Source organism: Cnephaeus nilssonii (genome assembly GCF_951640355.1).
Source record: "Cnephaeus nilssonii genome assembly, chromosome: 12".
Taxonomy (NCBI): domain Eukaryota; kingdom Metazoa; phylum Chordata; class Mammalia; order Chiroptera; family Vespertilionidae; genus Cnephaeus; species Cnephaeus nilssonii.
In genome coordinates, this window is record NC_137083.1 from 2,917,701 (window position 1) to 3,197,057 (window position 279,357).

The 279,357-nt window shown below is 59.0% G+C and overlaps 6 protein-coding genes across 8 annotated transcripts; 2 read left to right on the plus strand and 4 right to left on the minus strand.

Moving 5' to 3' along the window:
- Positions 1-40,593: 40,593 nt before the first annotated feature.
- EGFR (epidermal growth factor receptor) lies at positions 40,594-160,379 on the plus strand. The gene is made up of 28 exons (XM_079785579.1): positions 40,594-40,917; positions 113,388-113,539; positions 114,359-114,542; positions 116,510-116,644; positions 119,083-119,151; positions 120,682-120,800; positions 122,160-122,301; positions 123,254-123,370; positions 124,288-124,414; positions 124,830-124,903; positions 125,132-125,222; positions 127,298-127,497; positions 128,505-128,637; positions 131,165-131,255; positions 132,197-132,354; positions 134,035-134,070; positions 135,959-136,100; positions 137,067-137,189; positions 137,559-137,657; positions 143,826-144,011; positions 147,950-148,105; positions 148,828-148,903; positions 151,081-151,227; positions 152,597-152,694; positions 153,469-153,636; positions 153,958-154,005; positions 154,811-154,913; positions 156,166-160,379. Exons 1-28 carry the CDS (start codon positions 40,830-40,832, stop codon positions 156,525-156,527), a joined length of 3,624 nt encoding a protein of 1,207 aa, XP_079641705.1. The 5' UTR covers positions 40,594-40,829; the 3' UTR covers positions 156,528-160,379.
- A 24,226-nt stretch (positions 160,380-184,605) lies between these two features.
- LANCL2 (LanC like glutathione S-transferase 2) lies at positions 184,606-202,709 on the plus strand. The gene is made up of 9 exons (XM_079786278.1): positions 184,606-185,338; positions 188,996-189,113; positions 189,568-189,775; positions 190,591-190,738; positions 192,341-192,487; positions 192,971-193,153; positions 193,833-194,009; positions 194,516-194,588; positions 196,244-202,709. Exons 1-9 carry the CDS (start codon positions 185,132-185,134, stop codon positions 196,345-196,347), a joined length of 1,365 nt encoding a protein of 454 aa, XP_079642404.1. The 5' UTR covers positions 184,606-185,131; the 3' UTR covers positions 196,348-202,709.
- A 133-nt stretch (positions 202,710-202,842) lies between these two features.
- On the minus strand, positions 202,843-238,996 carry VOPP1 (VOPP1 WW domain binding protein). The gene is given in 6 exon segments (XM_079785583.1): positions 202,843-205,087; positions 205,089-205,213; positions 207,411-207,547; positions 208,377-208,454; positions 210,728-210,786; positions 238,838-238,996. Coding segments are annotated over 6 exon segments (519 nt in total). The 5' UTR covers positions 238,892-238,996; the 3' UTR covers positions 202,843-205,021.
- A 2,623-nt stretch (positions 238,997-241,619) lies between these two features.
- Positions 241,620-248,161, minus strand: LSMEM1 (leucine rich single-pass membrane protein 1). Of its 2 annotated transcripts, none has more exons than XM_079785584.1 (4): positions 247,860-248,161; positions 244,475-244,612; positions 243,470-243,598; positions 241,620-242,186 (listed from the first exon to the last, which is right to left on the minus strand). In XM_079785584.1, exons 1-4 carry the CDS (start codon positions 247,945-247,947, stop codon positions 242,056-242,058), a joined length of 486 nt encoding a protein of 161 aa, XP_079641710.1. In that variant the 5' UTR covers positions 247,948-248,161; the 3' UTR covers positions 241,620-242,055. The 2 variants fall into 2 exon arrangements, with proteins under 2 accessions (XP_079641710.1, XP_079641711.1); XM_079785585.1 differs by having other exon boundaries at positions 242,168-242,807.
- A 1,459-nt stretch (positions 248,162-249,620) lies between these two features.
- On the minus strand, positions 249,621-266,220 carry IFRD1 (interferon related developmental regulator 1). 2 transcript variants are annotated; one of them, XM_079785581.1, is made up of 12 exons: positions 266,082-266,220; positions 261,910-262,014; positions 261,720-261,804; positions 259,595-259,719; positions 258,044-258,201; positions 256,801-256,851; positions 256,548-256,714; positions 256,356-256,464; positions 253,645-253,779; positions 252,241-252,369; positions 251,790-251,885; positions 249,621-249,917 (listed from the first exon to the last, which is right to left on the minus strand). In XM_079785581.1, exons 1-12 carry the CDS (start codon positions 266,176-266,178, stop codon positions 249,828-249,830), a joined length of 1,347 nt encoding a protein of 448 aa, XP_079641707.1. In that variant the 5' UTR covers positions 266,179-266,220; the 3' UTR covers positions 249,621-249,827. The 2 variants fall into 2 exon arrangements, with proteins under 2 accessions (XP_079641707.1, XP_079641706.1); XM_079785580.1 differs by lacking the exon at positions 249,621-249,917 and having other exon boundaries at positions 249,924-251,885.
- Position 266,221: 1 nt separating this feature from the next.
- LOC307107977 (uncharacterized protein) lies at positions 266,222-266,819 on the minus strand (the record flags this gene model as incomplete). Its single annotated transcript, XM_079785592.1, has 1 exon — positions 266,222-266,819. The coding sequence occupies exon 1, from the start codon at positions 266,375-266,377 to the stop codon at positions 266,222-266,224; it is 156 nt and encodes a 51-aa protein (XP_079641718.1). The 5' UTR covers positions 266,378-266,819.
- Between the last annotated feature and the right edge of the window lie 12,538 nt (positions 266,820-279,357).

Genomic DNA, 279,357 nt, shown 5'->3' on the forward strand with positions numbered 1-279,357 from the left:
CTGAGGAAGTTGCAACATCATCCCCCGACTGAGGTCATCTTGTCCTCGGATCTCAAGGTCATTCTTCCTGCTGAGCTGAAGCCTGGGCTCCCGCTGGGAATAGTTGAGCAAACATCGTAGACGCTAAAGAGGGCCTCATTCAATCTCTTCGCTTTGCAGCTGCAAAACAACAACAACAACAACAAAAAGCTCATGGAGGTTGAATAACTCGCCTGGATGAGTTGCCAGCGAGACTGGAATTCCGGTCTCTGCATTAAACCCTGCATTGATGAACTCCTCATTGGACGGAATCAAGGTCCAGCAACTGGATTCCAGCAACTGGAGGTAAAGTGGACTCAGGAGAGCCTTCAGCCACCCGGTGAAAGGTGGCCCCTGAGGACAAGGTTCCGTAGTCCTAGCAGTTTGAGAACTGGTTGGATGACCTGGAGGTAAGCAGACGTTGGTGTGCGTGGTGCGTGAGTTGGTTTTACCGCGGGAGTCCTTAGGTTGCTGTATGTTCCTTGATCTCTGAAAGGTGCGTGTGGAAGGAGTACATTCCGAGTGCGTGTGCCACAGCGCATCCCTGTTACAGAGCGCCTCTTATCTCGCTCCAGGGCCACAGCATACGCAATAGGAACCTGGAAAGCTCAGAACGCTTCATCAGGACCTGACTCTGGGCCCAACTCGCGTTGATCACACTGCGGACCAGTGGTTTCGTCGCTAGCTTTGCCCAGCGGCCAGGTAAGTTTCTATTGAACGAGCACAAAACACGTCTTACATACATGTTAAAGGTGCACCTTAAAAGTAAATGCCCATTGCATTTTGAAGTTGTGTATTACATGTTCTTACAAGCTCATATCTTTTTAAAATGTGAGACTTTGCAAAACACTGTGGAATATGAAAACACGAGGATTCTCCTGATCCGTCCGCAATGTGTTAAGTCTCTGTGCTCTGCTTTCAGACATGCCCCCCAATCCCCGGCCGCCCCCGTGGCACGTTCTCCCAGTGACCGGCCGCCCAGGTGCCGTCTCCTCTCTGCGGGACGTCACAGCCCTCCTTTCTGGCGTGATCTCTGATCCTTCCTGTTAGGACTTGTTTACGTTAGCTTTCTGTCCCTCAACACTTTGCTTTTCTTTGACAAACATTTGGAAAGCGCCTACTACGTGCCAGGTACTATCCTGGGTCCTGGGGACCCAGCTGTGAACAAAATAGGAACCACCGCCCCTTGGAGCTCCCAATCGTATGAGCATGTAGAGGAGGGGGAAGGAAAAGTTTGGAAATTAATAAGCACGCCTATCGTACGTTTCATCTCTTACGTGGTGGGTTTTTTATGATACATCGGGGTGCTCACACATTTGTCTCCTTTGAAACTTGTTGAGGAGAATACCGTACCAAGTTAGGCCCGGCTGCCATCACAAAACCCCACAGATGGGGTGGCTCAGCCGGGAGAAATCTACCATCACAAAACCCCACAGACGGGGTGGCGTAGACGGGAGAAATCTGTCACTCCCAGTTCTGCAGGCTGCGAGGCCGACGTCAAGGTGCAGCCGGGGAGGTGGCCTTCGGAGGCCTCTTCTCTTGGCTTGTGGGCGGCCGCCCTCTGTCTGTGAGTGCACACGATCTCTGTGTGCTCGGGTGACAGCTGTCTCTCTTCCTGTTCCCACCGGGACACCAAGTCCGTCCTGGAGGCCCAGCCTCGGGGCCTGTCTCAGCTGCCGGCCTCCCACAGGCCCCACCTCCAAATGCCATCACCTTGGGCGGTGGGGCTCCACCAGGAACTTGGGGAGGACACGGACATGCAGTCCCTGGCGATGCTCTTTCCCAATCGTTGCATCGCTCTCAGAGCTCAGCAGGAGCTTCCTGTACAGAAGTTTCCCATGCAGGGATTGAAGAGTGTTTCAGAGAGAACCGTCTGGGAGCATCCAGAGAGGCCTCCGTGGGCTCGGCCCGGGCCCGCGAGAAGCGGGCTGGTGAGGCGGGGGGACTCTGGGCCTTCTCCGGGAGCGTGGCCGGAGGAGAACGGCGATGTTTCGCAGGTTTGCCGGGCGTCCTGTGCGTGGCGCTGGCACCTGCGTGGCCCTCAGGATGCCCTAAACATCTCGGGTCAGCGTTTGCCAATGAATCACACAACCTGGGCGGTCAGAGCTCTGCTCGCATTTCTAACTGGGCACCCTATTTGCCGATGATGGCACCTCTGCCTTCTGGATCCACGCAAGGACTGAAACCCCCGTCTGTGTGTCTCCTCCAGTTGGGGGCAGAGTTCCCAGGAAAGACAACACAGTGTGTTCTGCTGAGGCGTGTATACACACACCCGCACACATATGCACACACACACGTGCACGCACACGCACACGCACACGCACACGCACGGATGGGAGGAGCTGCCTCTCCTGCCCGCACGGGAAGTGGCTGTTGTTGATGCACACAGTGAAGGGGCTCTTGCTGTGCGCCTGGCACGGCCAGCTCCGTGGACGTTTCTCCCGCGAGCCGGACGGGCGGGAAGGGGCCTCTGGAGACCGTGGCACCAGGCTCGCCAGCCGCTCGGGGCCAGCGTCCTCGGGGCCTCGAGGCGGGCCCGGGCCTCGCCCTCCCCCCAGGCCCGAGGGTAACGAAGAACGGGCGCCTGGGGCACATGCTGTTCACTCACTCTCCTGCGTGACTGTTTACTCATGTACTTCAGTGTGCACACGCTTCCCAACCCGCTCCAAAGCTGGACGCAGCACGCGCCACACACACCAGGGAAACACGGTCGCATGTAAACGAGGAACATGCAACTCCGGTGTCTGCATAGAACGAAAATTGAAGAGAAATGGCCAGGGAATGTGGGCCGCTCTACAAGTTACCAGTCGTCTAAGTCCTATGTCTATCCTATGAAATCCGTCCACAGAAGGAGGGGAAAGGGGGAAATGGGTGCAATCCGTTTGACGTCTCCGTGGAGAGTGTCTGCCGAGAAAGGCGTTCCTACGCGGTGAGGCATCGGCGGGCCTCCCCTCCCCGGGGCGCCACGGGCATTGCCACCGCCCTTCAGCGGGACTGAGGGGCCACGGAAACAGCCTTCCCATCACCGCACAGCCCGCTGCCCGCGCCCGAGGCGTCTGACATCCTGCCCTGGCCACTGCCTGCAGCCTGGCTTGTCCATGTCCTCACCTCATGCTGATGGCCGATGGTGGCTTGTCCACATCCTCACCTCATGCTGATGGCCGATGGTGGCTTGTCCACGTCCTCACCTCATGCTGATGGCCGATGGTGGCTTGTCCACGTCCTCACCTCATGCTGATGGCCGATGGTGGCTTGTCCACGTCCTCACCTCATGCTGATGGCTGATGGTGGCTTGTCCACGTCCTCATCTCATGCTGATGACTGATGGTGGCTTGTCCACGTCCTCATCTCATGCTGATGGCTGATGGTGGCTTGTCCATGTCCTCATCTCATGCTGATGGCTGATGGTGGCTTGTTCACGTCCTCACCTCATGCTAATGGCTGATGGTGGCTTGTCCATGTCCTCACCTCATGCTGATGGCCGATGGTGGCTTGTCCACGTCCTCACCTCATGCTGATGGCCGATGGTGGCCTATCCACATCCTCACCTCATGCTAATGGCTGATGGTGGCTTGTCCACGTCCTCACCTCATGCTGATGGCTGATGGTGGCTTGTCCACAGACCCACCTCATGCTGATGGCTTATGGTGGCTTGTCCACGTCCTCATCTCATGCTGATGGCCGATGATGGCTTGTCCACATGCTCACCTCATGCTGATGGTTGATGGTGGCCTATCCACGTCCTCACCTCATGCTGATGGCTGATGGTGGCTTGTCCACGTCCTCACCTCATGCTGATGGCTGATGATGGCTTGTCCACAGACTCACCTCATGCTGATAGCCGATTGTGTCACACACCCGTCTGGTGAGGGACCTCCAGTCAGGTTCAAGGCCATCTCTTCCAGACTGCGGGTCTCATAGACCTTCATCATGCAATCACACACATGTGCTCACACATGCACATACATGTGTATATAACAAATCTACGAGCACAGTGCCTGGCACGCATTTAAAGCTCAAAATAAGTTTCTCCTTGTTTCGAGCGTTGTCTTGGGTGGAAGTCCTGTTCCTGCAGAAGGAGAAACCCGCGAGGGCTGGATGGAGGAGGAGTCGTCGGAGGCGGGTGCAGCTCAGGGAATCAGGGCCAGAGAATGCCGCCGGCCTCGCAGGCAGCTAGGACTGCAGACGGGAGCTCAGGAGCGCCGTCCCAAGAGAGTGAAGGGAAGGCTCCCCAGGCAGGGCTGTGGGGCCAGACCCGGCCAGGTCCCCCTCAGGGCCGCCGCTGGTGCCGGGGAAGGGGCCCGTGACCGCCAGGAGGACAGAGGTCACGGTGCCCACGTCACCACGCACCTTCCGCCCACACTGAGTGGAGGCCCAGCAGGAAAGGCCAGGGAGGGGCAAGTGGCCCTCTCCTCGTTACAACTTGATCTTGAAACCTCACGGCCCCTCAGCCCGCCAGCTCGCCGGGCGCCTCAGCACAGCGAAGGTCCCGGTGTGGGAGGGCCGCCTCGCCGGGAGGGTTGGGAAAGCGCAGGAAGTCCCCGCCAGCCCACAAATCAACCTCCTTCGCCAAGGAGCCCCTTCCAAGCCTTAACTCAGCTGATCAATCATCGAACACATGCTCTGGACTTCGCTCTCAAGAGGCGAAGGGTCAGGGTCAGGGAGACTCGGGGACTCACGTCATTCCGGAGTGACGGCTGTGGTCTCCGCGCTCACGGACAGAGCAGGCCAGGGACACAGACGCTGCACGTGTGCAGGGCCCGGGACACAGAGGATGTACATGCCACTGCCTGGGCTTCCTGTTGGTGCAACATGACAATGAATTCCACATGCGGCCACGAGGGTACCATCTCCCCCGAGATGCGAGTTCGGGGAAGACAGTCAGAACAGGGAGGATGAGCACGCACGGTTTCACAACCGGAGGAAGGCGTGTGAGCTGTCTGTACAAAGTGGAGCTTTCTAGATAATTCATCCAAAGCGTCCCATCACGTCTGGCATGTTCTCCACGCTGACATGCCCATGAATTAGGCCTCGTCTCCACGCCTCCGCAGCTGGAGACCCGCGCTGGTCTTGTCAGAAGTTCTTTGCCTCCATCTACTAGGAGAAAAAAGATTTTGATCAAATTAAAGCAACCCTTTCTGTGGCTACACTGAGCAAACAGCCATACAGCTAGCAAACTGGGAGAAAATATAGGCTGGCCACCCCCTGTTCGTAGCGGGGCACCGAGCGACCTAGTTCATTACGAAACGAAACGAAGCCCCCGTTCACATTCTGACCCTTCCCTTCCGTCCACATGGACGTGCTGGCTTTTCGCATCGCGCGGCTCCGTGGGGAAAGCGAGAGGCGGGGCCCATGGGAGCCTGCGCTGCCATCGGACAGCACCCCCTGGCACCCCCACCAGTCCTTGCGGGTCTAGGCGAGGGCTCTCGCATTTGCTCTTTGGGGATTTTAAAAAGACTTCGATTTTTTAAATTGTGTTCTCGAACGTGTGATACACACAGAAAAGGAAAGCGTGAGATGAACGCATGTTTGCTTGTGTGTGTGTGTGTGTGTGTGTGTGTGTGTGCTTGGAGAACAGCAATAGGACTCTGTGCCCATATCACCCAGTTCAGGAGCTGGAGCGTCCCCAGCCCCGTAGCAATGCCCCCCCCCCCCCCGCGACTTCATCTCACCCCTCGGACCCCTCAAAGGCGGCCGCTGTGCTGAGTGCTCCATGGGCCCTCCATAGCTCCACAGGTAATTTGCCCACGTCCACACGTGAGCGTGACGCGCGTGCTCCGTGGGGGTTTCTCGGGAAAGGGCGATCCCGCCAGGGGTAGGCGCCAGGAGGAGAAGGCCGCCCTGCGTCCTCCCAGGACCGCGGCGTGGTTCCCTTTACCTGAGCCACCACGCGGTGGGACGTGAACAGTTGGAACTTCTGGACAGTCTGGTGTGCGCGCCTGCAGGAAGGTGGGGGGGCATGGTGGGGGCAGGCTGCGTCTTCTTCTTCTAAGCTCCGCATAACCGGCCTCCAGCCCTGATTCGGAGAAAAGCGCTTCCTTGGGGCCATGAGCCCAGCGGTCCGGGCAGCAAGACGTGGGCAGCAGAGCAGGAGACATCGGGCTTTCTTCCCTCGGCTGTGGCTGAAGGTCACAGTCACCTTCAGACCTCCCTGGGGTTCCCACGGCTTCTCTCCTCTGCGGCACCTTCTCTTTCCTGGTTCCCGAGTCTTCTCCCTGTTCTTTGTTGTTGTTGTTAATCCTCGCCAGAGGATATTCTCCCCATTGATATTTGTTTGTTTGTTTGTTTTTAGAGAGAGTGGAAGGGAAGAAGGGAGGAGGAGAGGTGGAGAGAGGGAGAGAGGGAGGGAGAGGAGAGAGAAAGAGAGAAACATCGATGTGAGAGAGACACATTGGTTGCCTTTTGCATGAGCCCCAACTGGGGCGGGGATAGAACCTTCAACCCAGGTACGAAGTGCCCTTGACCGGGAATCGAACCCAAGAGCCTTTAGTCCAGGGGTTGACGCTCAAACCACTGAGCAACACCCCCATTCTTATCCGATCGGTCTTTCTTCTGTCCACCCCAGAGCACAGAGCTGGGTCTGGTACAAAGGGAACCTCGTGCTTTGTGGACTCAGGGGCCAGCTCCGCAGCCAGGACGGGAGGTGGGCGCGGGAGCAGGCCCTGTGCAAAGCGGAGGGAGGGGCTGTCTCTGGGGCCACGGGGCGCATCTGAATGTGCTGTCACCCCGAGAACCGAACGGCGATCTCTGCCACTTGGACGATGGGCGGTGGGGGAGCCCGAGAGGGACGGTGGGCCCCGGGGTTTCTACTGTTATTCTCCATGCAAATCCGGACGTCCCACTGAGGCCATGCGTGGCCGTGGCATGTCATTGGACATGCCCTGGAGGGCCCCTGGGTGATGGGAACCTTTGGGATTTTGTGTGTTGATTATCGGGTCAGTGCCTAGAAGCACGATGTTGGTCTCTCCTGGATCATCTGATCACCGAGAATTGCCTCGCCATTCAATATCCGACAGTGCATTTGTGTTTCCGACTGTCTGTCACCAGGAGGTAGTGTAAAGATGCATTATTTAAGATTATTACCTTGTCATAAATATGCGGGGATCCCGCTGAGTGGCCAAAGACCTCCTGTTAAAGGCCAGTAACTAGCCCCATCCCTGTGCGCTCGGGTCACCAGGTCTAAAGGCCAACTCCCGCCCCTGACTGGCTCGGCACGGGCGACTAGCTTTCTCACGGAGATGGCGATGACAGCGGGAGACCCCCCACGTGGGGTGGGACACACTGCTTTACTGTCCTGCTGATGACGGAAGAGCAGAGCGGGCTCCGTCTGCACGGAGCCAAGGGCAGCCTCGATGGTGTCACAGCGCCGGGCGGTGGGCTCCGGGTGCTGGGCCCGTTCGTGCGGCCGGAGCGCTGAGCGGGCGCCCAGAGAGACCCAGCCGCCGTTCCTTCCCGGGTTGGTGCGAGCTGAGTCGCCTTGTGCCAGGCCGAAGAAGCAATGATTTTCATTAATGAGATTTTTAAAAATTAAGAATGCATTTTGGGCCCGGCCGGAGTGGCTCAATGGCTCAGCATTGACCTATGAACCAAGAGGTGCTGGTTCGATTCCCAGTCAGGGTATGTGCCAGGGTATGTGGGCTTGTTCCCCAGTAGGGGGCGTACAGGAGGCAGCTGATTGATGATTCTCATCTTTGATGTTTCTGTCTCTGTCTCTTTCTCCCTCTCCCTTCCTCTCTCTGAAACCAATAAAAAAATTTTTTTTTTAAAAAAAAGAATGCATTTTGCCGAAACCGGTTTGGCTCAGTGGATAGAGCGTCGGTCGGCCTGCAGACTCAAGGGTCCCAGGTTTGATTCCGGTCAAGGGCATGTACCTTGGTTGCGGGCACATCTCCAGTGGGGGGTGTGCAAGAGGCAGCTGATCGATGTTTCTCTCTCATCGATGTTTCGAACTCTCTATCCCTCTCTCTTCCTCTCTGTAAAAAATCAATAAAATATATTTTTAAAAAATAATAAAAAATTTTAAAAAAGAATGCATTTAGAATGAAGGCACGTCTAAGTTGAGGATCATATCTAAATAAAGTAACAGTGGTTCACATGATAAAGATGATGAGTGGTATGACCTCCTTGCTCAAAACAGAATTAGGAGAGGAAGTGTGAAACACAGAATGTCATCTTGCAACTAGGAATTCCAGCGATGCGTGAGCCTCGGCGAGCGCCACCCGACCCGTGAGTCACCGTGGCTTTGGGTCGCTGTGCTATGTACTGAGCAAACGTGTTTGAGTTTGCAGATGCATAAGAACTAGAAACATAAGGCATTTGTGTGTATGAAGACAACGCAGTGAAAGTAACATGTCAGCATGGGAGACGCTGAGGGCTTTTCCCTGTTCAGTCGGGTCCGCCTTCCTGTGCTCTCAGCGACGCGGAGCCTGGCTGGGAGCCTCGGGCCCCGCAGCTCCGATCGCTCCCGGCAGCACCTCCTGGCGGCTCAGGGCGTGTCTTTCCGAGCATCCGGTGAGTCTGTGATCCTGACACACACTGACACCTCCCCCGCCCGGGGCCAAAGGGTCTGAGCTCAGTTTATCTCATTCACATTCTCCCTTTCGAATGAATTACTTCCTGTCTTGTCATTTCAATGCCTTTCACCTACTTTCCTTCAGCTGGTTTGATTTTTTTCTCATTTCTTGTGATACAGACTTAAGTGATTTGTATCCATCCCTTTAAAAGATAATCAGAGTCCGGCTGGCGTGGCTCAGTGGTTGAGCATCGACCCAGGAACCAGGAGGTCACGGTTCAATTCCCAGTCAGGGCACCTGCCCGGGTTGCAGACTCCATCCCCAGTGGGGGGCCTGCAGGAGGCAGCCGATCAATGATTCTCTCCCTTCATGGATGTTTCTATCTCTCTCTCCCTCTCCCTTCCTCTCTGAAATCAATAATATTTAAAATTAAAAAAGTAATCAGAATACCGAAAGCATGGCTTTTACATTCAATTTTGAACAGTTGGTATTGGTAAACGCCTGTTTCCTAACCCAGCTGGCGTTGGAGTTTTAACTTGGTCTTCGACACCGGCCACTTCAGGGGGCTCTGCCTTGACTCCCAGCAGGAAGCTCTGGGTCTGGGGTGGGGTTGTGACCGTCAGGACGGGGCTGGGTCCACCACGCAGTCCCCCGCTGCTTCCTCTGAGCCCCGTGTTCTGAGCAAGCACCCTCCTCCCAGGCTCCGCACAGCCCCCTTCCCGGCCCGCTCCCTGGCCGCCTCCTGGCGGGGACCAAGCAGACAGACCCTCGACGGCAGGACGCCCAGAGCTGTCAGACGCGGTGGACGGCTTCATCCGAGGCCGCAGGGTCGCAGCGCCGGAACCGGCCAGCACACCTGCTCGGGCCTGGCGGAGCCGGGGCGTGGGGTGGCCAGCGGCACGGGCGGCTCCATCTGGTCTTGGCAGGACACGCTGGTCTGAGCTGCGGGAATCTGGGGAGGAGCCTCAGACGTGTCTCCATCGCTGGGGAGGTTTTTTACACAGAAAAATCGAGAGTTCGGTGTCATGTTAACCTGTGGTGACAACCCGTAACCTTCTAGCACTAAGCCTGCAGGGCCACGCCTGAGGCGTGAGCTGGGATCCCTGACCAGCCGCTTCCTGCCCGCAGCCCTCCAGGGAGAGCCGCGGAAGGCCAGTTGTTGTTGCCAAGTGTGGCCAGAAGGTCGAAGACGCCTTTGGACAGCGGACAGCCCCGCACCCCGTGTGCCTTCCAGACGGAGACAGAAACCAGCCGTGGTGCCGCGGGAAGCCCCGTCCACAAGGAGCAGGGAGAACGTTCCCATCAGATGGCCTTGTTCTGAGGATGAGACGCTTCGTGGAAACGTCAGAAACAAACATCTACTGGAATAAGGAGGAAGGCAGGGCCTGTGAGAACTCGGGAGCAAATGACGGGACAGGACAGATTCAAATAAGACGAATGAAAGACACACACCCCATTAGACCTCCTTCATTTCGGGAGGAGACGCCAACCTGCGTCATGGCTCTCTGCATCAGTCCTGAGACGGGCAAGGCCAGTGTGTTGCAAGGCTGTTCCATCGTCAGATGCTAGGATGTTGTAGAAAGAGCTCAGCGTAGAGTGAGGTAATGAGATAACGGAGAGAGGTCACGGGCCCGGAGGTGGTAGAGATGGCAGCGCCGATCCCAGGAAGTTGGGGGATGGCGACGATAGGAGGGATGGCGGTGTGAGAAGGAGCTGTCGCTGGGCTAGCACCGTGGCTGGGCCAGCAGAAGGGTTACTGATTAGAACCCAATAAGGTTGGATTGAAGTGCGAACACATTGGAGCCGATCAAACCCGTGCTGAGGGTGCATGGGTTGTGAGACGCAGAGAAACCCGGGTCCTTGGGGAAGGGTGAGGATCTGTGTGTGTGTGTGGGGGGGGGGGGGGGGGGGTCTGTGTCATGAATAACGCCACGTGTTGCCCTTGGGATGGAGGGTGGGGAGCCCGCTCGCACCCGGGCGTGAGGTGTTTGCCTGGGAAGGCACCGGCTGTGAGGGTGACGGGAAGGACATTCGGCCCCAACCACAGTGCTCCACCCGTCACACCTGGACACCAAGGCGACGGGGAACCTTCCCTTGTGGAGCTGACGAATGCCTCAACTCTTTCCGCAGGAAACAGTTCTCGTTAAAAAGGGGCGGGGGTGCCGGGGGATGGAGACGAGCCAGCGGGAAGAAAACGAGGCCGCAGAGCGAGGCTGGGAGCAGTCACTCCTGACTTCAGGGACATCAGCCTGGGCCGCGCCCTGTGCACACCTGGGCTGCGCCTCTCGGGGATGGGCGTGGCCATCAGGGCCGGAGAGTTCAGGCAGAGACTCTCCCTGCGCCCCGTCGGACTTCCTGCTCTAAAAGCTCCGGGTAAAGCAGGGAGGCATGGACCAGACGGACATGACCCAGTGCGGGGCTGGGGGGATGAGAAGAGAGAAACCAAAGAACTTATATGCCTACTAGAGGCCCGGTGCACGAAATCTGTGCACGGGGGTGGGGGGAGGTGCCTTCAGCCCAGCCTGCACCCTCTCAAATCTGGGACCCCTCAGGGGATGTCCAACTGCAGGATGTCCATCCTGGGGATCAGGCCTAAACCGGCAGTCAGACATCCCTCTCACAATCCGGGACCACTGTCTCTAACTGCTCACCTGCCTGCCTGCCTGATCACCCCTAACTGCCCCCCTGCTGGCCTGGTCGCCCCTCACTAACCCCCCTGCCGGCCTGGTGGCCCCACGCAGTCTGTTCGGTTGTGATGGTCGCTTAGGCTTTTATATATATAGCTATGCACAGCCCATGGGCACGGGCAATAGGGTGGTGAAGACCTGGGGGGAGGGGCCTAGAGGAGGGAGAAGAGGGGGGAAAAGGGGAGATATCTGTAATACTATCAACAATAAAATTATGTTTTTTAAAATTTATCAAAAAAAAAAAAAAGCTCAGGTGTGAGCCAAATCCCCTCAAAGGAAACTCAGTTCCCCCTTCTCTGTCGCCCACAGAGGACTGAACGTGTATGTATGTTCTCTCCCACCCGGGATCGGCCTGGACGAGGCTGCAGGCTGGGAGGCAGCGGAAGGATGTGTGCTATTTGGTTGTCCGTATCCAGGGAGTTAATCCTTTCTTTGAACAACTCAAGACGACCTGACAGGACAATTAAAACATGCCCTGCAGCCGGATAAAAGTCCTTTCTGTGTTCCTGCTTGAAGACACAAGGATCTACTGTTTGTTTTTATTTCATCTCCGTGTGTACGTGTGTGTGCGTTTTCATCGACAAGCGAAGCAACAACATTTTTTTAAACTCTCCCTCTTGTTCAGAGCCACCTCACCCCGGGGGCAGGAGCGAGGTCACGGAGAATGTGGCCCGACCGTCACGGGTTGCGCAGGAGTCTGACGCTCGCCCCGTGGCTGCAGGCGCCTCCGGGGACTCCCTGTCCCTGTGGCCGCCACGCCTGCGCCTTTGCAATGCGCCCGTTCTGGACGGGGAGGTGTGTGGGGTGTGGGAGTCTGTGGGACGCAGTTCCTAGCTCGCTGGCTCTGACCACGCCTTTCAATTATCCACATCAGTCGTGTTCGGACACTTATGATGTGACTGCCGGGCTCCGAACACGGCGACCTCGGAGCGCTGGAGCGAGGCGGCCTCCTGCAGGCAGCGCTCGGGGGAGACAGGGACTGTGGCCTCAGAGATCCGTAATTTAATGCATATTTTATCACCAAGTGTGAACTGAGTGAGTGATGTCAGTGAACATGGGAGAGGAAGGAATGGCGAAAAGTCTCTCCTTAAAGCAGCGGGGACGAAGGCAGACGTGGGCAGAACTGACATTGTCGGCCTCGGGGAATGAACCAGGAGTCTCCAGCCAGTCGGGAGCATTTCTCCCAGGCACGCTGCGGGCTGTCGGGAGGAAGAGCCGCCGGGTGGCACCTCCACGCGCCCTGTTCCTGTCCCACCGCCCGGCTCCGCAGGAGGCTGGGGAACGACAGCGCAGCCCGGGGGGTACGCGCCTGGCAGCCAGCGGAGGGGGAGCCCCGTTTCCAGGGACGCCATTCTCTGACCTGCCCACGGGGGCCTCGGAGACCTGCTTGCGAGGCTGCCTTCCTCTCGCCTGACTTAGGGTCACCGGGTGCAGAGGGTCTTCTCCAGGGGTGCTCGTCAGAACAGTCCGTCAGACCTGAACCTGTGGCTGCTGGGTGCGGGAAGCAGGTGGGCAAGCAACAGGGTAACCAAAGGGCTTAAAAGGTAACTCGGGGGAGGGGTGCCCACAGGAGCCGTGTGCAGCTCCAGCGAGCCCCAGAGGCGACAGACGGCCATGCACACGCCCAGGAAAAAGCTGAGCAATCACCTCCAGCTAATTGTGAGGCTCTGCCCAGCAGGAAGCAAAGGACAAGGCAGGGTTGTAAGGTCCCTGGCAGAGCATGGAAGCTGTGCTCCAACATGCGTGTAAAGCACACACATGCACACTCGTGAAAACGCACACATATATGCATAGACCTGTAGACATGGACACACATACATACACATGTGCACACATGCATGCACGCACGCACAGCTCCTTGGAAAAGACGGGGAGGTGCATACTTTCCAAGCAGAACGCGGAGTCCACACACATACCTCGGTTTGGGTTTGGCCCGTGGCTGGCACATAACACATGAAGTATTTTCCCCACTTTCTCAGACCACCAGACAGCCCTTTACAGGCAGCATGCACCTGGCTGCTGCTGTGTTTGCTGTGGGCACAAGGACATGTCTAGTTTGCTTCCCGAGGCGTGAGGGTGGCCACACCAGGCTGGCCCTGCGAGAGGGGGTCCTGGGGTCGCCGACGGGCGCCCGAAGGGCCTGTGTCACGGCCCGAGCAGCACGGGCAGCAGGGAAGCCTCGCCTGCCCTTCTGGAGGCAGAAACAAAGGCCATCCCACCGCCAGGCCTGGCCAGCGCGCTCTTCTCCCCGGCCAGCCGCTTGGACTGCCGTCAACCCGGCAGCTGGCGTCCCGGCGAGGCTTAGTGGGTCAGGCCGGAATCCTGGCCGCTCCGCCGGCCCTTCATCTGTACCCACCGCACACGGGCGTCTGAATGAGACCCGAGAGCTCGAGTCTGCCTATTCTTCGTTCTGGGCAAGATCCGTCTTTGTTCCTCCGCAGACAATGGCTGTGCCCCCTCCCCGGGGAGCTTGGCAGCCTGCACAAAGCGGGCATGTGGCTCTGCGGTCTCAGTTTCCCACCGCACCGCGTGCTCCTGCCCAGAAAGCCATCCGCAACGCGCCGGGGCTCTGGGGTGGGTCCCACCCGCAGCTGAGACGCGTGGCCCTGTGGCCGTGGGTTTGGGAACTGTCAAGGACGCCCTGGACAGCCGGCGGCCCAGCAAGCGCTCCGATCCCTCCGCACGCAGCCCACGTCCCGGGTCAGCACTCCTGTGGGAGAGCTATCGGTGGGGGGGGGGGGGGGGGGGAGGGGGCTCCTGTTGCATGTGAACAGGATCGCGTGAGGCGTGATGCTGTGAAGTCAGGGAAGACGGGAGGCCAGCCGCAGGTTAGCGAAGAAGAACAGGTCAGAGTTGAGCAAATGTGTGTTGTGTGCCTACTACGTGCCAGGCCAGGATCAAGCATCTCATCCTTGACGCCTGTGTTTCTCTCACCACGTGATGTAAATTCCGTCCGCTCTGCCTTCACTGGACGCTCAGAACTCACCGCTCCTCACCCTGGCTGCCACCCCAGCCGTGAGCCATCGCACACTCCTCATGGGCGATCGCGAGGGTTCCCCAGCCCACGGCCTCACGCTACCTTGTGCCTCCGCCTGTCCACCCAGCAGCCCAGAGGGTGCTTTTAACACGGGAGTCAGCGATGAGCTGCCCAAAACACGTCAATGGCTCCCAAAGGGCGAGGAGTAAAAGCCTAATCTCATCGGTGGCCCGCAGCCTCACAGGATTGTGGTCACGTTACCTCCCAGCCCATTTCCTGTTGCTCTCAGCACACTGCCCTCCAGGCACCCCCTTCCCCGCCGGCCTCCGGCACGTCCACAGGGAGCCACTCAGGGCCCACCCGTGGGTCCCCACCGGCACCATCCTCCCTCGGACAGCACACAGCTCTGCACGCGTCACGTCCCTCCCTCCAGGAGGCCTGCTCGGCAGAACTAACAGAGATTATCCCTTTCACGCTTAAATGTTTCAAAAGTTAAGGTTTTGGGGGTTTCAATACCTTTATCACATCTAAACATTAACAATTTCTTAATGTTATCCAATATCCAGTTAGTGTACACATTTCCCCCAATGAACCTTGAACAATACACTTTTTAAATGTTTGATCCAATCAAAATTCAATCAAGAATCTCTCTTAAGGTTTATTTTATTTTATTTTATTTTATTAAATACATTTTATTGATTTTTTACAGAGAGGAAGGGATAGAGAGTTAGAAACATTGATAAGAGAGCAACATTGATCAGCTGCCTCCTGCACACCCCCCACTGGGGATGTGCCCGTAACCAAGGTACATGCCCTTGACCGGAATTGAACCTGGGACCTTTCAGTCCACAGGCCAACGCTCTATCCACTGAGCCAATCCGGTTTCGGCTTAAGGTTTATTTTAAATCTATTCCTTCTCTCTCTCTCTGTCTCTCTGCCTCCCTCCCCTTCCCTCCCTCTCCTTGTCTCTCTTTCTCTCCCTCCTTTCCTTCCTTCCTTCCTTCCTTCCTTCCTTCCTTCCTTCCTTCCATCCATCCTTCCTTCCTCCTTCTTCCTCAATTTATTTGTTGAAGATAGTGAGTGGCTACTCCTATAGAACTGAGCATATTTTAGATGTTGTTGATTGTGCACTAACCTCTATATTTCCTAGAAACCCATAATTAAATCTAGATTTTTGATCCAATTCAAGTTCAAATATTTTTAAGTATGTTTTTATTGATTCTTTAGAGAGAGGGGAAGGGAGAGGGAGAGAGGTAGAACCATCAATGATGAGAGAGGATCATTGATTGGCTGCCTCCTGCATGCCCCCTACTGGGGATCAAGCCCTCAACCAGGTATGTGCCCTGACCGGGAATCAAACCACTGACCTTTTGGTGCATGGGTTGATGCTCAACCAACTGAGCCACACCAGTTGTGCTCAAGTTCAAGTTTTTGTCAAGAAAACACATGGGTGATGTTATGTAGTTCCATCGCCAGGCACACATGTCAGCTTGCCTCCCTCTGGGGCCGTTGGCCGACAGGAACGTGACAGTTCCAGCGAGGCCTGGGCCTGTTACTCATCAGGGGCGGAAGACGCTGATATTCAGCTCTACGTGTCCTCCCTCACGCTCCGTTCCCTGGAAGAGATAACAAGAAGTCCAGAAACAGCCGTCCAGGTTTGGATGAGGTCATGGGTGGGGGGCGGGGGGGGATGCAGACAGCCCTGGGAATACCAGCGCTCCGGGAGAAATAACTGAGACGCCGAAAAGGAACGTGAAAAATGAAAGTCCTCAAGGGGAGAGAGTGCAACAAGGAAACCAACACACAAGAAACTTTTCAACCGGGAAGCGTGCGCCCTGCCCGATGTCACCAAGAAATCCAATGAGATGAGGGACAGAAGAATCATCTAGAAACAGCAGCAAGGAAGTGGGCTCCTTCCCACAATGCATTGCTGTATTTGAAGAGAGGAAAGGAGAGTCACGTTCATTTACCCTGAGGTGCCACCTGCCACCGCCTGGCTGCCTCCTGTGGGGTCGCTGCCACGGGGAAGCTGACGATGGGCTGCTGGGCCGGGCCGGCGCGCTCTGCCGGAGGGCTGCCGTCCGAGTGGAAGGAGCCCTGGGCAGTGCGCTCTCGCTGTCCCGTGATGGACCCACGGCCAGGACGGGGGAGCCAGCCCCCCTGTGGAGAGAGGGGAGCCCCTGGAAGTCGCCAGTGGGCGATGCCGGGCGATGCCGGGCGTGTGAGCTGCGGCTGAGAAGTAGCTGTGCGGTGGACAGGAGCAAAGGTAATAAGGAAAATCCATTCCCTTTCCAGTCAGTTTAGGACAATATGAACCTGCTTCCCTGTAACAAGGACCAGGGAGAGCCCAGCCCAGCCCTGCGTCTTGCCAAGGGGATGGACTAAGGCAAATTGCATAAGACCCTGCGCTGTTATTATTAATTGTTAATTATTATCATTTGCATAAGGCCTGTACAATAGAGATGGCATTTCCCATCTCGGAGTTTGTGTTTGGGAAAAATAGCTATTGTTTAAAAATGATCAAAGAACCACATCCGAAATGAAAACTCTAACCCTAGAGCTTTTAGAAGTTTAAACACCCAGCCCGAAGGTCAGAGCCGGGTGGTGGCTGGGCAGTGAGTAGGCTCCGCTCCGAGAACCTGTCCTGGCGCCGAGCCCCTCCCCCTCCACCCCTCCCCCTCAGTGCCCTCCCTCTCACGCTGCCCCCTGCCCTGGGCTCAGCGAGCAGGGCACAGACGCAGAAACTGCCCCACCCCTGGCCACTCCCCGGGCCGTGGCAGCGTCCTCCCAGCTGGGCGGTGAGCTGCAAGAACAGAGCCCTGACCAGCCTGGAGCTCGAAGAAGAGCCCACAGCTGAGGGACCACAGATGCACGGGACAACGTCTTCTTCCCCGCGCCCACCCTCTCCCTCATCAGCGGCAGGTCACTTAGACTCTCCCACCAGGAAGCGGCCCAAGAACACGGTGGGCAGCCGGCCCGCGGGTGCTGGCGCTGTTCTTGGAAGCCACACTCGTGCCTGGAGATTTTCCCAGGATGTAGCTTCAGAGCCGGACAAAGACATTTCCAAAGGGGTGGAACCCGATTTACAAGAGGCAAGATCTGGAAACAGCCCAAGTGCCCATCCGTAGACGAGTGGATAAAAAAGCTGTGGTACATTCACACCAGGGAGTACTATGCAGCTGTAACAAAGAAGGATCTCGTACCCTTTGAGACAGCGTGGAGGGACCTGGAGAGCATCAGCCAGCCAGAGAAAGACCAGTATCCCATGATCTCACTCCTATGTGGACTCTAAATAGCAAAATAAACTGATGAACCGAGTAGATCCAGAGACATGGAAGCATGGGACAGAGTGCGGAATCTCGGAGGGAAGGTGGGGGAGGGTGGGTGGGTGGGTGGGAGGTAATCAGCCAAAGACCTTGTGTTCATATACGCATGGCCGATGGACATGGATGATAGGGTGGTGAGGGCCTGGGATGGGGTGGGCTGGAGGGGGTCAATGAGAGGAAAAGGGGGACATCTGTAATACGTTCAACAATAAAGATTATTTAAAAAGTGATGATGGAACCTGGTGAGCCAGCAAGGAAAAAAATTCCTCCCAAAGTCCCTGGAACTCGGTCAGAATTCTTAGAGCGACGGGGCTCCGGGTACGAGAGGGACTCGGCGATGAGCGCCCAGGGTGGGAGCTGGAGCCACAGCGTGACGGCGATGAGGTTCCTCATGAACGCGTGTCTGTGAGGCAGGTGGGGCCGCTCCTGAGGTCTCACAGCTGCTACAGGGCAGGGCAGGGAGGGGCGGGCCGGTCCCGGTTTCCGACGTCCGTGCTCTTATCTCGGTGATGGGTCACTGTCGGTGTCCACGTGCCTGGCCGCGGGGTTCAATGTCATTCCTGGGCATGGCCCTGCGGGTGTGTCTCAAGGAGACGAGCATTTGAACGGGTCCGTTGAGTAAGACTGACCTCCGGGTTCTGCCCGAGTGTCCTTGAGCTGGACACGGTCTCCCGCCTCAGACTCTGGGCAAGTGGTCGCTGGGTAACTGTGCCAAAGTAAACCAGGTGACATCCAATACTCACAGCCAGGGGGTTGCATGGGAGCGCTCGCTGGACGCTTATTTAAATGTTCTGCGTATGTAAATACTTTCATAGGTGTTAGAAAAAAATGCATCTTTATGTAACAGCAACAAATGAAAAATTTAACAAGATACTGTTGTAGTGTACCCCCATCTTACAAAGGACGCCTCAAGAAGTCGAATTATGGAGTCATTTCTTAAAAGCCGGCGGCATATGAGGGAGCAATTCAGCACTCCAAATCTCGCAGCCCCGAACAGCTTGCCACATCTGGCTTATATTGGCAGAAGATCACAAAGGTATCGATTACATCTTTGGGTCTGGAATGAGGAACCTGTTTCGTGCAAAGCATTTACAGAAGCGAAATTGAGCAAGTTAGTTATCTAAAGTATCTACGAATCACTGAATCCACAGAAACACATTATCTGGGACCACCGGGGCAATTTGGAATAATTGTGCTGTCCAGATTCTGGGACCACTGAGTCAACCGAAACTCATTATCTGTAGCTACTGAGACAATTTAGAATAATTGAGCTGTCCTGGTTCCCAGAAGAATGTGCTTCGATGACCAGTGAGGTCACAATCAATGGGACATTCAAACCATCATCAATGGAGTATTGGGACAGCATACACAAGTTCAGAAAATCAACATAACTTTCTATTGTTTTAGCAGACAAATAAGTACAGAAGCCAAACAGCAGTTTCTGCCTGGGTTGATTGCTACCATACTTCACTACCATGGGCAAAAGCATTGAAAACCATCGAATACCCAGGAATACGTCAAACAGGACATGTGCAATGCCTCCACAGAAGAAACTGCAAAGCGTTGTTGTTGTAAAGAATGATGCATCATATCCGTGGGCCAGAAGAGGAAAAGTTGTAAATATGTCACAGCTTCCCTCCAGGTGCTCTATCGCGGCAATGAAATCCTGCCGAACCCCAGCAGGGGTGGGAGGTTGCGTGGACGTTGACAAGCTGATTCTAACGTTTACGTGGAAACACACAAGGTCAGGAACAGGGAAGGCAGCCTGGACGAGTACACGCAGAGACGGAGGCGTGGCGCAGCCTGCTGTCACGACCCAGGATGAAGCTGACGGTAAAGACAGCGTGGACACGATTCAAGACGGGCAGACGGCCCGCGGGTGAACAGAGAGCTGGGAAACAGACCCCCACAATCACAGCCCCAGGGCGGGGTCAACACACGCCCTCGCAGAAACACGTAACCGTGGCTCCGACCACCTCCTACAGCGCGAAGATCAGCTCCGGGTGGGTCGTGGGTAAGCACGGGAGGCGGGACCATGAATCTCGGCGGAGAGCCCGGAGGAGAGCAGCTTCGAGATTTATGGAGGCAGATATTTCTCACCCAGGACACGCGCACAAAAACAATACCCAGGAGCACGTTAATGTAAGAAAACCTGTCCCTGGGGATGGAGAAGCCCAGATCGGAAACGGCAGCACCGCACAGGGACGTGGTCCGGCACACGGTGATAACGCCGCGTGGTGCCAGGCGGTACCGGGCGGGCCGGGGACCACGGTGTGAAGCAGGGGGTTAGCTAAGCTCCACGCTGTGCACCTGACACTGACACAGGATAATACTGAGTGCCAACTGTAACTGAAAATAAAATTAAAGAAAAGAAAATCTGTTCTTCCAGGCACCGTTAGAGCCGTGGTCGGCAAACGCATTAGTCAACAGAGCCAAATACCAACAGGACAACGATTGAAACTTCTTTGGAGAGCCACATTTTTTAAACTTAAACTTCTTCTAACGCCACTTCTTCAAAATAGACTCGCCCAGGCCGTGGTATTTTGTGGAAGAGCCACACTCAAGGGGCCAAAGAGCCGCATGTGGCTCGCGAGCCGCAGTTTGCCGACCACGGGGCTAGGGGAATGACTCGGAAGCTACAGAGATGTTTGCACCACACATTTCCCACAGAGAGCGCATCCGCCACACACAGAGAGCCACAGGTCAGCAAGGAGAAGACACAAACCCCGTTTTTCAAAACGGGGGTGACACCTGCTCAGGCTCCGTAAACGCGCTCCCCTCCCAGGCTGTTGGACATTTTGTCAGGAATCTCTCCCAGAGGCTATCGTTGGAGTTCCCTCCTGTCTCCCCCCTCGTCTGTTCAGAGCCCCCCGATGAGAGGTCATTTCCGTTTCTTGCCTAGGAAGTCGTCTGGGATTGCTCTCTGCCTGTACAGGGTGGGGGTGGGGGTGATGAAGCAGCAAGCAGTGATAAACAGGGGCCCTTCGGGTAAAATGCCGGGGTGTTGGGGGCGTGGAGGCACCTCTCTGTTCTCCGGCTCTTCCGGCACCAACGAGAGAGGCGATAACCTGACAGTCACCTGATCTGACAGAACCCCAGCTCGGAGCGCAGTCACTTTGCACCCGCCGGTGTGGGCAAGACAGGGAACCACCGCCTTAAAGAACTCCAGACAGCGCAGCTGGCGTGGCTCAGAGGCTGAGCATCGACCATGAACCAGGAGGTCACAGTTCGATTCCCGGTCAGGGCACCTGCCTGGGTTGCAGGCTCCATCCCCAGTGGGGGGCGTGCAGGAGGCAGCCAATCCGTGATCCTCTCTCATCATGGATGTTTCTATCTCTCTCTCCCTTTCTCTCTGAAATCAATAAAAATATATTTTTTAAAATACAGAAATCTGGTCTGGAGACCTGGCCTGCCCTGGGCTCCCCTCCCTGTCTCCGGAAGGCCGGGGCCCCCAGAACCATGGTGTCAGCCGAGTCCTCAACCTCATGAGCGGGTTCCTCAGACGCGACAGGAACATGCCAGGCATCGGGCCTGATGTGAGGCAGGTGGAGGAGATGCGGCCGGGAACAATCTCGCCCGGCATCTGAGCGATGCCGCCCAGCCACTGCCGCCCCCCCCCCCTCCCGCCCTGCCTTTGGTAACAGCTGCCCTGCCCAGGCAGTGAGGCAGGGCAGAGGGCGGAGGGGGGAGACCCCGGATGACGCTCCGAGAAAAGGGACGTAGGCGCTGTGAAGCCGGGCCATCTGTTTGACTTTTCCAAGTTTCATTTGTCCGCGTTGGCCGTACGGCACACAGGACGGTGGCTAAGGCCACGCGTGGGCCCTGGAATGACCTGGAATGAAGCTGTCCGGGGTCACGGTGGAGCCGTGCCACTTACCAAGCCCTTGTCCTTAAAGGCCTCTCCGACAGGGCCAGGCCCCAAGCCCCCCGCAGTCTCCACCCCCCAGGCTGTAACCGATGCACATAAACATCGTAACTATGCCGTGGGGGTTATGTGAAGTAAATTGCCCAGCTCAGTGCCTGGCCCACGCTCACAGCGGTTGTTATAAGATTAAAAGAATTGCTGTAACCGGTGTGGCTCAGTGGTTAGAGTGTCGGCCTGCGGACTGAAGGGTCCCAGGTTCGATTCTGGTCAAGGGCATGTACCTTGGTTGCGGGCACATCTCCAGTAGGGGGTGTGCAGGAGGCAGCTGACCGATGTTTCGCTCTCATCGATGTTTCTGACTCTCTCTCCCTCTCCCTTCCTCTCTGTAAAAAAAAAAAAAAAATCAATAGAATATTTTTTTTAAAGATTAAAAGAATAAATGAGACAAGTACAACCATGGTTGCTCATCTATAACCCCGATTCGTTCATGCACTTGGGAGGCAGGGGGTTTGGGCACATTCATTAGCTGAGCGGGGACCCCAGAGAATCGGGGTTCAGGAGGTGTCTGTGCTTTGCCCTGCTCGCGTTACTCCGATCCCGTTCCGATGGATTGCGACAGCCCGGGTGACTGCACACCTGAGCGTGTCCCTGGAATGTGCCGGGCCACAGGCAGATGCCAACTATGCCAGCTATGTCTCCACAGCTCAGCACACGGCTCCTCGCCAGCCCGAGCCCGCACAGCCCGCCCCGGGGCGGGGACACGCCAGGAACCTCCGCTCTCAGGACGTCCTGCTCCGTCTCGGGTCGGGCAGCAAACACCTGCGCACAAGGGTGCGTCGGCGAAGGCTGAAAATAGGGGAATCCACACCCAGAAGCCACCGCGTCCAGGCTGGATGGAGCTTTTAGAAATGGCAGACGGGGCAGGAATTGGGTCTCTGCATAAGGAGGTCAATGATTTCCAAAAGCCTGCACATACCCAGTGGACGTGACAGAGTAGACTCGGCCCCAGACACAGGAAGAATGCGGGGGAGCTGCCCGGACCCCAGGTGTGTGTCTCACAGGCTCAGAGGGGCTGGGAGGGCAGGTGGCAGTTTGGGGTTGGGAGAGACTGGGACTGACGTTTGCACTTTAATACCACCTGTATCGGTCATAAGGAATTAAGAGCATTTCCATATTATATATGCAACATTTCATAACAGTACATTGACAATTAACGCTTCTTTCATCGTTGTTCAATTAAATTGATGCTACTATCCCAATGTGGCAAACTAGTTCCGTTGTTTTGTTGCAAAAAAAAAAAATTATAACTTCTACACAATTATATTCCTGACACAGAAATGAATTATGGCGTTTGCTTGTAGGTCAAGCACTTTCATGTTGCATAAACTCCACAATTATTAAGTTCTGCATCCTATAACTTATTTCCATTTTAATTTTTTTGTGTGCAAATACGGAGGTTGATACCAAAATTTTGCCATTTTACAAATACTACAATAATCATCCTTTTACTTTTAAATAAAGGCCTCCGTTTAAATTCCCAGAAGCAGAGTTCTGAGCAGAAGGTAACTTTGTCTGTCAGTATGCATGTCTGTCTGTCATTGCTGCCATGATCGATGCTGCCGAATTAATTGCAGGAAGCACTGCATTAATTTGCATGACCCGGTATGGGTGAGTGGGGCACCTTGGTCTCCAACACACCAGCTGTTGTACTATCCCATGAAGCACAAAAGGCATCTCATCGGTCTTTTAGGTGAAATTTTATTTGGGAATACGATGTTGACCGTCATCCAATGCTTGCATAGGAAAAATATTTTCTACTGGGAAAAATTTCTAGTTAAATTTGGAGACCTCATTGGACCCTCTTTAGTTTAAATAACAAATACATTTTCCCATAGAAGGTAAAAACATTTTCCAACTTATTTACTCTTTTGCCAATTATTTTGCTTGTATGTTTAATTATTGTTTTACTAGAGGCCCCGTGCATGACATTCGTGCACTGCGGGGAGTCCCTCAGCCCAGCCTGCGCCCTCTCACAGTCTGGGAGCCTTCAGGGGACGTCCAACTGCCGGCTTAGGGGAGCAGGCCCAAGCCGTCAGTCAGACATCCCTAGCGCTGCCGTGGAGTTGGGAGAGGTTCCCGCCACCACTGCTGCGCTCGCCAGCCATGAGCCCAGCTTCTGGCTGAGCATCTGCCCCCTGGTGGTCAGTGCACGTCATAGTGACTGGTCGTTCTGACGGTCAGTCGATTTGCATATTAGCCTTTTATTATATAGGATAGGCTCATGATTTGAGAGTCAGTGGTGCTAGCACTCGCACCCTTGAAAAATCCTTAAAAAACAACGAGTGAGAAATGAATAATGTGACAGATAATTTGAGGAACATCAGAGAAATAAAACTGAGACAGTATCGAACTGCAGAAGGACAAATCTACAATCTGCAGAGAAGGAACAGGATCTACGGGAAATTGCGGGAGGCGGGGCCCTGTCAGTCCCTGCAGAAGCTTACCCTGGGAGAGGTGCTACAGTGAGCAAAAGCCAACGCCGCCAGGGCTGGCGGGAAAGAACGCCGAAGGGCAGCCACAGCAACAGTCCCGGCTAGCAGGCCTACCCACGCACGCCCTCACATGAATTACCCTGATTTGTTCATCCATGCTGCTCTCGATGGCGGACGTTTGGTTGTTCCTAATTTGGAGCTATTGCAATGTTGCTGCAGCTACTTTGTGTCTTGTGCATGTGGGCAGGAGAGTCTGTCAGGTCTAACTCGGGAAGTTAAATTACAGGTTCACGGGAAAGGTCCTTTTCAGCGTGAACAGGTAGCTCCCACTTGCCGTGGCTGTACCTCGCTGATTCCCACCGGCCGCGCACAAAAGCAGTCCCCTGTTGCGTTTGTCTATTCTTTTGGTTAGCATTTGTCAAGTTCAATGGAGACTTATTTGAATAGTTGTACCTAAGACAAAAGGATTTCAGAATTCCCAACTTCACAATAATTTACTATGATTTTACCAGTATCCTCAGAAAAGAAGGGCCCACATATCTTACCGTGGGTGCCCAGTTCTGTGTTGAATACAAAGAACAAGATCAGTGAGAAAAACCCCAACATTATTCTGGAAGTCCTTTTATTTCTTCACCCCCATGAGACATAATAGTCATTACAGTGAAAACCTGGCAGACAGAAGCTTAATGCAAATAGCGAGCTTCCTACACCCGAAATCGCCGGACTGTACCGACCCCTCTGTTTCGGCAATCTTCCCGGTGGGAATGGTTGTTTCTGATGCCTTCGCTGAGTTGCGTGTGGGCAATTCAGGAAACGGTGGAAACCATCCAATGAGTCCTTCGCGGCCACTCCATCATGGTGATCCAAGCCAGCCTCGCTCACTTCTCCCAGCTGATTGTGGCCACAGTCGTTTCTGATGACTTCCGCCTTGTACAGGGCGTCATTGTTTGTTCATTTGCTCATTTGTTCAGCCATTCGGTAAGGGTTGGATAAGGGCTGCCAGAGCAGGAGGGCAAGGTGACGGCGAGGTCAGAGGCACTTTCTGCTAAAGAAGAGCGTGCCTGGCATTTTGCTCGCATCTCCTGCCTCAGACCCTTCCAAAGCAACCACAACGAGATGAAAGGGAAAAGGGAAAACGCCATTTTATGCGTCAAAGTCATTTCCAAATCCCATATGAGAAGCAGTGAAGCATACCTGCCGAGTCCTACACAGTCTGGACTCAAATGTGGGTCCCCATGAAGACCCACCTCGACGTAGGGGACCATTGGGGGAGAAATACTATCAACTGGCCATCTCTATTGGCTCCAGTAGAGAGAGCCTGCCAGGGGGGGAGTGGATTGTTGTTTCTTAAGCACGGAACAGGAAGAAGTAACAGACAATGTTCATGGCTCAGCAAAGCTTTTCTGAAATAAAGAAATACTTGATTGTGCAGGTTGACCCAGAATAAACACATTCAAGAAAATACACGGCCAGATGCAGCCAGTGAAATCGCTGGACTTCCAGATAAGGAATCATGAAATATCCAGGCAGAAAAAACAACTTACCTTTATGAGGGGGTGGCGGGTGGAGAGTCAGGTTACCTACGATAACAAGAAATGCCAAAGACAATGAACCAAAGGCCATCAGAACTTTTACACACTCAAGTTGTCCTTCAAATAAAAGGCCAAAAGTAGTCTCAACCATGCAAGAATCCAGAGACTATTTCACCAATAAGATTTTTAAACAAAAGGCACACAACAAAAGTGCTTAATGAAATCCATCTACCAATCTAAATATCGCATTCATGGGTGTTGAGTATTCAATTTATTTTAAGTATATAACTACGGGAAGAAATAATTGTAGTAAATAGTGATTAATAGAAAATTTATAAATGTTATTGCCCAGGATGTGTAACCCCTTTGTTAAAGGTGAAAAGTGGAATAATATGGACTCCGTGAGCAAGATGGTATTTATTTTAATGAAAAATGGTTTTAATGAATAGAACCTTACTTAATTCATTTTCATCATTTCGACAATCATTTTCTTTACGTCTTCGTAGAAGATGCTATTGAAGTCTAACACTGCAGGGTGCTAGTCACCTAGGTTTTCACTTATATATCAAGTAAACAAGGGCACTGAGATGTTTAATTTCTATGAGTAGTTGGAAATTTTCCCAGTCATGAAGAAGCAGACATTAATTTCTCACCTTATCTTAATCTCTGCGCATACAACTCATGTATTTTCACTCTGAACTTGGCGCCACACCAAAGACTCTTGTATTAGCAGGGATTCCTAATCTACATCTTCCATTGAATCTATGTCTAATATTTGCACAGTTGACCTGCGTGTCACCATCTATTTGCATGGCTTAATCGTGTAATGACATAACTGACCATCATTGAGTCCTGGAGTTGGCACCCACCGGCCCGGTCTTGCCCACAGTCCTAGCCATTCTGGCGTGTGGCCACTGGGTTCTCGGGGAGGCACCTCCAGCTTCAAGTAGGTCTCCATCATCAGGTGGTCTATTCCCCATGATTGCCAGGTTCTTTGCAATCTGAACAGATGGTTACGGATTGATCTCGCTGCTCTGGAGGCATACCGTGTATATGGTATGCTGATCACGTCTTTGTGTTCAAATCGCTTGTTAGGTTGCGCATGACCAAGTCTATTTGGATCATGTGTAAGGAGAGGGAGTCCTGGGGGCTCTTCTTGGGAGGGATGCCAAAATAAATCGTAGAACCCAGGAAATGCTGCCGCCGCCAAGTAACACGAAACGGTCCTTGGGGTTTTTGCTGCTCCATGGACCTCGACATTAGGGACTTACGGATCTTCCTCTCTGCGGCACAACCATCAACCCCCGACTGCACATCTCCCTCGTTCTAGTTCAAATGAAACAGGGAGATTTTTCAAGAGTTCACTAGCCTCTGGGGGGCTCATGGTTGCACAGGGGTACCCGGTGAGAGGTAGGAGTTCCGTGGGAAGAGGGGTGGGAAGGATACCTCAGGATAGTTCCACTAGAGCCGTGGTCGGCAAACTGCGGCTCGCGAGCCACATGAGGCTCTTTGGCCCCTTGAGTGTGGCTCTTCCACAAAATACCACGGCCTGGGCGAGTCTATTTTGAAGAAGTGGCGTTAGAAGAAGTTTATGTTTAAAAAATTTGGCTCTCAAAAGAAATTTCAATCGTTGTACTGTTGGTATTTGGCTCTGTTGACTAATGAGTTTGCCGACCACTGCTCTAGAGTATCTATTGGGAGGCCTTTCATCTTGCTCACTCAATTACCGGTACTTTTCTTTTTCCCACTGTTGCCTCATGGACTAGTGGCCAGACACGGCGGTTGCTTGTGAGCTGCCCGCGGGCAATGCCTGTATAGTTCTAGGGCAGTGGTTCTCAACCTTCCTAATGCCGCAACCCTTTAATACAGTTCCTTATGTTGTGGTGACCCCCAACCATAAAATTATTTTCGTTGCTACTTCATAACTGTAATTTTGCTACTGTTATGAATCGTAATGTAAATATCTGTGTTTTCCGATGGTGCGACCCACAGGTTGAGAACCGCTAGCAGGGTTGCCTAAGACCATCGGAAAACACAGATATTTACATTACGATTCATTAACAGTAGCAAAATTACAGTTATGAAGTAGCAACGAAAATAATTTTATGGTTGGGGTCACCACAACATGAGGAACTGTATTAAAGGGTCGCGGCATTAGAAAGGTTGAGAACCACTGCTCTATGGCTCTTCCCCAGTGTCTGCAAAGACACGCCACCCATGTGGGCACTTAATGCCATTTTTTGTGACCATGAAATACGGTTTAAACCACTCTCACAAGTTAATAATACACGAGCATTAGATAATTGTGAAATTGCCCACACACCACATAAAAGAAATATCGTTCTGAAGACGATACGGGGTGATGTTTGTGGAGTACTTATCCAGAAGACACGCCCCGTGGCCAAGGACTGTTTATGAAAACCTCATGCTGTTTCCTGGTTAGTGTGTGTGTGTGTGTGTGTGTGTGTGAATGCATCTGTGTCATGGAACTTATATGCTTTTTTTTTTTATGGTTTTGAAAAATAAATAGAGTGGGGTGGGAACAGAACCAGGGACCTGTCTCACCCTGAAGTGACTGGCGGCTGAAAACCACATTTTTATACAAATATTATTACAGAAACTTGCTGTGTTTGTTCAATGGGGACAATATTTGAGTTTCATCATCACAAGTGACTACTGTGCTCCCGGGAGAAATTCAACAACTTCTCAGTCGGAGACAGACTTGGAGACTCACCCAAGATGCGAGGTCCTCTCGCCGACAAGCAGCGAGCGCGAGGTTGGGGAAATGGCTCCACCTCTCCGAATTTTACTCTCTTTGTCAGGAAGAAATAAACGTTCACTCTAAAGAGTCAAACGCTCTCCCGTGTGACAAACACGTTCACTTACTGGTACACCCTGTCTGGACCTCAGAACACAAATCCAACTGTTCCCCAAATGTTTACCAACCTGCAGCTAGGATTGAAAAGTCCAGGTCCAATGGCCCAGTATCTCACGTGGTGTCTCAGCTACCAACACATCCCCACTCACCTCCACCTAATTACTCAGGGAGGCCCCAGGGGCATCCAACGCTCACGAACAAGCACGTGCCACCTCGATGCCAGCCTTCACATGCCCCGGGCCGCCTCCACGGTTGCCCTGGGCTTCCCTTACGCCCCATCTCCCTGGGTGTCGCAGGTCCACTGGCCCTCAGGGCTTGTCCCTCTGAAAGAAGGTGGCCCAACCCAGGACATTCCCCCAGGACTTCCAAAGCGGCAGACGCTCCATACACCCAGCCCTCTGCACGCACTCAGGCACCTTCCCCTCCATCCGCCCTCACACTGCCAGGGAGTTACCTTCCAGGATTACACTTTTGAGTTAGAGTCGGTATTTCTCTCTCTTGCTTGCAGAGACAATACTCAGAGAATGCATCCGGGTTCCTTAGCCAAGGACGCCCCACGCCCATCACGACTCGACCCTCGTCTCCCTCTCCGGCTCGGGCTCGGCGATGTCTCTGTTCCTGGAAACGTGGGCGCTACCGGTGCTGAAGCTCGCGGCCGCCCCATGCCTCTGGGCCTCGGAGCATGCTGTCCCCACTCTCCCCAGCCCGTTCCGAGCGCGGGGCTGGTGGCTCACCCTCCGCACCCAGGCGGACCTCGGAGGAGGGCTTCAGCTCTGCTGCTCTGCCCTCTGCGCTCTCAGCACGCTCCTGGCGCTGCCGGACCAGCTTCACGGTTTGTTGGCTTTGCTTTTACGCTGGATCTTCCGTCCTAGTCTTCCCTCAGAGGCTCAGCCAGTTCTCAGATTCCTTTGGAAACCCTGCTGCCTGGCAGCGGCTGGCACCTTTCTGACATTCGGTGAACAACTGCTGGATGGATGAATGAATGAATGAATGAATGATATTCATCAGAGGAGCCTGACAACAAGGTGCCCCTCGCCACAGCTCTGGGCAGGGACGGATGAGGGGCCCTGCGGGGCAGCCGGAGCCCACACGTGACCCGTGTCCAAGTGCCGAAGAGCCACGGCGACCCTGCCGGGCCCCCTGAGGACCGCGCCGGGCGCCCCGCAGAGCACCGGGAGTCAGAGCCTCTGGGGAGCCAATGGGAGCTGTGGACGCAGAAGCAAACATGGCACTCGCTGGGCAGCAGCTGCCGCTGTCAGACGTGCCCGAGGCCCTGCCCGGGGGACGGGGGGGGGGGGGGGGGGAGCTGGTGGCAGGCGCCGCTGCCAGCTCGCATCACGGAGTTTCCATGAGGAGCGCGGGCGGAGTGGGGCCAGCTGGGCCGCCGGGAGCCAGGCCCGCTCCTCCCCGGGCGCCTTCTCTGCCCTCCCCGTCCGGGGCAGCGGTGAAGGTTTCCACTCCATCCGGCTCCGAGAGAGAAGGAGGAAACGCGTGTTCCCCCCAGGAACCAGGCGAGCAGACCTCCGTGGGCCTCCGCGGCAGTGCCCCCTGGACGTGAAATCGGATCTTCCCCTTTTGGTGGGGGCCGGGCAGGAAAAGGGTTTGCACTAAAAATAGAATAAAAGAGCTGACTCTACTTGAAATATAGAGTGAGAGAAGTGTTGAATAAGAACCAATGTAAATAACACAAAAAGTCGAGGAATTTCAAACCAAGAGGAGGGTTCAGTGGGCCTTTTATTGCTAGAAAGAGCTGTGTCCTTTTTCCGATTTCTCATCCTACAGAAGAAACTGGGGTGCGGAACGCCTGACACCGAAATTCCAGCAAATTGTCTTAACTGCTGAGTTTCCTGAGCGTAAGGGGTTTATTTTCCAAAAGGCTGATATTTCCGAAATCCTGCTCCGTCGAAGACTTTTCCTACTTTCTCTCCCCGTTACCACAGGGGCCGGTGGAATTCACACAAGAAATGAAAACACGTCTGCAAACCGAGTGCTGTCTTTGCCTCGGATTGTTCTAGGAAAAGCAAGTTTTTGCAAAGAAATTCAAAAATTGAATGTATAAGTGGGAAGCGTTTCTCAAGATTCGTTGGATTGGCCAATGCGCGGTAATAATTCCACCACGATTATGGTTGGGCATAAAAGAAGTTCACCTTGTGTTTAGGTACGAAATAGTTCAAAATAAAATAAAAAAAACGTTCACTATGGCGGTCATGAAATAGTTAATACTCGAAGAAAAACATAAAAATGCAGAGGAATAGGTAAAACACATCTTATTTCCAACATCCATACACAACTACGTTTTCAAAAGAGTGCACCCCACCCTTCCCAGTCTCTTACCTGCTTATAAAGGGGTTGGGTTTCCATAGTCATCATCGACTGGGTACATAAATTGTTATGATTTTATATGAAACATTGTCATTTCAATTATAATCATTTAGATCATAAACATAACAACTGCAGTGACAGGGGTCACAGGGGGGAACATCTTCCCGTGACCGCGGGCTCACACCCCCTCTCATCCACCTGACCTTCCGGTGCTCGAAGCATCCCCGTATAAAAAACCTAAGTGGAGTTTTCGGACTTCAGCCGGTTCACTGTAGATTTCGTTGGTCCTAGAAATGCCTTATTTACCCCCCAAAGCAGTATGTCCAGGGTGGGAGAGAGTCCATAACAGTTATTAGAGTGCAATTGCATTTTTAAAATGAGGAAGTCAGGACCAAGAGCAAATGACGTGATTTGCTCAGAGCCATACAGTGAATTAGTCTCAGGGTCACCCATTGCCACTGGGCCGCTGGGTGGCTCTCTAGGGCTCTCCACAACACCCACTGCCTGTCAATCATCTGTCACCAAAATTAGTATCCAGTGGGGGAGGCTCTCTGAGCTCTCCCGGCCCCTCCCCCTCTTTCTCGGTTCTTGGTGCCGCTGATGGTTTGGAAAGCAAGAACGGAAAGCGTGTGTAACTACTACCTTTTTGGATGCTCCTGGCAAACTCGTCCTACGACTCGTGAGCCCCCTCTGTGCCCGAACTCTTCATTTCCTGCAGAGGGAGACCTGTGTTGCAATTCCTGAGGAGAGCATCTCAATAGCAAAAACAACATCTCGAACTCGAATCTACCCTTTGCCCCTGTCTGTCCAGTTGGCCCTGACGTGGAGTTACCGGCATCAGGGCTGCTCTTCTTGGAGTCGGGGAAACAATCCAGGAATCAGAAAAAATTATCCTGCAAACAAGACATTGCCACAAAGGGGCCTGGCGCAGACTAACCCCGCTTCTCTCTGAAGATGGAAAAGCCGTTAAAAACGTGCTTCCCTTTTTACTCGCCTCCCATCGCCAAGCTCTCTTGCAGGAGAGGATGTTAATCCCGGGGGAAGCTGTGGAGACCCTGGAAGAGAGGTGGCCATACATACACTCCTCCTGGTCTCTCGTCCGTGGGCCTAGTCAACCTCAAGTTCAAATCTACAGAAGGCAGCTCCGTGTTTCAAAAACAACCCTCAGAGAGCGGCCGTAACCCGACTCAGGAGCGGGCCACATAGGCAATCCTCTGCCCTGCTTCCTCCTCCAAACACGGTTCTCCCCCATGAAAGGGTCTGTGCAGCGGAGGGCAGGGATGGAGGTCCTGGTGAGGGGACGGCGGACGCTGTGGCACAGGTGGCAGCCATCAGCAGACAGACGGAGAATCACAACCTCCGAGAGGGCACCAGTCAGGCTGGTCTGTTAGTCTCGGCTCCCTCCCAGGTTCACAGTTAATCCTCTGGCTCCGAGGGCACGTAGCAGATTCAGCTGGTCCCCGAATTCACAGAGATCACCTGTCAGACCTGCTTAGGCTCGGACAGCATCACCCCTCTTGTCCAGAGGTCACTTCCCCCCACCCCCACGTGTTGGGACCTCGCCAGAACCCGGGAGCAAACGTGGCCCCCGAGAAACTTGATGAGCTGGTGTGAAGTTTAGGGACTTGGCTCATGGGTGAGGCCTCCTCCAGATTCAATTCATTTTCATCGTCATGTTTCTCTAACCTGCACGATCGTACGATTTCTCCTCCCGCACACAGATTAGAAACAGCAAATATTTAAAGATGGTTGGCTTGATCAACTGGAAGACGGTGAAGGAGAAATAAAAATACTACGAGTTAATCGAAGTTAATAAGTGCATCGTCACCTAGGTATGGATTCCGTGTAGAGGCTAAGACACCAACACGCCTCCTTAGTTCGTCGGGGATCACATGTGACCGCCCGGTCTCTCAGTGAATGTCAGGAAGGATGGGTGACCTTGTTCCTTCACGCCCTTCAGGTGGCGGCTGACACCTCAGCATCTCAGAAAAGCCTTCCTCCCCTGACTCCCCCCGAAGCAGCCCGAACCTCTCGCTCTGCTTCTCGGCGCCCTGTATGTCTCCTGCCCAGCACCTGCCGCAAGTTCCAATCACGTCATTTATGACGTGACTGTTTTGTTACAGTTGTCTCCCTGCCGCAGTGAATTCTGAGCACCATGTGGCAACGAGCCACGCTCTTCCTGCTCATCACCGACTGCCCAAAGCCCGGCTCTGTGCTGCCCCAGGAAAGGTGCTGGGTCAGTCAATGGTGGGTGAGTCAAGAAATGTCGGCAGGGAAGCAGGTACATTCCTTGGTGAGAACATATCTATCCGTTTAGAAACGTGTACTTAGACTTAGGAATCCACCTTAGAAAGATGACTAAAGGGATGTTATATTTGGAGAAGGCAGGACGTTTGGTAACCACCGTTTATTGGGAAACCATCATGTACCAGGAAGGATAATCCTCTCGATGACACAGTCCAGTAGATGATCAGTCCTCCCTTCACTGATGAGGAAACTGAAGTGAAGCAACTTTCCAATCGTGTGCAATTAGTGGCCAAGCATGGATGCCAGCCAGAAACCCGCACCTCATGTCTTAGAGGGGTGCAGCTTCAATTTTCTTCCCTTGCTGAGTAGCTCACGCCTTGTCCGGGTGCTGCAGGGGCCTGAACCAGGAGCCAGGTTCCAAAGGGACTCATGAGGCAGCAGGGAAGGTCATGCGGATTAGGGCTGAGTCAAGTCTGAGAATCAAGACGGGGAGACCAGGTTCAAAGGGCAGGCCTGGAATTATAAAGGAGTCAGAAGCCAGGAGTCCTTTGAAAACAGGATCTGAGTCATTCTCCAGCCCACTTAAATCTGGCTGCCACCATCCTACCCCCCTCAAACTCCCAAAACAGCTCTCACTAATGTCACCAGTGACTTGGACACGGGCAGGTCCAGCGGGGAACATTGATGAAGTATGGTGCCTGGCTCCTCAGTAGCCTTTGACATCCAACCATTCACTTCCTCTTCGGTGAGTCATTGTTTAGCCTGGCTCCCCTCCCGCCTCCTCTCTTGCCTGCTCTTCCTCTCACCTATCTGTCTGCTCCATCTCAGTCGCATTTGCCATTTGATTCTCCTCCAATTTGAGGATAAGTGTGAGGGTTTTCAAGATCAAGGTGAGATTTCCTATCTTCTGTCTTTCCATCTTTATTCTCTCTCTCTCTCTCTCTCTCTCTCTCTCTCTCTCTCTCTCTCTCTGTCAACTCTTCTAATCTCTTCTCGATCTCATTCAATTCCAAGTAGCATCTGCACACTGATGATCCCAGCTGTTATCTCCTGCCTGACCTCTCTCCTGAAGGTCAAACTCCAGTCCCACGAGCTGTGCACAATCTTCATATGAAACGCAGCGAGTCCAAACCAGACTCTTGACTTTTCCCTTCCATACGCCCTCCCCTGTATAGGTCTCTGTGAAGACTGCCACAGCCAACATGCTGATCAAGGTCATCCCGGCTCTCGTTTCTCTCTCACATGCCATGTTCAATGCCTTGTACATCTGGAATCGGACCCCGACCCCCACCTCCAGGGCTCCGAGCCAGGCCCACATCTCCCCCGGCCTGTTATAATGGCCTCTTGCCTGCCTTCATTCCAATGTGGACACAGCTGTGAGAGGGGCCCACGAAGGACAAGGTCAATCATATCTCTGTTCAGTCTTGTAATCCTCCTCCCCCCACCCCCCAATTTCTAGCAGAGGCTGAACCCATTGCAGCGCCCCGCCCAGGCCCTGCAGCCCCTGTCACCTCAGGACATGGCGTTGAAGGCGGAGGGCCAGGATCCCTTTGGTGGGGCTGGGAGCTGCAACCCCTGCTCCAGCAGAGAGAGGATCCCCCCTCCCACCCCTACCCCCCCTCCCCACCCCCACCCCACCAGTTTCCCTGGAGACATTCAGGACCTCCCTTTTCTGGGGCAGGTGCCGGGCAAAGACACTGCAGGAAACCTAACCCCCTGTGATTTGAAAGACGCACTTCATTTTTCCTTTTATTAAATTGGTTGGGGTGTCGTTGGCCAACATGAACATACAGGTTTCATGTGTTACAAGACCTGTATCTTGCACGCTTTAGAAACACCTCCGGGTCCCCAGGAAGGAGGGGCAAGAGACGGCAACCTCCCCTCCCTCCTCCCGTGGCATCGGAAACTCAGTCCTCCAGGTCTGGACGGCCTCCAAGTCCTCATTTAAAAGTGAAAGATCACAAAGCACACACACAAGCCACAAAGTTCGGGGGGGGGGGGGGGGAGGGGCGGGGAGAGAGGTGGGGTCAAAAAGAGTAAAAAGAAGCAGTTACAAACAAGTCCTTCTTAGCGAAATCCCGGAGAAGAGCTGGAAAAACCAGAGGCAAGCACCTCACCAGCAAGGCGTCCACGCCTGGGGCCCCCCCCCAGACCCAGTGCCAGCGCCCTGCAGGCTCCGGAGGAAGGACAGCCAAGCCGGGACCTGAAGGCCGGGTCCCCAGCGCTGCCTCTACCCCCGCTGAGGCCTTCGCCCACCGAGCTCTGCACTTGGCCTCCACACCGCTGTGCGCACCTCCCAGCCGCTCGGAGACCCCAGCACCTGTTGAAATCAGCGCCTTCTCCCCCCGGCCCCACGCAGGGAGGCAGGGCTCAGAGCGGCCTTGGAAGAAAGTCGAGGGGAGCTATTGTGCGGAGGGAGGGGCGGCTGGGCAAAGCCCCGAGCGGAGCCCAAAGGGCCAGTTGACAGCCATCAGGGCCCCTGTTCGCCGCGCATCTGCAGGCCGCGGGCATGTGGCCACTCACTGCCCTTTCTTCTCGCAGCGGCCCCAGCAACAGCAGCTCCTGAGGAGGCGAGGAGCCACGAGGGCTCAGAGCTTAGGGTTAGCCACCTCACCCGACCCCGGGGGATGGCTGTGGACCTGTGGGTGGGGCCGAGGGGGTCTTCTCTCTGACTGGCGCGTGGTCCATTGTACGTTTGGGTGGTTCCTGTGACCCTGCAGCTGGCTCGCCGCGGGCCCAGGGCTGAGCCGTCAGCTGTGCGGCTGCTCTGTCTCCGTAGACATCCTCCCGGGAGGGAGAGAATGCTGTCCCTGCGCCGGCTCCCTGGCACAGCACACGGGGTGCCTGCCTGCGTGGGTTCAGGTTACGGCCGTCCTAGGGGCACGCACTCCTGACGGCACAGAGAACACGCCAGGCTTTAGGTGGAAAGGTTAACACTATAAAACAGGCGCAAGGTCACCCAGTTCACGGCAGTTTTTAGATCTCTGTTCATTTGGTTACTTCTGTCCCTTTAAATGTGTGAGTGTATGTGTGTGTGTGTATGAGAGTGTGTGTATGAGTGTGTGTGTATGAGAGTGTGAGTGTGTGTGTATGAGTGTGTGTGTGTATGAGTGTGTGTGTGTATAAGTGTGTGTGTGTGTGTGTGTGTGTGTGTGTGTGAATTCTTTGTACACAGTGTCAGTTTATTTTTTGATGGGAAAACGCCTCAGCGGAAACACGAGAGAAGGCTTTAAAGTCTCCGAACCAGCTCCCGCCTCGGTGTCCTCTGTGAAACGCTGCCGTGGCCGCGGCCTCTTGGGGGGCGAAGGGCCTGAGCCCCTGGTTGAAGGACAGACGCTGGGCAGTGGGCCTTCGCAGCATGACCTCCATCACAGCGGCGAGACAGAATTATAACAATTGTGTTCAAGTAGCTAAGAAGCCTCAGAGGCCTCCGCAGTTGCTTCCTAAGAGCTCACGTCCTATCATCAGTTACAGTTCACATCCACCCTTACGCCAGGCAAAGCTTGCTGATCTGCAAGATAAACGATGATCCTTAGACCAGCCAGCCCCCAACCCGCCACTCCCTGCTCCTGATTTATATATGTACGTACACTGAGTGGCCAGATTATTATGATCTCTGAATGCATAATCATCTGGCCACTCAGTGTATATTCATATTTATACATAGTCAACAACAACGATACGGTACAAGTATGAGCTGTGATTTTTATATTATTCCATATTTGAATTATGCAAATTTAAAGTGAGGTCCAGTGTGGTATGTAAAGTATTATGAGCTGACCTCTGGACAAAAATGAATCAACAAATACAGATATGCATGTGCGCGTGCACACACACTCACACACACTCACACAGTCACACACACAGACACGCACACACACACAGTCACGCACACAGACACACACTCACACACAGTCACACACACAGACACACACACTCCCACACAGATGCGCACACACACAGTCACACACATAGACACTCACACACAGATGCGCGCACACACACACACACACACACACACACACACACACACACGGAGCCAGAGGAGCTGGACAGAGAAGGGACGATAAGGGCAGGAGGGAAGGGAGCTGTAAAGAGGCCCGAGCTCGGCTGAACCAGGAAGGGCGGGGCGCAGGCCCAAATGCCAGCCGCAGCCTGAACTGGCGAAGCAGGTTTGGCGGGTTGAGTGAGTTGCCAGCTTCAGTCTTTCCGAAGGGGACAGTTATCACCCCCTCCACAGCAGCAGACCCCACTGGCCAGCACATCATCAAGAGAAACAGAGAGTCCACATTTCAAATATGGAAATCTCTTGATGGTTTAAATGTGGCCAAAAACTCAATTAAAATAAATATTGAAGGGCCACAAAACCACACCTGGACCCTGAGCTTGCTCTGCGGTTGGAACTATCCCTGAGGCAGGCAGTGACACCTCCGGCTAGGTTAATCCCCCTTCTTTTTGTTGTTTTTTAATGTATTCGTATTGATTTCAGGGCGGAAGGGAGAGGGAGAGGGAGATAGAAACATCCATGATGAGAGGGAACCATGGACCGGCTGCCTCCTGCACGCCCCACACTGGGGATCGAGCCTGCAACCCAGGCATGTGCCCTTGACCGGAATCGAACCCTGACCTCCTGGTTCATAACTTGACGCTCAACCACTGAGCCACGCCGGCCAGGCTTCATCTCAGCTTAAACCTTCGACATGGGCAAAGCCCTGTGCAGGGTCCAGAAACTTCCTACAACACCCCGTGCAAAGCAACGGACAAACGGCAGAGCCAGAAACCAGCATTCAGAAACGCGGCTCTGCTTCTTAGCGCTCTCTGACCCCGAGCCCTGGAGGTAACCTCACGACACACAACACTAAGGAGGGTGTAGCGACAGGTGGTGCGTCAGCAGCTGCGCCACGGCACGCGGTCCCCGGAAAAGACGGCCTCCTCCGGGCTCGGCCGACACAGGCTCCACCGATAACCAGGCTCAAGGGAGAGAGTCCGGGCCGAGGAGGACCCACAGGAGGGCCCGGAGCCACGGCCCTTCCCTTACGGAAGCCGGTGCTGCTGCCCACGGGGGTCTGAGAGCACAGACGGGATAAGAAGTAAGTCTCCCTCCAGCCCCGGCCCAGCTCCCCCGCCGTCCCGCTGGGAAGGCGGTTAGCACAGCTCTGCGTCTCAAACATCTTCAGAGGAGCCGTCGGGTGCACGTCCATCCAAGCGAAAGCCTGTTTTAGAAACGCGTGTTCCCACGGAATGTAGGGTCGGAAGGGGCCTCGTCCCCTCCCTGACTCTGCCTCCCCTGGTCCCGGACGCCCCTGCAGGCACACCTCGCTCAGGATGGGGAGCCCCGTCCCCCCGGAGGCAGCGCCTCCACTTGGAGAAGGCTCCCAGTTTACCCAGGATCCGTGTTTAGGTTCTGAAATGCACGCTTCGATGTTTTTCCTTGTCCCTTCCCGCTTTGACCTCCCAGGCCAGAGAGAACAGGTGGTCAGAGGCCCCTCGCCGAAGACAGAACTGAAATACGTGCAGGCCCGCGGCCATCGTCCTGTTTAACAAGTTCCACAGTCACCGGACACTCCAACCGGACACGCCACCCGACTGCCGCCGAAGAGCACAGTCACCCTGACGGTCACTCCCACGTCACCAGTTCAGGGAGGAACCACACTTCACATCAGTGGCCAGGGGGCCTTGGGGCTCACCCTTCCCCCATCCCCAGGGTGGGCCCCCCGTGCAGGGGTGCCCCCGAGGAATCCTGGCTTCTGAAGGTATCAGATCCTATGGAACGTATGGAACAATGGTTAGCGCACTGCGCCGTGAAGGCTGCTGCTGCGGAGCGGTGGGTGTGCCCTTGACCGGAATCGAACCCTGACCTCCTGGTTCATAACTTGACGCTCTGCAGTATTGTCTCCTCTGGGGGTCATGGCAGACATCCCCACACAGTCTCTTTTTTTTTTTTTTTTTTCTTTTTTTTTACTGTTTTTATTGATTTTTCAGAGAGAGGAAGAGGGAGAGGGGAAGAGATTGAAACATCCTTGCTGAGAGAGAATCTTTGATCGGCTGCCTCCTGCACGCCCCCTGCTGGGGATCGAGCCCACAACCAGAGCATGTGCCCTGACTGGGAATCGAACCGTGACCTCCTGGTTCCTGGGTCTATGCTCAACCCCTGAGCCACACCGGCCGGGCCCCATGCAATCCTAACCATTAGCTGTAGCTTCAATCGATCGGCGTTTTAACACGTGGACAGTATGATTTGTGCCACCACCCACCATATTTCCTGGGCAGAAGGCTCTGGAGTCAGCTCTGGGGCCGGTGGAGGGTGCCCACAGGACTGGGCTGTCAGACGCGCGCCTGGCTTCGGGCTGCGTCCCACGTCGTGTTCCTGGGTTGCCCTTCCCTCCTCTGTGCGGCGTGCATAGCTGTGTTTCTCCACACGCTGCTCTGGGTTTGTCACGTGTGACATGTAGCATGTGACCTCCTCTGGAGCCTGCGGCGGGGACCACGCTGGACCTTCACAGCCTTCCCTGCCGGGGCGCGGAGCTCAGAGGCGCAGAGGGTCCTGTTCGTTCAAACACCGGAACAGACACACGGACTCTCCGCTCAGAGGACAGGGGCGGCTCTGCGGGAGGGAGGACAGATGTCCCTCTCCCCACCCCACCCCCACACAGGAGGGGGCGGCCTGGAACTCCCCTTACTTTGCTTCTGTGAGTCCTGCTTTCGGGGGAGACCAGACTGGCCAGCTGCCATGCGGGCAGGCAGGGCGTTGGTGAGGGCGGCTGGGGATCTGGGTGTACAATGGGCGCGAGGACACCTGTCCTGTGGGAAGGAGCGCGGAGCAGACGTGGCTTAGCCCACCTTGGCGCAGCCCGGGAGCCGGGTCTCCTCTGGCCCATCCTCAGGGGGCTGCCCAGGTGGGCACTCCTGCCCGGCCCCGTGCGGCCTCCTCGGGCCAGGCATGGGAAGGGGGGCACCCAGCTCCCCTGGAAAAGCACCCCACTTGGGTTGGTGTCCAGCCTGTATTCTCAGGGCTTGACTTTTGCGCAACAACTGACCACAGGCATTTGCTCTCAAGCACCGTGGCTGGCGGCCTCTGGGGGCCGTGGGCTGGCCCGGGCCTCCTGCGTTCATTCAGTGGACACTTCCCCCGCCCGGCTCCGGGCCAGGAGCGCGCTGTGCCTTTTCAGGGGATGTCGAGGATGCTTGGCGGGACGAGAAGGGCCCTTGGGACTTGAAAGCTACAACTCAGCCTCCGGGCACTCCAGGGGCCCGGGCCCAGCGCGGGGCGGCGTGGCTGCCAGGCGGTCCTCTGTCCTCACTGGGCTCCCGGCGCTGCGCAGGCGATGGGCGAGATAAAGGGGCGCTGCCCTATCCGTGCCATTGCCCGGCCTGGGGCCTCGGGCTGGGCCAGTTCACAGGGCGCTGGCACGGTCTGCTCTGCAGGTGGCAGGAGGGGGGGGGGCATGGCGACCTGGCACCCATTCGCCTGGACGCAGGCTGGTTCACCTAGTTCTCAGGCCGGGTCCTGGCCCCAGGGCGGGGAACGCCCTCTCGGAGGCTAAGCAGGGGCTCCCGCCCGCCCTTCTCCGAGCGCCCGGTCCCGCGGGGCCACCTCCGCCCGCCACCTCCGCGCCGCTGCGGGCCGCCGGCCCCGCCGCTGGTTCCTCCTCCCTCCGCCTCGCCTTGGGCTCCGCGATCCCTCCTCCTCGGCTGGTCCCTCCTCCTCCCGGCCCAGCCTCCCCGCGCCCCCGCCCCGCGCGCTAGACGTCCGGGCAGCCCCGGCGCGGCGCGGGCGCAGCAGCCTCCGCCCCCCGCTCGGTGCGCACACCCCGGCCAGGGCGGACCGAGTCCCCGGCGAGTCCCGAGCAGCCCGGCGGCCGCCGCCTCCCCGCCGGACCACAGGCCACCCCCGGAGCCCTCGCCTCGCCGCCGCCGCCGGAGCGCACGGCCGCCGATTCCTTCCCGGACTCCCTGCGGGCTCCGGGCGGCGATGCGACCCTCCCGGACGGCGGGAGCCGCGCTCCTGGTGCTGCTGGCGGCGCAGCTGCCGGCGCGCCCGGCGCTGGAGGAGAAGAAAGGTAAGGGCGTGCCCGCCGCTCCGCGCTGCCCCGGGACGGGCGCCTCGGCCGGGGCCGCGGGAGGGACGTGCCGCTGCGTGTCTGCGCCGGGCGAGCCCGCGGCGGCCGGAGGAGGGACTGCGGGGACCGGGCTGCGGGGACCGGGCTGCGGGGTGCGGGGTGCGGGGATCGGGACTCGCCGAAGCGCTCGCAACTTTCTTACTTTGCTGCCCTCGCGCGCGGGGCGGCGGGCGTCCCGGCACGTGCGTCCCAGGTCCCCGGGGTCCCCCCCCCCAAGGACGGCGGGAGGGCGCGCCTCCCCTCGGGACCTCCGGGCCTCCCTGCACCGCGTCCCCCGGGAACCGGCTCGCGGGTCCCCTCCCGGGGATGCAGCTGCAGCCGGACCCGGAGGCCGAGTGCGGGGCTCGGTCGCTGACTCCTGCGGCGCCTGGGAGGGACGCGCTGTCCACTTCCGTCAAAAGTGGGGAGCGCGGACCCCCGAGCTCCCCCGAGATCTCCCGCGTCCCCAGGGCCCGTGGGGTCTGGTGCCGTGGTCGCTTCCGGGGACCCCCAGACGTGCCCCCACCTGCAGGCCTCGGTCGCGGCTCTGGGTTCGTGGTGGAGCCGGAGGGGTGCGACCAGCCGGGGCGGACCCCAATTTCCTGGGATCGGGTCCCCGCCTCTTTTATTATTATTATTTTTTCTTAGCAAACTTTCCTCCTCGGGATCCCGAGAGCTTCTCTCGGGGATGTTTCTTTTCGCTTTCGGAAGACTTTGACATGGAGCCAACCGAAAATATTCGGGTTAATTTTTGACCCAAACGGATGGGTGTCGGTGGCTCCGAGGGCCGAGCGCCCACCGCGAACATGAGAGTCTGGCCCCGGGGCCCCGGGCCAGCGCCCCTCCACGTGAGAACATGCCTGGGAAGGTCTCACTGCGTTTCGACATCGCCAGCCGGTTCCAGGCTCAGGTCCCGGCTTGCTGCTGAGGTCACCGGCCCGGAGGGCGGGGGAGGTGCGGAGCGGCGGCCGCACTTGGTTGCAAATGAGAATCCCTGGGGATTTTAAACCAAAGCAAAGCAAGCAAAGCCCCAAGCCTGCCTCCCTCCCACCCCCCAGACGGGCCCGGTCTCCTCCGTCTGGGGGGAGACTGGCCGAGGGGGGCTGCTCAGCTCCTCAGGTGGTTCTGTGGGCATCGGCTGCCAGGTGCGGGCGTCGGCTGCCAGGGCGGGCAGTCGTTGGCACGGGGAGAGGGGCTGGTACAGACTCCGGAAAGATTAGCTGGCGACAACGTAAAGGGCTCTTGGGGAACATCTGGAGTTGGAAGCCTCTTGCAGAACGTGGGAACAGGAGCTGGGGGTGATTTCCGTCCGTAACAGTGGGTTCCTCTGCCCGCTGAGAGCTGCCCTCCTCCAGGAGGGATGGGCGCCTCCTCCCTGGTGCCCCCCCCCCCAGAGCCTGGTCCTTCCGGCTCCCGAATCCCCCTCCACAGGGGCCGGGAGGCGGGGGTGTCTCCCATTCTGCTGCTGAGACGCTGTCCTGAGTGCAATTAAACTCTCAGGCACCTTCACGCACCCCTTTTCTCCAGAAACAGCCCCTGCTCCTCCCTGTTAGCCCTTCGAATACGGCGGTGAGTGCCGGGAGATTTGTTTTGGGAAAAAAATATAAATGCCACTTAATTCGCCTGTTAGTTCTGTATTCGCTTCAAACAGGATGCTCCTTGGGTGGGAGGGGGGACACAAAAAAACAGCAGTGGGAGTAGGCGAGCCAGCGTCGTTCAGTTAGAGTCACAGAAAGAGGCCAGCGTTTAAGGGGCAAAGTCTAAAAAATACAAGATGTGACTTTTGACAGAGTGGTAAAGACCCATGTCACACTAATCCGGTCAGTTTTGTTCAAGAAATGTCCTTATTTTAGAGGGACTGTCCTGGTTTAAGATGGAATCGCCTGTCCTCCCAGTCCTGTTAACCCTTGCGTCAGGAGCAGGAAGTGGGTGCTCTGGGGACGCCTAGGGAAACAGGTCCAGAGAAGTAACTGCGTTCCCGGCAGCTGGAAAGAGGCGGGGCCAGGGCTCGCACTTAGGTCACCTGCCGCCGCTGCCTGGCCTCCGTGAGTTCTGCTCTTAGGAGGGCATGGGATGCCCGGTGTTGGGAAAGGGAGGGGCAGGACCAGGCCCAGGGACGGGTGCCTCAGGGTGGTCCCTGGTGAGGACTCCCGGGCCCCCGATCCGTGGTCTAGACTCCCGCTCACAGTTACTCCGAGGTCGGGTGGCCGCCTGTCCCTGGGGGCATCAGAGCCGCCCAGTCGGCAGCGACGTGGGCCTCGCTCAGCATCCCTCGGGCGGCCTGTGAGATCGGCCTTGGAGAGAGCGCTGAGCAAGCCCCGGCTCTTGCAGAACGGCGAGGTGAAGCTGGTGGTGTTCTGAGAGAGGCAGGAACCGGCACTCCTCCCAACACATTATGACTTTCGACGGTCTTCACATATTTCTGGCCTCAGACATTGCGTGTCAGCGTCCACGCCGTGTCCCGGCCTCACTCCGCCGGCTCCATCGCGCTCCCTTCCGGAGGCAGGGCCCGCAGACCGCACTTTTATTCCTGAACGAGCTCCGAAATGCCTGCAGAGGCCGCGTCAGTGAGGACGGGGGCCCGCCCTGTTTAAAAAGAAAACATGCTCTTGGTTTTGCTTGGATCTCGACTCCGGGACCAGCAGAGCGGGTCTGGGGGTGAGGGAGGGGGGCGCCCGCCAGCTCATCTTACCTGGGGGAGTGTGGGTGGTGAAGGGAACCCCCATGCTGGGAGCCAGGCCCTGGAGTGGGCAGGGGGTCAGAGTGTCGGGGACACTCAGCGGGTGGCAGGCCCCGCCTGGGGAACCATGTGGCCTTCGTGCGCCCCTTGGCTTGCCGTGAGAGCCGCGTTCGCGCTCTGTTTAACGGAGACCTGGCACAGAAGCAATGGGCTTCCTTGGAGTTGGGTTTTTCTCACAGGAGCCGGCTCTGAGGAACGTTTAAGGCTCTAGAATCTGGCTGCCCGGGCCCGGTTTCCATGTCGATACGAGAAAAATGGGTGGGCGTCTCGGATCACCGCAGACGCTCTTGATTCCGTTTTCCTCCGTCCTGTATGGACGTTGATGTGGTGATGAGAAGCGGTTTCGGTCTCCGTGCGTGCTGACTGGTTTATCCTTGACCGATGAACACACGGGAGAGCGGAGGGGGCTTGCTCGCGGAGGCCGCGCCCCTGGGACTGGCGCCGGCTCACACCTCCGTTCTCGCTTTCCCCCTAGAAGGCTGCCCTTTCCAGAAAACTGCCGCCGTCGGCTCTTTAACAGCAGCTGAGGAGGGTCTGCCCTCCGGCCCGGGTGCGGGCAGGTCAGCTGGGATTCGGGCCAGGACCCAGGCGTCACCCTCCTGTCAGATAACCAGTTTGACTGAAGTTTTCTCTTTGTCGGAGCCATTCAGTCCAACGTTCTTCCTACGCGTTTAGGTAGACACACTCCATCCGGGTGTCCAGAAAGTTCCCTGAGCCCCGGGAGCAGGAGAGGGGGCGGGGCGGGGCCGGGAGCTGTGGCCCAGGCCTGTGGGAGGCGGAGGGCGGGCGTCCACACGCGGTCTCGGGGGCTCCGAGGGGGAAGCTCAGCCGTCGAGCTGCTACGGACGAGGCCTGTGTGCATTGTGTGTGCTTAAAACCCACTTCTCTCCCGCCGGAGCCAGCAGCGCGCCTACGAGGGCCGTGTGTGTGGCGAGCACGGGAGGGTAGAGTGTCCCTCTGGGTTCCACGCTGTGTCCCGTTCTGGTGGGTTCTCCCAGGAAGCCCCAGAGCCACGGTGTCCTTTCCGACGGCATCTGGAACGTCTCAGGAACGAGACCTTGAATTGCAGTTTCGGGCCCGGTGGTTGGATGGGGAGGCCGTGTCCACAGCTCGAAACACTCCCACAACGCACCCTGCCCTCCTGCGCCTGCACACGGCCCTGAGCTGGGGTAAACAGTTACGTAAGGAGCCGCGGCTGTTTGTCCTTCGGTGTAAGGACAAGGATCGCTACCTACGACGCCGCGGGCTTTTGTTTGCATTCTTTTCTTCGTGTTCGGACCACAGGGAGTGACTGGGGCTGTTCCGTCCTCCGTCTGAGCTGCAGGGCTGAGTCACACGGGGGACTTGCTCTCAGTGCCCGGCAGGCCGTTAGGGGGAGAGGGGTCTGCAGGCAGCACGCGTGAAACCCTGGCAGAAGCCGCGGCAGGTCCGACGGCACAGGGAAGCCTTCTGGGATTAGCCTTTGCTTTTATTTTATTTTATTTTATTTTATTTTATTTTGTTTTGTTCATCCTCACCTGAGGATATTTTTCCCTTTTTTTTTTAGGGAAGGAGGGGGAGAGAGAGAAACATTGATGTGAGAGGGACACATCGATTGCCTCCCAAATGCTCCCCAGCTGGGCCCGGGGATCGGACCTGCAACCCAGGTACGTGGCTTGGCCAGGAACCGAACCTGGCCCTTCGGTCTGTAGGCTGACCCTCCAACCACACCAGCCAGGGCTGGTCTTTGCTTCTGGTTCCGCCTGATCCGGGGCCAGGAAGAGCCCCGCATGGGAGCATCTCTCCCCGGAGCCTGCAGAGCGCTGGGTGTTCGCCGGGAAGGCAACGTGAAGGCATTCCCAGAGCTGCGCCAGGAGCAGCCAGCGCTGCCGAGGCCCGGAGCTCGGTGCCGGACGGGGAGACTGACCGGACCGGTGGCGAGGCTCAGTCCCCGGTGTGAGGGGGTGGCCGCCGGGCTCTGAGCTAGGAACGGGATGAGCTGTGGGGAGTGGGCTGGGGGGCGACGGTGGAGACGGGCAGGGCAGTGCGGGAGCAGAGCAGAGATGGAGATGCAGGAGCGATGGGAGTGCAGACGGAGCCGCTCGCTCAGGCCGGTGGGAGGCTGAACTGCTGGGTAAGCGTGTGGGGCGAGGAGAGATGCAGACCCAGGGGGCACGCAGGCGTCTGGCAGGAGCCTGGATAGACTGAGTCCAGCCTGGGCGCTGTGCATTCTTAGGACGACGGGAGTCCCTGGGCGGATGCGAGGGGCTCAGACGGGAAGGTCCAGGGGGCGCTAGACCTGAGTCACTGGGCGGATGCAGGGGGCTCAGACAGGAAGGTCTGGAGCCCAGGAGAGCAGTGGCCTGGAGCCATTGTTCCCTGGAGAGCCCCCTTGCAGGGATTGCCTTTGGCTGGGGAACAGCCCCCCCCCCCAGCCCTTCCCACGCCCTGTCAGCACCCCGATGTCAGCACCCCGATGGAGCGAGGCTGGGTTCTGGGCAGCTGTGGTCAGCAGCCTGCTCATGGCGGTGATCGGCAGCTGATCAATAATCAATAGTGCCTGTAAGTGCGCTGCGGACCAGGTGTGTCCACGGCTGCCCGTCCTCAGGGAGGAACCCCGTTCCTAGTTGAGACGCACCGAGTCCTCGGTTTAGGCATCAGAGACTGAATGGAGAAGACGTTAAGGGGGGGGGGCGGGGGGGGTTTTCCCGCCAAGCAGGAGCTCTCGAGCCTCGCACGTCCCTTAGGGCCACCCGGGTGCTTCTGAGAGGGGGTGCCTCACTGCACCCCAGGCCCTGTGAACCTGGGGATGGAGCAGCACACCTTCCTGACGAGTCCGCGGGGGGTGGTGCGTGGCGTGCGCAGCTGTGGCGGAGAAGAAATGGTCTTTGTTCCCGGCTCCCCAGGGGTCTGACTCAGTACACCGCCTCCTCGCGGCCCAGGGCGCTTTGGGGTCTCATCAGTGCATCAGCCTCGAAGCTGCTTTTCATTTCCATGAATTCATCCATCAACAGTCTCCTCCGGCAGCTCAGTGTTGCCAGCAGCGGGAGCACCTTGAACTTGATAGTGGAATAATGCACCTTCCTGGGGCCCCAGCCTGGGCTCTGAGAGGCCTGTGGGGCGGGAGACGCGGGTGCAGCCAGGGCCGGAGGAGCAGGGACGCTCCATGCCGACCTGCTGGGCTCTGGGTTTATCCTAAAAGAACGAGGTTCCCGAAGGACTGGCCTCCTGGAAGAGCTGAGCAGGGAGAGAGGCTCCTACACAGCTCTCTGAGGTGCGGTTCCTTCTCCCAGGTGTGATCTGGGGCTCGGGAGCCAGCAGAGGGGCGAATTCCGTCTCTGTGGTGAGCGAGCGTCTCCGAAGGAGAACGCTTAGCTGGGCCTCAAACAATGAAAGAACGAGGAGAGACCTGTGGGCCGGGGCCAGCCCGCCAGCATTTCCCACTTTGTTTCTCTACACGACCAGAGGAAACTGACGGTGCCAAAAGGAAGATGCCCGCGAGGCGACACATTTTACATCTAAAAATCAAAATGGTCACTTGGCTTCTCGGTGTGTGTTTAAAGGAACAACCAGATGTGAAGACTTGAACGAGAGCCTGGGTGATCGTGGATAGCTTTAACATTTCTCCCCAGTCACATGAGCTGCCCCTAAAACTCGCTGTGATTAAGCAAAACCACGACCTCACACCCTCAGGACCGCCTCCCACCGAAGGCAGAGAACAGAAGCAGAACCTGCGGGACCCCAGGCACAGTCACGGCGTCGAGTCACGCTGAACTCGGAAAACGCTTTACCCGAGGATCGGGCCCGGTCGCTGTGAGCGCGGAGATCTCCCCTTCCGGCGTTGCTGTGGGGAGGCCGGGGCCCTACCTGGGTGGGCGCAGAGAGCGCCTGGCAGCAAGCAGGTAGCTTTGTGCCGAAGGACACGAAGGACACGCGTGGCGGGCTGTGAGCTCCCGGCGCGGCCGGCCGTGGAGAAGGACGCAGGGGCCCCAGACCGCTGTACGGAGCGTTGTTTGCGGAGCGTCCATGACGGGTTTTGTTCCAGAGGCAGAAATGCGGCACCTGACGGTTGTCCTGCCCGTGCGGGGCGGCGCGTGCGGCGGCGGCTGGGTTTCCTCCTGCGTGACGTCGCGGGGGCCGCTCGCTCAGGTTCCTGCCTCTCGCTCCAGGCTCTAGGGCGCTGCTCCCCAACCTCCTTTTGGCCACGCCCACCTGTGCATCTCTAAAATCCTGATCCCCCCACCTGTGACATACAGTTCTTCCTAGAGGCCCAATGCACGAAATTCATGCAAGGGCCTTGGCCCCGGCCCGCCCCACCCCTGGCCTCTGCCGGCTCTGCCCCGGCCCTCGCCCGCTGCAGCTTTGTCCGGAAGGAAGGATGTCCGGTCTCATTGCATATGACCCTTTTATTATTATAGATTATTCAAAGGGCGAGCGCCTGTTCACGGGGAGGAAGCCTAAAAGGCCATGAACTTGGTCTACACAAGCTTCCAAAGAACACGGCCTCCATGAAAGAGAAAGATAGAAGAAGGAAAGGACAGTGGAAGTCCTGAGGAAGAAATCACTAAGAACTTGTTTTAAAAAATAGTAATATGAAGTGATATGGAAAAATGGCAAAAAAAAAGTTTCAAAACATATAATAGAGAACTGAAATGCATAAATGTGTCACAGTATATATTTACATACAGTATATGAGGCCCCTAGAACCATAAGAAATGCAAAAAAAAAAATCACTGTGAAGAACTCATTCTCGAATTGCCCCCCTTACACATCCAATTGCCCCTTGTGGCGGGGGGTCCCCACGCTGGGAAGCACTGCTCTGGGGGGACAGATGTGCCGCCTAGTCTCCCAGGTGACAGGCTGACATTTGCATGTTTTCACGAATGCATCCGTGTCGTGGTGGCTGGGACAGACACCAGTCACTTACTGAATCTGTGCAGGGCCTTAGTCAGCAAGGGTGCCGGAAAAGGTCCCATCACAGACGGGGTTTGAGAAAGTTCCTCAAGAAGATGGTTTTCAGGGTCAGAACCTGGTGCTGCTTCCCTCTCAGCAGCGCGGTCTGAGGGCTGTGGAGTGTGTGGCCAGCAGCGCGGTCTGAAGGCTGTGGAGTTGGTGGCCAGCAGCGCGGTCTGAAGGCTGTGGAGTGCGTGGCCAGCAGCGCGGTCTGAGGGCTGTGGAGTGCGTGGCCAGCAGCGCGGTCTGAAGGCTGTGGAGTTGGTGGCCAGCAGCGCGGTCTGAAGGCTGTGGAGTTCGTGGCCAGCAGTGCGGTCTGAAGGCTGTGGAGTTGGTGGCCAGCAGCACGGTCTGAAGGCTGTGGAGTTCGTGGCCAGCAGCGCGGTCTGAAGGCTGTGGAGTTGGTGGCCAGCAGCGCGGTCTGAGGGCTGTGGAGTGCGTGGCCAGCAGCGCGGTCTGAAGGCTGTGGAGTGCGTGGCCAGCAGTGCGGTCTGAAGGCTGTGGAGTTGGTGGCCAGCAGCGCGGTCTGAGGGCTGTGGAGTGCGTGGCCAGCAGCGCGGTCTGAAGGCTGTGGAGTTGGTGGCCAGCAGCGCGGTCTGAAGGCTGTGGAGTGCGTGGCCAGCAGCGCGGTCTGAAGGCTGTGGAGTTGGTGGCCAGCAGCGCGGTCTGAGGGCTGTGGAGTGCGTGGCCAGCAGCGCGGTCTGAAGGCTGTGGAGTTCGTGGCCAGCAGCGCGGTCTGAAGGCTGAGGAGTTGGTGGCCAGCAGCGCGGTCTGAGGGCTGTGGAGTGCGTGGCCAGCAGCACGGTCTGAGGGCTGTGGAGTGCGTGGCCAGCAGCGCGGTCTGAAGGCTGTGGAGTGCGTGGCCAGCAGCGCGGTCTGAAGGCTGTGGAGTGCGTGGCCAGCAGCGCGGTCTGAAGGCTGAGGAGTTGGTGACCAGCAGCGCGGTCTGAGGGCTGTGGAGTGCGTGGCCAGCAGCGCGGTCTGAAGGCTGAGGAGTTGGTGACCAGCAGCGCGGTCTGAGGGCTGTGGAGTGCGTGGCCAGCAGCACGGTCTGAGGGCTGTGGAGTTGGTGGCCAGCAGCGCGGTCTGAAGGCTGTGGAGTGCGTGGCCAGCAGCGCGGTCTGAGGGCTGTGGAGTGCGTGGCCAGCAGCGCAGTCTGAAGGCTGTGGAGTTGGTGGCCAGCAGCGCGGTCTGAAGGCTGTGGAGTGCGTGGCCAGCAGCGCGGTCTGAGGGCTGTGGAGTTGGTGGCCACTCGTCACTACCGCCCGCTGGTTATCACACTTCAGAACCCACCGCAGGTGCGCAGCCTCCTGAGCAAGATCCGCCAGGAAAACGATGTCAGGTTTGCTCCGGTGCTGCTTTGCAAAACCCTTTTTCTTCTTCACTCAGCGCATTTGAATAGAGGGGTAGACCAGGACACAGCGCCCTCCCCTTCACTTGGATTATTCGCATGGTGGGTGCTGAACTGTCCTGGCACCTGCCGGCGTCACCGTGCTCACTCCCAGGGGCTGTGAATGTGGCGAATGGGAGAACTCGCCCTTGGCTTCACTGCCAAGTTAATGGATAACCTGAGACCTTGTAGTTACCTCTTCGTGTCTTTACATCGGCTGCCACTTCCTGGGACTTGAATGGACGTTGTGCCTGGAGCCGTTTATGAGTGAGAATAATGTAGTGCCTCACTCTGCTCCCCCTCCCCCCCTCCCCTACGACTATTTCTGATACAAACATGCACGTGCATGTCTCACACCCTGCGGAGTGCCTTTCCTAGGACGCGGCTGGAGGCAGTTCCCCTGTAGCCGTGGTCGGTTACGGTAGGCGATACCCTCCCTTCTGGGTTTACTAGTAGCTTCCAGACGATAAACTAGCCGGTGCCAGGGCCCCTCGCATCCGGACCGTCCTCGACATTGAGGGCGAACACCAACGCAGGCGAGACCCGAACCTAAACACGGGGTGGGAGGCGCCTGCCGCCCCGTGGAGGTCGGTTCTCCCAAGCGTCTCTGCCTCTGGATTTTTCTGGCCGTGAAGTGGAATGTGTGCGTCATTTATGAAAAATGCGGGAAATGTCCCCGCATTCTTGACTCAGAGAAGGAAAGGTGATACTTCCTCGGCAGGACTCGCGGGCTGGGGACTCGCAGGCTGGGGGTTCGCGGAGCCGGAGGTCAGAAAGCCCCGGTGCGACTGTCCGGGGCTCTCGGAACAACTGCCCTCAGCACTGAGGTCGCCACCACCGGGTGGACGCCTGAGCGCTCCCACTGGTCGCGTGCGTGTCCAAAACTCCCTTGTCCGTGAACAACGTCCCCAGTCTGCGCATTATGGTAGCGGGATAAAGAGTGTGCTAGACCCTGGCCGGTGCGGCTCAGTGGATAGAGCGCCAGCCTGCAGACCAAAGGGTCCCGGGTTCGATTCCGGTCAAGGGCACACACCTCGGTTGCAGGCTCCTCCCTGGCCCAGGCCCTGGTTGGGGCGCGTGCAGGAGGCAACCAGTCGATGTGTTTCTCCCACATCCATGTTTCTCTCTGTCTTTCCTTCTCCCTTTCCCTCTCCCTAAAAATCAATGGAGAAATGTCCTCGGGTGAGGATTAAAAAAAAAAGTGCATTAGACCGGCGACGCCAGTCCTGACCAGCACGGCCTTACTTGGATGGCCTTTGTCTTCTAGAAGGGCAATAACCTTCTTCTCTCTAGCATCCATCCGATGTCACATTCTTCTCTCTAGCATCCATCTGCTGTCACATTCTTCTCTCTAGCATCCATCTGATGTCACATTCTTCTCTCTAGCATCCATCTGATGTCACATTCTTCTCTCTAGCATCCATCTGCTGTCACATTCTTCTCTAGCATCCATCTGATGTCACATTCTTCTCTAGCATCCATCTGATGTCACATTCTTCTCTCTAGCATCCATCTGATGTCACATTCTTCTCTCTAGCATCCATCTGATGTCACATTCTTTTCTCTAGCATCCATCTGATGTCACATTCTTCTCTAGCATCCATCTGATGTCACATTCTTCTCTAGCATCCATCCGATGTCACATTCTTCTCTCTAGCATCCATCTGATGTCACATTCTTCTCTAGCATCCATCCGATGTCACATTCTTCTCTCTAGCATCCATCTGATGTCACATTCTTCTCTCTAGCATCCATCTGCTGTCACATTCTTCTCTAGCATCCATCTGCTGTCACATTCTTCTCTAGCATCCATCTGATGTCACATTCTTCTCTCTAGCATCCATCTGATGTCACATTCTTCTCTAGCATCCATCTGATGTCACATTCTTCTCTAGCATCCATCCGATGTCACATTCTTCTCTCTAGCATCCATCTGATGTCACATTCTTCTCTCTAGCATCCATCTGATGTCACATTCTTCTCTCTAGCATCCATCTGCTGTCACATTCTTCTCTCTAGCATCCATCTGATGTCACATTCCTTACAGGTAGGGGAAATGTGTACGGGAGTCTAACGTGTAAATACAAAAAACCGTACCCCACACTCTCAAGACCCGCTGTGAGGAGCTTTGGGGGTTACAGTTATTTATGGGGGCTTTTCCCTCTCCCGCGTGCGCGGAGTCCCCGCCCCTCGGCCCAGGTGTTGGGCAGGCTGAGTAAGGGAATGAGCCTGGCCCTAGTCTCACCTGCAGCAGGAAGGCGACCCCCGTGCTTATCCCAGGGGACAGCTGGGAGGAGGAGCTCAGGGCCTGTCCCCGGAGAACATTCCAGAAGTGTTCACACTGTGACCTCCACCCTCACCACGACCTTACATCCCTGTTGTCCATGAAGAGCCTAGGGGTTGGCATGTTCGTGCCACCTGCCCGAGGGTGTCGCCTAGTCAAGGTGCGCCCTGGCCTCTGACTCAGGAGCCGTGCCCAGGTGCCCACCTGCACTCAGGGCCTCTGGGGGCCTCGGACCCGGACAGTGGCCAGCCCGGCCGCCTCGGGCCCACGCAGGACCCCGACCGGTCCCTCCGCCCCTCCGCCCCTCCACCGCGGGCCTTCCTCTCCCTCACTGGCCGCTGTTCTTCCCGCGGAGCCCGCCTCCTACCCTCTCTTCCTTTCCCAGGGAAGCTCTGATTCTCCCCCCCACCCCGCCCCCGCCATCGGCCCGCTAGGACTTTATTGTGGCGGCGGTGGAGGGCCCAGTCCTCAGGCCTCCTCTGCCGTCCTTCCTCCCCTTGTCCCTGAAGCTACGGAGCAGGGATGGCGCGCACTGCCCAGGCGCCCCAGGTCCTCCCGGTCCCTGTGCCGGCGTCTCACCAGCAGGAAGTCCGACCCCTGCCCGCTGCCCGGCCCCTTCAGCAGGCCGCTGTCCCTCAACTCCCAGGAACCAAGAGGTCACGTTCCATTCCTGGTCAGGGCACGTGCCAGGTGTGGGCTCCGTTCCCTGTCGGGGGTGTGTAGGAGGCAGCCCATCGATGATGTTTCTCTCTCATTGATGTTTCTACCCCTCTCCCTCTCGCTCTAAAAAAATAAACATCAATAAGAGAGAAGAGAAGCAATGTGTCATCCCCTCTAGTGCTTCTGATCTGCAGGGAGCTGAGCGGTTCCAGGGACTGTGGGGCGCCCTCGTGGTGGCTCTGAGGCACGGGCCCGCATGTCGCCTGGGACCCAGCCCGGATCGCCGTAGCTCCCTGCTCTTCCCCTCGTTCGTATACGAAGGCCTGCAGGTGGCTTATGGGATGATGAAAGCACAGTGTCTATCGCTCCACCTCTCTTCGTTTTCACATTGGCAAAGAAGCAGGCCGGTCATGAATTAGCATGTGCCAGAGACACGCCGGTTCCTCCAGCAGCATATAAAAGTTATTTTTAAAGTTGTTTTAAATCTGTGAGCGAAAATAAATGGCTTTTGCTGCAAGAAACACCAAAAATGGAAAAGCTCACAGTTCAAAGATGATCATTTATCTGACGGGATTGCTGATGGCGTAGCTGCTTTAAACACCAGGGGATTTATGGGGCGCGCGCACAGGCGCTGGGAAGGTGGTTCCCGCCTCCGGCTGGTCCTCCCCTGGGAGGTCCTGGAGCCCCACGCGGGGCTGGGCGGCGGGGCAGGGGGTCCGCTGGAAAACGGGAGACTCCGTGGCTGTCGCTCCTGACCTGTAAGGCTTTGCAAGGCAAACATTTACTTTCTCTGAATGTTAACGTTACGGTTAGCTTTTTTTTTTTTTCTTATGTTAAGAAGGGAAGAAAAAATACATGGTCAGGAAGGAAGGATTAAGGATGTTAACTGTTGTGTGGCCTCTAGATAATGTGTTTAAGCACTGAGTTCACTGTCAGAACACGTTGTAGAGTAGGTACTTGTGTGAACTTAATATGTTGACCTCATTCCTTTCAACAATATCCTTTTACTTAAGAGAGAAGTTAAGGCTTTTTAAAAAAATTCTAGTTCCTAGACAAAAACCATACTGTAAACAAAGCCTGGCCACCGTGGGTAAACATGCACCGTGGTTTGCTGCGGTAGCAAAGCTTTTTGTTGCTAACTTCTTATTTTTAAAGAATCGCAGATTCGCAGGAAGTGGTGAGACAGGCTCAGGGCGCCCCGGTGCAGCCCTCTTCCCAGGGTCACATCCTAGCGCAAAGCACTCCATACTTGGTTGGACGTCCTCTCCAGTATTCGCCTAGGATGACCGCTCACCATGTTACTCAGCCAGGGAGGTGACAGGCAGACATGGTCGCCTTCACAAGCATGTCAAACACGTGGCCTGCCAGCCGCGAGTGTGACATGCTTGGAAGTTAATTTTTTCTAAATGAAATGTTTTTGTCCTTAACAGTCGAGGGCCACGAAGGCATGAGGAGGAAAAGGGAGTGAGGGTGGAGGGAGACGGACACACAGACAGATAGCGAAGGAGAGAGGGATTGCTCACGTAGACAAGCCAACGACCTCCTGTGGGCGTTAGATCCATGTGCACGTGCTGCTTACGTTCTGTTCACGTCCCAGGTGTTTATATTCTGTTCACGTCCCACTTCGTCTCCCGTGTTCGTCTTCGTCTCTCTGGCCTCCTTCGCCACCTCTGGTGGAAGGACAGCTGCCGTCGTCAAGGGTCTTGCCGGTTTCTCGGTGTCGGTGCCGAGGACACAAAGGAGGCATTTGGCGAAGAGTCCACGAAGTTGTGCGTTTTCCTTTGCACACTTTTCTGTGTTGGTTGTCTTGCAATAAAAGCGTTACATCCTGGGTTCGTGTCACGGGATAGAAATGACAGAAACCTACAAGGAGAGCCAAGGTTTTATTAGAAAACTAGAGGCCCGATGCATGAAGCTTTGTGCAAGAATGGGCCTTCCTTCCCCTGGCTGCCGGCACCGCCTTCACTCCGGCTCGGAGCCGCCTTTCTACCTTCCCACGCTGCCCAGAGGCCCAGAGCAGCTGGGGTGGTGTGGAACGCCTGCGTCGCCATGGCGACGACCAAGCATCCGGCCCCCTGCCGCTCAGCACCTGTGTATGCAAATTAACCCGCCATCTTTGTTGGGTTAATTTGCATACTCACTCCTGATTGGCTGGTGGGTGTCATGAAGGTACAGTCAATTTGCATCTTTCTCTTTTATTAGTGTAGCTTCAGGATCTCAGGGAAACTCCAAGGCTTCTGCTCGAAGGCCACACATCGATTCTCTCCTCTGGTCTCAATGGCAACACGACTTCTCACCCTCCAAGTGGGACTCTGCTGTTACCTCAGTTTACTCTACAACGATGACAAATGGTTTTTTGTTTGTTTGTTTGTTTGTTTGTTTTAATATATTTGTATTGCTTTCAGAGAGGAAGGGAGAGGGAGAGAGAAACATCAACGAAGAGAGAGAATCATCCATCGGCTGCCTCCTGCACGCCCCCTACTGGGGATTGAGCCCGCAACCCCGGCCTGTGCCCTGGCCAGGAATCGAACTGTGACCTCCTGGTTCACAGGTCGTCGCTCAGCCACTGCGCCCTGCCAGCGGCGATTACAGATTGTCTTTAGAGGAGGGTTGAAAAGGGTAGAAATGCGGTGGAGTCCTCTTCCTCCTCCTTCCCACCACCCCCCCCCCCCCCCCCCGCCAGGAAAGGCAGCTGCAGGTTCTCGCCAACTGCAGACCCTGCGGGAAGACCGTGCCCTTGGGGGTAGCCACGCCTCCTTCCCTGTCAGCTCCCCGAATCCAGCGTCAGGCTCCCCACACTGGCCCTGGGCCGAGAAGAGGCAGTCAGCCCCCGGTGCTCCAGTTCCCGGTCCACGGGGCAGGCGCGTCCTCATTCCGCGGGTCCCCTTGGGGGTGTCTGGAGCCGCCAGCGCTCAGCCCGGGATCCCGACTCACACAGACCACCTCGCACGGCCATGAACTCGGCGTCAGCACCAGAGGGGACATGCGTTTTAACACGCTGGTCTCACTGAGAGCGTCTTCCTTTGTCATTCCCGAGCTCCGTTCAGCCCGCAGGCGAGGTGACTGCTGACTGCGGCCTGTGCCCCAGAAAGCTGCGGGCACCGGCTGCCGGGACGGTGCCGCCTCCGCCCAGGGGAGCCTGGAGCCGGAGCCCCGTTCGGTCCGCACGTGGCGGGAGGGGAGGCTGCGGCCCAGGTGGCAGTGAGCACTTGAGCCTGCGCCGGGCCCACGGGCCGCCAGGACGGGCCCAGGACACCATGTGCCCGCTCAGCATCGGCACTCCCGGCACTGCCGGCTTCCCGGAGAGGGAGGCGGCTGCCCGTCTCATTTGCATGATCCTGCGGGCATCGCCCCATTTCCCTTTCTCTCCGGATCAGGGCGGGCGGGGCAGTGGGTAACCAGCCCGGAGCCTCTGCTCACAGGGCAGATCCACCCTGAACGGCCAGCACTCTCCGCAGCTCCGTCCACCCCTCACTGAAGGAGCATTTCACGCCCACCTCCCACCGCGCTTCTCTTTTCCGATCAGGAAAGGGGTTCCTACTGTCCCGAAAAGACCCATCGGGTCCAAATGCCGGTTCTAAGGTGGACGTTTGGCTGCCTGGACGGGAGGGTGAGGCAGGGAGGTGTGCCCCGCGCTGGGCCCTCCCGCCTGAGCCAGGCACCCTGCTGGCCCTGTGTGGCCCTGCGGGGGTCTGCCCTGAGGCCTGAGGGGAGGCAAGAAGGGGGAAAGGGGGAGGGAGGTGGGGAGGAGGACCCGGAGCCCAGGACAATGCGGGGCGGGTCAGCTGTAGGAAAGGACACGGCCTGCGAGGCCATGTGGTGCCCCCTCCCCGGGGGGGTCCTTGTGGGCCCCAGGGGACACCTGCCTGGCGTCGAGACTCAGAACTTGAGTCTCATGACTCAGCGGGGCCGGAACCTGGAGGAAACACACCCGCCTGGAGCCTTGGACCCGTCGGAGCAATGAAAACCCACGCCCAGGGCCGCTGCCGGAGGGATGACGTCACCCCGCGGGCACCCTCGTGCAGCCACCTTTGACGGAGCACCGACCAGGTGCCCCCCCCCCCCAGCTGGCTTCTGGGATGCAAGGGCACATGCGGCTCCCCAGCCCCACTCGGGGGGAGGGGGGGCATTGGGCAGAGGGGAGCAATGCTGATGCTGCTCTACCGGAGAATTTCTAAGATTTTTTTTTCTTTTTATTGTAAGAGTTTAGTTTTATTTACCCTTTTGGAGGATACGCTAAATTCTTTGGAACTTAGGTACAGACTGAGCCATTTTCTGGCAAAAAGCGACAATCACTGTAAGTCCCACCTAACAGTGACTATTTTAAACCAGGTGTCCTCAAACTGTTTAAACAGGGGCCAGTTCACTGTCCCTCAGACCGTTGGAGGGCCGGACTATAGTTTAAAAAAAACTATGAACAAATTCCTATGCACACTGCACTTACCTTATTTTGAAGTAAAAAAACAGAACGGCAAAAACACCTGCACGTGGCCCGCGGGCCGTAGTCTGAGGACGCCTGTTTTAAACAGTCACTTGGGCCTTAAGGGAATGAAGAGGGAAAGGGACGCGGTTGTTTTGTGTTTACCCACGTAGCGGCTGAGTGTTCTGCACCGGACATGGAATCCGGCCACGTGAGGTCAGAAGGAAGGTTTTCTTTTTGCCCCAGGAAAACACAAAAAGTGGATGTACCAGTTAATAATGCGGATTTTGTCATCAAAGAAAACAGGGTAATTTCAAGAGAAACATCCAAAGTGCTTTATTCAAAGTAATGTCCATCGCTAGCTACACATTTCCCCCATCTTTCACGTCGTTTGTGGATACCGTCCCAATAGAACTTTCCTTGTTTTGAGGCAAACCATTCAGAGACCCAATTTTCCCACTTCTTGGTACGTTTTGAAGTGCTGCTCAGAACTGCGTGTGCCATCGATCAGAGCAAGTGGTCATCTGAAGGAGCAAGGTCTGGTGAATACGGCGGGTGGGTTAATACTTCCCAGGCAAGATCTTTTAACGTATCTTTAACTGGTTTTGAAGTGCGTGGTGGTGCGTCCTCATGAAGCAAAATTACTTTGCCGTGTCTTCTGACCCATTCTGGTCCTTTCACGATCAAAGCGTAGTTCACATTGATTATTTGTTGTCTGTAGCGATCAGTACTAAGGGTTTCACCTGGTTTTAGAAGCTCATAATACACCACACCTTCCTGATCCCACCAAACACAGAGCATTGTCTTCTTTCTGAAGCGATTTGGCCTTGCAGTTGATGTTGACGGTTGACCTGGATCAATCCATGAGTTTGTGCGTTTGGGATTCTCAGAATAAATCCACTTTTCATCGCCAGTCACAATTTGATGCAAAAAAGGCTTTCTTTCGTGCCGTTGAAGCAACATTTTACTAATGACTTTTTGGTTTTCCCTTTGCCTTTCCTTCAGTTGATGTGGCACCCATTTTCCTTCCTTTACAATCTTTCCCATGGCTTGTATTTTTAAAGAAAAAGGTGGGCTTGGCAGGTTTGCGTAATCGTGTCAGTCCCCTGATAGAATCGGGAAACGTCCACTGGGTCGGAGCTTTGGTAAATAAAAAAATGGGAGGAGCAACCCTTGGCGATGACCTCACCCGCGGCTCCTCCGTGTCAGAACCGGTTTGCAATGCTGCACAGCGACCTGGAAAAGTGCCTCCTAAGCTGGGTTCACCCTGCATTCCAGGCCGCACGGCGCGTCGTGGGGGGAGACGGTCCTTGGTTCGGCTTTTCGGTGCCGGCTGATAAAGTGTGGGTTCCAACAGCCGCGTTGTGGACAGCAGGCCTCTTCCCAGAAAATCCCGGGTTAACCAGCGTGGGCCTGGCTGTTTATCTGATCTTGTTTACGGGAGCAGGAGAGACTCGGTGACCTCTGTGTCTGCTTTATGCCATCATCTGGGTGAGGGGTCACTGGGACGTGGAGAATTCCCCGGTAAACAGCGGCCTTTGCCAGGTGAGGGCGGCCGCCCCTCAGCAGAAGATGTTGCTAGTGTTCACCGAGGAGTCGCATTCCCTGGGTGAGGAGTGTGTTTGCTTCTCTGTGTAAATCTGTGAGGCAGTGACCGGGACCCTGGCCACTCCCAGGCTGTCCCTGAGTCCACAGCAGTGGGCACCCCTGCGTCAGTCCCCGGGCCTCTGGTGCGGTAATGTGGCACCTGTACACGGATGGCTGATGGGTTATCATGTGAGCCATCAGAGTGCGCGGTGGGCCGAGGCGCCCGGCTTCTGCTGGGGCATCCACACGGCATGAGCGCGGGGGAGGGGAGGTGCGGGCGCAGCGCCTCGCTAGGCACACGCCCTGTGGGACAAGATGCCACGTGGCCCGTTCAGCCACGGACTCAGTGGCACTGCGTGAACACCTTCTGCCTGCGCCAAAGCTAACCGAGGGGGTAGCGTTCCATACAGACGCCTGAAATCCTAGCGTCTCAGTCACTGACAACCGTGAGTGTATTTAAAACAAAAATAAAAAAGTGGGGAAAGGACTTAGTGGAAACCAGCAAAGGACTCGGTTGGAGTGACCTTAACTCACAGATTTTCTCATTGGCTCTCCTGAATTGAGGTACGTAGGCAAACAGGCCCGTCTAAAGGAGCGTGACGCGTGTTTTCTTACTTATCTTACTTTCCATGGAATTCCCCTCTAAAGTAAACAACACCCTGGGTTTCAAATCCTTTCGATGAATCAGGAGTTGATTAACAGGGAATGATCCAGGAGAAGCATAGCCTGGCCTCACACAACCACGACCCGATGTCTGCGTGCACGGGGCCTAAGAGTTCTCCGCAGCGGCCGCCATCACCCACCGCGCAGGGGCCTGGGTTTCTACTTTCTTTAAAAAACTCAAATCCGTAGACATTGGCCGGCGGTCCAGAGTCCTGGATGCTCGTGGGAGACCCCGTAGTGATGGAGAGAAAGCCAGTTACTCCTGCATGGCCCAGGATGAAGGCCGTGATAAAGGTCGTAGCCATGGCAACTCTTAGATATGACATCAAAGAAAAACAAGTTGGGCTCTCATTTAGCCTGGACGTAACCAGGGACTGGACCCCCAGGAGATGCTGCGCCCGGCGAGCTCACTTCACCCCAGAGAGTTAGGCAGTCAGTGACCAAAGGCAGAGCCACGTCCTGTCCGTCCGTCCGTCCGTGTGTCCGGATCTGCCAGAGTTGGCACCGTGGTGAGAAGACGGGCGGGGGGAGGGGGGGTGTTAATGAAATGAAATTGAACGTCAAGGGCAGGGAAAGCAACGTTCACTTAATTCTCTGACCCACGTCTCAAGTGTCACATGCTTTTTAACACTCCGTGCACGACTCCCCCATTTCCCATCGTCCTTCCGCGGGGCGTGGACGTGGGTGCCAGTCTCCTCGGCGTAGGGGGGTCATGTGGTGCGTTCTGCGTAAGGGCACGAGGAGCATTTTGAGCCAGCAATGAGGGATTTTTGAATCCTCCCACCGGAAGACATAAGAGAGGGAACGGAAGAAGTCAAAACACAGGTCAACGTGGCGGCAGACGGGGTCTGGAGAGAAGTGGTCTTGATTTCACTTGTAAACGTTTCACAAAAGCTTCTTTTCCGTTTTACCCCGGAAAATGGGAACTGGCGTTGCCGGTGACTTTGTTGGGGTGGAGAGCTCTGTAAGCCGCTTTCGTTGTTGTTAAAAGAGACTTGGGCATTTCACGTCCGGACGGTAAACTGGCGTCTTTTAGGAAGAGAACGCACAGCCTCTGTTGGTATGGTTTCTACCCGTTTCGAATTGAGTGGCGTGTGTCCTTCACGTGTAGTGACTGTCACCTACACGGCAGGCGTCACCTTCAAACTTAGGACTTGGGACGGCCTCGGACCGGGGTGGCCAGTGCAGTGACAGTGCAGGAGGTGGGGTCTAGGCCAGCGGCTCTCACCGGGGGACACGTTTGCGTGCATCCCCGGCCCCCCAGGGCATCTGGCAAGGTCTGGAGTCGTTTTGGTTTTCACACTGTAGTGTGGTACCGGCATCGGGTGGGTAGGGGCGAGGGAGGCACAAAACATTGTTCAAGCCCACCCCCAGGTCCGCCGCGCTGAAGGGGAGACACCCGGGGTCTGCCGTCCCGGGGCCACGCTGCGTGCACGTGGGTTCTGCATCCTCCGCGCTGAGCTCACCGCCTGCCCTGGGGTCGGCTGTGCGCGGGCGCCGGCAGGGAGGCGGCGTTCCTGTTCCGGCCGGGGTGCGCTGGGCCCGCATTCCAGGCTCACCTGCCCCAGCCTGTCTGCCCGGAGCGCGCCCCAGCGAAAGCAGGAGGCACGGAGGCGCCCTCGCCGCCCCCCTGGCGGCTGCCCAGCGAGCCTCGGGCCGGTGGGGACGGCGCCCTCGCTGCTGGGGAAGCACCGCGTTCCACGTGAAACACCGCGTCTCCTCGCCCTCTCCCCTCCCGCTGGTGCCGGCGCTGAGCTGAGACATCCCTCACCCTCTGCTCTGGGCCAGCCGGCAGGGAGCCCCGCTGCCCGAGCGGGCTTGGGGGGGACAGGAGGCATCCGCTCCGTTCGGAAACCTCCCCCTCCCGCGGGCAGGCCGCACTGTGCCGGAGCTGGAATGGCAGAGCGGCCGCGAGCGGTGCCGGGCCTGCCCCGTGGCTCTCCGGGACGTGGTGTTGTGCTCAGGTCCACATGGCTGCACCTGATGGCCCGGCGGAGGGCAGCTGCCTGTGTCACCGTCACCGCCCCGGAGTGGCGCCCTCCCACCCGCAGCCCGCAAGCTCCCAGTGGGGCAGCGCACACCCGGGGGCAGCGCACACCCGGGGACGGCGCACACCCGGGGGCAGCGCACACCCAAGGGCGTCCCGTGTTGCTCGGGCAGGCGGTGACTGGGGTGGGGTGGGCCTGCTGGGATTCGTGGCCCGCTTGGAAAACAAGTGTGGCTGCACCGGGTCCAGGAACATGTTTCCCCCGCGAGGAACGTGCATCATAAAATGCGGTGATTTCCTGAACAGGAGTCACACCTGACAGCCGGGTGCAGCTGGTGCCCCACAAGCACGTGTTGAGGGAGGGAGGGAGTTCAGAGCCGGCGGGACCTTGGCCCAGCTCTCATTTCGCACAGGAGACTCGAGGTCCTGCTGGGGCCCAGAGCAAGCCTGTGCGTGCGGTGTGCGTGGCCCGAGAGCCATGTGCTGACGCGGGGACCCCGGAGGAGCGAACCCGGTATCTCCTGGGATAGCTGCCCTTCACGTCCTGGGCATCACGGCTCCCAGCAGCCAGGACGTGGGAACGCCTGCGTGCCCGCCGCGGGTGGATGGAGGGGGAAGGGGAGAGGCGGTGGGTACTAGGATCGCCCAGCTGTGAGATCAGGAGGAATTCCTGCCATTTGCAGCAACGTGGACGGACCTGGAGGACATTATTCTCAGTGAAATAAGCCAGACAGAGAAGGACAAATACTGTCTGACCTCACTTATGTGTGGAAACGACAAAAAATATATAAAGTTGAGCTTGTAGACACAGAGTGGAGTGATGGAGCCAGAGGAGAGGGGAGCGGGGAGAGGGTCAAAGGGCACAGACTCCCAGGTGGAGGCCGAGCGATTCCTGGTGGTCCAATGTGCAGCACGGGGACCTGTTGATAACGCTGTCGGTACGCAGGCGTGGAATTTGCTAAGAGAGGAGGTCGTAGTTCGCAGCACACACACACACACACACACACACATACATGTGCACACTCACACACGCAAAGGTGACTGTGTGCTGACAGGTGGGTTTTAAAAAAGATCTGTGTGCTGTTATCACCTAAACACATATGACAACACGGCTAGGAAGTCGTAAGTCAAGCAAAAGTTTATTAACATGTTCGTTATCTCGGAAAACACTCCACTGGGGAGCAGAAACTTCTAGCTCATCATTTTCTGTCTCTAAATGCACAGCATGGAGCAAGCAGCAGACTCTCTGAGTACGTTATAATTAAGTAATAGATCAGCTACGGAGGCGGGGGATGTTTTTAAAATGTCTACTGCTGCCCTGGCTGGTGTGGCTCAGTTGGTTGGGCATCGTCCCGTGCACGGAAAGGCTGCCGGTTCGATTCCTGGTAGGGGGACATGCAGGAGGCAGCCGATCGATGTTTCTCTCTCTCCCTCCCATCTCCCCTCTCTAAAAATCAATTTAAAAACCTTTCAGGTAAAATAAAGTGTCTTTTTCTAGCAGGGATGATGGTCAACACTATTTAGCTCCTGCCGTCCTGGTCTCGTCACCAGCTCTCAGTCCGCAGGGAGGGCACATGCCGGGCGCTGGGTGCTCTGGGGCCAGTGGGTGACCAGCTGTGTGAGCTGGTGCCGGGCCCTGCGTGGACTGTGAACTGTAAGCACTGGTGACGTCGGCAGAGTTTAGGTAAACACAGCTGGGCTGCCCGTGGCCCGCGGGTGACCTTGACCGTGGCTGTCACTCACCCTTGGAGCGGGCCAGGGCCCCTCACGTGGTGGAACCTGCCACGGCGCCTTGCAGTGGTTGCGTCCGTCCGTCTTCTCGTTCACAGGTTTTCATGGAGCCGATGGAACCGAGAGGCTAAGGCGCCTCTGGGACAGGCTGGGTTCACACTGGGGCCGAGGCTCTCCCTGGCGTGTGACCTTGGGCGGGATCCAAGGTCAGATTCCCCGGCTCGGGGAGGAGGGTAGCCCTGGATGGCTCGGGACAGATGACCTGGCCCCGTCCCCGGCACGGTCCGTGGCAGCAGACTCCGAAATCAGACAGAAAAATAAACTGAATGACCGGGACGGAGTTTCTCCTTCCGAGTGACTAAGCATTCCTCTGGCCTCGCAGCCGGCGGTTCCCGGGGAGAAGCTGTCCGTCACACGCCTGTCCCTTCGTGGAGGAAAGCCAGGCTGTGAGCGAGCCCTTTGTGCGCCAGTCGGCGGCTCCCCTGTGCCGTGAGCCGCAGTCCCACCCCGCTCGGTCCTCGGTGCAGGCCCGGTGGCCCGGGGTGTGCCGCTGCGGGAGTATGCCCTTTCTAACTCCCCGACCAGGCGGGGCGTCCTGGAGGGGCCGGGGGGTTGGATCATCGTATGAAACAGAAGTAAAATCGTCCGAGTTGCCGGCACTTGGAGCCGCCGCGGTCAGGTCTTTTCCGAAAGTTCCCTGCCGCCGCCGGCTGTCCGGCTGTCGCCTGGCTGCCAGAGCCGGCCTGGGCCCCATGCCGCCGCATTAGAAATCCCCCGCACGTCCTGCTCGCCGGCCAAGGCACCTCCGTGGGACGGTCGGGGTGAGGGCCCTGCCAGGCTTGTGCTCCTCCGACGCTGACGTGGTTCCCGCGCTTACACTGCACGGGCGTCGGGGTGCGTGTTCCCAAGCGCTTGCCGTGTCCTCGGCTCTAACCGGCAGGCCTTTCTGCAAACCTTAAGCTCCAGTATTTCTTTTAAAATAAGAAACCACTCTGTGAGGAACGTGTGTTGTGTCTACGCCATGTCCACCTCGTCCCCCACGGTTTTTAAAGTAAGCCATCGTGGTTATGTTTGCGATATGAGAGATTCAGCAAGTCCCAGCCATCTCTCTCTCTCACACACACACACACACACACACACACACACACACATGTGCACACGCTCATTCGCACTCACACTCACACTTGGGCAAGAATAGCAAGCCTGAAGAGCGGTTGGGAATTCTGCCCGGCAGATGGAAGGAATTGTGTCAGCGGCTCCAGAGCGGAGCGGTGCTGGAAGCCGTTGGTCCAGACGCCCGGCGGCTCTTCGGAACGGGCGCTGGTGTCCCGAGGGGACCTGGCCAGGCGGCCACGGGAGGACCAAGCTCGGCGGCTCTGTGGTCCTTTGTCTGGGTCCCCCCTTCCTCCTGGCGGCGTCACAGACACGGAGGTCAGACCTCGGAGGGTCACTGTGGCGGGGAAGACGCGTTCGCGCGGCCTGGCGGGCTCGCTTGCCGTCGGGTCAGAGGAGAGGCGGCGTGCACGCCTCGGGCCGCCTGAGTCGGTGAGACCTCGCGAGCCCAGGAGTCCGGGGGCACTCGCTTCCCAGGTGGAGTCTGAGCCTCCGTGGGCCCTGGGCGGAGGGGGCGGCCTGGAAGCAGAGGCGCCCGCAGGGAAGCCGCCGCAGGTGGACGCCACGCGTGTCTGCGAGGCGGCCCTGGCCGGCTGGGTGTGCTCCGCGGACTGTGCTGGCTCTCGGCCTCTCGTCCGGACCCCGCTGCGAGGGGGGGTCTCGTGGCGCCGCTGAAAGTTTCCAGGCCTGAGCGAGTCCCTGCAGCCGCTGCCGCGGGCCGGTTCCTGTGCCAGGAGGTTCACAGAGCGACTCCTGAGCTGCTCCGGTTCCCTCTGGTCTCACACGCTTTCCATCCAGAGGCGACCGCGGCGAGCGGGGCAGGCGGGGACAAGCGCGGTGGGAGTCCTCGGGAGGCATCCCCAGCCATCCCTGTCCCGGCCGTCCCTGTCCGGACGGTCCCTGTCCCGGGCGGTGGGCCTGGGAGGATGTGGCTTATGTAATCCTTGTCGACTGCCCCGGGCCTGAAAGCCACGGTTACAATTAAAACGGAGGGGGGACTGCAGGCCGCCCTCCTGTCCCCAGCTCGCCCGGCCCAGGCCCCCTCTGCCGGGGGCACGTTTCTAGGACATTGGATCCCCAGCCTTCCCTCCACCTCATTCACAGGAGCTCACTTTTTTTTTTGAAGCTCTTAACTGATCTGCTTCACAATGAACCAGTTTTGTCTGAAGCAGACAAACCAGATCCCCCAGCACCGCCCGGGCCTGGGCCTCCAGAAAGCTGTCCTTCCCCGATCTTCGGCTCCTCCCTCCCAGGGCGGCTCCTCCCTCCCAGGGCGGCTGTCTGGGGCCTCCCCTCAGGGGGCCGGGCCTGTTCACGCTCCCCTCCCCCGAAACCCCAGCCCGCCCTGTTCTGGAAGGACTAAGCATGGCCGGTCACGCCTGGTCCCGGGCGCTGCTCTCCCTCGGGCGCCCGGCCCACGGCCCTCGGTCCCGGGCCCCGCTCTCTCTGTGAAAGGATCGAGCGCCCCGCCCCGACAGCAGCCAGAACCTGGACCTTCTAGTTCCACCCCCAGCCCGACCTTGGGTGCCCTTGAGCGGGTCTCAGAATCCCGCCCCCACGGGGTCCTCCCTCTGGTGGTGCGGGACTACGTGGCATTGGGTGGGAGGCTCCACTTGAGGGTTGGAAACCATTTTTTGGTGTGTTTTTTTAAATATATTTTTTTATTGATTTCAGAGAAGAAAGGAAAGGGAGAGAGAGAGAGAAGCATCCATGATAAGAGAGAACCGTAGGTCAGCTGCCTCCTGCACGCCCCGTGCTGGGGATTGTGCCTGCAACCCGGGCATGTGCCCGACCGGGCATCAAACCTGGTTCGTAGGTCGGTGCTCGACCAGTGAGCCGCGTCGCCGGGCGGTTGTTAACCAGTTTGAAGACGGCAGGAAAAGCCGTGTTTGTCCCGACGGGAGTGGCACGGGCCGGGGCGTGCAGGGCGGTCCTGTAGGGCCCGCGCTTCCCAGGCTCCCCTGTGGGACCCGCTCGGAGCGGGGGAGCCCCCCCTGCTCCGGGTGGGGCGGCCACTGGGGTGCGCCGGGGCCGTTAGACAGACACAGGGCGCTCTGAGCTCGCGCTTGCTCTCAGTGATGAACGGATTCGGCAGCGCCTGGCAGCCACATCGGCAGGTGGGCTAGGTCCTTCGCCACAGCAGGTAGTTCCCAGCATGTGGCGAACCCGCTGGGCCAGGGCAGCTGCAGTCACGGCATCTCGTGATTCTGGAGCAGTGCGGGCGGCTTCAGAGTTTTCTGGAAAACTCCCGAGTATTTTCCATCTTGCAGTAAAGCATCTGTGTTTGTGAGGGAGCTGGCACCTGGGGCATGAAGGGACTTGTGTGCTGTCGGGGGAGTGGCTCCCAGTACTTTTCCATGATTCCTAAGAATAACGTGTTCGACCTAAAGATTGGGTTCGCACTGATTTTCTCACTGGGCCAGTCCTGATCGGCCTCTTTCTCAGAACACGCCTCCAGGCCTCTCTGCACCAGCTCCCTGGAACACGGGAGGTGGGCGTGATGGAGTTCTACCGCGCTCGTCTGTCCGGGTGCCCCTTCACGTGTCCCTGGGCCTCTGCGTGGTTGCGTGTCTGGAACGCCTCACTGCCGCCGACCGCGGTTCACGTTCAGATTCACGGGGGAGGTTTCAGCCTCAGGTTCAGCCGTAGGTCAGCGGTCCGTGCTCCCTCCGTCCCTCCCGGCCCTCGATGGAAAGCCGTCAGCCGTGGGTGTGGAAACAATTTTCTTGAAGGCAGTATGTGTCGAGCGGCTGACGGAATGCGAGAGCACACCCGTTGCCTAAGTGTGAGAAAGGATCCGGGTGTTTTCATTGGCGGCAGGTTCCGCATGAGCCAACGAGCACGTGGCACGGCCGGCCGGGCTGGTCCATAAGAGCGCAGTGTCCTGAACCCGGGAGGGAATGGTCTGGCCGTGCCCGGTGCCCGTCAGGAGGCGTGTGGGCGGGGTGTGCTGTCCAGGGCACATGTTAAAGGGACCGCAGGGAGCTGGAGCCAACAGGGAGGAAATGAGGATCCATGCAGGGGCAGTTGGAGGCTCAGGTGCGGGCAGGGCTCGGCCACACGTCTGCTAGGCGGACAGGGAGGTTGACTTATTCTTCTGGCTCCCTAGTCAGAACCAAGACACATGGTATGAGTCAGAGACAGGCAAACGGCTCAGTGGTTGAGCATCGACCTAGGAACCAGGAGGTCACGGTTCAATGCCCAATCAGTGGTTGAGGAGGGCTGGGGGGTCCCCGAGAAATGAGGAGGTGCCCCCAGCCCCCCGTCAGGACTGTGTTTTGTGGGGATCCAGGACCCGGAGCTCGGACGTCCCTTCCACTAACCCAGTGGTCGGCAAACTCATTAGTCAGCAGAGCCAAATAGCAACAGTGCAACGATTGAGATTTCTTTTGAGAGCCGAAAACCGACTTCTGCGCATGGGCCACGAAGTTTCAATCGCACTGTAGGTGCGCGCCCGCACGTGGTATTTTGTGGAAGAGCCACACTCAAGGGGCCAAAGAGCCGCATGTGGCTCGCAAGCTGCAGTTTGCCGACCACTGCACTAAACCAATGTGTCCTTTTCAAAAACGTGACCGAAGCCGCCCAGAAGCAAGCGGCCGTTTTGTTGTGAACCAAATCCTGGGAAGCAGGACGGTAAACATAATCCCTCAGTTAAGCATGTAACTCGGTGCACGGCGATGTCGTCGGCCAGAAAATACGTCTGGAGGGCAAAACAATACAAATCCGAACGAACGGCGTCCGGGACGGGAAGGCCGGGGTACATGAGGAGGGAGGAGGGCGTTGCTACCGTCCTTTCCCTGCCCGGCCGGCTGAGGGTCCGATTTGTGGGGGGGGACACGGGAGTCACGGGCACACTCACAGGAGACACCCGAGACCAAGGATTGCGTGTCGCCTGTGAAATGCTGGGGTCCCGCCTTCCAGCCACAGACCACGAAGCCAGGCCCGCTCACGCTGTCTGCCTCCTGCGGGCCAGGCGGGGCGTCCCCGGGACGGCGTCGGGTGGAGAGCGAAAGGACCTTCCTGTAGACGCAGGAGACGTGGCTGTTTAGCACTTTCAGGTTCACGGAAAAATGGAGCAGCAAGTCGAGTTCCCGACCCCCTGCTCCCGCCCCCACCCCCAGGCTTCCCCGCGGTGACATGCTGGTTAACGTGGTGCGTGTGTTGCAGCTGAGGAGCCCGTGTTGATAGTTATTATCAGCCGAAGGCCACAGTTCCCACCGTCGAATGGGGGGAGAGGGGGTGTTTATTTTATTTTATTTTTTTAGATGGCCCGATGGCTTACTAAACTCAAGCTCCCTGAACAACTAGCAGATCACTTTCTTTTGTTTTCGAGGTCTAACTATCAAACGTGGGGAAACCAGAGAGAAAGGTGTAGCATGTAAGGTAACGACACGAAACATACGAGACACATGTGTGACGGCAGTACGGCCTTCCCCCTAGATCTTATCCCGCCCCTCGCGTTGTGCAATGGGGGCCGACTCCTGTCTTCGGAGCAGCTCCGTCAGCGACTGTTTGACCGGCTCCCTGAACGGCAGGCGGGGAGGGAGTGTGAGAAGGGCTGTGAGCACTCCCCACATCGCTCCCCGCACGGAAAACGCCTATTTCTGCTTCCCGTGCTGACGTGCTAACCCCAGCCACGTGCCAGGCAGACACCCACTTGAACGTTGGGCGTCAGTTGCATGGGTTTTGATAAAGGAATGGAGTCCGTGTCCCCCGCCCCCCTCAGTATCACACAGAGGGGTGTCGCGGCCCGAACGTCCGCTGTGCTCCGCCTGCTCACCCCACCTCCCTGTGCCGGCACCCGCCCCTCGCCGGCCTGTTCGCTCTGACGCCCTGCTTCCCTGCGCCTCCCCACCTGGTGACGACGGGAAACTCCTGAGTCTGCAGTAGGCGCTCCGTCCATGTTTGTTGAGAAAATATTTGCATGGGTAATCAGAGCTTCGCAGGATCGCTTCCCCATGACATCATCGTGGTGAGAAAACAGTGATCTCCCCGCGATGTGCTGAGTGGACACTGGCCGTGTGCTTGACCCAGATAACGTCTGGGTGGAGGTGGAGGTGGAGGTGGAGGTGGAGGTGGAGGTGGAGGTGGAGGTGGAGGTGGAGGTGGAGGTGGAGGTGGAGGTGGGGACAGAGGCCGGCGCCCAGTGGCGGGCACGGCTGGGCCTGGGCAGCAGAGAAGCCCGGGAGCAGGGGCGGCGGGCTCCCCCGTGTCCACCCCGAGGAAGACCGCAGGGGTTCTGAGCAAGAAGAACAGCACCCTCTGACTTCCTGTTCTTGTTTGAAGTGTTCTCGCCTTCCCCAGGGAGCTGTCTGGGGCGCCTTTTGTCCCAGGAGTGTTTTTGTCATTAGAGTCACAGGACTTGCCTTCTTTAACCGAACGGACCGGTAGGTGTGAGCACTCCTCCGGGCTGGCCTGCGTGGTTCCCTGAGGTTTCCGTTTTCACGGGAGCTTCGCAGGAAAGCGGATTTTCCAAAGGCCCGCATTCTGCATGGAGAGTGTAATGAGGCTCGGAAAACTTTTCTGAACATTGTTATTTGTTGGCTTTAGAAAGAGAGAGGGAAGGAGAGAGCGAAACACTGGTTTGTTGTTCCACGTATTGGTGCGTTCATTGGTTGATTCTTGTACACGCCCTGACCCCTGCCTCACACCTGTCCCCTGTCACCCACCTGTCCCCTGCTCGCACCTGTCCCCTGCCTCACACCTGTCCCCTGCTCGCACCTGTCCCCTGCCTCACACCTGTCTCCTGCCTCCCACCTGTCCTCTGCCTCCCACCTGTCCCCTGCTCGCACCTGTCCCCTGCCTCACACCTGTCTCCTGCCTCCCACCTGTCCTCTGCCTCCCACCTGTCCCCTGCTCGCACCTGTCCCCTGCCTCACACCTGTCTCCTGCCTCCCACCTGTCCTCTGCCTCCCACCTGTCCCCTGCCTCGCACCTGTCCCCTGCCTCGCTCCTGTCCCCTGTCACCCACCTGTCCCCTGCCTCACACCTGTCCTCTGCTTGCACCTGACCCCTGCCTCCCACCTGTCCCCTGCCTCCCACCTGTCCCCTGCCCACACCTATCCCCTGCTCACACCTGTCTTCTGAGTGACCCTCCAGAAGATGCACTGTGTGCTGGGAGGCGCTCCCTGGCTGTTAATCGGGTGCAGCCTCCAGCCCAGGCGCCCTGCGGGTGTTCTGGACTGGCATTCCCACCAGCGATGTTGGAGTTGAGAACAACATGCCGGTCCCTCCGTGAGTCACGTGAAGTGAACCAGTGGGCCTTGTTCGTGGTCTTGCACAGGTCACGTGAGGGGGACGTGGCGGGCTCGTGCGGGTGGGATGCTGTCTCTTCTGTAGGGGGCGTGGTGCGGCCCTGTGGCCCGGCCCCTCCCACTGCACCCCCCCCCCACCCCAGGAAGGAGAGCCGTCCCAGTGGAGAGAGCGCGGCTTCCCACCGTCCTCAGCTGCTTCCGATTAGACCGGCCGCGTCGTCATCGGGACCATCCTCCATGGCCGTGCGGCCAGCGGCAGCCACGGGGCCGGCACGGGCCGTGTTTCCCAGCACAGCCCCCCTGCGTGGCGCGGGTCAGATGCGGGCGTCCTGGGCCAGCGTGACCGTGAGACAAACCCTGCCACCGCGGACGCAGGCCTGGAAGGGTGTCAGACGTGGATCACGGCGTGAGTGTGAGCGTCTCTCCGTGTGGAACTGCGTTTCCATGTGTGGGTTTTTGGACACGAGACAGTTGGCACTTCGCCAGGAGACTGAACGAGTTAGCCCAGCTCTGAGCTCACTCCTTGGCCCACCAGGCAGCTCATCCCCTGATGGACATAGTTTATGCGGCCCCCAAAGAATGAAGCATCGCAAACACCCGAGTCATTATGTGGGTCCGGTTGTTGGAGATGAACGGCCCGGGTGACGGGTCCTCAGAAGATCATGGTCCTTCCAGGCTGCCATGGGGGAGGCGGCGTCTGACTGGCCAGCGCTACAAACTCTACTCTCGGCTCCGGGGGCGTTTAGGGGCCTGGAGGAGGAGCTGAGTGACCCCATTAGCCGGGAGAGGAAACATGCTGGGGGGTCCGTGGAAAGTCAGAAATCCAGACTTAGAGCAGGGGACCCCGGAGGCCAGCAGCGAGGGGTGCCGTGATGGGGGAGGGCGGGAGGGCTGCTCCAGAGCCGGGCCCTGGACGTGTGGAGAAGGAAACCCCGTTTCTGAATGAAGATCAGTCTGCACAGGCACGGCGGGGTGCTGGTCACACCGTCTCCCGCGTGCGATCCCTGCGTGGGAGGCGGAGTCCTGGCTCCAGGGGCGGAGGAGGAAGAGCCGGAGTGAGATGAGGGAAGGAGAGGGAGACGGGAACGTGGAGGGCCCACACCCCGGGGACCCTCCTCTTAACCCTGGGACGCGGATCAGAGCCGTCACGGCCGGATGTCACTGACACATGGCTGTGGGCGTGCTGGCCGGGTCCCTGCTGGCTGTGTGGACACGTGTTTTCTCCATTGTCTGCTCCTGAGCGTGGACGCGTGGGCGTGGCTTCCGAGTCTAAGTTGGTGCTGTTCCTTCCCAGGATTCATGGCCACTCGGAGGTGTCTGAGGGGCAGGCCCACGGCCACATGTCCCTGTGGCTCACGTCCTGTCTCACCACAGGAGGCAAGGGGGGATTGTTCTGAATCCCAGTCCCTTCCTTCCTCGCCAGGATCTGAGCGCCGGGAGATGCCTGACGGCCGCACCTGGGAAAGCTGCTTCAGCGGGGGCTCTGCTCCGGGCTTGGAGCTGTGCTCTCCACCCAAGAGACTCTCCCACGTCCTGGGTACTTGCTCCGTGCCAGCCCCGTGCTCCACCCCCGCCCCCTCCTTCTAGTGCTCACAGGAGCCTGTGAGAGCGACACCCCGAGTCCTCCTCACTGTGGGGGACAGGACAGAGAGGCACAGCGATGTCCCCAAACTCCCCGCGCCCAGCCCGCGCCGTGTTCTGCCCGCCCGTGGGCCGCCCGCCCGTGTTCTGCCCGCCCGTGTGCTGCCCGCCCGTGTGCTGCCCGCCCGTCTGCTCCACGGCCCCCACCGCACCCCCACCCCTCAGTCGGGTCTGATGGGAAGAGCAGATGGGGGTCCGGTTTCCCGCGCTGCGATGAGTGAAGGACGCAGTGCCCAGAAATGGCCTCCCTCCTCCCGCGTCTCCATCCTTTTCTGCCTCTGGCCGCGCTCCTCTTCCCCTCATTTCCTCCTCGGTCTCGCCTGAACCTCTTCTTCCTGGCGAAGTCATCAAGGCCCCGGCTTTTATTTCACTCTGGTCCTCCACTTAGCCGGAACCCCATGTGCCGAGGCGGTCGGAACATTCCGGAATCCTCGGGGCGGCGGGCGGATTGCGGAGGGGCTGAGTGTGTGTGTCTAAGATGAAAAGACCAGGTGTGGGGGCGGAAAGAGGATGAAGAAAACATCGTTATTGTTTTGTTTTTTTTTACAGACATCTCCTATTCCCCCTCTTTCCCCCTCCTCCCAGCCCCCCCATCGCCCGTGGCCAGGGGCTGTGCCCGGACGTATATACCGTCTTTGGTTTCTCTCCTCCCGTCCTCCCCACCCCGCATGGCCGTCTGTCAGTGTGTTCCCTGCCTCCCTGCTTCAGGTCTGAATTTGTGGGTCAGTTCCTCTTGTCCATTAGATTCCGCACGTCAGTGAGATCGGGTGATATTTGTCTTTCTCGGTTCGGCTTATTTCACTCAGCGGGATGTCTTCCAGGTCCCTCCAGGCCGTCCCCAAGGCGAAGATCCCCCTTTTCAGGGCTGCATAGCACTCCGTGGCGTGAGGCCGTGTTCATGTGAAGACTAGGCCTCCACTTAGGATGCTCTCTCCCAGGACGCCTCTCGGAGGTTCGGCTCTCGGCATCCCAGAGGCTGTTCCTTTGGTTTTCGGTCCATCCTCCCCGAGGACATGGTCCCGTGGATTTTGGGGCGAGTGGGAGGGAGGGAGGACAGAGAGACACACGATGTGACACTTGTTTTCTTGGCTTTCCGCCTCCCCAGGCAGCCCTCTCTCTCTCTCTCTCTCGCAGGGAAAAAGCGAGCACAGAAGCAATGCAGGCTTTAATGAATCCTCGTCAGCTGCCTCTCACTGCCCGGCTGCGAGGGAAGGCGGCTCTCACACCTTCTTCCCCGGCCGTGTCTCGGGCGCAGGGGCAGGAATCAAACCGTGTCCGGGGCTCTAGGTTGACTTGCCGGAGGGCGATAGGAGACGGCTTTTCTCCTTCACGACCAGGATGACGCGTCTTCCCTGCAGGAAAGGAAACGCCCAACCCCAAGGAAACGTCCGTGTGATGTGCAGCAGTGTGTATCTCCTTAAACTACGTCCTTAACGCTTAGGTTTTAATGGTGATAATAGCATGCAGGTTCCCATGCAAACCTCCGTATATAGACGTTTACCGATAGGTCGCATGGTCCACGGCCACGTGTGGCTGTCACACAGAGGAATTCTGGTTCGTACTCACGTGCCACGCCTTTTCCCGCCTGGAGGCCGGCTGCAGGCGTGGCCACCCAGCCCGGGAAATGACGGGGCGGCCGCTCCTCGCAGCTTCAGACCCAGCGCGGGACGCTTCGCCGCGCAGCCGGGTGCTTTGTGAAGGAGGACGGATCAGCCCGCAGACGCCCAGAAAGGGCCCCCACCTTTCAGAGCCCGCGTCCCTTTCTTTCTCTTGGTTAATCCTCCCCCGAGGGTATTTCCCCATCGACTTTTAGAGAGAGGAAGGGAGGGGGACAGAGAGAGAGACACGCTGCTCGGTTACCTCCTGCACGTGCACCAACCTGGCCAGGGTCGAATCTGCTACGGAGGTCCGTGCCCTTGACCGGACTCGAACCCAGGACCCTTCAGTCATGGGCTGAAGCTTTATCCACGGAGCCAAACCGTCCAGGGCCGTTCTCCCATTTTTGAAGTACAGACCGAGACAGACGGATGCAGACCGAACAGACTTAAAAGTGCCTGCGTGACGTCCACGCGCTTTTTCTCTCCCACGGGGTCGTCCAGACTCTCGGGCTCATTTTGCCGTTGTTGGTGCCGGTTAAGCCTCGGGAGGAGCTGGAAGCTCTGGCCTGTCCACAGGGCCTTGCAGAGCGGGGCCGCCGCGGGCAGGAGGGGACGGCCCGAGAGCGGGGGCGGGGGGCGGGGGTGAAGGCTGCTTCCCAGCCACGGGCAGCCCTGCCCTCTGACCTCGTCTCACCTCCAACCCCAAACAAGGGAGGTGGGGGTGGAGGGAGAGCAGGGTGCGCACCAACCTCGTGGGCCAGGTCAGCCGTGTCCCGGCCGACAGCCACACCCCGGCAGCCCCTGGTCCGCTGACCCCCGAGAACAGGGTCACCCCCGCCGTACCGCACACGCCACGCGTAACAACAGCGGGCGCAGGCCACCATCGTCGTGGAACTATTTCTCCAAAGGCCTCTGAAGGAGCGTTTGGAGGCTTGCAGACGCCCGCCTGAGCGACCTGGACGTGGCATCTCTCGGGGGGCGGGGGGGTGAGCCTTCATGCATGGGGGGGCAGGTGAGGATCCCCCGCTTTCTGGGCCGTGCACGCCTAGGCTCCCTCCGCCTTCCGGAGGCTCTTGCTGCATTCGGGGCTTTTCCCGTCTGACAGCAGATGCTCTGAGTGAGGGCTCCCCGGGAGGCGCGGGGGACGGCTCCCCGGCCGCTGAGTCACCGGGAGCCCCGGCCGCGCCCTGTTCACAGGCGCTGCGCTGGGTGAGCCCGGGACTGGGGTTCCGGAAGCGGCGTTCACCACGGGCGTATCGGGGTGACGCCTCGCATGTTTGCAGCCTGAATTATGAACACGCGCTGCTGCTGGGGGGTGAGAGTGCAGAGCGGGCGCAGGGACGCCAGGAAGCTCCGCAGCCCGGTGCCCGGTGCCGGGGTGTCTGCTGAGAGGCTCCTGCCGGGAAGGGACGAGCCGCACCTGGGAGCGGGGCTCGCGGACCGGGCACCCGCACGTGGGCCCGGCTGGGAGCGGTCGTGACTCCCCCAGGAGGGGTCAGGAGGGAGGGGCGGGACCGCGTTTCTCTGCCGCTGCTCTCCGCTCACCTGCCGTTGTTCTGGTGTGGCGGTTACGTTGACTGTTACTGCGATTATTGGGGTGACACGGGTTAATAGAATGACACGGGTTTGAGGGGTCCAGTCCTGTAACACAGCATCCGGGTGTTATACTGTGTGGTCACCGCCCCCGTCCAGTCTCCTTCCGTCCCCACTGGTCCCCCTTTTCCTGCCCGCCCCCTCCCCCGCGGGAACCACCAGGTTGTTGTCTGTGTCCATGAGGTTTGTGTTCTTTTTCTGCTTCCTCCTCTCACTTTCCTCAGCCAGCCCCCAGCCGCCTCCCCTCTGACAGCTGTCAGTCTGCTCTCTGTGTCTGTGAGTCTGTCTCTATTTTGTTAGTTCATTTTGGTCATTAGATTCCACCCGTGAGTGAGGTCACATGGGACTTGTCTTCCTCTGAGCGGCTTATTTCACTCGGCGTGACGCTCTCCAGGTCCCTCCGTGCCGTCCCAAAGGCCGCGTTCCTTCTTCTTCCTGCTGAGCCGTGTTACCTGGCGCACACGTCCCGCCGCTTCTCCATCCCCGCGTCTGCGGTGGGCCCTCGGGCTGCTCCCGATCTCAGCCGCTGTAAGTAACGCTGCCGCGACCTAGGGCGCCTACCTTCTTCCGCATCAGTGTCTCAGGTTTCTGGGGTAAATCCCCAGAAGTGGGGTTGCTGGGTCCTAAGGCGGTTCCGTCTTTCATTTTTTTGAGGAAACGTCACATTGTGCTCCACAGCGGCTGTGCCAGCCTGCCTTCCCGCCGCAGGGCACGAGGGCTCCCTCTGCCCCGCATCCTCCCAGCGCGTTTGTTGACGTGGTGATGGCGGCCGTTCTGACAGGCGGTGGGGGTCCCTCCCTGTGGTTCTGACGTGCAACTCTCGGATGACCAGGGATGCTGAGCATCTTCTCACATGTCCTCTTTGGAGAAGGCTGTTCAGCTCCGGTCTCCCTGCCTCTCCCTGCAATCGCCTTCCTTATTTCTGGGGGACAGCGCAGGTTTTAACAACTGACAGGGTTCTCTGCTGGGTCCCCTGACCCCATCGACTTGCTCTCCTGCGGCTGGGCGTTCCTAAGCATCCCCAGCCCGCCGGCTTCGTGAGCAGGGCCCTTCCTGAGTGATCGCCGGAGCCAGAGCAGGAAAAGACCCAAGTGTCCAACTTGTTATCAAATTTCCCTGTGGAGTTCTGGGACTTAAATGTACGCCTGCGCATGCACACACACACACACACACACACACACACACACGCACGCAGAAATACACACACACAGAAATACACACACACACACACACACACACAGAAATACACAGACAAATCAAACCCGCTGTGGGCTGTGTGGGCACGGGACCTGCGTCTCCAGCCCGGTGGTCCCCGTTGCGGACGAGAGAAGGGCAGCCATGAAGACATCAGTGTGCAGATGACCCAGTTACGCACCGTTCTATCACGGTTCACGCTAGTGCGGGGTTCAGAAGCGTGTTCACCAGCGTGTGCAAGAAGGAAGCTCACACACCAGGCTGTGTGTCTCCTCGCTCGCTGTTCCGGTCCCTGGACGGGTTACGTGATGGGCCGGTCCGGGCCTCTCATTGCCCTCACCCAAGAGTCTCCGAACCCCAGCTTTGTAAAGTCGTGCCTCATTCCTGTGCACAGGCCGCTGCCTCCCACCGCTGGGGCAGGCGAGGGCCGCGCGAGCCCCCAGCAGGAGGCCGTGGGGGCCCGGCCCCGAGCCCAGGGCCACCGCCTGTCCTTCGTGGGGTCTGGACCGCGGCTTCGGGACGAGAGGAGCTCGCCGTCCCTCAGCCCTGCGGCCGGCTGACCCTGCAGGCCGCTCCCCGCGCTGCTAGGAAGGAAGCAGGAAGGAATTCGGAGCATCTGTGTTATGTTCAAAAGCAGGAAGAATGCCGTTGATTCATGCGATCATGGAAAACGCAGATACAAATCACGGGCTTATTTCCAAAACGGGCCACGCTGGTGCTTGTGCGAAGGCTCCCGGGGCCCGGAATCGGGGCTCCACGGCCTCCCCTGGCGTATCACTGTGTCTTACCTTTCTTTTTAACTTTTTAAAATTCAGAGTCATCCAAAAATAAATGAAACGTTTTCTCAGATTTTTTTTTTTTTTTTAAAGAGAGTTGACAACCGATAGCCTGAGCCTGCTAAGACACCGGGCCAAGAGAGGGCATCGAGGGGATGGATGAGGATGGGAAATAAGTGAATAAATATTTAAAATGCAGTAAACCGCAGGGCCAGCCTGTTTGCTCTCAGCCCGTCCTGAGTGCACTGGCGGAGTCACGGGAATCCACACGCGTTGCTCAGTCTCATCATGTCTTCAGAGAGGGAACATCCTTTCTAAACAGGTTTACCAACGTGTGTGTGTGCGCACACACGTGTGAGGCTCGCAAGGACTCCCATCGCTCTAGTTTTACTAAAATACTAGCAGGTTTGGAATCTTCCCTTCACGTCGGTGCAGAATCACACAACTCCCTCCCGATCAGATGTGAAGGAGAGAAAAACACCCACAGCGTTTAGCTGACGGAAACGGGCTCAGCCCACGTAGGTCTCGTCTACAAAGACGCTGCGGAGCGTGGCGTACCTCTTCAAAGAGATGGACACCTCCCGGGCCGGCCCGGGGAAGGCGCAGGCTCTTAGCAACACGCACGAGCAGAGCCGTTCTCAGCACCTGCCGGTCTCGCCGGGGATTCGAGGGCCCGGAGAACACGGCGGAGGCCAAGCCACAGACTTGCGCAGTCCGCCCGGTCTGTGGGGTTCCCAGCACGGTCACCCCCAAATGCACACGCATTACCAGCCCCGCCTGGACGGCGCAGGCGGCTCGCATTCTGCAGGTGGCCTGCAGGGGGCTGGAGAGCGTGGACTTTTATCAGAAAGCCCAAGCGCTGACACCACGTCCATGTCCAGCTGTCCTGCCGTTACAGCTGTCCCTGCGCGTGTCAGAGCGGTCACTAGCACAGCCACAGGGACTGGCTTCTTCCTCGAGGAGCGTCGCCGGCCTGGGCACCCGGGACGGAGCCACAGAGGGGTTTCCAGCTTCCTCTGGTGCGTGTCCCGTGGGGAAAGCACGTCGGTCGGGGTCGGGCGAACGAGGTGCAAATCCCAGCTCTCCCGCTTGCCAGCCGAGGGGGGATGGTAGGTTCCTAAGCCGTCTGCGCCTGCCCTCTGCTGTGGGGACCACGGAGCTGGTGACCGCACCCCTGCCCGGGCGGGGCGTGGGGAGCGGAGCCGTGGGCCGCACGGGGCCTTGGGCTGCTGTCGCCGGGGACGGGGCTCCATCTCCCGTTTCAGGAAGGACTTCTCCCTGCGAAGGCACTGCTGTGTCGGACCCGTTCACGGCAGCTCACGTATCCCTGTTTCAGGAACGTTCTCCAGTCACCTCCTGACTGCCGGCCGCACCGCCATCAATCGCTCAGTCCTGTTTGGAGAAACACTGACAGATGCTGTTATTTATTTCTTCAATATAGTTTTATTGATTTCGAAGGGGAAGGGTGAGAGAGAGAGAGAAACATCAATGAGGAGGGAGAATCATGGATCGGCCGCCTCCTGCAGCCCCACACTGGGGATCGAGCTGCACCCCGGGCCTGTGCCCTTGATCGGAATCAAACTGTGACCTCCTGGTTCACAGGTGGACGCTCAGCCACGGAGCCACGCCGGCCACGGAGCCACGCCGGCCGGCTGAGCTCAGTTTTTAGTTTGCATCGTGGCATCGTCCTTAGCTGCTGTCTGGAGCATGTCTGTCTGCGTGCCCCACTTTTCCCTGAGGAGCCCGAGAGGTCGCCGGTTCGATTCCCGGGCAGGGCACATGCCCGGGCTGCAGGCCGGATTCCCAATAGGGGGCGAGCCGGGGACAGCTGTTCTCTCTCCATCCCTTCCGCTTTCTCTCTCTCTCTCAAAATCAATTAAAAATTTTTTAAATAAGAAAACATCTCACAATATCATAAAATCACTTATTCACCTTCTTAAAGCTTGTTTTTTAGCTTATAAACAACAAAAATGTGTTTCTCATCATGCTGGAGCTCGGACTCCAGGTGGCAGTGCCCGCATGGTAGGGAGGGTCGTGCTCCTCTGGTGGGGAGGGTCGTGCCCGCGTGGTGGGGAGGGTCGTGCTCCTCTGGTGGGGAGGGTCGTGCCCGCCTGGTGGGGAGAGTCGCGCCCGCGTGGTGGAGCGGCTCACGCCCTCAGATGTGGTTAAAGAACCATGTGGGCACAGAAGGTGGGGCCGGTCGGTAGCGGGACCGTCATTGGGTCGGGCAGGTCACCAGGGTCGGTCTTCTTTCTTCTCGGGGGGCGGCTGGTGCGGCAGCGACCGAGCTGAGAGAAACAGGGCACTGAGCAGTTTCCCCGGCCGAGGCCGCCTCTGCCCGGCTGGGCCCCCGGCCTGTGCGCCTCTCCCTGTCTCAGGGGCCGGGCCCCGCTCCCTCACCCGCAGCCACATCGCCTGGGCTCCGCGCTTCCTGTGGGGTCGTGTTATCCACTGCGGCGCAGACACGAAGACGGAGGTGCTTGTCTTGGGTTTTTAGAGAGAAACGGTTCTTGTGGAATTTCAGAACCGCTCACCGAGCCGGGCACTGAGCAACACCGGGCACGCACATGCACACACACACACACACACACACGCATGCATGCACACGCAAACAACGAAAGCCCCGCCGTAGTTTGGAACACGTTTGTCCGTCTGAAGTTTTCCCCCGATGTGGTCCCCGCTGACACGCAGCTGTGTCCCTCCCGGATCTTGGGAACGGGTCTTCTTGAACTCGATCGCAGGGGCTGGCGACCTGAGGCTCCGGGCCCTGGGCCGTGGCCACCCGGGGCTGGGGCGGAGCGGCCGGGAGGACGCCGGCTGTCAGCGGCCACAGCTGCCTTCCCTGGCAAGCGCCGGGCTGCACGGTGTACTCGGCCTGGAGCTCTCGCTCCCTTTCAGCCCGTTTGTCAATAGGATTGTGCAGAAAGCCATGCAAATCGACTCGGCGTCAGAATCGGCTGAGCTGAAAAGACCGTTAACTCAATGGGCTGGCTTTCGGGGGGTGGGGCGTCGGAGAGCAGGTCTTTAAAAAGGAGACAAACAAGCCCGTGGCGTGACCAGTCCCATTCGCCTGGGGCGGCCGCCCAGGGTGCCGCGGCTCATTATCCGGCCTCGCGCTTGGGCCTCCGTAGTGAGTGATGGAGGGGACGTTTGGCACGAACACGTCTCCCGCCAGACCTGCCCTGCTCACGGTGACAGCCCCGCAGCACTGGTTCGTCCGCCAACGTGTACTCAAGCCCCAGCGACGTGTGTGTGTGTGTGTGTGTGTGTGTGTGTGTGTGTGTGTGCTCGTTCCCCCGGGGCCCGCCTGGCTGACGTTCTACACTGAAGTGTAATTCTCATCCCTGGACGGATCAGCGGGCGTGGTAACCGACGTTCAGTATCCTCGAACCCGGAAACACGGAGTTTCTGTAGCCGAGGGGGCACAGGCCCAGGACGGTTCCATCACCGAGACGCGGTATCCCAGTAAACGGGGCGCTTTAGGGGAGACCGGGAACCCCCACTGCCCAGGAGGTGGTGAAGTCCCGTTCCTGGGAGTTCACGCGGTAACTCAGGACCCGCGTAATGGGCGCGGCAGGTGGCGCAGGCTGCGTCCTCGCAGCGTGTTCTGGGCTCGGGCTCGTCCTTCGCGCAGAAAGTGAAGCCTGGTCCTCGGTGAGGTTTCCCGACCGTGAAGATGCACGTGGGTGCGCCTGTGCGTTTCACAGGCCGGACCCCCCCATCTCTCTCTCTCTCTCTCTCTCTCTCTCTCTCTCTCTCTCTCTCTCTCTCTCGTCTCCATCCTCCCTGGAGATTATGATGCGATTAAATGACAGGGATGCTGACCACCCGGGGAGCTGACCCGGGCGACGCAGGCCAGGGTGTGTGTGGAGCCGGAAGGCAGGCGGAGCAGGGACTGGGGTCCCTCGGGAATGATGGGGACCCCGGAGGCCGCAGGCACCCTCGGGTGCCAGAGATGGCTGCGCTCGTGAAAGGAAACCTCACGGGGGCATTCAGGGGGCACAGCGGGTGCAGGGCTCTCGGCCTGGAAGTGGGGAGCGGGCGCCTCCGGAACCCCGTCAGCCCAGCTGGGACCGTGCCAGTGACCCAGGGACAGCCGGGGTGGGAGACGGGGCCCGGCGTCCAGGGCCGAGCGGGGAAGAGCGCGGCGGAGCGGCCCCGAGGACAGACCAGTGGGGAAGAGAGCAGCCCCCCCCGCCCGCCCCGCTCCCCGCCAGGGGTCTCAGCAGAGCCGGATGCAGCGGCCCTGGCCGGCGCGAGCGCTCCCACGTGGAGAATGCCGTCGGCGTGCCGGGCCTCCGTCACACCCGGGCTTCGCAAACACGTACTCCAGGCAGCTTATCTCTGTGCCCCTGACCGTGACATGACCTTTGGCCCAGCACATCCTGTACGATGGCGTTATCACACGTCGTCCTTCCACGGCCGGGCCCTCGGCGTCCCGTCCGAGAACTCGCGCCGCAGCCGGACCCCGCAGCTCCCTGTTCCTCCTGAGGCTCGGTGGCTGTGTCTCCGACGCCAGGCTGCGGCGTCCTGAGTGAACGTGTGTCTGGGGGGGGGAGGGGGCGGGGGGGACGGTGTTTGGGCTGTTGTTCTGCCTCTGATGTGGTCGCCCTGCCCCTCGGTGGGGGCGTCCGCCGGCTCGAAGACGGCCAGGTTGCTGCGGTAACCGGGCGCTCATTTCTTTTCCTTCCGTTTTCAAAGCAAGTGGGTCCCTTAGCCTGGATGTGCCCTGTTGATCGATGGCCGAGGGCGACCCAGTGACCTCCATCGTTTATTGGGGAGGCGGGGACGCGAAGCTCCCGGCCCCCATCTCCAGCCACTGCTGCTCCGATAAACGCCCTGAGAAGGTGCGCGGTGAAGGCGCAGCTCAGTGGTGCGGGTTCGCGCTGAACAGCCCTGTTCCCACCCCGACAGCCCGTGTGTCCCGCAGCTGCAGGAAGAGCTTTCCCGCAATAAACCGATCGGCGCAGGAAGCGTTGCGAAACCTGCTTCTGGTGGGCCCCGTGGAGAGGGAGCGGGGTGAATGGTTAACCAGGGCTCCGCGGGGACTCGGCAGCCCCGGGAGCACGCCGTCTGACACACGCAGTGCGGGCCCGCCCTCCCCACCCCCATGCTCAGCCCTGTGCACGGTCTCCTTCCTCGTCGCGCAGGGGCGTGGGGACGCAGGGCTGAGCGGGCACGCACACTCGTCCTGGTCGTTCCTGCTGCCGCTCGGAGCGGCCGTGTGTCCTCCGCGCCCAGCCGTCTCCCGGGCGTGGGTTGCAGACCCGACAAAGGCCAGGCCCTCGTAGCTGTGGTCTGGGGGGAACGGAGGCCCTGCCCTGAGCGCACCTGCCCTCGGCCACCTCCTGCCCTGCGGGGGGGGCAGCCTCCGGGGGCCGGGCGCCTCGGGTCCCCAGGGGTGCGGGGTGCTTCCCTGGGCACGCAGGCAGGGACCCGGTCGCCCTGACCGGGAGCAGGAGCGGCCGTGCGCACAGTTCTCCGGCACTGGCTGGAAGGAGAGCAGCTAAGGAGGCCGCCTGCTAACTCACGGAACCCCGTGCTCACATGCCTCGTCTTTCTCATTGAATGTATTGGGGTGAGACTCGCTAATAAAGGAGAGCGGCTGCAGGTGCACAGTCCTCTGATGCCTCATCTGGATATTGTGCTGTGTTCACCCCCCGGGTCTCGTCTCCTCCCGTCCCCATTCCTCCCCCCTTCACCCCCCCCCCGTCTCCTCCCGTCCCCATTCCTCCCCCTTCACTCCCTCCCATCCCCATTCCTCCCCCCTTTGCCCCCCGTCTCCTCCCACCCCCATTCCTCCCCCCTTCGCCCCCCCGTCTCCTCCCACCCCCATTCCTCCCCCTTCACCTCCTCCCATCCCCATTCCTCCCCCCTTCGCCCCCTCCCACCCCCACCCCTCCCTCTGGTCACCACCTGCTCTTGTCTGTGCCATGGCTCTTCTCCATCCTCCCTGGAGAGGGTCAGTCCCTCCCCCTCCTCCCCACCCCCACCCCGGCCTCTGACAGCTGTCAGTCTGTTCCCTGTATCTGCGAGTCTGTTTTCATTTTGTTTGTTTTAAAACCGGTGATTACAGGTTGTCAGACTTACACACACAGGCAGCCTGTGGTTGCCCGGCAGAGCGGCACGGTCCCGCGGCCTCGGAGGGCAGACGCTGGGGGTGGGACGGGGCGGGGGAGGGGGCTGCGGTCCCCGAGCCGTGGTTTCCTGGCCGCGTCCAGGGCCAGACCCACCACCACCGGGCTCCCCGTGCAGAGGAGCGGCAGGGAGCCCTCTCTCTCTCAGGCCGTCTCTCTGCCTTCCCTTTGCTGCATTAACTCTGCCCTCACGGCCCGACTCTGCTGCTCGGGCCACCGCGTCCCGGCTCCCCAGGCCACCGGCTTCTGCTCCGCTGGGGACGGCGGGGCTAGGGGCAGCCAGCAGCCCCGGCGGGAGAGACGCGTGGGGTGTGGGTCGGACGACCCCCAAGAGACCAGGACATTTTCCTCTTCCTTTGTTCCACCTGCTAAGTCGTCCCGTCCCGCTCTGCCCACGTCCCCGCGCGGCCTTCTGTGCCCGGACGCTCTCCTCGCATTTCTCTCTCCGGCAGGAAGCGAGCGGCGAGCTGTGGGCCATTCAGGAAGTCGTCCAGGTCATAATGGCCCATTATCTGCGGCCAGCGTTTACTCAGCTCCCCGCTCCCACTGCCCACTTGAAGCGGGGAAACTGGCTCGGAGCCGGGCCGCTCCCCCACCAGCTCCGTCCACAGAGCTGCCCGGTGCCCGCGGCCTCCGTGCCCGCACCCTGTGCTCATTCCAGGAAGGTTCTCGGTGGCATTTGAAAAGTTGTGCTCTGGCCCTGGCTGGTTTGGCTCAGTGGATAGCGCATCGGCCTGCAGACTGAAGGGTCCCGGGATCGGTCAGGGCACATGGCTGGGTTTTGGACTCGATCCCCAGGTTGGGGGGGAAGGGGCGGGACGTGCAGGAGGCAGCCAATCCATGATTCTCTCTCATCATTGATGTTTCTATCTCTCCCTCCCGCTCCCTTCCTCTCTGAAGTCAATAAAAATACTTTACCCGATATAATAAAAGGCTAATATGCAAATCGACCAAACGGTGGAACAACCGGCCGCTATGATGCGCACTGACCACCAGGGGGCAGATGCTCAGTGCAGGAGCTGCCCAGGGGAGCGGGCCTAAGCAGTCAGTCAGACATCCCCCGAGGGCTCCTGGACTGAGAGGTCACAGGCCAGGCTGAGGAACCCCCCCCCCCCACCTCCAGTGCACGAATTTCATGCACCGGGCCTCTCGTTTTTAAAGAAAAGAGAGAAAAACACCCGGCTCTGGCTCACGCGGCACTGCTCCTCCCTCCCTCCCGCCTTACCCTCACCACCTGCCCATCCGTCACTCCTCTCTGCCTCCCTTCACTTGTTTATTTGTTTGTTTGTTTGTTTGTTTGCTGGGCTGGCTTTACTGACATGATACGCACATGCGGCCTCTGTGAGACATCAGAAGGACGCAGAGAGTGAGGGGAAGGAAGGGCCACGGGTTGTGTCCCACGGGCACGGGCGGGAGTTTGGGCGAGAAGCTTCCAGAACTTGCTCCTGCGTTTGACGTGCACATGCAGGTACCAGTAGAACTAGGGCGTGAAGGCTTCGTGTATGTTTTTATACAGAGGCGTGCCCGTGAGGCCCGTGTTCCGCCATTTTTTATTTAACCTTCATTTCCCCTGCGAGCTCTCCGGGGCGAGAGCGCCGAGCAGCCTGTGGTGTGGCTGAGCCGGGTCGGGGCCTGCGGGGGGTGGTCGCCGTCCACGCAGCTAGCCGGGGTGCAGGCGCCTCCGCGGGAACACGCCGCTCCGCCTGGCGCGTCGTCTGCTCGGTGTGGTTTGGGTTTGGCATCTGGGAGGTGGCCTGGTGCCGGGGCACGGAGGCACCTGTGTCTGCTCCGAGCACTGACTGGCCCAGGCTCTCCCAGCCGGCGCCGTGTCTGCTTCACGCGGGGTCCGGCCGAGCCAGTGGTCGGCTCCCGGGAGGAAGCCCGCAGTCTCTGAGCGAGGAAGCAGGAGCGGAGGCGCCAGCCGGCGGACGAGAAGGTGCGGGCGGACGCGGAGCAGCCGCTTCATCAAGCCTCGGCTCCAGGGCTGATGATGGAAAACCACCCGGGACGGCCGTGTGGGGCGTGTGGGGCAGGGAAGGGGGACTTCTTGGCTGTCCCTGGGCCCCGGGCGGTGTGTTGTCCCCACTGCAGGGGACAGCGTGCCCCCCGACGCCCGACACCTGCTGATAACATTATCCGTTTGGAAGAAGCTCGTCCTAGAGGCGCCTTTCCATTGAGGGGGAGAGAATGAATGGGCCCTTGTCCTGGGGGAGCGGGTCCCGGCCGGCGTGAGGCCGCGGCCCCATTCGAGGGCCCAGGCCGCGGGTCGGCACAGCACCGTGGGCCTCGGAGGTGGGCACCCTCCTACGGCCCCCGCGACCGTCCGAGGACAGGCAGCCTGCCCGTCGGAGGCCCAGGCACGGAGAGGGTGCACGGTGTAGCTTCGGGCGGTCGACGGACCCGTGCTTGGAGCACCCTTAGGCTGGAGGCCGGTATCTGCTCATAGTGTTCCGCTAAGAACCCATAAAGCACCCGGGAGGAGGCGCGGATCCAGCGCGTCCCAGCAGGTCCCTCCCCGACTCGCTTCCCGCTGACGCGCTGCCGGGGCGTCGCATCGATGCCGCGGTCCCAGGGCTGTGGGGGAGCCGGGGGAGGAGAGGGGAGACGTGAACGCAGCGAGCGCTACGTGTGCTCGTGCCACAGGCGCTGGGCAGCCGGCCCCGCACGGGGAGCAGATCTCTGAAATACCGGAACGGCCGGCCGAGTGAGCAGAAGCACGTTGGACCATGAGCACCGAGACTCGTGGTCACACAAACCCACTGACGCTCACTGAGGGAGCCCTTGGTACCGGGAGCTGGCAGCTGGTCAGACCCGCAGGACCCCCTGCTGCCCGGCACCCTGCTGAGAGGTGCCTGGCTGGGGCCTCGCCTGGCTGGTGGGGGGGCAGGCACCCTCCTGCCTGAGGGGTGCCGGGCTGGGAGGTCGGGGAGTGGGGGAGGGGCAGGCACCCTCTGCTGCAGTGCTGGGCCCTGTCCCCGGGTCTGACCCGTGAGAAAGCGGGTGTGGATTTCACAGCCGCTCCCAAGGCTTCCGTGAAGAGATGTGGAATCAAAAAGTAAAAAATAAAAAAATAAACAAATACGGAAGACAGAGGCGCTCCGTCCTCCCTCGCCTGGTCGCCGGGACCTTTCTGGGGGAGGGTAGACGGGTGGACGTGCGCGTTGACTCTGGAGCTGGAGCGGATGCGGGACCGGGCGCCTTGCGGAGCGCTCACCGGTGGGTCCTGCCTTCCCCGTTGTTTCTGAGACGCGGGCTGGGAGCCCCGTGCCGGCCGGGTGTGTCCCAAACAGGTCGGCGTTCGTGGTGGGCTGGGGCCCAGCTCAGGGCAGGCGGCGTCTACAGGGCCCCCGCCCCCCCCCCCCCCCCCTCAGCGGCCTGCAGCTCCCGGACGCCTGGCCGTGCCGTGGAGCTTTCTGGAAGACGGCCGAGCTTCCCCTCCACCGGGCCGGCTTTGCATGCCTCGGTGATGCCGGGAGCCCCTCAGGACAGCGCGCCCTGGGCACAGCGTGCGCTCCCGCCGAGGGCGGCCCAGCTGTGCCCACACACGCCCCGGTGGCCGCAGGCGTCCGTGTGAACGGCTGTGGGAGCTGCATCTCGCACGCAGCGTCCTGGCCAGGCCCCGGGTTCGGGCCGAGTTGGAGGCGGGCGGCGGGTCCTCGGAGAGGACGTGTGCGGGATTCTCCCTCCGGTGGCTGCTTCCCCGTCTCCGCTGGGGCGGCGTGAGGCTTTCACCATCGCGTGTGGGCACCTCCCGTCCCCCTCGCGAGGATGCACGGCTGAAGCCGGCGGCCACCTTGGCACGCAGGGCTGGGGCCGCTGAAGCCACGTGGGCACGCCCAGTGACATGGAGCTTCCACCACAGGACAATCTGCGTCCCTATTTTTTTTATTTTTTTTTATCGCTCTCACAGTGTTTTCTAACTTGTTGTTGTTGATACCAGATCTGGTCCCCGCCTCCCCTTCAGCTGGGCCCTCGGAGCCACGTGCGAACGTGTTCAGCTCCGTGGAAAGCCAGCGATGCCCCCTCCCAGGCCGGGCAGCCCCTCCCTGCGGCCAGCTGGCCATTCCGTCACTTTGACGAAGGGACAAGTCAGCTGGGCTGCCTGCAGGGGACCCGGTGCCTCCTGAGCCCGCAGCCCGAGGGGCAGGTGTGCGCAGGTCCTGGGACCCGCCCTCGCCCCCGGGGACCTGGGTTCGGGACCTCCGTGAAGCCCGTGCCACGTGTCCCTTCCGAAGTCAGTGCCGTTCGCAGCACGTCTCCGTCCCAGCTCCTGGGTCCCCGCGCTCGGACGCTGGCCCTCGGCGCACACAGTTCCGCGTGGCGTGGCTTCATCGCGCTGTCTGTGGCTCTGTGTCCCGCGTCTTGGTGGACACGTTGAACGGTGCTGAGCCCCCCGCATTGGCTCCTGGGCCCCGCATCTGCGTGGAAAGCCGCGCACTGTCACCCGGCTGGGTTGGCCCCGCGGGAACCCCGGAGGGAGGTGCCGCCTGCCGTGGCCTTGCCTCGGAGGGAACCCTGCCTGGTACGTGGTGTCTGTGCAGCCAGGCTGGCTGCTGTGAGCTGCTGACTCCGCTTTGCCGCCCACATGTAACACGTTAGCCCGTGGATCTGTGTGTCCTGCGCTCCCTTGATGTGGGTATTGACCCTCACCTTCCCCGTTTTCAAAAGTTAGAGCACGTTTGCCTGCCCACCGTGTGCACGGCCCGGCCTGCGCCGTTTCCGGGTCCACTGAGGCCGGAGCACGGCGGGTCAGCACTGCTGGCTCCCGCTCGCCTCATCGCCTTTCCGCTTCGTTTCCGTGTCTTAAACTAAGACTTCAAAAATGCGTTCAAGAAATTCCCTTGTGCTCCTTGGTGTTTACCCACAGGACTTAAAAACGCCCCGCCGGCGTGGCTCAGTGGTTGAGCATCGACCTGTGAACCAGGAGGTTACGGTTCGATTCCCGGTCAGGGCACAGGCCTGGGTTGTGGGCTCCATCCCCAGTGAGGGGCGTGCAGGAGGCAGCCGATCCAAGATTCTCTCTCATTGGTGTTTCTCTCTCTCCCTCTCCCTTCCTCTCTGAAATCAATAAAAATATTTTTTTAAAAAACACGTATGTCCACACGAAAACTTGCACAAGGATGTTACAGCAGCTTTATTCACTGTCACCAAAACTTGGGAGCAACGGAGACGCCCTTCAGGAGGTGACGGATAGATAAACTGGGGTCCATCCGGACGGTGGGCTTTTAGTCAGTGCTGACGTGAGCTGTCATGCCATGACAGGACACGAGGGACCCTAAATGCATGTGGCTACGTGGGAGGAGCCAGTTAGAGGAGGCCGAGTGCTGGGTGAAGCGGACACGGGAACAGGGCGGGGCTGTGGGGGGTGACGAGGCGGAGCACAGCGGGCGTTCGGGGCCCTGGACCGATCCGTGTGGTACCGCCGTGGTGGATGGATGTGTCCCACATCTGTGCAGACCCACAGCCGTGTCCATGCCAGGGAGAACCCCGACGTACACTGTGGACTTTGGGTGGGGGTGATGTGTCAGTCTGGGTTCATTGGGTGTCACGCACACACATACCCCGCTGGTGGCGGATGTTGAAAATGGGGGGTGAAGACATTACCCTGTTACCCCCAGAGCTGCCTTCAGCTCTCCCAACTCAAGTGAAGCTCGTGCCACGAAGGGAGTTCGCTTCCATGGCCGTCGCGTCGAAAATAAATGTACAAGTAGACACGCACGTACTTCCAGCTTCCTTCCTTTCCCAGCAGAAGTACAGCCCAGAAGTCCGCCCGTTTTGTCTGGGGGGGGGGGGGGGGTGGGTAGTAAGCATCCCTCGACAGGGTCTGCTTTATTGAAACTCACATATTCTCACCGTGTGCACAGAATAGCTCGTGTGGTAGCAACAGATGTTTTTCTTTCCCATCCATTACCCGCTCTTCCTCTCCATCCGTTTCTGTCTGATACTCGGCCTGTATTTTCTCCCATTTCCATGGGCAACAAGGGGAAGGAGCTGATCAGTAGAATAACAGGATTCCCTCAAGTCCGGCCGGTGTGGCTCAGTGGTTGAGCTTCGACCTATGAACCAGGAGGTCGCTGTTTGATTCCCGGTCAGGGCACATGCCTGGGTTGCAGGCTCGATCCCCAGTGTGGGGCATGCAGGAGGCAACGTATAGATGATTCTCTCTCATCACGGATGTGTGTGTCTCTCTCTCCCTCTCTCTTCCTGTCTGGAATCAATAGAAATATAGTTTTAAAAAACAAGGAAATTTTCGACGACGCTCAGTGCTCGTGAAAAAGGGACAGGGTAACGTGCTGGGGGAGCCTGGGAGGAAGGTGGGAGAGGGGTGGCGTGGAGCAGGGTGAGTGCAAAAACCCGAACGAAGAGCCGGCTGCCTTATTAGGCAGCGGGCCCGCAGCCTGGACGCTGGAGCTGTGCAGGGGATTAAGCGGCGGCGTCTGCGAAGTTACTTAAAGTCCCTTTCCACATAAAACATGGATGCGATCCAAGCGCAGGCCGTCGAGGATGGCTCATTCTTTCCGAGGGTCACACGCTCCTGCCGACGACCTGGGCTGTTCCCGTCAGAAGCTCTGTGAGGGGTTCCGGGGTGCAGAGACGGGGGCTGGGAGTGTTCCCCGGGGCGGACTCCGGCTGCGTCGGCCCGGAGGTGCAGCCCCGTGGCCGTCTTCAGAAGAAACAAAAATCACGGCTCGGAGCAGCGTGCTGGCTGGACGGGCGAGGACCCTCTTGCCAGAGACCCAGCAGAAAGCAAGACGAGGCAGGTCGGGAGGCAGCGACCAGCCGCCTCTTTCCCATGAGTCACTGTGAGTCAGCGCAGCACCTAGGCCGGCGGCTGCGTCCCCCTGAGCCTCGAGGGGCCGCCTCCTCCTTCAGGTGCAACCGGTGCCTCGAAGGACGGACCGAAGGACGCTTTGGGCCCAGGACTGTGGGCCTGGGTTTATTCGCCTGACAAAGAGCCTGTTAGGGGCCGGCTGGCGTGGCTCAGTGGTTGAGTGTCGACCTATGAACCAGGAGGTCACGGTTTGATGCCCGGTCAGGGCACATGCCCGGGTTGCGGGCTCGGTCCCCAGTGTGGGGCGTGCAGGAGGCAGCCGATCCATGATTCTCTCTCATCATTGATGTTTCTCTCTCCCTTTCCCTCTCCCTCTCCCTGCCTCTCTGAAGTGAATAATAAAGAAAAAAAATTTTTTAAAGAGCCTATTGGCATTGCAAAAACAGAAAACAAAAACAGCCCTAAAGCCACCCTCCTTTTTTTAAAAAATGTATTTTTATTGATTTTAGAGAGGAAGGGAGAGAGAGAGAAACATCAATGATGAGAGAGAATCATTGATTAGCTGCCTCCTGCACGCCCCCTACTGGGGATGGAGCCTGCAACCCAGGCATGTGTCCTGACCAGAATGGAACCTGGGACTCTTCAGCCTGCAGGCCGATGCTCTATCCACTGAGCCACACCGGCCAGGGCAAGCCATCCTCTATTTGAGTGGCACCAAAATCCTTCCTCCGTGCAGCTCCGCAGGGGTCCCGCCGGGTCCTGCTCCAAGGTTGGCTGTGTTTTCGCAACGCACAGCTTTCGAACTCGGTTCTCGAGCCAGCCAGACGGGAGGGGGGCTGGGCCCAGAAGGAGAGAGAGCTCTGAGGTGCCGTGACACACACATGGGTGGCTGAGAGGCGTGACGTTGTCGTTATAAGACTCTGTTGGAGAAGGAAGAAGGTGCAGATGAATCTTAGGAGAATTTTAAACCTTCATAGGGATGTAGCCAAAGGGGGCGGAGAGGGTCTCTGTGAACTGCTCCCCAGTAACCCCAGCAGATGATGAGACAGCCGGGCGCACCTGCTCTCAGCCGCCGAGCCCGCGGCCTTCCCGGACGGGCCCTCTGCGTGCCCCACCCCCACCCCCGCCCCCAGGCCAGGCGGGCAGAGGCTGGGCACAGCCCCGGGGGCGCCCACCTCACTGACCGACAGGCCTTTGTAGCTGTTTCAAGAGGATTCCCTCAGTTGTAGCTCAACTCAAAGTGTACCCAGGAGAGGAAATTCATGACAGGCCACGTCTTCCCGGCCGTCAGGGCCAGCCGCTCCTGCCTCGGGTCCCCGGGTGTCCACGCTGCCGTGTGCTCACGTCCGGAAGTGGAATTCCAAATCCTGCTGTTCAGACCTCATGGGGGACGCGTTTCCGCCTGCCTTCCCCTCCCCTGCCCCTCGCTGGCCCCCAGCCCCGGCCCGCGCCGTGCCCAGCTGGCCTGGCGGCCCGCGGCCCAGGTGTGAGGCGCTGGAGAGCGTTTCCAGGCAAAGAAGGGGCGCTCACATCCCCCCGCTGGCTGCAGCTTCGCGGGGCTCAGCGCCTCCAGGAAAGCTTCCTCCCGGGGCGGGGTGTTGGGGGGCTTCCAGACGCCCCGCGCTCTTGTTCTCGGAGGCAGCATTGTGGCTTCCCCTCCATTGACGGCCCAGGAACTGAGTCAGAAGCATAGAAATCCGATCTGGACCCGCTGAATGCGCGGCAGCTGGCTGCTCTCTTCCCCGGCGGCCCTGCCAGCCGGGGACCACGTGGTGGCCACTCTGGGGGGGACCCCCCCTCCGCTCCCCGCTGGGAGGACAGCGTGTCCCCGGTCCTCAGAGGCTGCGGCTGCGCTCCCGGGATTTGCAACCGCAGGAACCGGTTTGGGGCTGGCTGCGTGGCTGGCTGGGGTTCTTTTACGCTCGCACCTCTCTTTCCTCTCCACCTTTTTTTCCTTTTTCTTCTTAATCAGCCTTGGGTTTCAGTTTCCCGAGCCTGCGGTTGCCGCTGAGGCAGGCAGCTGGGCAGGACGCCCGCCCCGGAGTGAGAGGCAGGGGCGTGCATGCAGGGTACAGCCCGGCCTGGGTCTGCAGAGGGGGAAGGACGGTGGCTCTCGGACGGACGGAACCCCCTCTTAGAAGCGAGCCCTTGACTGAGCGTGAGCAGCTGGTTACTCGGTGAACGCACTCCGTGAACAAGGGGACCTGAGGGGGCGGCGCCCTGTGTTGAGGGCTCTCCTACGGGCCACGCCCACACCCACTCAGGGCCCGGGTGGTGCCAGGCAAGGGGCGCGTGTGAGGCCGGCAGCGGGTGGGCATGGCCTGCGCCCAGCGTCGTGCTGAAGGCCCTTGTCCACATTCTGCCGTTGATCCGAGGCCCGGGCTGGGGTTGGGACGGGGAGGCGGGAGCTGGGAGGGGTGAGGGTCAGTGGAGATGTGACCTTAACACAAGCAGAGCTGGGACTCCTGGGGACTGATGCTACCCCTGCCTCCCCCCACCCCCACCCCCACCCCCACCCCCCCCACCCCCCACCACAGCCGCTCGGGGCACAGATTCGCAGGCAGCCAGGCGGCAAAGCCCCTTCTGCCTGGTGCAGAAAGGCCACCTTTACAGGCTCCGCCATGACCAGGAGCGGGCACCCCGCACTCCGCCGTGGCCCGGACCCTGTGAGCACCCCACAAGGTGAGCTCCGTCCCGCCCACGTGGAGGCCGGGCCTGTCGCACCGGCGCTGCTCTCGGGAGCTCTGCTCTGGCGCTCGATGGCTGCAGCCCAGGGCCCTTCCCTGGTCCCGGCGTGTCTGTGTCCGGGCAGCCAGCAAAGCGCCTGGCCTGGCAGGTGACAGGATCCGGGCCAACCTGCGGGCAGCCCCCCTCTCTCCCCCCAACCCGGCGACGGGCAGCTGGTGGGAGGGCTCCGGCTCAGCCCGGTAATTTGGGGTCTGAACAAACAGATGATTAGCTGGGGGCTGTCACTTCCAATCAAGGCCTTTAGTGTCGGCTAGACGTGGCCTCAGAGCGGCGGCGGGCTCCCTGGCAGCCCCTGGGCAGACGGCAGCATGGGGGGGCCGCCTGCCTTCCCCACGTCCGGGCATGCCCAGCCTCGCAGGAGAGGAGTCCATTCGGGTGGAAGAGCAGAGACAATGGCCGGGAGCTCGGTTTGAAGTGCGATGCCGTGACAAGCCTCGCTCAGGCTGAGTGCTGGCCCCGGGGCCCGGAACCCACTGAGAGCTCCCGGCGCCAAGAGGGCTGTCCCGGCCCGGACTCTGTCTCCTCACCGCAGCCCGGACACTGCTCAGGGCACCACACGGCCCCGGGCACACTGGGCGGCCACTTTATCCTGAGGACCCTGAGATACTCATCGAAGGAAGATCGGGGTTGCCCTTAGACTCAGCGTGTCCCTATAATTTTCCCTCCAAACCAGGACACGTTTTCTTATTTTATTTCAGAGGGGAAGGGAGAGGGGGAGAAAGAGAAACATCCATGATGAGAGAACCATGGATCGGCGGCCTCCTGCACGCCCCACACTGGGGATGAAGCCACAACCTGGGCATGTGCCCTTGACCGGAAATCGAACCATGGCCTTCAGGTTCCTAGGTCCACGCTCCACCACTGAGCCACCCCACGGGGCTGAGGCCAGGGCACTTTTGAGAGTGAAAAGGGGGAGATAACGGGACAGGCAGGAGGGATGCCCACACTTCAGAGACCTTGTTACTCGGCCTGCAGTTAAACAGCGAGCTCAGTGACCATTACACTCCCTCCCGGAGCGTCTGGCCAGCAGGGCGGTGACACGTGAGGCCCGTGCGTGCCTGCGCCCGGCGGGCACTCGGTAACCCCGTTCACTTCATCACACAGCCCCAGCCCCCCGTCCCCCCACGCACGGGCCGTCTCCTCTCCTTCCCCAGTGCAGCCTGGGCCCCTTAGCCTGGTCTCCCGTGTGGGGGCGGGGAGGGGAGGGCTCGCTTTGGCGCTTCCTCTGTGTGTGAAAAGTCCTGGGTTGTGTATACACATTGAGTGTCTGCCCAGGAGACAAGGAGACAAGAAAATCTCTCCCACGTTCCCCATAGAATCCCAGTGGCCTCCTCCCCTGAGGAGCCAGCGAGGGGAAGTTCACCGAGAACTTCACTATGTCCCCCGTCCATCCACACGCACCGTGGGGGGCGGGGGGGAGACACAGCTCGGAGAGTCTGCAGACGCCCCGCCGTCACGAAGGTCCCTGCGCCATGGCTGTGACCCTGACCCCAGGCGGAGGGATAAGAAGCAGGGCTGTGTTCGGCTCTGGAATTTTTCTGTAGGAGTTCAAGTGCCCTCCGACCTGGAAGCAGGAACGGGCCTTACCTGCGGCAGCGGCCCTGGGCGCGGGGGGCGCGGACCAGCACCCGGGGCCCTGGCTTCGTAGAATAACGTGATGTCTGGTCTAGTGATCCCTCCAGCTTCCTCCTCCTTCCTCGCGATCACTGCGGCTCTTCGGGGTCCTTTTGGGCCATGTAAGTGTTTGGAGAGCTTGTTCTACGTCCTGAATGAAGTGTGTGTGAAGGCATCGGTCGCCTGTTTCATCTCAGCTGCTCTGATGTGTGTGCTCCCTGGAAATCTAATGGAGAAAATTAACAGCCCGGCCGGCATGGCTCAGTGGTTGAGCGTTGACCTATGAACCAGGAGGTCACGGTTCGATTCCCGGTCAGGGCACCTGCCCCGGCTCGATCCCCAGGAGGGGGCGTGCAGGAGGCGGGCGACCCGGAGCCCGGGCTCAGAATGAGGGCTGACTGTGGCGCTGCCCCTGGTGGAAGGAGTAGCTTATCTCCAGACCTCGGTTTCTCTTTCTGTAAAATGGGAAGGAGGCCAGGATTGGGTGAAGGTTAAATGGCACGCTGTCTGAAAACAGCAAAGCCCGGAGGTCTAGGGGGTTCGGGTTCGGGCATGGTTTGTTGTTTATTTTCCTATTTTGACACAAATCCACATTTCACGGAAGAGGTTGCCTCCTCCAGTGAAGTGTGGGGCCTGGGCCTGGGCTTGGGACCTGGGCGTGGCCGTGGGCCTGGTTGTGGCCGTGGGTTGGGCGTGGGGCCTGGGCGTGGCCATGGGCCTGGTTGTGGCCGTGGGCCTGGGCGTGGCCGTGGGCCGCAGACGAGGCTGTGAGCAGGAGGAGGAGCCCACACATGGTCTCTCGCTTTGTTCTCTTCCTGGATCATAGGAACTTTCGTAGTTTCCCCACAGCCAGTCCTAAGATCACAGAGGGCGGCCGGAAGAGAGCTTGGACCTCACCCAGCCCAACAATTCGCTGAGACCGTGGCTGAGCCTCGGAGAAGCCGAGTCCCCCGGCCCCGCAGGCGGCCTGGACCACACGCCTCCCTCCGCTCCCAGGCCCGATGCTAGGCGCACAGCCCTCGCGCCTCTAACAGGTAGACGTACGCCTGCCGCTGACAGTGAGGAGCGTGAACGTAACCTCTGGCGTGCGGTCACTCTCACTTCCATACGGTCCCCAGTAGAGCCCGGAGGTCACCGGCCACACCGCCGGCCGGGAGCTGAGCCCTCAGCCGGTCGGAGGGACACGGGTCTGCTCTGTGGGTTCGGGTGGTTCACCCGGCGGGACGGCTGTGGTGAGAGGCCCTGGCCTCCTTTTCCGATCGGCAGGCGTGGACTGGGTGAGCGCATGGGTGGTGTGCCATCCCGGTGCCCAGCGACCGTGGCGCAGCCCCAAGGGGGGCGTTGCCCTGGGAAACCCGCGCTGTCTGACTCCCACGCGGGGCAGCGGGTCGCGGTCCAGCTGCAGAGCCCACGCGGGGCAGCGTGTCCAGACGGACGGGCGTGGCCGAGGGGCTGTCCCGGGGACGTTGGGTCCCGGGAGGGCGGTGGCAGCCCGGAGCCGGGCTCGGAATGAGGGTGAACGCTCCCAGCTCGGCCCTGGCCGCCCCCTCGGAGCGCTGTGCAGGGACGCCCGGGCGGCGGCGCGGGCATCGGAGAGCGACCCGCACGCCCTGTTGGCAGACGCAGCCCGGGGTTCCGCCGCTGCCCTGGCCACAGCGGGAAGTCTGTGTCTCCCACGGCCTCCGTCTGTCCGTGCGAAGGTGACTGCGCGGGGGAGGCCGGGGAGGCTGGGGGGTGAAGGCGCGGGGACGTGTGGGAGGCTCAGGGCTTCGCGGGGTGGGGTTCCGCGGGCAGGACATCCAGGAGGAGGCGCCCTGAGGGCCTCCGTGCGATGCCTGGAGACGGGAGGGGGGCGGGCAGAGGCCCGGCAGCCTGGGCCCTAGAGAAAGAGGAAAGACAGAAACAGGACCTGGGCCAGGACTGCCACCCGCCCGCCCTCCACGCTGGGCCCCGCCTGCTCGCCCGCCCGCTCCACCGAGGAGGCCAGAGGGGCCGTGGTGACCACCGGGCCCGCTCCTGGGCCGCGGGCATCGCTCCCTCCCTGCAGGGAGCCGCAGAGCCGCGCCATGGAAGCCGTTCTTGGCTGGACAGACACTCGCCCTTCTTCTCCTGAAGGGTGTTCGCTTTGTGAGAAAAGAACCTCTGAGAGCACGCGGGCGTGGTGCGGAGACTGCCGCGGGGAAGGCAGCTGCTCACCTCCCTCTGCCGGCCTGTCCTGCAGCGCGGGCACCGAGACCCCATCAGTGTCTGCCTGCCCCTTCCTGGGCGGCCAGCTCCATGCGGCCCAGACCTTCCATCCCTCCTTCCTCCTTTCTTCCTCCCTCCCTCCACCCTCCCTCCCTCCCTCCTTCCTGGGCGGCCAGCTCCATGCGGCCCAGGCCCGTCTCCCTCCCTCCCCCCTTTCTTCCCTCCCTCCTTTCTCCCTCCCTCCCTCCCTCCCTCCTGACTTCCTCCCTCCCTCCCTCCTTCCTCCCTCCTTCCCTCTCTCCTTCCTGGGCAGCCAGCTCCATGCGGCCAAGGCCTGCCTCCCGCCCTCCCTCCTCCCTCCCTCCCTCCCTCCCTCCCTCCCTCCTTCCTTCCTGACTTCCTCCCTCCCTCCCTCCTTCCTGGGCTGCCAGCTCCATGCAGCCAAGGCCCGCCTCCCGCCCTCCCTCCTCCCTCCCTCCCTCCCTCCCTCCTTCCTGAGCAGGCAGCTCCATGAGCCCAGACCTGCCTCCCCCTCCAGCACTCAGCTCAGGCCCAGTGACCAGTGGACGAAGCGGGAGCTCCCTCGTTCTCCTTGGGTTGCCTGCACATCCTCAGACACACCCTGGGACTGGAGGCCGCTGCCCGGGCTGCGTTTTATTAGTTTATTTTCCACGGGTCCCGGCGCCGTCAGACTTAAAAGGCATATTTACCCTGCTGGGCGGGGGCCGCGTGGCGGGAATGCGTCCAGGGGCATGGGGGCCTGCCAGGTGTCGTTGCCGGGAGATGAGCTAACTGTTTGCTGGGCCGTGAATCGCCTGTTTGTTGCAAGTTGGGGCTTTGCTGGACGGGTTGCGGGGCCGGGGGGAGTGATAACGAGTATCTAGGGAGAGGTCATGTGTGTTGAAAGCGGGAAGATTCCATGAGCGAGATCCAAGTGTTACAACACGGGTGGTGTCCGCGGCGGGCGGGGCGGGCGGGGAGACAGGCATCCTCCTCGCTGTCCTCTTGGCAAACCCTCCGGCCCCAGCCTCCGAGCGCTAGGGCGGACGCAGCGGAGGAGCTTTGGGGATACAGCGTGAGGGCCAGGGGGGCCTTGTCCGGCAGGGTCGGCGGGGTCGGCCGCCCGCTCCCCATGCTCCTGCTCCGGAAGGAGGCGTTCGGTCCGGGGGAGGGGGTGCCGGCAGGGGCTGCCCTTCCCGGGACACGCAGACCGAGGAGCGCCACTCGACGGCTGCGCCGCGGCCTCCTCCCTCCGCTCATGGCTTGGCCGTTTGGACAACGTCTTGGGCATCTTCGCGTCTTGCTTGACGGGAAGAAGCAAGAAGTCCCCCTGGTTCTAGAGAGTTCACTTGTCCCCGTAACCCGCCGGCTGGAGCCGTGCCTCCTCCGACTGTCCCCACCTCCCCGCCCACCGTCCCACCGCCAGCCCATCACTTCCTCCTCTCCGTCCCGGGAATTCCCACAGAAACAGGACAGACACCGCGCTCCGCCCTCGATGGCGGTTTGTCTTCCGTGTTCGATGCCACGCTCTCCCGGATGGCTTCCACTCCCGGGCTCAGAGGAGAGACAGCTCCCCTGGGGGACCGGACGGCATGTGGGCGGCGCCGTCGAGCGCTTGCTGTCAGCGACCGCGTTCTCCGATGGGGAGGCGCTCCTGGGGGGCCGGCGGCCTTGGCTGGGGGTGGGCGCGTCCGGCCAGGATCTGCCTGTGCCGGTGGCTCTTGGCTGCCGGCTCCCTGGAGTCGTGCTGGGTGCCGCGCTGAAAAACGGCTGGGAGTACAGACCTCACGGCAGGTGTCTCCGCACAGGGAGAGTTTGAAGCTTCGATAGACGCCTGGCTGTCTGAAGTTCTACACCAGGCGTCCTCACACTACGGCCCGCGGGCCACATGCGGGTGCTTTTGCCGTTTTGTTTTTTTACTTCAAAATAAGGTATGTGCAGTGTGCATAGGAATTTGTTCATAGTTTTTTTTAAACTATAGTCCGGCCCTCCAACGGTCTGAGGGACAGTGAACTGGCCCCCTGTTTAAACAGTTTGAGGACCCCTGTTCTACACCCTGGCTGTCTGACGTTCTACACCCTGGCTGTCTGACGTTCTACACCCTGGCTGTCTGACATTCTACACCCTGGCTGTCTGAAGTCCTACACCCTGGCTGTCTGACGTTCTACACCCTGGCTGTCTGACATTCTACACCCTGGCTGTCTGAAGTCCTACACCCTGGCTGTCTGACGTTCTACACCCTGGCTGTCTGAAGTCCTACACCCTGGCTGTCTGACGTTCTACACCCTGGCTGTCTGACATTCTACACCCTGGCTGTCTGACGTTCTACACCCTGGCTGTCTGACGTTCTACACCCTGGCTGTCTGACGTTCTACACGCTGGCTGTCTGACGTTCTACACCCTGGCTGTCTGACGTTCTACACCCTGGCTGTCTGAAGTCCTACACCCTGGCTGTCTGACGTTCTACACCCTGGCTGTCTGACGTTCTACACCCTGGCTGTCTGACGTTCTACACCCTGGCTGTCTGAAGTCCTACACCCTGGCTGTCTGACGTTCTACACCCTGGCTGTCTGAAGTTGTTTCATCTCAGTGCAGGCCACGAGAGGCCCTTTCCTTCACACGAGAGGCTCCTCACCACCCAAGAAGGACTTGGAGGGTGGCTCTGAGCCCGCGTTCCGGAGGGAGGACACCAGGTTCGGTGTTCTGGGTGGAGCAAGCCTGGAACCCGCAAAGGGGGCTCCTCAAGAGCTGCCCATAAACCGGAAGGCTTCTCGGCTGAACCCTCAAACACCCGCATTTCTCCCCATCTCCCCATCCCACCCCCGTCCTTTCCTCCGGGCTCTCAGCCTCCCTCCTGGCGGGCCCGGGCCTCAGCCACCCCTGCCCTTGGATAACCTGAACTCTCACCTGTCTGTCTCCCCCAGCCTGCCTGCCACCGCCTCCCGGCACGGGCGGCCCCTCCCACCCCTCCCCGCCCTGCCCCCGCCCGCAGAGCCTCCTGCCCCAGCTGGCGGCCGCTCCAGCCCTCCGTGCGGCCCCTCCCTCGGATCGGTGCCCGGTGAGCAGCCATTCCGACTGGCACCTGGCATCGGTCCCGACGCGCTCAGCAAATGCACCCGTGCCCGCCTACTGCCTGCACTTGTGTCGTCGCACCGTCTGTCCCTTTCTACCCCTTGCTCCTCCCAGACTTCTTCGCAGACCAGCTCGAGCGTCAGCTCCTTTGGGAGGCGTTTTGGGTGTGTTTTAGTGCCCCTCGTCTCTGGAATGAGCAGTGTGAGCCGTGGCCATAGGTGCCTTTCAGCATGCCCGCCTGCCTCTGCCGTCGCCCATGTTCCTTCCGGCACGGGCCGGTGCACACCGTGGCAGGAAGTGGTGACGGGTGGGTGCACGGTTGCCAGGCAGGAGCTCGGGCAGCACCCCGGCGAGGCCGGGGTCTCGTGACGGTAATGCGCCAGCCGGGGAGTTTGGAGCAGTGGCCAGGCCGCCCCGTGCTCAGCCAGTCTCACAAGAGTAGGTCCCGAACCCCGGTCGCCGGCTTCCTGTAGAAGATCCTGAAAGTGAGCCCCTGGTTTCTGCCTGTCACCAGCTTGTGTCTCAAATGTGTTCCCTGGAAAAAACAGGTGTGAAGTGTGGCTGCCGACGCTGACCGGTGGGCCTGGTAAGCTCACGGAATGATGGTGATGTGCTGGTGAACGCCGGGGAATCAGAGAGGCTTTCTTTGGCACGTGGGTGTCTGTTGAAGCGACTGAAATGATTATGTTTACCGTTCACTTAGTCATCAGCATAATCCTCCCTTCACGTTCAATTTACATAAGAACACTGAACCACTGCACGTTTCCGCTCGGGATGGCCGGGCCCAGAGAGGACGCATTTTCCGCACGAGCGTTCGGCCTTCACTTCCCTTCGGTAGCGAGTCCGTGGGAAATGCCCTTGCCCGGTGCGGCAGAGTCTGCGTGTGACACTCGCCATGCGGCGCCCTCGGGCTTCCTCTCGCCTCCACGGGCTGCGTCCCACGAGGCTTTGTTGGGGAAACTCCGGCGCTGCACGCCTCACCAGCACGCGTGTCAGCTCAGGCCCGCGCCGCAGCGCTGGGGAAGGAGGCCTGCAGGGGAGGGCACAGACCGGGAGCAGAATGAGAGGAAACATCAGGAAAAGCAGGAGCAGCTGGCCTCGCCCAGCTCAAGCATGCGTGTGCACGTGTGTGTGCGTGTGTGGTTGTAAAAAGCCTCGTTAGGGAGCGAGAGCACGTGAGGAAATGGAGCTGGGAACCAGAACGCTGTGACTTAAGCGACAGGAAAGGATTCTGCTGTGTAGATCAGTCACGGTTTTAAATGTCCAGGCTTGTAGCTCTTCCCCCTGTGCCACTGGCAGAGTTCCTGTGCCATCCGTGCCACGTCCATCGCACCGAAAGCTTCGTTTCGACATGTCTTATTGGTGTCGGTACGTTCCGGATGCCCGCGAGGCTTGACGTGGATGGAATCTTCAATGCGGAGGCTGTGCAGGGCACAGGTGTGGACCAACAAGGCTCTGGAAGGTCACTTGGCTCTTGTTAAGTTTTCAGATTTTTCAAAATCGCACATTCAAACTCTACAGTTACGGTGTTGTTTAAGATCTTGGGGTACAACCTACGGTTGGAAACTGGAGGGGACCCTGTGTGGATGCCGTGGATCTTGGGGTTTTTATGAAATCTCCATCATCGTTATACACTGGTTTGGGCCGGAGATAACCAGCTCAAAGGATGGGCCCCTCGTGAGCAGTGCACTTGGTTGACTCATGCCCACATGGAGACATGGACTGTAAGCTTCATGAGGCAGGAATAGTGTGAGTCCCATCCGTGCCATGTCCCTGGACCCTGGACACCAAAATGACACCAGTAATGATGATGGTGATGATGATAGTGATAGAGATGATGATGGTGATGATGATAGTGATGATGATGGAGATGGTGATGATGATCATGATGGTGGTGATGGTGATGATGATGGAGATGATCATGGTGATGATGGTGGTGATAATGGAGATGATCATGGTGATGATGATAGTGATGGAGATGGTGATGATCATGATGGTGATGGTAGGAGAAGATGATGATGATGGTGGTGGAGATAAGGATGATCATGGTAGTGATGGTGGTGGTGGTAATGATGATAGCAGTAGCTTACATGAGCCTGACCCTCTTACAGATATTACCCATTTAATCCTTACGATGACCCTTTGTGGGGCCCTTTTTAGCCTCATGTTACAGATGAGGATAGGGAGGCTCAGGGAGGAGGAGTGCTTTGCCCCAGGTGACACCGCCCGTACCAGTGGAGCAGGTGCAAAGGTGAGCCTCCAGAGCTGGAACCCCTGAGCTTACACAGGCAGCGTCCTGCTCCAGCGGCCCGCCTCCGCCCGCCCCTGCCCGCCCCTGCGCACTTGGCCACCACGCACACTGGGAAGGTGCTTACAAGAAGGACAGAGGGACATGTTCTCTGGGCTGGCTCCGATGAACCGCCAGCATGGAGCCACACGTGTGCAAAGTGACAGAGGGCTGCATTCCAATGGGCCTCATCCTCAGGAGCTTCCCGGTCAGGTTGATTTTTGTAAACAGCTGAAGCAACAGGTCAACACGAACTAGAAAGCCTAGATTACCAGCGAGTCTAGACCATAAAGCCTTTCGTCAGCGTCGTTTTGTTTGTAAGTGGATGGGTGTGTCATGAATGTAGCACTCATTATGTGAAAACTATTGTGGGATTTGGGGGCTTAAAATTTACTTTTGAAATTGTCCTATGAAACAGCCACAAACATTCAGCCAAGCCCGAACACCCCCATTTAACCTCAAATCAGTACTGAATGCTGAGTGAGGAGACTTGGGGAGGGAGGGCAGGTGTATTTCTAATGGTAACAGCCACTCCCCAATGAAAGTTAATGTATTATCTAGTTCACCGGAGCTCCCTTATTCCTTGGCTGGTACTTACAATACTGACTCCTCATTGTTCCTTAATCTTTGGGGTTTTGTGTTTGTTTGGAAAATTGAGCTAGCATTTCGGTGAACTGCCTGGTTCTGCTCCCCGGCTTTCGGACTATTTTCGAGCATAAAATTCCAATTCCAGAGGCCCTGTCACAAGGACCTGGGAAGGAGATGGCCCAGTCTGGCCTCCCTGCGCCCAGCAGCCATGGCGCGCGCTCTCTCTCTCTCTCTCTCTCTCTCTCTCTCTCTCTCTCTCTCTTCCACACACGATGTCCATGTTTTAGTAATCCTTCACATCGACGTGCTTTTTCCATGAAAGTGTTACCACATTTTCCGAAGGAGGAGACATCGCTAACCTTCCTCCCCTCCCCTCCCCTCCCCTCCCCACCCCCTCGCCCTCGCCACCACCCACACAACATCTGTATTTCTTAAACTCAAAGCACTAGTTATTGTAAAAGTCAATTGAGCTTACAAAGACGTGCTTGTGTAGAAAACTTTCTCAGCTTCCGGGCGGGGGGCGGGGAGGGGGGATCTGGTTTGAGGGGTCGTTCAACAGAGTAGGAATCCGCTCCCCGGGAGGCACCCCTCTGCTCCCACCCCACGCTTCTAAGGCCTGGCGTCGGGCCAGCACAAACAGCTTAAGGATGAGTTCAGTTAAGGCATTGGGCGCACATCACCGCTCTTTCACTCCTCTCCTTCCTGGCCTCCGTAACCAGCTCGTCAGCTTAAAACGCCAGAAGACAAACAAACAAGGAGAGGGCTTTAGATGACAGATTACCAGCCTATTGAACTATGGCCATGGCCCCGGGCCCCGGCCCCCCAGCCATCGGAAGGCCTTTGGACAGCACCCCGCGCAGCACAGCTCCGGCCTGCAGGGGCACGCAGGGCCGGGCTGCCAGGAATGACTTTATCTCCCTCGACATGTTCGGTCAGATCGAGGGGCAGCGGCGGAGCCAGGGCAGGCTCAGGGGCGAAGGCAAACCGTTCCCACCTCCGGAGCACGGCTGAGCCTGGGCTCGGTCCTCAGGCCTGGGGTGGGGGTCAGGGGCTCTCGTGGGGAGCGGTTTTCCAGACCCAGTGACGCAGCTCCAGCCCCGTCACTTCACCCCTCGCCTGAACACCGGGGTCTCCAGACATCGAGGTGGGCCTCGCGGTAGAGCATCTTGGGGAAGGCACTGGAGGCTCATGTCACAGCACCTGTGTGTGTGTTTTCCTCTTTATTGCTGAAAGTATGACGTAGGTCCTCCTTTTCCCCCAGGGACTTCTTCCAGCCCGCTCCCCTCCCCCACCCCCAGGCCCTCACTACCCCATTGTCTGTGTCCATGGCTGCTGCATATATGTAGACAAGTTCGTCGGTTGATCTCTTGCACCCCGCCTCCCTGCCTTCCCTCTGAGGTTCTGCCGTCTGTCCTCGTGTCTGTGTCTCTGGGTCTAATTTTTTTTTAATTTCTTTATTGATTAAGGTATTACATATGTGTCCTTATTCCCCCATTACCCCCCACCTTCTGGGTCTAATTTTGATCATCAGTTCATTTGGTCCATGAGACTCCACAGATGAGTGAGACCATGGGATCCTTGTCTTTCTCTGAGTGGCTCATTTCACTCCGCATGACGTTCTCCAGGTCCCTCCGTGCTGCTGCAAATGGTAAGAGTTCTTCCTTTTTTATTGCCGCGTAGTATTCCATGGTGTAAATGTACCATGGTTTGACCCAGTGATCCCACTTCTAGGAATTTATCTCAAGAAATCAGAAACACCAATCAGAAAGGATATATGCACCCCTGTGTTCATAGCAGCACAATTTACCATAGCTAAGATCTGGAAACAGCCTAGGTGCCCATCAGCAGATGAGTGGATTAAAAAAACTACGGAGCATCTACACAATGGAGCATCTACACAATGGAGCAGCTGTGTTTTGAAAGACACTTCTGACCACCCAAAGCAGCCGAGGAGGTTTCTGGGGATTATCTCTAAGTGTCTCCGACGGGGAGGGGGGGGGGGCGGGTTTTGCTAAGTGATGAGGGAATCCACTCCCGGAGTCTTTGGCCTGAATTACTGTGATGATGGAGCCGTTCCCCGTCATTGTCGCACCTCACCATGAACGCTGTAACAGAAAGGTTAGCGAAGAAGAGAGACCGAGTCTTTCCGGAAGCAGGATACACACATCAGGAGAAAAGTGGGGGGTTGCCATTCTTAAAGGAAGAGAGGAAAATAGGAAACATGTTTTTCGAGTCGCCGTGTGACTTATCTTTGCGTGTCCTCTGGGATAGTGAGTGAGAACAAAGCCAGGGTGGTTGTGCTACGTCTTCTCGTGTGTTCTCACGGGTTCCTGGCTCGGGGAAGGCATCCCGAGGTTTGAATCCCAAACACGTTCCGTCGGGAAGCGGACCACCAGCACCAGCTCTGCCTGCAGCCGAGGCCGCGCGACCCGCGGGGTCAGTGGGCGCTGTAGAAACTGGAGCCCGAGCGCGGAAAAACACTTCCTCATCCAGCTGGGGAGGAATTTACCGGCAGCCCGGCTATTAATAGACGCCGTGGGGATTCCATTTCCATTGCTCAACTGGCGTGTGAGTTATTAAACCGTAAAAAAAGAAAGTGGTGAGCCGAGGCCGCCGAAAACTTATACGTGATGTTGATGCAAGGACTCCGCTGATACTTATTCATCTTTTATTGCTCGCCGCCCGCCGCGGGGTCATAAACGAAAGGGACCTCGAAGGAAAACAGAATGTTTGCTGCTGTTCTCAGGATGACATCGTGTTTGCGGAAGAGACAGAGAGCGCTGTGAGAGGACAGAATGCTCTTATCGCCCCAGCGTGAGCCAGGCGCACCCTGAGAGGCCGCTGCGGGCGGCGAGGAAGCGGGGAGAGGGGCTGGGCAGGGCCTTTCTGGGGGCGTGGCTGGGAGGGAGGCCACGGCATGGCCTTCCCCAGAGCGGAGGGGAGGAGGCTGGAGGACAGCCTGGGGGGCAGGGGCCTGCAGGGCTGTGAGGGGGAGGAGACGTGGGATGCCTCTGTGCGCAGCCACAGACACAAGCCGCGGGCCGGCTTCAGATCAAGGCAAGGAAGGGTTCCGTGACGGAGCCGTCAACACAGCGTGGACCGGGCCAGGCCCTCTGAGCAAGATCAAAACTCCCAGCCCCTCGGACGGACAAGCCGGCCTGGCAGCCATCTCCCGGGCGTGGGAAGCCGGGATGCAGTGGGACGCGGGGAGCTGTGTATTCCATCCTCACAGTAAAGATGCCTAGCACAGGGCGGCTGCACCCCGGACACAAGGCCCTCCTACCTAACCGGGGATGGCACCAGGCACCTTGTGGTGCATGGGACGGCGCTCCACCCACTGAGCCGCACTGGCCAGGGCCAGTCCCTGCTCTTTCCAGAAGTTTGCCAGGCCTGCCCTGGGTCGTCGGAAACGAGGCTGCGGGCTCTGTTTCCTGGACGGAGACCTGTGGCGCCGAGCGGCCGCGCTGGCTGGCAGCACCGTCTCTTCTTCCTCCAGGCAGGGGACCCGCCTGATAGCAAGTGGCTGCCCGTGAGAACTGTTGCTTTTATAGAGAGAGAGGCCCGGTGCACGAAATTCGTGCAAGAGTAGGCCTTCCTTCCCCCGGCTGCCGGCATCGGCTTCCCTCTGGCACCCGGGACCCGGGCTTCCCTCGCAGACCCGGCTTCGTCCTCCGGAAGGTTGTCCGGTCTCATTAGCATATTACTCTTTTATTATTATTATTATCATTGACTTAAGAGGAAGGAACAGGGAGAGAAAGAGAAACATTGATGTGTGAGTGCAACACTGATCGGCTGCCTCCTGCACAGCCCACACTGGGCATCGAGCCTGCAACCCTTGCATGTTCCGGAAATCGAACTGTGACCTCCTGGTTCATAGGTCGAGGCTCAGCCACTGAGCCACGAGGCCGGGGAGAACTGTTGCTCTCAGTGGCTGGCGCTCCCCGGGAGGGGCTCGTGTGTTGTGGAGACAGTCGTGTCTGAGCCTAAAGGAAGGGTCCCGGGGGCAGGGCTCGGCTTGGGCACCCCGCGCTCCCCTGGCGGCTGCTGGTGGTTCTCGAGCCCCGGCTTCCTGCTCGGCGAGCCCGGGAGGCGGGCGCTGGTTGCAGAGCTGACCCGGGAGAGGGGTCGGGGTCCGGCCTCGCCCAGGCCCGGGAGGACCGGGCGCGGCCGCTTCCTTTCCCCTTTGGAAGGCGGCTTGAGAAGGTAGTTAACTTAAGGAGGAGTCAGTGGAAACCAAATGTTCATTTCAAACCGAGCATTAAACACAAACACGTGGGGACACAGCCCACAGGTCCGGCCGCCGAGGAAGCCACCGCAGGGGTCAGGGTCGCGGGGCCTGGGAGCAGCTTCTGCCGTGACGCTCCGGAAAGGCCCCGTGGGTGCGGCGCCCCCTCCCGTGCCCAGCGGCTGCCCCCAGGACACGGCCCCCACGCCTTCCTGGAGCCCCGGGCCGTGCCTGTGACCGCGGCGGCCAGGTGGCTGTGGCCGGCTCCAGCTGCCCTCCCGCGGGGCCGCCCGCCAGGCCGCACACGGCGGTGGGAGCGGAGGGCAGAGGGCGGCCTCGGGCGCCCGGGGAAGGAAGCAGCTCCTCCCGGGAACCCGGCCAGGCTCAGCGCAGGCTGCGGTCACGTGGCACTTACTGGGGGTCGGCCACGTGCCAGCTGCCTTAACCAGAGTCTCCACCCCGGGTCCCCCCTAGGACCCGCGAGCCCCTGTGGCACGGACAGAGTGGGCAGAGACCCCGTGGTGGAGACCGTGCCGCGGTGGCGGTAGAGCCACGTTCTCCTCCAGCCCCTGAGCCCACTGGGCACCGGCCAGTGCCACTCAGCGTTTGCTGATGGTTCTAGAGTCAGAAAAGCTGAGGGTGCCCAGCAGTGTGCTCAGTGGTTAGAGCACTGGCCCTCGGACTGAAGGGTTGCGGGTTCGATTCCGGTCGAGGGCACGTACCCCGAGTGCAGGCTCCATCCCCAGCCCCGGTCGGGGCGCATGACGTCTCTCTCCCATCGATGTTTCTCTCTCAGTCTCTCCCCCTCCCTTCCACTCTCTCTAAAACTCAACGGGGAAAAACTCCTTGGGTGAGAAATAACAACAAAAAAAAGAGCAAACACAAGTGTGCATTAGAGAGAGGGACTTTCTAAGAGATGGGCAATCACAGAGGACAAGGACTCATCCTCTCCCGAGGGTGCGCAGCGGGACGCGGGCTGGGGAGGGGCTCCTGGGGCACCTGTCACCCGGCCAGGAGGGGTCTCCTGTACCCACATGAGGGCGCAGGGAGGGGTCTCCTGTACCCACATGAGGGCGCAGTGGTGGCCCAGAGGAGGGGAGCAGATAGGAAAGGCAGCTGCTCCGGGGGGGCTGCAGGGGCCGGTGCTAACCTCTCCCGGCCCGGCCCGGCCTGCCAGGCCGCGTGGCCCTCACTCCGTGGGAGCTGGCGCCTGTCCGTTGCCGGGTAACGAGCCGTGTTGGCGTCCTGTCCCAGGCGGCTGGGGCCGGTGGCTCCTGCTCTTTCTGACCCGTGTCCCTTGAGCGTGTCTCTTGCGTGGCGGTGGGGTGTCCTGCGGCTCCTTCCCGGATGAAGTCCTCTCCCAAAGGGCCGGTGCGCTCCTTCCGGGCAGGACTGCTTCCGATCACCCCGCCCCGGGCCGATCTGCGGTCTGACTGTATGTCGGCGGATGAGCGCGTGAGCAGCACAGAGCCCTCTGGTGATGGAGCCCACAACCCGGGCCTGTGCCCTGACCGGGAACCCAACCGTGACCTCCTGGTTCATAGGTCGACGCTCAACCTCTGAGCCACGCTGGTCAGGCGTCTTGGGATTAACTTAATGGCTCTGAAGAGAATCCTGGGGATGGAAACCTACAAGTGTTGGTGTTCTCTGCATGACATCAAACATGGAAGAGATGTTATTTTAAAGTCTTCTGCTCGCTGACTCAGTTAGGGCCCCTTAGTGGGCAGCGTGTTGGCCGTGCCACGGCGTGGCAGGCGCAGCCCAGTGGGCAGGTGCCCAGGGCGGGTGCCCGAACGCTGGAGAGGAGTTTTGAGCGTCCCCTGAGCATTTCCCGGTTGCCAGGCAGATTCAGAGCCAACTCTCGTTGGACGCCTACAAGCCGAGAGTTATCCATTCGTCGTGAACTCGCATACGACAAGTGAGGGGCTGTGGACGAAGGAGAAGGTTTTGGGAAATGAAGAAAAATCGTCACCACTCTGCTGAGACTTTCCCACGTGCCCGAGCTTTTGACTCCGCGCCCAGTGAAAATGTCGATGCCGCTTTGTTCTTGCTTTTACTGTTTTCCTCATTGTTACTGCGTTGTGAGTCAGCCGTCGTTCTTCTGCTCTCCCATTATTACAAATCTCGCGTGGGTTTTACAGGCCAGTCTGGTCCTGTAATCGCGCTTTAGGACGTCTCTCTGTGGGTGAATGGACTCCGTGCTCCCCGAAGGTTAAGGATGTGTTTATGGATGTGGGACGCGTCGCTGTGCCGTGCCGCCGTCTCCCGAGAGCCACCTGCGCGGCGCTGCTGGACAGGACGCGCGGAGCGGCCTGGCGTGGCACTGGCCTTGCCCGCAGCCTGCGTGTGGCACCCGCACTGTCCGCCAGTCATTTCTCATTGTAAAGCCAGCGCACAGCGCCTCCTCTCGTGATCACGGAAACGTGGAGGATCTCAATAGCTGTGCGTGCGCGTGGTGGCTTCTCCGTGTGTTTTTTTCTTTAAAAAAAATGTATTTTATTAACATACGCGTCTTCTTCTCTTGTACACCACAGATTTCTGTAAATTGTATCCTCCGTTACTTGTTACTATAAAGTCATATCTGGTCACTCTAGAAAATTGGAGAAATGAAGAAAATGTGGAGGAAATAAGAAAAACGTGGTTTCTGCTTCCGAACGAGGCGCTCCGTGGAAAACGGGTCGAGGCAGCTCAGGAGGCCGAGGGAGAAATTTACGAGGGCCCAGCCGCCGGGCAGCCGTTAATGTGGAGCCGAGAAAACAACCAATTAAAACAATTACACAGTTACTCAGGCACTGCCAGGCGTCTCGGGGGGGTGGGGGAAACTTGGAGGAACTGGTTTGAAGGTTTTGCCCGGGCTTGTGGGCAAAGAGGGGTGCCGACCCCCTAACGGCAGGGGAGGGACAGGCTCTGCCCCCCACCCACACACACACACACACACACACACACACACACACACACAGACACACAGACACAGAAAGGGGCATTTTGAGACTTCCGGGAGGCAGCTTGTTTTATTCTCAGTTAAGGTGACGTGCAGGGCTCGAGAAAAGCATGGCCAGGCTGTGGGCCAGCCCAGGTGTCCAAGGGTAATACGCGGACCTTTCCCACAAGCCCTGGCCTGAGCCTGTCACTCAGAGCTGAGCAGGTGCCAGTCCTCACGTGGGGACTCCCAGACGACTGGCTCGGAGGCGCCTCGCCCACGGGGACAGCGTGGCGCCATCCCGCTAGTGCGGAGCCCGAAGCCCACAAGCTGTGGGGGCGGGGGCCGCGGGAGGGGCACGCAGGGCTCACGAGGGCGATGGTGGTGTCCTCTCGTGTGGGAGGAGTGTGGGTTACACGCATGTGCGCATGTGTGCATTTGTGGAAGCTCGCCAGGTGCTCCCCTGCAGAGGGATTAGGTCACAGTGTCCCCTGCACGTTCCGTCGGCAGCAGGGGACACGGACACTGAACCAGAGCGCGGCCTGCGGGTGATGCATACTGATGCCTGCCCCGTCCTTTAGAGCGCGTCCAAAGTAGGACAGCCCCGGCCCGCGTGGTCAGTTGGTGAGCGTCGACCTATGAACCAGGAGGTCAGGGTTCGATTCCGGTGCTGGGCGTGCAGGAGGCAGCCGATCCACGATTCTCTCTCATCATTGATGTTTCTCTCTCTCTCTCCCTCACCCGGGGAACAGGGTTCCAGGTGGGCCTGCCTTAAACCGAATCAAATAAACGCCAGCGGCCTTCTTCTCCCCCAGAGCAGACAGGTTGGCCAGTTGGCTTCTCGGGTTCTTTGTGATGGGGGGACATTATTAAAAAATAAATCAATAATGGCCAACACTTTGCATGAAGCTTTTCTTTTATATATATATATATATTTGGGTCTCTTTCCTCCGATACATTTTCCAAAGCAGGGTCCTCCTGACGTGGGGTTTAAGCACGTGGTTCATCACACAAGCCGCCCAGTGGCTCCAGCACGTCTCACGGATTCACGTTCGCATCAGCAATGAGCAGCGTTGCCGTTCTCTTCCCAATAGAGGGGCTTGTCTCTGACCATCAGAGTGACTCACACGAAACCACGACTCTCAGGTGCCGCAGACTCTCAGGTGCTCGTGGTGGCTTTTCGCACGAGCGAGTGGCGGGAGGAGGAAAGGCCCGAGTGCCGTCTTCATGGAACCGTCTGGTTCTAGAAGAAACCGGCCGAACTTCTGTGGCACGTGGTCCTTTTCTGCCGGTAACAGGGCCCATCGATGTGACAGTAAACACCCTGTGGTTCTGCGTAGAGACGCTTTCACGCGAATGTCCTTCCTCCTTTACGGTGGCAGCAGCCACGTGCCTCCCTCTGTGGCTGAGAAACCCCTGAGAGGTGCCCCCCCAAGTTCCCCCCGACACCGCTCCCCTGGCTGGCACGAGGGCACGACCAACACCTGTGGCCACCTAGCCCGCTGCCCGGCAGGTCGGCTGAAAGGTGGAGGGCCGGCCTGTCGCCCGGGATCAGTGTTGGCCTCCCGGTGTGCCGGCGGGAAGCCCGCGTCACCCCTCAACCCTGTGCCTACATCGTGGCGGCGCCCGCACGCAGGACCTGGCGCTGGGGAGCGGGTCAGGCCCCGTCCGTGTGCCTCGCAGCCAGCTGGGCACCAGGTTCCAACGAGGCTGGAAGCCAGCGGCCGGGCTCCGGGGCCAAGGCCGTGGCCGTGTTGGGTCCTCCCAGCGCCGTGGTTGGAAGCCAGTCGCTGGGGCTCCATCCGCATTCCCGTGTGACTTCCCCTCTGCCACGGAGTGTGGGCGAGACATGGGGAGCGGAGGGAGACCCCCACGGGATGAACGAGGAGGGAGGGTGCTTGCCCAGCGCTGGCGCCTGAACTTGAGCTCTCTGCCCTGACCCCGAGGAGCAAGGCAGACGTCAGGTGATGCAGGGCGGGCGGTGCCCACGGGCAGCGTGCAGAGGCCTAGGACGAGCAGCGCGGGCTCCGGAGGGGACCCCGAGGAAGTCCCTCCTGGGGACTGGCCTTGTCTCGGGGTTCGGCCACCGGTTGCTGATGGGGGTGCCGTCTCTGCAGACCCGGGCGACCCCGGCTGGTCCTGGTCTCCCTCGGGGCCCGGGGCCCTGAGTCTTCGCTCTTAGAGGGCTTGTGGTTCAACGCTCCCGGCTTCAAACGCGAACCCCTTTGTTCTGTTCCGCTTGCCTGGACGTGTCCTTTAGAGAGCCGGGCTTGTAAACAGGATGCCATCCTCGTCCTCTCCTTTGCTTTGAAATGCAGACTGCCGATGGGTTCCCCCTAACTGGGGATGTTTTCTTGTGTGAAGTCACCTGCGCACACGAAGGCGCCGCGTGCGCCCGGGCTGTGCCGGCCGGCAGGGCGCGCACCTGTGCGGGGGGCGGGGCTCCCGGGAGCGGCTAACAGCGCGGTTGGTTTCTTCCTGGCTGTTCTGATGTGCGTTTCCATCTGTTGTTCTCTAACTCGTATCGCATTGGACCGTGGGCCGCGTCTCCGAGGCGTTCGCTTAGAAGACTGTCTTCAACCCCCCGCCCTGGGTTTCCATTGCCGCGCGCGTCATCGACTCTCGCTGTGCCCCGCGGTGGCCGCACACGCCGCCTGGTGGGCGTTATAGTTGTCAATACCCTTTGGACACACAGAGGGCGGCGTGCTCTCTTTCGGCAAAGTTCACGATGCCGTTATTACGTCGACGTTGTGATTTCATCATTCATGTGCGTTCTGATGCGTCTTGTTTGGCCTGCTGAAGTCCTTACCGGCTGTCTCATCCGAACGGTTTTTACAGCCCTAACCGGTTTGGCTCAGTGGATAGAGCGTCGTCCTGTGGACTGAAGGGTCCCAGGTTCGATTCCAGTCAAGGGCATGTGCCTTGGTTGCAGGCACATCCCCAGTGGGGGGTGTGCAGGAGGCAGCTGATGGATGTTTCTCTCTCACCGGTTTCTAACTCTATCTCTCTCCCTTCCTCTCTGTAAAAAAAATCAATAAAATATATATATTTTTTTAAAGAAACAAAAGGTTTTCACAGAACCTTTCTGTGCCCCCGTGGCTTCTGAACACGTGTGAACGCGTCCCTGCGCGGCAGGGGTGAGCTCGGCCTCCCGCGGGCCCGCGCCCGGTAAAGCCCGCCCCTGCGCTGTCACGCCGGCCTCGGTCAGAGTGAGCACCCTGAGTCGCCGGAGCACACCGTCCGTTGGCGATAGTGAATGCGGTTTTATTTTAGTTCCGTGCCTTCCTGGGCGTTTCACGAGGTGCCTTTTCCCCCCAGTTTGCCAGGGCACCAACAACAAGCTCACCCAGCTGGGCACCTTCGACGACCACTTCCTGAGCCTGCAGCGGATGCTCAACAACTGCGAGGTGGTCCTGGGGAACCTGGAGATCACCTACATGCAGCGGGGCTACGACCTGTCCTTCCTGAAGGTTGGTTCCATGAGTTGGGTGCCTCGCCCGGACACCGCAGGAGTAAGGGAGGCAGGTCGAGGCCTGGGCGGAACCCTCCTGGGCGCGTGCTGGCTTTGGCCACAGCAGTTCCGAGTCCTAGAGCACTTGGGGTGCATGTTGCCTGAGGCGACCCCTCTCCCAGCTAGTGCCAGGTCATAGAGGGACGTCCCAGAGGAGCAGGCCCGGCCGGCGCCCCACGGTCAGCGTAGACACCGAGAGGTATCTTGTCGCCGTGGCTCCCACCGTGGCACCCTGGTAACTGGCTCCTCATTTTTAAAGAGCCTTGCTTTATAGCATCTGCCCATTGCCTTGGTGTAAATACTCCCACCACGGTTGCTTTCCAGCCGCCAAGAGTTTAGCCGCCATTTCACAAGTGCCCCCCTATTTCTCAGTCGGCTCCCGAGAGCCAGCAGTTGAACGTTGGATGTGATGGGCCTCCTTCTGGGCTGCTGTTTTCTTCTTTCCATGAGAAAGCAGGCAGGACAGATGCGAGACAAGTTAATAAAACCGTTCCCCTCTTCACCTGAGTGTGTCGAAGGCCAAGGGAAGGAGGCACCGTTTTGCTGAGTCATCACGTTGCCCTTGACGGCCGCCATCGGGCTCGGGGGGGCACAGCATGGGAATGACTGTGCCCCTGTCACCCGCCACACCCTCCATGTAGCCACCCACATGCTCTAGGGCTGTCACCACGCGTGTGCGTCGTTCAGGGAGGTGTCCTGGTTCCCCGGGCCCGTGTTCGACCTCACGTGCTTGAGCTCCTCGAAGGAGAGAGGCCAGCTTCACGCTTTGTCTCCTCAGACCATCCAGGAGGTGGCCGGCTACGTCCTCATCGCCCTCAACGTGGTGGAGAAGATCCCGCTGGAGAACCTGCAGATCATCCGGGGGAACGTGCTCTTCGAGAACACCCACGCCCTGTCCGTCCTGTCCAACTACGGCGGCAACAAGACGGGCCTACGGGAGCTGCCCATGCGGAGCCTGCAGGGTGAGAGCCGGCCGGAGGCCCTGGGGCAGACATGGCACACAGCCCACCTGGCCCTTTCTTAAGTCCATTCACTCAGGGAAGACTTTACTCATCAAAACAAACGTGTTTTTAATCCTTGTTATTGAGAGTATTACAGATGTCTCCCTTTTTCCCCCCATTGCCTCTCTGCACCTGGTCCTGCCCACCCCAGACTTTTGCCACCCTGTTGTCTGTGTCCATAGTTAATGCATATATGCATACAATTTCTTTGGTTAATCTCTTCACACACGCCTCCCCCCTTCCCTCTGAGATTCGTCAGTCTGTTCCATGCTTCCATGCCTCTGATTCTATTTTATTCATCAGTTTACTTTGTTTATTAGATTTCTTGTTCATTTATTTTGATTTTTAGATTCAGTTGTTGATAGATACGTATTTATTGCCATTTTATTGTTCAAATGTTTCTTCTTCTTCTTCTTCTTCTTCTTCTTCTTCTTCTTCTTCTTCTTCCTCTTCTTAAAGAATACCTTTCAGCATTTCATGGAATACTGGTTTGGTGGTGATGAGCTCCTTTAGCTTTTTCTTATCTGGGAAGCTCTTTATCTGACCTTCAATTCTGAATGATAGCTTTGCTGGGTAGAGTAATCTTGGTTGTAGGTTCTTGCTGTTCATCACTTTGAATATTTCTTGCCACTCCCATCTGGCCTGCATAGTTTCTGTTGAGAAATCAGCTGACAGTCATATAGGTGCTCCCTTGTAGGTAACTAACTGTTTTTCTCTTGTATCCCATGCCACTCATGTGCAAGATACAGCTGGTGGTGGAGGTTACTGAAAAGGTGCTACACAGTGCAATGGGAAGGGGAGATGTAAGCCAGGTTATCCCGTGCTCTCGGAAAAGCATCCGAGAGTTAGTGGGAAATGGTGAGGGCTCTGGAGAAGGAGAGTGTAGCAGACTTTGTGCCCAGGGAGTGAATAAGCTGTCAGTCCTGTGACCTGGGCCTCAGGTGTAAGGGAATGCATTAAATCAACCCCTAGTGCCTGGCTGGTGTGCACAGAGGTCAGAGCGTGGACCCGCACACCGGGGGGTCGCAGGTGTGATTCCCAGTCAAGGGAACGTACCTGAATTGTGGGTTCGATCCCCACCCCAGTCGGTCGGGATGTGTGCAGGAGGCAACCAATCAGTGTGTCTCTCTCACATCAGTGTTTCTCTCTCTCTCTCTCTCTCTCTCTCTCTCTCTCTCTCTCTCTCCCCTCCCTCCCCCCTTTCACTCTCTAAAAATCAATGGGAAAAAAATATCCTCGGAAGATGATTAACAATAACAACAAAATCAATGTGTATTTGAGACAGTTTTCTGGGCCACATTGTCTAAGTCAGGCGGAGGAATGAAGGTGTTACAGGGGAAGATGAATTTCTGTGGCTGGGTCATGTGTGAGGGTCCTCGGACAGGAAGCAGGAAGGTGATAGGAGATGGGACGTTGATTTTTTTAAAACTGAAGCTAACAATGATCGTGCCCTCACTCTGTGGCAGGGACATGAAATGTAGCATTTACGGAATGACAGTTCTAACCGCTGAGCCACACGGACAGGGCCTCAACTCATTCTCCACCTGCTGCCATGGAATTCTGTGGGGAGTCTCCTTGGCGTGCTGGCGTCTGTCCAGCAGGATGCAGCATGGAAAGAGCATCAGCCTGTGGACCGAAAGGTCCCGGGTTTGATTCGGTTGAGGGCATGTACCTTGGTTGCAGGCTCCTCCCAGGCCCGGGCCCTGATCGGGGCTCGTGCAGGAGGCAACCAATCGATATGTTTCTCTCACATCGGTGTTTCTCTCTGTCTTTCCCTCTCTCTGTCTTTCCCTCTCTCTTCCACTCTCTCTAAAAATCAGTGGGAAAATATCCTTGGATGAGGATTAAAAAAAGAGAAAGAAATGCGTGCACACCCTGAGAGCTCAGGTGAGATAAGGCGGCGGGCTCACCGGTCCTCTCTCCCGCAGAAATCCTGCAGGGCGCCGTGCGCTTCAACAACAACCCCGCCCTCTGCAACATGGAGACCATCCAGTGGCGCGACATCGTGGACAGCAGCTTCTTGAGCAACATGTCACTAGACTTCCAGAGCCCGCACGGCAGCTGTGAGTGTGCCGGGCGCGTGGGCCTCCGCCCTGGGCGGGGCGGGGCCGCGGGCCGGGGGGTGGCAGGGGAGGCCAGCTAAAGCGCAGCTCCCTTCACCTGTAAGCGGCAGTACGCACAGACCCGCCGTCGGGAGGCTGCTCGGGCAGACCAGCACTGCGGGCAGGCGGTGAGCTCACCGGTCCACACTGTCTCCTCTGGCACAGGAAGATGCCCTCAGCCCTGGCCGGTGTGGCTCAGTGGATAGAGCGCCGGCCTGCGGACTGAAGGGTCCTGGGTTCGATTCCGGTCAGGGGCACGTACTTCGGTTACAGGCTCCTCCCCAGCCCTGGTCCTGGCCAGGGCACGTGCAGGAGGCAGCCAATCAATGTGTCTCTCACATGGATGTCTCTCTCTGTCTTTCCCTCTCTCTTCCACTCGCTCTAAAAATCAATGAGGAAATATCAATGGGTGAGGGTTAACAAAGAGAAAGAAAGAAAGATGCCTTTAAGCATTGTCAACGTATTTTTCTTTCATAAACCTGCTGCGTGCTTATAATAGAAACTTGGAAAAGAAGGTGAAGTAGAGACAAAAGTAAAAATAACGTGAGAGTTCTACACCGACCATCACCCTTGACATTGGTGTGTGTTCCTCTGGCTCTTTCTTCTCTCTGGTACCCTCTCACTCTGGCTCTCTGCCTCCGTCTGTCTGTCCGGGTCTGTCTGTTCGGCTCTCTCTGCCTCCGTCTGTCTGTCCGGGTCTGTCTGTCCGGCTCTCTCTGCCTCTGTCTGTCTCGGGCTCTCTGCCTCCGTCTGTCTGTCTGGGTCTGTCTGTCCGGGTCTCTCGGCCTCCGTCTGTCTGTCTGGGTCTGTCTGTCCGGGTCTCTCTGCCTCCTCTGTCTGTCTGGGTCTGTCTGTCCGGGTCTCTCTGCCTCCATCTGTCTGTCTGGGTCTGTCTGTCCGGGTCTCTCTGCCTCCTCTGTCTGTCTGGGTCTGTCTGTCCGGGTCTCTCGGCCTCCGTCTGTCTGTCTGGGTCTGTCTGTCCGGGTCTCTCTGCCTCCGTCTGTCTGTCTTGGGCTCTCTGCCTCCGTCTGTCTGTCTGGGTCTGTCTGTCCGGGTCTCTCTGCCTCCGTCTGTCTGTCTGGGTCTGTCTGTCCGGGTCTCTCTGCCTCCGTCTGTCTGTCTGGGTCTGTCTGTCCGGGTCTCTCTGCCTCCGTCTGTCTGTCTGGGTCTCGGCCTCCGTCTGTCTGTCCGAGTCTCTCGGCCTCCATCTGTCTGTCTGGGTCTTGGCCTCCGTCTGTCTGTCCGGGTCTCTCTGCCTCCGTCTGTCTGTCTGGGTCTGTCTGTCCGGGTCTCTCCGCCTCCGTCTGTCTGTCCGGGTCTCTCGGCCTCTGTCTGTCTGTCTGGGTCTCTCGGCCTCCGTCTGGCTGCCTCGGGCCCTCTCTCTTCTCCGTGCACAGCTCTGTGCGTTCAGGTGCAGCCTCGCCGTCTCTCCTGATTGTAAGTGGCACGCGCACTGCGTTCACGCCCTCCGCCTCGGGGGCGGCTGTGAAAACACAGTCACAGGAGCGGGGTCCTGGGCCGGCGGTCACGTGGTGATCACCAGCTTCTGTCTGAGATCTGAGTTCTGCCAGAGACAAAGCTGCTGCTGACTGTGGGGGACAAGGCACCCCTGAGCCCTTGGGGAGGCGGGGGGCGGGGGATTTGCAGGGACACACGACAGCAGGGCCGACCTCCTATGACCAGAGCCGGTGGGCAGCCTGCTCTCGCCGCAGCTGGAACGCGGGGTCCTCGAGCCCTGGGTGCTGACCCCCACGCGGCGCAGCTGACGAGAGCGGGCCTCCCGCTGGGGGGGTGCTTGGCCGTCGCGGGTGAAGCCGCAGGCGCTGACTGGTCAGCGGGAAGGTTTCCGCCTACAGCGGGCGAGGAGCAGCTGAGGTTGGGGCTGTGGACAGAGCAATGCTCCCGCGGACACCTCGCCGTGGAGAGGACTCCGTGCCCCTCTCTGGCTGAGTCCGGAGCTTTTACTTACAAATCCAGCTCCCCGGCAGCTGACCATCCGTCACCCACGGGGGGCAGGACGAGGCTGCAGCCAGCGCCTGCTGACACCCCCACCGCCCCGGGGCAGATGACCCTAACCTCGCGGGGACGCTGGGGCTTCTCCGGGCCTGAGCCCGAGGGAAACGGGCCCGGAGCGCACTGAGCCCAGTGTCCGGGCCTGCGTGCGGCCCGCTCTGCCCGTGTCCAGGCCGGGGTGTGCCTCGAGGCCGAGCCGGTGCGGCTCTTATTTTCCTGGGAGTCGCTGCGCACAGACCAGCCCGACCGGCCGGCGGAGCATCGGACACGCGGAGGCCGCTCCCCGCGTGAGGCCGCGGCTTTGCTCCGGCCCGGGAAGGCGCCATCGCTCTCTTCTCGTCGCTCCCCTGGCCGAGGTGGCGTCTAACTCCCGGTTTGTGCCGTAGGCCGGACGTGCGACCCGAGCTGCCCCAACGGAAGCTGCTGGGCTGCGGGCCAGGAGAACTGCCAGCAACGTGAGTCCCGAGCGAGCGGAGGGTCGGCGGGTGTGGGCCTCCTCCCCCGCGTGTGCGGGCCCCGCAGTCCGTGGTGTTTTAATGCCTCTGACAATTTTTAATACGTTTTATTGAGTTCAGAGAGGAAGGGAGAGGGAGGGAGAGAGACAGAAACACCAACGATGAGAGAGGATCATGGATCGGCTGCCTCCTGCACGCCCCACACTGGGGATCAAGCCCGCAACCCGGGCATGTGCCCTGACCGGCCATCGAACCGTGACCTCCCGGTTCAGGGTTGATGCTCAGCCACGGAGCCCACCGGCCGGGCCTAAAAGTCACTCCTGGTCGGAAGGCCAGACGGGAGCACCCAGTGAACGCCAGTGCTGCCCGCCTCCCGCGGGAAGCCGGCCGGCTCCTGTGGGCACGTGAGCCAGGCGGCCATAAACGAGCGAGAGCCAGCGCGACGCCGGTCCCCCCCGGACAGTGCCCGGCGGGGCTTCCTGGGAACGGAGGCTGCTCGGCCCGCCCTCCCCGCCCCCCGGCTCTGGGACCACCTGCCGAGAAGTCCGAGCGACTCTTTCAGGGTGGGTTCTGGGGGATCCGAGTGTAGGCGCACCGACGGCCAGGGACCGGGGGACCTGTCACCGACCAGCTGGCCGTCCGTCCATAACAGCGTCTGACCGTCACGTGATTCTTACGTGTTCCCACCACGGCGCCCTGGCTGTCTTTTGGGCCATTTGTATGTGCTTTCCCACCACCGGAGCCCGGTCCTAACTGGCAGCTAATGGCTTAGCGGGTCTGGAGGACTAGACTCACCTGGTCAGTTCTCCTCAGTGAGTGCAAGCCCACAGGAAGCCCTGGCTGGTGTGGCTCAGTGGCTAGAGCTTCGGTCCATGCACTGAAGGGTCCTGGGTTCGATTCCAGTCAAGGGCACCTCGTACCTCCGTTGCAGGCTCGCTCCCCAGCCGTGGTCAGGGGCGTGCAGGAGGCAACCAGTCGCTGTGTCTCTCTCTGTCTCTCCCTTCCACTCTCTCTAAAAAGCAATGGGAAACTCTCCTGGGTGAGGAGTCACAGAAAATAGTAAGGGAGCCCTAACCGGTGTGGCTCAGTGGATAGAGCGTCAGCCTGTAGACTGAAGGGTCCCAGGTTTGATTCCTGGTCAAGGCACATGCCCGGGTTGTGGGCTCAGTCCCCAGTGTGAGGCGTGCAGGAGGCAGCCGATCAATGATTCTCTCTCATCATTGATTCTCTCCCTCTCCCTTCCTCTCTGATATCAATAAAAATATATTTAATAATAACAAGGGAGATTGAGGCGCTGTCAGAACAGTCATGACTGGATTTAGTCTGACAGAACGGAAGAGCCTGGGAGCTTGAACTAGGTCCCTCCCTGATCACTCCCCCCCCCCCCACCTCACCCCCGTGTGCGAGTGCTCGGGGTCCCTGGGAGGCGCACCCCCCACCCCACCCCTCCGTGTGCGAGTGCTCGGGGTCCCTGGGAGGCGACGCCCCCACCTCACCCCCCGGCTCACGGTGGCCTGTGCTCCTTCTCAGTGACCAAGACCATCTGCGCCCAGCAGTGCTCCGGCCGCTGCCGGGGCAAGTCCCCGAGCGACTGCTGCCACAACCAGTGTGCCGCCGGCTGCACCGGGCCCCGCGAGAGCGACTGCCTGGTAAGACCCGCCCTCCGCCCCGGGTCCCGCCGGGCTGCCGGGCACGGCCCCCACCCGCCCCCACCAGCCCCGTGGGCGCTTCCGTGGCCGAGGTGTGCGGAGGGCCGTCGGGGTCATGGGCAGGACGCCGCCCTCCCCGGGACCAGGGCCTCTGTCAGCGTCCTGCCTCCCCGCTCCCTGTGCCCTTGGGCAGCGCTGTGACCCTGTGCCCTGGCTCCTGGTCGGACGGGGGTGGACGGAGAGCGCCTCCCTGCTAAACGGCCCACGTGGCCCACAGCGTACGGCATGCGTGCTCGGCCCGGGCGCAGGCTGAGCACCGAATACTAAACGCGTGCTGTCTACCCTTAAGGGGAATGAGCCGCAGACTCGGAGTGGGCCGAGGGCTCAGAGGTTGCCCGCACCCCCACGCAGGGCGTCCTGGGGTGCTCACGTCTGTCCCTGGGACTGCAGGGAGCTCTAGCGAAATCCGTGCTGCCCGGGGGGCGATGGGGCCCATGCAGCTGCCCCCGATGGTGAGCGCCTCGGAAGTCCTGAGACCCGGGGTGGCCGGTGTGAGCCCCGCCTGGTCCTTGCAGGCGGCTTGCTTTCCAGGCGGGGGCCCCGGCTGCGGGCAGCACCCCCCGGACGGCACCCCCCAGTGTCCTCTGTGAAGGCGGCGGTGTGAATGGACTGTGAGCAGAACCCCCTCGTGGTCCCGCCCTGTGTGCGGCTCTTTGTCGTTCTGTCCGTTGATGGAGAGAGAGAGGTGTTTCCTCTCGCCACAGTTCACACAGCGTCCTAGTCGGGACGTGTGCTTAAGGAAGGCCATGCTTCTAGAAAGGTCTTTCCAGCTGGGCCGCCAGCGCGCTGCCGGATCGTCCTGCTCTAATCGAGCCCCTGAACAGAACCCACACGGTCCCTGCTCAGCTCACCTGCGCAGGTCGGCAGAAATGAAAGGACTCAAGTGAGAGGCAACGAGAGAAAGAGAGAGAGAGAGAGAGAGAGAGAGAGAGAGAGAGAGAGAGATTGATTTGGGAAGCACTGATTCGGTCAGGAGCCCAGACAGTGTCCCAGGAGGAGAGCTAGCCATGGGTTTTACGAGAGGGAAACAGCTCCATCCAGAGCAGGAGGGCTGCTATTGGCTGACACAGTGACACGAACTCGGAACAATGTTTCTAATTGTCAGCCACTACTTCCCCGATGTCCCCGCTCTCAGCGCTCCGGGAAACAATGTTGCTTTCGGCCCAAAGGTTGTTGCGCCCGTTTAACATTTCCGAGGTCTGATGTCCGAGGTCCGAGGTCCGGGACAAGCAGGCGGCTGCTCTGGGAGGCCGCTCAGCTCCGTTTCACCGGATTCCGTCTTCGTGGCTCTCGGCGCAGGTCTGCCGCAGGTTCCGGGACGGCGCCACCTGCAAGGACACGTGCCCGCCGCTCATGCTGTACAACCCCACCACCTACCAGATGGACGTCAACCCGGACGGCAAATACAGCTTCGGCGCCACCTGCGTGAAGAAATGTCCCCGTGAGTCCTCCCGCGACGCAGGAGAAAACACACGGGGGGCGGGGGGCAGTGCTGGCCGTGGTGGGGATGGCGACGAGGAGGACGTGTCCATCCCGATGCCCCGGGCACGGTCCTGAGAGAGGCTGACGAGGGGGGCAGTCAGAGGGCACGCAGAGCCCAGGGCACAGCAGACGCCCCGGAGGGTGACCGGGGCCGGGAGGCGGGGGGTCTGCCTGGGCCCGAGCGGGCAGAGGCTCCGGAGAGAATGATGTGTGTGTGGCTGAGCCCCGTATGCACTGTGGGGGGCGGGGGGCAGGAGGGGACGGAGTACCGGGCCAGCTGCCCGAGGCCCCGCCGGGCACAGGGGCTGTGAGGTGGCCACAGCCGGGAGTGACCCAGCCTCGGGGCAGCGTGTTGAGCGGGGAGGAGTCATTGTTCAGGCTCGCGTGTTTTTTTTAATATATTTTTCTTGATGTCAGAGAGGAAGGGAGAGGGAGCGAGGGACAGAAACATCCATGATGAGAGAGAATCATGGATCGGCTGCCTCCTGCACGCCCCCTATTGGGGATCGAGCCCACACCCGGGCGTGTGCCCTGACTCCTAGGTCCACGCTCAACCTCTGAGCCACACCGGCTGGGCTCACGTATTTTTAATAAAGATTCAAGCTTCGATCATAAGTCCTGGAGGTGTAAAACTTGAAAAAAGAGCCGGGAAGAGTGCTCTAAGCCGGAGGGGGGGCGGGGTTTGCTCCCGCACGTCCCCGCCTGGGAGGAGGGTCTGTTTGCCATCGGGTCCGGGAAGCGATGGGAGCTCTTGAGCGCGATCCGTGTTCAGGCTGCAGCCTGCCCTGCTTTGTCCTTAAAATAAACAACACGAGAGGGCGACGGCCCGTTCATTGCCGCGATTCAGAGGACACGACCCCCCAGACACCTGGTGCCGCGTTCACACCGCCCCCCTCCCCTCCGCCCCCCAGGGAACTACGTGGTGACGGACCACGGCTCCTGCGTGCGGGCCTGCAGCTCCGACAGCCGCGAGGTGGAGGAAGACGGCGTCCGCAAGTGCAAGAAGTGCGAAGGGCCGTGTCGCAAAGGTGGGAGCCCGCGTGGGCGCAGCGTGGGGACCCGGCGTCCCGGGCCTGGGCGGGTGCTCGGCCCCGCCCGGCTCCTCACGGCCCCGGGAGAGACTCCAGTGCCTCCCTCCTCTCCCTCCGGCTCAGCAGGCCCTGCCTCCCTTTATTCCGTGCCCTGCCCCTGGAGTACCCTCCAGGCCAGTCTATGTCTGCCGACCCCCTACTTCGTCTTTTATTCTGTACATTTTCACGCAATTCCCCGGAAACAGTGCGATCATTGTACAGCAGCATCCATGGGCCCTGCGCACAAATTCACGGATCTTTTATTATTTTTTAAATTGATTTCAGAGAGGAAGGGAGAGAGAGAGAGAGAGAAGCATCCATGATGAGAAAGAACCGTTAATCGGCTGCCTCCTGCACGCCCCACGCTGGGGATGGAGCCCACAACCCAGGCATGTGCCCTGACCGGGAATCGAACCCTGACCTCCTGGTTCATAGGTCAATGCTCAACCACTGAGCCACACCAGCTGGACTACGTGTTGCTTTTTGATTAAAAAAACGTGTGTGTGTTCTCTCTAAGACGGAAGACAAGGCCACAGCCGGCGCAGGGGGGTGGGAAGGGGGAGGTGTGGTCGGTACCGGTGGGAGCCCCGCACAGGCTGGCGCTGACGAAGGAGGGCGGGGATCCCCCTGCCGTTAGTCCCTGGTCCCCGTGGGAGACAACGAGGAGGGGACACCGTCCAGTGACCGCGTGTCCTCTGACCTCTGTCCCCGAACCCGCCGCGGCTCCGGGACCCCCACCAGTGTTTGCTGAGTGAATGAGCGATGGTCGGGCAGTGACAGTCTCACGGCTTCGCTCCCGCCTCGCCCCTCCACCTGGGCCCCGCCCTGCTCAGGTGCTCAGGCGTGAACGGGGTTACGTGTCCCTCTCTCCACAGTGTGTAACGGGATAGGGATCGGGGAGTTTAAAGACACCCTGTCCATCAACGCCACCAACATCAGGCACTTCCGCAACTGCACCACCATCAGCGGGGACCTGCACATCCTGCCCGTGGCCTTCAAGGGGTGAGTTGGGGGCAGGGGGCCACCTTCAAGGGGTGAGTCCTGGTGGGGTGGGGGGTATCGCCTCTGAGGGGTGAGTCCCGGGGAGGGGCTGCCTCTGAGGGTGAGTCCCGGGGGGTAGGGGGTATTGTCTCTGAGGGGTGAATCTGGGGGGGGTATCGCCTCTGAGGGGTGAGTTGGGGGGGTATTGTCTCTGAGGGGTGAGTCAGGGGGCGGGGAGCCGCCTTCAAGGGGTGAGTACTAGGGGGGTGGGGGGTATCGCCTCTGAGGGGTGAATCGGGGGGGGGACCTCTGAGGGGTGAGTCGGGGGGGGGCGGGTATCGCCTCTGAGGGGTGAGTCCCGGGGGAGCCGCTGGCCGTAGCCCCGCTCCGCACAGGCAGCGAGCGGCGAGGAGTGACCTTTGTCCGCCTGTTTCAGGGACTCCTTCACCCACACGCCGCCCCTGGACCCGAGGGAGCTGGACATCCTGAGGACCGTGAAGGAGATAACAGGTGGGGCCGCGCCCAGGGCAGCCCAGGGGCAGCACGGGGCGGGGGGCCGCGGGGACTGGGGGAGGCAGGCGCGCCTAGGCTGGCACCCGCACGGGGGGCACAGCTCCGGGAGGACGGGAGGGGGAATCGGATCCAGCGCCCCGGGTCCTGCTTGCGCCGCGACGGAGCGCCCTGCCTGGCGTCCCGGCCAGGAAGGCATTCTGAGCGCGCCCGCCCACCCGCCCGCAGGCTTCCTGCTGATCCAGGCCTGGCCGGAGAACAGGACGGACCTGCACGCCTTCGAGAACCTGGAGATCATCCGGGGCCGGACCAAGCAGCAGTGAGTGCCGAGCCCTGCCGGCCCGTGTGTGTGTGTGTGTGTGTGTGTGTGTGTGTGTGTGTGTGAAATAAGATGCGCGTCAGCACTGCCCATGCCGCAGGGCCTGGCCGTGCCCTCCACCCGGGCTCCTGGGCGGCACCGAGCGGACGGGTGCTGGTGCTGGTGCCCGGGCCGGTCAGCGGAAGGACACCTGTTCAGGGCTCGCCGGCTGCTGCGCGAACGCCTTCTCTGTCTCCTGTGTGAGCCGGGCTCCAACCCGCCTCAGTTGTTAATCCTTGCCCAGTGATATTTCTCCCTTTGATTTTTTTTAAGAGAGTGGAAGGGAAGGAGAGGGAGAGAGAGAGAGAAACATTAATGTGAGGGAGACACAGCGGCTGGTTGCCTCTCACATGCGCCCCACCTGGCCCAGGGGGGGAACCCACAGCTTAGGCACGCGCCCTTGACCGGGCATCGAACCCAGGACCCTTCGGTGCACGGCCCATGCTCTAGCACTGGGCACGCCAGCCAGGGCCCACCTTGCGTTTGGCTGCCATGTCCCCGTGGTCCCTGCACGGTGTCTGCCACAGGCCCCGTCTCCTTCCCGGTCACGGCCTGGGCACGCTGGAGAAGGACGCGCGGGCTCTGTGTGGAGGGCTGGCGTGTTCCCGTGATGGGAGAGACGGGGATGTAGCGTGCCGCACAGGGAACGTGTCAGCGTGTTGTGGGAACGGTGGGTGGTGGCAGGCGGGTGCGGCCCATCCCGGGGAGCACTGTCATGAAGTATGTGACTGTCTAACCGCGTGCTGGGCGCCTGGAACCAGCACAACGTGACACTGAGTGTCAGCCGTCCTCGGACACCGTGACAGTGCGGAGCCTCGGACCCCTGGAGGAGCCGGTCACCGGGGACGGGGGACAGAGGAAGGGTTGCAAGTTCGGGCCACCGCGGGCCATCGCGACAGGGATCGCAGACCCGCCTCCTTTCCTGCGGTTCCCCGTCACCACAACACCCTGAGCTCCTCCGTGCATCAGGGCTTCTGTGCTCCAGCCCCGCCCCCGCCCCAGGCCCGTCTCCGGCCTCCCTGCCGCCCCCTTTCTGCCCCCGGAGCAGCGTGTGGCCCTCGGCACCTGCCACACGCCTGCTGGCCTCCCGCCCCTCCCGCCGGCCCTGGCTTCCCGCCCCTTCGCCTGCGTCACGTCACCAGCCCCTGATGGCTGTCTTCATCGCCCTGAGCGACAGCACCATCGGGGTGCACTGCTCCCCGGTCCGCCCCATCCGCCCACAGCTCTTCCAGGAATCCCCCCCGCACAGGCTTTCCCGGGCGTGCTCAGATGGCCTGCCCTGTGGCCTCCCGCGCTCCCCCCCCACTCACCAGACTCACGGTGCTGGGTAAAACAATCTGCTCTGTGATTGCACCCCCGCTGGGGAAAAGGGGGGCTCCCTGAGAGTAGGAAATACACGCACAGCCCACATAGGATTAGTCACACGCCACCTCAAATGTTTGTTCAGCGGCGGGGTGGCCGGATAGACGGGTGGGGAAATGAACCTGTGCTTTGGAGGCCTATTGGGATGTTTGAGAGGTTAGAACACCTCAGTGCCCAGCAAAGTAAACAGGCAGCAGGTGGGTAATGCATTGAGACCTGCCTTCAGCCCCTGGCTCGCCCCCGGGATTGAGGAGACTCAGGGCCAGGAAGCTAGCTTTCCCCTGGAGGGTCTCTCCAGGAAACACTTGCAGGTTTTTTCTATTAATATGTCTTTATTGATTTCAGGGAGGAAGGGAGAGGGACAGAAACATCCATGATGGGAGAGAATCGTGGGTCGGCTGCCTCCTGCACGCCCCCCACTGGGGATGGAGCCCACAACCCCGGCGTGTGCCCTTGGCCAGGAATGGAACCGTGACCTCCTGGTTCCTAGGTTGACGCTCAGCCCCTGCGCCCCGCGGCCGGGCCACCTGCAGGTTTCCAGTTACAATACATGCCTGGTGCTGGGGCCGGCGGTCACGGGACGCGGTGAATCTGAAGGGCCCGGGAGCCCAGTCACCGCGCAGCGACGCCCTGCTCGGTGGGTCTCACGGTGCCGTTTCCTCTCTCCGACGCAGCGGCCGCTTCTCCCTCGCTGTCGTGGGGCTGGACATCACGTCCCTGGGGCTGCGCTCCTTGCGGGAGATCAGTGACGGGGACGTGATCATCTCCAACAACCGCAACCTGTGCTACGCGGACACCATCGCCTGGAGGAAGCTCTTCGGGACCACGAGCCAGAAAACCAAGATCCAGAGCAACAAGGACTCGAGAGAGTGCAGTGAGTGGCCTCCGGCGGGAGGCCGGGCCCGGGGCTCCGTGCGTGTTGACGTAGAACACCCCGAGGGCCGTTCCCAAACACGGAATGCCTTTCCTCTCCCTGAGCAGCCAGCGAGAAGCAGGCCACGGCTCCTACTGGGGCGTCCGTGTGGCGCTCAGCAGGGTTGCTTTGAAGCGCTCTCCTTTTCCAGGACGAGGTGGCCTTGAGGTCCAGGCTACCCGCTGTTTGCAGTGCACGGCAGTCGGTTCAGTGTTGATGAGATCGCATTTTAGCTATCGACCCCCTGCTCATTTCAGTCTCCGATGGCTCTAGCTAATGCATACACGCACGCACACACACGTACATGCACACACGTACATGCACACACGCATACACATGCGTGCTCACATGCACACGCACCTGTGTGCACGCGCGCACACACATGCATGCACATGCACGCACCCGTGTGCACACATGCACACATGCACGCACACGCACGCACATGCCCGTGTGCATGCCGGGGAGTGAGCCTGTCACCGTGCCGTCTCCTCCCTGCGCCAGGGCCAGCGCGCCTGTGAAGCTGGGCAGGTGGCAGCCCCGTGCCCAGACCCGGCCGCTGGGAAGCAGACCTGCCCCCCCATCCTGGCCCGGTCCTTCCAGGCTTGAGACGGTCACCCATTTCCCCCATCTCTGGACTCTGGCCCCTCACCCACGCCATGGAGACCGTCACGCTCTGGCGAGAACGAAGGGAAATCCCCGTGTAGATGCTGGGCGCCCACGGCACCGTCCCACCGTCCCACCGTCCCTCCGCTGCGACATTAATCGCAAAGCCCACCCAGGCCCCGCGTGGCGCCCTGGGCACCCCGAGGGGAAGAGGCCCCGTCGCAGTCGGCCTCCGGGGGCTGTGGTGGGTCACGGCTTCTCTCGGGGGCCCCGGCGTGTCCGTCAGCGGGACCCGGCCCCGCACTGGGCGCGGTCCCAGTCGTCCCTGGCCCCTCTGCCCTGACCGTGGTGCCCTGTCTCCCCAGAGGCCCGAGGCCGCGTCTGCCACCCGCTGTGCTCGCCCGAGGGCTGCTGGGGCCCGGCGCCCAGGGACTGCGTGGCCTGCCGGAACGTCAGCCGCGAGCGGGAGTGCGTGGAGCAGTGCCACCTGCTGGAGGGGTGAGCGCTGCGACCGGGGAGGGCGCGTCCAGGGCCAGCGCCACTCCCCGGGGACCTGTCCCTCTGGCCCTTTTCCTTCGTTTTGTTGTTTGTTCGTTAGCAACTGTTCGTCCCGGACAGAAATGGACAAACTCTTCTCCCGGCTTAATCCAGCCTAAGAATTTATAGCGTCTCTTTTTCTGGACAAACCTTACATTTGTCTAAGCCAGTGGTCGGCAAACTCATCAGTCCACAGAGCCAAATACCAACAGGACAACGATTGACATTTCTTTGGAGAGCCACATTTTTTAAACTGAAACTTCTTCTAACGCCACTTCTTCAACATAGACTCGCCCAGGCCGTGGTATTTTGTGGAAGAGCCACACTCAAGGGGCCAAAGAGCCGCACGTGGCTCGCGAGCCGCAGTTTGCCGACCACGGGCCTCAGCTGCACAAAGTTCCCCAGACAGATCGCTCACCAGCGGTTCATCTGGCCGAGACCGTGGCCGCGCGGTCTGTCCCTCGGTGCACCATCGCTGGTGCGTCAGACCGTGTCAACGCAGATGCCATCCCCTGGCTCGTGGGTGTGTTCTGTTCAAGAAACACTGAGTGGTGCACGTAGCTCTACAGAGAACCGTGGCCAAAGAGACAGACAGCCGTTTAACGGCTCTGCGTTTACTTACCCTCAGTACTATCACAGCCCCTCGATTCTATGGGAATCTTGACATTGATGCGAATCTTTAGATGAGAAAGTAAAATTGAAGAACAGAGCTCGGCAGGGGCCACTTTTTAAATATATATTTTATTGATTTCCGAGAGGAAGGGAAAGGGAGAGAGAGAGAAACATCCATGATGAGAGAGAAGCATGGATCAGCTGCCTCCTGCACACCCCACACTGGGGATGGAGCCCACAATCCAGGCATGTGCCCTGACCGGGAATCGAACCATGACCTCCTGGTTCATAGGTCAACACTCAACTCCTGAGCCATGCTGGCTGGGTGGCAGGGCAATTTTTTAAAATTTTAAAGAAAAAGGGAAATTTTGTAAGAGGGAAATCACCCTTCTTATTTCACTGCCGGGCCCACAGCATGGACCCAGAGATATTCCGGAGCAGGATGGCAAGGTCAGGGTCATTTCTGTAGGAGCCGTCGGCTGACAGTCCCTCCCCCTAACGGAGTGACCGGCATGCGAAGTAGCGGGAACTGTTGGCGCACTCCTTAATGCCACAGGAGACCCTCAGCTCCTGTTTTCAGTTTTCACTTCTCTTTAACAAGACAAGGTCATCGCCCTGGCTGGTGTGGCCCAGTGGGTTGGGCATCGTCCCTGCACGGAAAGGTCGCCGGGTCAATCCCCGGTCAGGGCACATGTCTGGGTTGTGGACTTGATCCCCAGTCCAGGGCGTGCAGGAGGCAGCCGCTTCGTGTTTTGCCCTCACATCCATGTTCCTCTCTTCCTCTCCCTTCCTCTCTCTCTAAAAATCAATAAAAATATAAAATAAAAACTTTTAATCCTCGCTTGAGGAGTGAGGATATTTTTCCCATTGATTTTTAGAGAGAGCCGAGGGAGAGAGAGAGAAAAAAAAACACACATCCACGTGACAGACACCTGGGTTGGTTGCCTCCCACATGTACCCAACTGGGCCGGGGATCAGAGGGGATCGGACCTGCAACCCAGGTACATGCCCTTGACCGGGAATCGAACCTGTGAGCCTCTGGTGTACAGGCTGACACTCTAACCACTTGGCCACGCCAGCCAGGGCTAAAATAAATTTTTTTAAGGCAAAGTAATGAAAACAAGCGCGTGGGGGTGCCGGGTCTTTCCCATACAGCGCCCGGGGCCCAGCCGCACCGGCCGCTTTGTAAGACGGGCCCCTTCCGGGGCGTGGCAGCCCCGGGCAGAAGCCCAGAAACCAGCGAAGGTGGCACGTCGGGTTTAACCGATGCCAAGTGCCTGAGGGGGACTCTCGGGACACGTTTTCGGGTGTCACCGCTCCTGTTCACGCCCAGTGAGGCCGTAGGGCGCCCCCAGGCAGATGTCAGTCTTCTCAGCGTCCCCCCCTCCCCCCAGGTCTTCTCGATGGGCCCCAGCCTCTTGCTCCGCGTTGATGGCGCATCTTTGAGGAGTGGTGACGATCTGACCAGCAAAATCCTCCCCCGCCCCCCCAGCTTTGTTCTTGCTGTTTGGGCCTAACCATGGCCGATGGGAAGGGGCCTTCCTCCGTCCCCTGTGGGGCTCTGCGGCCCCCCGCACCCCGGGAATCCTCGGGGGCTCTTTCTCTTCCCTTGCTGGCGGCGCCTCTAGGAGAAGCTCGGCAGAGGTGTGGGTGCTGAGTGAGGGTCATGGGGGTGCGGTCAGAGTCTGGTTATTATATTACAGGGTCGCCCCGCCCCTGCCTGTGTGGCTTTTCCCTAGAACCGCTGGGCGCTGCTGAGAGGTGGTTCGCGTCACCCGGCTTTTCAGACAGACCGGCTCACAGCCGCAGCCGCCAGCGTCCCGCCGCGGGTCCCCAGGGGGGCGCTGACCACTGTCCTTCCCCCCCTCCCCCGCAGCGAGCCCAGGGAGTTCGTGGAGAACGCCGAGTGCATCCAGTGCCACCCCGAGTGCCTGCCCCAGCCCATGAACGTGACCTGCACGGGACGCGTAAGGACCTCGCTCCATGCCATTCCCCCGCACGCCACAGGGCGACGCCTCAGGGGTCGCCCCCACCGGGGCCCCTGTCGCACGGCTGCTGAGGACAGCACCCAGCCCACGCCCCAGACGAGAGGCCGTGCGACCTCGGGCTGGGGCGGGGCTCCGACAGAGCCGAGTCCTCACACCCGCCGGCCCAGGCAGCCCCCTCTCCTGCCCAGGCCCTCATACCCAGCCGTGTCCCCACAAAGCAGGAAGCCTGCGGGGCCCGGTGTGGGGTCAGCCCATGTCCCCCCCTTCTGACGTCGGTCATCACTGCTTTAGTTTTACTCAGACATCATCAGGTTCTTACGCAATATCGGGGTTGCATTTTTGGAGAATTCTTCAAGAAAGCCCTAGGAAACTATTTAAAATCCAGCTTCCTAGCTAACGATGTTGTCAGGAATACCGGTGAGAACGCAGCACCCCAGAGCGGAATGGAGCCCGTTGCTCGGTTAACTGGGCAGCGGCACTGCCCTCAGCTGCCGCCTCCTGCTCAGGTCTGGCTGGACGTGGGTTCCCGGCCACTTGCTGGGCAGGTCTGGCGGCCGCGAGCCTCCCTGAACCACAGACACCACGTGTGAGGTCCGCCCGACCAGCCGGGGGGGACGTACATGAGGGCCCATCGGGGCTGTGCTGACAAGGAGAGGCGCTCACAGCCTGATAGTGACGTGTAATGAGCTGAAAAGCAGGTCTCTCCTGTGTTCTGTCGTACACGTGTGTGCGGTCAGAAAGGCTTTGTGCTCCGCTGAGAACAGGGCCCGGGGCTCAAGCACAGCCACAGACGAGCTCGCCTTCCAGGCTAACCACTTCTACACCGCTGGGCTTTTCCCCAAGACACGCATTTAAGGGAAAGGCCACTCCCATCTGGCAAAGGGGAGCCTCCTCGGTGACCGCCCCCTCCCCCGCTGCAGGGACCCGACAGCTGCGTGCAGTGTGCCCACTACGTCGACGGCCCTCACTGCGTCCAGACCTGCCCGGCCGGGGTCATGGGCGAGAACAACACGCTGGTCTGGAAGTTCGCGGACGCCAGCCACGTCTGCCGCCTGTGCCACCCCAACTGCACCTACGGGTGAGTGCCCGGCGGGCCCTGGGGGAGGAAATGCCCGGGACAGGAGCTTTCCTAGCTTGCAAGTTGGCAGGTTGGAAACCTCTTCAGAATTCCCAGGCGGCACTCCAAGAGGTTTGTAGTGAGTCAGGGGTTCAGGGGGTCCCCAAGGGCAAGGCAGCAGCGAGAACAAGCTGTTGGGCGGGGCACAGTGGGCGGGACATGGTGGGCGGGGCGCGGTGGGAGGAGCGTGGTGGGCGGGGCTTATGGTAGGAGGAGCGCAGTGGGAGGGTGCGTTGGGAGGAGCGTGGTGGGCGGGGCTGGGTGGGAGGAGAACAGTGGGCGGGGCTTATGGTGGGAGGGGTGTGGTGGGCGGGGCTTATGGTAGGAGGAGCGCAGTGGGAGGGCTGCGATGGGCGGGGCTTGGTGGGAGGAGCACGGTGGGCGGGGCTTGGTGGGAGGAGCGCAGTGGGAGGGGCTTGTGGTGGGACGGGGCACAGTGGGAGGGGCACGGTGGGAGGGGCACAGTGGGAGGCATGCGGTGGGCGTGGCTTGGTGGGAGAAGCATAGTGGGAGGGTGCAGTGGGCGGGGCTTGGTGGACGAGGCTTGGTGGGAGGAGGCAGTGGGAGGGTGCGGTGGGCGGGGCTTGGTGGGAGGTGTGGTGGGCGGGGCTTGTGGTGGGCGGGGCTTGGTGGGAGGTGTGGTGGGCGGCCGCTCGGTCTCCAGTGGTCCATCGGAAGGATCTGTGCTGGGATACCCGCAGCTCCTAACCAGACAGAGACAGGACCCGTGGAATGAGCGCATAGTCCTGCCAGGTCCCCAGAGCCCAGAGCCCTCGGAGGAGACAGGAAATGTCTGTCATCGGCGGGGGGTGTCACACAAGCGCCCCCAGCCCTCTCCCCATACTTGAAATGTACTCCATCGCTCCCCAGGCTGTCAAGTGCCGGTCTTGCCCATTTAATTGGCATGTCTGTTTTCCTGTTGACATTCACGTTGCTGCCCGTTGCCCGGCTGCTCGAGAGTCACCATGTGACTCAGCCGTGTGGCCCTGGAGGAAGCCCCCCTGCTCCCCGCTTTCGGGGTGTGCAGGCCTCATCGCCACCATTCCCCTGCCTCTGAGGCCCGTGTCCTCACTCACCTGCTCCCCCTCGATCAGCACGGCCCGGGACCTGGTTCTGTCCTGCCCTCTCGGCGCCCTCGAGCCAGCTGTGAGACAGCTGTGCCCGCGCCAGAATAATCGTGGGAACACTTCAGTAACAAGACCGGAAACTCTCTGCTTTGTCCAGTGCTAGAACAGTCCCTGTGGCAGAGTAGACACTCACAAATATTTGCTGAGTGAATCAACGCGTAAGAAATAAACGGTTAACCGCCGCCCCCAGGTTGAGGTGCATCGTGGTTTTAACGCTTTGAGAGGAGCTTAACCCTTCTCCACCTGGAACTGTTAGCGAACGCTCATTGTGCTGAGTCGGGGGAGGGGGGGCCGGGGGGCAGAGGTATGAGTCCCAGACACTCAGTCTCTGCCACTTACGCTATCACGACCTTGGGCATCTTACATAACCCCCCTGTGCCACGGTTCCCTGAGATAAGAGAGAGGATTGCTTTGGGATTGAATAAAGAGGCTGGCTTGTGATTGAATAACAGCTCTTCAAGAAAACACGCTGAAGAAGAGAACGATCAAATGCATGTCTCCTTTATCCCCACAGCTGTACGGGGCCAGGCCTCGAAGGCTGCCCGAGCGGGTGAGTGTGACCGCGTGTGTCTAATGACACAAACACAACATGGGCAGCGGCCACGCGTGGCGGCACTGCTGGCTCCCCTCTGCCTGGCCAGGTTCTTACCGGCCGGCCCCCCTGCCACCTCCAAGGCTCTGGAGAGGGGGCGCAGGATGTGCGTGCTCGAGGCCCAGCACTCCTTTCTCCGTCCTTCCTCTGCTGTCTGTGGTCACACCTGTGTGGCTGGCTCCTCTTCTCCTAGCCTCTCCTCCTTCCTCCCTGACCCTGTCCCAGCTGGCCCTGCCACAGACTGTGTTTGAATGGCCTTTCTGCTCGGTGACAGAGCTCCAGCGTGGGATTTCTCCCCTGATCTTTCTCAACGCGACCTCCTCAGCATTTCGGTTCTGGTCCATTTGCCATCCTGGCTGACACGGGCACTGGGACAAGCAGAGCTGGGCTTCCTGTTCGGACTTAGCAGGAAAGAGCAGGGTCTAGAGAGGAATCAGATTGATACACCAGCCACCTGTTGAAACATCGATGAGAGAGAAACATCCATCGGCTGCCTCCTGCATGCCCCCTGCTGGGGAGCAAGCTGCAACCCGGGCATGTGCCCTGACTGGGGATCGAACCGGTGACGTCCCGGTCGACGCCCAACCAGCTGAGCACCCCAGCCGGGCTAGGAGCCCCTGCGGTTCCAGTCCTGTCTCCGGATCCCTCTCAGTGCCGCTGACTCCTCCCCCAGAATCAGCGGTGGTAACGGATCCTTCCTCCTCTCCGGGGACGTCAGGGCACGCAGGAGGCAGCTGCAGGGATCCAGATCCCTTCGGCCCCACCTCTCCCCGAGCCGGGCACAGCCAGCTCCTGCTGCTGCTCGTCCCCGGTCAGCACCGCCACAGCGAGGCTCCCTCACGCCCACCGGCACCAGCCAGTCACCACTCTTGGTTACATTTACTCTTCTAAGTTTTCCCATTCACTTGCCATTCGCTCGCCCTCATTACGGCTCGACGTGGAACACGTCCTCTGTAACAGATGAGTTCCTATGTGTCTCTCATGTTCCCTCCAAAACAGTGAAAACTGTGAACCCCGACGGCAGTGGCTGGCAGATGGTCTGGCGCAGGAGATGGCTCTTGTACTCCTAAGCAGAACCTGTGTAACGATCCCTTTCACGAAGTGCATTTGACCCACTTACGAGAAATTCGTAAGGACGACGTCCCATTACTGTACGTGCAAACGCTGCCGCTGGCTAATCTTCGCTGTTTGTTTACACCGGGAAAGATGAAGTTTTTCCTGCGGGAGGCGCTGCTTCCGACGCACAGAGATACTCCAGGGAGACACAAATTCAATTGGAAACCAGAACTCAGTGACTTCTTGAATTAATGTCTTTTCTTCATCAACAGATTAAAATAGAACCATTGCCCTGGGCCAGTGTGGCTCAGTTGGTTGGGCCTTGTGCTATGCACTAAAGGTTGCTGGGTTGCCGGTTCAATTCCCGGTCAGGACACATGCCCAGGTTGTGGGCTCAATTCCCAGTGGGGATCATGCAGGAGGCAGCCGATCAGTGTTTCTCTCTCTCTCTCTCTCTCTCTCTCTCTCTCTCTCTCTCTCTCTCCCCCCCTCCCTCTCTCTAAAAATAAAATAAAATAAAATAATTATGTGCTAGTATAACCACTATATGGGGAGATCCAGATGACACCTCCTCAATTTGAAAAACGCAACGCAGCCAGGTGGCGGGTGGGGACCGAGGTGCGGACGCTGCCCTGACCCTCGGCTGCTCCCCGCCTTCAGTGGCCGCAGCCAGGGCCTCTCTGGGGTGTTCAGTGCCGTCAGCAATCAGCACAGGCAGGAAATGGGTGAAGGGCAAAGGCCATGACATCTGGCAACAACCTGACCTTCCCCATGTCTGCGCCTCCTTCAGGCCCAGGATCCCGTCCATCGCCATGGGGATCGTGGGCGGCCTCTTCCTGCTGCTGATGGTGGCGCTCGGGGTGGGCCTGTTTCTGCGCCGGCGCCACATCGTCCGCAAGCGCACGCTGCGCCGGCTGCTGCAGGAGCGGGAGGTGAGTGCGCCCCTGCGCCGCCCCGGGGCCCCACACCCAGGAGGGAGGCGGGGCCCCTCTACGCGGACCCCTGAGGCCGTGTTTAAGTATGTCCCTGTGTCATTCCGCTTCCTTCCCTGAGATGCCAAAGCCGTTACCATTAGTGACCCGCGGGGCGTCTGCCCGGGAGCACACGTGTTCCTAGGGTCAGCGCACGGCACAGGGACAGCTGCCGGGCCTGCTTCAGGGACAGGACCTGGGGCCCCGCCGGGTTGGCCTGAAGGGTCCCCAGTTCGATTCCGATCAAGGGCACGCACCTCGGTTGCAGGCTGATTCCCGGCCCTGATGGGCACATGTGGGAAGCAACCAATATATCAACGCTTCTCTCTGGGTGTCTTCCTCCTCCCTCCCACTCTCGCTAAAAATCAATGGGAAAACACCCTCGGATGATTTATTTGTTTTTACTTTTTTTAAAAAAAAGAGGACAGTGCGTGTGTGCGTGTGCAGGAGCAAGCCTTTGAGCGGCGCCTGGGGAGGCCCCGGGGCGGGAGACGGGACTGGAAGGTGCCTGTCCCTCTCTGAGCTCTGCTTTCCGCGGTGTGCTCCTGGCACTGCCATCCCCCAGGACGGTCCGCGCCCGGCACCTGTGCCCAGCGGAGGCGGAAGCCAGAGTCCCCGGGAGGAGTCCCCACGGCAGCTGGTAGCATCCTGGCACTTGGGTGTCCGGGGGCCCGGCAGGCGACCAGAATGACCCCCGTAAAAGGTTCCTCACCCACACTTCTCAGGTCCGCTGACAGGCCTGGGAACAGAACTGGAAGTGACGTTTGTGGAGCGGGACCGGTCCCGGTCAGGGACACCGCGTCCTCCCGAGGCCCCTCAGAGCGAGCGGCAGGGTCTCTGTGCCGAGGCAGGACCTGGCCCGGGCCACGGGGGGCGTGGAGGCGGAGCCAGCACCCCGTCACGTGTCACTCGCCCTTGTCTCCACAGCTCGTGGAGCCCCTGACCCCCAGCGGGGAGGCGCCCAACCAGGCCCTCCTGCGGATCCTAAAGGAGACCGAGTTCAAGAAGATCAAGGTGCTGGGCTCCGGCGCGTTCGGCACCGTGTACAAGGTGAGGCGCCAGGCACGGCGGGCGCTCCGGGGGCCCGGGCCGGCAGCCCCCCACCTTCCGGGGGAGCGGAGCCAGAGTCCTCGGCTGTCGTCTGCGTCTGCCGTTTACTCTTGGTGTTGCGGAGGGTTTGGGCAATTCCAACGTGTTTCCCAAGTTGTCGAGGGGAAATCTTTTATAATCATGGCGCCGGATCCGTGGACCGTGACCGCTGAAGAGCCACTGAGACTCGGGGACTCGCGGCACCGGTGGCCTCGCCGTGCAGGGCTGAGCGCCTTGTCCCTGGCCCTCCCGGACGGCGTCGCTCCCCAAGTCCCTCGCGGCATGGGGTAAGGCCTGCCCGCTCACGCCTGCCCTCTCTCTCGGTCACAGGGACTCTGGATCCCGGAGGGCGAGAAGGTTAAAATCCCCGTGGCCATCAAGGAACTGCGGGAAGCCACGTCTCCGAAGGCCAACAAGGAAATCCTCGACGTGAGTCGCTGCTTTGTCCTCTCGCCGCCCCCGGGCCTGGCCGTCAGGGGCCGCCCTTCCCGGGGCGGGAGGCACGCTGGCGTGTTGCACTTTCTTCATCGCCACATGCACAGGGTCACTTTCCGTGTCTTCTTCCTTCTGCCTCTCGTTGGCCTGCGTCCCTCCCAGGCCTTCTCCTGCGGGGAAGACTGGGCTCTGCCATTCTGCTCTCCCTCCAGGGCTGGGACCTCACTCCCGCGAGGTTTACGCACAAGGTCGCCCCTCGCACACTCGGGGGTAGGGGTGATGCCCAGCACCGTGTCGATGAGGAAATGGAGGCCCAACGAGATGTGGTCCGGTTCCCGGGGCGGGGCAGGGATCCAGCCCACTGTCCCTCTGACTCTGAAATTCACGGTCCCTCTGCTCCATCGAGTTCTCTTCGCTTTGAAATGACGTTGGAAAGGCGCCTAGAATGTCCACTACGATGCGCCAGCGACTCTAGAAACGGTCGCCCGCCTGCTGTGCTGGCTCCCCACATAGCTGCAGTGTTCCTCGGCACCTCCGGACTGTTCCTTTCTGGGGGAGTCTCCGGAGTGTTCCGCAGGTTATGATGTTTTTGCTTTGGTGGACGTAAGGAACGTTCAGACCTCTCCTCCCCCCCCACCCCTGAGAATCGTTACGAGTTTATTTGCGCCAAACTGACGACAATTGCCGGGAAGCAGAATCTCCGGGGACTGGGAAAACGCCCCGGAGAGTGGCAGTTTTGCAGCTTATTTTATAGACTGGGATCGGAGGAGAGGCGCGAGGAGGGTGGCGTGGCATCCGTGGGCGGTGGGCGAAGGGGGCGGGGAATCTCTGGGGTTGGAGCCAAGAGCGGATGAGGAGACACATACCGCTTGTCTCCTGTGGGTTCGGGGGGGGGTTAACAATTAACGTTTACAGCCCTAGAGATGGTATTCGGGGAACCAGAGAGCCGTGAGGGCTCCTCTGAGCTCGTGTTCCGGGGGAGACGGTGCCGGGAGGCCCGGGAAGGAGGATTGCTCTCCGTCGCCGGGTGCGTTGTCTCAGACCAGAGACGAGGGACAGCCCGCTGGAGCGGGAGGTTGGCCTTCGCCAAGGAAGCCGCGGTCTGGGCCGGGACTGCGGCCATGGCTGCTCTCGGTGGGGATCTTTATGACCAGAGCCTCCGTGTGGTGACTCTGGTCCCCGAGTCTGTAGGGCCCGCCCCGCCCGCCTCAGAGCTCGTCGGGTTAGCCTGGGGCCCCTTTTCGACAGCCCTTTCGATCCTGTGGAACCTTCTCCGCCGTCTCCGACCCCTGACTAGCAGTAGGGGCTCAGGGGCGTCCTGGGGTGGGGCGAGGCCTCCTCAGGTAGAGGCTCAGGCGGCCCTCGCACAGCCCTCCGGCCGGGGCTCACGGCCTGGCTTCTGCCTGCCGTGCGTCGATGGCACCTCCGCTCTCGTCCACACGGCGGAGGAGAGGCTTAGCCGCGGGAGAGGGACGCAGTTAACGGGAAGGGAAAGCGACGTCTCTGGGATGTAGCTCGCCTTTCGGCTGAGAAGGACAACGGTCCGATGGGACATTCCCGTTCAGGCCTCTGACCCACAGACTATCCTCACAGTGAGCCCGGCCAACGGGGACCCTTTAAAATGGGCTTGGACGCCACCCACCTGCCGGGCAGTCCTTCCACGTCAGTTCTCCAGGGTCCCCCTGCCTCCACTGGCTCAGGCGCCCTTTCAGCTAAGGCGCCGTGACCGCCCCACATGGAGGACATGCTCATCAAAGACAATTCCCTCTCGCCATCACGGTTCACAGATCAGCATGAAGTCCCATCAGCAGGGTGTCCGCTCCCGTTAGCGGGACCAGGAGGAACGGAGGGGACGAGACGTTCGTGACGGCTGCCCCCGCCACCCGGCGCCTCTGCCGCTGAGGAGACCTCCCCGCAGCATGCCCTTCGCTCATCACCCGCTCCTTCAGGACGTCCTCGTGGTCCCACAAAATGACGCTGAAGCGCGAATTTCAGCCGGATCTCCCAGGCAGAGGGAGGGCGCTGGGAGCCAGTAGCGCTGCTTTGGGAAGGAAGCAGGGTTCACTGGAAAGGGCCCCCAGAGCCCCTGAAATTGGAGGAAATGTGCTTTTGGGGGACAGAGAAATAGCAGATAGAGCCCCCTGGGGCCGAGCACCTTCTTGCGAACGCTCGTGGGAGCGTGTACATCGAGCATGTCCAACTCGGTCGGCGGGCCGCACGCAGGGATCCTACTCTTCATTTTGTTTTGTTTTTAATATGTTTTTATTGATGTCAGAGAGGACGGGAGAGGGAACGAGAGAGAGGAACATCCATGATGAGAGAGAATCACTGTTCGGCTGCCTCCTGCACGCCCCACAGTGGGGATGGAGCCCACCACCCGGGCCTGTGCCCCGACCAGGAATTGAACCCTGACCTCCTGGTTCCTAGGTCGGCGCCCCACCCCTGCGCCACGCCGCCAGGTGCGGGCACCTACTCCTTCCTCCTCAGGGGAGATGGCTCTGCGGAAGGAGGTTGAGGGGGTGGACTCTTTTCCCAGAGCTTAGCGCGATGGGAACGCAGGCAAGAAGGGAGGATCCGAAAAAGCATTTTGGCAACTGGACAAAGTAACAGGCTTTCAAGGTCGCCAGGCCTCGGAGACACCCCGGCCACGTGACCGGCCCCTGTCCTGGGGGCTCCGGGTGCGGGCTCTGCCTGCCGGGTGGGGCGGGGCGGAAACGGGGTGGTTGTGGAATGCCAGGCGTGCTCGCCGCGGGTCACCCTGTGCCTCTGAGACTCCAAAACAGCACAGAACAAAGCTCACTCGCTTGTGCGCACACTGAGAAGGACACGTGACCCGACAGCGTCCCCATGGTGCCTTGGGGGGGGCGGGGGAGGGGGCGGGAGGGGTGACCTGGTTCTGTTGTCCATCCGATTGTAATGGGACCGGAACCTGGCGGGGCTCCAGGCTCTGTGTGGCCGACACCCCCGCCGAGCTGCTCCCCGATCCTCACTGGGGCCGGTCAGGTCCTCCTGGCCCCGCCCCAGGCGGCCGCTCCGGTGCTGGGCGCGGGTTTTTCTCCTCGAAATGAGGACAACATGTGTCCAGATCCCCCCGAGCCCGAGCGCAGGGGCCGCCGGGGGCCGGCCGGCCTGCCTCCGTGTTGTGGTTGTACCGGTTCCCAGACGCGGGGGAGAGTGAGCTGTGCTTTGGCAGCCGCGGGCCTGTTCATTTTCCCGTGGACTTTCCAGCCTAAGTGGAGGGCGGGCCGGGAAAGGGGATGCAGAGCAGATCTGCGGTGTGTGCGCCGCGCCCGGGGCTCTCCGGCGGGCCTGCAGCCGGCCCGGCCCGAGACCCGCCCGCCGTGGGCCACTCGCGCCCGGGGACGGTGGTCTCGGGTGGGCGGTTCGCCTCCCGGCGCCTCATTCCCTTTTAGACACAAATGGCTGGGAAGGAGGGGCGCAGGCTCCGCAGCTCTGGCTCCCTGTGGCTGGCCTCCCCGAGGTGAGGGCTGGGGATGGGCCGGGTCCGCACGTGCACGCGGCCTGCCGGGTAGGAGGTGCGGGAAGAGACCCGCGAGCGCTCCTTAAAGCAGCGGCCGCGCCTCGCCTCCAGGAAGGCCTCCCCGCGAGAGTCCCGTGGTTCGGAGACGTCGGGGGTCGCTGCTCTGCTTTGCATTTCGGCTTCGAGTGATTTCGGTGCCGTGCAGCCCTGGCATTTCCGAGGCAGCTCTGAGCCTGCATGGAGGGCCGGCTGCACTGGAATGAAGGAAGGAGGAAAGATCCGGGCTCACCCGCCAAGTGCTGACCACACTGCTGAGTCAGCAGGAGCACATGGGCGGGGGAGGGGGCAGGGGAGCAATAAATAATCAGCGCTTGGCAGTGGGTCCAGTGCGGGGAGCTCTGGGCGTGTACAGGGAGCTCTGGGCGTGTACAGGGAGCTCTGGGCGTGGACAGGGAGTTCTGGTGTGGACAGGGAGCTCTGGGCGTGTATAGGGAGCTCTGGGCGTGTACAGGGAGCTCTGGGCGTGTATCAGGAGCTCTGGGCGTGTACAGGGAGCTCTGGGCGTGTATCAGGAGCTCTGGGCGTGTATCAGGAGCTCTGGGCGTGTACAGGGAGCTCTGGGCGTGTATCAGGAGCTCTGGGCGTGTACAGGGAGCTCTGGGCGTGTATCAGGAGCTCTGGGCGTGTACAGGGAGCTCTGGGCGTGTACAGGAAGCTCTGGGCGTATACAGGGAGCTCTGGGCGTGTACAGGAAGCTCTGGGCGTGTACAGGGAGCTCTGGGCGTGTACAGGGAGCTCTGGGCATGTACTGGAAGCTCTGGGGCGTACAGGGAGCTGTGGGCATGTACGGGGAGCTCTGGGCGTGTACTGGGGGCTCTGGCGTGTACTGGGGGCTCTGGTGTGTACCACGGGCTCTGGCGTGTACTGGGGGCTCTGGCGTGTGCCAGAGCTGACCTGCAGCCCTTTCCTCAGAGAGCCTACTAGGGAAGATTTTTCAAAATCACACGAATACCCAAGTGCCTATCACCATGAGTGCCTGAAGCTCTTGTTCCGACAGACAGGCCGACGGCTGGGCCCGCCTCCCTGCATCTCTCACAGAAAGTTCCCAGGCTGTGCCCAGCCGTCCCCCCGGGACCAGTGGTGAGATCCAGGAGAAGCGAGCTCGGACTCGGACTGGGGGTCTGGGGAGGAGTCAGCTGGGGGACGGGGGGTGAGGGCCTGGCAGGGGGGTGCTGAGGGAGGGCTGACAGAACAGGGCAGGGGGACCAGAGGGGCGTGGGAGGCGGGGCTGGAAGGTGAGGCCGGGGGAGGGGCAGGCCCCCCACCTTCGTCTCCTGTCTCCACCTCCCACGCCCAGCAGCCCAGGTGCCTTCACTTCCCAGGGAGCGCCCGGCTGCCCCTCCTCCCCCCGGAGCCGCTGAGAGGGACAAAGGCGCCGCTGAGCTTCCCCCGCGGGCCCTGTGGTCCCCAGTGAAGAGCCCCCCGCTTTGTATGTTAGAGGAAAAGAGGGAGGATTTATGGTGGAAATCACGCAGACAGAGAGAGGCCCCGTTGTGTGCAGGGTCGTAAATAAACAGCCCCTCCGTCCGAGGAAGCCGCGGTTCACAGAGTCTCTGCTCCCGTCTGTGCCCCCAAAGGCCCCTGCCTGGCACCCGGCGGCCGAGGGGACACGGCCGCGGGTGCAGAGCGGGTGCAGAGCGGCGCGGTTTCCCGTCCGAGACTCCGGCGAGGGCAGCGCAGACCGCCCTGCTTACAATGAGCCGGCCTCGCCGTAGATTTCACGCCTGCCATGCCTTTCTCAGCCTCCGACGGCCCCCTGGCAGGGGTCTTTGGCTCCCCTCCGCAGAGGTGGCCCCGGGACCACAGCGGGGACTCAGGGCCCCCCTCCCCGGCCACCTGCTGGCCCTGCCGCCTCACACCTGGCCGGCCACCTGCAGCGAGGGCTCAGCTTCCGTGGGCGAGTCCCTATCGGGGGGTGGGAACCCTGACGACATTTTATTATTTTTTAATTTTTTATCTTTACTCTTGAAAGTATTACATATGGCCCCCTTTTCCCCACTGACCTCTCCCAGCCGCTCCAATCACCCCCCAGGCCCTCCTCCCCCCCCCACACTGTCTGTGTCCCCGGTTACGCATATTTGCGCACAAGTTCATCGGCTGATCTCTTCCTCCCCCCGCCCCCCCCCCCCCGCCTCCCCACCTTCCCTCTGAGGTTCCACAGTCTGTCCATGCGTCTGTGTCTCTGGGTCTATTTTTCATCAGTTCATTTGGTCCACGAGACTGACAGATGAGCGAGACCACGGGGTCCTTGTCCTTCTCTGACTGGCTTATTTCGCCCCGGCTGATGCTCTCCGGGTCCCTCCGCCCGCTGACATCTTAGACCGCAGCCTCCTTAGCGTCGAGGCAGAGGTCTTTCGTGAAGAGCTTGGCAGTGCCAGGCTGGGGACATCAGGTCTCTGCAACCTGGGGCGCCCTGCAAAGGGGGGTCCCTCCGTGCCCCCAGGGGGCGCCTAGTCATTCACAGCCCGATCCATCCGAGACCCTGCAGAGATGACCCCCTCCCGGGCTAGCTCGTCCCCGCCACACCGTGTCTGCCCTTTGACCCGGGGAGGGCCTGCCCGCCTCTCCCTCCGCCCCCGCCGGAGCACGCCCGACGCCCTCCTCGCCTCTCGTCCACGCAGGAAGCCTACGTGATGGCCAGCGTGGACAACCCCCACGTGTGCCGCCTGCTGGGCATCTGCCTGACCTCCACGGTCCAGCTCGTCACGCAGCTCATGCCCTTCGGCTGCCTCCTGGACTACGTGCGCGAGCACAAGGACAACATCGGCTCCCAGTACCTGCTCAACTGGTGTGTGCAGATCGCCAAGGTCAGTCGGAGGGCACGTGCCCGGGAGGGGGCGCGGGGCAGGCGGCCGGCCCTCCTCTCCTGGGACCTGCGGCCGCGAGTGGGAGCCCCATGTTCTTGGGGATGAAACTGAACTGTCTTCCGCCTCCAGTCCCGCCTGTCCCACTGCACGCTGGGCATCGGGTCGCCCGGCTGTCTTTTCTCAGATAGATTTCTAGTGATTTCCGAGAGGAAGGGACGGGGGAGAGAGCAACATCGATGATGAGAGAGAGTCATTGCGCCGCTACCTCCTGCACGCCCCCTACTGGGGATCCAGCCCGCAACCCGGGCCTGTGCCCTGACCGGGGATGGAACCCGGGACCCTTCAGTCCACGGCTGACGCTCTATCCAGTGAGCCACACCAGCAGGGCATCCACCGCATTTAAACCCGCCGCCCTGCCTCCTGCGCTGTGTGGCTGTACTTGGCGTTGAAGTCCTTCCACCAGCGGCTGTGAGCTGTCCTCCTGTGACACATTCGCTTTCCAATTCACAAGGGACGCTGTGTTCCAGGAGCCGGCGGGACCCGCGTCTGTCGGGGGCGTGGCGGGGGAAGGGGGACGCGGGGGAGGGGGAGGAAATGGTTTCCTCGGCCGAGAAGAGAGACATTTGCTCGGGGTTAGGGACTATTTATCTAAGGATCAAACCATTTTCTTTGTACAAATCTCAGAGCCTAAACCCGCGGCCCGGGCGCGGCGGGATTGGCTGGGACCGGGCTGGGCTGGCCTGGGAAACTCTCCATACTGCCGGGAAGGCGGTTTATTGTCCCGGCTAAACTGCCAAGACGGCAGATAAAATTGTATCGCCCGGGCGAAAGGAAAAGTAATCATTTCACAATAATAGGAATGGCGAGGGCGGGGGTGGGGGTGCGGGGGGGGGCAGAAGGAAGCCCCCGCTTGCTGCAGGCGTGGAAATGGCTTCTGTTCTCCAGACCAAAGTCTCGGGCTCAGGACTCACAGACCTCACCTCCCCCTCCCCCCGTCCGGGAGGCCAGCGTTTCCTGAACGCCTGGCCCACGAGGCCGCGGGTGGCTGTCTCTGACGGGCGGTCACGTGGTGGCTTCGGAGAGCGCGCCCCCTCTTTCTGGCTCTGTGAGCCAGCTGGTGAACCCCGACATGGACCGCGTGGCACCGTCACCTCTACAGCCTTCTCATCCCAAAGCGTCCGTCCCTGCAGCCCGGGCATCGCGGCTGCGCACGCTGCCCCGGGGGGCCCTCTCCCACTGCAGAGCCGGGCAGGAGAGGAGCCGTCGGGCTGTGGTGAAACCAGCATTTTCCCAACCCTTCCATGTTTTAAATAGGTTTTTATTGATGTCAGAGAGGAAGGGAGAGGGGGAGAGATAGAAACATCCACGATAAGAGAGAATCACTGATCGGCTGCCTCCTGCACACCCCTCACTGGGGATGGAGCCCCCAAACCGGGCCTGTGCCCTGACAGGGAATCGGACCGTGACCTCCTGGTTCATAGGTCGACACCCAATCACTGAGCCTTGGGGGCCAGGCTCCTAAGCCTTTAGACAGCAGCGCGTCCTCATCACCTGACCCAGCCCAAGACCTCACAGCCCGGCTGGGTGGCTCCGTCGGTTAGAGCGCCACCCCAATGCACCGAGGCTGCGGGTCTGACCCCTGGTCAGGGCACAGACGAAAATCAGCCGATGAGTGCATGAGCAAGCGAACAGCAGAGCGGTGTCTCTCTCTCTTGGTCTCTCTCTAAAAATCAGTTTTTATAAAAAGAGCTCAGAGAGTCGCGTTTTCAGACAACTGAGAGAAGCGTAGGTCGCCGGGAGCAGCCTGAGATGTGAGGAGAGCGCTCGGGAGGGCGAGGGCGGAGGCGGGGGCGGGGGCGGGGGTGAGGGCCGCAGGAAGAGGCTTCGGTCCGGCCGCCATCCTCTGACCACAGCTTCGTACGCAGCAGCCTGCTTAGCTCCGGCTGTGAGATAAAACTGAATGAGGACCGGCTTCCAAAAAGTCATTTAGTTCAAAGGATTCATTTTCCACGTGCCCTTCACCGTGGGGAAACTGAGGCAGGGGGTGTTGAACTTGCCAAGGCTCAAGCTAGCAAGTAGCAAACTGGGGATTGGACGCCAGGCGGCCTTGCTCCCAGATCCACGCTCATCGCCCGCACGGGCCCCTCGGCTCAGGGCAGAGCCCACAGGCCAGCGAGCAAGCGTCCCGTCCCCACCGTCGATGGCAGTGCCACACGATCTCGCTCTGGAGTCAGACGTCCTACAGCGTCCCGCCTCCTCCTAGGGCCGGGTCAGCGGTGGGGAGGCCGCACGATGGGCCCCGCTCCCCCAGAGGATCTGCTGAGCCGTCCACGTCCTCTTCCCGCCACATCCGTGTCCACATGTCAGTGCGTGCCCGGACTTCCACGTGGGGGGTATCTCCCTCTGGGCCCCTCCCCGGGGCTGTGGGAGGCGGCAGCCCTGGGAACACAGCCTGTAAATGTCCCCCGCAGCCACCCCGCCGGGAAAACCCACCCCTCGCGGGCCCTGGCCCGGGGCCCCTCCTGTGTGAGGTCTGGGCCGCCCGGCAGAGCCCCTGGAACCTCCATATGGCAGAGCGCAGCCCAGCCGGCCCGCAGTCATTCACAAAACAAACACGCTGACGGCATGGAGGCGAGGCTCCCGAGGCAGGAAGCGAGGTCCCCAGAGGCCCCGCGGCCCTGCGATCCCTCCGGGCGTCTCCACACGGTTCTGAGCTCGCCAGCACGGCCGCGGCTCTTATCGTTGTCGGTGGCTGGTTAAACCGTAGCCCTGCTGGGCTCGGAGTGGCCTCCCCGGAGCCTCAGAGTGTGGGACTCAGACCGAGGGATAGCGTGTGATCTAAGTTCAAACGGGTCTAATCTCCTGGTCCCAGAATTGTCTGGGATTCAGACTCCTCCGCCGATGAGCCGCCCTTCCCTCCCTTCCCCGGCCGGCTCTGGCTCCCGCTCCCGAGAACACAGCTCAGCTCACCCCGGTTGCTCGCCCTTTAAAGGCCTCGGCGTGGGGCGGGGCGGAGCGGGGCGGCCCAGCTCAGTTCATTTACTGGGTTTGCACAGTGACAGGGACCAGGTGCTCCTCAGCTGTTTCTTACTCTCTTACAACAGGGACTTGACCACCACAGGGTTCCAGAGGCGGCGGGGGGGGGGGGGGGGGGAGGAGGGGGGGTCGCGGGGGGACGGGGGCGGGGAGAGCTTGTAGAAGCAAATTCAATAGCCACGTGGTTTTCATGTAAAACACGTGAGAGCCCTGACCGGTTTGGCTCAGTGGATAGAGCGTCAGCCTGCAGACTGAAAGGTCCCAGGTGCGATTCCTATCAAGGGCATGTACCTTGGTTGCAGGCACATCCCCAGTGGGAGGTGTGCAGGAGGCAGCTGATCAATGTTTCTCTCTCATCGATATTTCTAACTCTCTATCCCTCTCCCTTCCTCTCTGTAAAAAATCAGTAAAATATATTTTTTTAAAAAAACACGTGAAAGAGCCCTGGCTGGTGTGGCTCGGTTGGGCGTCATCAGGTGCACCAGGAGGTTTGGGGTTCGATTCCCCGTCAGGGCACAGGCCTGTATTGTGGGCTTGGTCCCCAGTAGGGGGCGTGCAGGAGCTGGCCCATCCATGTTGGACTCTCACATCCATGTTTCTCTCTCCTCCCTTCCTCTCTCTCAACAAATAACTAAATAAGCTATTCTGTAAAAAAAATAAATGAAATGACAGAGAGGGGGGCAGATGGACAGATCTGCGTTGGCGGTGAGTCTGGGAGGTGCCCGGCGCTGGGAGCGCATCCTGCTGGCCGGCCCCCCGCCCCCCCAGCAGCCAGGTCTGGGCCAGAGGGCAGGCTCCTGCTCGGGGCTGTCCTCCGCGTGGTCCGCGTGGGAATGAGACGCCAGCCGGGGCGGGGAGGGGTCACTGAGTCCCCCGCGTCACTCACCGCGTGCCTGTCTCAGGGCATGAACTACCTGGAGGAGCGGCGCCTGGTGCACCGGGACCTGGCCGCCAGGAACGTGCTGGTGAAGACGCCGCAGCACGTCAAGATCACGGACTTCGGGCTGGCCAAGCTGCTGGGCGCCGAGGAGAAGGAGTACCACGCGGAGGGCGGCAAGGTGCGGAGCTGCTGGGGGCCCGCGGCGACGGCCCTCGGTCCACTGGCTGTCGGACGTGGGGCGTTCTCGGGCCGTGCCGGGGGACGTACAGCGGCTGCCGCCCACACCTGGGTCTGGCTGGGGTCTTCTGCCCGTGCCAGCCGGGGTCTCGGGGGCAGGGTTTGCTGGGGGGTGAGCAAGGATGTTTCTGGTGGAGAGCGGAAAGCAGTCACGTGAGTCCGGCTCCATCTCCGGGTCTGCCGAGGTCAGGTCCCGGCCCCTGCAGGAGAGCGCTCCCTCAGCAGGCAGCTGGGAGGGGTCACCGCTGGGTTGGTGGCATGCGGCTGTGAGAACATGTCAGAGCCCCGAGGTCTCTCTGACACACGCTGGGCGCCCTCCTCTGACAGGTCGGGGGGCTCCCCGGGGGGCTCTCCCCAGCAGGGAGGCCTTCAGAATGCTCTGGGTCAGCGGGACCCTCGTACGTCTCTCTCCGGCCTGCATGGCCCCAGCAAACCCCATCGGCACGGGGTGGATAGGACCACGGGGCCCAGACCCAGAGCAGCCCTCCTCTCAGCCGATGGGCAACCTGCCCCTCCTTCTGGCAGAGCCCTGGGCCTGGGGGTGGGGTGGGATGGGGGCTGGCCTCCCCACGCTCCTCCCCCGTCACCTGTCCCGGCGTGACGGCCTGGCTTCAGCAGGGGGAGGCCGGGGTCGTCTCATCGCCCTATCTCTGGTGTCCGCAGGTGCCCATCAAGTGGATGGCCCTGGAATCCATCCTGCACCGGATTTACACCCACCAGAGCGACGTCTGGAGCTACGGTGAGTCCGGCCGGAACCCCGAGGCCGTCGGCGACCTTGTCCCGGGCTGAGCCGCTCCGGTCGCTCCTGAGCCGCACCATGTGCTCCCCATCCGGGTGTTTCCTCCTGGGACGGGCTGACCGCAGTGCCACCCCTGCTGTCAGGGACACTAAGAAAGTGTGACGCGGGCAGTGGAGTCCACACCCACACTGAATGCCACCGCTGCCAGGGAGCTTGTCCCGGGGGTAACGGGCCGGGGGCGGTGGGGGGGGACTTGAACTTGGGAAATGCCTGCATCTGCAAAATCAGACTGAACTCCACCTCTTGCGTGCATTTGAAGTGAACTGAAGGGAGGTCGCAAGTGAGGTTTCCCCGGGGCAGAGTTTCCGTAGAGAAAGGAGGTTTGGTGAGGGACTCACCCAGGGGCTGGGGCTGGGGAGGGAATGGTGGCGAGCGTGGTCTTGGGGGGCGTGGTCCCGGGGGGCGTGGCTCGGCAGACAGGCACCGTGAGGAGGTGTCTTTGGGAGGCGGTAAGAAGAGGGGGCTCGCTTTTGCTTCCAGAGTCATCAGGACCCCAGGCTTGCTTGCCCGCCCCCCCCCTCCACAGCAGTCCCATCTCGCCTTCCACCTTCTGGCCACCTTGCCTTTGCATCAAGGGCTGTCTGAGCAGAGTGTCACTCAGGCATTTTCCCAGAGGGCTGTGCTGCGGTGCTCACCACAGTGACACCCCCCCCTCCGCCTCCCCTGCCACCCAGCCAGCTGCTGAAGGGCTACACACTACTGGGGCGGGGGGGGGGGGACTTGTAACTTGTCACCTGTCCCCAGCTGTGGAAGCAGCGGGCAGCTCACTGTGCAGGCAAGGACTAGAGGCCTGGTGCATGAAATTCGTGCTCTGGGTTGGGGGTTGTCCCTCAGCCCAGCCTGCACCCTCTCCAATCTGGGATCCCTCTCACAATCCGAGACTGCTGGCTCCCAACCACTCAGCTGCCTGCCTGCCTGATCACCCCTAACCACTCCCCTGCCAACCTGATCGATGCCTAACTGCTCCCCTGCTGGCCCGGTTGTCCCCAACTACCCTCCCCTGCAGGCCTGGTCCCCCCCAACTGCCCTCCCCTGCTGGCCTGGTCCCCCCCAAACTGCCCTCCCCTGCTGGCCTGTTGCCCACAACTACCCTCCCCTGCCGGCCATCTTGTGGCAGCCATCTTTGACCACATGGGGGCGGCCATCTTGTGTGAGGGCGTGAGAGTCAATTTGCATATTAACTCTTTATTATATAAGATATACCATACTTTCCGGCGTATAAGTCGACCCCCAACTTTTGAGAAGATTTTCCTGGGTTAAAAAGTCGTCTTATACGCCGGAAAATATGGTGTGTGTGTATATATATATATATATATATATATATATATATATATATATTCTTTTTATTATTTAAAGTATTACATATGTCTCCTTTTTCCCCGATTGACCCCCTGCCACTCCCGCCCCCCAGGTCAAGCCTCACCACCCAGTGTCTGTCCATCAGTTATGCTAATATGCATGCTTACAAGTCCTTTGGTTGATCTCTTACCCTCTAGTTTTTCTTTTATTAAAACTCCCAGCGTGTAACCTTGTCGCAAGCCCGTGTGTCCTCCTCCAAGCTGCTCGGGGCGCCGTCTGCTCGGCCCCTCCTGCCCGAGAACAGACTGACATTTACTCACGTGGCCGGGGTGTCTCGGCGGTTGTCACTAAAGTTTAACATTTGCTGGCCGCTCGCTCTTTGCCTGGCGTTGTCTGAACATTTCAGTTATGTTATGTTATTGGCCCCTCATAACATCCTAGACCAGGCGTCCTCAAACTACCGCCCGCAGGCCACATGCGGGTGTTTTTGCCGTTTTGTTTTTTTACTTCAAAATAAGATATGTGCAGTGTGCATAGGAATTTGTTCATAGTTTTTTTTAAACTATAGTCCGGCCCTCCAACGGTCTGAGGGACAGTGAACTGGCCCCCTGTTTAAAAAGTTTGAGGACCCCTGGCCTAGACAGACACTGTCATCACCCCACTTTACAGAGCGGTACACTGAGGCTCCCAGCACGAGCTCATTGCCCAGGACCACAGACACACAGGTTTCTAAGCATAAGAAACGGTATCGATAGTGATGACCGAGGACAAGGCGTTGGGGGTCACTGACTCATAAAGCGGCACCTTCGTCCTCGCAGGGGTCACCGTGTGGGAGTTGATGACCTTCGGGTCCAAGCCCTACGACGGGATCCCGGCCAGTGAGATCTCGACCGTCCTGGAGAAAGGAGAGCGCCTCCCGCAGCCGCCCATATGCACCATCGACGTCTACATGATCATGGTCAAGTGTGAGTGACCGCCGGGCCGCCTCGCGCAGCTGCTCCTGGGAGGGCGCTGCTGCCGCAGCCAGACAGCGGAGCCCTCAGCTCCCCAGAGAATGCCGCCCCGGTCTTGGCAGCGGGCAGTCAAGTCCAGGGACACCCGTCCGTCAGCCCCTCGGACATTCCTCCGGAGGCCGAGCCTGACTCACCGAGCCCTGGGGCCCGGCATCTGCCCGTGGCCGCGAGCAAGTAAACAAAATCAAAGTCGCCCGTGAGCCACGACGCCCACGCCCCCTGTCCTGAGTGGCTCCAGGGACGGGCCCGCCCCGTGTGGGAGTGAGTGACCGGAGGGACTGGTCATGAGAACCGCACGAGGCTGGTAGAGTCAGCATGCCTGCCCTGATTCCGATCTTTCCAGGCGTGGATTTACGTGCGGTCTGACGGCAAGGTAGCAAGTAAACACCTGAGCCCGGGCCAGGGTGTGAGTGCCCGGTTCCCGCTGTTATGGCTGCAGAATCCCAGGCTCAGCGGCCCCGAGGGTGACGTGGCCGTGTGCTGAGCATTTACCCAGAAAGAAACGGCGGGGGGAGGGGGGGGACCGGGGAGCAGCATCGATGTAAACATTGATGCCTCTTGAACTCCAGCCGCGGGGTCATCTATTTTTAACCTCCTTGTTTGGGGGCCGAGGAAGCTGGGATCTGAGGTCACCGGCAGTCTGGCCTAAAAATAGCCTGACGTCCCGCTGGTAGGAAGTAAATGTGCGGCCCGGAGGCAGGAGGGCGGCCAGTCCCGGCTGCTCCTGCAGCTCGTCGATCCGGATTGGCCGGGGTCCTGTAAGCAAGGCCACCAGCCTGGGAACAGGGGTGTCCTCTGCCCCCGCCCTGCCCACGGGCACATGAGGACACCAGGGCGGAGACTTCCCAGACCCCCGGGTTCTTACAGAAAGTCCCCAAGTTCCCCTGCACGGGCTCTGCTTTCCAGTTGGCAAGACTGCCGAGTGGCTGTAGGCGAGGGGCACGTGGAGTGAGGACCTGGGGGCTTGGCCACGGGGCGCCCACAGTCAGAGCAGCTCCCAGGGGTCCCCCCAGGGTCACGCCGCGGTGCTGGCCTCGAAGGAGCAGGCGGGCCCATCAGAGATGTCACGTCGCTCCGATTCATACATGTCTGTTACCGGGGACACACTATACATACATGTCTGAGGACACAATACACACACGTGTCTGACTTTGACCGCGTCAGCACCGTTTGCCAAGACCGGAAGGTCCGTCACGGGAGTAGGTTTCCGCAGCACTTGCTTGTCGGGCGGGCCTCCCCGTAAGCCTGCCCTTGAGCGATGCCGTCCTGGGGGTTGTTGTTGGGGTTCTCACTGGGCCCCGTTCCCTCCTCCCTCCTCCAGGCTGGATGATAGATGCGGACAGTCGCCCCAAGTTCCGCGAGTTGATCAGTGAATTCTCCAAAATGGCCCGAGACCCCCAGCGCTACCTCGTCATCCAGGTACCGGACCTCAGTCCCTATAACCCGCATCCGTGTCCAAGGCTCCGCCCTGTGCCAGCCCCGTCCCCCAGGCCGGCGAGCGGGCGAAACGGCCAACCTCTCGGGCCCAGGCTTCGATGGTGAATGGGGAACTGGGGGTAGGTGGGGGCAGGGGGCAGGGCTGGCTGCTGGCAGCCAGAGCGCCGCTCCTGTACCTCCCTCTGCCCCCCGCCCTCCCCCTCATAGCAGGTGTCCCGCCCTGCCCACCCGCTCCGTGCCTGCATGCGTGCTGCCCAGAGGCCCGGAGCGGCCGGGGGGCGGGGCTGCCACCATCTTTGTCAGGTTAATTTGCCTACTCAGTCCCAATTGGCTGGTGGATGTTGTGAAGTGATGGTCAATTTGCATGTTTCTCTTTTAGTGATTTCAGAGACGAAGGGAGAGAGAGAGAGATAGGAACATCAATAATGAGAGAGAATCATTGATCGGCTGCCTCCTGCACGCTCCCCACTGAGGATCGAGCCCGCAACCCAGGCATGTGCCCTGACTGGGAATTGAACTGTGACCTGGTTCACAGGTCGATGCTCAACCACTGAGCCATCACTGAATGTTTTAATTCCCGGCCTGGGGAGGGAGAAAGCCGCCCCACGGAAGAGAACCAGGGCGATTTTACTGTGACTCACCCGGCAAGCACATCGCCTGCCAGCAATGGACTCCTAGACCCCGGGAGCCAACAAGGGATGCCCTCCCCCTGGACCTTCCTCACGGCCTCCAATCCCCCCCCACCCACCCACCCAGGGCGACGAGAGGATGAACTTGCCCAGCCCCACGGACTCCAACTTCTACCGCGCGCTGATGGACGAGGAGGACATGGAGGACGTGGTGGACGCGGACGAGTACCTGATCCCCCAGCAGGGATTCTTCCACAGCCCCGCCACCTCCCGCACGCCCCTGCTCAGCTCCCTGGTAAGAGCCGCCACTCCTGCTCTCTCCCGGTCGGAGGGACTGGATGCCCATCCGGTGGAACTCACCGAGAGACGACGAAGTGCGTTTAACCAAGGGACACAGCCAAAGTCAGAAAGAATGAGTTCAGCGTGTTCACGCTTTTGATGGCGTCGGGACCCCGGGATGGTAGTTTTCTCAGGTTCGCTGGGGGACAGAACTAAGTCAGCAGCAGGACTAGTGTTCCTGCAGCTCAGGGGTCAAGAGGAGAGGGCGCACCGGGTGCATTCGGGGAGGTGGGGGAGAACGTATGAGCGTCCCATAAACTCCTCCATTCTCTTCCAGAGTGCCACCAGCAACAACTCCGCCGTGACCTGCATCGATAGAAACGGGGTGCGTATGGCGCCCTAGTGAACGGGGCTCAGTGGCACCCTGGGCACTGCGCTATGAAACCCGGGAAATGCCCAGGTTAACCCGGACATCCCTGGTCCTCCCGCCCCACGCTTCTCCCCTCGGCCCCTGCCCCCTGCCCCGACGCCCGCGTGAGCTGTCACTGCCGTGCTGCTCCGTCGTGGCTGCCAGACCAGCAGCCTCAGCATCACCGGGCAGCTGGTGACAGACGCAAAGCGGGGGCCCTGCCCGGACCGAGGAAGCGGATCCCTCGGGGAGCACCCAGCCCCCTGGGGTGCCGAGGATCGGTGGCATGCAGCCTGGATCTGGACCCCACTTGCCACTGGGGAGCCACTAGCCACGTGTGACTGCTTACATGGAAATGTCCATTAAGACCAAGTGCAGTTTAAGGCTCAGTTGCTCACACACGTGGCTAGAGGCCGCGCAGGAGGAGCGCAGGTCAGAGGCCGCGGCTGCCCTGGCAGACGGCCCGCCGGGTGGATGGCCCGCTGGGTGACGGCCCGCTGGGTGGACGGCCCGCTGGGTGACGGCCCGCTGGGTGGACGGCCCGCTGGGTGGACAGCCCGCTGGGTGCACGGCCCGCTGGGTGGACGGCCCGCTGGGTGACGGCCCGCTGGGTGACGGCCCGCTGGGTGACGGCCCGCTGGATGGCGGTGCCGGGCCTGCCGCCCGCCCAGGTCTGGGCCAGCAGCGTGGGGACCCTGGAGCGTGTTAGGAACGCAGACTCTTGGGCCGCCCGGAGGTCTGCGCGGCTCCCGTGACCCCGCCTCCCCCCCTCCCCCCGCAGAGCTGCCCCATCAAGGAAGACAGCTTCCTGCAGCGGTACAGCTCGGACCCCACCGGCGCCCTGACCGAGGACAACCTCAGCGACGCCTTCCTGCCCGCGCCAGGTGAGTGGCCGTCCTGGGCACGCACGCTTGGCAGCCTCAGCCCCAGCCCCGGCCGGGCGTCCTTCAGGCAGACCCAGGGGCAGACACGGGGGCAAATGGGCAGGCACAGCGGGGGGAGTGAGAGGCAGATGCGCACAGCCAGACCCAGCGAGGCCCGCCATCTCCCCCGAGCCCGGGGCGTGGGCAGGGGGTGTCGGAGCTCAGTGTTTACAATGAATCTGCAGGTGTTCCAGGCTGTGGAGCAAACAGCTCACACATACGTGTGTGAGAGAGTGCGAGGATGTGTGTATGTATGTGAGTGTGTGTGAGTGTGAGTATGTGAGAGAGTGTATGTATGTGAGAGTGTGAGTGTGTTTGTGTGTATGTGAGAGAGTGTGTGAGAGTTTGTGAGGGGATGTGTGTGAGTGTGTGTGAGCATTGTGTGTGTGAAAGTGTGTAAGAGAGAGACCATTGTGTGTGTGTATGTGAGTGTGTGTGCATGTGTAAGAGTGTGAGCATTGTGTGTGAGTGTGTGTGCACATATGTGCATGTGTAAGAGTGCGAGCATTGTGTGTGAGTGTGTAAGTGTGTGTGCATATGTGCATGTGTAAGAGTGTGAGCATTGTATGTGTGAGTGTGTGTATGTGTGTGTGAGTGTGTATGTAAGTGTGTGTGCATATGTGCATGTGTAAGAGTGTGAGCATTGTATGTGTGAGTGTGTGTATGTGTGTGTGAGTGTGTATGTATGTGAGTGTGTGTGAGCATTGTGTGTGAGTGTATGCATGTGTAAGTGTGAGCATTATGTGTGTGAGTGAATGTGTATGTATGTGAGTGTATGTATGAGCATTGTGCGTGTGAAAGTGTGCAAGAGAGAGTGTGAGCATTGCATGTGTGTGCATGTGTGTGTGCGGGGGAGGGGGGACAGATTCAATCCCCTCTTTCTCTCCTGGCTCCATGCTCGGCCTGTGAACATGCACTTTTCTGATCTAAGCTTTACCCCAGACACCCCCACCTGCCTGCACCCCCCGGAGGCAGGTGTCCTCCACGAGCTCTCAGGGGGCGGGAGGCAGGGGTGCCCGCTGCTCTGGGGGCACAGAACGGGCACAGCCTGTTGGAGCGGCAGGAAGACCGCCCCGTCGGCAGGAAGACCGCCCCATCACCCGCCCCGTCACCCGCCCCCTGGGGATGCTCACGGGGTCAGAGGAAGCCAGGGAGGGAGCCCACCCGCCCGCCCGCAGGGGCTGCTGACGGCCTCTGCTTTCTTCCCGTTCAGAATACATGAACCAGTCGGTCCCCAAGAGGCCGGCGGGCTCAGTGCAGAACCCCGTCTACCACAACCAGCCCCTGACCCCCGCTCCCGGCCGGGACCCGCACTACCAGAACCCGCCCAGCAGCGCCGTGGGCAACCCCGAGTATCTCAACACCGCCCGCCCTTCCGGCGTCCACGGGGCCCCCGACGGCCCTGCCCGCTGGGCGCAGAACGGCAGCCACCAAATCAGCCTGGACAACCCCGACTACCAGCAGGACTTCCTGCCCAAGGAGGCCAAGGCCAACGGCCTCTTCCCGGGGCCCACGGCCCAGCACGCAGACGCCCTGCGGGTGGGCCTGCCAAGCAGCGAGTCCATCGGCGCGTGACCGAGGAGGTGGCCACAGCCGCAAGGCCAGCCTGCCGCCCCCGGGACCGGCCACGCAGCGCCCAGGCCGGCCAGCCACCCGCCGTGCCCCACCACTCCTGCCCCCGCCCCGGACTGGTTTGGCCGGATCCAAGGATCTTCTTAGATCGCCTGATCGGCCCCCCTTCGGCCAGGCAGCGCCCCTGCTCCGATGAGCGCTGGCAAGTTGCGGGGCGTCCCTCCGTCCTCACACTCTGAGGCTCCGCTGAAGGCACCCAGGAAGGAACGTTGTCCCGGGGCCGACGCGCGCCTGGCAATGAGGTCTCTTCGGAAAGAAAAGAGCTGCCCCCACATGGGGCGTGTACTGCTCGGGGACCCGGGCGGTTTCCATGGTCGGTACTGGTTCGGTTCCGAATGGGCTTCTCTGATGAGGAGGAGGCCTGACCGTCCGTAGCTCGCGCTGCCCTAGTAGATGGGGCCCCCCTGGGGCCACGAGCAAGGCCAGCCGGCAGCTGACACGGACCATGGACCATCGGCTCTGCCCCGGGCTCTCCCCACCCCAGGGTCACATGCGCCCTCCCTGACCCCAGCAGCTGACGGTACTCGGTACGGCATCCTGGCGTCCCGGCGTCCCGGCGTCCCGGCGTGGCAGGTACGAGAGGATGAGCCACTTTGAACCCTTCCTGGGCAGGAAGAACCCGAGGCAGATTCCTCCTCGGACTCGCTTTTCTGTCCGTGTATCCGCGGTCCTCCCTCTCCATCCCTTGACCGGTGTCTTCCCGTGACAAGCCTTAAGACTTCCTTGTTTGTTTTCCATTCCATTCCTGCCGGAACCCGAGACGGTTTCCCCGTCAGCGAGGAGACGGCACAGCCAGCAGGCCAGACTGGCTCCCAGGCGAGTCAGCAGCATTCGGACCAGAAGCCTTTAATGAAGAGGCAAACGTTCCCTTCCGACAAGTGCATGTCCCCCAGGTCCCAGGCTCAGAGGAAGTCCGTCCGGCCTTGGGGGGTCGGGGAGAGCGCAGATCCGGAGGCTGCGGAGAGGAAGCTGGGCTGGAGACTCGCTGAGTCTCCCCCAAAAAAGATCCGCTTAGGCTCCCATAGAAAACCCTTCCTCCTTCCTTCCCTTCTCCTTTTACTCGAAGGTACTTTGCTCTCCTCTCTGGGGAAGCCCCCGCCCCTGTGAACAGAGGACGCAGCACCCTCACAGCTCGCACTGCCGCCTCCCGGCTGGGAGGGATGATGGGGTGGAGGGGGGGATTCAGGTGGTAAATGTGAAGGCCTGCGTTCGAAGTTGACGATAATGCCTTCGCAGCATCTGCAGGTGGAGGAGGAGAAGAAATGTTTTCCCTTCTTAAAAGAAAGTCTCTATCATCGGAGGGCCCAGCTAGGTGGGGCACCCCTACACCCCGACCTGTTCGAGGTGGGCTCCCCAGTGCGGTACACACTCGTAGCCACACCCACCGCCCACCGAGCCCCAGGAGAAGCATCCCCCGCCTCCCTGGCCCCGGGCTGTGCTCAGCCACACACACACACACACACACACACACTCACACACACACACACACACTCACACACACACACACACACACACACACTCTCACACACTCACACACACACACACTCACACACACACACACACACACACTCTCACACACTCACACACTCACACACACGTGCAAAGCTGTCCTCTCGCTTTTGAAAGATTCAGTGACTCTCAGGTGGGTCAGGGCCCCGCCGTTTTGTTACCAAAAACATTTGTTTCCATGGAAATAGAAGCTCTATTCAAGTTGGTGCCATCACTGAGGCCTCGGCCAGCCCAGCAAAGGTGCTGACGGTGCAAAAAGCCATAAAACAGGATCCCTGGTTCCAAGAAATTCACAACCGAGCAAAGGCAATGGTCCCGCAGACACCGACTCAGAGCAAGGGGGCAAACGCAGCCCTGGGCGGGGCGGGGGGGTGGTGCCCCCAGGAGGCCGGAGGCTGAAGGTGAGCAGGGGAGGCCCGAGGGAGGCACCAGGTGGGAGAGTGTGCTCCGGGCAGAGGGAGCCCCACCTGCACCTGCCAGCGGGCCCGCTGAGCCAGCCCCGCCCCCCCCACACTGCCCCTTTAAGCCTGGGAGTCCCCGGCATCACCCCGGGCTCCCCACTGGGGAGGTGGCGTCCCCCCAGAAATCAGAGAGTGACGGGGGAGACGGCCGCACCGCATTGCTAAGCATCTGCGTGTGAAGCCATTGCCACGGAACCACCTTGGTGGTCCATTCGCCACAGAACGTGAGTGACTCGGTGGGTCTTCACTCCCACCGGGAGCCACAGTCACAGTCCAAGGTCGCGGTGACGGGGGAGGAGCGGCGGCCGGCACGTGCAGCCGTGAGCTCCCCGTGTTTTTGTCATGGACAGAGTTCACTCTGTAACGTAACCAACCCGCAGAGGTTCGAGCGCTCGCTCCTCGGGATTTCCACCCTCCTGCGTGAACCCTAGCTGCCGGGTTCGCCTAATGAAGGCTGTGATTTTCCGGAAGTGATTCTCCCGTGTGTTCCCTCGCCTGGGGCTGTCAACCTAACCCGTCAGGAAGCCTGCCTCCCCCCCCCCCCCCCCGCCACGCCTGCAGGGGGGGCATACACCTCTGTACTCAGACACGCACACAGGACTTTCCATGGATGTCTATTTTTGTAACTTTTTGGAGGAATATTAGCCTCTTATGTAGCACTGAACTTTGTAAGGCATGTTTTTTTAAAATAAATTGTTATTGATTTCAGAGAGGAAGGGGGAGGGAGAGAGAGAGAGAGAGAGAGAAAAACATCCATGATGAGGGAGAATCATGGGTCGGCTGCCTCCTGCCCGCCCCACAGTGGGGATGGAGCCCACAGCCTGGCATGTGCCCTGCCCGGGAATGGAGCGCCGGCCGGGCTCCCAGGCCTGTTAGACAACACGCGTTCTCACCGCCTGACCCAGGCTGAGCCCCGGAGCCCTGGCGGCGGCTCGGTGGGTGGGAGTGCCGTCCCTCTATACCAGGGTTTCGGGTGTGATCCGGGTCAGGGCCCATGGGAGACTCACCATGAGTGCAGAAGTGGAACAACAAGTCGCTGTCTCTCCCGAGGGGAGGCATAGAGACAGTGGGCCCTTCTGCCGCCGGTGCGGCCCGCCGGCGGCGTGCAGGAGGGGCGTGCGGGAGGCAGCCGCCCTTGGCCACCACAGGACCACCTGAGCCGCTGGATGGCTTCTATCGAAACGAGGGTCCGTGCTTCAGGAACACGTACATCCTGTCCACACACTGCATCTGGGATGAAAACGAGCAGTGCGCCTGGCTTCTCGCTCCGCTGGGACAGGCACAGGGCACCGGGCTGTCCGCTCTGAAGGCCTCTGACCACCCCCCCCCTCCGCCCCCATCGCCTGGCGGTACCTTTACATGCATTTACTTTTTTTTTTTATAGAAAGCCTTTCCACCTAATTTGGCTACGAAATAATCTTGCTGTGTAATAGAATCTCCCACAAACGGGGACCCTCGGGTTAGAGGTGGCAACGGAGTAGCCGGCCAGAGCAGGAACTTGCTTCCGAAACCAGCAGTAGCCTCCGCGCAGGCCCGTACGCTTTTAGCCTGCGTGTGGGGAGAGGGGAGGGCGGTCTCTGTACCAGGGAGACGCCCGCCTCCGGGGCCACGTTTACACGTGCGAGCAGGGCTCGTGGGCTGTGCGACGAGTGCTGAGCAGCTAGGTGTACGCCGTTCATTGTTGTCTGTGTTCTCTAGTTACCTGTACGAATAACCCTGCATTCTTGGCTGCCATGTCCATACTCGTTATTGATCCTGTCTGACCTGTAGGTGTTCTTTCCTGATGACTTCTTAAAGTTCATTAATAAACTTTATTTTTAGAGCACTGTCGGGTTGAGACACTGCAAAATGGGGCAGAAAGTAGGAAGTTCCCAACCCACCCTCCCCCCCCATCCCCGACCCTCCCTCCCTATCGCCGCCCACACCCCAGCGGCCTGGTCGCAGCTGACTGCCTGGAGGTCCCGTGTGGGAGTGGGATCAGGACCCGCGTCCCTCAGCTGGGGGTCCCTCCGGGCGCCGTGCTGTGGGCGGTGCCCTCTGACGCAAGCGCTTGGATTCTACGGTCATTTCACACTGTTCACCCCTCCTGAACGCGCTCCTTCCCAGATTCCCTCCGAGTGGCTCCGGCTCCGGCTCCGCAGAGCCCCGAGGGGTGCCGTGGCCACCGGTCTGCTTCCTGAGTCCCCCAAGTGAACCGAGTGTCGTGGAGATCCCCCCATGCTGCTCAGGGTGACTAATGCCCGCGGCCCTGTCACCACCACCCCCGCACTTCTGGACGGCTCCCCCTCCCCCACCAGGGACTCCTGTGGGGGGAACTCTTCCGTAGCATGTCTCATTTCAGACACTTCACTACTGACCCACCAAAGTGCCGAAGGAGCCCTGGCTGGTGTGGCTCAGTGGACAGAGCGCCGGCCGGGTTCGATTCCGGCCAAGGGCACAGGCCCAGGTTATGGGCTGAATCCCCAACAGGGGGCGGGCAGGAGGCAGCCGATCCATGATTCTCTCTCATCATTGATGTTTCTCTCTCTCTCTCTCTCTCTCTCTCTCTCTCTCTCTCTCTCCCTTCCTCTCTGAAATCAATAAAACTATATTCTAAAAGAGAAAGATCCCAACCTCAAGGCAAACGCACCAGCCCGCTCCCCTCCCCCTGCCCCCTCTCTCCATCCCCACTCCCCTCCCCCTGCCCCCTCTCTCCATCCCCGCTCCCCTCCCCCTGCCCCCTCTCTCCATCCCCGCTCCCCTCCCCCTGCCCCCTCTCTCCATCCCCGCTCCCCTCCGCCTGCCCCCTCTCTCCATCCCCACTCCCCTCCCCCTGCCCCCTCTCTCCATCCCCACTCCCCTCCCCCTGCCCCCTCTCTCCATCCCCGCTCCCCTCCCCCTGCCCCCTCTCTCCATCCCCGCTCCCCTCCCCCTGCCCCCTCTCTCCATCCCCGCTCCCCTCCGCCTGCCCCCTCTCTCCAGCCCCACTCCCCTCCCCCTGCCCCCTCTCTCCAGCTGCAGCTCCCTGCGAGGGGCTGAGGCCGGAAGAAATGTTGCTTCGGGGCCACATCTTGTCCAAGTAACTCTAACGGTGAGGAGACAGGTTCCCGAGAGCGGAGGGTCTGGACGGAGACGGGGTTCCTCCTGCCTGGGCCTGGGCTCCCCGGTGCCGGGCTCAGGCACTTCGCCAGGTTCCCTGGGGTCCCGGTTCCCTCTCCAGGCCACGGGTCCTCCCTCCACACCCCGAAAACGACGTTTAAACACTTGGGTAGAAAAGCCAAACAATCCCATCTGAATGGCGCCCTGGTCTCAGAATCAGTAAACAAAACACGGCAAAGAGCCTGTGGGCGTGCATCTATCATCATAAAGGGGTGCCTGGGGGCCTCACCCTCTGCTCCCAGCAGTCGGGGAGGGGGGCGCGATACAGCCATGTCCACATGCTGGCATCCTGCAGGTTCTGCCTTGGACCTCTCCCTGCCCGGGACTGAGCCAGAAATCCTGGAAACCGGGTTCCAAAGGAAACAGCAATGTGCCCTGTACCCCATCCCTGGGAGCTGAGCCTTCTGCGCCCGAGCAAGGAGCTTCCCCCCCCCCCCCCCCCCCGCTGGTCTCCCCCGAGGCCCTGGTACCACTCCCAGCACTCGGAAGCCCACTCCTTCGGGGACGAGGAAACATGTCCTTTGTCCGGATCTGCAGCGTTGGAACACGGTCAGCAGACCCTGCCCCGTGCCCGCGTCACGCCCAGCCAGCAGCTGGCTTTGGGACGGGGCCGCCTCGGCGAACACCCGCCTTCTCCTTCCCTGCGCGGGGAGGAAGCTCTCCCAGCCCAGTGGGGAGCCGAGTGGTTGCCGCAGGGACCCCGGGGCCTGCAGAGCCACAAACAGCCCCTCTCTGGGCCTTCCCAGGACGCGGCTGACGCTGACCCAGCCGGTTAGAAAAGCATTACAACAGAACGCGGCAGGGTGGCCGGATGTCAATGCAGTCCGTCGCTCTCCTGCGTACCACCGACCGTTAACTAGACAGTGTCGTGAAAAAGAACCCCATTTAAAATAGCAACCGGGACTACAAAGCAGCGAGGGATCCACTTAAATGAAAAGAAAGACTAGCACTTGTCAGAGGCGTGGAGAAGACTTAAGAGCTAAACAGGCAGGAGGCCTGGGCCTGGTGAAAACACCAGTTCCCCCTTAATGACGATATAAAGTCACGGCGATTCCCATGAGAACGCCGACTCATTGTTTCGGGAAGCGGGAGGCTTAGAACTCGGAACGCAGGAGGCGCACAGCGGTCGGAGAGAGCATGGGCAGCGCCGCCTTCTGCTCGGATGGCGTCGAGGATGTGAAGCGCTCGGTAAACCGTGATGTAGCGAGAGCTGCGCAGCACGCTGCGGCCTGGAGAGCCACTCACGGGAGAGCGGGGAAGGTGGGAACAGACACGTGTGTGTGTGTGAGTGTGGAAATGCAGCGAACAGTAATGATGGCGTTTCTGGGAAGCGGGGGAGGTGAGGCTCTCCGATACATGATTTGGAGAAAACGTCTACGCATTTGCAAACGGGTGAGAGCCCTGTCTCACACCTCACCCCAGAACAAAGCGCAGGTGCGCGGAAGATCTCACTTAAAAACCAAAACCATCCCAGTCTCGGGGGAAATGGATGTGAACTTTTTTGGATCGTAGGATGGGAAGGCTATGCTAATGATGACAACATTCCAGAGGCTCAGAGGAGAAGATTGGCCATGTGGCCACCAAAATTATTTTGGGGGGATTATAAGAAAAAATAATTAAACAGGTGTGGGGGTTTTTTAAATCCAAATTCATGTTAGGAGATAAACTTTGAAATACACCAAGGATTAATGTCCTAAAATATGAAGAATTCCATTGGATCCATAAAAGAAGTTAAACACCTTATAAGCGTGTAAGTGGACAAATTGTGGAAAACGCAAATGGCTAATCACACCTATGAACCTATGTGTTCAACCTCACTCAAATCAAGAAAAGGCCAGTGAACCTGAATGAGAATCCCTTCCCGCCACACATTCGGGAGGACTAGGAAGAGTCATAGACTTTTTGTGTGACAATCAAAATGTTAACATGTGTACCCCTCTGACATGGCAATTCCCCTGGGACACATCTACACTAATAAAAGAGAAATATGCAAATTGACTGTACCTCTGGGGCGCCCACCAGCCAATCAGGAGTGAGTATGCAAATTAACCCAACAAAGATGGTGGGTTAATTTGCATATGAAGGCGTGGAGCAGACGGGTGGGGTGGGACCCCTGCTATGAGGGGGAGAGCGGGGGGCAGAGGTAGCTACAGGAGGGGCGCTCCGGCCAGAGCGAAGATGGAAGGTGGTGACCAGAGTGAAGGCCTGGGTCCCCGGTGCCAGAGAAAAACCAGCACCGGCAGCCAGGGGAAGGAAGGCCTAATGCACGAATCTTCGTTCAACAGACCTCTAGTCATCGTAATAAAGAGATGATATTCTAATGGTCAGGACGCCGTAACGCGTAAAGACCAATTGCAGGAGGCTCCCTGCACGTGTGCGGCGGGGCATTGCTCGGAGACAGGGCTGAAGCGGGGAGGCGCCTGGAGGAGGCGGGACCATCCCGTGCTGGGGAGGGCGGGGATGAGAGCCCGTAGCGCCCCCTCACCAGTCCTTCACCACCCACCGCTCGCACTCAGAGCGCCCCGCCGCCCACCTGCCCGGAGAAGGAGCACAGCGCAGCAGGCAGGAGGCTTCCACGCTCTCCTCCGGCGCCATGACGGGGCGGAGCCACCATGATGCTCCAGAGACAGGGCGGAAGCGGGGGAGGCACCCGGAGAAGGTGGGACCAGCCCGAGGCGACTCGAGGGACTGAGGGCGGGGCTTGAAGCGGCCAGAGAAGGCCAGAGCGGCAGGGGCGGGGCCAGGCGTGCTGGAACTCTGCGTGGACAGGTTGGGGTGTCAAGGCAGGGCGGCGGGTGGGTGGGCAGGGCTGCGCGATTTCACACACTGGGCTCCTAGTCGCCTAATAAAATACTGTCATGGACCGAACGCGTCTCCCCTTAAATGTATTTGTCGGTGTTGGGAGGGGGGACTTTGGAAGGAATTAGGGTTCCATGGGCTCCTGAGCTGGGACCCCGGGGGGTTAGAGTCCTTATGAGAAGAGGGAGAGACCAGAGCCCCCTCTCTCCACGGGGAGGACACAGTCAGAGGGCAGCCCCCTGCCCGCCGGACGAGAGCTCTCGCCAGGACCCGACCGAGCCGGGCCCGGGGCTCGGACTCCCAGCCCCACATCCGTGGGAGGTCGGTGTTGCTGGGTAAGCCACCCGCTCTTCGCCGCTTTGTCTGGGCAGCCTGAGCTGACTAAGCCGATATTCAAACAACTAGACAAATACCAGGAGTGAGAATGTTCACTACAGCATTATTCGTAATACAGGAACAAAGTGGGAAATGTGTCATGTTCATGCAAAGGGAAATTACTTCTTTAAAAATGTCTTTTTATTGATTTCAGAGAGGAAGGGAGAGGGAGAGAGAGCTAGAAACATCAATGAGAGAGAATCCTGGATCGGCTGCCTCCTGCACGCCCCCGACTGGGAATCAAGTCCGCAACCCGGGCATGTGCCCTGACCAGGAATGGAACCGTGACCTCCTGGTTCACAGGTCAACGCTCAACCACCAAGCCATGCGGGCCAGGCCAAAGGGAAATCATTAAATAAATGTTGGAGCATGATATGGAACTTCATGCCGTTGTTAGAAAGGATGGGAGAAATCCATGAGCAATATTGCGGAGATATGTCCCCATCGTGTAGTTTTAAATAAAATCAAGCAAGTTGCCGAATAACGCTTTTGTTTAAAAAAGAAAAAAAAGCCTACATGTGTGTATACCCATGTGTACACACACATACAGCCTGACAATGCTCTGGAGCTGGTCGTGTTAGCTCATCAATGCTGGAGGCCTGTGGTGAGAAGAGTGAGGTGATGAAGTGGCAAGGGGGGAATTTTTCCTTTTGTTTGTTTCCTTTTACTTCCCGTGCTGTTTGGGTGTTTGGAATGAGTACGTATCACTCTGGTAATTCTATTGGAACCAATTTCATGGACATCAGTGCACAGCTTTTCCCTCGGGCCCCCACAGCCCAGCATTTTGCCGCGTCCTGTTTAGTTTTCTCTGGCTCCTTTCGGGGAAAGTGCCGGTGGCAGGAGGTTGTGGTCAGGCCCCCTGGGTGGCGGGAGGATGTGGTGGGCAGGGACGTTCTGGGCTGAGGGCACAGGTTCTTGGGTGACGGACCCACGGGCCTAGGATAACAGAGTCCTCGGAGGGAGACCGTCTAGTCAGCTTGGGCTGCCGTGAGAAAATACCGCCGACTGCGTGGCTAAAACATCAGACACCTATTTCCCACCGTTCTGGGGGCGGCGAGCTCCAAGGTCAAGGTGCGGCTGCCTCGGGGTCAGGGAGACCCTCCTGCCGGATGCCGAGAGCCCCCTCCCAGCGCGTCCACCTCACCGGACGAGAGGCAGAGAGAGGGCTTTCTGGTGTCTCTTCTTCTAAGGGCGCTAATCCCACTGGCAGGGCCCCACCCTCGTGGTCTCACCCCGCTCTAACCCCTCCCAAAGCCCACATCTCTCTCCAAACACCACCGCGCTGGGGGCCAGGCTTCGTACTCAGGAAGGCTGCTTTACTTTAAGATGTGGGAGTCGGAAACTCCACCGTGCAGTGAGCGCTAACTAGCGCCTGGCATTCCTATCTGGATCTCGGTTCTTTAAAGGGGGTGTTGGTCCACGTCTTGGCCATTCTAGATGAAAGTTTCAGCACACAACAGTGTGAAGGGTATGTTTCAGCGGACCGGCGGCCGGCACCAGCGACGGGAAGGTTTGTCGTGTGTTTGTGAACGTGAGTTGGAGCGGGAGGGGACCGGGAAGAGTTTCCGTAGACTCACTTCAAGCAGCACATCCCGAAGCCAGTCTCAGCCCCGTAGCAGAGAGAACGCCTCCCGCGCTCGCCCCAGGGGTAGAGGGGGGATTGAGGGGCAACGGCCCTGCGGGGTCCAGCCATCGGGGCACGTGTGGGCGCCGTCGGACCCTCTCTGGGGGTGTGGGGATGGGAAGCCGTCCCTGTCCCGGTCCCACTGGCTCATCGAGCTGGAGGTCTGGCAGTGTCCCCTCAGGGCCCGTCGCTCCTCCACCCTCCGCAGGTCTCGTATTTATTGTCTCACGGAGCCCAGGCCTCCGGCAAGCCCAGAGCAGGCACCGCACGCATCAGTGCTCAGGAGGAGTCGGGAAAGGACCTAGCACAGGGCCCGCCTTCACTGAACCGCCCTCGCCTCTCACCCTCCGGTGCCTCACGGAGACAGACAGAGCGGCAGGCTCCGCTCAGCCACAGGCGGCTCAGGAGCCACCGGCCAGCCCGCGGGAGGGAGTGACGGCCGTGCTGGGGTTCCCGTCACTCAGCTCTCAGCACCTGCACAGGGACCCCTCGTCCCTCCCCCGCCCCGGCCCACAGCGGGGACTCCTGTCTCTCCCCCTGTCCTTTAACCAGGGTGCGGCACTTGTGTGTAATGTCCATGTAATTAACATGTGATATCCATGTGGTATGTGTTATATGTGGACTGGTCCTTCTTTTTAGAAACTAAAAGTGGTGCGGATGGTAAGGGGGTTGTGGGCGGGGAGGCGGTTACTCGTTACACTTCTGCGCTGCTCTCCGCCCAGCGGTGCATTAGGAGCCCGCCCTCCCCCTGTCATGACGGAGAAACCGAGCTCCCTCTACCTAACCGTCCTCCACGTGTGACCGCAGCTCCTTTGTGAGGCGCTGTCTGCCTGCCGACAGGCCTTTGGCCATGGCCATGATGCTGCATGTGCCCTGCTGTGTACCCCTGCAAGGCGTTCTCTCTCTCTCTCTCTCTCTCTCTCTCTCTCTCTCTCTCTCTCTCTCTCTCCCCCTCCCTCTTTCTCTCTCTCTCCCTCCCTCCCTCTGCCCCCTCTCCCCCTCTCTCTCTGCAACAGGAAATTGCTTTGTCAGATGGTAGGGCATTTCAATTTAAATGGATACTGTCCAATCGCCAGAACCACATGCGGGACCCATTTCTTCACATCCCTGCCAATTCCCCGCGCTATCAACTCTCAGAACTTGTGCTCATTGCACGGAGCTGCAGCGGCTGCCTGTGTTTGCTTTGGCTTTCTTTGTTCGGGGGTTGGGCGCTTTCCTCGTGACAACGGGCGTCTTTCTCGTTTTTGTATTCGCCTATAAAATACGCTTATTTTACAGAAAGCACAAGGAGCGTGGGTAAATGCAAAACCGGACAGGAGGCGTGTTTACCTTCCGTGTTTTACCTCCCATCCCAACGTTGTTTGACCTTTTCCTGCTGGGACGCCCGCCTCCTCCGTGTTGACTCACAGAAGCTCGCTCTGTGTCTGGGACTCTCGTTCCCCGTCTTCGCATCATATACATCAGACACTGTAAATGCTATCATGGGGGAAACGCAGTTCTAACGTTTTTTATGTTAAATGCACTTTCCATGGAATTTGCTCAGGCGTCTTGGCTGAGAAGGCCCTTCCCCCGAGGACGCTGCCATGTTGGCCGTGTCCTCTGCCTCGGGGGCGCTCCACACCCATCTTCTCGCGCTCAGAGCCTCTGTGCCGGCCCACACACCCGGCTGACGGGAGCGGCTGCTGTCCCGGCTGGCGCCCCATCCGCCCTTCCCCGCCTCGACCCCTCCCGCTGGGCCCGCAGCCCTCGCTCCATCTGCTCACATCCGCCCCACGGCCTCCTCGCGCTCCCACGTCCCGGCTCTTACATCCCGAGGGGCCCCCGGCTCTCAGCTTGCCAGTCCTGCCTCAGCCACCCACGGAGCCCCAGACCGGGGACCAGCCCCGCGGGACGCCTGGACAATCTGGGAATCGCCTCTCCACTGTTCCCTGGCAGAGTCGTCGGCAGGAGGGGGAGCGGGAGGGGCTGGCCACCCTGGCAGCCGCTGTCCCAGCCCGGACGGCCTTCCGAGAGGGCTGGTGGGCACTGCTGGCTGCGGGGAGGTAGTCAGCCGCCTCCCCCCTGAAGAACCAACCCCACGACCAAGCCCCTCTTCCTCCCAGGGCTGAGCGAAGCTCCCTCCCACCCCGGAAGGGCTGTGGGTTCCCGTGGGTTGCACACCCCTGCGGAGCCTGGCAGGCTTTCTTCTTTCTTGAATATATGTTCACTAGAGGCCTGCTGCACAAAATCCGTGCACCGGGAGGGTCCCTAGGCCTGGCTGGAGATCAGGGCCGATCGGGGCCTTCCAGCTGCTGGCTCGGGCCTCCCTTCCCCAGCTGCTGGCTGCCAGCCCGGGCCTTCCTTTGTTCCTTCATCCTGCACCGCCCCCTGGTGGTCAGCGCACGTAATAGCGAGCGATCGAATTCCTGGTCTCCTGGTGGAACTTTGCATATTAGCCTTTTATATATATAGATTGATTTCAGAGAGGAAGGGAGAGGGAGAGGGAGAGAGAAACATCCATGATGAGAGAGAATCATTGATCGGCTGGCTCCTGCACGCCCCACACTGGGGATGGAGCCCGCAACCCCGGCATGTGCCCTGACCAGGAACCTAACCATGACCTCCTGGTCCGTATGTCGATGTTCAACCACTGAGCCACGCCAGCCGGGCTGCTTTGCCATTTTTGAAGGCACATCTTGAGGAAACAGACTCTTTAACATGCAAGCACAGCGTTCTGTCCATTCAGAGTAAATATTTCGTAGCCACCCACATGCCCAGCCTGGTCCCTACCATCTGGAAAGCCACGAGCCACGTGGGGACCCCCAAGGGTGCAGGGACTCCCACAGCTCGCGGAGAAGCACACGTTCAAAGAGGAGACGGCCACTCGGATTCAGTTTGGGGAAATGGATGTCGGGGCCACTGAGATTCCGGTGGAAAGTGAAAGCCCAGAGGTGTCAGAGCACAGTGAGCCGCGGAGGACACCCTCAGCACAGCTGCCACCCCGCCCTCCCCGCCTTCTCCCTGCTCTGCCAGGAAAGAGGGGGCTGGAGCAGAGGGAGAGGCAGGCACCGACCACTCCAAGCCACTGGCGTCCAGGGATGCTAGACGGCACCCCAGGGCCCAGCTGGCCTCGGGCACGGGCTGAGCTGCTTTTCTGACGGCCGAGCGTCTCGGTGAGGACCAGGAGAGCCAGGGGTTCTGTCTGCAGACATGGGGCCTCGCTGGAGTCCCGCCCAGGCCAGGCCCTCAGGAACGCAACGTCCCCCGCAACACCCGCAGGCGGAGAGTCTGTGACCCCGCAGCCAGCGAGTCTGGGCGCCAGGCCCGGGCGCAGACTGGCGCTGGAGGCCCCACAGCCGCACACCCATGTCTGCCGATGGAGACGCCGTTTCACGAGGAGGAAAGACGGGCTCTGGCAGGATTTTGCCACCCACATGGCTCCCGGTTTTCATCTTTCCTGCCTTCTCCAGCTGCCCCTCCCCCCCCCCCCCGTGCCCACCTCAGGCCTCCCACCGCACCTGTCCGTGGTCTCTGCGTTAGAAACTCCTGCCTTGGGGAGGGGACCAAGGGCGTGGACACCAACGGGCTGGAACCCCGTGACCGGGGCCATCAGGGCGCAGGCAGGGCCCAGCTTTCCTCGCTTATGAGGAGAGATGGTGCCAGGTGGTCCCTGCAGGGGCCTCTGGCCACGACGCGAACAGGAGCTCCTGACCCGTCCCAATACAAGGCGAACACGTAAAGCAGAGGGGCTCTTCAGGACGCCCCTAACGAGCACAGAACAGACGGGCCTGCCCGCGCAGACCCTCCCCTGACTGTCCAAGCAGCCTGCTGGGGCCGCTGCCCCCTGGGGAGCCAGTCCCCGCGGGGCTGAGCGCGGCGGGACCACGGGACCACGGGGTGCGGGACAAGGAAGGCTGCTCCGGGCCTCCCTCCCGAGCCGGGTGCCACGTCTCGCGTGTTTGGGACGCTGCCGGGTGGGGGGCTCGGTGGCTTTCGTTAGTTCGGTTTATTTTGTCTGGGAGCCGTTGGTATTTTCTTTGGTCCCATGAGGTCTGCAATTTCACACTAAAGCAGCTCAGACAAGCCCTGGCTGGTGTGTTTCAGGCGGTTGGAGCGCCGTCCTGGGCGCCAAAAGGTTGTGGGTTCAATCCCAGTTGGGGTGCAGGCAGGAGGCAACCAATGGGTGTATCTCTCTCACATCCATGTCTCTCTCTCACATCTCTCTCTCTCTCCTCCCTCCTACCCTTCCTTTCTCTGTAAAAATCAATGAAAACAGACCCTTGGGTGAGGACTTTTTAAAGTGGCTCAGAGGAGCCATTCAGCTCCCACTCTGATGCCCCTGCCTGGAGTCACCCCCACTCTTCCGGGAAGGCTCGCTCTGGTTTGACGCACGTCCAGCCTGTGACAGATGGATTATAAATTCCTTCCTTAGGGAGTGTGCCCGAGACTGCCAAGTTCACTGACTCCCGGTCCCGTCCAGAAAACACAGGCACAGTGAGGCAGACAGTGGGCTCCTGACCCACCTCCCGAGGTCAGCACAGGCCTCCCTGACCCCCTGTGCTCCCCTCCTCGGCTCCCTCACGTCCCCGACATGACGTGGGGCCTTTCACTCCTGAGGGGTTTTGTGTTTTAGGTCCTCTGCTGACACACCTGTGCCCCCAGGGACAGCTCAGCAGGCCGCCACCTGCCCCTTCAAACAGCGCCACCCTCGACCCTCTTCTCAAACGCCCTCCAAAGTCACACAATCTCTGAGCTCTTCCGCCAGAGGCTGACCTCCTTGGACCTTAAGGAGACACCCAACCCCAAAGCTAACTTACTACTAACATAACCCTAGTGCTAGATCTAACCCTAACCCTAATCCTACCCCTAACCCTAACCTTAGGCCGAGTCCTACCCCTAATCCTAGCGCTAGCCCTAATCCTACTCCTAACCGTAACCCTAATACTAACACTAACGCTACACCTAACCCTACACCTAACCCTAACCATAACCCTAACACTAGCTCTAACCCAAACCCTAGCCCTAACCCTAAACCTAAACCTAGATTAAACCATAGCCCTAAACATAACCCTAGCCCTAACACTAACTTTAGCCCTAACCCTAACCTTAGCCCTAACCCTAAACCAAGACTTAACCCTAACCCTAACCCTAACCCTAACAATAACCCTAACCCTAACCCAAGACCTAAACCTAGCCCTAGCCATAATTCTAACACTAACCCTAGCCCTAGCCCTAACCCTAACAATAGCCCTAATCATAACCATAGCCCTAGCCCTAACACTAACCCTAACCCTATCCCTAACCCTAACCCTAACCCAAGAACTAAACCTATCCCTAGACCTAACTCTAACACTAACCATAGCCCTAGCCCTAGCCCTAAACCCAGCCATAGCCCTAATCCTAACCCTAGCCTTACCTCTAAACTTAATACTAGCCCTAACCCTAAACCTAATGGTAATCCTAGCCCTAACCCTAACCATAGCCCTAACCCAGTGGTCGGCAAACTCATTAGTCAACAGAGCCAAATATCAACAGCACAACAATTGAAATTTCTTTGGAGAGCCAAATTTTTTAAACTTAAACTTCTTCTAACGGCCACTTCTTCAAAACAGACTCGCCCAGGCCGTGGCATTTTGTGGAAGAGCCACACTCAAGGGGCCAAAGAGCCGCATGTGGCTCGCGAGCCAAGGTTAGCCGACCACGGCCCTAACCCTAACCCTAGTCCTAACCTAGCCCTAACCCTAACCCTAACCCTAACCCTCCCCACAGCCTCGCTGACCTCTTCCTGAGCCACACTCCCACCGACTGCTGCTTGTGTCCCCGGGCCCCTCATGTCACCGTACATGACACAACACGGGTCGTGTGACAGTGGAGAGAGAGACTGCCTGTGAATGGAACCTCGCGGGGAAAGGTCGGGAAGAGCCAGGACGCCAGGCTCCCTCGTGCTGTTCACAGCGGAGGCCTGGCTCCGTTCGGAGTTTGCTGAGACTTGCCTCTCTGAATCTCAGAGAACCGGAAGAGGGAAATCTAGATTCTGGGAGAACCGGACCCTCTTCGCTCTGCTTTTACCATCAAGTGACGGCAACGCCGCCCCCTTTCGGAACCAGATCCAAGTGTCAGGGGAACGGAGGAGGACCAGCAAGCGGCCTCTCCCCGTCCCGCTCAGATTGCAAAAGCAGGAGGCCGCCCGCACCGGCCCAGATCCTGGCCAGGGCTCCCCAGGTGATTCCGAATGGCTGCGGCTCGGAACTCAGGGCCAGCGGGTAGTCAGGCTCCCCAACCCACGCCCACCCCGAGGCGAGGAGCGCCTGCCTGGGCGAGGAGCCACGTCCGGGCTGGGTCCGAGGATGAGGAGATGGCCAAGCATTTCATGCTCTCGCGGTTGTGGTCCAAGTTGGATGGGGAGTGAGGAAAAGACCCAGCAACCAACCACCTTCTCTCGACAAAGGCATTTCATCAGCTTCCGAAAAGCAGGAGTATTTTTCTCCGCCTACAGCCCTGCCTTCGCGTGCCCCCTAATCTTTGTCTCCTTTGCTCCTCAAAAGCTTCGTGCAAAGGGAATCTGGGTTCAGATATTTTTAAAAAATATATTTTTATTGATTTCAAGAGGAAGGGAGAGAGAGAGAGAGAGAGGAGAGAGAGAGAGAGAGAGAGAGAGAGAGAGAGAGAGAGAGAGAAACATGAATGATGAGAGAGAGTCATGGATCCGCTGCCTCGCTCACTGAGCCACGCCGGCCGGGCCGGAAAGGTGCCTTTCAATGCTGTAACCCTCTGGTGTCATTTGCCTTCCTCTGGGCCCGGCTAAGAGTTGGAACGTCAATCATGCAGCCGCTCAATGCTCCCAACAGGTGGGCCCCCCACTGGGGAGACAGGCCACGGGTGGGGGGGGGGCGTTACTGGGTGATGGTGAGGGCCAGAGCGATTCCCAGGGGCACAGGTGGGGTGTAGCGGGTGAGAGCTGGGGCGGCAGGCCTAAGGGCCTGGAGGCTGAGAGAGCTGCAACCCTGTCCCTGTCCCCGTCCCCAGCCCACCTGGGACAGGACGGAGCCCTGCCCACGCCATCGCCCACACGCCGGGGGGCAGCCGGGAGTGTCCCCAGAACCAGCTGTCTGTGCGTCTCACCTCAACTGATGAGCGTTTGCATTTAGAAAGCACACTGCCCGGCCACAGTGGCTCAGTGGTTGAGCCTCGAGCTATGAACTCACCAGTTCGATTCCCGGTCAAGCACATGCCCAGGTTTCAGGCTCTATCCCCTGTGTGGGGTGTGCAGAAGGCAGCCATACAATGATTCTCTCTCATCATCAATGTTTCTCTCTCTCCCTCTCCCTTCCTCTCAGAAATCAATAAAAATATATATTTAAAAATAATAATAAAACAAACGTTCTAGGCCACCACCTCTGATCTTCTGGAGGTCAGCATAGAGCCCACCCATCAGATGGGGACCAGTTCCCCAAGCCAAGCTGAGCTGATTTCAGTCCTGCACACCCACAACACAGTCATAGCTTTCACTCTCGTCCAGCACCCGTCATGCCAGACAATCTTTGAGGTCCTCTACTGAGAGACTGAGCTCCTTGTACCTTAACCATATCGCTACTCCTAACCCTACCCTAGCCATACCCTTAACCATAAGCCTAGTATTAAACACTAGCCCTAGCCCAGCCCGAACAATAACCCTAAGACTAGCCCTAGCCCTAAACCGAACCCTAGCCCTAGCCCAAACCCTAAAACTAGCCCTAACCCTAGCCCTAACCCTAGCCCTAACCCTAGCCCTAGCCCTAGCCCTAGCCTTAGCCCTACCCCTAACCCTGGCCCTAGCCCTAACCCTAACCCTAACCCTAGCCCTAACCCTGGCCCTAACCCTAACCCTAACCCTAGCCCTAACCCTGGCCCTAACCCTAACCCTAACCCTAACCCTAGCCCTAACCCTGGCCCTAGCCCTAACCCTAGCCCCAACCCTAACCCTAACCCTAACCCTAACCCTAACCCTAACCCTAACCCTGGCCCTAACCCTAACCCAAGCCAAGGGAAGGAGGAAGACCAAGGCGCTGGCACTAACACCAGAACTCAGGAGAGGCCGACCTCAGAGGGAGCGAGCTCAAAGCAGGGGACAGGATCAGGGATGAAAGGGGCATCCACTCCTCACGTGGATGCGCCCAACCACGGAGCCCCACAGGCCTGTGAGGGAAGCGATGGGCCCACGGTCACAGCTGGAGCGCTGGACACCTGTCTGTCGGGACCGGGCGGCCAGGCGGGCGGCTGAGGACCGGGACTTGCTGGCTGAGGAAAGGTGGTGGGAGCGTCTGAGGCAGAGGGGCAGCGTGAGGACGGACAGGTGCCGAGCCTGGGGCAGGAGCCTGTGCTGGGGACGGCCACGCCGCTGCATTGGCTCAAGTGCCTGCGAGGGCCCAGCCCCTGGGAAGTCAGGGGAGGCCTGGCTGGGCCCTCTGCCCTCTGCTCAGCAGAAACTCGGGAGGGAAGCAGGGAGGAGCCGCGGGTCCTGCCGCCAGGCGGAGGGGGCAGCGGGGCCCGGGGGGAGGAGGGCGGAGATGGAGTGAGCATCCGTTCCAGTGATGAAACCAGGGCCAGGGAAGCACGGTGACCTTGGCAAGGTCACAGAGAGAAAATTCTGCCGCCAGCACTGCCATACCTTTTTAAAACCAGAACAGTGGACTCTTTTAAGAATTACATTATCAGTTATTTATTTTCTTTGATAGGAGGAAAGAATGGAACTCTTAAAAGAGAAAGTGAAATTTTAAATAGGCCTCAACGGGTGGGATTTTATGGGGCTTTTTTTCTGATTATAGAAATATTGCACGTAGCCCTAGCCAGTGTGGCTCAGTGGATAGAGCGTCGGCCTGCAGACCAAAGGTCCTGGGTTGGATTCTGGTCAAGGGCACGAACTGTGGTTGCAGGCTCCTCCCCGGCCTGGGCCCCTCAGTGTTTCTCTCACATCGATGTTTCTCTGTCTTCCCCTCTCTCTTCCACTCTCTCTAAAAATCAATGAAAAACTATCCTTGGGTGAGGATTTTTAAAAATTACATTACATTAAAAAATAAAATGCTGCATGTAGAAAAAAACACAACGAAGAAAACCGAGCTTTTCTTCTCATGTAGAGACGTTGGCATCACCACCAGGGGCCCTGCCTCTCCTCAGGGCGCCTGCCCTGCTCAGCACTCAGCTTCCACGCTGCACCCAGAGGGGTGTGGCGGCCGGCCGGGCATCCGCATTCCGGCCGAGGGGAGACAAAGGCAGGAAAGGCGTGCGCCGCTGGCAAACAGAACATTTCTCGGAAGCCGCGTCCACGCTCGCTTCCCTCCCGTGGGCCCGGCTCACCCATGGCCACGCCTCGCCGTGCCGGGCGCTGGGGAGGGACTCGGGTCTGGGTGGCCACGCGACCGGCTAAAACCAGAGGTTGTTTATTGCAGAGAAACGGGAGAGCAGGCCTTTCTACCGCCCACAGCCCGGGTCAGGGCGTCAGTGCCACGGAGAACGCGTGTGGGGTCCGCACAGGGCTGGAGGGGAAGATGCAAGTGGGAGAGCGCTCGACAGAAGGTGGGAAAGTGCGGGGAGACACGGCGCAGCCACAGAGGCCTGGACGCGCGGACTGGCAGGGGGAGTTAGGGGTCTGCTGGCTCCAGGGAGGAATTAGGGTCAGAAGGGAAATGCTGAGGAGCTGGTGATGAGGAGTTTGCAACGGAAACCCTCTCCACGAACACCCACCGCTCCTGCATGCGTCTCCGCGCCCTGTCACCGCGGCGGGGCTGGGCCCGCACGGGGTGGGCACTGGAGTTACTGCATCTGTCACGTGGGAGGCACAGCTGCTGGAGCACCTGTGTGTGTGTGTGTGTGTGTGTGTGTATGAGTGAGTGTGTGTATGTCTGTGTATATGTGTGTACGTGTGTAAGTGTGTATGTGTATGTATGTGTGTATGAGTGAGTGTGTGTGTGTATGTCTGTGTATATGTGTGTACGTGTGTGAGTGTGTATGTGTGTGTATGTGTGTTGAGTGTGTGTATGTGTATGTATGTGTATGTGTGTGAGTGTATGTGTGTTGAGTGTGTGTATGTGAGTGTATGTCTGTGTATATGTGTGTACATGTGTGAGTGTGTATGTGTATGTATGTGTGTGTGAGTGTGTGTGTGTTGAGTGTGTGTGTATATCTGTGTATATGTGTGTACGTGTGTGTGTGTATGTGTGTGTATGTGTGTTGAGTGTGTGTATGTGTGTGTGTGTGTGTGTGTGAGTGTGTGTGTGTGCGTGTTCCTTGCAGCGGGTAACTACAGGTCCAGGGAAGGCCCATTCCTTCGCGCTCGCCGGGAGAGAGGGCTCTAGGCCAAGCCAGAGCGAGGCATGAACACGGGCGTGGGGACGGTCTCCAGCCCTCAGTGCCCCGTGGGGTCGGGGATTCACTCCGGTTGGATGTGCAGTTCCAGGCCAGACGCACTGCCCAGAGCCGCCTGCAGAGGGCGGTGTGAGTCCCCCTGGCCTCCCTCCCGCGGGCATGAAGGCAAGCACCACCATTCAGCCCTCCCCGGTGGCTGCTGTCCCTGGAAATGGTGGGCACCCACAGCGCTGCTGTCCACTTTGTCGTTCACGGACCCTCCCGGCCTCCTGCTGGAGGGAAGTGGGAGACAGTGAGCTTCAGGACACTGACCAGGGAGCACAGCCTGGGCACGCGCGTGTTTGTTTGAAGTCATGATGCTGGGTGCGGGGTTGTTCTAAACGCGGGAACGCTGTAGGTGTGCGGGGTGTTCGCTTAGATTCTAAAGCGTGAGACAGACTGCTGTGAGGGCCACGGTGGAGCTGTCCTGTGGACCCACGTGGGTTAGTCCCCGATGGGCCTGCGCCACAGCCAGGTGCAGCTCTGCTTCCGCCCCGTCCCAGCTGTGCCCCAAGTCCCCGTTTCCCTTGGCCGGTGTGGTTCAGTGGGTAGAGCGGGGGCCCAGGTTCAAATCCGGTCCAGGGAATCGGTTGCAGGCTCGATCCCCAGCCCCAGGTCGGGGCTAATCGATGTGTCCCTCTCGCATCAGTGTTTCTCTCTCTGTGTCTCTCTCCCTTCCACGCTCTCCAAAAATCAATGGAAAGGTATCCTCAGGGGAAGATTTACAAGAAATTTTAAAAATAAGATAAGTGAGAGAGAGGATGAGTCCGATGTTTGCCACCTGTTCCTCTCTGGTGCTACCCAGGCGTTTCTGTGCCTGGAGGTGACACCGGGATGTTCCCTGTGCTCACCCAGCGCCGACTCCGGCCCAAGTCCGGCTTCCCAGCGTGTGCCCTGTCTCCGGTGCATCGACCTCATGAAGCCAGCGCCCTGTCTGTCCATACATCCCGTGGATGCAAGATCCCATCATGTATTTATCAAATATGAATGCCAGCCGACCAATGCCTGGGCCCCACCCCAGCGGTCCTGAAAACGCCAACAGGTCGATGGTGGCCCCTGCTGGTGGGCTGGGGCAAGTACAACACAAAGGATCAGGCCTTGTCTCCTGGTAGGTAGGCAGGACTCAGAAATGGCAGAGTGGGGAGTTATCCTCACTCAGACGTGAAGGAGCTAAACGCCAGCCCCAGCTCTCCCCCGAGTGACTCCCCGACATCCTCTAGGTGGTCCCCCCTCACCCTCCTCCCCCAGCCTCTGTGGTGCGTTCCAGAATGCATCTGAGCAGAGGGTCCGCAGTGCTTGCCAAGGGTCTGTTCCCGAGAGCGTGGAAATCAATCGCACGTTCTTGCCAAGGTTTGGGACCGGGACCCCGTCACACCCAGCGCAGAAGCAATGAAACCCCGGGCCCCCTACTTCATCCCGGCGTTTCGACTTCCTGGGAGACTGGGAGACAGCTGGGACGAGGGAGACAGCAGCTGGGATTTCCGAGCGCGTGACAGCCATGACAGTCTTTCCCGTGGCCTGAATCCGCGGAGGCAACAAGCCCCAGACAGCAAAGCAACCCCCTACACCTGTGGTCGGCAAACTGCGGCTCGCGAGCCACATGCGGCTCTTTGGCCCCTTGAGTGTGGCTCTTCCACAAAATACCACGGCCTGGACGAGTCTATGTTGAAGAAGTGGCGTCAGAAGAAGTTTCAGTTTAAAAAATGTGGCTCTCAAAAGAAATTTCAATCGTTGTGCTGTTGATATTTGGCTCTGTTGACTAATGAGTTTGCCGACCACTGCCTTACACACACACACACACACACACACACACACACGCCCTCCCCGCCCCCACCCCCCCACCCCCCGCTGTGGCTGTCCACTGCCACACTCTTTAATTTTTTCACTGTAGGTGTACAGGTTGTGTATTGTCTATACTTTAGATTCTAAAGCATGAGACTTTTTTAATATATATTTTTATTGATTTCAGAGAGGAAGGAGGAGGGAGAGAGAGAGAAACATCAATGATGAGAGAGAATCCTGGATCGGCTGTCTCCTGCACACCCCCCACTGGGGATCGAGCCCACAATCCCAGCATGTGCCCTGACTGGGGATTGAACCGTGACCTCCTGGTTCATAGGTCGATGCTCAACACCTGAGCCACGCCGGCCGGGCTAAAGCATGAGACTCTTACTGCTGGTGAGGGCCACGGTCAAGCTGTTCTGTGGACCCACGTGGGTTAGTCCCCAGTGGGCCCTAGGCCACAGCCAGGTGCCTGCTCTGCTTCCGCCACGTCCCAGCTGTGTCCTGGGTCCCCGTTTCCATGTTGCTGAAAAATAAGGGGTCTCAGAGAGGAAGGGCGAGAGAGGGAGAGAATCACCGATCTGCTGCCTCCTGCACACCCGCTACTGGGGATGGAGCCCGCAAACCAGGCATGTGCCCTGATAGAATCAAACGGTGACCTCCTGGTTCATAGGTGGACGCTCAACCACAGCCAGTCCGGCTGACCGGGCAGGAAAATGTGTTTCAACAGCCACTGAGGAACCTGCCTTGGGTCAGAGTGAAAGACTGCAGGAGAATAATTGAAGGGAATACGGCTGGGGTTTTTTGTTTTTAATTTGTACACACACACACACACACACACTCTGAGTGGCCAGATTATTATGCGTTCAGAGATCATAATAATCTGGCCACTCAGTGTGTGTGTGTGTGTGTGTATACACCACACACAACATACATACATACATACATACTAGAGTGCCATTGCACGAAGAGATTCATGCAATAGGACTTCCTTCCCTTGGCTTCCAGCACCGGTTTTCCTCCGGCACCCGGGACCCAGGCCTTCGCTCCGGCCAGAGTCTGCCTTCTTCGTCTTTGCTGCAGACTCAGGCTGGAGTCTGCAGTCTTGTCTTCACTGCGGCACTCCGCTCCTGTAGATCCCTTCGCCCCTCGCCCCAGCCCTCCCTCTCATAGCAGGCATCCTGCCCCACCTGGCCACTCTGCACCTGGAGCAGCTAGGCGGCTGCCATCTTTGGCCTTCTAATTTGCATACTCACTCTGATTGGCTGTGGGCGTAGCAGAGGTACAGTCAATTTACATGTTTGTCTATTATTAGGTAAGATATATACTAGAGGCCCGGTGCACAAAATTCGTGCACAGGGGGGGGGGGGGCGTGTATGTGTCCCTCAGCCCAGCCTGCACCCTCTCCAATCTGGGACCCCTCAAGGGATGTCCAACGGGCAGTCAGACATCCCTCTCACAATCTAGGACTGCTGACTCCCAACCGCTCACCTGCCTGCCTGATTGCCCCTAATCCCTTATGCCTACCAGCCTGATCACCCCCTAACCACTCCCCTGCCAGCCTGATTGATGCCTAACTGCTCCCCTGCCAGCCCGATTGCCCCAAATTGCCCTCCCCTGCTGCCTTGGTCACCCCTAACTGCCCTCCCCTGCCAGCTTGGTCACCCCTAACTGCCCTCCCCTGCCAGCTTGGTCACCCCTAACTGCCCTCCCTTGCCAGCCTGGTCGCCCCTAATTGCCCTCCCCTGCCAGCTTGGTCACCCCTAACTGCCCTCCCTTGCCAGCCTGGTCGCCCCTAATTGCCCTCCCCTGCAGGCCTGGTCCCCCGCAACTGCCCTCCCCTGCAGGCCTGGTCCCTCCCAATTGCCCTCCCCTGCTGGCCTGATTGCCCACAACTGCCCTCCCCTGTGGGCCATCTTGTGGCAGCCATCTGTATTGGAGTGACAGTCAATTTGCATGTTACCCTTTTATTAGATAGGATATATATATACCATATTTTCCGGCATATAAGACGACTTTTTAACCCAGGAAAATCTTATATGCCCAGTTGTCTTATACGCCGGGAAATACGGTATCCTCTCTAATAAGATGGTAATATGCAAATTAACCATCACTCCGCTACATAAGCCACGCCCACCAGCCAATCAGGGCGAGTATGCAAATTAACCCAAACCTAGATGGCTACAGCCACAGAGAGCAAGGTTTCCCAGGTAACAGAGGAAGCCAAGCTTTCCAATAGCCGTTGCAGGCCTAAGCCTCCACTCAAGCTACAAAGTTTCAATTATAGAAGGTAAACAAATTCAAACAAATGGCGGCAGAATGGAGCTTGAGCGAGCAGGCCAGGGTTGCCGCCGGCAACAGGGGAAGCAAAGCTTTCCTCACACCCTGGCCGGGCTCACCCACTTAAGGCTACAAAGTTTCAATTGTAGAAGGTGAATTAACTGCCACAGAGATGGCTGCCGCCCCGGAGGGAGCAGCAGGCTTGGCTCCGCTCCAGGCTACAAAGTTTCAATGGTAGAAGGAAAATAAATCCCAAATACCAGGGCCTCTGCTTGGGTTGCCAGGGGGCGTGGCCGGCCTGCAAACCACCACAGGCCCCTCGCTCAGGCCGCCCCACGCCCCAAGGGAACCCCCACCTGATCCGGGACACCCTTCAGGGCAAACCAGCTGGCCCCCACCCGTGCACCAGGCCTCTATCCTATCTAATAAAAGAGTAATATACAGATTGATCATCACTGCAACACACAATATAGCTGCCCCCATGTGGTCAAAGATCCTGCTCCCATGTGGACACAAGATGGCCACTACAAGATGGAGAGGGCAGTTGGGAGGCACCCGGCCTGCAAGGGAGGGCAGTTGTGAGGGACCAGGCCTGCAAGGGAGGGCAGTTGAGAGGGACCAGGCTTGCAAGGGAGGGCAGTTGGAGGTGATTAACCCTGCAGGAGAGGGCAGTTAGGGGTGACCAGGCTGGCAGAGGAGGGAAGTTGGGGGCAAACAGGCTGGCAGGGGAGCAGTTAAGCATCAACCAGGCTGGCAGCGGAGTGGTTAGGGGGTGATCAGGCTGGCAGGCAGAAGCAGTTAGGGGCAATCAGGAAGGCAGGCAGTTGGGAGCCAGCAGTCCTGGATTGTGAGAGGGCAGTCGGACATCCCTCCAGGAGTCCCAGATTGGAGAGGGTACAGGCTGGGCTGAGGGACAACCCCCCCCCACCCCCGTGCACGAATTTCGTGCACCGGGCTTCTAGTATATATATATATATTTCAGAGAGGAAGGGAGAAGAAAGAGATAGAAACATCAATGATGAGAATCTTTGATCGGTTGCCTCCTGCACGGCCCCTACTGGGGATCAAGCCTGGAACCCAGGCATGTGCCCTTGACCCGAATCGAACCCGGGACCCTTCAGTCTGCAGGCCGACACTCTATTCACTGAGCCAAACCGGCTGGGGCAACAGCTGTTTTTACCAGACAGGTTTCCACCATGATTTTGTCTTCGTGTGACCTGTTGTATAACCCTGTGAGCGTTCTTTTACCGCCGTGGCCTCCGTTTCTTCATCGGGGAAAGTAGGAAGCGGACGAGATGGGACAAGTCGGAGACTGCTTCCTATCCCAGTCCTGCCAGTGACCTCCTGCGTGTGTGGGCACAGCCTGTGCCGCTCTGAATGGCCGTCACCCTCAGTCACACAAACATTAGCAACCGCTCAGTTTGCTCAGACGAGAACAGGAATGTTAAAGTCCTTTAAAAATGAAAAGTCGTGTACAAATGATGTCAGCTTAATCTCATTCTCCAAGGCCTTTCAGACGAAACTATTCCATTCATTTCCTCATTCACCCATCCATCCATCCATCCACCCACCCACCCACCCACCCATCCATGCATTCATTCATGAAATATTTTAAATGCCGATGACGTGCCCGCACTATGTGAGGCCATGGTAAAGTAATAACCAATATAAACACAACCCTGCCCTCATGGTGCTGTGGGCTCAGGGAAGAGAAACACACCTAAATAAACACGCAGATATTTCTGTGATCCTGTAACACAGCCTCTTCCCCGTTCTTCCTGCCCCGTCCAGTATAACCGGATGCTGCCATCGCCAGTGTCGAACGCCCAGGGTCCAGTGATAACAGATGGATGTCAGTCGTTTTTATTATTGTCTGCCAATTCTCCTGAGACAGTACACCCCTCAGGGTCTGCGCCCAGACGGACATGTCCCTACCCCCGTAGGTCCCCCTACGGTGTGGGCCTCCTCCGCGGCCCCCAGGTTGGCCCACACTTTCTCACGGGTTAGGAGGGTGTCTCTTTACTGCAGAGAAACCGGCAGGGCTCAGAGCCCTAGCTCCGCTCCCGTCCCCACAGGGCCTGCCGGCCGCGGAGGTCCCTGTTCAGCGTGGACGCAGAGGCGACAGCCCTGGAGGTTTGTGTCCTCAGCTCAGGCAAGCACTTCACGCGAAGGCCTCTGGTTCCTCTCGCCTCTCGAGGAAAGTGAGAGACAGGGGTGCTGCCCACACCGGCCAGGCCTGGGCAGCACGTGGCCCACGCCCTGCGACTGCCTTCACCTCCTAACTCTGCCTTCAGACGTTCTTTTCTTGGCGTGTAAAGTTGTTTATTTGAGATCTTCCTTTTTTCTGAACATAAGCATTTATCACTATGAACTTCCCTCTAAAGCAGTGGTTCTCAACCTTCCTAATGCCGCGACCCTTTAGTACAGTTCCTCATGTTGTGGTGACCCCCAGCCATAACATTATTTTCGTTGCTACTCCATAACTGTAATTTTGCTACTGTTATGAATCGTACTGTAAATATCTGTGTTTTCCAATGGTCTTAGGCGACCCTGCTAGCGGTTCTCAACCTGTGGGTCGCCTAAGACCATCGGAAAACACAGATGTATATATTATGATTCATAACAGTAGCAACCCACAGGTTGAGAACCGCTGCTGTAGACCTTAAGACCATCGGAAAACAGATATTTACATTATGATTCATTAACAGTAGCGAAATTACAGTTATGAAGTAGCAACGAAAATAGTTTTATGGTTGGGGGTCACCCCAACATGAGGAGCTGTATTACAGGGTCGCGGCATCAGGAAGGTTGAGAACCACTGCTCTAAAAGCTCTGGTGTTGCCTCCCTTAAGCTGTGATGTTATATTTCCATCTTCATTTGTCCCAAGGTGTGTTTTCTGATGAATCCTCACCCAAGGGTATGTTTTTCCGGCTTTCAGAAAGAGGGAGAGGCAGGGAAGTGGGTGGCCCTCAGGGTGCCTCCTTAGCAGGCCCCTGGGGTACCAGCTGCTCCCTTTAGCTCCGGGGACATGGTGTCAGTAACCCCTGTAAGATGAGCCCCCGACACTGTCATTCCCCTGGGCCAGCCTCCTGCGTGGGGCCTTCCCGGTGCTGGGACCCGGTTTCCGCCATGCTGCCCCTGTGTGTGTCCATGGCCCCCTGGCTGGGCTCCAGAGGACCCACATGGTGCGTTCCCGTCACCCTTCCCTCTCACCCACTCACATGGGAGCCCGAGGGCGGGACCTGCCTTTCCATCTGTTTTGTCATCGCCTGGTACCCACTGGCGCTCAATCGTTGTTTAAAGGGGAAGAAAAAAAAAAGTGAACTATTTCCCTCAAGGAGGAGAAACCACTGCATCGATGTGGTTCCAAATAATGAAAGAAACACGAACCAAGAGCAGCAGCACAGACGGCGAACGGAGCCGCTGTCCACGGAGGCGGGGGCTGTGTCCTTCGCGGACGCGCGTGACAGCTGCTGGGCTGTCGGAGGAATTAACGCCGGAGGAAGCCCCGGCGCCGCCTGGATGTCTGGATTAAATATGCTCTCGCGTTCTGTCTTGTTGACAAAGACATACGTTTATCCCAAACAAAGGGACTGAAAATAAAACAGATCCAAAAAAAAAAAAAAAAGAGGCCGGTGGCTCCTCCCCCGACCCCCCTCCCCACGGTGAGGAATAGGAGGGGCCGCGCGCTCCCCCCGGACACCCTCCGCCGGCGTTCGGGGCGGTTTGGCCCTTTTCTTAGAGGACATTTTTCCTGAATCGGAACCGAGAGCGGCTCCGGCGCCGGCGGGCGCTCCGGGGGCCCAGGCGGCGGCCCCCCGGCGGGAGGACATGCAGGGGGGTGACGGCGCGCCCGGGGGCCGCGGGCGCCTTGGATGACGGCGAGCCCGCTCCAGGCTTCCCGGCGGGATCGCGCCCTCGCGGCCGCCCGCTGCTCTCGAGAACGGCGGGAAGGGCTCGGCCGCGGGAGGCGCTTCCAGCCGGGGGCTGGCCGGGCGGGGACCCCGTGGGGCGCGCCCGCTGCGGCCCGATGTGCCGGCCCGCGGCCCCGCGCAGAGGCTCCCGCGCGCTCCCCCGCCCCCGCGGCCCGCCGCCCGCCTAAAGGAAGCCCGGCCCCCGCGGGGTGCCCGCGCGGCCCCCGGGCGAACGCCCCGCCGGAGGTTTGTCCCCGCGCGCGCACCGTCCCGCGCGGCCCCGGCGCTGGGCCCGGCGCGCGGCGATGGGCGAGACCATGTCCAAGCGGCTCAGGTTGCACCTGGGCGCCGAGGCGGAGATGGAGGAGCGCGCGTTCCCCAACCCCTTCCCGGACTACGAGGCCGCCGCCGCCGCGGACGCCGCTGCCTCCGCCGGGGCCGAGGACGCGGACGACGCTTGCCCCGCGCCCGCCCCCGACGAGCTCGGCCTCCCGTTTCACGACGACGGGAAGGTGAGTGGCGGCCGCCGAGGGCCGGGCCTGGGGCCGCGCCGGGTGGGGGGAGCCCGGGCGGTGGTAGCGTCCGCCCGCCCCGCCCACAGCCGCGCTGACGTCAGCGGCCGCGCTGACGCCACCCGCCCCGCCCATCTGCGCGCTGACGTCATCGGCCCCGCCCACCCGCGCGCCGCGCACTGGGCCCGGCCTGCGTCCCGCCCTGAGCGGCCGCCTGTGTCTGCTCGGCCTTGGCCTCCGCCCTGCTGGGTCCTCCCTGGCCGCGCAGCCCGGGCGGGGCGGGCACTGCCGGTTTGGGGCCACCCTCCCCGCGTGGCGCCCCGGGCCCCGCAGCCGTGGCAGTGCCCCGATGGCGGGTCTGCTCGGGCCGGTGCTGGCGGAGGCGCCGGTTGGATGGCAGGCGACGCCCTTCGCTCGCCTCTGCACCGGCCGAAGGCGCGCGCTGCGAGCCGGCTCCTGGTGTCCCGGGCCGCCGGCATCTTCTGTTTTCACGTTCTGTGTGTCGCTGAGGGTTCACGTTTTTCATAGGAAAAAGTCTGTATGGACCGCCGGCGAGCGTTAAACAAGCCCCGCGTCCACGCCGGCCGCCAGTTGCGCTCCGCCGCCGCATAAGTCAGGCGGCCCCCGGGATGCGCGGTGACAGGCGCCCCCGTGGGAGCCGTCCCGGGGCTGGAGCCGCTGTTTCATTTCTGCCCCACAGAATGAGAGAGACGCTGACGATGAAAATGACTCTTTTTTTCCTTTTTACCCTTTGTATGTAGGGAATGGGATTTTTTACCCCAGCTACAGGGCTGGGCAAACGTGGGTGTGCCGTTGTGAGTTCACAAAACAATGTTTATTCTTGTGTTGTTACTCATTGTTGTATTATATGTGTTTCTGTGTGAACCACTGTAAACCTACTTTTGCTCACTCCTGCACATACCAAAGTGATTCGTATGAAAGAAAGTTAAAGCACAAATGACTCATGCGGCTTGTATTGTCTCTGTGCAGTTAGACAGTGAACGTGTCAGGGTGGGGACCGAGGCCAGTGGGTGTGAGTGCTCTCGGAAGGAAAGGGGAAGTGGGAATTGTGTTCTTAGACGTGAAGGAGGGGGGCGGGTTGTGATGTTAAAAGGGGGGAAAGTCACAAGATAAAATGAAGATGGATTAAGTTCTACTATCTTCCATATAGATATTTTATGATTGGCTGATTACTACATTTTTATTGTTAAAACTAGAGGCCTGGTGCATGACATTCATGCACGGGAGCGGGGGGGCGGGGGGGGGGGTGTTCCCCTCAGCCCAGCATGCACCCTCTCCAATCCGGGATTGGGCCTAAACCGGCAGTCGGACATTCCTTTCACAATCCGGGACCGCTGGCTCCTAACTGCTCACCTGCCTGCCAGCCTGATCACCCCTAATTGCCTCTGCCTGTCAGCCTGATCACCACCAACTGCTCCCGCCCCCTGCCAGCCTGGTTGCCCCCAACTGCCCCCCTGTTGGTCTGGTCATCCCTTACTGCCCCCCCTGCCAGCCTGATTGCCCTTCGCTGCCCCCCCTGCCAGCCTGGTTGCCCCCAACTGCCCCCCCCTGCTGGCCTGGTCGCCCCTCGCAGCCTGCTGTTCAGTCATTTGGTCGTCCCTCAATAACCCCTCCCTGCCCCCGTCCTTGTTGCCCCATGCAGCCTGCTATTCAGTCATCTGTCCGGTTGTTTCGGTCGTGACAGCCCTGACTTTTTATATATTAGGATATTCTGTTAAGACTGTTAATTAAGATAGATAATATCAAAGTATGCATTTGGTTTGAGAGACATGGAATTTCATGAAAACAAGGATATTATGGGTTGAGTTGTGTCTCCCAAGAAGGTATGTCCAAGTCCTAACCACGGACACCTCCGAATGGGTCCTATTTCCACGTTAGGAAACGGAATTAGTTAAGGCAGGGTCTTCCTATGGAGGGGAAAGAGGCCAGGTGCCCCTCCCCTTCTGAGACAGTGTCCTCCCGTGCGTCTTACTCTCAGTGTTTGGAAGGTAACCGAACTTTCTGTGAAAAGGTAAGTCCATTCGTATTCAGTTCTAGGGCCTTTCATCCCTTTAAGAGGTAAACTAATAGGTGCCTCCAGGGTTAAGTAAACCTACCTGTGTTCTCACACCGATACTCTGGTCACTTAATTTCTAAGGTGTGCTTTGACTCCACACCCACAAATTTCAGTGACATTTGCCCTGAAAGCACCAAATGTGCAGTAACATAACATCATTTTCTTTTTCTTCCTTGGACTTTTTATTTACATGGTGCAATGAATTCTTTTTTCTTTTCAATTGCATAAAAGCATTTTCTCTCTGGGTCCACAGAAGAACATTGCATTATGATAACAAGTCAGTGTGTGAGGAAGATACAATTGTACATTTGTACCTAATAGCAGACTACAAAATACACGAAAGCGAAAAACATAAAAAGTGTGGAATTAAAGGAAGAAATAGACAATAGGCAAGTCTACCATCAGGGATTGTAATACACCTCAGCAGTTCGCATGGCAACTAAATTTTTCAAAAATCATCAAAGACAGAAACATCTGAACAACTGCATGTTTAAGAATGTTGCTGAGCCCTAACCGGTTTGGCTCAGTGGATAGAGAGATGTCCTGCAGACTTAGGGGTCCCAGGTTCGATTCCGGTCAATGGCATGTACCTTGGTTGCGGGCACATCCCCAGTGTGGGGTGTGCAAGAGGCAGCTGATAGATGTTTCTCTCTCATCAGTGTTTCTAGCTCTCTCTCCCTCTCCCTTCCTCTCTGTAAAAAATCAATAAAATATATATTATTAAAAAAAAAAAAAAAAAGAATGTTGCTGAATTTCCCTTGAGGAAGACTACTGCAGTGGGTAAGAATACCTCCTTCCTTAGCTGTTAACAGTGTTGGTATAATACCTTTTAAATATTTTATTGTCATCTGATAGCCACACCATCATACTATTTGTACTTATTTGCACTGCATTGATTGCTAAGTGATTGACCATTTTTGCATATGTTTGTCACTTGATTTTTTTAATGAGGTACATTGATAATTTTAGGTATATTTCTGTATTCTAGTTTTCTTTTTATGTATAAGTATTTCTCCCTCGTCATTAACTTTCTGACTTAAATTTGTTGGCGTGACGTTGGTTAATAAAGTTATATAGGTTTCACGTGTATACTTCCATAACACGTCACATGTGTGCTGTGTGTTCAGCGGCCAAAGGGACGCCTCCTGCCATCACCATTGATCCCCCCTGTGCCCTCCTCTACCTGCCCCATCCCCCTTCCCCCTCTGGTCACCACCATACTGTTGTCTGTGTCTGCAGGTTTTTGTCATTAGCTTTTAAACCATCTTTCTTATTTAACTTACAGAAGTTAAAATATCTGTGTAGTGAAATCCACCACTTTTCAATGGTTTGGTTCCTTCAGTTCTGCAGCTTATTTTGTGTAACCCTCCTTAAGGCTTATAGTCTGTGTAGGGCATTACCTCATTTAAAAACTTACCTTAAAAAAAACAAGGATACACTCTCCAACCAGTGAAGCATTAACGTGGGCCAGGTGATGTAGCTTCTGTCTGCTAACGTTCTTACGACTTAGACTGTTAACGTGTTTATCACAACATTGTCCTGCTCTTGTGCCATTTACATTGATGTCCTTTGGTCCTCAGATCATTCACACCTTCACCAGGCGGGTCCAGACCAAAATCAAAGATCTGCTCCAGCAGATGGAAGAAGGGCTGAAGACGGCGGACCCACATGACTGCTCTGCGTATACCGGCTGGACAGGTGAGGGGGGGGGGGGGGGGCGGGGCGGTACGTGACTACTGTGTTCTATTCTTAGATTGTGATATGTAAGACTTGGGTTTACAACGTCTTTCTCTTGTAAAATGGTAAAGTTCTGTACCCTCTCAATGAAGTTTTGAACTGTCTTCCCAGAGGAGATGCTTTGGAATTTTATTTCTAAAAAATGTTGCCTGGAAGTTGGAAGCATGATATGTTGCCTGCCAAGTGTTTATAACATGATTTGCCCTAACGTACGGCGTCTACGAAAATGTGTGCTAAGAGCAGACTGGCCCCAGGGTCAGTGTTTGTGCTGCCTTTTTCTACCCTGAGGTTTTTTTCCAAGTCTATCCTGTTGCCCTTCAGAAATACAGGTTTTCTGTAGGTTTTCACGTAAATATAAAATAATGTCCTCAAGGTGAAGGGAAGGGGATTAATGCTCTTCCTGGGCATTTCCCAGGCATAGCCCTGCTGTACCTGCAGTTGTACCGGGTGACGTGTGACCAGACCCACCTGCTGCGGTCCCTGGATTACGTCAAGAGGACCCTTCGGAATCTGAGTGGCCGCAGGGTCACGTTCCTCTGCGGAGACGCGGGGCCGCTGGCCGTGGGAGCGGTGGTGTACCACAGACTCCGAAGTGAGGGCGAGTCCCAGGAGTGCATCGCCAAGTGAGTGCTTCACACCGACGTCTTTTCTCCAGCCTCAGCGGGAGGCCTGCTGTCAAAGGGCATCAAAAAGGAGGTCATTTTTAACTCACCTGCTGCAGATCTCTCCGAGAAGTGGAGAGTCGGTGTGTGAATTCTGAGCAGAGTGTGGGATCATGCGCTCTCTTTCTACCCAAGCTGTGCTGGCCTTAACTCGGGGCGGGGGGGGATGGGGGGCACATGTTTCTTTGTGTTGCTTTCATCATTTTTCTGGGTAATTTCTGGCGCCTTCAGTGCATGCAAAGGAGCTTGTCTGCCTGAGACGTACTGTGATCGTTGCTCGTGGGTTCTTTGCAATGGGACAGGGAGAGCGCCCACTCTTCGTGCATCTGTTGGCTTCTGTTCTTCTCTGGAGAAGCAGAAACCAGCGCTCACTCCCGGGGCTGTGCTGTCCAGCTCAGGCTGGTCTGTTCCTGTTTATTGAATGACAGACAGCTCAGGCTAATTCCCGAGCGTTGGCTACATTTTACTACCATTTTCATTTAGAGTTGAAGTCACTTTCTTCTAATTCTGGATTTCAAAATGGAGTATCTTCTCTTGCATGGCTTCGGGTAGATGCACGGTAGACATTTTGACCATAACGATGTTTTGTTACTCATTGTGATATCTGAGAGAGAAATGAGTCAAATGGAAAAGGTTTTCTTTTCTGGTTTTTGGTATTTTTTTAAACCATTTAAATTGAAAATAACTAACAGGCAATTCCTAAAGGAACGGTTAATTACAGTTTCGGGAAGGTATCCTGGACCTTCTCTGGGAAAAGACACTTCCTTGTTGGGTAGACTTTTGCAGCTCCAGAGATCCATCGTCTGCCAAGACTCGGACCTTCCCGACGAGCTGCTTTACGGCCGGGCCGGATACCTGTATGCCCTCCTCTACCTGAACACGGAGATCGGGCCGGGCACCGTGTGTGAGTCGGCTGTTAGAGAGGTAGGGTCACCCACAACTGCGGGCATCCTCTCACCCCGCCCATTCGGACCTGCACTCTGCCCCTAAGAACAGTGACTGCTAAAAGCATCTCATAACTAATGAGTAGCTCCTTCCTGCGTCTTCTAGGAATGTGTGGGGTTTTTTTAATCTGTGCTCCTCTTAGGCCTGTGTCCATTGGGCTGTTTTTACTAGAATCAAACAACCCCAGCTTCAGGAAGATAGCATGTTCCCTTTCAGGAGATGTCTGAACTGGTGGGCGGTCCTGGGAAGCTGGCAAGGGACCCTTCTATCTTGTTCCCCACATCCTAGGGCCGTGCCCTTGTCTGCATGGCCAAAGCTAGGTGAGCACCTGTGCCCGGGGACAAGTGAGTAAGTGGAGGATGAGCAGCTTCCTTGTAAGGCCAAGAACAAGAAGCTGCTCCTCTCAGTTCTGCTCCCATCCCACATACAGAACTTAGCCAAGCGACTGTGCCAGGCTCTCTGGGGCTAAGAGGCCAGGAGGCCCAGCTAAACTTGTAACACAGGGACCAAACGTATGAAGGGAGTCAGGGTATTAGGAGCCAGTCAGGATCTGTACTGCAGCCTCATTACAGCCATTCAAGTCTTCTTTTGATCTAACTAAAGCTCTGCATGCCGCAGCGGACCTCATGTCACTAGCCTTTCCCACACACGGCTGGTTCCTGCAGCCTTTCCCACACACACCCGGTCCCTGCAGCCTTTCCCACACACACCCGGTCCCTGCAGCCTTTCCCACACACACCTGGTCCCTGCAGCCTTTCCCACACACAGCCGGTCCCTGCAGCCTTTCCCACACACACGGCTGGTCCCTGCAGCCTTTCCCACACACAGCCGGTCCCTGCAGCCTTTCCCACACACACCCGGTCCCTGCAGCCTTTCCCACACACAGCCAGTCCCTGCAGCCTTTCCCACACACAGCCGGTCCCTGCAGCCTTTCCCACACACAGCCGGTCCCTGCAGCCTTTCCCACACACACCCGGTCCCTGCAGCCTTTCCCACACACGGCCGTATCCTACAGCCTTTCCCACACATGGCCGTATCCTACAGCCTTTCCCACACACGGCCGTATCCTACAGCCTTTCCCACACACGGCCGGTCCCTGCAGCCTTTCCCACACACGGCCGTATCCTACAGCCTTTCCCACACACGGCCGTATCCTACAGCCTTTCCCACACACGGCCGGTCCCTGCAGCCTTTCCCACACACGGCCGGTCCCTGCGGCCTTTCCCACACACGGCCGGTTCCTGCAGCATTTTATGGGAGATCACCAGTCTTTTGGGGAAAACATTGCAGCTACAAAGCAACTAAGTAGTGTAGAATATTTTTATAGGAAGTTTTTCTAGACTAGTAAACTTTTTATGCATAAAAGTTTTGGTTTGGTGGTTTGACTTTTTCTACTCTGAGATTGTCTACTGATTTCTCTGCCTATATTTATTAATTTACAAAATAAAGAGCAGTGCTGGCTGCTGAGTGCTTAGAGATTTATGGATGAAGATATCTATCTAAGGACATGCTGTTAGTGGTATTAGACTAAAACAGGATACATGTAAGTTTTTCGGACATAAACTGTCATTATCTCTGCAGGTCGTCACTGCTATTATTGAGTCGGGCAAGGCTCTGTCGAGGGAAGAGAGGAAGGCTGAGCGCTGCCCCCTGCTGTACCAGTGGCACAGGAAGCAGTACGTGGGGGCCGCCCACGGCATGGCCGGCATTTACTACATGCTGATGCAGGTGGGAGAACGCTCCGAAATACTGACGACGGCGACCGGACATATGCAGTAGATCAGATAGGAAAACGGAGCGAAGTTTGGCTCACAAACCATGCAGGCTGCAGTAAAGGCCCTTTGAGTCATGACCCTAAGCTTTGCTGCTCACACCCAAGCAGTGAGCGCCGGGAGCTCAGTCCGCAGGTAGTCTGCGCAGATCAGGTGCCACACTTTATGTGTTAACTTGATATTTACTCACGGTGCTGAGAGATGGGGTCAGACATGACCCTGAATGTTTCTGTGAGGTATTTGGGTGAGGTTTATATTTAAATGGGTGGAAGATCTGCCCTAGACTTAATTAACCCAATACTGGAATTGATTCTAATTTTATATGCTTCTCAGTATTCCAGGTAGTTGATGTTTTATTAGCCATAAGATAGAGGTTTTGTAAAAGAAAAGAAGAAACTTTAGAAAAGTAGATGAAATGTTTTATTTTGTTTGCTTAAAGCCAGCAGCGAAGGTGGACCCGGACACGCTGGCCGAGATGGTGAAGCCCAGCATTGACTATGTCCGCCACAAGCGCTTCCGCTCCGGGAATTACCCGTCGTCTCTCAGCAACGAGACGGACCGCCTGGTCCACTGGTGCCACGGGGCCTCGGGGGTCATCCACATGCTGCTGCAGGCGTACAAGGTCAGTGCCCCTCCCCCCCCCCGCCCCCCGCTCCTTAGGGGCCTCGCTCAGCATTTCCTGTGGTAAAGTGTACTTTACGATGACCTGCAGGCTCACCAGGGGGACGGGGACACAGGGACAGACTGAGACTGTAGGAGCTGCTGCAGGAGCAGGGGGTGCTGTCTGTCCCAGGGCCGTCAGGAGGAGGGGGTGCTCTCTGTCCCAGGGCCGTCAGGAGGAGGGGGTGCTCTCTGTCCCAGGGCTGTCAGGAGCAGGGGGTGCTCTCTGTCCCAGGGCCGTCAGGAGCTGGGGGTGCTCTCTGCCCCAGGGCTGTCAGGAGCAGGGGGTGCTCTCTGTCCCAGGGCCGTCAGGAGGAGGGGGTGCTCTCTGTCCCATTGCCATCAGGAGGAGGGGGTGCTCTCTGTCCCAGGGCCGTCAGGAGCAGGGGGTGCTCTCTGTCCCAGGGCCATCAGGAGGAGGGGGTGCTGTCTGTCCCAGGGCCGTCAGGAGGAGGGGGTGCTCTCTGCCCCAGGGCCGTCAGGAGCAGGGGGTGCTCTCTGTCCCATTGCCGTCAGGAGGAGGGGGTGCTCTCTGTCCCAGGGCCATCAGGAGCAGGGGGTGCTCTCTGCCCCAGGGCCGTCAGGAGGGGGTGCTGTCTATCCCACTGAGAACCTTCCTACCCTGCCTGCGTCTCCGCCAGGTGTTCAAGGAGGAGAAGTACCTGAAGGACGCCATGGAGTGCAGCGACGTGATCTGGCAGCGCGGCCTGCTGCGCAAAGGCTACGGGCTCTGCCACGGGACAGCCGGCAATGGCTACTCCTTCCTGTCCCTGTACCACCTCACCCGGGACAGGAAGTACCTCTACCGCGCTTGCAAGGTGAGGCCTCTCTGTCCAAACAGCGCTGGACCTCCAGGCGGAGTCCACACGTAGCTCCCTCCTCCTTCCCTCCGGCTTCTGTTTCCCAGGCACAGCCAGTCCTGGCCGCCCTCCACCACGCCTCCCGGGAGTCAGACCCACTCCTGTTCCCAGAGCCCGGCCTCGCCCTGCCCCTCCGCTCCTCTCCCTCGCTGTCACCACGCTGCCCCTCCAGCCTCTGCCCCTCCTCTCCACGCAGGAGCGTGTCCGTGTTCCCTTTGAGCGGCTCAGCTGGTTCCCATCAGAGGTGCCCTCCCCCCCGCAATCCCCAGTCTCAGCCTGGGTGGCGTCCCTACAGCAGACGCCCCGCTGAGAGGCGACGGCCAGGGCCCAGCGCAGAGCCCACGCCCCGTCCTCTGCACTGGGCGCAGCCTCCTGGCCGTGGCTCGGGGGGAGGTCGTCGAGTGTCTGCTTTGCTGCCTCCTCGAGTGAACTCTCAGCCTTGACAAGCAATGTCTTCTTCTTAGTTTGCAGAATGGTGTCTGGACTATGGTGCACACGGGTGCCGCATCCCCGACAGACCCTATTCCCTCTTTGAAGGTGAGGGGGCCCCGGGTGTGGGAGCGGGGAGCGGGCCCCATCTCTGCGGGACTGGCACCAGGGCCTCTGCTCCTGCTCCAGCGCTGATCCCACAGCCATAAGTGCTCACACAGGAGTGCATGGCTGAGGTTACATTGGTCTCCCTGCCGCCTGCTGTGTGCTCCTGGGAATGTCTTCCCGTGTTCTGGTCTCTTGTGAAGTAAATGCAGACAACATAGGGCACTTGCTGCTTGGTAACGAGGACATGCTACGTTCCTCCTCTGCACCCTGTGCAGTGTTGTGTGTGTGCCATGCTCTGCACCCTGTGCAGTGTTGTGTGTGTGCCATGCTCTGCACCCTGTGCAGTGTTGTGTGTGCCATGCTCTGCACCCTGTGCAGTGTTGTGTGTGTGCCACCGCTCTGCATCCTGTGCAGTGTTGTGCGTGTGCCATGCTCTGCACCCTGTGCAGTGTTGTGTGTGTGCCATGCTCTGCACCCTGTGCAGTGTTGTGTGTGCCATGCTCTGCACCCTGTGCAGTGTTGTGTGTGCCATGCTCTGCACCCTGTGCAGTGTTGTGTGTGTGCCACCGCTCTGCACCCTGTGCAGTGTTGTGTGTGTGCCACCGCTCTGCACCCTGTGCAGTGTTGTGTGTGTGCCATGCTCTGCACCCTGTGCAGTGTTGTGTGTGTGCCACCGCTCTGCATCCTGTGCAGTGTTGTGCGTGTGCCATGCTCTGCACCCTGTGCAGTGTTGTGTGTGTGCCATGCTCTGCACCCTGTGCAGTGTTGTGTGTGCCATGCTCTGCACCCTGTGCAGTGTTGTGTGTGTGCCACCGCTCTGCACCCTGTGCAGTGTTGTGTGTGTGCCATGCTCTGCACCCTGTGCAGTGTTGTGTGTGTGCCATGCTCTGCACCCTGTGCAGTGTTGTGTGTGTGCCATGCTCTGCACCCTGTGCAGTGTTGTGTGTGCCATGCTCTGCACCCTGTGCAGTGTTGTGTGTGTGCCACCGCTCTGCACCCTGTGCAGTGTTGTGCGTGTGCCATGCTCTGCACCCTGTGCAGTGTTGTGTGTGTGCCATGCTCTGCACCCTGTGCAGTGTTGTGTGTGCCATGCTCTGCACCCTGTGCAGTGTTGTGTGTGTGCCACCGCTCTGCACCCTGTGCAGTGTTGTGTGTGTGCCACCGCTCTGCACCCTGTGCAGTGTTGTGTGTGTGCCATGCTCTGCACCCTGTGCAGTGTTATGTGTGCCATGCTCTGCCACAGGACCTTGTTGGCTACTTACATGTATCTAATCTCTTCAGTTACATAAACAAATGTGCCCAATCAATATTAGTATTTAAAAAGCATTAGCACCTAGAAATAGTGGTAGTTGGGAAAGTTATGAGAATATTGAAGAAAGTTCTGAAAAACAGGAGCAATGACAGGAAGTGAAGAAACAGTGGTAAGTCTGCTGCAGGCACAGTGTGACCGTAACCCGGGAAAGCAGAATAGTCTACGGAGAGCCCTGGTGTGTGTACGTGTGTGTGCACGTGTGAGCATGTGTGGGTGTGCACGTGTGAGCATGTGTGCGTGTGTGCTGTTTTGTGACTGTTGCCTCGGGTGGCTCCTGACAAGGAGGGGTCAAGGGGCTGTGTCCCTCCCAGTGCCCTTCATGAAGGACCCCCCTGACTTGCAGGCATGGCTGGTGCGATCCACTTTCTCTCCGACGTCCTGGCACCCGAGACATCCCGGTTCCCGGCGTTTGAACTTAGCTCTTCGCAGACGGATAAGAAGATGTAAAAAGACTCCTAAGAGCCCCATTTGGACCAAAAGCCACGAGACTGCTCGGTGCCTGGCGGGGAACCAGCTGTGAATCCCCAGGGGGAAGGCGGCGAGCAGACACGCCAGGCCCTGGTGCCCGAGCGGCAGCTCCCGTCACGCCTGTCACAGTGCCCCCCCCCCCCCGCGGCCACGCCCGTCCTCACACCCAGTTCTCGCGGCGTTTGCATGTCTCCTCGTGTTTGTTGTCTGTGGGTGTCAGCTGTGCTCAGCAGAGCGCCCTCTGTGCCCTCGAGCGGACACGCGGCAGCCCCTTCTCTGTAAGTCACTCCCCGGCGGGAGCGGCGGGCAGCGGCCCGGTGACACCCAGTGCTCGCACCCGCGCCTGGCAGGAGGGAAGGGCTCCAGGACCGGGAAGCTGAGCCGATGAGGAAGGGTTCGGCTGGAGTGGTCGAGGCTCAGCCTTCCCACTAGGGTTTAGTGCTCACCTCGGTGTTTTTTGTTGTCGTTTTTTAATTTTCTTTAAATCCTTACCCGGGGATCTGTTTTACTGGCCGAGAGAGAGGAGAGGAGAGGAGAGAGATTGCCTCCCACACGTGCCCTGACAGGGACTCGAACCCGCAGCCTTTGGATGTACAGGGATGACGCTCCAACCACTGAGCCACCGGCCCGGCTCGCCCTGGTGGTTCGAGCAGCCGGTGCCTCTCGCCCTCTGGCCCGTCTCAGCAGAGTGGCCTCGGGCCCTGGGCGGCTCCAGCTGAACCTTCCGTGACGGCTGCGTCAGGGCCCCGGGCGTCGGCCGTCCTCGGCTCCCCGTCCATCCGCGTTAAGTGTGTGGCTTTAAGTGCAGTGAGTAAAGTTCCAGAAGCGACCAGCAGGCAGGTCTCTGTCCCGTGTCCCTGCGATTAAACTATGTCCAACTCGGTCCGTTACCAAGGCATCCGCTCGGGATCCATGCGTCCTGTGCTTTGTCCACTGGGTGATGACAGGCTCACATGGATGACACGTGTTAAGCATGAAAGTGCTGGTCTTCACGCATCCACACGGGAAACACAATCCAACGAGAACCTGGCGGACATGTTCGTGTAAAAGGCACGGCTCTGGGTGAGCGTACATGCCCCCAGTCCTGCCACGCGGGGTTCAGTGTGAAGCAGGGTTTCCCTCGCGGGACAACTGGTCTGGAACGTCTCACCTTGGGAGTGAGGCGGGGCAGGGAGGCACGCGAGGTCTGAGGCCTGGTCCTTGTCTGGCCGCCATCGGCCCCCTGTGCCCGTCACAGAGGAGGTCAGCGCCGAAGGCAGGTCACGGAGCTCCTGGCGCGGCTGAGTGCCCCCGGGCCGGCCTGATGGACATGACGGCTCCGGAGCCTTCGCCACAGACACCGTGTCCAAGTCACGCCTGTTCCCACTTGGGGCTGGTGACTTCTCTGGTCACAGACCCTCAGGGTGGTTTTTAAGGGGCTTCCTGGGCAGCCAGGCCCTGTCACCCGGGGACATGCATCTGGAGTGAGTGAGCCCAACCGTCAACCTGCTCCCACCCCCACCCACGCAGCCGCTCTCAGTCCCGCAGCCCGCAAGGCCATGGCCCTCGCTGTCACTTGTCCCAGGGGCTGCACAGGACTCGCCCCCAGGCCCAGGACAGGGCCTCCTAGCCAGAGGGGCGCATCCTGGCCACCTGTCCCCAAACAATGAGGGTGACCTTGGTCACTGCACATCCTCCGTGTGTGACAGGGCTTGTTGGTCTTGTTTCCGGCTGACACGTGAGGGGCCGGGAAGCTGCCAGCAGGATGAATGGGAGCTCACACAGGTTTGCTCTCGGCCAGGCGGGCTGGCGCCCTCCTCCTCCCCGCTGGGTGCCAACAGGTGTGCCACCCAGTGACCGCTCACCAGCCGCTGTGGCTCAGGCCCCCACGGTGGAGGGGACGTGGCGTGGGCCAGGGTCAGGCACGGTCAGGGTCAGGCATAGGGTCACGGTCAGGCAGGGCCAGGGTCAGGCATAGTCAGGGTCACAGGCAGGGCCAGGGTCAGGCTTAGGGTCACGGTCAGGCATATGTCATGTTGGAGTGGGTTGCCTACTGATGTCTTTGAAGCGCTCTGGGCAGTGAGGGTGCAGAACACGGAAGGGGCCACAGGCAGCCCAGCAGCACTAGGGGCTGGGAGGAGGGGAGCGGAAGCAGCCCCTGGGGCGGGGCTGTGCTCTCCTGGAAGCCATGAGGGGGAGGGAGGGAGAGAAGAGTGATCGGCTCTTCGGAGAGGGAAGACTTGGCCATGGCGAGAGAAGGGGGATCAAGAATATACTTTTTTAGGTGCAGAAAACTAACAGCGTGTTTGTGAATCCGTGGGCAGGACCCAAAGGGCAGTGTTTGAAACGTGACGTGGCACAGAAAGGGGGATGAGGAGGGGGAGCTGGTGCCCGGGCCCAGACCAGCCGGGCGCGGAGCTGGGAGCCCGCATCCCACATCTCTGGCTCACAGATGGGCGCAGACGCTGGTGGGCGCGGTGGAAGTCTGATTTCTTCGGTGTTCTCAGCGGGGCAGCATCTGCTGAGTGAAGGTGGAGGAGGAGGTGTGAGGACTGGGAGTGAGAAGAGAAAGTGTGAATATCGCCAGGAGACGGAGGAGGATGAATAAGCGGCTGTGGCTCTCAAATGCCAGCCGCTCAGCGGCCACTTGGAGGCTCGTGGAAACGGGTTCCTGGGCCGGTGGGATCCAGTAGGTCTAGGTGGGGCCTGAGGGTCTCCTGCCAAGTCCAGGGCGATGCTGGTGCTGCTCACCCGGGGACCCCACACGTCAGGAAAACTTGCCGTGGGTCCCCTGGTTCCTCTGGTCACCCAGGAAGGCTGGTCTGGACCCGGGGTGCCCGGCATGACGGCATCCAGGGCCCACGTGGTTGTGGACATCAGGGAGACCAGTGGGTGGGCTGTGGTGTTTCTCCAGCCATGCTCAGCTCGCTGGTTAGCTGGCTTTATCTGAGTTGGTTTGTCCTGTTTGCTGGCTTTAGCCTCTCATGTCAGAGGGTCTGCCAGTTAGCTCTGGGCTGCACGAAGCCTCGCAGAGCTGTGGGGTGGGGACTGGAGCTCATTGGAAACTCTTGCCCACAGGGTTAACGTGGCTGGATCTTTTCACCGGGGAAACGCTGGGCCTGTTTCTGGAGTCCACCAGCGCCTGCCCAGCAGATGCCCGGCCTCCTGCTTCAGGTGGCAGAGGGGAAGGGGGAAGCGAGCCAGGGGCCATCTTCACCGGAGGGCACTCTGACCTTCACCCTGACCTCATGTCCTCTGCGCCAAAGACCAGCGCTCTTTCCAAAATAGAAGCTCCAGAAAGGGGAGGGTCCTGACACTGCTGGGTGGCAGGAAAGGCCTCCACAGAGCTGACTGGCAGCTAAACAGCCATTGGCCAAACCTCCTCCCTGCCACCCAGAGCCCCTGGGTGCTGCCCATCCCACAGCCCAGGGCCAGGGCCTGGGTAACTGCCTGGGGAGGGCTCCTGCTGTCCTTGCTGTGGGCCCAGGACTCACGATGCCACATTCAGTTCTGCCTTCCAGGGTTGTTGGGAAGATGAGATCAAATAATCCAAGTCAAGAACCTAACATCATGCACACGTTCACAAACTCAGTGTCGCCTTCTCTGTGAACTGCGGGAGTAAGGGGCGACCTCAGATGACGCTCGCTCACGGGGAAAGGATTGTGATGGTGGACCGGTTGCCTCTACTGGCTGGCACCCCCTCCCCCACCCCTGAAGCAGCGGGCTGGCCCCAGCCCCAGGAAGGCAGCTTTCATGGGATTTTGTGGCTCCAGCCCCGCATCCCTGTGTGTTTTTTTTTCTGGAATCACAATCTTTCAGGGAGCTGCTGGCCGCTCCCATGTAGGTGCTAAGCTTCAGCCACACACACCCACACATGACCAGCTCTGCTAGGGGGCATGGTATTTCATTTACAGTCAGCACATAGGACTCATTGGTACTATTCCCAGTGGCCTACTCAGGGGATATAGCCACAGTGACTCTCCATTCTCTCTTCTAGGCTCTCCTCCATTTAACCGGGTTAAGCTCTTGAGAGCATGGCATCTCTAATGCACAATTTCGACTGTTGAGCTGGGCACTGTGTGAAGTCCCTGATAAGCCTATCGCATTTGGTGACTCATCTGGCCCCACAGGAGCCTGTTTGGCGGCTTCCCTGCCACATATCTCTACCTGTGAGGCAACTTGGGGTGGGGAGACTGCCCAAGGTCATACCACGGCTGAGCTGTGGGGCACAGATTCCACGAGGCCCGAATTTATAGGAGTAGCAACAGGTATTTCCAGGTCAAGGATGAAAATGGAACTCAGTCCCATCCTCGCTGGGGGGTGAGGGAGATAAGCCATTAGAATGTGCAGTGAAGTAACTGCACAACATCTTAGTGGACAAGGACAACAAAGGTGTGCTCCGAATCTAAGCATTAAGTCGTGCACATGAGCTTTACATTCCTGTTTTATACCACGTTCAAGCAATTATGGTTCTCAGTGCTTCAATCTGCTATTTATTTCATGGGACACTATAGTGTCAATGTTACTGCTCAGACATAATCAACCAGTGAGCCCCAGCAATAACCGTCAGCGGCTAGCTGGACACAAGCAGACACGGTGTTCCTCTGGAAATACACCCACCATCTCTGAAGTATTCCGTCCCAACAAACGGAGGATCTGAGTCCAATCACACTTCTCTATAGAACTACCAATGCACACGAAATGCACACACCGTGGAGATGCCATCTGCAAATGCCACACTGTGGGTACAGACAAAAAACATGGTTTGCTAGTAAAAACAAAAACAACACACACACAAAGCAAAGGGATAAGTAGATGTGTAACCTCAGAACCAGCTCAAAACGGTCCTGCCCTGTTTATGGAGACCCTGAGTTGCTTTTCAGAGACAACAGAACAAACCCCATGCCACGCAGCCAGAGCAGGTGCGGAGGAGAGAACTCTGACCTTCAGCTGTTGCCGGAACCAAAGTCTCGCCCTCCCCTCCCCATATGCACGGAACCAAAGGACGGGGACACAAGCGGAACTTGAACACAAGAACCGGAAGCGGGGGGGCGCTGTCCAGGAGGATGTGGTGCTGACGCCCCTTCACCCCTTCTCCAAGTTAAATGACGCCGCCAGCAGCTCGGGTCTGGGCACCTCCCCTCGCAGAGCGCCCGGGGGCAGGCGCCTCCGCCTCGCTGGTCCCATGGCCCCTGGTCGGCCGCCGCCGGCACCGGCCCGCGCCACCCCGCCCCCCGCGCCCGCTGGGCCTCAGCGTGGAAACTGGCAGCGCGCCTCCCCGCCTTCTCCGCAGGCCCAGCTTCCATCTGCTCACATCGGTCTTCTTCGAGTTCAGAAACTAATCGAAATTCTTGTCTTCGTACTTTCGTGCCTTGAGAGCCACTATGGACTGTTTAAAAAAAACCCTCACCCAAGGATATGTTTTCCATTGATTTTGAGAGAGAGGGAGAGAAACATGGATATGAGAGACCCATCAATTGGTTGCCTCCTGCACAACTCCGCCAGGGCCAGGGATTGAACTTGCAACCCAGGCGCATGCCCTTGACCAGGAATCGAACCCGAGACCCTTCGGGGTGCAGGCTCTACCCACTGAGCCACACCAGCCAGGGCCACTACGCACTTTTTGAAGTTCAATGTGAGAGGCAGATAAAAGCCAGCCTCGGTTTCCCGTCTCGTCCTGACCCGGGCCTTGTAAGGGACCCTGCGTCCATGTGCAGGGGAGCTGGTGGCCGGGCAGCTGCCCAGCGAGGCGTGGGAGCCAGCTCGGACTCGGCCACCGCAAGCTGCTGGCCCCGTCTGGCCATTTCCTGTGCTGTCTTCAGAGAGCGAGATGTAAGAGGCTTCTTTTTCCGCGTGATCTCCACGCTGGTTCATCTAAGTGCAGCCAACTGTGGCACATACACCCGCCGATTGGTCTGTGCGATGTACAAGCAGAGCTACAGCGTGAAATCCTGCTCACCTGCCTGTGGGAAGCAGGTCCAGGCCAGGAGACCTGGTGTCGGTGTCAGCTGTGAGTTTACCTAATCGCTGCCCCTCCCTTCCCACCTGCTTCAGGTCGCTTTTCCTTAGAGATTTTTAAAATGTGTTGGTGAGCCTGGCCAGAGTGGCTCAGTGGTTGAGCGTCAACCTAGGAACCAGGAGGCCAGTTTGATTCCAGGTCAGGGCACAGGCCCGGGTGTTGGCCTCGATCCCCGGTGTGGGGCGTGCAGGAGGCAGCTGATCAATGACTCTCTCTCATTTCTCTCTCTCTCTCCCTCTCCCTTCCTCTCAGAAATCATTCAAAATATTTTTCAAATAAAATGTGATGAGCCAAAACTCTCTTATATTCTCTGATAGCGCCTAACGTCCAGTTCTCCCGAGATTGGCTGCGTCACCCACCTCACCCCACCTCACCCCCCCCCCCCCACTTGTCCAGGGAACCATCCACTGCAGGTGCCTCCTCAGCAGGTGCTTCGCCCCGCCCGCCCTCCGGCTCCCCAGCAAAACATCACAGCACACGTCCAAAGGCGGTTTTATTCTGCGAACATAGGAAACAGGACCCTACCGAAGAGAACAGAAGAGAAAGGAGCCAAGTGCTGCAGACACGTGCGCAGCCTGCTCCGAGTTTCCTCACCGCGGGCTCTGGGCTCTCCGGGGCTTCCCCCGCCAGGAGCGCCGCACGCTCGACCCTCGGCCCGAGGGACTCCCACCCACGGGGCCGAGTCCTCCGGAGCAGGCTCTCACCCGGGTTCTCGGGGCAACAAAATGCATCTCACACAAACGTGGGATATACAGCTGCCGGCGCTGCGGAGACCGCCCAGGCTCTTGCTATCCAAAGGGTACACAAGGTTTTGCGGGGACACGGAGGCCTCTTCACCCGCACCTGGTCCAGGCCGGGGCAGCTCGCGTGCGCTTCGTCATTTAAGAAAAAGCAAAGGGACCAATTGACGTTAAAAATGCAAAACCAAGGACCTGGAGGAAGAGGAACTTTGAGACCCATGTTGTCGTTGGTTGTAAACAGCAAATGTTGTGCTTTGTCGACTCGTTTCGCTCAAGGACCCGGCTGTGCGGAGGGCCTGCCGTCGGGGACGGGTTCACAGGTCACACGAGGGTGACCGAACACACGGGCACGGGTCTGCGCTCACTAACCGCTTCCCAGGGTGCTGGCTTGGTCCCAGGCGTCTCCCCTGGAATTCCCCGGGGGGCTCCCAGAGTCCCCCTCCTCCCAGGAAGGCCCCTCTGAGCAGTGGCGATGGCCCCCCCTGACTCCTCGCCACCGCCCCAGAGACAGGCCGGAGCCCAGGGGCAGCAAGACTCCTGGCCCGGGGAACAGAAACCACCCAGCACCCCCTGCAGTGACGTGTCCCGATGCTCCAGGCCAATGAGTAACCATTTCTCCTGAGGCTCCGATTAGTTCCTTTCAGAAGTAGGCTCCCTCCACCCCCCACCCCGCCGAGGACCCACCACACACACAGGGATCTACTACGGTCTTGGCTACGCGGCTCTGCCCTCCTGCGCACTAGCCAGCAGGGCTCCGTCTGGCTTTACACACACGAGCGGCATCACTAACTACGCAGAGGAACGGGACCCCCGCTCACTGTCCACAACCCCAGGGCGGCCACCAACGATCGGGGGGCTGTCCCCAACCCTGGGGAGAGCTTCCGAGCAGGGTTTGCATCTCCGACCACATCTTCTTGATTCGCATGGTGATTAGGTTGTCAGGGAACCGACTGGGGACCCCCCTCAGCCCCGTCCTTTTCGGAGCCAGCTCCGCGTCAGAGCCAACACAGCTGCTGATCACACAGGCCACACAGCCCTGCCCGCCGCCCGCCCACCCGCCAGGGCTCAGCCGGAGGCCGTCCTGCGAGGGGCCTGTGCTTTGAGTGTCCTTTATCAAACCCAGGGCAGAGCTGCCCGGGGAGGCCGGGGAGACCGCCGGTCATGACCAGAGAGCAGGGAGCTGCTGACATCCCGTGGAGACACTTATGAGAGTCAGACCTCAAAGGACAGGGCTCGACAAGAACTTCCCTAAAAGCACTAAAAAGGGGGGGACGGGACTTCTCCCCAAGTCAGAACAGCTCCTAAACGCAACGTCCCGGTTCGAGGCATGGAGCGATGTCCCGCGCACGCAAAGAGCGTTCCTCAGTGACCTGCAGGCCACCTAAGACACCCACCCGGGCCGCACTCCCAGCCCTGAGCAGAGGGGTGTCTCCCATCTCTGGGGAGCGATGGAGACAGACAGTGCGGGAGGCTCCTTGTCCACCAAACGTCTCTCTCGCGGCTTCTTCAAGAGGAAAACGGATGGGACGAGAGGCCCCCAAAGCTGACCGTGTGGGGCCTCAGGCCAGCGGCTCCTGTGCACGGGGCTCCAGCTGGGGAGGGGTCTCCCTGCGCTCCCCACACCCCGGCCCTCGCTGGCACCTCCTCCTAGTCCTGCCTGCGGCTGTGGGCGCGCCACCTGTCCAAACTCTGCCGAAGCACAGACGACATCAGAAACAGGACGCGGGCGGATTCAAATATCGGTCATCTATAGAAAACGTGAGGGGGCTGTGCTTGCTCGGAAGGTATCAAAGAGGGGCGTGCCCTTGTGGCTCATAAGACCGTCCAGAAAGCGAGTGCTGATGGGACGCGGGCGGCCTGCGACGGCTCCTCCGTGTCCGCAGCGCCGCCCAGGCCGGCTCCAGGCAGCACCCCGCTACTTGGCCTTCACCACCTGTTCGTACGGGGGTGGGGGCGTGTTGCAGTAGGAAGGGGGCGGGGGGGTAGGGCACGCTCCCCTGGGGCGAGTTGGGTTGAACCTGGAAAGCCATCGCCATGGGGTTCACGGCAGGATTCATGCCGGGTCCTCCGGGGTCGGTGTAATAGGGCAGCCCCGGCGGCTGGGCTCCTGAAAGACAGAGAGCCGGTGTGAGCCCAGCAGACACCCGCCGCCCATCGCCCCGAGCTCCGCCAGCGGCCAGGCCTCTGGGCCAGCACGCCCGACTCAGCGGCCCGACAAGGTGACGGGCTCCAGCTTCCGGGCCTCCTGGAGCTTCTCACCTCCGGGGTGCGGACGACCGGTGACACACCCCGGGTGGCTAAGGGTCAGGAGGACAGGAGCAGCACCGGGCACAGGTGGCTGAGGGCTCGGACCTCGCCAACCGGAACCTGGATGGTGAGCCAAGGCCGCTCTGCGGGGACCGGGGAGCACGTGCCGAAAACACCACAGCAGAGAGGCGCCTGCACTGCCGTCAGAAAGCCGGGCGGCAGGGAAGTCACTGCCCAGCTAACGCGACTCTCAGCCAGAACCTCCTCGCCCCCCCCCCCCCCCCCCCCCCCCCGCTGCAGCTCAGGGCCCCTCGAGAACCATCTGCTGAGACTCAATCAGAAGTACGGCTGCCATGCCCACCGGCCGGGAACATGTGGTCAGGGAGGGGATCACCTGGCATAGGTGAGCCAGCTCAGACAGGGAGGCAGCCTCAGAGACGCCAGTGGGCGGCTGGGCACCTGGGCACCTGGGCACCGATGCTGGTGGGCAGCTCTTCTCCAAGGTGACCCCTCAGCTTGACCTGAGCTGCTGTTTCGGAGCTCTGTTCAGATCTGCTCACTCTGGTCATGGACACCACGGACAGACACTGACTATACACAGAGAACCGAGGAACCGAGCGCGAGCTTTGGGCTCGCTGGGCTGAGCCGACTGTGAGTGGACACAGGTCTGTTTGAGGGGCTCCTTCACCCCCGGAGACACTGGGAGCCGCAGAGGCGTCCCCCAGTGCGCATATGGCGGAGGGTCTCCCTGCATGGAGGTCCGTTCCCGCAAAGACGCCCACCCGGGTGTGCGAGGGGTCTCACGCCTGCATACGTCAGATCTGGGGCCTCCACAGAGGCTGCAGGGGGAATGGAGAACAGGAACACGAGGCCTGAAGTGCATCTGAAGGGGCGGCAGGAGGGCAACGTGCCAGCCGGGCCTCCTCTCTCACCGCACGTCTAACCGCGGCACCTGCTGCCCTGGTGCGGCCGCCGCTGCCGTGGGCCGTGTTTGCCCACAAGCCTTCACCTCCCATGACCACGAGTTTCCCAAAGGCAGAGGTTATGCTGCATTTACCTCCGGACCCCCTTATATCTTTAAGATTAAAAAAGAGGCTATTGTGAGGGTCCAGGAAAGGCAATGGAAGCCTCCTATAGGAGAGACGAAATGGGGGCTGAGAATAAGAGTGTTCGGGGAGCATAACCTCAAGGGCCTGGGGCACACTCAATGTGGAATGCATGGGATAGAGAAGAGGTCTGCATAGGAATGACTGGCTTCTGGTCTTGATAGAGGTTTCACGGAGCAAGAGCAAGGTTACAGGCGGGGCTACAGGAGGAGGGCGGGGCTACAGGAGGAGGGAGGGGCTACAGGAGGAGGGAGGGGCTACAGGAGGAGGGAGGGGCTACAGACGGGCGGGGCTACAGGAGAAGGGCGGGGCTACAGGAGGGCAGGGCCACAGGAGGAGGGCGGGGCTACAGGAGAAGGGTGGGGCTACAGGAGGAGGGTGGGGCTACAGGAGGAGGGTGGAGCTACAGAAGGGCAGGGCTACAGGAGAAGGGCGGGGCTACAGGAGGGCAGGGCCACAGGAGGAGGGCGGGGCTACAGGAGGAGGGAGGGGCTACAGATGGGCGGGGCTACAGGAGAAGGGCAGGGCTACAGGAGAAGGGCGGGGCTACAGGAGGGCAGGGCCACAGGAGGAGGGCGGGGCTACAGGAGAAGGGTGGGGCTACAGGAGGAGGGCAGGGCTACAGGAGGAGGGCGGGGCTACAGGAGGAGGGCAGGGCTACAGGAGGAGGGCGGGGCTACAGGAGGAGGGTGGAGCTACAGGAGAAGGGCCCCTGAACAGTCCATGGTGGTTACAGCCCCCCATGCAGTGTGCAGGGAGGGACACAAGGCCGAGGAGAGGGTGGTAGGGAAGCCTGATGTTCCGACAGGAAAGGAAGCCAGGTATTCCAGGAGGATGGGGAGAATGCAAAGGGGCTGGGGAGGGACCGGGGATGGTGAGGTGGGGCCATGTCCCGGCAGCAAAGGGAAAGCGGGATATTCAGAAAGACGCCTGGACGGAGGGTCGGCTGACCTGGCGCCGGGTTCGGGGGCTGCCTGGAGTAGGACACGTTGAAGGCGGGCTCCTCGATCAGCGGCGGCGGGTACATGCGCCTCCGGATGAAGAAGCCGGCTCCGCAGCAGAAGAGGACGCCCATCATGAGGAGGAACCTGGGGGAGCAGGGCGCCCAGCGGTGAGGGCCGGGGCTGCCGGGCTCCCCACTCCGCGGGTCCGAGGCCGCGCTGCTCCGGAGGGCGGTCTCACTCCCGGGTAAGGGTCTGTGCAGACGCTGCCCTTCAGGCCTGGCCGCTGGCTGGAGGGCCTCCTCCCTCAGGGGAGCTGGGCACCGGCAGGCCCAGGTCCGTCCTGTGAGCAGGGATTCGGCCGACACTCTGTGAGGGGAAGACGGCGAGGCAGCAGGGATTTCATCCCAAGTTTGCAGACTCTGGTTCTGGGGGGGCTGGGCCCTGGCCGGTGTGGCTGCGCGGGCTGGGCCTTGTCCCCTGCACAGAGAAGTCGCCTGCTGGATCCCCAGTCAGGGCACAGGCCCGGGTAGTGAGCTCCATCCCCGGTAGGGGGTGTGCAGGAGGTGGCTGATGGATGTTTCTCTCTCTCATCAGTGTTTCTCTCTCTCTCCCTCTCTCTCTAAAAAATCAATTACAAATCTTTAAAAATAAAAAGACAGTTGACCTCAGCATTGTTTCGGAAACTGGCCAGGAGCTGCTGGAGGATGAGGTGCTGCCCGCCCACCATCCGAAGGAATCAGCCTTCTCCCCGCCCGCCCCCCTCCGCCACCGCCTGGGAACCGGGAGGGGCTCCCGGCAACTCTGGGACAGAAATGCCACCGTGGGGCCAAGCGGACACGCCTGCCTGCTGGAGGCAGCCCCGAGCCAGTGACGGGGGAAGGCGAGGGAAGGTGGGGTCGCTGTGGTCCCGACAGCGGGGCTGAGGGCAGGGCCCGGGGCAGGGGAGCAGCATGGACAGGCGGGCGTGACCTACCAGAAGTACCACAGCCGCTGGATGGAGAGCGCCCGCACGCAGCACCGGGACCCGCAGCAGTCCTCGTAGGGGCGGCATCTGGGAGAGGCACGGGGTCAGGGCGTCCCGGGCAGAGGACGGACAGCCGCCGCTGCAGGCCACCCACGGCCACGCTGACCACTGTCCGTGTCCCGGCCCAAACGGAAGGTGCGAGGCGGACACGGTCAATGTGACCCACAGCACCACGGTCCCACAGGCCCCGTGGCCCCCCCACGACGGCTCCTGCCGGGGAAGCGCCATGGCCTTGACCAGGGCGGCCGAGGAGCGTGTGCCCCTGCGGTCCCGCCACAGGCTGGCCTTGGTGCACGGTGGGTCCCGCTGGGCCGACCCCGACGGCTCCGAAGACGGAGTGCAGCCCTCCAGGGGCAGGGGCTGGAGACAGAGCCACGGGCCAGGCCAGCTAGGGGGCTCGTCCTGGTCCTGCCACTAACGGGGAGTTATTCAACCTCCGGGAGCCTGCGTTTCCTCAGCAAAACGGGCGGGAGGACAGGACTCGGTCCCGGTCCCGGTCCGGTGCCCTTGTCCTTGCAGACCTGCCTCAGGCACTGTGCACGCCCTCGCCGCCCCCTCCCCACCCCAGCCCGAGGCTTCCGGCGCCTGTGGACACACTCGGGGCTGTTCCTCCCCCAGAAGAGGAGCCGAGCAAGGCCTTCGCCAGGGACAGGCCCCCTCAGGCCCGCGGCGTCATCGCAGTCTCCTTCACTGTTTGTGCCCTGCCCGCCCCCCCTTTCCACCCTGCACACCCCAAGCAGGAGAGCTGACCTCCCCGCAGGGGGCCGCCCATCAGGCCCAGGGCTCACAGGAGCCAGGAGGGTGGCCCAGGCGGCCTGGTCTCAGGCCCCGCACCCGGTCTCGGCTCTCCAGCGCCCGCAGGCGGGGCGGGCAGCCGGCCAGGCACTGTCCCGTGGAGCCTGCTGCCCACTCCTGCTCGGACACCTGCGAACAGCGCCTCCCCACGCACGGCGTCCATGACTCACAGCGGAGGACGCGCCCCGACCGTCAGCGGGTGAGGGGGCCCCTGTGAAGGAGCGGCTCCCCAGGAGGCGCGGGGCAGGCCTGGGAATGACCTGGGCCAGGCCAGCAGAGCAGAACGCGGAGGCGGGGCCGCTGCCCGCCCGCACACACCGAGGGTGCGGGTGGGGGTGCAGAGGGGAAGCCAGGCCGGAGCTCCCGCGGGGCGGGCCTGCGCCCTCGTCCTCAGCCCCACGGCGCCCACCCACTCGCTCCCGGCCCCTCCGGCCGTGGCGTGGAAGTGACCGGTCTCCACGGACCCCGAGGGATCGATGCGTGACCTGCTGGGGGGCTCGCTCATTCTGTGCGAGTCATTAATCCGTGTCCCTCTGCTTTCTCACGCGAGCAGGCGCCGTCCCTGCACCCGGTTCCCGCCTCCTCTCCACGGGGAGGGAAGCGTGTGGGCTCCCGCGAGTCTCCGTCTCCGTGCCACTGACTTCAGAGGTCCCCCCCATCCCCCCCACACCACCCCACCCCCCCCCGTTCCCTCCTTCAGCGGCACTGAGATCCGAACCTGAAACTACAACAAGTGTGTATACAGAACACCCAGCAGCCAGCACCCTGGACCCGGCTGCATCCACGCGCCCGAGCGGGACCCAGCGGCAGACGAGCCCCGGCGAAGGGCTTGACCCCCGCCATCGGCCGTGACATTGATGAAACTGGCCCGCTGGTCCCCAGGTTTCCTTAGTAAAACGCAGGTAAACAAGGACCCCCTGGGGGTCAACCCTCGCACCCCCCAGCTCTCCTATTCTCCCCCAGCCACGGCCTCTTCTCCTCCCAAAGCCCTGGTGGCCGGCGGAGGAGCCCCAACCCGCTCCTGCCCACCCGGTTCTCCGGGCCCAGTTGCAGTCATTTCTGTTCCTAAAGAGCGGGGAGCTGGCTCCGGAGTCCCCGGCTTCTCTGACTCACGTAGCATCGCATGTCACCACCTCAGACCATGCCCGTGACTGACGGTCAGCAAGCTCCCACCCGCACCCCCACAGGGGCCTCAGGGCCCGCACCCCCACAGCCGCCTCGGGGCCCGCACCCCACAGCTGCCTCGGGCCCCGCACCCCCACAGCCGCCTCGGGGCCCGCACCCCCACAGCCGCCTCGGGGCCCGCACCCCACAGCGCCGGTACTTCACACTGTCCTCCGCGCGACTGGCCCGAGGCTGGTGTCCTCAGGGGTCACTGTGCACCAGTGAGCAGAGCCACAGAGCCGGGGTGAGGGCCCCCCAAGACAGGGCTTTCCCCGTCCCATAACCAGTCCCGTTAGGAACCGTAACCACAGAATCAAGCCAGCGGGCGGGCAGATACTCACATGTAATATGTTGGGTAGAGTCCTTCGAAATACCAGCAGTGCTTTTTGGCCTCCGTGCACTGCAAAGAGAAGAGAAAGCCGGTCACTGGGGCGCCCTGCCCAGGGTGGGGGGACCTCACAGAGGACACAGGCGGGAGAGAGGGCGGGGCTGCAGGTGGGGAGCAGGGCCCCCGGGAGAGACGGTGACGGGGAGACGCCCCACCCAGACCTTTCCTTTAAGTTTCTTAAAAGAGAAAAGAAACGTGGGAAAACAAGTATTTCCCAACTAGAGGCCCGGTGCACGAAATACATGCATGGGGTGGGGGGGAGGTTCCCTCAGCCCAGCCTGCACCCTCTTCAATCCAGGACCCCTCGGGGGATGTCCCTCTCACAATCCTGAACCACTGGCTCCTAATTGCTCACCTGCCTGCCTGCCTGGTCGCCCCTAACTGCCCCCTCCCCCCCAGCCTGATCATCCCTCACTGCCTCTGCGTGCCAGCCTGATCGCCCCTAACTGCACCCCCTACCAGCCTGGTCGCTCCTCACAGCACCCCGGCTGGCCTAGTCGCCCCACGAAGCCTGCTTGTTCAGTCATTTGGTCGTCCCTCATTAACCCCCCTGCCGGCCTGGTCATAGGCAGCCATCTTGTGAGGGTGTGATGGTCAATTTGCATATTACCTCTATTATATAGGATTATTGTTCTAGCCTATCATCTCTCTAAATGCACTGGTAACCCATTTATGAGAAAGGCAAAGACAATCATGTTAAAGGCACGTGGCATTCAGGCATCTAAAGAATGCTAGAAACAAATATTACAAAGATTTCCACCCCTCCCCCATTTCCATTTTTTAAAGACATTTCCCATAGTTTTCACCTTCCTAGATGTTTATATTTCGGAATATTCCAAAAGCCACATCTAAATCACAGGACCCCCAGGCGGACCCGTGCCAGCCGGACTCTAAGTCAGGATCCACTGCCCCCCCCCCCCCCCGTTTCCAGGGTGAGGGGGGGGAGCAGAAAAGACCACAGGAGCCCCCTGTGCTTTCCAGAGAGGTCAGACTCCTGACAACCAGAGGGGCGGGCAGAGCCCGTGGAAAGCCACCGGGCGGGTGACTCACAGGGACAGTGGCCAAGGGCACCCACTGTGCGCGAGGACGCTGAGCAGGACCGCTCCGACCGCTCCGAACAGGGGTTTTCTAAAATCATTCCCCTCGAGCCATCTCTGTTTTAATTCACAACCTCCTACCGCCATGATCTGTCCGCTGACCCCTGGTGGATAGATAGCGCCTTCGAAATAATACAGGACAGCCCGGCCGGCGTGGCTCAGGGGTTGAGCGTCCACCTATGAACCAGGAGGTCACGGTTCGATGCCAGGTCGGGGCACATGCCTGGTTTGCGGGCTCCATCCCCAGTAGGGGGCGTGCAGGAGGCAGCCGATCCATAATTCCCTCTCATCACTGAGGTTTCTCTCTCTCTCCCTCTCCCTTCCCCCCGGAAATCAATAAAAATATATTTTAAAAAAAATACAGGACAGCCAAAACCGGTTTGGCTCAGTGGATAGAGCGTCGGTCTGCGGACTGAAAGGTCCCAGGTTCGATTCCGGTCAAGGGCATGTACATTGGTTGCGGGCACATCCCCGGTAGGGGGTGTGCAGGAGGCAGCTGGTCGATGTTTCTCTTTCATCGATGTTTCTAGCTCTCTATCCCTCTCCCTTCCTCTCTGTAAAAAATCAATAAAAAAATATTTTTAAAAAAATACAGGACAAGTCTACCAGCAGTAGGCAACCGGGAAGGCACCTGATAACAGAGTTTCCATGAGCAAGTCAGGGGCCAGTTGTCATGCCCAAGCACCCCATCCCCAATCTCACCTCCCCACCCTCCCCCCTAACCCCCCCACCCCCACCCGGGCCAGGGCTGCTCCTCGGTCTCTCCAGCAGGTGTGTAAGAGGCCATCCTGTCCCCGGCCGCCTGACAGTGCCGGGATCAGAAACACACCCCAAATCTAGAGCTGACACCGGGAGAGGGGAATGCCGTGCCGTGCCGTGCCGTGCCGGCTAACCACGAGAGCAGCGAGCACCGTGCGGTGTGTGTTTGGCTGGTTTTGTGCTTTAGGACCTGCAGAAGCACACGCAGCAGCCCAACGTGCCCCGGGTTTGTGAGTGAAAAATGAGTTTAATTTAGACGCCGTTACTTCCTGTCCACTTCAAGAAATGAAGCTCAGGCAGCCCAAGAAATCCATGTATTCTGGCAAGGAAGCGCAATTTCAGGTCCCTGCCCCCATCGCACTCCATTCCGCCAGTCTCCTGTGAGACGCCGGGTCTGCCTTTAAGGAGGCCTTTACCTGTGTCTCCTGCGCTCTCACCGCCTTCTCCAACCCCAAACCAACCTCGGCGCCTCCGACACGGCCCCCCAGCCCCAGCCCCGGAGCCTGGGGACACCAGGCTCAACCTGAAAGCCCTTCCCCTCGCACCCAGGCTCAGGCCCACAGACCCCGCCCGCCCGCAGCCGCCTCTGTGGGGTCTCCCTTCTTGGACCCCGTTCCCTCACCAGAATTCGCCACTCCTCGGAGACACCCGCCCAACTCCCGCATCACATCTCCTGACGCTTAAGGTAACAACAAAAATAACATGAACATCTCACCTCTGAGGATTTCTCTCTTGGTTTGTGGATATCAGCATTACCATCCTACCTAATAAAAGAGTAATATGCAAATTGACCACACCTTCTCTACACCCAAGCCACGCCCACCAGCCAATCAGGGTGAGCATGCAAATTAACCCAACCAAGATGGTGGTTAATTTGCATGTCAAGACAGCATAGGAAGAAGCCAAGAGCTGTAGAAGGGAGCGAAGCTGCAGAGAAGCAAGCAGGCGGGGCCAGCGGAGAAGGGAGGCAAGCAGGCGGGGCCAGCAGAGAAGTGAGGCAAGCAGGCGGGGCCGGCGGAAAGGGAGGCAAGCAGGCAGGGCGGGGGAGAGCGCAGCAGGAAGCCCTATTGCAGGAATCTTCCTGCAAGGGGCTACTAGTTTTATAGATAAAAACCTGGGCCCCAATGGGCTCTTTTTTGTTTTGTTTTCTTTATTGATTGAGGTATTACATGTGTCCTTATTCCCCCCATTGCCCCCCAACCCCCCCACCCATGCCCTCACCCCCCTGTTGCCTGTGTCCATTGGTTAGGCTTATATGCATGCATACAAGTCCTTTGGTTGATCTCTCCCCCTTACCCACACCCTCCCCTACCTTCCCCCTGAGGTTTGTCGGTCTGATGGATGCTTCTCTGTCTCTGGATCTGTTTTTGTTCATCAGTTTATGTTTTTCATTATGTCCACAAATGAGTGAGATCATGTGATATTTATCTTTCTCTGCCTGGCTTATTTCACTTAGCATAATGCTCTCCAGGTCCATCCATGCTGCTGCAAATGGTAAGAACTCCTTCTTTTTTACAGCAGCGTAGTATTCCATTGTGTAGATGTACCACAGTTTTCTAATCCACTCATCTGCTGACGGGCACTTAGGCTGTTTCCAAATCTTAGCTATGGTGAATTGTGCTGCTATGAACATAGGGGTGCATATATCCTTTCTGATTGGTGTTTCCAGTTTCTTGGGATATATTCCCAGGAGTGGGATTACTGGGTCAAATGGGAGTTCCATTTTTAGTTTTTTGAGGAAACTCCATACTGTTCTCCACAGTGGCTGCACCAGTCTGCATTCCCACCAGCAGTGCACGAGGGTTCCTTTTTCTCCACATCCTCGCCAACACTTGTTGTTTGTTGATTTGTTGATGATAGCCATCCTGACAGGTGTGAGATGGTACCGCATTGTCGTTTTGATTTGCATCTCTCAGATAATTAGTGACTTTGAGCAGGTTTTCATATGTCTCTTGGCCTTCCTTCTGTCTTCTTTTGAAAAGTATCTATTTAGGTCCATTGCCCATTTCTTGATTAGATTGTTTATCTTCCTTTTGTTGAGTTGTATAAGTTCCCTGTAAATGTTGGAGATTAAACCCTTATCGGTGATAACATTGGCAAATATGCTCTCCCATGCAGTGGGCTTTCTCGTTGTTTTGTTGATGGTTTCTTTTGCTGTGAAAAAGCTTTTTATTTTGATGTAGTCCCATTTGTTTATTTTCTCTTTAGCTTCCATTGCCCTAGGAGCTGTATCGGTGAAGAAATTGCTTTGGCATATGTCTGAGGTTTTGCTGCCTGTGGATTCCTCTAAGACTTTTATGGTTTCCCGTCTTATGTTTAAGTATCTGTATCCATTTTGGTTTATTTTTGTGTATGGTGTAAGTTGGTGGTCTAGTTTCTTTTTTTTTTTTTTCATGTATCTGTCCAATTTTCCCAACACCATTTATTGAAGAGACGGTCTTGGCTCCATTGTATGTTCTTGCCTCCTTTGTCAAATGTTAATTGAGCGTAGTGGTTTGGGTCGATTTCTGGGTTCTCCATTCTACCGAGTGGGCTCTTGCTCAGAATCCCAGTTTCTGCTGAGAGCGGGAAGGACCCGCAGGGAGAGGGAGCCACAGCTGTCCAATGACCAGGCCCTTGCCTCACGGACTGCAGACGAGAAGCTTCTCACAGGCCCCGGGGCGCTGGAGGCGGAGACGAGGCTGACAGACAGGCGCCTCGGTGGGCCCAGGACTCAGAAGAGAAACACATGTGAGAGCAGACCGAGGGCAGGACACGCTTTGATTTGGTGGCTGTGCCGGACCCGCCCCCTCCGGGACTTTTCTCAGGAGCGCTGACCATTCTCCGGCCCCAGGGACGGGCTGTTGTCTGCAACATCACAGATCAGCCACCGGGTTACCGGACGTGGAGCTCCTGAAGGCCGGACGGCAGACCCTCCCTCCTTCCCTGCTGCACTCGCAGCTCGCAGCTCACAGCTGTCTTCTCCCTCGTGGGTACACAGCCCGCTGGCCAGGGGCTCAGAGCAGATGTCTGTGGGTGACCGACTGCTCTCCGCGCTGCTGGCAGGACTGGAATCAACGCTCATATAGCAGTCACCCCTGTCTCTGCTGAACTGGCCCCAGTGGTGACAGGCAGCCGGACACCCTGGTTGTCCAGTTACACTTCCTGGCAGCAAAATGGACCGCCGGGCGCCATCTCTCCGAGGCGGATCAGCCCTGGGAGCCCACTGAGCCCCTCGGCGGCCCCCACGTCCTCTGTGACAGGAGGCGGGAGAGAGCCGGACGGAGGCATCGGGCCGACTGAACGGACTCCGGGGAGGGTCCCAGCGTGGACCCGCTCTGCCGGCCGCCCAGGCGGGTGCGCGTGGTGCCGCCCAGGGGGGTGCGCGTGGTGCCGCCCAGGCGGGTGCGTGTGGTCAGTGGGGGCGGGCCCGGTGCCACGCTAGGGTAACACAGCACTGACTGTGACCGGAGCCCAGACGTGCCAGCACTCTCCCACCGCTGCTGCGTGGGGAACGGGGCAGCAACTGGGAAACGACGATGCATTTCTCTTCCATCTCCCTTCTCCTTCCGCAGGTTACTCATCCTGGCATTGTTCCTCAGAGCAAAATCCTGGGGACGACGGCCAAGCCCGCCCCTCGCAGGCGGGCGAGGTGACCCACGGCAGAGGGCGGAGCAGCCAGCGAGAAGGAGCTCTCAGGACCGATGAGGCGGGTCCAAGGCGCGGTGCTGCTGGGGAAACACAGCCATCCCCCCCACACACACACACACACACACCCCGACAGCGGAGGCGGCTGAGACACGCCCGGCAGGCGACCTCGTCCCTGGCGAACAGCAGAGGCATGTGCACGCCCCCGATGCTGCCGCCCGTGCAGACCTGTGCAGTGTGACTGTGCTAACGCTGTGGGCAGCTGTAACACATGTACCTGTGTGTCTGCACACATCTGAACAGAGAACGGCCCAGCACACGGTTCATAAAAGGGAACGAGTGTGCGCCTGGACAGGACGGACGACGCTCCGGGGAGTCAGGGAGTGAGTGTGGGGAGTGTGAAGGCCCAGGGCCTGGCTGGCACGGCTGTGGACTCGATAACGCCGCACCCTCAGGCGGCACTAAACCTGTAAAAGCACCGGAGAGGGAATCAAGCTCAGCAGGCGCAGTTAACACGAGATGCATGCGGCTGCCGCTGGGGTGACTCGGCTACTGGTTCACAGCAATTTTTTCCCTTTTTTTTTATTGATTTCAGAGAGAAAGGGAGGGGGGAGAGAGAGAGAGAAACATCAATGATGAGAGAGAATCATTGATCAGCTGTCTCCTACACACCCCCAACTGGGGATCAAACCCACAGCCCAGGCATGTGCCCAGACCAAGAATCGAACCTGGGACCCCCTAGTTCATAGGTCGACACTCAACCACCGAGCCATGGCAGCCAGACTACGGCAATTTTTTCAATAAGCAGAAAGAGCACACTCTAAAATACCAGTGAAAAGGATAGCATGTACCTAAGCCCAAACAGGCACCCATGTCCATTGTCCAGGGGAGGGACTGCGCATAATCGTATGTGATCGACTTTCACGCGCCCAGCAGGGCGGTAAGTGTGGACACCAGCATCACCAGACGTGTCATGTGCTGCGTTAGGATGTTACCATGGCTACGTCGCTAGGCAACAGAAGCTGTTCAGCTCCACTGGAGCCTTCCGGGACCACTGTGGTACAAGTGGGACGTCGCGGACCGAAGCCTCGTGACCACGCACGGCCGCGCGGGCAGGCCTCGGGGACCGCGTGGGCCGGGCCAGACCACAGTGAGAGCGCCGCCCGAGCACGCAGCGCCGTGAACGTCTTTGTTCTGGGGTGCATGTCAACGTCACGTGTGCACTGCCCTGTAGTCTCTTACGGGTACAACAGCATCACGTCTAAAAGGTCGTGTGCATACCTTCATTTAAAAAGCGCTTTCCTGCTCAGACATGCTCACCACCACCTGAGCCTGAGGCCCTCCGGGCTGTGCCGGCGAGGGTCTTGCCATACCAGGGTGGCTGCAGGCGGGCGTGGCTGCGGCAGTTTCTTTTATTTATTTTTAATTTCTTTATTGATTAAGGTATCACATATTTGTCCTCATCCCCCCATCCCCATCCCAAACCCCTCCCCACGGATGCCCCCACCCCCCTGTTGTCCTTAACCACTGGTTAGGCTCATATGGATGCACACAAGTCCTTTGGTTGATCTCTCCCCTTTATCCCCACCCTCCTCTACCCTCCCTCTGAGGCCCGACAGTCTGATCTATGCTTCCCTGTCTCCGGGTCTGTTCTTGTTCATCAGTCTATGTTGTTCATCTTTTCCCCTAGATGAGTGAGCTCATGTGATACTAGAAATACACTTATAAGAACCGAAAATGAGACAAGCCATAATGGTTATGCTGGGAGGCGAATGAATCAGTCTGTAGTGAGTTTCTTTCTGGGCCAACAGTTCTTTTGAGACCCAATTTCAATGTCACACAGTTCCTTATGTGTACATGTCGGCACTGACATTTCAGGCCGTTTCCTAAAGTCAGGCAGCAGAGGCGCCTGCGCAGTGAAGGGCTCCTCTCCGCGGCCGCGGTGCGCGGGCAGCCTTCACCCCCAGCAGCGCTTCTCCCAAAGGCGGAGTCGGTCCTCGGGGCCTGCGCTGCCTCGTGGCCCGGCCGTGCTGATGCTCCGGTCCCCGCTGTCCCTCCAGCCGTCCTCACGGCATCTCCAGGGGAGAGGAGCCCCCTCGGGACCCGCGTCTCTGCCGGCCCTGGAAACGGCTCCTCCAGGCACGTCACACCCTCACCGGGCGGCGGGCCCGGCCTCCTGCCGGCGGTGTCACCGGGCGATGCCGCCGCCCGGCCCTCCTCCCGGCCCCGCCTCTCGCCCTGGCTCTCCTGCTGCTTCCACCACCTCTGAACCCTCTGAGCCCTGACCCCCAAGGTCAGCCTGAGGGCTGGAGCCGTCGCTCCTAACTCCTGCCCGTGTGCCTATGGTGACCTCCTCCCGTGACCACAGGGTCTCGAGTGGCCCCGAGATGGTGAGTCCTTTCCAGAAGGTTCCGGGGGACTTTGCTCAGACCCACCCGAGGAACCACCACCTCCGGACCCGGCGACGTCCAGGGCCCTTTCTCCTGGGATCCTCGGCCGTCTACGCGGACGCAGTGCTGCCACGCCCCCGAGAACACCGGTGCTAGACACGTAATGCCTTCCGTTTACTCGTGCGGTTTTCCAAACTCTCCCCAGAAAGAGCAAACCCATCTCCAAAAATGTGTTTAAAAACTGAGTAAACGAAGGAAAACAATCTATTTCAGGGTCTTATGTCCACCCCGAAATCCCTCCCTGGGCTCATAATTAATATTCCTTCCAGGGGTATCAAGAAGCAATAGCATAGCCACCTATTTTTAAAATTATTTTTTAATCTTTATTGTTGATAAAGATTGGTCCCTTCTAGCCTGCCCCTGCCCCCCATCCAGGCCTGCACCCCCCTATGCCATGCATCATGCAAACAGGTGCTTTGGTTGGTCACTTCCCACCCACCCCCGCCTTCCCTCGGAGATCCCGCATCTGTCCCATGCTGTGTCTGCATCCATTCTGATCATCAATTTATTCTGTTCATCCGGTTCCACCTGTGAGTGAGACCCTGTGGCACTGTCTCTCTGACTGGAACATCGCTATCTACTTCCTGATCATAAAGAGCAGACACCTAGGCCCAGCCGGGTTGGCTCAGTGGATAGAGCATCAGCCTGCGGAATACAGGGTCCCAGGTTCGATTCCCGGTCAGGGCACATTGATCCCCAGTGGGGGGGGCGTGCAGGAGGCAGCCAATCCATGATTCTCTCTCATCATTGATGTTTCTCTCTCTCCCTCTTCCTTCCTCTCTGAAATTAATAAATAACATACATAAAAAAAAAAAAAGAGCAGACGCCGACAATTTATAAACCACGAACAAGGCGGAGCACGCAGGCTGTGAGAACGCGCCGCTGCAGGAGCCATTGCACAGAGGCAGGCCGACGCTAAACCCGAGCGCTTGGGAGACCGGCGCCCGGGGACGCATACTGGCGGCCGCTCTTCAAAGCCGGGCTGGCGTCACTGCAGCTAAGCCCTCCAAATACAGTTACCCGAGTTTAGCACCTACATGAGCCCCAACGAACAAATCCTCGCTAATCCCCAGCAGCGATCCTCACGCTGGTGTGAGTGATTCCGCACCCGGCCTGCTCAATTCAGGAGCCCCGACGCCGACGCCACCGGGTGATCAAACGGACACCCTTCTTCTGTCCCCAGTTTGAGTAGCCGCACCAGTTATCATGGAGGGGCCGCGGTCCGTGCAGAGCCGTGGACGGCGCCCCGGTTACGGCGGGTGCTGGGGGGGCGGGGGGGGGGGGGGGCGGTGACAGGGAGCGCTGACCTGACCGCTCCTAGCGCACACCCTTCCTTTCCCAGCAGCGGGGCGAGTCTTAAGAAGCCGCAGTGGAAATCTTCACAAAGTGGGCAGAGCTGCTTTTCGGGGGACATAGAACCCTGAAATGGACTCTTTTCATAGCTTATTCACTTTTTAAACATTTCCTGGGCCCTGGCTGGTTTGGCTTAGTGGATAGCGCGTTGGCCTGCGGACTGAAGGGTCCCAGGTTCGATTCCAGTCAAGGGCACACGCCCGGGTTGTGGGTTCGATCCCCAGTGGGGGGCGTGGAGGAGGCAGCCGATGCATGATTCTCTCTCATCATTGATGTTTCTAGCTCCCTCTCCCTTCCTCCCTGAAATCAATAAAAAATATATATATATTTTTTTAAATGTTGGGGGATGGGCTTGCTCCTCCTGAGGAGAGTCCGGCACTCCCACACGAATGAACGTAGGCACTGCCCGTCTGGCATCTGGTCCTCAGGAGCGCGGTCACGTTGCTTCCCGAACACGCGTGTCTGAGAGCCTGCGCGGCGGTGAGAACGTGCGGTGTCTGTGGGAGCTAAGAGCTGGGGTCTGGGGTTCAAAACGCGATGGGTTTTACCTACATCCCCCCCTCTCCTTTTGTCCCCAGGGCGCGGGGTGGGGTCTCTACAGGGATCGCCCCCGGCCACAGCGACGCTGCCTCGCAGCACAAGCCCCTCCGGCAACGGGAGAGGAAGGGGCTTCGCTTCACTTATGGTGGGAGCGCCAGGCAGCCTTCCTGGGCCAGGGAGGCCATGATCTGCCTCCAACGGCCCGCCGGCCCCGGAGGACCAGCCGATGGCTCTTTGTCGCAGGGGAGGCGCCCGCCCGCCCGGTGCCGCTTCCTCCTCCCTCAGCACCGAGCCTGGCACACCGAGACCCCAGCTGCGTCCAGGCCCCGCCGATCAGAGTCCACACGCCACTCAGCTCCCAACAAAGGGAGGCGCTGGATGCTGGCAGGTGGGTGCTGGGGCCAGGGACACAGGCAGCAGGCTTGTCGCCATCACAGCAAAAAACGCACGGAGCGGTGACAGCGCATGACCGCAGCGTCCCTGGATTCCAAAGGACAGGAGGGTCCCGCTTTCCATGCGGCGCTGGAATTTTAATCGACGCCCTACGGCCAATTATTCCCTCTCGGGCTCAGGACCATTCTGACTCAGGACCATGTCATCTGCAAGGAACCTGGGTGGTTTTTATCTTTTTACAAACAAGAGTCTGAGGCGTCTCACAAGCATCATTTGTCAAAGGGAAGAGAGCAGAGAAACTCCTAGAAAGACAGACATCAAAGACCCTCCAGTGCCTACAGTGCCAGCAAGTAACCATCAGAGATGAAGTGCCCTCTACTAACATCTGGAAGGTTCTGAGACGTGCGGCTCGGAGGCGGGATTCGCTCCAGCTGCAGGTCCCGGGAAATCCCGTGGCCGCTCGTCATTCCTCTGGGCAAAGTCGCGTTGTCTGCTTTGCCGCCCGAGTTCTTAACACAAGGACGGGCCCGAAGCAGATTTCCTCCGAGTCCCTCATCCCCGGAGGTAACTCCTCGTCGCCAGGCCGTGAAAACGAATCCCTCACCAAAACCCAAAGGCAGACACGAGAGCAGCGTATTGACACGTTATAAGGTTAATGTCTGTAAAGAATACGGAGCGTGTATAACTTAATGAGAAAAAGATAAAAATCCCAACAGGGGAAAAATAAAATCGATGGGAGAATTCTTCAAAGAAGAAACACACAAGGTCAACAAACCTACTTCAGGAGATAAAATTCACCAGCAGTGAAATACATGCAAAGTGTGATGGTGTGGTTTTTATCTGTCAAAACCCCAGCATCCCCTGCCGGCGAGGGCACGAGGGAAGAGACGTCGCATGACGTGTGTGGAATGTAAATGTAATGTCTCAACAAGATACTGTTTCCATACGGATCAAAGCCCTTAAAATGCGTATCACCTGCACGGGGTTGTTTCACGTATCCCAGGAAAAGAAGAGTAACAATTGCGAGGACATGCTACTAATAACCAAAATTTTCAAAGCGCGTGTTTGGTTAACAAATTAATAATACACCCAAAAGACATAGGAGTAGGCAAGTCCTATCGGATGGTAAGGAAACGTGTAACAGTATGAGAACATTTTGCTCAGAAAAGTAAAGCCAATGAAAGAGTGTATCTAGGAGCATATACACCGAGTGGCCAGATTATTATGATCTCTGAACACAGAATAATCTGGCCACTCAGTGTATATCCTATAGAATAAAAGGCTAATATGCAAATTGTCCCCTCGACCAGGAGTTCGACCAGCAGGCAGGCCGGCCAACCGCCCATGTCCCCTCCCCCTGGCCAGGCTGGCCGGACCCCATCCATGCACAAATTCATGCACCAGGCCTCTAATTATATATATACACACCACACGCACACGCACACTGAGTGGCCAGATTATTATGCGTTCAGAGATCGCATAATAATCTGGCCACTCAGTGTATTATCCCCCACAGGAGAAGATAACATGGAAAGACAGGTACCAAAATACTGGCGATCAATGGTCTTTTTGGTGATATGAGAGATGATCTGTCTTTCATTGCACATGTTGGTGATTGGCCTCCAACTTTTCTGTATGGAACTCGTAACATTTTGTTTTAAAATTTCCATTAAATTTTACTTTAAAGCAGATCGCTTATGGTCCAATAAAGAAATGGAGAGTGAATATAAAGGGATATTTAAATTGAGGAAATATCATTGGTTCACAAGAGTGAGCATTACCCAGTCAGGATTTAAGTAAAAAGTAACAGGTGAGCCGACTCAGTGAAAACTCGTGCACAAGGAAAGGTACAGTCAGCAAGGGAAACTGTCTTTATAAAAAGTTGAACCTCACGGACAATGCTCGTGGAATGCAATCCTTCACAGCACTTTGTATGTATTTCACGTTAACATGTGAAAACAAACGTCTATTCATAGGAGGAAGACTGGGACAGCACGGCCTGTATCGCCCATGGCCCCGACCTTCGGGATGTCCCCAGCCCCTCACAGGCAGCCAGACGCGGGTTACCTTGGGCGTGACTTCACGGCCCAGAGGAAACGAAAATGGGGCTGGAGCCCCATGAACCACCTCCCGCACCAGCCCCCAAACAACCCGGTATGAGCTGCTAGGACTGTGTGCCTAGAGCACCCCTCGGCGCTTGCACCCTCATTCCTGGGTCCCAAGAACAACATAGGTGACACGGGGCCGTAGCAGTTCTGCCCAGAAGGCCGGCCTGTCCGTCAAATCACACCTCGGGGAGCTCAGAGCCCCCCACCCGGGCACACCGCCACCCCAACCTCTCACTCCCTCCGAAGAGACTTGGCAGCGGCTAACGTCAGGGCACAGAGCAACTCGAAATGAAGGCGTGGGGTCAGCCAAGGAGGTTGGCGGACATTTGCCCCCGAGCACCCTCCCTCCCAGGCCCGGCGGGATGGAATGAGCGGCCGGGAGCCGCGGTGACAGATGGGGCAGCCGCGCGGGCTCTGCTGGGCCGCATGAGGCCCTGGTCCCGCGCAGCACTGGGCAGAGGCTGAACCTCCGACGCGCTCCCTAAGGGCGGGACCCCGGACGGTGGCGCCCCCGCTGTCCCGGCACAGAGAGGAGAGCCAACGCCAGCCGTGACAGAGGCCACCAGCTGGGCACCCGGCTGTGATGCCATCGCAGGAAGTGACCGAGAACGGAGAGCTCAGGCGCGCCCAACCTCGTCACTCAGGGCCCCACCTGGCAGAACAGACCTGTCTTTCAAAACCCACTCCTTTAGCCCGGCCGGCGTGGCTCCGTGGGTGAGCACTGACCTAGGAACCAGGAGGTCACAGTTCGATTCCGGTCCGGGCACATGGCCGGGTGGTGGGCTGGGTCCCCAGCAGGGGCCTGCAGGAGGCGGCCGATCAGGGAGGCTCTCTCGTCACCGACGGTTCTCTCTCTGCCCACCCCTCCTTTCCAGCGGGGCCACGACTTCCCCAGCAGACTCAGGAGGAGATACCAGCGTCTGCCTTGGGCGGACAGAAATGCCCAGAGAGACTGGTAAGGACAGCGGCTTCGGGAGCAAAGCCAAAAGGCACAGAGGGACCCCCCACCGCAGGTTGCCCCCCAGCCTCCCTGCTGACATTTTAGAAGGAACGTGTGCAAAGCCCACAGAATAGGACTGCCCCCTTCCCCAGGCCGTGACGAACCAATCACCTCCCGACGGCTGCCCCCTCTCCCCGATTCATCTCTCCCAACCAGGTCATCGAAAAGCCAGCTCTCACGCAGCCACAGTGCGGACGGACGGCCAGCCACCAGAATGCCACCTGGACCTGTCACCTCTGACCTAGCGGCCCCTCCCGCCCTCTCCGAGCCCAGGCAAACATTTAGCCAGGGCCTCCCACACATCTGGGCCTTTCTGTAGCCTCATGCTCAGGTATCTTCTCAAGGAACAACCCACAGCCTGGCGGAGCCACAGCCCAGCCGAGAGGCACGGTCAGCGGCGACCTTCCCCGGTTTGATGACAAACGGAACAATCCCTCCGTGCGAACTTGCGACAGAGCGTAAGGCACACACCGGCCAAGACGTTCATGGGGCACTGTGTTCAACAGGAAAGGGAGAAATGAACTCCACGTCCATCGCAAGAAAGCCGGTGAGCGCTCATCCGCACAAAGGGACACGCTGTGACTGTAAAGGGGAGGCAGTGGGTGTGTGCATGCCGATACGGGAACACTCCAAGAAACACCGCTCACAAAATAAGAAAAAGGATGCAGAACATTGTGTATAATGTGATCCCATCTGTGTACTTTAACCAAGTATCTGAGTGTGTAATTTTTTTTTAACTCAGAGGACTGCAAAAGAAACCTAGCAGTCACTCCCGCTGCAGAGTCTACGATCGGGAGGTAGTGGGCGCGAGAGGCGCTCTCACCTTTTAAAACCATATTCACGCCTTACTTTGTTCAGAAAATTAAAGCCATCGAATCCATTATCCGTTATCAATGAAAACGGGCAGCGAGGCCAACACAGATGAAATCCTCGGGTGACTTAAGAGTGCCATGTCACTGGGTATTCGCCCCTTTGCAACAAAGCTTCAGACAACTGAGTTCCATTTCTCCCTATCCCCCCCGCCCCGCCCCCGCCCCTGCCTGTCCTTAGAGCAAAAGGAATGAGCTGTGAAATGGCCAAATGCAGGCCCAAAGGAAGAGACACCAGGCTCTGAAAATTCACCACCGGGTACTCAGTCTCCCAGGAGCAAGCGCCCCAGGCCCTGCCTTGGCTGGAGTTCACGTGCTTCCCTGACGGACTGTGAGGTCTTGAGGACAGAGTCCTGGGTATTCCGCCTTCCGGCCAGGCTCCTGGGACAACGATGGCCGTAGTGGGGCTCGAGAAATGGTTGCTGCCCTGGCAGGTGTGGCTCAGCTGGTTGGAGCATCATCCTGTACACCCAAAGGTGGCGGGTTCGATTCCTGGTCAGGGCACATACCCGGGTTGCAGGTTCGATCCTAGGTCAGGGCCCATGCGGGAGGCAACTGACCCATGTTTCTCTCACATCGATGTTTCTCTCTCTCCCCTTCCCTCCCTTCCTCTCTCTAAGATCAATAAAAAAAGTAAAACTAAATAAATAAATAATAAATAAATGGTTGCTAAACCAACTATACAAACAACTACACAGAACAATGGGGTGTCACCTAAAGGTTGCTGTCATCAATTCAACACCAACAGAAATCTCCAATTTGGGGTGCAAGGAGGGGAGAGACTTTATTCAGTGAAAACAGCTCGGCTGTGGAACAGCGAGGAGGCCCTGGTGTTATAGCTCGGATGTTCCAGCTCATGCTACAGCCCCAGCCCCAGCCCCAGCCCAGGAAATGCAGCCTTCCATGGAAACTGAAAGTGCACTCCCCTGAGGCAGAGGTGAAGCTGGCTTATATAGGAACATGTACCCGCCCCCATTTCCTGATTGGTCCGTTCTTATGCAAATGAGGACCCCACATTATGATTGGTCCAAATAGCACCATACTGCTTGGCCAGAATAAAGCTGCTCTGATTAATCAGTGAAGATGCAAATGAGGGAATAGCTGCACAGCTCTGATTGGACGGGGAAAGTCTCAGTCCTATTGGTGCAATTTCTATCCTAGAGGCTCCCTTTTCCTGGCGGACTCAGGGCAGGAGGCGGGCAGCCCAGTCAGAAACGCAGCCAGTGAGGGGTCTCTGCCAAGAGTTTACGTCCAACTGACCGCAAGGAGTCCTTGTTCTTCCGGGGCCCACGAGGGGCAGATGTTTTGTACATACAGCACCTAAACGTGGCCACACACAGGCCCCAAGAATTAACACCGATCCGTCCCAACTCAGAAACAGATCGTGGTTCCAAAGTCTGCATCTAAATTGGTGATCTAGCCGAAACCGGTTTGGCTCAGTGGATAGAGTGTTAGCCTGCGGACTCAAGGGTCCCAGGTTCGATTCTGGTCAAGGGCATGTACCTTGGTTGCGGGCACATCCCCAGTAGGGGGTGTGCAAGAGACAGCTGATAGATGTTTCTAGCTCTCTATCCCTCTCGCTACCTCTCTGTAAAAAATCAATAAAATATTTTTTAAGAAAAATTTTTTTTAAATAAATAAATTGGTGATCTAGAGGTTAGGACCCTTTTCTCACAGAAATAATGGTACAAATGCCGGCTAAATTTCCTGGCGAGGCAACCCATCTCTGTTTAGCTCACAAAATAAATGAATCCCAGCCTGTCCTTCAGCTGCACTAGCCCAGAGCTGTTTGCTGCAGAGTCTGCCCTGGGCCCCAACCCCCCACCAAGCGGGAGAGAAAGGTCGACCGTGTGCCAGGGAGCTGGCCTGGTTAGACCACGGGAGCCGTCCATGTCACGTTGGTCCTGTCGCCCCCACCCTCAAGGGCTGACCTACCTGACCCCTCCCAGCGTCCCCCCACCAACACAGAGCAGCACACAGCCAACGGGTGTGCGGCGTGGGCACAACCACCGGTGCCTGGGCCGGGCCGGCCGGAGAATGTGTTCCCTCCTCGGCCCTATCATCTCAGACACTGCGTAACCGCAGGCACCCCGCAGGGAAGCGGAGGCGCACTCCCAAACTGGTGTGCAGTCCCAGCTCGGGGTCACCCGGTGACACCCCGACAGAGCCCGGGGGAGAGCTGTGTCTGAGGGCCACCGCTGATCCTGTCCCTCGGCTCCTGGGGGGCCTCCGCTGGCACCTGCTTGAGGCTTACACCTTCCAGGCCCGCAGACCCATCCCTGGGGAAGGAGGGGGGGAGGCGGAGGCTCCGATGTTAAAAATCAGTTCACAGACGAGTATGTCCCTCTTCCCAGGGAGTTCACAGTTGCTAGTGACTGTGCAGAGAGAACGCCTCAAGAGAAGGGGAGGCGGCGACAGGAACAGGAAGTGTTTGAAAACTGAAGCAAGCACGAACTCATTCCATACGGCATCCGGGACTGGGTCCGGCATCCGGGACTGGGTCCGGGGACAGGAGACGTGCAGGAAAACCAGTGAAGTACAAACGAAGCCTGAAGTTGACTGAACGGGACTAGGTCAACGCAGGTCTCTTCGCAGACGGAGAAGGCAGCGGAGGGCGTTCCGGTGGTGTGAACCAGCGAGCGGCATGCAGGCCCTCGGCATTAGCTCCGCAATCTCCTCCCGTCTAACGCGGTTCCCAGACTAAAGCTGGTCACGAGCATGTGGTGCCCAGAGCAGATCGCAACAGAAGCCGGAAGGAGGGCCCGACTCTGAGGTGCAGCGAGCAGCCCTGGGTGGCGGGGTGCAGAGCCGGGAGGGTGCAGCCGCCTGAAGGCTGCGTCAGGCACCCCCCCCCCCCGCCCCCAGCAGGCCTCAGGCCTGGGGCGAGGGCAGCCTCAGGTTGGCAGGTGCAGGAACCAGCAAAGCAGAGATTACTCCGTGTGTGAGCGAGCGAGAGGAGCCGCGCTCTGTTGACCCGCATTCTGCAAACTGCCCATCTGGGACCCGGGACCCTGGGGCCCGGCTGGCGTGCAGGTAGGCGCTCCCCCTGTGCCCCTGCGTGGGGAGCAGTCAGCACACGGCGCGCCCTGTGTCCAGTCCGACTCCACACGCTCCTCCCAGCACGTCCCCCAGGTCCGTGTTCCCGGCCAAGCCCACGTCCAAATGCGCAAGAAAGAGGCCGGAAGGTCGACTCCTTTCTCCTAAGAAACGCGGAAGGGGAGGGGGAGGGGAGGGGAGAGGGAGGGGGAGGGTCACTGGGCGGCGGAAGGGGCCAACGGAAGCCCACTGGAGGGGAAATGAAAGCCGGGCTGGGTGCTGCCGCAGGGCCAGCTGGGTGGGGTGGGGGGGCGCAGGGCCAGCTGGGGGGGTGCGCAGGGCCAGCTGGGGGGGGCGCAGGGCCAGCTGGGGGGGGGCGCAGGGCCAGCTGTGAGGGATGCGCAGGGCCAGCTGGGGGGGGTGCGCAGGGCCAGCTGGGGGGGGCGTAGGGCCAGCTGGGGGGGGGGCGCAGGGCCAGCTGTGAGGGATGCGCAGGGCCAGCTGGGGGGGTGCGCAGGGCCAGCTGGGGGGGGCGCAGGGCCAGCTGGGGGGGTGCGCAGGGCCAGCTGGGGGGGGCGCAGGGCCAGCTGGGGGGGGGCGCAGGGCCAGCTGTGAGGGATGCGCAGGGCCAGCTGGGGGGGTGCGCAGGGCCAGCTGGGGGGGGCGTAGGGCCAGCTGGGGGGGGGCGCAGGGCCAGCTGTGAGGGATGCGCAGGGCCAGCTGGGGGGGTGCGCAGGGCCAGCTGGGGGGGGCGCAGGGCCAGCTGGGGGGTGCGCAGGGCCAGCTGGGGGGGTGCGCAGGGCCAGCTGGGGGGGCGCAGGGCCAGCTGGGGGGGGGCGCAGGGCCAGCTGTGAGGGATGCGCAGGGCCAGCTGGGGGGGTGCGCAGGGCCAGCTGGGGGGGTGCGCAGGGCCAGCTGGGGGGTGCGCAGGGCCAGCTGGGGGGGTGCGCAGGGCCAGCTGGGGGGGGTGCGCAGGGCCAGCTGGGGGGTGCGCAGGGCCAGCTGGGGGGGGGGGGCGCAGGGCCAGCTGGGGGGGTGCGCAGGGCCAGCTGGGGGGTGCGCAGGGCCAGCTGGGGGGGGGGGGCGCAGGGCCAGCTGTGAGGGATGCGCAGGGCCAGCTGTGAGGGATGCGCAGGGCCAGCTGGGGGGGTGCGCAGGGCCAGCTGGGGGGGTGCGCAGGGCCAGCTGGGGGGTGCGCAGGGCCAGCTGGGGGGGTGCGCAGGGCCAGCTGGGGGGGGCGCAGGGCCAGCTGTGAGGGATGCGCAGGGCCAGCTGGGGGGTGCGCAGGGCCAGCTGGGGGGTGCGCAGGGCCAGCTGGGGGGGTGCGCAGGGCCAGCTGGGGGGGTGCGCAGGGCCAGCTGGGGGGTGCGCAGGGCCAGCTGGGGGGGGGGCGCAGGGCCAGCTGTGAGGGATGCGCAGGGCCAGCTGTGGGGGTGCGCAGGGCCAGCTGGGGGGGTGCGCAGGGCCAGCTGTGGGGGTGCGCAGGGCCAGCTGGGGGGGTGCGCAGGGCCAGCTGGGGGGGGGCGCAGGGCCAGCTGTGAGGGATGCGCAGGGCCAGCTGGGGGGTGCGCAGGGCCAGCTGGGGGGTGCGCAGGGCCAGCTGGGGGGGGTGCGCAGGGCCAGCTGGGGGGGGTGCGCAGGGCCAGCTGGGGGGGGTGCGCAGGGCCAGCTGTGAGGGATGCGCAGGGCCAGCTGTGAGGGATGCGCAGGGCCAGCTGGGGGGTGCGCAGGGCCAGCTGGGGGGGTGCGCAGGGCCAGCTGGGGGGTGCGCAGGGCCAGCTGGGGGCGCGCACAGCTCTAGGACGCAGCACGGGCTTCGGTATTGTTCTCGGCCCCACGTGAGGCCCGCTGACCGCCAGGCCAGGCCCTGTCCCGTTCCCACGCTGGGGAGGAAGACAAGGTGACGCCCCGGCCACCAGGTGGGAGGAGTTGGGGAGCAGCAGCCAGGTGACCTGGCTCTTTTTACTGGTAACTGTGATGCCACCTGAGGCTTGGCAGGACATTGTGGCTGGTTTTACTGGGGAGACCTGTTCTCTGACATTGAAGTACAGGGATCTGTCATTTCAGCGTGTCCCTTTATACCAGTACGTCTCGCCAGCTTCGGGGGGTTACAGGACCAGGTCAATCCCAGAGGCGGCAGGTAGAGACCTTCACAGAGACCTCCGCGCACAGGCAGCAGGGTGCCAATCACGAGGGCGCTCACTGGACACCGAGTCAGGATGGTCCTCTCCCCGGCCGCCCAGGCCCGTGAGTTGTTGGCTCACAATCCTGGGAGCTTCACCGTAGAGAAGGTAACATTACAGGAAAAGCCAGATGTCCAGCTTTTTGTGAAGAACCTTCCGACCAGCATTAACTTCAGACGGGAAGTAAGAATATAAAAGCATTTGTTGGAGCCCAGGAGCTGCAGCCCAGGGGGCTCGGATTTAGGCAGCAACCCAGCAGCACTCCGGGGAGAAGACAGGCAGGTGATCAAGGCAAAACCACACGGTAATCCCTTCATGCAAATGAAGGGTCGGACTAGGTCCACAGGGATCGGTTAGTGCCACATGCAAATGAAGGGGCGGAAACTACACGGAGGAAGTCACGTCCGGGTAACAGCCGGTCCAGGATGTTCATGGCTGAACCTTGAGCAAAGCGAGCAGCAGGCTTAGCAACTTCGCAGCAGCGCTGGGCGCTGAACTGAGGCCACACCCGTGTTGTGTTTCTTGTCCCTCCTTTCGTCCCTCCACCATTAGAGTGCATCAGCTTTCTTCTCACTCAATAAAGCTGCGTCCTAGCTCCGCATCTGCAAGTGAGAGATGCCGCTGGCCTGAGGGCTCAGAACGGCCTCCTGGGAAAGGCTGGCTGTGACATGAGGACAGAAAGACCCCAGAGGAGGGAACAGCATGGCCTGAAGCAAAGGGGGTGGGGGGGCGGGGGGGCACTAGCTCAGGAACTCAGGGCTGCAGGTTTGGCTGGCAAATTAAGCATAAAGCATGCACGCCCCCTCCCCACCACAGCCCCGGCTCTCGGTCCAGGCAGCTTTCGAACACCGCCCTGAGGCTGCCATTCCCCGTCCCAGGTCACGGGATGGAACCGGATTGGCCACACTTGCGGGAGTCTAATGGCCTCTAAAGTCAGTGGGTGTGCTCATTTAGAGGCAGGCGACGCCCTGGAAGCCAGGAGAGGCGACCTGGGACCCAGCCTGCAGGCAGGCACCTCCCCGGTGCCCCTGCGTGGGGAGCAGTCAGCACGCGGCGCGCTCAGCGTCCAGTCCGACTCTAATGCGCAAGAAAGAGGACGGAAGGTCGGCTCTTTGCTCCTAAGAAACGCGGAGGGGGGAGGGGTCACTCGGCAGAGGCAGGGGGGCTGGTTCCCCTTTTCCACAGTCGGGGGGCAAACGGAATCCCACCGGAGGGGAAAGTGAGGGCTGAGCAAACACAAAAAGGATGTTGAGTTGAACCAGGGCGGGGAGAGGGAGGGGCAGCGTGGGGACCAGGGACGTGGGAGGAGGGGAAGGCGTGGGGCCGTCACAGTCGAGGGCTGTGCCCCTGCGGGCTCGGGCAGGCACCCAGGGGGCAGGCACCCAGGGGGCAGGCACCCAGGGGGCAGGTAGACTGGGACTAATACAAGCGCCTTCTGGATCTGGAAGCGGCGGCGCTGATTTCAGAAGCTCTGCACAGCACGCCTGCCTCCCGGGAGGATGGCCTCGCCCTCAGAGGCTGTTCCCGGCTCCGTGGCTAGAACAGGTGGCCAATGTGTTCCCATTCCCATCTTCCACGTCGGTCCCTATCAGATGCAAACGGCACACAGTAGGGCCAGCAGCCACTGTTGATAGACATTTATTTACTATTGGACAAACCTGCACACTCACAGGATCCTTTTTGTTGTTTTTAATCCTCACCCCAGGATATTTTTTTCCACTGATTTTTAGAGAGAGTGGAAGGGAGGGAGGAGAGACGGTGAGAGAGAAACATCGATGTGAGAGAGACACATCAATTGGTTGCCTCCCACGTGGCCCGACCGAGGCTGGGGATCGAACCTGCCACCGAGGTCCATGCCCTTGACCGGGAATGGAACCCATGACCCCTTGGTCTGCGGGCTGATGCTCTAACCACTTAGCAAACTGGCCAGGGCTCACGCAGGATCTCTAAGAGCACGGATCTCCTGCCAGGCAAGCGTGAGCGCCCGGTGTTATAAGTGAACTCGGGGACGTGACAACGCTGGAAACGCAGGTCTGTCCGGCTCCAAAGCTGCCTGTCTCCCTCCCACATCCCATCACCTCCAAAAACCCGGGGAGACCCAGGTCGAACACCCACCTCCCTCCTAAGGCAGAGCTGGGCCGACTGTCCCTGAAAAAGGCCTTCACTTACAGAAGGAGGAGAGGAGGCGGCCGGGAGCCCGGTCCTCCCCGAGGCCTCGGCCTGAGCACGGCGCTAATCCAGGCAGGCGCCGGGGCGCCATGGCGACAAGACGGGCTCCCGAGACGCAGCTGCTGACGGAGCTCACTCGCTCTAGGAAGGGCAGGCTGGGGTCCAGGCCTGGCCCGGGGCAGAGTCAGGGCGGGGCTTCCCGTCTGGGTTTCCCTGTTGTCGCTCCCGTGAGAATGACAAAGGCTTTGACAACATAATTACAGCTGTCAGTCTTCCTAAAATAAATCAAACTCGGAAGCACTCAGGGAGTCACCGGCACAGACACGCGAGCCGATTGCGTCTCACGATCTCCCTCCTGGTGTCTGTGTTCACGCCGGAGGCTGTCAGAAACGAGGTACATCTGGCATACCAGCTATTTGTGCATTCGGGATTCAAGATTTTTTTTTTTCCAAAAGGAGGGGTCTAGGGGGCAGTTCAGTGCAGTCCCAAGTCCCCAAGCCAGGAGGTGGAATTAGGTTAGAGCCACCCCAACCAACAAGACACCCTCCAGGCACAAAACTTAACTGCCGTCCAGGGTCCCCTGCGCCTCAAGCCCTCAACGGGCCCATCCCAAACCTGAGGTAGAGGATTCTCTGCTCTGCCCGAGGCTGCCGTTCCCTGGTCAGGAGGGGTGAAGTGCACAGCTGTGCGCCCGGCAATGCTCTCTGCCGATGCTCACTGCCTCCCCGTCTTCACGGAGCACAGGGCTCCTCAACCCCAACCAGTGAAGGTCACACTCCTGACTCCCCAGCACGCTGGGCCGGCCGTGTGAGTGCAAACAGCCCCCACACTTAGCCGTCTGCTCCTAGTGCTCGGGGCTCCCACTTGTGGATGCATCTCCCCCCACCCAGGGCACACGACCCAACACGTCAGCACACGTCCCATCCGAGCGGAGTTCAGACTCTTTAAAACGAAGGCCACCGGTGTCCCCACGTCCCAGCCTCGCTCATCGGTCTCAGTCCCAGCCTAAGTCTCCAGCTGTGACGGAGCGCTGCTCGACCTTTCTATGAGTCAGCTGGATCAATGGAGTGATAAAGCTGTAGATGGCACAAACCCATCAAGGACACCAAATTTAAAAAAAAAGGATTCAGACACACACTTGTGAGTGTAAAGGTGTACTGAACAGTTAACTTGAGAGCAGGAAATGATGCTAGATTCTATGCATAACAGACGTGTCCTCACCTACTGCACTTGATTAAAATGTCCTCAGTCATGCTGTTTGTTTTTTAATAATTTTTTAATACATTTTTATTGATTTCAGAGAGGAAGGAAGAGGGAGAGATAGAAACATCAATGATGAGAGAGAATCGTTGATTGGCTGCCTCCTGCACGCCCCCTTCTGGGGATCGAGCCCACAACCCTGGCGTGTGCCCTGACCGGAATCGAACCTGGGACCCTTCAGTCCCGCGGCTGACGCTCTATCCACTGAGCCAAACTGGCTAGGCCATGCTGCTACGTTTTGACAGAAGCAGGATTAACACCAGGGTCTAAGAACAGGGAGTTCATCACTGACCAAGTCAGCCACGGGCAGCAGAAAGAGCATCATATTTACAGCTATGCAATTCGACTTCATGCTCTGCCTTCTTACTCACTAAATGGGCCAGACTTTTCATCTTTAAAGTGAGCATAATACAATTTTATATTATAAAAAATAAAAACAGTACTCAGACAGATGTGGACAGGCGTTAAGAAAATGAGACGAAAGAAGTAATGTGAAATGTACTTAAAAATCATTATGTAGCCCAGTTGGCGTGGCTCAGTGGTTGAGCATCGACCCACGAACCAGGAGGTCACGGGTTCGATTATCGGTCAGGGCACATGACTGTGTTGCAGGCTTGATCCCCAGGGTGAGGCATGCAGGAGGCAGCCGATCCGTGATTGTCTCTCATCATTATGTTTCTATCTCTCTGTCTCCCCCTCTCCCTTCCTCTCTGAAATCAATAAAAATATATTTTTTAAAAAGAAGAGGAAAAGAGAGCAAAACCTTTGCCCCTCTAATGCTTAGATGGTGGAGAATGAATCCCATCATACTGGGAGGTAAGAGATACAGAGCAGGGAGGGAACTGGCAGAGTGAGGGGGCTGGGCAGGGAAAGGGTGGCATTTTATATGGGGTGGTCAACACAGGCTCCCTGAGAGGGTGACATTTGAGTGAGAAGAGATAACCGGGAAAATTAGCAGCCACCCTGGCGAGAGAAATCGTGGCCTTATCCGTGAATGTCTAGGGTCACTTAAGCCAAAAGAGAGCAGAGCCTGTTAGAGGTCCAAGTCTGGGCAGGAGGCCAGGCCCTCCGGGCCCCCAGGAGCCAGGGTTCCCCACGCACAGCACCGTCCCGCCCACCTGTTCAAGCATCACTGTCACCGCTCCTGCAGGCACCCGCCTCCCGGGAGCTCCCAGAGAAAAACTCCCTCCACGCTGCTTTCCCATTCAAATGGCAGGTTGCTCAGATTCTAAAAACTCCACAGAGTGGGCGGGTTGAAGAGGATTATTTCAGAAAATTGGCACCCGGGGCTGCCCCATTCACTGGATCCCCGGGCATGGAAAACATTTGGCCCGAGACAGAAGAAACCCCACAAAAACTCTGACACATGACTGGGTTCTGATTCCAAACCCCTGGGTGTGAGCACACGCGGGACTTGATAAAAATACGCACTAGTCCTCTCACCTGCCCCAGCGTTAGAGAGAGTGTCCGCTGTCCGACGGCTCTACGAGCAGCCGCCCCTTCTAGCCCCCGAAGGGCTGTTCTTTCGCCAGAACCACTTTGCGACACGTGGCTGCCTCGCGTACAGGGCGCCAGGGAGAATCACGAAGATACGGAGCCCGGGCCTGGACTGAAATAACCTGGTGGGGGCACCCCCGGGGAAGGACCGGGGAGCCCCGGCCCTGCACCGGGGGATTTTACACCCATTTCCGGGCTCACTTCAGTAAGGATGGAGCCCTCAGAACAAAAATGACTGCGTGGCCCGGCTGGTGTGGCTCAGTGGTTGAGCACTGACCTATGAACCAGGAGGTCACGGTTCGATTCCTGGTCAGGGCACATGCCCAGGTGGTGGGTTCGATTCCCAGTTGGGGGCGTGCGGGAGGCAGCGGATCCATGATCCTCTCTCATCATTGATGTCTCTCTCTCCCTCCCTCCCTCTCCCTTCCTCTCTGAAATCAATAAAAACATATTTATATATACAAAAAAGGAAAGGCCTGCCTAACCGGTTTGGCTCAGTGGGTAGAGCGTCGGCCTGTGGACTGAAGGGTCCCAGGTTCGATTCCGGTCAAGGGCATGTACCTTGGTTGCGGGCACATCCCCAGTGGGGCGTGTGCAGGAGGCAGCTGATCGATGTTTCTGTCTCATCGATGTTTCTAACTCTTTATCCCTCTCCCTTCCTCTCTGTAAAAAAATCAATAAAATATATATATTTTTTTAAAAAGGAAAGGTCACCTTGGATGGGTCCCGAGAAGCCACCTGGGGAGGAGGGTGCGGTCAGGGCTGCTCCTTAAAGCCCGTCTGGGCTTCCGGGTGAGCCCGCCAGCAGGGCGGACAGCCCTGGAGAGGCCGGCGGGCACCCTGGCTCCCGGCCCCACGTCACGCCCCCCACCCCCACCCCCACCCCGGTGTCAGGAGTTGGATGCTAAATGGCACGGCTCCCAAAGGACCTGTGCCTGAGTCCTAAAGGCCCAGCTGCTGGGTCCCGTGTCTGATGGGGTGACTACCTCCCAGGTGGCCATCGGCCTGGACTCCCTGTGTGTCAACTCCCCGCACGAACTGCCTGCAGCCAGGAGGCCTCGGCCGGACAGGCAGTGGGCCCCTCGGCCTGGGCTTACTCCACCCCCACAGGTCCCAGCAGGGCCCCTCTGGACAACCTCTTTAGCACCTCCCCCCCCCCCCCCGGAAGTAAAAGTGGGGAGAAAAGGAGTGGCCAAGAGAATGAAGGAGTTGACACTGCTGTTGTTGTGCTCCTTTTAGGGAGCGGGTATGTGTAAGGCGCTCAGAACGGCGGATACCCGGGTGCCGCGAAGTAAAAACACGGACACGCAGCCTTTCTGTCTAACGGGTACGGGAGTTTCCACAAAGGGGTGAAGTGTGGGGGGTCATGAGGGTGGGGGAGCCCGTCTCCAAACAGGTGTTAGGTCCCCTCCACTGTGGCCCTGGGCGGTACCAGCGAGGAGCAGAGGGCCAGCGTGGAGCCACCGCTGTCGCCAGGGCCCGACCTTCCAGGTGGTTTATGATCAACTCGCAACCACAATGCAAGCAGCTCGGCGAGCGGAACCACGACACACACCCAGTGGCTGCGGGAGCTGTCTGGCCTCCCTGCCCTGTCTGCCCTCCCTGCGCCCCCACGGCGCACCCGGGGGGCTGTGTGCGGGGCTCGGGACTGCAACGCATCCCAGGCGTTCTGATACCATGTTGGCGACGAAACCCCGGGCGACCAACTGAAGAGGCAAACGTCTCAGATCCAGATCTCCGGTGTAAGATTCCAGGTGATGAGTTACAAAGAAACGCCCCGAGTTCCTCGGGCACCGTGGGATCATCATCGCGGGAGATGGCTGCACCCCGCAGCCCGCTCACTGTCAGCGCAGTGCAAGCACCGTGGACCTGTGGGTGCCAGTGTGCCACGCGGCTGCTTTATCAGCCTCTCGGACATGGCCGAGCTCTCCATCCAGATGAGACATGCCCTCCCACACAACAGGCATTTTGTTGTTGTTAATCCTCACCCAAGAGTATTTTCCCATTGATTTTCAGCGAGAGTGGAAGGGATGGAGGAGGGAGGAGAGGAGAGGGGGAGGGAGAGGAGAGAGAAACATCGATGGATGTGAGAAAGTCACATTGATTGGCTGACTCCCACAGGTGCCCTGACCAGGGCCAGGGATGGAGCCTGCGACCCAGGGAATTGAACCTGGGACCCTCCCGGGCCGGCCAGCACGCTAACCACTGGGCAACACCAGCCAGGGCCCAAACAGCTCTTTGGCCAAGAACCCCGCGGCGGTCTGGTCAGGGCTACAGGGAGGGCACGGCGCCCCACCCAGCGATGGCCGGCAGCCCATGACCAGGACGCTGGGGTTCCAGCCGGCGCTGACCGTAAAGGGGCGGGAGGTCCGGACGCCCTGCTTTTGGACAAACAGTGGCCTGGAGTCCTGCTCCGCTGCGGCCGGTGACTCACCCAGGGGAAGTTGTTCCTACGGCTTCACAATTCTGGGCCCTGGGAAGGGTGCCAGAGGGAAGGGTGCCAGAGGGAGGCACCCACAAAGGCATGAAGGCGCCCGGCCAGGGGGCAGCGAGACCCTCGGGCCGCCCCGCTCCCTCCCCGGCTCCCGGGACTTCCTCAAAACTCTCCCCCCCCCCCACCCCCACCACGTCTGGGGCTAACCCTTCCCCACCCACCTCCCTCCCAGGGAGCGTCCCTCCCCACGGCCGGTGACCCCGACTTCCCGGCGCTCAGAGCCGTGAGCCGCGGCCCCAGCACTCGGGGAGCGGAGGTCCCTCCCCAGGAACGGTGACCCCGACTTCCCGGCGCTCAGAACCGGGAGCCGCGGCCCCAGCACTCGGGGAGCGGAGGTCCCTCCCCAGGAACTGTGACCCCGACTTCCCGGCGCTCAGAACCGGGAGCCGCCGCCCCAGCGCGCACGCCGGCCCGGGAGCCGCACAGCCCCGCGCGGAAAGGCAGGCAGGGGCGCAGGGGCCGGGCCGCCCCCTCGGCCCCATGGACGAGAGCGAATGTCCTTCCGAAGGAGGAAGTCGAGCAGAGTTGCAGGAGCCCCAACTCCCACTCCGCGCCCGGAAATGCCGCCGGCTCGGGGGCTGAGGTCCCCGCTGCAGCTGGGGGTGCCCCCACCGCGGAGGGCGCCGCCTGGGACAGCGGGTCCCCGAGGAGGCGGCGGCCCCAGGCGCTCCCCACTCCGTCCTCCCCCGGTTCCCTCCGGGCTGCCCGCACCCGCCCAGCCCCGGGGGACGCGGCCCGCGCACCCGGAGCCCCGCGCGCCTCGGCACCCGCAGGAGCGCTCCCTCCGGCCGCCCCTCCCCTCCCCTCCCCGGCCCCCGGGACTTCCCCCAAACTCTCCCGCGCCCACCACCCCGCCTCTGCGCCTGCGCCGCTCCAGCGCCCCTCATCCTCCCCCCTCCCCCCCACCCCCCGGGATCCGGGTCCCCTCGGGGGAGGAGACCCGGCGGCGCTGCGCGGCCAGGTCTCCCGGGTCCCGGGCGGCGCCCGAAGCGGGAGAAATAAGCCGTCCGCGGGGCGGGGCGGGGACAGGAGGGGGCGCCGCGGAGAGCCCCCCGACCTCCGGGTCCCTACGCGTCCCAGCGCCGCGCACACGCAGGACCCGGGGCGGCGGCGCGGCCGCTCCACCGCTCGCTCCCCGCGGCGGGTCCCCCGGGCGCCTCCGCGCCGCCCCGCTCGCCGGCCCCGCATTGTTCGCGCCCCGGCGGCGCGCCCGGCCGGCCGGCCCTACCTCCGCCAGCAGCGCCAGCAGCAGCGCCGCCGCGCTCGGGGGCAGGCGGCTCATGGCTCCGTCCTCTCCCGGCGACACGTCCCCGCGCTGGGCCACAGGCCGGCGGCAGGCAGGAGCCGGGCCGGGCCGCCCTCGCCGCGCTCCGCCCCGCGCCCCGCCCTCGGCCGGAACGCGCCCGGCGCGCGCCCGCGGACACCTGGGGCCCCGCCCTGGGCGCTCGGCTGCGGGCCCCCAAGATGGGCCGCCGGCCCCGCGAGAGGCAGGGGAGCCGCCAGGGGTCTCCTCTGTCGGGGGGCCGTCCTGTCCCCCCAGAATAGACCCGGGGAGGCTTTTCAAAGGCGCACGGTCTCCGCGGGGCGTGGCTCGCTCCGGAGGGAGGGGCTGTCCCCGGAGCCCTGGCTCCTTCTCGCACCGGTGCCTCCGGGTCTTCCCTCTCCCCCTGATTCCGGCGGACCGAGGGGCCGCGCACCCTCCCCGCACGTGACGGCAAGGACAGCCCAAGGACGCGGGAGGCCGGCCGCCCACCGCAGGCCCCCGGCGCCTCGCCTCTCACTCGTCAGGGCTCTTTCTGCCGCCCCGGCCCGGCCTTCACCGCCTGGGCCCCCCCGGGAATTCCCCTCCCCCCCGCCCCGCGGCTGCGGGTGCGGGTCCTTCCCTCTGCGGAGCCGGCCCTCCGCCCCCCACCGCGCCCCCACCATGTGGTTTTCACCCGGTGGCTCGGTTCCCATCTCTTTGCTGCGGTTATTCCACAGCATTGGTGGCACTTGCACCGGAGCCGGAGCTGGGAACGGAGAAGCTACGATGCTGAGTGCTGAGTGCAGGCCCCGCGGGGTGGGGGTGACACAGGCGCAGAGGGCACGGACCTACCCGTGACTGTCTGCCTCGTGGGGACAGCTGTCAGCTAAGGCCAGTCCCAGACACTTTCCAACCTTCAGGCGGGAATTCACCGGGTGACTATGCAACAGGCACCCGGGCCTCGACCTGCTGGAACCAGAACTGCAGGTAAAGCGGAGAAGGTGCCCCCCTCCTCCCCCCCTAGAGTGTTTGGGCTCCAGTAACTGGGACTGTTTACAAACCGGGCCTCTCACTACACTTTTAAGGGCAAAAGTTAACTTGCAGGAAACTGAGCCCGCAAGCCTTGATGTCCAATGGAGATGCAGACGTTTTATACCTCCCCCCCCCCCCCCACTGGTGAGGGGAATTGTCTCCTGTGAAAATGCAAATGACTGCTACCTAATTTATCGGTTTCATCCCAAGCGCTCCCTCCCGCCCCTCCCTTTCCACGGGCTGTGTGCAGGGCAGGGGCCTGCATTCCTGTGTGAATGGATTAAAACACAGTGTGACCGTGTTCACAGGACACAGGGGTGGTGGCATGGGTGCTGTCCACTGGAAGACCATCACTAGGAATTCCCGCCCCCAAAGGATGCGTTGGGACAAAAGGAAGGATTGCGGGCCTGGGCGCCCGCGGTGGTGGTTGGCCCGGCCCAGAGCTTTCTGTTATCAAACCAGCGATTGTGAGAGTCCCAGCCTGGGGTTTCTTCTTCTGAAGCCAGGTGTCGCTGCCCTGGCCAGAGTTTCTACATCACCAGCTGGGGAGTTGTCCCCGGACCACGACGGAGGCTGGACGGAAGGGCCGCCGGGTCCTTTGAGGCTGCATTCCCTGGGGAGGCCTCGGCAAGGCGGCTCCCTTTCGCTTCCAGAGCGTCCAGTCCAGAACGCCCTGGGACCGGAACGCAGCAGGTAAAAGTCCACACAGTGTTTAATAATTCCTGTCCTGGCGGTGTGGCTCAGTGGATAGCGCGTCGGCCTTCGGACTGAAGGGTCCCAGGTTCGATTCCAATCAAGGGCACATGCCCGGGTGGTGGGCTCGATCCCCAGAGGGGCGTGTGCAGGAGGCAGCCAACCCATGATTCTCATCATTGATGTGTCTAACTCTCTCTCCCTCTCCCTTCTGCTCTGAAATCAATAAACATATATTAAAAGAAGGAGAAAGAGGAAGAGGGGAAGGAGGAGGGGAGGAGGAGGAGGAAGGCCTGGTTAGGTGCCCAACTTGGTGGCCGGGAGAGTAGGAGCTGGGGAGGGTCAGGGGAGGGAAGGCACCTCGGTGAGCAGACAGCAGGGGGCCGGATTGCCCGGGCAAGCACTCTGTCCCATGGCCTTCACCATCTTCTGGGTGACCTTGCAGCCTAGTAGCCACTTGCCCCAGAGGTAGCCCCAGCTGTCCTAGGTCTGAAGCAACCGCTTCCCCTCCCTCTGGCATCACACACTCCTTCCGAATTGCCCTCCTTCCCCGGAAAGAAAGCACCGTGGGCACCAGGGTCTCTCCCCTGTTAGCGCGCAGCTCCCATTGCAAACGGGAGGCAGTGCTGGCGCCTGGAGACCCTCCCCGCCTGCTGCAATCACACAGATAGCCCGAACTGGCCCCTGAGGCTGCCCGGAGGGGCCAGTCAAACAGCGTGTACCCCTCAAGTAACCAGCCAAGGCCAGCTCGGGGGACTCCAGTGAAGCTTTAGGCTCCAGCTGAGCAGGGAAGTAATTGTGAACGGTTCCTTGTGACGCCCACCAGTCATATGGGAAGAACCCGGGCTTCCTGTCGGCTGTACTGAATGGAAGTTTAAAAACAGGTCCTAGATTGCCCCTCCGAGTGGCCTCATCTCTGTCCCATTGCTGTTTCTTCCCAAGCCACGTGGCTACTAGCAAATGCCAGGAGGCAACCGGCTTGCTCACCCGCCCATCCCTGGTCATCGGGGGGAATGAGAGTCCAGGTTCCATCCCCCGAGCAGAATCTCTTTTATTGAAAGGATGACCTGTCATCATCCGGTTCCCTGGGACAGGAATGCTGTCACTCATCGGGGAGCGGACAAAGGCGTGGGAGGCACCGGAACCTCCCTGGGGCCGTGACCTCGCTCTGGTGAGGAAGCACTTTGGTAAGAGAGCGGGCACAGGGCCGATCCTCGGGCTTCCTGTTGGTTGTCCTTCAGGCCAGCCACCCCTCACCCCTTTACCGCGGGAGGCCGGCCGTGAAATGAGTCCCTGCGGCTGCGAGTCCCACGCCCCTTGCCCTACGGCGGTTCCCATCCTGTGCCAGGACAGGCCCGGGACGGGCTCTCTGCCCCGATGGTGGGCTGCCTGCAGGAACAGGGGCTCGGCTTCTGGCCCCGCACAGGCCCCGCCGCGCGGAAGCTCGGGGCCGGCAGCTGCTCTGGGGAGACGTCTCTCTAGTTCTGTGCCGCCTCCAGTTGGTTGAGCCGCTTGACGATCATGCTGTTGAGTTTCTTGAGCTCGTCTATGTCCTTCCCCTCAGCTGCCAGTCTTCTCGACACGTTGTCCATCTTGCTTCCGGTCTGAACTTCAAGATGGAAAACAGAGAGTTACATGGGAGTCGGGGGCCCGTGTCGGCGCTCGGCTCAGCCCTGACAAGCCCTCTGGGCGGACGCCCTGTCCAACAGCCCGCGCAACCCAGAGGCCGGGAGAGGCCGGCCGAGGACTGACGTTACCCACCAGGTGACTGCTTTGTACAACCTCTTGGGGCCAGCCTGCATGACCTTGGGGCCAGCCCGCGTGACCTTGGGGCCAGCCTGTGCGACCTTGGGGCCAGCCTGCGTGACCTTGGGGCCAGCCCGCGTGACCTTGGGGCCAGCCTGTGCGACCTTGGGGCCAGCCTGCGTGACCTTGGGGCCAGCCTGCATGACCTTGGGGCCAGCCTGTTTGACCGTGGGCGTGGAGTGTGTCTGGAGCCACTCGGCCCGGGTTGGCAGCCCAGTGTTGCTGGGAGAACATGGGGGGCTGAGCTCTCGGGCCCATGGTCCCTCATCAGTGCAAGTTCAGGGCCCGGCACCACCTCGAGGGCAGAGCAAGGACTTCAGTTACTGAATTCGGTGTCTGGACAGAGTCGTTGCCCAATAAGAAGAGACACTTCTTCGCGTCTTCTTTCTGCTTCTTAATACGACTTTGCCCCCAAGAGAACACACTAGAAGCGAATAGAAAATAAAATAAACCCTCTTCATACAAGAGGCACATAATGATGGCACTAACGCATGTGGTCTCTGATGCCTTTGAGTCCCGATCGGGCCCTTGTTAGCTGTGTGGCCTTGGGCACGTGCATTCCTCTCCCCAAGCCCGAGTCTCCACATTGAGCCCACGGACTCCCTGGGACGGAGTGAGCACCCAGCACCCAGCAGCATCTTAGCTTCATCCTCCATCCACCGCCTCTCATCCCACCGGAGAAGGGGCCCTCGGGCTGCCCCAGGCCGTAGGCACACCTAACAGTTCCTGGCGTGGAACTCCTCACCACCCCGGTGGGTGTGGCAGGGCCGGAGGGGAGCACCCGTTTATGTGGGGGCGACCTTTCGGGAGAGTCAGGAACCGCCTGTGACTCTTCGCTACAGACCCGAATTCATGGACAAATCTACGCGCTGGGTTAGAAAACCTGGAATGAACCGGAGTCAACTGCCCACCCCCTGACCGCCGGGCCTCCCGGGAGGAACCAGAGGCTGTAGAGAGGCTTGGCTGCCGGGTTTGTGAACCTCCGGCCCCGGGGCTCGCTCTGCGCCTTCGCCGAGCAAATGAAACCACCAGCGATGAAGGACGTGCAAGGACATGCGCGCCAGCAGTGCAGTCGGGGGTACTTACTTATGAGGAAGGTCACCAAGGCGACCAGCACCAGGCTGACGACCAGCGCCAGGACCAGCCCCAGGAAGAGCAGGCGGGAGCGCCCATCGCCGGAGCGAGAACCAGCCTCGGGGGTCTTCTCCTCCGGCGCTAACACAAAACAACAGCCGTCACAGAGAGCCCCCCCACCCCCCTTCCCCCCCCCCACACACACACGGCTAGTCAGCGGAACTGGACATCCCACTACCGGGTCCTCATCACTCTGCAGAGGTGTAACCGACCATCGGGCCCCTGCTGCGGTCACCACGTGAGCCAATTAAGCAGACAGGGTTGGCTTACCCCGTCCCTCCTGTCACCCCCTCAACAGCTTTGCTTCCTAATCAAAGCGCCACGCCGCCTTTTCCTGAGACGGGCTGCGGGAGAAACAGGTGAAACTCTGGCTGCTTTAAGGTAAAGAGAGAAGAGATCTGGAAGGAGCCTCGAGCAGCTGTAGGTTGGCGCGGTAAGAGCTTAGAGCACAGGAGACAAATGCCCCGCGGCAACCACGCCCGTGCAGGGCAGTCAGCGTTCACGCCGGACACGGTGAGGCCCCGCGCCACCTGCTGGGGCACCTACGACGCCCGGGACGAGACACGCCCTCGGCGGTCAGCAGATTGCCTTGCTTTCTCGCCCCGAACCTATAGCCCTTCAATTGGGGCAATCTGTCATTTGTAAGTAGAAAACTGACGTTTTTGCCCAACAAAGTTTTACTGTTTTTAGAAACTAGATGGACATGTGGAACGTTTTCTCAGCAAGTCACCACGAAGTGAGAGGGGTCGGGAGAGGGGCGCCCGGGGACCGGCCGTGGTCCCTCCTGGCCCAGCAGGGGCTTCTCAGACCGGAGCTCTGGCTCAGACGCCAAGAGCACGGGTGGCCCAGTCCCCGCATCTCTGAAGCAAGCGTTTGAGGCCTCCCGCCCTCCGCCCCCCAGCCCAGCCCGGCGAGCAGCCGTTGTTCTTAGGGGCCGCGGGCCGAGCGCACACGTACGGAGCAGGTGCTGGGAGCCCGCAGGGCAGAAGTTGAGTCTGTGCAGGTCGTTTATGGAGTCCACGACGTAAAGCTTCCTGTCCTCGGGGACGGGGATGCCGCGGGCGCCCGCGTCCCGGGAGGAGCGCTGCATGGTCCCTGGAAGGAGGCACCGCGTCAGACGCCGGCCGGAGAGTGACAGCCCGCGGGCAGCAGACGAGCTGGAAGAACACCCCCCCACACCCCCCCACACACACAGTATTCCCAGCGGCTGGTCCGGGGAAGCGTGCTTGTCCGGGGAAAATGTCTCCTTTGGGGACACCTTTGCACTGTCCCCTGCCCCTTGCTCACCAGGAGGCGGGGAGGCTGGTGTGCAGCGCCTCCTATTCCCTGCGCCTCTGCTCGCTCTCGCCGCCTCCTCCTCCGGCTCCCCCATTCTGCCGGTATTTCTCCTGCCCCGCCCCCTTTTTGTTTTGTAACTGATGATAACATATTTCCCTTTTTTCACATTGTTCACATTCGGGTGAGATGACTCACATCCTTTGTGGACAAAGATCATGTCTAAACATCGGGGACGATCAAAGGCAGCTCATCCGAAGGGGAGTTATGACTGTCAACCTTTCTGATCGCACGAGGTTTCCGCACGGGGCCGCCACGTCTATGTTCTCCCTCAGGACGGCCTGTGAGTCTCTACCTAAAGTGTGTTCCTCTTTTTCCTTTTTATTGAATGTGTTGGGGTGACCCTGGTTAACAAAATTACACAGGTGTCAGGTGCTCAGTTCCACAGCACGTCACCTGAGCACTGTCTGTGTGTTCGCCACCCTGACTCAAGTCTCCCTCCCTCACCGTTTATCTCCCTGTACCTTCCTCCACCCTCCCGCCACCCGCAATCACCACACTGTTGTCTATGTCTGTGAGTTTTTTCCTTTCCTTTTCCTTTTTGTTCAATCCCTCCACCCGCCTACCCATCCCCCGTATCTGTCAGCCTGCTCTTTGTCTAGAGTCTGTCTCCATTTGGCTTGTTAGTTTATGTGTTCATTAGATCCCACCTATAAGTGAGATCACGTGGTACTTGTCTTTCTCTGAGTGGCTTATTTCACTTGCATAATGCTCCCCAGGTCCCTCCATGCTGTCGAAAAGGGTTAGATTTCCTTCTTTTTACAGCTGAGAACGGCTGCATGGTGTCCATGTCCCACAGCCTTTTTATCTGCTGATGGGCACTTGGGCTGCTCCCTAAGCTCGGCTACTGTGAGCGTGTTCTGCAGCCCCTGGCGGGGGCCGCGGTCCTCGGGACAAACCTGAGAAGCTGAGACCGACAGAGAGGACCCAGGGCATCTGGGGTGCCCTCCCGCGTTTCCTGGGACAGAGGCACTGACATCCTAAGTCCTTTTCAGGCTGAGGCACACACCACAGGTAGCTTCCCGAATGACAGCACGACTGCACGCAACACTGACAGCCCGAGTGGGTTCAAGGTCTATTTTAAGATTCTTGCTGGTAGACTGAGGCCTTGTGGCCTTTGAAGTCATTATGTGGGAAGAAGGCAACTGGCTGGTGTTGCTCAGTGGCTGAGATTGACCTATGAACCAGGAGGTCACAGTTCTATTCCTGGTCAGGGCACATGCTCGAGTGGCAGGCTCGATTCCCAGTAGGGGGCGTGCAGGAGGCAGCTCATTGATGAGTCTCTCTCATTGTTGGTGTTTTTATCTCTCTCTCCCTCTCCCTTCTTCTCTCTGAAAATCAATAAAAACACTTAAAATACCTCTGCTCGTTAAAAACGTGAAAGTAGCATCATATAGAACCAAGGGGCTTCAGAGCCACCAATGGTTACCCTTTTACAGACGAAACCCAAGTCCTGGCTGATGTCAGGGGCACAGGTTTCTAAATGAAGCTCTAGGAATGTTTTAGACTCGAGTGCCTCCTTGTACTTCCTTATCCCAGAGGCTGGTGTTGGACGAGGAAGAGAGTTTGTGTGAGTCACATCGAGGATCATCGCTCCACACTCAGCTTCTATTTTAGGCGCGTGACTGAGTGAGATTCATTTGCTTCGCTTTGGGATCTGACTTCCTATCCCTGACCCCGAGCTCCCCCTCCACCAGGGATGTAATTACTGTGCGTAAATCTCAGACGGGCTTAACCGATGTTTGCAAAGCAGAGGACTAGCTAGAAAGCTGTGACCACAAAAACCGCCTGGAGACCAGAACAGCTCATAACATCGCCACATTCCTGGCCTTGCTACAGGCTCAGAGGGTGACTCAGTACCACTCCACACCCCCCAGCCCCGGGACAGGGCGCGGAGCGAGCCCTGGAGTGCTCGGAGGGGAAGGACCACCGAGTAGAAAGACGCTGTCTGGAGGCATTGTTAAATGAACGGCAGCCAGCGAATGACAAGTCAAGAATCGGCAGAGAAAGCTGTGTTGGGTGTGCGTGTGGCTGCCAAGATCCTGCATGGGACTCAGCCAATACAGACACAGGGTCACACGCCCCAACCCGGCCCCGCAGCTGTCCGACCGGCTCCTGCTGGCTCTGGCTTCTCCACGGGAGCGCATCTGGGAGCGACTGGAGGGCAGGGGAAGCCGGAGGGCGGGGGAAGCCGGAGGGCGGGGGAAGCCGGCTACTAAATCCCACATCACCCCCTCTGGGCCCTCCTCCCGACTGACTCCCGGGCAAACTTGTTCCTGAAGTAAATGATGGCCCCCAGCAGCCTCCTCCTCACGGACAGGTTTCCCTCCGGTTCAGCCCACGCTAACAGCTAACAGCTAAGCCTGTCGTGTAGGAATGCTTTGACTGCCCACAAATGGAGATTGTGACAAAGCTAGTTGTCCACGAAAATGGTTTCGCTGTCTGTTTCCCCCAGGGCCTTGGCGTCCACGCCCAGATGACCCGGCGTGCTGCGGCCGCGCCGCCGTGGGAATGGCCGTGGGAATGCCGTGCCGGCGGGTGCAGAGCCCGCAGGAAGCTCCGGAGGGAGGCGCGCTGCCTCCTCCGTGGGTTCCTTTTCAGAGTCTCCGCCTCGGCACGTTCAGTCTCAGCCACTTCTCTCCGCAGCCGAAAGCACAGCACATGCAGCCAAAGGCCCCAGCAGGAGAGGCACGATCCCTCTCGGGAGAGTCATCGCATGCGAATCGCTCACTGAACAGCCGGACGGCTAGGGCCCAGGAGAGAGTCCCAACTACTCAGAGGCGACAAGAAATCTTTCTAGAAATGCGAGCCCTCTCCCGCCCCCCCCGCCCCCCCCCCCCGCACGGGCCCCTGCCAGGCAGCACACCCAGCAGGAGCCGCTGCCCGGCATTTGGTGGTGACCCCTGAGCAGTGGGAGGCTCCAGGCCCGAATGGACACCAGACACCGGGGTTAGTAACTGTGCCACCCACACCAAGCCGGCGCGGGGCGGCACTGACAGGCTCTTACTGAAGCTGATGACCTTATCCGGCCGCTGTGACCGTGGGGGCCGGCCCGTGTCCAGCAGGGCCGCCGGCGCGCTCCCCGAGACGAACATCCGAGCAGGAGCAGGCTGCCACTGCGACCACGGCGCTCAGGCCTCACCCAGCAGCGCGGGCTGGGCAAGGTCATGACATTGGAACTAGTGCTGGCGGACTGCGGGCGCTGCTGGCAGCCACCGCGCCGGTGAGGGGAGGGGTGTGTGGCTGCAGACCCACTAGGGCAGGGCAGGCAATGGAAGCACGTGTCTCTCCACCGTCCTTTGCAAAGGCTGAGCTCTCTCTCTCTCTCTCTCTCACACACACACACACACACACACACACTCACATGCGCGCGCCAAGCAGCTCTGCCCCCTGCTGGACACGGGAGGAGCCGCAGAGACACCAGCAGGTGCGAGGGACTGGGCGGTGACAGGATGGTCTTTAGTCCTACCGCCCCTTGCTGGGAGCAGACAGACAGGACGTCCCTGGAACCCACACCAGGGTCTACATTCAGTTTGGAGCCCTCTGCCTTCGGGAAAGAAAGGGTGCTTTCTTTTTTAAATATATTTTTATTGATTTCAGAGAGGAAGGAAGAGGGAGAGATAGAAACTGCAATGAGAATCATTGATCGGCTGCCTCCTGCACACCCCCTACTGGGATCGAGCCTGATACCTGAGCATGTGCCCTTGACTGGAATCAAACCTGGGACCCTGTCCGAGGCCGATGCTCTATCCACTGAACCACACCGGCTAGGGCGGAATGGCGTTTTCTTACCTGTCATCTATACCTGAGGGTCAATTCAAAAGCTCATTTTATGTGAAAAAGTGATGTCCAATTTCTTAACAAGTGAAAATGCTTAACTGTCGTGCAGTTTTAAAAACCATCTCCAAACTCCCTGCTCTGCCTCAAGCCCTCGTCCTCGGGAGAGACAGAGGGGCTCAGTGGAGCGCTGGCCGTCTGCTCACTCCCACCGGACCACCCACCCCGGAGGCATTACCGCCTCGGGAGGAGATGGAGACCGAGCAGTTCCTCAGCCCTCGTGGGGCTCCACCAGGCCCCCGACTGGTCAGCCTTCCGGAGAGCTCAGTCCAGAGCAAGAGACTGCCCCGTCCTCGGCACCTGCGGGCCCAAGTGCAGGTGCTGCTGTGCAAGGCCCCTCAGGCAGCTTCACGCTGAAGCCCAGCGCGTCACACGCTCACTCCTTCCTGAAGCGAAGAACCACCCAGGGCAGCCGCCCAGCCAGTCCCCAGCCAGGAGCCGAATCCCCGCGTTTCCACCTGTTTTCACGTCCCCCTCCCTCCCTCGCCCCTCCCTCCCCACCTCGTCATTCTGAGCTCTGTACAAAGTCCACAAACAAGTTTCCTCTCACAGAAAAGCACGTTTGGTGTGGAAAGACCTTTATTTGGGGATGAAGAGCCGGTGCCCCACGACAGGTGCGGTCAGTGTCCCAGCCGCAGGGGGGTCAGCACCTCCCGCAGTGCTGGCCCCACAGCTGGACCCCGGTGACAAGTTAAAACCATCAGCTTCCACTCAGTTAAAAACACAGCAGCTTTTCCAGAAAAACTAGCTGCCAAAATTGTCTCCAGAACTCATCTGTCTAAGATCTTAAATGCCTTGTAACAGCTGTTCCTTAGGTCAATGTGTCTGACACACCACAGTATGTAGATTTCATCTTGGCTAACAGTTTTCTTAAGAAATACCCTATTTTTGCTCTCCTCATAAATAGACAAAAATGACCAAACATTACAAACACCTTCTTCATGGTTTACTGATATTTACAGAGAAAAGTCAATAATCAGAACTCACACTTGCAATCTATACATTAAATTATAAGTAATCGAACCCGCTACAAAAGCTACCTATGTTGACCCGCGATAAAAACTGTCTACAGAGTTTAAATACACGAGGAATTACAAAAGAAGGAACTGGAATCAGGGAGCGGTCTTCCCATGCGAACCTAGAAGAACTCTCCCACATCTGCTCTCTTGTCGCGACACTTGCTCCGAGCTTTCGTTCGCGCTTTGAAGGCTGCAGAGTTATATAAATGCTGGAATGGAGACAGGAAAACACGGTGTGACCCACAGCCTTAGAGAGTCTTACAAAATGTTAAAAAATAAGAAATGAACTAATTTGACCCTATAAATATTTTATGTTTATAAAACACACACACACACACACACACACACACACACACACAAAGAACAAGGGGAAATCAACACATATGACAGTGGCTCTCTATATTCACAAAATCCCAGGGAAAAGAGTGAGAAAAGGAGAAAGTGCATCAACACTGAATCTGATCAAAAGTCGAATCATGAACTAATGTGGAAAAAATTCCAACGATGCTGTCAGTCACAGAACATACGACGAAGCTCCATTTTAATACCAGGCGGACTGACAAGCGCTTTACACCGTACAGCCCCTGCCGGGAGTGTGGCAGCTCCCTGCTCTGCCCGCTGGGCGCCACTCCAAACGGTAGAGTAACCGGAAGGCAACTGGCAGTGGGGTCCGCGCCATGCCCCAGCCCTGTGCTCCCACCAAGGACTTGCTCCAAGAAATAATGCAAAAGAAAAAAGTATGTGAAGATATTAGCATTTATTAAAAACCCAACCAGCAATGATGTGGTCAGAAAAATGACCATTTGAAATTCTAAAAAAGTATCATTAAGCACGTCACACCTATCAGGATGGCTTATTTATTTATATGTTTTCATTGATTTCAGAGAAGAAGGGAGTGGGAGTAGAATAGTTTACTTAAGAGAGAGAGTGAGCACGGCTGGTGTGGCTCAGTGGTTGAGCATCAGCCTATGAACCAGGTGGTCATGGACACACGTCTGGGTTGCAGGCTCGATCCCCAGTGTGGGGTGTGCTGGAGGCAGCCGGTCAGTGATGAGCTCTCGTCATGGATGTTTCTATCTCTCTCCCCCTCTTCCTCTCCCTTCCTCTCTGAAATCAATAAAAATATATTTTAAAAAAGTATTAACAATGCCACCAAGGGTGACATTATTTAAAAAACAGAGAATCACAGTGCTGGTCAGGGAGCAGACAGGAGACCGACCTCCTCTGTTGCAGTGAGAAGGGGCCGCCGCTATGAAGAGGCGGGGCCATTTCTTAGTGAAACAGTTACCGCATGGCCCAGCACTCGCACTCCTGAGCGCGTCCCTGAAAGCACGGAGAACAGGTGCTCTAACCAAGACCTACACACTGTCCACAGCAGCCCACACGGGGCAAGCGGGCACAGCCCCATGTCCATCAGCTGCTGCAGGACACGCGTGCCTCACACATGGGAACGGAGGGCTGAGGCACGGGCCCTGCCACTCCTGTGAGGAACCTGAGCAACGGGTGCTGGTGAGGAGCCGGCAGGGTGCCATGGAGTCCTCAAGGAGTACTTGGGGGGGGGGGGGAATTGGGGAGGGGCGGGAGGGAGTGGGGGCGAAGGCTTCACGGTTCTCCTTCTGAGGAGATGAACCGTTCTGGGACTGGGCAGCACTGTGAACCCACCAAACGCCGCTGCACCCCCCTTTCCAGCAGTCCGTTATGTAACGGAATTTCCCCGGGGAAGGGACAATGGAACCGGGAACTGAATGTCAGCGGGAGGAATGAGTTGCTAGTCCTCGGGCCCTTCAGCTCCCTCGTCTGTAAAACGAACCTGGAACTTGCTCAGTTATCTGGCACCAAAGAAGCACCGTGTTCATATTTACTCTTAAATAAAAAACCTTCACAGAAAAGGAGAAAAAATCAAATAACGCCTATGCTAGGGTAACAGGATAGGGCGAGAAGTCTGCGTCTGAGCCACGCACTCCACGCGGTTCGGCGAGCCGCCTCCGGAGCCTGGTCCGCGTCAGGGACCCGCCCAGGCCGCCAAACCCGGGCCTGCAGAACGGGCGGGCAGCCCGGGGCCTGCACAGAGTACAACCTACCCGTTCAAAGCGGGAGATCTTCATCGTCTTCAGCGTCGCAGCGTCGAGCATCACCGGGGGCCCCAGTTCAAACACGTGGCGGAGGAATTCGTTCGACTTTGGTCAAAGGAAAGGGCGACAGGCTGCATTAGCGTCAGCTGTTCTGCGACAGGAAGCGGGCTCTGACGACGGCAGGTGAGGGGCTGTGAACGGGGTCGCCACTGCCCTCTCTCTCTCACGGGGACCCTGTTCCCCGGCCTTGAACCTGGCGCTACGCCCACTGTTTCCACAAACATCTCAGTGCTCCCCTGGGGACAGACGGGGCCGTGGGGCCGCTTTCCCTGTGGTGGCGTGTCACCCTCCGTATCCTGCGGCGTCATGCTGGTACATGCCGAGCGCGTTCTGCACCCACTACCCGCACAGCCGTTAGCAGCCACCTTCCAAGCCCCCACGGAAGGGCGCGGCCGCTCACCTGCAGGTGGTACTGCATGCCGGAGCCCAGGACCTCCTTGAACGTGTCGTACGTGTGCTTTTTGACCCAGCAGTCGATGTACATGCGCTCAGGACCAAACTTCACCGTTTCTGCGGGAAACTCCCGATCCTGGCCAAAGAAAGCCCAACTTGTAAGAGGAAGTAACAGGCTGAAGAGACCCCACACCAACACAGTTCCTGACACACACACGTCGAGATCCGTGAACGGGACGGTTGGACTGAGCCCCGCCCCTGGGACGTGTGGACTCAGCAGCACTGCCCCACTCCTCCCCCCCGACCCCAGGGCAGGATTTCTCAGGGTGACAGGCCTGAAGGCACAACTCAGTGTCGGTGAACTTTAATGGCAAAACCACGTTGTTGTGAAAGTTTCTCAACCTCAACGCCACTCAACAAACTTGAAGAAAAGTCAAGTATCTGTACTGGCAGGAACTGGGACATCTCGTTTCCAGAGTTGCACAGGTTACAGGGAGGAACCCGCCACACCTGGGCCCGAGTGGGCCCGAGCACCTGTTCCAGCGCCCATTCCAAATCTCACCGGCAGGTCGGGCTGAATGGCTCTTTGGTGATGCACTTATTAAAGAACCACCTGTATGTCCATGACATACTTTTACCTGCACGCGTGCGCACACCCGTCAGTGGACTCTGGTCCACAGTAAGACGGCCTTTACCCGACAGCACGCCTTCCCAGCCATTCCAGCCCCGACCTTTCCAGGCCACGGGCTGCCGGGCAGACGGCAGAGGCCAGAGCGGGCTGAAGCAGGGACAATGGCTTTAGGGTCCTGTTAAAATGCTGGGTTTTGTTATTTCAGCGTTTAGTACCTTCAAGCTACTGAGGGCCAGGCGATACTTTACCATTCACACAAAAAAACAGGACACTAAGGATGTTTGTGCTAAGTACCACTGCTTAAGTCATGGCCAAGCACACCCAAGTGAAATAATTTCTATCACTATGAAAACTTTTAACTGCTTAAACTTAATAAAGGAATACCTTTACACATCAGAATTAAATTGTTATTTGTTGAAAAAGTAGAAGTCTTGCCTGGCCGGTGTTGCTCAGTGGTTGAGCATCGACCTATGAACCAGGAGGTCACGGTTTGATTCCCGGTCACTGCGCATGCTCAGGTTGTGGGCTCGACCCCCAGCAGGGGGGGTGCAGAAGGCAGCCGATCCATGATTCTCTCTCATCATTGATGTTTCTCTCTCTCTCTCTCTCCCTTCCTCTCTGAAATCAATAAAAAAATATTTTTAAAAAGAAAGAAAAAACGGAAGTCTTCATTTCTGTTGTTGAAAACGCGCTCAGTATTGAAATGAGAATTATTTTGGTCAAAGCGAGGTTCAATGACCCACCGCCCCTCTGGCCGGAACTCCGCCGGCGCCCGCTCACCTCCACGGCCCGCAGCACGTCCCGGAACACCGACCGCTGCTTCCGCTTGTCCACTTTGGCCCGGTGCTTATTGCCGTCGGTCGCCAAGGCCCTGAGCATCTCGGTCAGAGACTCCATGTCCTCGTAAAGGAAGTCCTGAGGAGACACACTGGGTTAGTGACCGGCTCCTCCCCGCGTCCTCCAGAGCCGGCCCGTCCAGCGGGGTCAGGCTCATGCGCATCGATGCATCCATCCTCTGTCCTTCCTCTCCCCACATTCCCGGGAGTCCACATGTCCATTCCCAAGCTAAGCAGCCGAGGAGCCTTTTAAAGCACCTCATTTATGCCGCGCTGGCATGTTTCAAACAAGCACGAAGCATCGACTCGCGCACCCCGGTGACCACACCCGTGACGGGAAGGTGTTTCAACCCCACTGGGCGGGAGCCTCCACCCGACCACGAGGGGCTGCTCCTGAGCCGACGGGGCCCTGGGACCGTGTCCGTGGCTGCCCTTCAGGAAGCCTCTTTATTCCGGGTGGTTTGTTTTTATTGTTGATCCTGTCCTACGTGCCCCCTCTCACCTCCTCTGCCACCGTGTGGTGTTTTTACCCCTCACTCTATTTTACAACCACATTAAAAACTAAAAGGAGGGCGGAAGTCACCTAAGACCCAAACGAGAGCAGACACTTAGGGAAGACGCAGGCGTGTGCCCCAGCTCTGGCTGTGAATGCCGGGTCAGCTTTTCTAATGCGCGGTAATAATCATTTAACGCATCCAATTGAAATAAGCAGCTCTTTTTCTGGGCATTCTTCAAACGGTGTCTATAACTGTTTAATCTCGAAAGTATAAATGTGATTTAATATCCGGAACGAAAAAGAATATTACGCTGCTGGAAAATGAGGTTGAAACTAAAATAACAGATATTCTAACGTGCAAGCACATAAATATTTTCTTATTGTCCATATTTTAGAAATTGAGTATCATCAACTGTTCTAACAAATGGTTTCTTCAAATGTTCCAATTCAGCCTCCCATGTCTGAGTTAGCTGGAGACAACACCCATTAAGACTCGCATCTAGAAAAGCAATTACAAAGCGGATGAGGCAGGAAAGCAGATCAAAGTTCTATTGATCTGTTTTAAATCCCAATAAACCCCCCTCCATCCTAACGAGACGGAGCAGTCTTGCTTGCAGGGGAAGTACGCTCCGGCACCGGCAATTTCCTGCGTAGGCCACTGGCTACTTGTTCTTTCTATCGTATTCTCAAAATGAAAAGGACGTATGAAAGGTTTCAAATACATGTGACAGAATAAGCAGCACTTAAAAGAACTACGCATCCCTTAGTTTGTCCTAAGAACTAGGGACCCAGCGGTGGGTCTCAGCACTCGCACCCCCCCCCCCCCCCCCGCCCAGAGGACACTCTCGGCTCCCAGGCAGCCATCACTGCTGGGCCCCCTGGTCCAGCCACGTCCACAGAAGGCTCTGGGTGACTCAGCGCCACACGTGTGCCAAGAGGCCCCTCACGTACATCAGCACGCTCTCCATCAGCTCCTGGTCCGTTCTCGGACGCCCTCTAACACCCTACTCCACCCCTCATCCTTTCAAAAGCCTATTTCCTCACCAAAAGGAGCAAACAGAACGCTCGGTTCTGTTTCATGAGCCAGTTCCCTTTGTCCCGGACAAGAACCGGCCCGACGAGACCCTCGGGGCTCCCGCGCGTTCACTAGGCCAGGGACAAGTTCAACACGCAAACTCACACGTGTTCCTGACGCTGCATTAGTGCTTCACCTTAAGCATCGGAGAGGAAAGGGATGAGCCGTCGAGGCAGGAGAGGAACAAGGTTAAAAACAGACGGCGTTGCCGGGCCTGTGGTTAGGGAGCCTTCACTCGCTGGGCAACATCAGCCTGATCACTAACCCGAGTCGTTTCTCACGGAGAGAATCCTTAGCCGCTGACAGGATAACACCTCCTTCTCCCTCCTACCTGACTTTCCAGACATAAACTTCAAGTCTGAACATTTTAACTCAGGCCGCCCTGAGCAGTGCGCGTCTCAGTGGGCTACTCACTGTTAATGATTTAACCGCACACGTCTCATTCTGGAAACACAGTCTTTCTCCTTAAATCAAAGGCCTAGTAAGTAACCCAAGATTCACACCGCGGCCAGGAGCAGGGGCCAGCTGTCCCGTCAGCCCGAGGTGAGGTGTCCCAGAGCACAGGACTCGGAGGGCGGAACCGGGACATTCCGGGACGGTGGGCGCCTGTCAGACTCCAACCCCCCTCGCCCCCGGGGCCGACCGTGGTGGTGGCACCCACGAGACGATGGGGGGCGGGGAACCGGCAAAGCACAGGGCCCCGACTGAAGGGCCAGGCCTGGTTCCACCCAGAGTCACACAGCAGTGACTACACTCCCCTGACCCCACACCTGTGCTGACTGACTAGCCATCCACCGTCTAACACCCATGAGGGAGCGCCGTGCCCGCAGCCCCTCCACCTGCCCGCAGCCCCGAGTGCACAGACACGTGCTCCCCCCGCAGGAGCACCCCCCGCGCCTCTGGCAGCCGACAGCACAGGTGGGTGTGAGGGACTCCATCCCGAAGCTGCCCTGCCCGCCCTCTGGTTTCTGGGTTGCAAGCATCACGTGGCCGCTGCCCAGACGCAGGCGATGGGCCGCCAGGGCTCCCTCCGGCCGGGCTCCGCCCCCCCCACGCTGCCCCCGGGAGGGGGACGGGCACTCACGCTCTCCATGCCCCGGGCCAGCTCCAACAGCAGCGCCACGGTCTCCCCGGCCGCTATCCGCATGTTCACGTCGTCCGAAGACAGGAGGCTCGGGAGTTTGTGGAAATGCCTAGAAAACAGGCAGTCATCACACTGAGCACCAACGATGGCGCCGACAAACGCGTTCATGAAAGCGAGGCCAACGACACGTACGTCTCCAGCCTCTTCTTCAGCTCGCCGGCCGGGCAGATGGTGAGCAGCAGCGCCCAGGCCAGGAGCGCGCTGACGGGGAGCCCGCCGCCGGGGCCCAGGGCGTCCTTGTCCTTGAGGCCGGCCTTGGAGAAGAGGCCCTCCAGGCACTCCAGAGCGGCGTACAGCTCCTGGGCGGGAACAGACTAGTGAGCCCCTCAGTGAGACCCGGGGGGGGGGGGGGAGGGGGGAGCCGCAGCCCCAGGCCCATACTCACAGTGATGTCGTCCGTGGCGATGAAACAGCAAACGCCAAAGCACGTGGCACACTAAAACAAATGAATACGCAGCCGTTAATGTCTGCCGTCTTGTATTAATTCTCCATCTTCCTGCTGCCACAATTCAATGTGAGCATTTTCTCAACTGCACGCCTACGCCAGCGCCCAACAGTGTTAAAGAGGAGCCGGCAGGACCACGGCTAAGGGGAGGGGTGGGTGTGGCTCAAGCTCTGCTACCGAACTCTGACGTCGACCGTCACTGCTTTCGTTCCCCTAGCGCCGTGGTCGGCAAACTGCGGCTCTGTTGACTAATGAGTTTGCCGACCACTGCCCTAGCGGATCTTTGCAAACTTCAATTCCAATCAAAGACACATGAGGCTTGGACACTTGGGATAAAGAAAACTACTTTCTCTATTAAAAACCTTTAATTTGTTGTTATTTTTTAAAGCTACCTGTATGTTTTCTATAGCTGCCATAACAAATTTAGTGGCTTGAAACAACACAAATTTATTCTCTTATAGTTCTAGAATGCAGCAGTCTGAAAATGGATTTTCTAAAATCAAGGCTTTTCTAGCTCCTTCTGGAGGCGCGAGGGGAGAACCTGCTTCCTGGCTGGTCTAGCTCCAAGTTGCCTGCATCCCTGTGTCATGGCCCCGGGCATCAGCACATCCCTCCCATCAGCACATCCACTCTCTCTATTAAAAACCGTTAGAGCATTAAGTTTGCTATAGGTTTTTAAAATCACTTATATGCATTTGTTTTAATGTAGAGTTTACTATGAAAACTTGTAAAAAATAAATCAGCTTTCAAAAAAATAAGCAACCAGCAGCAGCCATCTCATAAAACAAAGTAACTGTCCTCAAACTTCTCCCCTAAAGCAGCATTTCATTAGCTCAGCTTTTTCTTGTGTTGGAACATTCTGAAAGCGGCTGGGAACCCTGCACCTGCCTTTTGTTGGAGGAAAAGGGGGCTGAAGGGAGTACCGAGGAGACCCCAAGGCAAACATGCCCAGAACACAGCATTTCCATACAAGCGACCGCCTGCCACGCCGGCCGCCTCCGAGGACAGCGCTGACCGGGAAGCCCCGCAGGCAGCGCTGGGCGGAGGGAGACTTCTTCCTGCCTCCCCTCCGGCCGCACTAGACGCCCTCCTGCTGTCCCAGGATCGCGAAGGCTGGTCCCCAGGCCACGCTCACAAGCCCAGGTGTCGCCCAAACCAACACGCTCCAAGCCCCCAGACTCACTGTTTGCCGCGCCTGGATGCTAGCTGTTCCGTCGCAAATGATTTTCTTCAGGACGGGTCCCAGGGCCTTCAAAACCTCTTCGCTTTCGATCCCGGGGCCCAGCTGGACGCAAAGGACAGACGCCAGGGCTGCGGCTGCGCGCTGCTCGTCGCTCTTCCCTGCGGGGAGCCAGGAGACAGCTGCGACCAGGCACTTCCAAGGACCAATGTATGAAGGCAGCAACCGCCAAACACACCCCCCCATGGACGGGACCGTAACATTCAGTCATGCTCCATCACACGCGGGCTCTGACATGAGCGGGAAACCCAGTGTGAAGCCAGAGCTCAACTCTGGACACTGACTGCTCGAATCAGACCCACTGCTTAGCCCCTCTCCCGCGGGCGGCAGACCCCGCCTCTGTGACCTGCAGATGGACGCCGCCCTGAGGGGGTGCTGTCACAGTTCAGAAAACAAGGACCCTCCAGCCGGGTGACCTTCCAAACCCTCCCTGCACCCCCAGGCGAGGGCACCAGCCCTGACTCCCTCCCCAAGCTTGGTAGGTGCACCCAGCCCACGAGGCAAAGCAAACTCCCAGGGGCCCCAGTGGGAGGAAAACTGAAGCACTCTTCAGAGCACAGAAACACCTTCATGAAGGTGTAGGTTATTACCGGATACACTGAAAACGGGTAAAATGTGCAGGCTGGAATGGAATTGTTAAAGGTCACCGAGCTCAGCTCCTTATAGGAGACAGTTTCCATGGAAACACCTTTAACAAAGCCATTGGCTCCATAAGGACAGCTCTAACCAAGTTCCATGAGCTTGGACAGTCTCCGCGGGCCTTCTCTATTCTGCACCAAGTGGGTCAGACACCGCGCGCCCACCCACCCAGCAGGACCCCCTCCCCGAGGCGGTGAGTCAGGAATGGAGCGCATCTCATTCAACTCAGAGGAACCTGTGTGTTCCCACGGGGTTTGTGCTAGAAATACTTTGTTCATCAAGTCAGAATAACGGAAGGTAATTATCTCCATAACGTTTTTACTCGGCAAAATGGGTAAGGTGGCAGCCCCAAATCTTGTCAATTTTGGGGGTTCCTAAAATTGACCAGTCTGGGAATGCCAGACTTCCTCTTTAAGGTCTTCCTTTATTCTGTCCCATGATTGTGACAATATGAATTCCAGAACCTCTATCACAACGTCCTCAAGTTCAAATACCCCACGGGTAACCTGGAAATGCCGTCAGCCACAGGCACGGCTGTTTTAAAAAGCACCAGGGAAAACGAGCTAGAAAAGTATGGTCCTTTTTCAAGTTTAGGAAAATAAAAAATGGCCTTTTCAGTGCTCGCTTTAGTTAGCATTTGACCCCGCTTCCCCGCCTTTCTGCCACCATGACAACAGCCTCCGCGGTCTGACACAACAGGACGCCGACCCCAGCGCCCGCGCTCCAGGCTGTTCCCACAGACAACACGGAGCTTGTAGGGAGTCGGGCTTCGAGTGCGTTCCTGACAAGGGGGCCTCAGGGCTGTGACGGGGCGTGGCAGAGGGGGCGGCTGGCACTCCACCACCAGGACGGTACCTTTCTTCAGGCAGCGCTCGATGCTGTCGGTCAGAGTCATCCTTCTTTCCAGGAGGAACTCGGAGAGCAGCTTGGAAGCCAGGGCGCTCCGCAGGCCCTCGAGGGCCGCCTGCCTGGTCTTGGCGCTGTTGGAAACAAGCGCTGTCAGTGACTTTCACACTGGGCTCGTCTCCCCTCCTGAGCGTTTTGTTTATAGATTTTTACAATCTAATTGTCATCAGCTCTAAACAGCCTATCTAATAAAAGAGTAATATGCAAATTAACCATCACGCCACTAAACACAGAAGCCACGCCCACCAGCCAATCAGGAGCGAGTATGCAAATTAACCCAACCAAGATGTCTGCGGCCACAGAGCGAGCAGGAGGCTTGGGTTTCCCCGGCAATGGAGAAAGCCAAGCTTTCTGCACACCCTGCCGGGCCTAGGCCTCCACTCAAGGCTACAAAGTTTCAATTATAGAAGGTACATAAATCCCAACAAAAATGGCTGTGGCCATGGAGCTGGAGAGAGCAGGAGGCTTGGGTTTCCCCAGTGATGGAGGAAGCCAAGCTTTCCGCACACCCTGGCCAGCCTTGGCCTCCGCTTAAGGCTACAAAGTTTCAATTATAGAAGATACATAAATCCCAACAGAAATGGCTGCCGCCACGGAGTGAGCAGAAGGCTTGGCTCCGCTCCAGGCTACAAAGTTTCAATTGTAGAAGATAAATAAACCCCAGATACCAGGGCCTCCGGTTGGGTCGCCGGGGTGCATGGCCGGCCTGCAAACCACCATAGGCCCCTCACCCAGGCCGCCCCCCGCCCCAAGGGAACCCCCATCCTGATCCGAGACACCCTTCAGGGCAAACCAGCTGGCCCCCACCCGTGCACCAGGCCTCTATCCTATCTAATAAAAGAGTAATATGCAGATTGACCATCACTCCAACACACAAGATGGCTGCCCCCATGTGGTCAAAGATGGCTGCTCCCATGTGGAAACAAGATGGCCACCACAAGATGGCCAGCAGGGGAGGGCTGTTGGGAGGGACCAGGGCTGCAAGGGAGGGCAGTTGTGGGCAATCAGGCCTGCAGGGGAGGGCAGTTGGGAGGGACCAGGCCTGCAAGGGAGGGCAGATGGGGGCGATCAAGACTGCAGGGGAGGGCAGTTAGGGGTGACCAGGATGGCAGAGGAGGGAAGTTGGGGAGGACCCAGGCCTGCAGGGGAGAGCAGTTGGGGGGGACCAGGCCTGCAGGGGAGGGCAGTTAGGGGCAAACAGGCTGGCAGGGGAGCAGTTAGGCATCAATCAGGCTGTCAGAGGAGTGGTTAGGGGGTGATCAGGCTGGCAGGCAGAAGCAGTTAGGAGCAATCAGGAAGGCAAGCGGGCAAGCAGGCAAGCAGTTGGGAGCCAGCAGTCCTGGATTGTGAGAGGGTGCAGGCTGGGCTGAGGGACACAACCTGCCCTCCCATGCACGAATTTCGTGCACCGGGCCTCTAGTTTTCTAATAATATACTTTTCATCTACACTCACCTTATTACACAAAACATTTTAAGCTGCTCCATATCTCAGCATTTTTCTGTTTATAGTTTAAAACCACAACTTTCAATGACCACATAGTATTTTATCATTTCAATGGGCAGGACATGCTCTCCTGTATTCCATATTCCACAAATACCCTCTACATTTAAAGTAAACGCACATTTTTTTAACACTACAAAAGTCTAGAGTACCTGTCTCATCCCCTGGGCGCTTTAATTCCGTTGGTTTTAAGCGCATTCTAGAGCTGCTGGGAAGTAAGAAAACGACTAGCTTTGGTATTTTTCATGTCCCTAACAAAACTGTGAACACGAGGCTCACAGGAAGTCCAGCTGTCCTTTCTAGAACATTAACTCTTAATTCAGCACATACATCCAGGCTGCAGTCAGACACAGTGACGGGCATTATGCTGGAACAACGACTAATTGGAGTCAATCTAAATTCTAAGGCACGTTTCTACCCACATCAAAAGTCCAAAAAAACAAGCATCATATGTAAACAAATCAACCTTAAAAAACACACAGACCACATTGTTGTTAAGTCAGAGGCCTGCCCACTCGCACAGCGAGGGTGCTGACAAAATAGCCCATGGGGAGTGTCTCCAAAATGCTCTACCTCTTATCCAGGGTGAGGTCAATAAACCCCTTCAGCTTGTACTCCAAGTCTTCTTGTGTCCCTTCCTCGTCCAGGACTTCTGGTCCTAAGGAACAACAGGAACCAGTCAGCCGCGGTCAGTTAAGTGGCGGAAGAATTCCTCCACCAAAAGCATCCTTTTCAAGTTGCAAATGGAATGTAAAAGGCATACCATCTTCAGCAAAACTGGAAGGATCGCTGTAACCACTGCAGTGGCTCATCGTTTCAATCGATGCATCCTCGTCACTGAACGGTTGAATATTCCGATGCTGGCCACCTGGGAAGTCAACAAAGGTGGAGGTAAGAGACTTTGCAGCCATTGATGCAAATATTTTATTTGGGAATCTTAGTAGTTACTTAAGAGGAATCCAGTCATAAAAACCCAAAACTTAGTTAAGAAAACATGATTATGCTATAAAAGAACACACAAATATTTCTAAAATAAGTGAATTCACCTAATATGTACTTCTGAGCATGAACAATTTACAATATCCATCAACTTCAGAAATACATCAATCATCTGACCGGCAGCTCCAGATTAGAGATGAAAAAACTACTTCCTAACCACCATCTCAATCAGGAAGACAATGGACATAGATCCAGAAATAAACTATGATGTCATAGGTCATCATAAGACCAAGACAAACATCTTTTCCAACAAGCATGACTTGGGAAACAGTAACTGGTGAATGGGTTTTTGGGATACACATGTCCTACGTGAAGGAATTTAAGGAGTTACAGGACGGTAGTTTTATAGATAACTGAACTGAGAGGGAAAAGAGGCTTAAAATGGAAGTTTTGGTATTTGATATAGCCTGTTAGATAAACTACCTGTAAAGAAAGGTTCTACTAACATAAGCATCGGTTTAAAAATATCAGTGCTGTTACTAAAAAATAAAATCTCCTTTTTAAAACTAGAATCTGTCAACTTCATTAACCTAAGTAATAAATCCATATTCCCAGTCATTGTGATTTGTAGGAATTTCATATTAATAACAGGATTGCCCAGTCATGAATTACATTGAGCAATGAATTCAAATAAGTCCCAAATTCTGCCCCAAAGTGACCTTGAGTCACTGATTCACCTCCGAGCCGGTTCCTTATCAGTGCAACAGAAGACTGCCAACCCTCACTAGGCCCCTATTGTAAAAACATGTGACATTTACGACCCTAAGGTCAGTCTTAAAGAATCCTCTGCATGAAGTCACTTGTTGTTGGGTTGGTTATTTATAATGGCGTTTTTCTTTTTGTAAAAATCAAAACAGAGAACTTAGCAGATTTTTCTATCAGCAGAGGAAGCAAGCAGCCTTCAAATGGGCTTGCTACCCTAAAGGGAATAAACTGCCAATCAAAACAGTAAGACATAAAAAATAAGCAATGAAGCCAAGCCCCCGAAACTTGTTAATCAGAGTGCTTAGGGCAAGAATAAACAAACAAACAAAGCCCTATGACATCACGCTCTATTTCTGGATCTTCGTTTGTTTCCAGGATGTGAAGTCATGGCAACAGCTGAGTCATCTGCTTAACTTTTACTAACATTCATTCACCAATTGACAATTTTCACATTCAGCCTATTTCTTATCCGTCAAGAAGACTATTCCCAGGCAGGGTTTACTGAGCTCCTGTCTCTAAGTTTCCCACGACTTAAAGGGAATAGAGATTAAAAAACAAAAACAAAAACAAAAACAAAACACAAGGAAAAGAACCGTGTATGAATGCCTAGTATCTAAGTCAGACTCACCCACCTTGTGACCCTAAGTGCCATTAATGAGGTACAGACACAAGGGCTTTCCTTCGTAGAGAGCTGACTCACTAGCAAGGTCTTGTTTGGCCCTAAAAAAGGCTCTCTCCAAAGTCAGTGCGATCACAAGTACGCACACCTGTATAACAGACCAATTTTATTACCTCCCTACAGCCCTCCGCTAACTTCGGAAAATCCACTAAAGTTACGGAAGTTGGTTATCTTTTTTAAAAATGTATTTTTATTGATCTCAGGAAGGAAAAGGGAAATGAGAGAGAATCATTGATCGGCTGCCTCCTGCGCAGCCCTTATTCGGGATTGAGCCTGCCACCTGGGCATGTGCCTTGACCGTGAATTGAACTGTGATCTCCTGGTTCATGGGTTGACGCTCAACCACGGAGCAACACTGGCCGGGCAGAAGTTGGTTATCTTGATTGTACATGTAAAGATCTCAAGCGAACCCCATTTCTTCTAGATGCCATTTAAAAAGACCAATCAAGTAAGTGGTTTGTAAGTACAAGTGCCTGACAATTTTCCATCTGTTCTATTAACTATTACTTATTCATTTATTTCCTGAATAAGAAGTACATTAACATGGAACCAAATTAAAATTTTTAAAAAGTCAATCTCACCTCACAACCCACTCTCCAGAGGCGTGTCACGCTGCAGATACTCAAAGCAAGCACGGTCTTATAAACTAACCCCATGGTCGGCAAACCGCGGCTCGCGAGCCACATGGGCTCTTTGGCCCCTTGAGTGTGGCTCTCCCACAAAACACCACGGCCTGGGCGAGTCTATTTTGAAGAAGTGGCGTTAGAAGAAGTTTAAGTTTAAAAAATTTGGCTCTCAAAATAAATTTCAATCGTCGTACTGTTGATGTTTGGCTCTGTTGACTAATGAGTTTGCCGACCACTGTCCTAACCGTCCTTCGCCCACTTACACGTGCGGACGTTTAAACACCCTTCCCACTGAAAGCCATCGAAGTGGCAGCAGCATCAGACGGCCATTCTATCAGGTGCCCGGAAGGAAGGAGGTCCAACAGGAAGTCCCGGACGGCAATACAGGTTTGGTTAGGATTCCAGGCCATCAGCAACACCACCACAGTCTCCGAATGGCGTCAGCCTGCCGCTTCCCCGATATTTGTTTCATCAACAAAAGGCAAACTTAAAGGATAAAATTAGGACCTTCAGGACGGAAGGGAAACGTTTCCTTCGGAGGAGAAGCTGAACCGCGGAAGGTTCAGAGGGACCCTCCGTCCACAGGGAGCACCCAGAGGCCACAACAAACGCATGACGCATTGCACACTTGGGTGGTCCACAACGAACTTGAGGGACATCAGGAGCGTCCAAACCAAATGAAGAGCGGGAGAAGGCCAAGGGGGCGGCTGCATGGACAGCCACCCACTCCCAGTGTCAACCATGAATGCCCAGGCCGTGATCACCGTGATGACGGGCTTCCGTGCCAGAACCCTCCAGGAGCGCTTCCAGAGCGCGTTTCCGATCGTCCCCGACAAGAGGACAGTAAACTACGGAAAAGGATCCTTCTGAGGACCCGAGTGGCAACGACGCCGACAAATATCTACGACCACAAGCCTTTCCCACGTGACACCGAGGACGTTCCAACACTGAACCTCCAAGTCAGAAAACAAGAACGAAGGAGCCGGCCGCCAAGGCGCCGAGCTCAGTGCGGGGTCCGGCAGGGGTTCTGCCGGGAGTCCTTTTGTTTCTCCGTGTAACCGGGAGTGGAGGACCAAACACTCCGCTGGGCAGCCACCCATCCTGGAAAAGCCTCAACCGGGCGGCGAGGACACACAGAAACCCAACTTTCGGCCAAGGGCAACCTGAGCTCCCCGCCCCCCGCCGCCTCCCCGGGCTCAGAGCAGAGCCCCGGGACAAAGGAGAGCGTGGCGCCTGCCCCGGGGACGCGGGGGTCGCCGCCCCGGGGCGCCGGGGAGCGCGGCGGGGGAGGGGGTTTCCGCAGGTGGCACTTGGGGGTCGGGACCCCCCCACATCCACCCCCGGGCGCCCCCGCCCCCGCCTGGCCGGGTGGGCTCGCGGGAGGCGCGAGAGGGGAGCGGGAGGGGAGGCCACAGGGGCGCCTCTGCGTCACCCCGGCTCCAGCGCCCGAGGCCGGGCCGCGTGACCCACGGGCCCGTCCAAACCCGGCAGGCGTTTGGCAGTGCCGGCAGCTCCACGTCGGCGCAGGCGGTCAAAGGCGACCAGTGACAGCAGGGGCGCACCCCCAGCCCTGCCCCACCCCGACGAGGGGCGCGCCGGGGCAGGCACTGGCCTCTGAGGACCCTTCCCCCCTCGCTCAGGGCCAAGCCACCCGGACCCCAACCCGCTCTCGGGCCCAAGGACCCACTGCCCCCTCCCCGCCCCCACCGCCAGAGCCCAAGAGTTCGGCTCGCACGCCAGCTCCAAATCGCGCGAGGTGCGGCCCCCCGGGGCACGCTGGGAGTCGTAGTTCGCCAGCCCTGCCAGGCGCCAGGCCGACGCACAGCTCGAGCAAGACAAGAACTACGACTCCCAGAGTGCCCCCGGCGAAAAGACGCGCCAGCCCGGCCGGCCACCGGGACACCGGCGGCGGGGAGACCCCCTTACCTGCCGTCGTCGCCGTCCCTGCATCTGCCCCTGAGCCGCCGCCGCCACCACCACTGCCGCCGCGGTGGGCAGTGTTCCGCTTCTTATTCTTCGGCATCGTGGGACGCCCGGTGCCGCCCAGACTCGGAGCTCAGCGAGGATCAGCCGATGGAGCTGCACTTTTTACTCGTGCGTCTGTGCGGCGGGCGGCTGAGCGGCGAGGCTTCGGCTAACAGAGGCGAGGAGCGGCGTGGGTGAGAGCGGGCGCTGGCGGCTGCAGAAATCCCGGTGAAGAGCTGTGATCGGAAACGATACATGTTTCTCTCTAGCGCGGGAGCTAAGGCGGGGCGGACGCGGCCACGACGCCTTAAGTAGCAAGACGGCCGCCTGTTGTCACCGCTTGTGGGTGGGGCTAGGACTCGCGCTAGCCAATCCCCGTGCCTCTCCCCACCGGCGCGGCCGCTGGACGCGGACTACCGATCCCAGGCCGCCAGTGCCCCATCGGCGCCCCGGGAGCCAGTCTTGTTGCCGCATTGGACTCTGGGAAATGTAGTACGCCCGGGGGGGACGTCCTCTCCCGGCTCCTCCCAACGGCCTTTCCTGCGCCTTTGCCCCCTCCTGGCGGCCCCGCCCCAGCTTCCGGGCCGGCGGGGAATGGACCTGCAGTGGCCGAGGGCGGTGAGCCAGGGGACGGGTGCGCGTGATGACGCCAGCCAGCCGCCCACTGGGAGCGACGCCATCGGCGGCCCTTCCTCCAACAGCTCGCGTTCTCCTCCGCTGTTACCTTTGCCCCCAATCCCGCTCGGCGGCCGTGGCCCTGGGACCGCCCGGCGCCGCCTGGGCCACGTTCCCGTGGTTGTAGCTGTTGAATTGGCTTGGCGATCGCCAGGAACTCTAGCTGAACTGGTTCAGGGCCGTGTGCCTTTCCTTCCAAAGAAAGGCGGGCCTCGCCGCCTGAGTCGTGCGGCTCACGTACTCCTCTTATTCTAGGCTGGAAAGATCTGGCGGTTCAGGTATCACGTTTCACCTGCCAGGTAGGAGGTCAGGCTCAGGGTTAGTTTCTGGGAACCTAACAGCTGGCAAAACAGACAGGAGCTATAAATACCACTAATCGCAGTGTTTTGTTTTGTTTTGTTCCCCTCCCCCCCCCCCCCCCAAGGTGATCCTAGATCTGTCTTCCTTGTGGCCCGTGCCATGTACTTAGGACTTGTTATTCCATTCGTGTTCCTAGGCTCCGGCAAGCCAAACTCGCTGACTCACCGCAGTAGTTCCTCCTTTTCCTCCTCGCTGCCTGTGGCACATTTGCATCCGAAGGTTCCCATGCCCCTCAGCCCTCTTCCTGCCTTCCCGCTGTGTGTGCACACTCCTGCTATTCTCCCACGAGTCCAAATTCAGAGCCTCACGTGCTCGTGTGGTTTCCTTCTCCGTTGGGCACTCCCCGCCTTCCAGGAACAGTAAAACTCTGAGTCCTAGCCTTCAACCACACGTGGCCGCAGTTCGTGCCTGGACATTTTAAGGGATCTCCCAGTTATGCCACCAGCGCTTCATGGGTGATGAAGTTGCCAAACTTATTTACTCACATGCTTTACTGGTTGCTCAAGAACACCCCCCCCCCCCCCCCCGGCTCCCTTCACTCGTATATTGAATGCTGATCCTCTGAGCCTGGCCTGGCCTTCCTCTCCAGCCCCATCTTCACTGCTTCCCCGGACACCTGCTCACTCTCACTCCCAGTCCACAGCTCTGCTCCCCTCCCGGGGCGGTCACTCACGGTGTCCCATGTTCCCCATGCCCTAACTCCCATCCTCACCGTGCAGAGGCCATCTGTCTCTCAAGGTCTAGCTCCAATGCCACCTCCTTCCTGAAGCCCCGACCAGGACGGTCTCTTCCTCCTCCAGCCTCCTCAGTCTCCCTGGAGCGCTCTCATGGCACTCGTGCATCCGCACCGGCCGCACGGCCTGTTCAAACCCTGAAGCAGCACGCACACCGCACCGAGCGAGTCGACCAGATAAGGGTGCAGGCCGGTGGGCAGGGCTCCCGCTGTGACCCTGGGCCCTCCCTTCAGGGGGCTGGGGATCCGAGCCCGTGGCCTTGGCTAACATGGAGGGAGAAGGCCCAGGCTGAAGGAGTACAGGACTGTTTTATAACCCCAGGCTCTTTATCATCCAGAAACCACGTAGGCAACAATTTTGCTACTCTCTGAGCCAGATCGTCCAGGTTCCCAGCCTCAACCTTGTGCTTTGCCTGCATTCAGGGCGCAGTACTTGTATCTGCATCCACTTATGGCCGCTTGGGGGCTTTTCTGGGGCAACTAGCCATGGCCACCTCATCAGGTAACACACTGGTTTTACATATATTTGTCAACACAACTGTCATTTCATGAAATTGTCAACTCCCTGCGAAGAACCTTGTTTTCATCATCTCTATCCCTCAAAGCACATAAAATGATTATCTTTGTCCTTATAGATACTGTATGTTCAGTGAATGTTAAGAAATACTTATTGACTAGATTTTTCTGTGTCCTGAAAAGGGAGCGACGTTACACAAATGGAGTGTTGCGCTCAGTGGAATGAATTCTGAGAGCTCCTTTTCCTAAACTCAGCTTAACTGTATATTATGTCTACAGTTTAACTTCAGGTCGGTACAAACACAAAGATTTAGCCATAGACCTCATTAGACAGTGATCCAAAACCAACATAGTGGTTTTGCAACATATTTGAAGAAATTAGAAGACTCCCAGCAACACTAACAGCGTCACCAAATCACTGGAAATACGAGGAGAAAAGGGGACAGGGCAGCGGGCTGTCTCCCACCCAGGCTGTGCCTGTTTCTTCAGAAAGAACACCCTCCCTAGGGACTTCAGTCTACATCGAGTTGGCCTGACGTGCCACGGGTCATCTAGAAGGCAAGTGTTTGTGGTTGGGCTCATTGATGATCAAATCTGAGGTTCTGTGGATAAGAACGAAGGGGAGATCATGGATATGAGGCAGGCAACGGGCTGGGTTCACCTTGTGCACTGAGACAAAATTCTCCCAAATAAGCATCACATGTTTGTTACCAACCTGACATCACGTGATGCCTCTTCCCTCCTAAGAAGGTGAATCCGCCCCCCTCCCGCCTACAAAACACAACTGACTCAGTCTAACGTCCCATCTGACAGACCTTACCATCGTGACCTCTCAGATGTAGCAAGAATAAATTTCCCATTAACCTGAACCTGCAGACACACGGGAGGTGAACTCTGACCGCTCATGGGATGTGCACATCGAGGACTTTGGTTCAAGAACAAGAAACACAAATAAGCCCGGCTGGCATTGCTCGTGGTTGGACATCGGCCTATGAACCAGGAGGTCACAGTTCGATTCCTGGTCAGGGCACAAGCCTGGGTTGCTGGCTTGGTCCCAGTGTGGGGTGTGCAGGAGGCAGCCAATCAGTGATTCTCATCATTGATGTTCCTCTCTCTCTCTCCCTCTTCCTTCCTCTCTGAAATCAATAAAAATATATTAAAAAACAAACAAGACGTGGTATTGGAACCTCTCTCGATGCAGCAACATGGAAGGATCTCTCAGAGACTGCAGTCGTGGCTTCGTGGGGTTCTTTGCGTGGCATGAGAGTAACTATCCTTCGGGTTCTCAGTCTAAGACTCACCGCTCACCAGCTGACAACGCAGCCCCTCCCGCTGCCACATGGAACGCCCAAAAGGTCTCCAAGTTCACTGTGCCCAAGCAGCCGGGCCTGGCACGGTGGGCAGTGCCTCCCTCTCCATCTCATCTGCACCTGTTTCGTCCGCGGCACCGCAGGCTCAGTAGTCGGCTTCGCCAACTCCCAATACCAAGTTCGGTCCCCTTGGACTTCCTGCAGCGGCTCCGTCTGCCTGTTACGATGTCTCCTGAGCTTCCCACACTGCCACTCAGATCTCAGCTTAGATGACACCTGCCCGCGCCTCCCCCACGCCCCACGCCCCACCAGGCCTGTGTCCTCCCAGAGCTCACCGTGCTGCCGGGCTTTCCCTGTTCAGTACCATCGGCTCTGCCGGAATGGGGAGAAGGGAGGCTTTGTTCTGCTCACTGCTTATCGCCAGGGCCGCAACGTGGTGGATGTTCAGTCAGTTTACTGAGTGGATAAGCGGGTAATTCAATGTCACTCCTCTCCTGGCGCCTCCTCCACAGCCCCCTCCTGTACGTCACAGATCCTCGCCCTCTGATTTAAATCTCTCTCCTGTGTTCCTGAGCACCTTCCCTGGAGTGGCATCGATTATGTGCGCTGTCATTCTTGACTGAGACCTAAAGGGGGCAAAGTCCAGGGTCCTCAGCTCGGAATCGGACACCAGGGCTTTGCTCAGTGCGTGCAGCAGCTTCCTGCAAACCGGAGAGAGGCCGGGCACCCACTAGGTGAGCCGTCTCAGGCCGCCCCCCCCTCCCTCCAGCGGGGAACAGCCCATGCACCCGCCCATAGTGGCCCTGCTAGACAACAACTGCTCCCTTCAACGAGGAGTGAATTTCCTCTGTATCCGAGCCATGTTCTTAAAGGCAAAGAAACTACTTATGGGGGAAGAATGAGACTTAATTACTGAAAGTCTCCTCTGTCACGGCATTGTTCGAGGTTATTTTGTCTTTTAACCGCGGTATTGAGGTATGCTATACTAAAAGCCTTACACGTTTAATGTACACAAGTAGAGTTTGGAGATAAGTACACACCATAACACCATCACCACAACCAAGGCCATGGACACATCCATTGCCTGCAAGCTTCCTCCCACCTCGGGTGTGAGTGTGTGTGTGAGTGTGTGTGTGTGTGTGTGTGAGTGTGAGTGTGTGTGTGTGAGTGTGAGTGTGTGCGAGTGTGTGTGAGTGTGTGTGTGAGTGTGTGTGAGTGTGTGCGTGTGAGTGTGTGTGTGAGTGTGTGTGTGAGTGTGTGTGTGAGTGTGTGTGTGTGTGTGTGTGTGTGCATGCACCAAGAACACAATTCTAGGCTCTTTCCACATGTCTCATGTACTTCTTACGACACCCCCCGTGAAGGAAAGACGAGCCTGACCAGCCTGGGGATGAAGAAATGGGCTCGGAGTGGGTGTGCAACTTCCCTGAGGCCGGACTGTTGGCCAACAGTGAGTCCGAGGTGAAAGCCAGGCCCATCGACGCCAGGGTCCTGCTGGCCTTGGCTCTCGGAACACGACTGTTTGTCCCCGGAGCCGCGGGTTATGTTCTCAGCGTCCCCTGCCCCCGGTGTGGTGCCTGGTGAGGGACTGGCCGACTCAGCCGCCTCTGCTGCCCCTGAGGCTGCAGACCGACGAGCTCGGGCCTCTGTCAGCGGTCCCCAGGCGGCTCTCTTCGTCCTGCGGGACCCGTGGCCCTGGAATGGCGATTCTCCTTCTAAACGGGCTGCCAGCGGGCGAGCCTTGGTGCCCTCGCGATGCCCCAGACACTGGGAATAAAACGCCCCACCCTCACAATAAAAGGGTTCGTTTGAGTCTAGCAGATAGGTCACCACTGTTGTTCCTTTGAAAGCTGTTGATTGGTTGGCTGGATTCCCATAGCCTAGGCTTTTTCGTGTGAAGGATCTCAAATTATTTCCATTTACGCATCATTGGAACGACTTTGCCTTTGTCTTCTATTCTGGTTCCGAGGATGCACGCCCTTGCACGCGATGCTTTGTAAGTGTAAGCTATCATCATCATCATCATCATCATCATCATCCCATTGCACCCACTGGTTTAGATCTCCCTTTACTGGGCTTTGAGTTGGTTGTGTCAAGTTCATCTTCGCAGCTCAGCACCTGCCACTGGCCTGAAACCTAGTGGACATCCCGTGAACGCCTGTAGACTGGATGACCACGTGACTGCCTGCTCGTACCCCGACGGGCTCCTGGCTGCCCGCATAAACCCACACCCTGTAGCCTGGCTTCCCTCCCAGGCCTCCGAAATCTGGCTTTGACCCACCCGTTGGCTTCACCTGCTCCTGAGCAGGCCCAGCAAGATCGGGCGCAGCTGCCCCCACGGGCCTTCCCTCCACCAGGAGTGTCTTCAGGCCTCTGCTCCACCCTGGTCACCTCTGATTCAGGTGCCTTTTCCTGGGCCACCTCCTGGCCTCTTACAGGTGGCCACCCAGGCTAGACACAGGCCAACTCCCAACAGTGGTCTGTTGATGTCCTATTACAACACAGGGTGGGGAGTACGGCTACATTTTCAGATTTCACGGCCAGAGCGTGCCCCCTTCCCCCTCAGCGCCCCACGGAACCCTTTCCCCGGGGCGGCAGGGCACTGACTCCAGGACGCAGCCCTCAGATGCTCCGCCCCATTCAGCTCAAATGGCGATGACTCCCTCAGCACGTGTCTGCTGTGAGGAATCTCAAGTCTGTGTGGATCGCCTGTGCCTGCACGGACAGCCGCCCCCTCTGAATGGCTGCTGTGCCTGTCACTCCCGGACAGATCACTCACCCGCTGCCCTGGGCGCGGGGGCAAGCGCTGCCCGGGGACCCGCCCTGCGTTCCCGCCCTCGCTGTCACTCATGAGTACGCGGTGTCCCTGTGAGCACACACTCCAGCTCCTTCTACAAAGCAGACGCCTGAGGAAGCGCTCTGATCCCACCAGCCGCCAGCTGCCACCTTCAGAGAGGAGGCCCTGGGGAGGGGAGAGGAGACGTTCCGTGATGACACATGCAGTCTGAGTGTCCGTGGCGATGACTCCTCTGCGGCTTCAGAACGCGCTGTCTCCACCCCGGCCGGCGAGGAAATATCTGTGACGTCACCTTTGATTGACGTGGGCCGATGGCATCATGCCTGTGGCTGCCAGCAGAACCTGTGGCATTTTCAGCTCGGGGACCCCCTCAACCCACAGCCGATTCCACCTGCTCACCGTGAAAACCCCAGTGTCTCCTCAGCAAACCCTCCGCTGACATAGTTCTCCAGGATGACATCTGGCCAGAAAAGCCACCTCGGGGCAGGGCCCCGGCAGAGGTGGGCGGGGGACCGCCCAGCCAGTCACTGGCTTCTGATGCTCAGGATGAATGACCTGAAAGGGAGGGCGTGCGAACTGCCAGGCGCCGGCCGGCCGTGGTGTGTGACTTCAGGAGGGGCCGCCGGGACGGCACCGCCTCTGAGCCGGCCCGGCCCCGGCACCCGCTGTTCCGGGCGCAGGAGCCACGTGTTCGCTCAGCAAACGTTTACTGAGCACAAATATTTACCAACAAGGACACCCCCGGCAGGGAGGGGTGACGCGCTCCTTTCTAAGCACCCCAGGGCTCCGTGACGGAGTTTCCTGGCGAAGGAGATTTAGAGACCTTCACGCGTGGCAGGACACGTGGCTGCCCTGCCTGTCTCCGCTTCCCATACCTCCCGTGACTCGCCTTCTGCTCCCCCCGGGGAGTCGGGGCGGCAGCCTATGACCTTGCTCACACGTGCACCCAGCCCAGAAGCACAGGTGACAACGTGGGCCCGGGGCCTCCCACTGCCCAACACGCCCTCCCGTGACCACAAGGTGGGGGAGCCCACGCAGACAGGAGGTCGGGTGTGGGCGGGCACATCGCGCTCACGCCCAGGGTGGAGGCTCCCACCTCACTGCACCCTGCTGGCCGGTGACCTCGCCTGAAGCACCCACACAGGGACCGCCCTGCTCTCTAGACGGGACGCACCCCACCCCCCTCCCTCCCCCGCAGCACTGAGCGCTGCTGGCCCCGGGAAGCAGGGCTGTTGGCTGAGCCCTCGGCTGGGATTCTGGGAGTCTGTTGCCTCACACTGAGAAGTTCAAGGCCGCCGACAAGAAGGGGGTTGAGAAAGACCTGGTCTGGAATCCAGCCCCGTGTTCTATGGCCCAGAACTATCTCCTCATGGTGACATTCTATATTTGATTTAAGAATTGTTTTTTTATTGATTTCAGAGAGGGGGAGAGAGGGAGGGAGAGATGGAAACATCAATGATGAGAGAGAATCATCCATCGGCTGTCTCCTGCACGCCCCCCTTCGGAGGAGCGCGGCCCAGGCAGCTCTGTGGCCGCAGGCAACAGCGTGGCCGATCCCAGGAGCCGGAACCCCGGAGTGACCAGTGTCCAGAGGCGTGGAGCCCAGAGGAACAGGCCACGCCTCTGACGCATCCGTGTCCAAACAGAACGGGGACACACAGGCAGTGTGGGACGTGGGATGTGCGCGCGGCCACCATCCAGCGACACCTGCTCCTGGGCCCAGACACCAGTCGCCACGGAGTGGCCAGGTCGGAGACGAGCCGGGGGTTTAAGGCAGAAGGGCCTCAGTGGGTATCAAAGCAAAGCAAGCCCTGGCCGGTGTGGCTCAGTGGATAGAGCATCGGCCTGCGGGCCGAAAGGTCCCGGGTTCGATTCCGGTCAAGGGCAGGTACCTCGGTGGCAGGCTCCTCCCCGGCCTGGGCCCTGTTCAGGGCACGTGCAGGAGGCAACCCATCCGTGTGCTTCTCTCACATCCATGTTTCTGTCTTTCCCCCTCCCTTCTACTCTCTCTAAAATCAATGGAAAATATCCTCAGGCGAGGATTAAAAAACAAACAAAAAAAGAGTCAAGAGAACGAGAACGTTCAACAGTCACACACCTAAGGCAGCTCTACTGGGCCTCGGAGGACTCTGAACTCTGAGAAGAAGGTGGCTGGGCGGGGAGGACCCCGGGGTGTGTGTCTAACGTAAGGAGGGCACGGGTCCTCTTTGAGATAAAGAATGCAGATGGAGGACAAGTTGGGAGGGCCCCTCCCAGGGCGCTGGTGGGCCCATGCACGGAGGGGCCTGAAGGGGGAGCTTCGCAGTGACCGCTGCTCTGGCCCGTGTGCTTTTCATTTCCCTGCTCGCGGCCGCCTTCGACGTGGCTGGAGCTCAGGGAACGGGTCCTAACCGCCGCGGGCAGCGGGTAAGGTTGAGGGCGGACGCTCACATCGAAAGCCTTGAATTAGAGTCTGTCCTGTCATTTCATCCACGTCCCTAGTCTCCGGTTCCTCACCTACAAACGGCGATGGCACCTACCTTGCGGCCTGCTCTGAGGAAGCCAGGGAGAGCTTCGCACGCGTCGGCGCCTAGCGATCGGTCGCCAATGCCGGTTACTTATTGGTGAGAACAGAGGAAGCAGCTGGCGCCGGCCCAGAGCCTGCCCGTTCAGGCTGTGGGCCCAAGTTTTCAAACAGAAATGAAAGACCATTGATCCTGGGGCGAACCAAACATCCCGGGACCACATACAGTGCCAGGGCCAGGAGGACAGCCCGTGTGTGCGGCCGGCAGCCTTGCTGGCGGGGGCTCGGGGTTGGCCTTAGTCACCAAGAGGAAGTGCTGAGTCACCGTGCCCTGCTCCCCCGCCCCCCTCCCCCCGCCACGGGTGGGGACTGAAGGCCTCCCGGGCAGGCCTCCAGCAGAGCAGGCCCAGCGGGTCCACCCCGTCCACCCGGCTCCTGACCCACCAGCAGCCGAGCTCTCTGCCGCCTCCTCGCCCTCGTCCCTCGCCCTCATTCCCCTCTCGGGGTACCGGCCGGCCTGGGCCCCCCCTGTGAACCAGGGGGGAGAGGGCCGGACACGGGCCGTGAAGCAGAGCAAACACAGGTGTGTTTCTTCTCTAACGTGTTCTATGGATTTCGGAGAGGAAGGGAGAGGCCTGCCATCCACTCGCTGTTCCAAGTCCTCCCCCCCCCCGCCAACAGCCCGTCCGGGGACCCACGGGCCCTGGTCTGCGTGCGGGGCGAAGGCTTCCCCGCTCCCTGCACGGCTGGCTCTGGTGTGACTCAGGGAGCGCGCAGCACGCTGTGGGCGAAGCCTCGGAAACGCCTGTCACCAGCTTGGCTTCCTGGGCACCTGTCTCGGCAACAAGGCCGGAGGTCGGTGCACACCGGCTGCAGCCCCACGAGCCCTGTAACCCGCTTCCTGTGTCCCCGGTCGTGGTTGTGAAACTCCCGCGGTCAGCAACGCCCCCCCTGTCCCCGCTCCTCTGCCTCCCTGACCGCAGCCCCTGCAGCGACAGCAGGTGGCCTGGTGCAGGTCTGCCCGCAGCCACCCCCACTTCCTTCCCTCTGGGCTCCAATCTCGGAGCGCTCCCTGCACCGCCCCCCCCTTGCCCTGGCGGCTGACGGGGCTGCAGGGGGAGAGCTGCCCGCCTCGGTGCTCCCCCCACACACAACCCTCCCGCAGGGCCTCTGGTGGCAGACACCTGCTCCCGGGGTCACCAGGGCAGGGCTCTGGGACCGCCCCGCACCTCCAGGCGGCTCTCCGTGGCCAGCGCTTTAAGGGACGTGCCACCTGCTCCCCAGGCGCCGGTCTGACGTCCGCATTGTGCTGAGAGCCAGTCCGCAGGCTTCCTTCTTGTCCGCACTCGTTTGCGGGTTCTCCAGGCCGGTCTGTGTCCACATTCACTCTCCTGGTGCTGAGCGGAACGCGTGGACACAACTTCCGCTCTTCAGTGCGACTCCGTGTGAGCTGTTGTGGAGAAACGGGGAGGCCTGGGCGGGGAGCGTCCATTGTGTTCTGATAGTGGAAGCACTGAGCCATCCTTTCACCAGACAGGAGACGTCCAGGAGCCTCTGAATCACCGAGATGAAAAGCCCGTGATCTGGCCACCCCACGCATGACCACCATCCGTGTTTTCACACATTTCCTTCCAGTCTTTTTTCCTGCACTTCTCCGTAGGCCTAGTGATGTTATCTCCATCAAGGGCACCCTTCGGCAAAGAGCTGGCTACAGGTGTGCACGCCCATGAGCGAGCATCCCCAGCAACTTGGAAAGATCGGTGCTGCCGAAAGGGTCGGAACGGGTCCCACGTAACTAGTCTGAGCAAAGGTTGAAACCCACGTGTCCCGCCCAGGCCTGGCAGGTGGCTCAGCCCGGCATCATCCGGATACACCAAGACTCAGGGTTCTCTCCCCGGTCAGGGCGCAGGCAAGATTCAACCAATGACGGCGTAAATAAGTGGAACACACTGATGTTTCTCTCTCCTTCTCCTCACCCCCCCTCCTCTTTCTCTCTCCAAAATCAATAAATAAAAACTTTAGAAAAGTGGTTTCCAAGCTGGGGCCTGGTAGTGGATTTTATGGAGAAATGAAATGAGAGAGGAACGTCAGAGGCTCCGTGCTGTTTTTTTAAAAATATTTTTATTGATTTCAGAGAGGAAGGGAGAGGAGAGAGAGAGAAACACCAACGATGAGAGAGAACCATGGATCGGCTGCCTCCTGCACGCCCCTCACTGGGGATGGAGCCGCAACCCAGGCATGTGCCCTGACCGGGAATCAAACCCTGACCTCCTGGTTCGTAGGTTGACGCTCAACCCCTGAGTCACACCTGCTGGGACTGGTCGATGCTATTGTTAGTGAGTCTGGTCTGTCCAGTTTATTGCTAAATCCGACCTACTGAAATTTCATCTGTGCACAGCCATCCTTAAAGAGAGAGTTACTCCTCCATGAATCCAAAATGCCACGGCTTGCCATGTAAGTGGGCTAGAAAGAAACAGGGATAGAGAGGGAAGGAGGGGGGAGAGAGAGAGAGAGAGAGAGAGAGAGAGAGAGAGAGCTCTAAGAAGATACAGAGCAGTGGGGCTGGAAGTGCACTGAGCGGGGAGGCGAATAAATATGCATCTCCGGCAGTTTGGGCCGCAGGGAACCCAGCCGGAGCGGGGCTGTCTTGGCTGCCTGGCCTGCCCGCTGCAGATCGCGTCCGGGCAGCAGGCGCCAGGGCGACCGGCCGGGCAGGGATGCATGGCGGTGAGCACAGAGGTGCCCTGGCCTCCGCCGACACGCCTGGGCTCAGGTGCAAATATACCGCGAGCTGCTCTCGCTTTGGGCGTGAAAGGAATTCTATGCCTCAAACGGCCTCCTTGCCCACAGGGTCTGCCCCCGCTGACAGCTGTGTCCTGAGCACCGAGGACGTGCCAGCCACTGTCCGCTGGGGCCGTCGGATGCCTCAGCAAACACATCGGGCGGCCGCCCGCGGAGCTGGCTGTTCCGTGGGACAGACAGACAGGAGACGGACGGACATCCCGAGTCGGACAGATGAAGAGCAGGCTTTCCTGGGAGCTCACGGCGGGGGTGGACGGAGGAGGCCAGGGTCCCTCAGGGGCTGCCAGTCATCTGGAACGTATGTTCCAACGGGAAGATTGCATTTACTTTCCCCTCCATCTCATTGGCATGTTAGCTTTTACATTTGTAAGACGTTTACCTTGTTCAGTGTCTCTGGAGGAGGGCCACCTGCGTCTATGTCCCCAGCCCCCTTTTTGCCCCGTTTAAGAAAAACTGTAGCCCTAACCGGTTTGGCTCAGTGGATAGAGCGTCAGCCTGCGGACTGAAGGGTCCCGGGTTTGATTCTGGTCAAGGGCATGTACCTTGGTTGCGGGCACATCCCCAGTGGGGCGTGTGCAGGAGGCAGCTGATCGATGTTTCTCTCTCACTGATGTTTCTGGCTCTCTATCCCTCTCCCTTCCTCTCTGTAAAAATCAATAAAATATATTTAAAAAAAAAAAAAGAAAAACTGTAATTTGTATAACCCTTAACAGTTAAGAAAAAGGTACTAATTGTGTGGTGGTGGTTAATCCTCACGCGAGGATATTTTTCCTTTGGTTTTTAGAGAGAGTGGAAGGGAGGGGGAGAGACAGACAGAGAAACACATCGATTGGTTGCCACACGATTAGTTGCTATGTGCCCTCGACTGGAATCGAACCCAGGACCCTTCAGTCCATGGGCCGAGGCTCTGTCCACTGAGGCTCTGTCCACTGAACCAAACCGGCCAGGGCAAAATGTACTAATTTCTGACTTCACCTCCCAGGCTTTTAGTTTTGGGCAGAAATAAGCCAACATGCTCCTGGCTCCTCCTTTCCCACACAGGAGACAGTCTTCTACGCGTATCTTCTGTCGGTCTCTCTACCCAGCCTTTGGTTGGAGTCTTATTTTTAGCGAGTTCCTCTTTTCCTTTCTTTTTCAAACAACTGCTCTGTGTTCTATTTTATAGAAGTCCCCGTTGATGTATATTTGGATTGTTTATAAACTTTTGCTCTTACAAATAATACCACAATAAATACTGCGCAATGTTCTGAATTTCAAGAGATTCTAACGCGTAGCATCGCTAAGTCAACAGGTGCGTGAAAGGTTTCTTCATTGGTTAACTAGATCGGGCTGGGCCGGCCCCACTCCCTGGTCGAACTCCCGGTCGAATGGACAATTTGCACATTAGCCTTTTATTACATAGGATTCCAAAGTACGCCCCCTAGAGGCTGCCCGCTCTGCTCTCTCACACTTAGGGCGCCACCTGCTGGTCCGTGGCCTCCCCAACAGAAGACATTCCCAATGAGGTGGGTGAGCAATCCGACTTTAAAATACGTCCCAGCTCA

Coding starts and splice junctions, on each gene's coding strand:
- EGFR (XM_079785579.1), top strand. CDS start 40,830: ATGCGACCCTCCCGGACGGCGGGAGCCGCGCTCCTGGTGCTGCTGGCG. Junction 114,543..116,509: donor GCCCATGCGGAGCCTGCAGG/GTGAGAGCCGGC, acceptor TCTCTCCCGCAG/AAATCCTGCAGGGCGCCGTG. Junction 131,256..132,196: donor ACGTGACCTGCACGGGACGC/GTAAGGACCTCG, acceptor CCCCCGCTGCAG/GGACCCGACAGCTGCGTGCA.
- LANCL2 (XM_079786278.1), top strand. CDS start 185,132: ATGGGCGAGACCATGTCCAAGCGGCTCAGGTTGCACCTGGGCGCCGAG. Junction 190,739..192,340: donor GTGAGTCGGCTGTTAGAGAG/GTAGGGTCACCC, acceptor TTATCTCTGCAG/GTCGTCACTGCTATTATTGA. Junction 194,589..196,243: donor ACCCTATTCCCTCTTTGAAG/GTGAGGGGGCCC, acceptor CCTGACTTGCAG/GCATGGCTGGTGCGATCCAC.
- LSMEM1 (XM_079785584.1), bottom strand. CDS start 247,947: ATGTTCGTCTCGGGGAGCGCGCCGGCGGCCCTGCTGGACACGGGCCGG. Junction 244,613..247,859: donor GGATAAGGTCATCAGCTTCA/GTAAGAGCCTGT, acceptor GCCTCCTTCCAG/GGACCATGCAGCGCTCCTCC. Junction 242,187..243,469: donor CTTGGTGACCTTCCTCATAA/GTAAGTACCCCC, acceptor TCCATCTTGAAG/TTCAGACCGGAAGCAAGATG.
- IFRD1 (XM_079785580.1), bottom strand. CDS start 266,178: ATGCCGAAGAATAAGAAGCGGAACACTGCCCACCGCGGCGGCAGTGGT. Junction 259,720..261,719: donor GACCTCACCCTGGATAAGAG/GTAGAGCATTTT, acceptor TGTTTCCAACAG/CGCCAAGACCAGGCAGGCGG. Junction 252,370..253,644: donor ACGTGCTGCGGGCCGTGGAG/GTGAGCGGGCGC, acceptor TTCTTTGGCCAG/GATCGGGAGTTTCCCGCAGA.